The sequence below is a fragment of the Rattus norvegicus genome, chromosome 5, assembly GCF_036323735.1.
Source record: "Rattus norvegicus strain BN/NHsdMcwi chromosome 5, GRCr8, whole genome shotgun sequence".
In the NCBI taxonomy this organism is placed as follows: Eukaryota; Metazoa; Chordata; class Mammalia; order Rodentia; family Muridae; genus Rattus; species Rattus norvegicus.
Window position 1 is genome coordinate 127,432,316 of NC_086023.1, and position 285,761 is coordinate 127,718,076.

At 50.1% G+C, this 285,761-nt stretch overlaps 2 protein-coding genes and 4 long non-coding RNA genes across 12 annotated transcripts; 2 read left to right on the forward strand and 4 right to left on the reverse strand.

The window, feature by feature from the left end:
* Positions 1 to 18,618: 18,618 nt before the first annotated feature.
* On the forward strand, positions 18,619 to 208,614 carry Glis1 (GLIS family zinc finger 1). Of its 2 annotated transcripts, none has more exons than XM_006238561.4 (11): positions 18,619 to 18,771; positions 19,716 to 20,013; positions 135,682 to 135,850; positions 139,532 to 140,426; positions 188,446 to 188,607; positions 193,031 to 193,141; positions 196,313 to 196,445; positions 200,717 to 200,873; positions 205,434 to 205,609; positions 205,963 to 206,130; positions 208,143 to 208,614. In XM_006238561.4, the coding sequence occupies exons 2-11, from the start codon at positions 19,758 to 19,760 to the stop codon at positions 208,295 to 208,297; spliced, it is 2,382 nt and encodes a 793-aa protein (XP_006238623.1). In that variant the 5' UTR covers positions 18,619 to 18,771; positions 19,716 to 19,757; the 3' UTR covers positions 208,298 to 208,614. The 2 variants fall into 2 exon arrangements, with proteins under 2 accessions (XP_006238623.1, XP_038967074.1); XM_039111146.2 differs by having other exon boundaries at positions 193,031 to 193,129.
* LOC102551042 (uncharacterized) lies at positions 92,827 to 93,571 on the reverse strand. The gene is made up of 2 exons (XR_592676.3): positions 93,371 to 93,571; positions 92,827 to 93,272 (listed from the first exon to the last, which is right to left on the reverse strand). It is a non-coding gene; the product is annotated as an uncharacterized LOC102551042 (long non-coding RNA).
* Positions 98,334 to 98,958, reverse strand: LOC120102948 (uncharacterized). Its single transcript, XR_005504932.2, has 3 exons — positions 98,904 to 98,958; positions 98,579 to 98,750; positions 98,334 to 98,448 (listed from the first exon to the last, which is right to left on the reverse strand). It is a non-coding gene; the product is annotated as an uncharacterized LOC120102948 (long non-coding RNA).
* Positions 198,548 to 199,387, reverse strand: LOC134486961 (uncharacterized). 2 transcript variants are annotated; one of them, XR_010066567.1, is made up of 2 exons: positions 198,859 to 199,387; positions 198,548 to 198,718 (listed from the first exon to the last, which is right to left on the reverse strand). It is a non-coding gene; the product is annotated as an uncharacterized LOC134486961 (long non-coding RNA). The 2 variants fall into 2 exon arrangements; XR_010066568.1 differs by having other exon boundaries at positions 198,548 to 198,770.
* A 32,711-nt stretch (positions 208,615 to 241,325) lies between the features above and the next one.
* Positions 241,326 to 248,936, reverse strand: Dmrtb1 (DMRT-like family B with proline-rich C-terminal, 1). Of its 4 annotated transcripts, none has more exons than NR_177288.1 (4): positions 248,189 to 248,281; positions 245,070 to 245,278; positions 243,923 to 244,130; positions 241,326 to 242,100 (listed from the first exon to the last, which is right to left on the reverse strand). NR_177288.1 is itself a non-coding variant. In NM_001191761.2 (4 exons), exons 1-4 carry the CDS (start codon positions 248,866 to 248,868, stop codon positions 242,036 to 242,038), a joined length of 1,047 nt encoding a protein of 348 aa, NP_001178690.1. In that variant the 5' UTR covers positions 248,869 to 248,936; the 3' UTR covers positions 241,326 to 242,035. The 4 variants fall into 4 exon arrangements, 3 of the variants coding, with proteins under 3 accessions (NP_001178690.1, XP_038965906.1, XP_063143794.1); NM_001191761.2 differs by lacking the exon at positions 248,189 to 248,281 and adding an exon at positions 248,304 to 248,936; XM_039109978.2 differs by lacking the exon at positions 248,189 to 248,281 and adding an exon at positions 248,304 to 248,928 and having other exon boundaries at positions 241,330 to 242,100; positions 243,923 to 244,024.
* Positions 248,937 to 271,111: 22,175 nt separating this feature from the next.
* Positions 271,112 to 272,833, forward strand: LOC102551560 (uncharacterized). Of its 2 annotated transcripts, XR_005505275.2 has the most exons (4): positions 271,112 to 271,427; positions 271,629 to 271,847; positions 272,321 to 272,472; positions 272,589 to 272,833. It is a non-coding gene; the product is annotated as an uncharacterized LOC102551560 (long non-coding RNA). The 2 variants fall into 2 exon arrangements; XR_592680.4 differs by lacking the exon at positions 271,629 to 271,847 and having other exon boundaries at positions 271,115 to 271,427.
* The last annotated feature ends 12,928 nt before the right edge of the window (positions 272,834 to 285,761 follow it).

The following is a 285,761-nucleotide window of genomic DNA, read 5'->3' on the forward strand; positions in this document are numbered from 1 at the left end:
CACAGACCTTTCACTGGATGGCTTTTGAAGCCAGGTTGACTCTTGATTGGGTGTCATCACTCCTAGCTACAAGACAATTTCCACCCCCAAATGGTATCAAAACAGGAAAGTTGATCCTCCCAGCATAGGAAGTGTCACTGAGCCCAAGGGTGGATCACATGCCCCTGAAGAACTCAAGCACTGTCAGTATCTGGTTCTTGGCTTGCTTCTGCCCTGGACTGGCTTTCTACTCCTTCAGCTGCCTGTAGTTCCTGAGCTTACGTGTAATGGAAACTGACCAGCTGCTTCTGAATGCCAGCCGAATTCCTGATGGAAGGAAGTTGGTCCAAGTGGATCAAGTGTCCGATTATGCTTGAGGCAAGGTCGTAGGTCATGAGCATGTTAGCTTGGCTTCTGAGAAGCCTACATTTATTTATTGATAAGAGCAAGGTGGAGACTGATCCCAGAGATTCGGGATACGAGACAAAGTTTGGAACTTGGGGCCTTCAAAAATGACTTTGTATGTCCTTTTGCAAAAGGACAACGAGGAAGACTAGTCGTTAAGTTGAATTAAATGATCTCTACCAGCACCTCCAGGTTCCAGAAGAAGCTATCATGAATCCTCTGGTGGAAAACAGCACCCCAGGACCCTGATTCCCACAAGCAACAGTTCAAACACACTGCTCACCGTTCAAAGTAACCAGGCACACGAAGACGGAGTAACGACCAACAAAATCAACAGGCCCTAGTAGGTGCAGAGGGGTTCCTGATGGAGCTGTCAGACATACTACAGTAAATAACATCCCTTAGGGAAATTAGAATTCAGTAGAGAACTGGAAACCGTGGGAATACACAGAATTCACAATTCATTTTTGTTTATACAAATAAGATTTGAAAAAGCCACAAAAGTTCTAGGAAAACAACAAAAAAATTAGTCCTGAAAGTTGTTTACTAACCTAGAATTCCAGTAGAATTCCAGTCAGCTTTTTTTTTCTTTTGAGACAAGTAGTTCAGGGCAGCCTAAACTCTGTGTCTGCTCTCACCTCCTGCTGCTGGGATTAGAGGCATCTGAGATGGTGGAAGATCTATGCAGTGCAAGGATTGAACCTGAGACTGTGCTAGGCAGGCACTCTACCAACAAAACCACATCTCCAGGAGCCATACTCAGCATTTATCTTCAAACAGAGTGGGACAAAAGCAGAGAAGTCCTTACATGAACTCACCTAGGAGGTAACTCCGCCCCCCATGACTCCCCAGGAAAATGAAAAGATGGTGAAGGGAGCAAGAAAAGCAGAGGGAGGGTTGGGGATTTAGCTCAGTGGTAGAGCGCTTGCCTAGGCCCTGGGTTCGGTCCCCAGCTCCGAAAAAAAGAAAAAAAAAAAAAAAAAGAAAGAAAAGCAGAGGGAAGCTAAGCATGAGCGTTGACTTACAAAGCAGCCTCTTGCAGGCTTTTAGTATGTGGAGAATTAGTACGTACATTCAAAGTCAGGTACGTCAGCGTTTGGGAGTGGAAGTGCTCTGGGGTCTTTCTGTAAGAGTCATACTGTGTAATCTGGGCTGCTCACAATTGCCTAAGCGCCTCCATCCTCAGCCTCTGCCACCATGTCCAGCGAGGTAGCCTTTGGTAAGTTACAGGATGTGCTCTGTAGTTTAAGGATAACCCACCACTAAAAGAATATAAACCAGAAAGAATGAAATTAAAAGATCATAAAGCAGCCAGTGCTTTTAGTCCCGGCACTCAGGAGGCAGAGACTGGTGGGGCTCAGAGTTCAAGGCTAATCTGGTTTACAGAGTGAGTTCCAGGACAGTCGGCTGCACAGAGAAGTCCTGTCTCAAAAAGCAAACAGCAACAACAAAAAAGCAAAGCAAGAGAAGCAGTTTAAAAGTTAACCAATTTTGCTGTTAGCAAAAGACATGTAAAAGCATGAGGCTAGATACGCTAAAAATAAAAGGCAGGGAAAAGATAAAAATGAGAACATTTATAAGTCCAAGTAGTATTGAATGTTTTGACAACGTATACCTAAAGAGCACTTTAAAGAAGATTCAGTTCCTCACAAAGATCTTAGTAATACACCTTGGTAACAGCTTCAAAATACAAAAACATTAGCAAAGATGAATCGGCCTTCAAAGCCCTCATTTATCTCATCGGCTCAAGGGAAGATAGGTGTCCAGCACTGGCCTTAGGGAGATGGAGCTTGAAACTACCTGAGGTACTCTACCAGAGTAGGGCTGATCCATGGAGAAAGTAACTCATCAAGTTGGAGAATGATTGACCAGTGAATGGGTCGCTTCTGCAAGTCTGACTCCAGAAAAGGAAGCATGGATCCACTCCACACATGAACATGGCTACAACCCTCACTGTATTTTCTTATTCTTCTTAAAGAATAAAGCGTTTGATTCTACAGTTCTTGACTTCTTGATATCCTCAGAAACCTGTTTCCTTGTGTACTTTTTAAATATTTAAAACTACTGCAGAAAGACTGGGGCTGCTTTCTGTCCACTTGCAAGTTCTTCGATGCAGCGGAATCGCAGTGCAGAGAGAAAAATCTCTTTCCATATAACCCAGCGGCACTTCTGAAGTTGTTGAAAGGCGTGGAGGCCAAGTGTGAGCCCTGGGTAACACAGCAGCATTTGTCCTCAGGTTTGTTTCTCTTTATATAAATTGCCTAGCTAAGATAAATAAAAACAAAATCTGCGGAAGAAAAAGAAGTTGGAGAAGGAAAACATTGGTAAGCTCTCTCCTAACACCAAACAGGGCTTTTCAGCTCCATCAGCTAGTACACACCAAAGGGCTTTACTCTCCAAAAGCCATCTCTAAAAGATGCTTATGACAGAATTTCCCCCAATAGTCTCAAACGCAGTGAGGGTATGTAGCCCTGGCTGGCCTGGAACTTGCTATGCCAAGAAGACTAACCTTAGTTTGCAGTCATCGTCCTGCCTCTCCCTCTAAGCTGGATTATGGTTGTGTGCCTCCCTTCCTCCATTCCCCCTCCCTCCCTCTGCTCCCTCCGTCTCTCCTTTTTCTTTTTGTTTCTCTGTGTAGCCCTGGCTGTTCTGGAACTCACTTTGTAGACCAGGTTGGCCTGGTCAGATCCACATGCCACTGTCTCCTGGGCGCTGGGATTAAAAGTGGGTGTCACCACTACCCAACTCTTATTTCTTAAAAACATGATTTCCCTTTTTAGCTGAGGCTAGCTTAGAAAGTGTCATCCTGGGGTTACAGGTGTGCCACGCTATGTCACCTGAGTTTTCAGTGCCAGTAGTCATCCAGAGAGTAAGCCGTGTAACAGCCTGAAGGAAGCACACACCATGCATCTGTACACACTTCAAGAGGAGGTGGCAGTCGCAGTGACAGACGTCGGGATGGCGATAGGGGAGAGGCTTTGTGCTCACTTGGAAAGGAATGAGGCAACTTCTGAGCTTCTGGAATATCTGGATTTGGATCATGTGAGTGACCGTACCTTTTACATGGTTGCTCCTTGTTCAGACTTAAACTCAGCACTGTTCAGGATGAACCAGGGTCTCAGACTCAGTGTTTATGAATGTGAACACTTGGTGATAAGGAATGGAGTGAGGCTGACTGGGGGACATGGCTAACTGGGGCAAGGGGACACGGTAGTCTATTTCCCTGTTTGTGGTTTTTTTTTTTGTTTTGTTTTGTTTTGTTTTGTTTTTGGTTCTTTTTTTTCGGAGCTGGGGACCGAACCCAGGGCCTTGCGTTTCCTAGGCAAGCGCTCTGCCACTGAGCCAAATCCCCAGCCCCTGTTTCCCTGTTTGTTTACGAGAAGGCAGAAGGTTGAATTAGGATATGAAATCTCCATTTTAACATGGCCTGAAACTAGCTGAAAACAAACAAAAATACTGATACAATGGATACCTCACACCTTAGGAGATGGACGTGTGCTTTATATGTAAACATCTCAGCCAACAGACTCAGCCTGAAGAAAGGCTTCCTAGCAGGGTTTCTGGGCCCCGTGTGTAAGCCACCTTCCACTACGGCTGAGTCAGACTTGCTCCCAGGGCTCTCCTTCCTTTTATAATGTTCCTAATGATGCATTCTGACGTTTTTCACTGTTTTCTCCACATTTGTCACCACTTCTGCGCTTGGATCTTCATGCTGGAAAATCTGAGGCTTACATGGAAGATTGATTTTTAATGCCCCTTGTGTTGTTTTTCTGCTATAACATTTGCATGCAATTATGGTATTTTAAAAATAGGAGACCATGGGGTTTGAAGGGGGAAAAAAGAATCTTCTGGGTGGATGAGCGAGTGGAAAGGCTGGCCTCTAACTTTGTTAACATCCCAATTACAGCGTGGTAACCCTTGTGAAGATGGCTGTCCCTTGTAATACAACACCTGGTGTTTGTCCCAGTGACAGGAACTAGATCTTGGTAGGCTCAACCCTTGATTGTGCAATCATGGGAAGAGGTGCTTGGGAACTTGTTTCCACTAGCCAGCAGAGGTCACTCTTTCAGAGTTGTCAGAGGGAAATTGTTCCATAGTCCAATGCCTCTTTTGTTTGCAACAGTGAACTTTTTTTTTTTTTTTTAAATTCATTCTCTTTTTTCTCCCTGATTTCCTAGTACTTTACAAAGTGAGTCATTCATATATATTGTGTTGAAACATGGGGCTGGTTTGAAAAGCCTTTTTTTTTTTTTTTTTGGTATTGGAATAGTTTTATTTTCTAAAATTTTTTCTTTATTTCTTTTAAAGTATTGCACAACCATTTTTTTTCTTTTTTTTTCCATTTTTTTTTATTAACTTGAGTAATTCTTATATACATTTCAAGTGTTATTCCCTTTCCCGGTTTCCGGGCAAACATCCCCCTCCCCCCTCCCCTTCCTTATGGGTGTTCCCCTCCCAACCCTCCCCCCATTGCCGCCCTCCCCCCATAGTCTAGTTCACTGGGGGTTCAGTCTTAGCAGGACCCAGGGCTTGAAAAGCCTTCTTTAGGAAACCACTTACACAGTGAGAATAGCTACCAGTTACCAAGCACCTTCTGCACACTGCGGGCCTGTGCTCTGGACAACTTTGGGGAGGCCAGTGGGGAGAAGTGGAATGATTTATGGTGTGGACTCACATGCAGGGAGATTGTGCTCAGAACTAAGCACTTAACCTTTATGGGAACTATTTTACCAAAGGAATATTTCAGTGACTTCGAACAACAACCTCACAGCATGTATAAGGTATGTACAGTCTTTTTTCACTTTATTTAGTGTGTGCATGTGTGTGTGTGCACGTGTGTGTGTACACGTGTGTGTGTGTGTGTGTGTGTGTGTGTACATGCTTTTGGAAGGTAGAAGAGGACATCATATCCCCTGGAGCTAGAATAAAAGCATTTGTGAATTGTCTGTTGTGTCCAGTACCACTGGAAGAGCAGTCAGTGCTCTTAACCACTGAACCATTACTCCAGCCCTTCACTTAAAAAGCGAAAACAAAAACAAAAACAAAAACACCTGGTGATTAAAGGGCCATGTGCATACTAGGCAAGCACTCTGTCACTGACTACATCCCCAGCCCTAGGTTTTACTTCTTATTTTATCGTGTGTATGTGTATGGGGTGTGTTTGCGTGGGGATTATAGGACAGCAGTGGCTGTCATCCTCAGGACACTGTCCACTTCCTTTGTGATAGGTCATCTCTTTGGGCTGGAGCCTATCAGTTATGCTGAGCTGGGTGAACTGGATGGATACATGCATTTTTACATGGATTTTGGGACGGGGACTCAGGCCCTCATGTTTGTAAGACAAGCCAGTCTCCCGGTTCACTTTTAACTGTGAGACAGAGTCTCATTAAATGGCATTGAACTGACTACAATTCAGGCTCGTCTTGAACTTGAATTTCTCTTGTCTCAGCCTACACTACCGGCCTGGCTGAGAAGTGTGCATTCTTAATTAATTTTATTTATTGTTATCATATGTGGTATAACTCTTGTGTGTGTGTGCTGTGTGTATATGTGGTATGTATGCATGGTGTATATGGTGCATGCATGTGTGTGTATGGTGTATATGTGTGTGTGGTGTGTGTATGGTGTGTGTATGTGTGGTATGTGTGCATGGTGTATATGGTGCATGCATGTGTGTATGGTGTATATGTGTGTGTGGTGTGTATGTGTGTATGGTGTGTGTATGTGTGGTATGTATGCATGGTGTATATGGTGCATGCGTGTGTGTATGGTGTATATGTGTGTGTGGTGTGTATGTGTGTATGGTGTGTGTATGTGTGGTATGTATGCATGGTGTATATGGTGCATGCATGTGTGTGTATGGTGTATATGTGTGTGTGGTGTGTGTATGGTGTGTGTATGTGTGGTATGTGTGCATGGTGTATATGGTGCATGCATGTGTGTATGGTGTATATGTGTGTGTGGTGTGTATGTGTGTATGGTGTGTGTATATGTGGTATGTATGCATGGTGTATATGGTGCATGCATGTGTGTGTATGGTGTATATGTGTGTGTGGTGTGTGTATGGTGTGTGTATGTGTGGTATGTATGCATGGTGTATATGGTGCATGCGTGTGTGTATGGTGTATATGTGTGTGTGGTGTGTGTATGGTGTGTGTATGTGTGGTATGTGTGCATGGTGTATATGGTGCATGCGTGTGTGTATGGTGTATATGTGTGTGGTGTGTATGTGTATGGTGTGTGTATGTGTGGTATGTGTGCATGGTGTATATGGTGTGTGTGTGTGTGTGTGTGCAGGCTTATGCATGTGTGCATGTAGAGGTCAGAAGGCATTTTTTGAGCCATTCTCTCCTTACACCATGGTTCTGGGGGTGGAACTGAGCTGGTCAGGCCTATGCGACAGGTGCTTTTATGTGCAAAGCCATTTTGCAGGCTTCCATCTCACTGGCCCCAGAAGTGTGCATCCTTGAAGCAAAACCGTAGAAGTAGATTGACTTTGCATTTTCTTTTCTTACAAAATCTAGCATGCTTTCTGCTTGAGGAAGCTAGACCTTGCTTCTTGGTGTCCTTTGGAACCGGGAGCTGTGGTGATTTGTCAGGTGGTCCTCCATTTCTGGGGGAAATTAATGTGAGTGATATGTTTGCTCCAAACATGCCCCAGGCTTGAGACCTATTTAGTGGCTAAAGTTTACTGAGGACCCACTGAATCTTTAAATATTGTTTATTCAAGCTTCCTACTTGAAATTATTTGTAAGTAAAATGGGAGACCAGTTTGCCCTAGCGGGCTTTATGTATATTCACGTTGTAAAGTTAATCAGTTGGATGTCCCTTAAAGCTAGAGAGATCTATGAGGACAGCCAGGTCATCACTGGGTAGTGAGTGGGCAGCTTGACCCTTTCCCTGCGAAAGAAGCTTTGGTAGCTTTGGATTCTGGAGTCTCCCAAATTGGCCTGTACACTGCTGGTCGTCGGTTTTCAGATCTTTTTGTGTTGTGTGTTGCTGTTAGCCATCAAAGTTATTTTTAGAATATAAAATTATATTGTCTTTTAGATTTTTACTCCTCTGGTTTTTAGACAAGGTCTTACTCTGTAGCCCAGGCTGTCCCTGAACTTGGGGGCAATCCTTCTGACTTGGCCTCCCACATTTCAGTTCTCGGGGAGAAAAATAGCAGATTTGGTCTCTTCTGGGGCTGGTTGACAAGAATTGCTGGTGGAACGGTTAATGGATGCAGGTGTGAAGGAGATGGAATTGTTGGTATTGACTCTAAAGTTTGGGCTGGCTTGGCTGGTTGAAGGAATTCCCTTTGGCTGAGCTAAGGAGCAGGTTTGCAGGGGGCAGGGTGGGGGACAAAGCGCGTTAGTCATCTTTGGCTGAAGCAACAGCAACAACAAAATGGTGGGCTAAGGAGCAGAAATTACATTTTTTCCATTAAAAAAAAATCAGGCTAGGCTATTTATTGGTGCTGTTACGGGATCCCCTGAGCTGTCCAGGATTCAGGCTCCTTCTAGGTAAGGAGGAGAGAGATGGAAGGGGGGTGAGTCTTCCTTTCCTAAGCAGGCCTGAAAATCCAATATGCTTACACTCTTATCTCATTGGCCGTATTTGATGACAAGAGTCTGGGAAATGTCTTTTAGAGGTTGTTTGCCGTCTCTTAATAAAGTTGTGGTTTTATTACTAGAGAAGACAGAAGAATGAACAAGGTGGGCATCAGCTCTCCTTCCTAGAACTTGGCCTTGGAAGTGAGTTCTAGTCTCATGTCTGGTGCTGGCTAGCTTTGTTGAGCTGAGGTTTCCCCCTCCACTACACCTCCATTTCAATAGCAAAATCAAGGAATCGGACTGAACAGCTCAGAAGTTCACTTTTAACTGTAACATTATGAATCAGTCCTTGGGCTTTATGTACAGAGAGCAGAGTTTATAAAAGAGCTAAGTGTTGGAAGAAAAGTTTATGCGAGAGGATGTCTATTAAGCCATCGCAATTCCATGTGTCTGTCATCCCAGTTAAGGGAAGGCCACGACAGAAGGATCATTAACTCAAGTTTGAGGCCACTCTGGGCAACATAGCAAGGACCTGTTGGGGGAAGGGAGGAAGAAAAGGTCTTTTATTTAAGGCTGATTTTGTCATAGATTTTGTAATTTGTAGTCAGACTTACTGTTCAATATGGTTTCATTCTTGTTTTGAGAATGCTTTGTGTATGTAGAGAGGACCAAGATGTGCCTGAAAGGGCATAGGCATGGCAGTGCTGTGCGCTCCGCGCGAGTTAAGTAGATGCTCCTGTGTAAGGAGGAAGAAAACTGAGCGGGTATGACTCATCTGGTCTGCTCGCTCAGAGGCCCGGGCTCGGCCTCGGTGACCTACTTTTTGACCTCCTGAGCCAGTTTGCTGTGTAGCAGCCTTGCCTCTAGCGGGGTTTGGTTTAGCATCAGTAACACAATGAAGGAGCACACTCTCTGTAGCATGGCAGACAAGAGAGCAAGTATTCCTAGATGGCGGAGGAGGGTAGAGTCCCAGAAAGGAATAAGGACAGAGGCTGTGTGTGTTTGGCTTGGGGTTGGGATAGGAAAGCAGGGTACATTGGGAAGTGGCCATTATGAGTCCTGGGGATGGGGCAGCCAGTCGAAGTCATTCTAGGCTTGGGGATCAGAAGAGCCTATTTCAGCTGGAGATGGGGCATGATGGGAAGATCATAGTATGCTAGGTCCTAGCCTGTATTAGGCTGAGCGTTGGGCTGAGCGCTGGCCTGTTGCTTTCCAGCCCTGAGTCTTTGGAGCCATTTTGCCTTTGCACTAGTGTCTAGATTGAAGGTATACAGTTGTCTGGAGTCAGCTGTGGGAAGGTAGCTGCCACAGGGGTGGGGCTGCACCTCCATGGCCCCCTTCTCCTTTATGGACAGCTCTGATGGTCCCTTGTAATTTTTCAAGCTGTCAAAACTTACTGTCTCTGTTAGCATTCGACGTGCATTTTGCATTGTCTTATTCTGTTTTCCCCGTGAATACAGTGGCTTGCTGAAAACCAATTAAAATTTCTATAGCAAAGCGGCAGCAGTAATGAGCCTGAGGAAGGGATCTGACTTGGTAGCCTGTTGGTTATGACATCTTCTTTGCTTCTGAAAACCGCTATTAGGGATGAAGAATGCTTTGGGCCACCCAGGGGGTATGTTTTTCCAGATCCACAGCTTCTCTTCCTCTCTCCCCCATTGTCCAGTGTGTCAAGTTTGCAGTTGAAAACTTGGCTGCTTTCCAGACCTGTCCCCCATCTACAGCGTCCCCCGGTGCCCGGTCCCCCCGTGCCCGGTCCCCCCGTGCCCAGTCCAGACTCCGCGGTACCTCTCTTTGGCCTTCTGCCTACGCTTCCCACATGCACTCTTGCCTCTTTCTCGTGCCATTTTCTACACAACAGCTGGGCTGCTATTTTCAGAACAGATCTGACGGTGTCTGTCTCCAGCCTACAGTCCTGTGCCTTTAGGACCTGGTCGGCTCCCTCCCCCAGTGTCACGTGGTGTCCTGCTGCCCTTACTCCTCCATTTCACTCCACAGTGCTGTGCCTCTGCTGCCTGGAAGGCATCTGATTCCCTGAGCCTCAGGGCCCTCGGACATGTTTTCTGTGGAACTGGAAAGTTCCACAGCCTGTAGACTTTATCCTCAGAGGTTCTAGCTTGGCCCTTACCTCTGTGGTGAACAGTCAGTCCTTTGCCCTTTAGGTGGGGTTTCCCCCTCTGGTTCTTGTCTTCTCAGCATGGAACATTTCTCCCCGGGGTCTTATTGTGATTAGACATCCATTTGTATGAGCAGCTGAATACCTGTGTGCTCCATCAGTTGGAAACACTGTCAATCTCTGGGACCCAGGATGATGCTTGGAGCCTGGGAAGTGTCCAGAAAGGGCTTGTCAACACTGGGTGTCACCCTCCACTGTGCTTTTCCTTATTTTTTGAGCCTGGAGCTTCACTGAACCTGAGCTCACTAATTAGCTGGACTGTTTGGCTACCAGACTTCTGGATGCCGCCCATCTCCCTTTCTCTGCACTGGAATTGCAGGTGTGTGTCATGTCCTTCACACGTGGGTTCTGGGGATCAGAACTCATGTCCTTATAAAAGTGTGGTGAGCACTTTACCCATTCTACTCCCTAGGCCATGCAGGCTGCTTTTCTGAGATTCCATGGGATTTCCTAGATAGAAAATCATGTATGTCATCTGTCAATAGAGACTTTATTTACTTCCTATTCAATTTGAATGTTTATATTTTTCCTTGCCTTGCTGTAACTTCTAGAGCTGCCAGGCTGGTGCTGAGGAGGAACAATGGGGATCAATATCCTTGTCTGTTCTTGATCTTAGGGGAGAAGATACAGTCTTTGTACCAAGTGCAGTCAGTGGTCGTGTGTGACATTGGCTGCAGGTTTGGTGGGTACATTGTTTCTTGGGTTGTTTAGTCAGAAAGTTCCCTTCTAGTCCTAAGTTAGTTCTTAGTCTCTTATCATGTATACATACCCTTTATCTAAAACATGTTATAACTGTGATAAGTAAAGAGATGTTACAGTTTTCTCTCTCCCCACCCGGTGTGTGTGTGTGTGTGTGTAAAGGTCACTCTCAGTGTCTTCCTCTGTTACAGCCCCACTGTGTGTATGTGTGTGTATAGGTCAATGTTAGTGTCTTCCTCTGTTACAGTTCCCCCGTGTGTGTGTGTGTGTGTGTGTGTGTGTGTGTGTGTGTGTGTGTGTGTAGGTCACTCTCAGTGTCTTCCTCTGTTACAGTTCCCCCGTGTATATGTGTGTGTGCTCGTATAGGTCACTATCAGTGTCTTCCTCTATTGATCTCCATATTGTCTCTTTGGACAAGGTCTCACTGAAGCGGGAACTTGCTGATTGTCTAGACCAACTGGTCGGGAAACTCCTGCCTGACTGCCCCTAGGATTTCCTTGTCTCAGCCTCCCTCACATTGAGATCACAATCCCACACTGCCATGACTAGCTTTTCGAGTGCATGCTAGGGGCCCAAACTCTTGTCTTCGTACTTGTTCAGTGAGCACTTTACCTTGTGAGTTGTTTTCCTGGTCCTGTGTTTTATTTTTAGAAGCGTCTTTGGTGCTGGGGCAATGGCTTAGTGGGCACAGCATATGCTGTGCAAGCTTGATGACCTCAGTTCAAATACCCAGAGCCTGTGAAAATTCCTGACACAGCGTTTGTGTGCTAGTACACAGCTCGTTAGATGGACTCTAGAACGGTGGCAGAGGGGCCGGTGCCTTATTAATTAATATTAACCAGCTCTCATGTTCCGGCTTGTTTATATCTTCTGCTTTAGAATGAAGTTTCTCGCAGCCCTGTGAGGTCAGATATTGCCATCTCCCTTCAGCAGGGATAGCATTCAGGAACTAGAGATGGGTGTGTTCAAAGCCCTTGTCTGGCTGGCTTCACAGACATAGCCACTGTAGAATCCTTGCTCTGGGCCATGCCCTGTAACTGTCCACAGTGTGGTTAGTAATGAAAGCCCTGGCTTTGGACTCAGGCATGTTTTATTTTTATTAACTTAAAAAAATTGGTTTAGTGCAATGACATTCATGTACCATAAAATTAGCTATTTAAAAGTGGACAGTTCCGGGGTTGGGGATTTAGCTCAGTGGTAGAGCACTTGCCTAGCAAGCACAAGGCCCTGGGTTCGGTCCCCAGCTCCGAAAAAAAAAAAAAAAAAAAAAAAAGAGAAAAAAAAGTGGACAGTTCAGTGGCATTCAATATAGCCCTAGTGTTGTGAAATGCCCCCCCTCTATCTACTTCTACATTTTTTTTTTTTAGGATCCAAAAGAAACCCATGCCCAGTAAACAGACCCCCCGACCCAGCTCCTTGCCCCTGACAGTCTCCAGTGTGCTTCTGTCTCCATAAAAAACCCTCACGGATTATTCCATGTAAGTGGAATCACAGAATTTAAGACCTCTTATGTCCAGCTTTTATTGTACTTTGCGTGTTTCCGAGGCTCACTCACAGTGTGGGATAGATCCGTGTCTTTCCTTTGGAAAGTGAATTAGACGCCTCTGTGCGGATGTAAGTTTATCAGAACACCTGCTAAAGAGCACTTGGGCGGTTCCTACCTTTTGGCTGTGGTGAAATGGGTTGTCGCAATGCACACACATGTGCGTGTGTGTTTGTGTTTTCAGTTCTTTCAGGTTTATATCGAGTTGGCGCTTCTGATTGCACGCTAATTCTATTAAGTCTTTGAGGGACTGCCAAACTGTTATCCATTTTACATTCCCACCAGCAGTGGGTGAGGGTTCCTGGATCTCCACACCCTTCCTCCTCCCCCATCTCCCCTTCGAAGCCATTTTATCAGATTTAAAGTGATGTTCCATTGTGCCTGTGCGTTTCCCCAATGACTAATGATGCTGGGCACCTTTTAACATCTTTGTGAGTCTTTTTGATGAGTGTCAATTCAGATCCTTGTTTGCCCTGCCCCACTCAGTCCTGAGGGTTGAGTCTGTGGCCTTATGTGTGCTAGACAAGCGCTCTCCACTGAGCTTCATGCCCAGGAAAGCCTTTTTTACTTTTTATTGTGAAACAGCCTCATGAAGCTGTGAAAGCTGGTCTTGAACTCAGTCTGTAGCAGGTGTAGTTCACCCTGCTATCCAAGTAGTTGAGAAACAGATCTGTGCCCTCAGGACCTATGCACATTATACAAATTGGATTCAATTTGGGTTTAAGATTTTCTTCTCTCTTTCTTTGCAGGGGAGGTTTGTATGGGTCTCACCATGTAGCCCAGACGTGCATCAGATTGCTGGTCTTTCTGCCCCAGCCTTCCACTGGCTGGGGTTCAAGGCCCATACCACCACACCTACCCCCATACACACCTACCCCCATACACACCTACCCCCATACACAGCTACCCCCATACACACCTACCCCCATACACACCTACTCCCATACACACCTACCCCCATACACACCTACCCCCATACACACCTACCCCCATACACAGCTACCCCCATACACACCTACTCCCATACACACCTACCCCCATACACACCTACTCCCATACACACCTACCCCCATACACAGCTACCCCCATACACACCTACCCCCATACACACCTACTCCCATACACACCTACCCCCATACACACCTACTCCCATACACACCTACCCCCATACTTTTGTTTCTCTTTTGGCAGAGTTTCACTCTGTTGCCCAGGCTGGCCTTGAACTGTGGAACTCAAGCATTTCTTTTGTCTCAGCCATGGACAGTAGCTCCTAGCTAAGCCATCTTTCACTGTCCTCTGATGCAGAAATGTTTTAATTGGGGATGAGTTCAGTTTATCTATTTTTTTATTCAGTTGCTTATGTTTTTATAATCACATAAAAATGCACTGTTGATTCCAAAGTAAAGACTTATTCCTGTTTACGTCTGTTTTATGGTTTCATGCAGGGTGCCGATCCATCCTGAATCTGTTTGTAGATGGTTTGAGAAGGGGAGTCACTCTTCTGCAGGTGGCTATCCTGTTAGAGTAGTCTTTCTTCGTGAGTGACTGTGGCGTGCGTCCTGAAAATCAACTGACTAGAGTCAGATACTCTGAACTATGAGAACCTTGATACATTTCTTAATCTGAACTTATTTCCTTACCTACAGTCTCTTATCGCCGAGACCTTGTCGGGAGATCAGGCATGGCAGTAAGCCATGCAGTGTCTATGCTCTGGGAGCTCCAGGGCACCGAGGCTTTAGACAGAGACCTGTCTCCGTATGTCTCATCCATTTTCTGAATGTAAGCTTGCACTCCTGGACAACCACAATGAGGGGATAGGACGGCTCGCTCTTTTTTTTTTTTTTTTTTTTTTTCTTTTCTTTTTTTTTTTCGGAGCTGGGGACCGAACCCAGGGCCTTGAGCTTGGTAGGCAAGCACTCTACCACTGAGCTAAATCCCCAACCCCAGGACAGCTCGCTCTTACAGGGAGGAGAAGTACTCATTAAACATGCAGGCACGAGTGAAACAGTGGTCTGTCCTTAATAATCCAGTGTGTGACAGACACAGACATTCTTCTCGTCTGGGGACGGACAGGCTACAGACTATTTCAGCCTTTGCAGAGCTCTCGCTCAGACTGTTAAACAAGGTAAAGCAGCATGGCAAGTGCTGAGATCCAAGCAAAGGCCACGAGTGTGCTCACGGAGAGGATAATCCTAGGCAGGGGACTTGGGAAAGCCTTGTGGAGGGTCCAGGTGAAGTGGGCACTCAGTGACTTATGAGTGGGAATGTGTAACGTGGGTGAGAGGGGAGAGTGTCAGCTCAGGAGACAAAACCCACAGCTGTGGTGGTGTCCAAATGCATTCTAGGCTCTAGATGGAAACTGTTCTAGTTAGGCAGGACTGAGGGTAAAAAGGTCAGATTAAAGACCACTGAGATGGCACAGGGGGCGAAGGTGCCAATTGGGAAGCCTGACGACCTCCACACGGTGAGAGAGAGCTGAGGCCCACAGGCTGTCCTCTGGCCTCCACGTGTTTTAAATATGATCTTTTTTTTTTCTTTTTCTTTTTTTTTTTTTTTTGGAGCTGGGGACAGAACCCAGGGCCTTGCGCTTGCTAGGCAAGCACTCTACCACTGAGCTAAATCCCCAACCCCTTAAATATGATCTTTATGGGTAGGGAGATGACTGAGTGGAAAGATGCACTCACATGCAGGTCTGGAAACCTGTTCTGAGTTCAATCCCACAAGGCCACCAAAAAAAAAAAAAAAAAAAAAAAAAAAAGAGTTCCAAGAGTTGTCCTCTGACCTCCACACATATGCCATGCATGGCACAAGTGCACTATGGATGTGCACACGCACACACACACACACACATGCACATACACACACACATGCACATACACACACACATGCACATACACACACATGCACATACACACACCAGACATATACACAGACACACACACATACACATATACCAGACACATACACACACACACACACACCAGACATACACACACACATGCACACACACACACATACACCAGACACATACACACACACACCATGCACATACACACACACATGCACATACACACACATGCACATACACACACCAGACATATACACAGACACACACACATACACATATACCAGACACATACACACACACACACACACCAGACATACACACACACATGCACACACACACACATACACCAGACACATACACACACACACCATGCACATACACACACATGCACATACACACACATGCACATACACACACCAGACACATACACATACACACATACATATACACACATGCATACACACACACACCAGACACATACATACACACACACACACACACACACACACACACATGTATGCACTCACTAAATTTTTTTTTTAAATCTTGATTTTGAGGTTGGAGAGATGGTTTGGTTAGGAGCACTGGTTGTCCTTGCAGAGGACCTGGGTTCAGTTCCCAGTACCCACATGATAATTCAAACCATTTATAACTCTAATTCTAGGCGATCTGGAACCTTTTTATGACCTCTGTGGGTACCAGGCATGAATGCGGTATACAGACAGACATATATGTAGGCAAAACACTCACACACATACAATGGGAAAAACCTCAACAACAAAACAACAACAACAACAACAAAACAACAACAACAACAACAACAAAACAACAACAAAACAACAACAAAACAACAACAACAACAACAACAACCTATTGATCTTATTTACCTGGCCATTGGGAACTGTTTGTTGCTGAGAATTAAATGGAGAAAGTGCCATGTCCAGATCTGCATTTCAGACTCATGGGGAGACCGCTGTGGAAGATGGCTTATTAAGAGGAGGGGAAGGAGGCGCTGAGAACAGGAGGAAGCAGAGTGAGGATGGGGAAGAGGGGGGCTGTCAGGGCACTTGTGATCCTTGAGGGCCAGCCTGGGATATGCTCAGGTTTCTTGTTTGGGTATTTGACAAGGGTCATTCACTGAAGGGTAACACAGTAGTGAAGAGCAAATGAGTAGGAAGGACGTTTGCTCTGGCAGACTGTGTCTGGGCCTGGCATATGAACTCGGCTAGTGTGAAAAGTATATTTACCTGGGTTGTGTAAATTTTTCTCCAGTGAAGTGGGGCCACAAGTAGAAAGCTTTAAGAATCTCTGGTCTAGGGGTTGGGGATTTAGCTCAGCGGTAGAGCACTTGCCTAGCAAGCGCAAGGCCCTGGGTTCAGTCCCCAGCTCCGAAAAAAAGAAAAAAAAAAAAAAAAAGAATCTCTGGTCTAGCCTGCTGAAGTGAGTAGTAGGCTTTGGTTTGCTCGTTTTGTTCTTTCTAACTAAAATAATAACGAGTTTTAATGTCAAAACTATGAAGAAAAGTATAGTGCATCGTCAGTTAACCCTTGTGTAAAGCTAAAGAGAATATATCGGGTATAGAAAATACTAACTTTGTTAGATCAATGTGTAGGAAAGTTTCAAAATCAAAGGTGCAGACTTCCTGTGTCTTCTTGCCCTTAATCGCTGGAAACAGGGCCACTTACTTCCTTCTAGGAAAACTGCATACACATACCAGGCTTGCACATCCGCAAGAGTCCTGCTGTGCGGTGCTCGAGAGGTCCACTGGATGAGAGCTCAGTCAGCCCATCGCCTGGCTACCTGCAGCAGACTGTGAGCACTCGAGAGGTCCCTAGTGCTTCAAGTACAAGGGCTGGTCAAAGGTAGTGACGAAGGAAAGAGTAAGTAAATGGGTTGTTGCTGTGTTGGGAAATTTGGAGAGTTTCTGCCTGCTTGTCCTGTTGTTTAAATGACTCATTTGGCAAATATTTTCAGTCTGAACTAAATGTGCAGTGCTGTATGTGTGTGTGTGGGGGGGGGAAGAGGAGAGAGAGAGAGAGAGAACAAGAACAGAGTGCTCAGCTCCTGGCCTCACAGACAGGCAGAATAGGTAAAGCCGGACCTTCCATCTTTCTTGCGTCTTGAGGCATAAACTAAGTAGGGCTGTTTGTCTAAAGCCACATACCTGTTGGCCAGAGCCCTACATTTCAGAAATGGGGGTGGGGTGGGAGTGGGAGGTTCAAGTACTGGATGGCCAGTTGGTAAGCTTCCTCCTTTCTACTCATATCCACTCTGCCCTAAAAGTGACAGCCCTCAACAACAAGTCCCCAGAAAGAGGCAAGGCCTCTGAGATGCCTGTATATCCCTGGGCCTGTGAGTTACCTGCACAGGTCTGCCGACACCTGCCGTTGGTAATAATGGAAGGAAAACATTGCCGTGGGAGTCAGAAGCCTGTTCTGCCACACCCTTCCCTGTTGCTTCTGGCCATGAATGTGGGGGTGGGATTAAATAAACCGTCAAGGTACTTCCAACTCCTTCTGATGTTTTTAAGTCTCCGAATAAGGTATAGGATATTAAATCTTAACATTTTGGTACTGGAAAATCTTTGTTTTGCCAAGATTCTGGGAAACTGCTTGGATTGTCTTCCTATGAACCTGGCCGGTTGCAGAAACACGTTTCCTCAGTTTAAGACTAGGCTGTCCATTCTCAAACACTTGGGTCAGTTGTCACCAGTGCATAGTGGGAGGTGTTGACAGCATGCAGAGACTCTTGGGCCTGCCCTGGATCCTTCACTAGACCCCAGAAAATCGGTCAGAGACCTGAATGAACGCCCCATTTTGGATGCCTCAGAGATGGGGGGCTTGTAGTCACTATGAAGCCTCATCAAGGGCTTCTTTTACAGTTGAGACCCTGCTGCCTGGAGCGCGGAGAGAGGACAAAACAAGGAATGAGAACAGAAGAATGCTGAGATCCCTTCTCCCCTGGATGGACACTTTCTAGAAAACAACACGAAAGTAAAGTAAGAAAGTGGGCTGAGGCCTGGGTTTGGATCCTGGCTGTGTTATTACTTGCTGTGAAATCGGTGCGACTTCAAGTGAGCTGATTAGAGTCTGCAAAGTGAAAACAACTTGTCAAGCATTTCTGTATTTGTTACCTCCGCTTAGTAGGTACAGCCATTCCCATTTACCCGAGAGAAAACGCGACCCGGGGAGGAGCAGGATCCTGCCCGGGAGCGAACGAAGCCGGCTGTGCTGGCTCTGCCTTCGGCTAGTCTCCTCTTCTGGCAGCCGCAGAGTCCGGCAGAGTCCCGGCAGCCGGCGGCATGCAGGGCTCCCGCCGCTGTCAAAACCTCAGCCTGATCGCGCCCCGCCCCGCCCAGGCCCCCAGGCGAGCGGCACGCCCTCGAGCCGCCATTGGCTTGGTCAGGCAGCCCCCAAGAGTCGCGGCCCGAGCGGCTGTGGGCAGCGGCCGGCCGCCCCGCCCCCGGGGTGTCGCCCCGTAGGACGCCGCGGCCGTGGCGGTGGCGGCGGCGGCTGCGGGGGCTGCGGCGCCAGAGGAGGCGCGCCGTGCTGTGCGCCCCGCGAGCCGCTGCGCCCGCGGCGAGGTGAGAAGGGGTGCGGCCGGCGCCCGGGACCCAGCGGCGTCCGGATCCGCGAGCTTTGGGGTGGCGCGGGGCTCGCCGAGGGGCAAGGCGAGTTTGGGGGCCCTGAGGCCTCGCTCTCGCGGGAATGATGCTGGAAATGATGCCGAGGCTCCGGCGTGAGACTTGCGGTAGCCGCAGCGGAGTGTGAGCCGGTGGATGGGGTGTGTGGCATGGCTGGTCTTGGAGTGCGCATCGACCCGGCGCGAGTGTGCGTGGGTGCAGGCGTGCGTGGGCGACTCTGGCTGTGCGGGCTCCCGGGCGCCGGGTCTCCTGGATGTACGTCTCTCGTGTGCGCTTTGTGGGCGTGCGCGCTCATCTTCAGCCGGGTGTCTGGCTAGTAGTGTGGCTCGCGGAAATTCTGCGTCTGCACCCCGCGGCGGTCCGTGTTCACTGCCTGGGATCTGTTCAGCCCTCCTTGGGGCACCTGGAGGTGCGCAGCCAGGGACCCATCTGAGTCTATTCCGGCTCTCCCGGGACCCTGCTCTGGGAGTTAAGCTGCTGCCCTCTCCCTGTCCCTTTAGGGAATTCCGGACAGGAACTCCCATCCCATCCTAGTTTACTGCCCTCTCCCTGTCCCTTTAGGGAGCTCCCATCCTATCCCTGGTCTTAGTCTTGTCATTCGTCTGAAGAGGGCTGACCCTGGGTGGAAGCGGATTAGGGTAAGAGGGCGCAGGGGCTTCTCTGGGCGCAGGGGCTTCTCTGGAACGTGCGGGACTAGGGCGACGGTAGTGAGAGGGGGACGATCACGATGCGCGGGGTTAGGTGGCTCAGGGATGGGGTCGGTGGTGATGCTAACTTCTTTTAGAGACCAGGACTAAATAGGACGTGACTGCCCAAACTGTAGTCCAGGGACCGTGGGCTCAGTTTACCGCTTTTTAAAGCCTGGTGCTTTCTTTCCTCCGCAGGAGCCTGGCGCGACCCCCAGCCGTGCGCCCCGCCCCGGCGCCATGCATTGCGAGGTGGCCGAGGCACTTTCGGACAAGAGGCCAAAGGAGGCCCCTGGTGCTCCCGGCCCCGGCCGCGGGCCTGCTGGCCTGGAAGCGCACATGGCCTTCAGGATTGCCGTGAGTGGCGGCGGCTGCGGGGATGGGAACCCACGAGACCTGCTGCCACGACTGCCGGTGCCACCACCACGGGCCCACGATCTCCTCCGGCCCCGGAGCCCTCGAGACTACAGCGTGTCCAAGGCCGGCGGCGGCAAGGGTGAGTCCGAGCGCACCAGTGTGCTGACCGCGGCATGCTGAGGTCAGGACTGCGCCGCTGCCACTGGCTCTGTAGGAATTCTCGGAAGAACATCATGGAACTTCCTTAAGAGTTCCTTAGTGGTTCAGTGTCTCTGTAGTTGATTGGTACTCGCCTGTCAGTCTGAACTGATACCTGGAAGCATCCAATTTAAACCAAATAGACATGTTTGAAAGTAGATGTGTATGTAGAAAGCTTGCATTACATAATTTTACTTCTATATGTTTCAGATGAAAGTTGTGTGAAATGTCAAAACTTTATTGTATGTAAGTGTATCAACTTCTGTGTCTAGTAATTGTTTCTAAGCAGCCGAAGGCATATTTTGAACTATCCCAATCTCTCAAAGAAAGAAAGAAAGAGAAAGAAGGAAAAGAAAACAAAACCGGAGGATTTTGGCGGGACCTCTCCCTTAGGAGCCTCAATTTCCCCATTAGTCAAGTTAGGAATTTATTATGCCAAATGAATTTTTCTGATTCCTGACATAAGTTCTTTTGAGTCTGTAATCCAGGTTGGGTCAAGTGTTGACTTAGAAATGGCTTTTCTGTGCTGGTGAAGCCAAGGCAAGCCCAGAACCCGCTATGGGCAAATTCGGGGACAGGTGCTGTTATTTTCCTGAACATATTCACCCAATCATAGTTAATTATTACCGACATGTTATTTATAGGTTTCATGTTAACAGATAATTAACCAGGCATTAGAGACTGTTAAGGGATGTGCCGTTCTGCCCTTTCATTCCCCATTAGCCGAACCAGCAACTTTGGGGTTTGATCGCGTGAGCTGCAGGACCTCTTTTGGAGTCAGCTGGTGTTTGGTAGTTTTAGACACCTCTGACCACCACCCAGCACCGTAGTCCAACTTGCTTCCAGTTTCCAGTCTGGATGGAAGAAATAAATGTATAGGTCTCTCGTTGGCTTTGTAGGAGAGAGGCGCTTCGTCTTCCGTCTCTTCTCCAAGGAGAGACAATTTTTTTTAAGGGAGCATGAATATGGGAAAAATGCTTATTGAGTATTTTTGCTGGGATGCACATTCGAGGGCTCTTTCCAGACACACACACACACACACACACACACACACACACACACACACACACAGAGAGAGAGAGAGAGAGAGAGAGAGAGAGAGGTAGTTGTGTAGTAAGAGGTTAGTGATGTTTAATGCAGAGAGCTCCTGGCTCGTGGACTTCCTTAAACAGTCCTTTCTTACAGTCAGCCCCATCATCTGCAGATCAAGTCCTGCACAGTCCTAGCAACGGCTGTCCCTCACACAGTCTGTTTCCTCATCGATTGGGAACATTTCATTTAATACTTTGCATATTCCCCACCTCTGTCCGGCTCAACCTCGATTATGTGTTGACCATCCATTGACTCTATGTAAAAGGTCTTCACGTCAGGGCTTCGTTTGGAAAGGACAGGAAAGGTAAAAGCGTTGGGAGAAGGAGATCCTTTCTTTGTACCTGAAGCTGGTCTTTCTGGTTACAGCTTCTAAACTGGTTTTCTTCCCAGCCGTGAGGCTGTTGGGGTGGGTTAGATGGCGCTCATTTGAAAGGTGTGAAAACTGAGTGGTAGCATCTGTGGCTGTGAGAGCTGGAGCCCTGGCATAACATGGGTCAGAGAGAGAGAGAGAGGGAAATCTGTCTGCGTGTTCTTCAGAGTCAGGCGAGGTCGTCTGAGGGAAGAGCAGTTTTCTTCCAGTCTTCTCAGGCTGCCTTCTTAGAAACGTCAGTGATGAGAGGACACCTTCTTTCGAGGCCTCTTCCCACCAAGAGTCCCCAGCTTCGCCGTCCTTTGAATGTGTGCCGTCCAGCCCATCCACTCAGGCTTATTAGAAACAGACTAGCAGAGATGCCGACTGAAGCGTATTTATTGCTGGAGCTGGAAATGATAAGACATCGAGCTGCACTGGGTGGGACAGTTATTTCTCCCCTCTGAGCCTCAGGTCTCCTTGAGACTGACTTAGACGAGAGCAGTTTGGGATTGAGATGGTGATGTGTTTGATGATCTTAGCCTCTGGATTTCCATTTGCATGGAGGTGTCGATGTCCACCACAGGGCCCATCAAACGGGGTAGTAAGGATGCTATTTAAACCGAAAAGGTCACTGTTGTTAATACTTGCAGAGCACCGTGATAGGGACAGCAGATTGAAGCATGACAAAGATTTTAAAATATTAAACGTGAAAGGCACCAATTCTGACGTGCTGGCTAGGAGAGGCCAAGAGGTGCTGCTGTGCCTTGGGTCTTCAGTGGCTTCTGTTAGCCAGTGAACGGAGAGAAGACGTCCTCGTGTGGTGTGGAGTGAGGGTTTAAATGATATATGCCTTCTGCCTTGGATAGACAGACCTTAAGCACAGGAAGGGACTGAAATATTTCCAGGTCTGCCCTGGGAGGGACTAGGCATGGGTGACGTCATGGACTAACATCGTCATCAACTGTGATAAGAATCACTATCTGTTTACGACCAAGTCCCACTTATCCAGATTCCAAACAGCCTACGAGGCCAAATTGCCAAATCCTGCATATTTAAAGTGATTATTCAGCACCTGACAGTCTTTTGTGAGTCCTGACAAGGAAGGAAGGGGAACAGCTTGGCTTTCCCTGGAGGACAGCTTCGAGGCCATGGCTGATGGTGCTTACTCTGCCCCGGCGCACAGTGTTCAGGATATATGCATGCAGGCTCCTCCCTCTGTCTCTGGAATGCGTGTATCGGGTGGGCAGACACTGGCGCTCAAGAAACGGACTCCTTTTTATAGATAAGTGCATGGGGGTTCCAGGATGTGTTCATAGCTATGGACAGTGAGTGGCAGTTCCCGAGGCCTCTAGCTCCAGATCCTTATGGTTGTGCCATGTCCGTGTGCTGCTAGAGCGTGAGAGCTGGCATTCATAAGTAGGGCCTTCCGAACGTCCCCGGAGAACTGAATTGCATTTGTTTTTGGTATGTCTCTTGTCTTAAATGTTTGGAAATTGGTAATCGTCTCTATGCCATGTCTAGAAGACTTTGTAGTTTACCAGATGATTCCACCCGTCCAAAACCAGTTCATGATGTTACTGTTTAACTCACAGCAATTCAGTGGGCCTGGTCCCTTTTTACCGTGTACCATACACAACAAGCCGAAAGGGGAGGTCGACGACGGTCACAAATGTGGACTCTGCCATTAGCAAAAAATGGTCCCCGTAACATGGTTGCAAATTTCCAAAAGTAGTCATTCTTGTAGCTTAAAAAAAGGGAAGGGAAGGGAAGGGAAGGGAAGGGAAGGGAAGGGAAGGGAAGGGAAGGGAAGGGAAGGGAAAAGAGAAGCAAGCAGGCAGGCAATTATAGGCTGTGTGCCTGGGTGTCAGGCTGCTGGTGCGGAACAAGGCATGGTGGTTTCAGTGTGCTATCTGGGCGAGTTTTTTTCATCAAGGCAGGAAGCTACTGCCATGTTCTGAGGAGGTCAGGAGAGGCCGGCACATCTGTAATAGAAAGGTATAAGTTATTTCTAAAGCGTTTTCCCCCTCTGGCTCTGGTGGGCAATTTGCTTGCATTTCATCCATTTTAAAGTGCTGGTCCTGGGATCCGGAAATAATCAGATCCAAATTTTTTTCAGTGCTTGAGGTTTCCAATAAGGGGGAGAAAAACCTGCTGGCCAAATGTCAGGCTCACTGAGACAAAGAGAAACAAGTACTGTGGGTATACAGGCGAGATAGGCGCTTGTTGCCGCTGCAGTCACAGGAGTTACGGATCCGGCGAATCTTCTGTAGCGGAAGAAGTAGCAGAAATGTAACCTCCAAAGATTCCATTCAGCTTCTCTCCCTTGTCTTCCTTCTCAATTCTCTAGAGGCTAACACTTGGTGGGCAGACTGGAAAGGGAGCCATCGCTTCGGATCGCGCCGTCGTTGGGGCCTTGCTGAGTCCCTGCGGTTGACCTGCGCTAGGCTTAGCTGGCCCAGGTCTCAGGGCCCTCTTGGCTGCGTAAGATGTGACAGGGTGTGCTGCTCTTGGTTGCTCCTCTCCCATGTTTCTCTTTTGCGTGAGAAGTGAAGTGAGCCCGCACGCTTATTTTTAAAGTGTGTTAAAATCCCATCAGGACATAAGTGCGCGGATCATTTAAAAGCTATATTCTTACGTTCTCTGCTCCGAAGGGTACATAATTATCATTTTCTTCGGTTTAATTTCATGGAGTTTGGCTAGCATCCTAGAGGAGGAGAGAAACCCAAGTTTGGAAGAGGGGTTTCATTCCTTTTTTGGATAGGATTAGAAAGAAAAAACAACAAACAAATAAACTTTATTTGGAAGTCGATCGTCAGTGAGAGAATTTTCACAGAAAATTTCAAGCTGACACCCCCCCCACACACACCAAATAAATGATTACCTGTGATTCTCTAATTTTTTTTTTTCACTGACTAGATTTTAGTTGCAGTTAATTTGAGCCTAAAGAGCCATGCTGTGTCTCTAGGTAGGGGCTAGTTTATTTCTGTGTGCAGAAGCACAGGCTGTCCAATTTAAGAAGAAATCAAGCAAACAGCAGTGGGCTTTGAAAAGTTTGACTGAATAACACAAAAAGCACCAACTAATTGTAGGCCAAGAGCAAACAACCTCCTCCCTCCCAACCCCCACCCCGACTTCTGAGGTAACTGTACTATCCCCCAGTGCTCATGAGTCCAGCCGTTGGAAACGGAGTACTTGTTTATCAACAGCCGCTGCCCAAATTAATAGTTTACAATGAAAAAAAAAAAAGTCTTCCTCCAGCATTGGAAGCAAAGTCCGGGCAGGGCATTGTCAGCTGAGTTACTGAGTGAGGAAAGCAGAAGGGGAGGGGGGGCCGTTTTGTGGCTGCTTTGGTCTCCCAAAGCCTTATTTATAAGAAACTGAAAGAAAACAGAGGCTGCTGCTGTGCTGGGTGGGGGTGGAGAGAACTCAGCTGTAACCCAGGGGTCTTATGGTTTCCAGTCACTGGGTGCATCTGTTTTCTTCTTTCCTCTCTTCCCCCTTAAACTCGAAATTATTGTCCTTGGGAAGGCTCCGGCAGAGGCAGAGCGAGCAAGAGGACTGTGTTAGCATTATGAGCTGCTGGGTTTTTAAAGTCGGCCTTTTTGAGTCAGATGCGGGATGAGGAGCCTTCGGTTTGTGAACTGAAGGACGCATTTCCTGTAGGGCCTGAGTTTGTTTGGTGCTTATGGGTGAACTGCCTGGAGCATACACGTGCACGTAGTACAGCGTGGGCGCACAGGGGTGCCTTGCTTTTCGCCTCGCACCCCAGTTTCCCCTCTGTGGAATGGGGAACAGTTTGATTGGATGATTCATATCTCTTTTCTGCTCTGGATCCACATTACCTAAGCGAGAGAGTTGGGAGGATCCCGAGCGTTGAAAGGGTCTTGATTTATCTCTAGGCCAGGCTAGGGCCTTGACTGTTCATTCGAAGTCTTGACTGTTGGACGTGAATGCAGAAGGAAAAGAGGGAGGCCCACTAACCTTTATTGAGCACCTACTGTGTGCCAGGTCAGACATAGTAGAGCTGCGAGGATATTTAATCACACCTGGCACCCATCCCTGTGTGGAAAGTAAAGAAGCATTCTTTAAATTCTGCAGATGGAGGGATGAGCTAGGAAATAGGAAAGTGCCTTGTCCAGGGTTGGGCAGGCAGTACGTAGTGAAGCCTGGCATTTAGCCATATTGTCTGAAAGTGGAACAGTTTTTATGACACTTGTGTCTATGGTTGACTAAGGCCCCCGGTGTTCCCCTTAGTCTCAGCTAGCAGGTCAAAATGGGGTTTTAGGGGAAGCGGCTTGGTTATGCATTACTCCCCATTCCGTCCCCCATTGCAACACTGGGAGGAGACGGTTGTGTGATTTGTGTCCTCTGGAAGCTGGGGTCTTATGAGGGCTCCCGGGCTGGCCATGGAGGCCCCCTTCTCTGAAGCAGGAGCAGGACCCCACCCAGGGTTATTGCAGGTTTCAGCCCTTGGCTGAGACATCTCCTGGTATGGAAGGAAGAATTCCTGGCTGAGGCCAGTGGCTTAGGGATCTATGAAATAGCGATTTTGTCTTTAGCACCTGGTAAGATAAAGGTAGGCTTGTCACTGCGGTCACACCAGGGGCCTAACTGACCTTGAGAACTTGTTTTAGAAATGGATCCTTTGTGTCAAGAGCTGAGCTGTCATATGGAGCCCAGAGGGCTCCTTCCAGGCTGAGTCTGGCTTGCACCATGGAATCGGGAGACTCCTGTAGTTGTACATTCCGAAGGAGTCACACTTAATTCTGGGAACAGAACTGCAGGAGCCTTCCTGGTCCCCGTGTTGACACTGGTTTTGAAAGGGACCGTGTGAAGCAGCAGCAGAGACGTGTGGTCTGTGTTCTTCCTAGTCGTGTCTTTTTAGCCGCCACGTTACTTTTTTTTCAGACGCGGTTGCTTTTGTTTTTAAATAACAGGCTTGCTGGAAAATAGAGCTTTAGAAAGAGACCAGGACCACGAGCTTGACTTGAAAAAGGCAGATCCCATTTGCTGTTCTAAGCTCTCGGGAGGGCCGGGCATTGGGTTTACTTTGGAACGCTGCTGGACCATATGAATTACTTCTCTGAGCGCTGGGTATTTAATACCTAGTAGAAGTTTGCATAAGAGCTGATGATGTATTTTGCCGACTTTCCAACCCTGTAAATAAATTACACGTGCCGGCAGAGGCTGCCAGGATCCACTGTGTCAATTGAAGCTTAATTTTTATCCCAAACCACTTAATACTTCTGTCCTAGTGAGCTACAGCGGAGGCAATGGCAGCGCGGCCACAGATGAGGAACCAGCGTGGGGCCGGGCCGGGCCACGGCGAGTTGGAGATTTTGCCATAGTTTTTGGTGATTAGGTGTTCTCCTCAAGGCCGACAATGATAATATGATTTTAAATGCGGTAGAAAATGAAACTGGGTGGCTTCCACACACCTCCCTCCTCTAGAGGAAAGGGCTGAAATGGTGTCTTTTTTTATCTTAATCCTGCTGTGCGCTTTATCTCGTTCGAGTGCAAAGACCAGGTAATATCATTGGCATTTCCACCGCGAAACAAAATAGGGGTTCTAATTTGGACACACTATTAAATATTTCATGCTTCGACCAAACTCAATTCTTTTTTCCTATAATAAGTTTAAATATTAATTCTCTGGAATGTCGGATGCCTAAAGCGAGGCATTTAGTGATCCGCAGTTTCAAGTGTCTCGAGGAAGGGTTATGAAACAAGATATTTCACTGGGAGGAACGAGTGGTGTGTTTCAGAGATATCTGAGTTCAAGGCAGCGTCTTCTGATTTACTTTTTAAAGGGAAAAGGTCATAAAATAAGTTGCTTTATGTGCTGAAGGATTAAGTGGCTTAGGCTGAAATAACAGCAGGGACTTTACTGGTTTCCCCTGTTATATTTTAACAATGCTTTTTGGGGGAGGGGGCGGGTCACTTCCCCGCCTGCTTGTCTCCTCCTCTCCGGCCCCCCCCTCAGCCAGATGGCTTTAATTCCAACCAAATCCCATGCTGAGGCCAAATGATTGATCAAACAGTCATTTGTACTTACGTAGCGCTTTGTGAGAATATGTCCGCGCTGCAGCTTCTCCTGGGGCAGGCTCTTCGTGGGGCCCTCAGAGGGGTGCTTGGAGGGGTGGGGGTCCAGGGATGGATGGAAAGTTGACATCCTGGACCGTGAATCCTCCGAACCGCTTGTTTAAAACGTTTTCTAATACTGCCAGGCCTAGGCAGCAGGGTATCGGAGTTTCCTAGGCGCAAAGGCGTGCTTGCAGCTAGACAGCTAGTGCCTGCTGGTGGAGGGGCTGCCTAAGGAGGTGTAGGTGTCTGCTAGTCTTAGGCACTCTTTCTAAGTCGGTTGGTGTTTTCCAGGCACAGCAGCCTAGGCGCACGTGTGAGTAGACACAGACTGTCCTGCAGAGTGTCCTCGTGTGTACTTTAGCCATCTTGACCCGTCAGCCAGTGGGAGAACTGGGCCCTTGCTGGCTAGCTCAGGCTCCATCCCGGGCTAGTTTCTCACCAGTAAGGACTTTTTTTTTTAATGTGCTCCCAAGCAGAGTTCTCGTCTGCCCTTTTTTTCTTTATAAACTACAAACTTTTTTCATTTTAAACTTGTATGTATTTCTTTCCCACGCATTGGTATTTTTTGCCTGCATGCCTATCTGTACGAGGGGGTTAGAACCCTTAGAGCTAGAGATCCAGACAGCTGTGATCTGCTGTGTGGGTGCTGGGTACTGAGCCATCTCTCCAGCCCCCACAAACGTCTTTTTATTTATCATTGTATATCCTTTAATCGTTTTGGGGAACATGGGGGAAAACAGACTATTAAGATACACGCTTGTGTCCAGCCCTAGGTTTGACCTGAAGCGTATGAGGTATTGGTTGAGGATGTGGGTATGGAACGTGTTATGGACCAGGCTTCCGGGTTCAGATGGTGGCTTGGTGGCTTCCACACCCTTATCCGTAAACTGGGATAATGATAGAATTTCAACAGGCTGTGGTGAGGGATGATGGGCCGACACAAATATAAGTGCATAAAGCCTGACTGGCTCCCAGCGAATGCTCATTGATAGCACATTGTTGTCACTGTGGCTTCTGCTGTAAATGGCAGGGGGACCTCTGGGGAAGGCTTTACTTCCTCCCTGTCTTCCATGTTGACCCGACTTAATCTTTCCTACCAGCTTAAGAGCCATTTCATTCTAGTAGTCTTTCTCCTCCAGACTTCTTTCTGCCTCTGTGGCAGTTACTACTTAGGTGAATTTGGGGACAGGGAGAGAGTGTCATTGTCTCTTTGTCCCAGATGCCTAAGCACAGACGTGATGCAGGGTGGGTGACCCACTTGCTGCTGTCAAGGAGCCTTGGGCTGTGAGGGAGAGTGTTGGACAGTTCTGTTTTCTTTCTCCAAGGATGGATACACAAAGAAAAATTTATTTTATTACTGATTCATGAGTATGCGCATGTGAGTGTAGTACCCGAGGAGGCCAGAAGAGGTCACCAGATCCCTCGGAGCAGGAGGTAGATGAGGTTGTGAGCCGCTATGTGGGTGCTGGGAACTGAACCCTAGTCCTCTGGAAAAACAGCTGGGGATCTTAACTAAGCACTGAACCATTTTACCAACCCCTCAGCAAATGTGCCCTGCAATGTGATGCTCCAGTGAGGTGCTAAATGATCCCCTTATGCAAACAGTCGTGTTCCCTTTCCAGCACTATCTTGGGGTCTTGACTTGGCCTGTTGGGTGACCTTGGCAAGTCTTGTCATTCTTCTGGGTTGCCCTTTTCCCTCCTTGGGAAGAGCTGACTTCAGGGGTGGCAGACTTTTATGGTTGCAAGTCTGTGGAGCAATCAAGCCAGGCAGAGGACTCCATTCTGCCAGGAACTCATTGGTCAGCTAGTCTTGCTGGATCAGTGAGAGACTCTGTCTCAAAAAAAATGAGGTGGAGAAAAATCGAGGAAGACACCTAATATGGATCTCTGGCCTCTACACACAAGCACACACCCCCCTCCCCCAACATAACTGTGAATGCACACACACACACACACACACACACACACACACACACACACACGATGTCACATGTGAGATAATTTCAGGTGTTGGAACTGAACCTGGAACTAGGCGATCACAGCTCTCAGACACTGCCGGGGTAGATAAAGATAGATGTTCACAGGGAAGGTTAGGTCCAGTGCAGGCAAGGATTGGTGAGCTCCCGGGATGATATTGGCTTCCTGGCCCTTCGTGCAGCACTGTGGACTTTACTGCCCCAGAAGTTTGAGAGGCATCATGTTACTTGGGTATAGTTGGCCATGGGGCTTTGGGGTCAGAGCCACACACTATGTAAAGTTCGCTGAACTCTGGGCCTCACTCTTTCTCTTTTGTTGAGTGGAGGCCATTTCTGTGTAGAGGGCTGCCGTGGAGGGAGAAAGCGGCAGACCACGTGGAAGGGGGACTCGCTCGTGGCAGGTGCGTCTGCTGCAATGCAGGTTTGCGTTTGAGTTCCTCTGAGGGGTGGATCTGGGCCTAGTCCTGGGCTGGCCGATTGCTGCTGTCCCTTCCACACTGCGGTGCTCCACCATTTACTCCACTCTCTGTCTTCATAGGCCCAACTAAGAGTCTGACTGGGGTTTGAATTCCAGTTATGGAGGACACAGGTCTGCTTGGCTGGTATCTTGATTGCACAGAGGAGTGGGGGATGGTCAGGAACAGCTGTCCTTTGTTGAGTTGGGTGTGGGCATCAACTCAACTTGTCACAGGTCCTGGTTGTGAGGGGGTCCTGAGGTGCCAACGCCCCCCTGGTTTTAATGGGCTTGGAATTGCTGTCTGGCTCCAGCATCCTGCTGAACTGCCTTGATTCTTCCTTTCAAGTTAAAGGCTCTCACTGCTCAGCTCCTCACAGCCCTGTGCAGCCTGCCTCCCTGGTCCTGTCAGGCTGGCATTTGTTCATCCCTGCTGGGAGAAAGTATCCCTGAAGCCATTCAGTCTTCTCCATTTGCTTCTCAGAGGTGGGTATCATCATCCTCATTCTACAGATGGGAAAGCTGGCCTCAAGGGGCAAGTGACCCAGGGCAGTGGAGGGGTGGCTGTAGTCTGACCTGCCTCTCTTCTCTTTCCCACCTCACCTGGCTTTTACTCCTTCAGCTGCAACCTGATTCATTCCTCATCTTCGGGAAACTTCCTCCTTTCAGCTGGGGTTAACCTTGACCTCCTTTCTGTCCTAATCAGTCTTTGTACTTTCCTACCAGGCAGAGGCTGTCTTGTAGAGCGCCTGGCTGTCTTTCCCAGGGTGCTTCTGACTCACTGCTGGAGGTGGTTCAAAGGATGGGAGGTGATCATTTCCTCTCCAGTGAAGGGCTGTTTCCTGGGGAGTTCCTGCGCAGATTTTCAGGGCCACAGCTAGAGAGGTTTTGAGCTTCTAAGCTTTACTCGTTCATTGAATATCCACTGTTCAGACATCAGGTCTAGCCCTGGACACAGAGCTCATAGTCGGGCAGGCAGGTGGATGGTGGACGAGTATCCTGGAATCCCTCCTCACACGGGATCCCAGGCCTCCTGTGTGTACTCTTACCCGGGGTCTCCTCCCTAAGCTGCCGTCAGCTGATGACCTTGGCCTTAACTTATGTAGTATGAAATGGACATATTTGCTGGCCCCCCTAGGTGCAGTGGGGTCCGGGTCCAAGAGGTCAGTAGGGGAGGAGGCTCTCTGAAGACAAGTATGAACTCAAATCTGCAGAATAGCTCTCTGCAGGATGCTGGAGGTGGAGCCCACCTAGGACAGTCTGTCCTGGATAGGGACTGCCTTGCCCCTCCCTCTGACTTGTTACTAGTTCCTGCTGTGTGAGCTGCAGTTCAGAGGCTCTTGTTGCTATGCACTGGGAATATAGAAGAACTGTTTGCCAGGGTGCTAGCCACTGTTTGATATTGGCCAAGCACGTTCTGTGGTCTCTGGAGACCCTCTTCATTATACCCAGCATTTTCAGTGCTTCGGAGCCGTCCTTACACTGCCAGCCACTTCATGGCCCGCTTTAAAAAATGGACTCTTTAATTGGATGTCATGAGTATCCCGAGATGTGCCATTATTCTTCCTTAAGAATAGTTACGGCCATTTGAATTAATTACATAGGGTTAACAACTCAATCTTTGAATTGTTTTAACTACATTCCACACGCTCAGGAGGCACTGGGCGAGCGACTACACCATGGATACCCATGGGGGATGTTCTCATGTTTGCAGACAGTTCTGCTGGGCAGCAGGAGGGTTTGGTTCTTTAATTTTCTCTCTCTTGTCTACTTCCTGATGCCCTCTCAGACTTAACAGTTTAGTACCCTTGGCCTCTACTTTGGGGTACAGTGGCCAGGGGACATACCAGCCTTGAGGTTGAGCAGTGTGCTGTTTCCCAGGCCAGGCTCCTGTTGGGGACACAGACGCGAGTCCTAGGGTCTGTCTGCTGTGCTCTCAGAGTGCATGGAACTGTGGTGAGGAGAGATGTGACTGGGCTTCCTGGAGAGGTAACACTGAGTGGGCAGGTCCTGGTGGGTGGGAAGCAGCCCAGAGGGTGTGCTGGTCTCCCCAAGCCTGTCCCCAAGCCTGTCCCCAAGCCTGTCCCCAAGCCAAGAACATGCAGAGGGTGACCTGTGCAGCACCTAGCAGTGGTGGGATCTGGTTTAATCCATGTTGTTTCTTGACTTGTAGCAAATTACTTGGCCTTACTCCTAATCCTTATTTGGGAGGTGACTGGCTCTCTGAAGATAATTTAATTCATTAATCCTTATTCTTCCACTCATTTAAATAATACAGAACGTTTGGAAGCTGTAGGAAGATGTTAATAACTCTTGGCTCATAGTCACACTCCTGCAATGCCTACGGTTTGGTGTATTTCTTTTCAGTTTTGTTCATGTCTAATACATATTAATATGTCTTTATGTTACTGAGCTATATATCTTGAATGTAGCCTGAAGCACTTATTCGCAAAGTTAACATTCTAACACAATCATTTCCGTGTGATTAAAATTCTTGGTAAACATCCAAAAAACGTATTAAATTTCATTGGTTAGATTATTTTGAATAGGTCACACATTAAAACGGTTTCACATTCAGAAGATCTTAAAAGGAGTCCTTAGGGAGCCCCCATCTCTTTTCCTCTTCACCTGTGTCTGACACCCTGTCCTCAAGCTGGTGATGGCTAGCCTAGTTTGCCTAGCCTCTCAGAGACACTTTCTGTGTACAAGGACCAGCAGACATTGTGAGCTGCGTATGCACAGCTGTTAACATTGCATGCTGCTAGAGAGAAGCTGGAGTGAATGTCTTCCTGCAGCAGTCTTTGCCTGAGTCTCTGGTCTCTTCTCAGGGTGGGGTCTGCAGGGAGGCTGCTAGGTTACTGGGTAGTGATGCTTGGTAGATGGGACCCTTTAAAATCGAATCAGGTTTCACAGCCCGACAGCGCCTTCTCAGAGAAAACATTGCCGCATCCTCACCTGGGCATCCAAACCCTTTCCTGATTTGAAGGTAAACCCAACAGCTAGTTGTCTCTCTGATTCTGAGTGTGGTGGAACCTGCCCTGTGTGTTGGTTCATAGTTCCTGACTCTCTTGCCGAATATTTTGCTCTCTATTAGTGCTCACCCAACACGCCTGGGGCTCTGGGTTCAAGCCCCAGTACCACTGAAATCAGTCAAGAACTAAGTCTTCTGACGTTAAGACCGAGGCTGTTCTTTACGTCAGTCGCTCGCGTCTTTGTGGGTCTGCTGCGTAAATGGCTTCTTTGTGATGCTTTGAAACGCAGTAAAGAATCCTTTTTATAGTCGGCCGGCCCAGATTTTCCATCTTCTTGCTCGTCTGTTCTCTGCCACTCACCAGGTCCCTTTGTTTGTTGTGATTGCTATTTGCAGCAACTTGTCTTATTAACGTTTTCAAATAAAGATTTTATTTTTAGGAAAGTCATGCCAAACACAGCTTTTAAAATAAGGCAATGTGATAAGGAGAAACTAGGTCTGCACGGCCACCCCGGAGAGGCAGCCTCCAGCCAGGGCGTCAGTGAGGTCTACCTCCAGGGGGCACCCGTTCTGCGAGCTTGTGTGACAAGGCAGCTCCGCTTTGGATCCACGTAGTTATTTTCTAACGTTTTCTTCTGTACCTATCAGCTAGAGTAGTAGATCTGTTAACAGCGAACCCTCCTGTCGTGATTCAGCATATCCCACACACCCGCCCTTTAATCCCGCTAGCAGTCCCCGGGAGGTGCCTTTCATTATCCTGTGTATTTCATTCATCTGCAGGTGAAGAAACAGACCAGAGAGGGAAGGGCAGCTTGTCCAGGGTTACAGGGCTGGCAAGGGGTGAGGGATGGTCTCTTGAAAACAGAATTGCCTGTGGTATTGCCCACACTGCCCAAGTCCTGGCCACAGCAGATGACGATTTAGTTCTCCTAAACCCCAGTCTCCCATCCACATGGTCTTTACCTCCTCCCTGGTCTTGAGGCCCTGTGCTTGAACCAGCGTGCAGTTGGGGCTGTGCGTGCCTGATGAGAGGTTGTCTCTTTGGGTCTGGTAGGACCCTAAGACAGCAGGCGTGGGTGGTGGTGCTGGCTGCTGTGTCCTGAATTGGCCTCTGCTCTGGTGTGAGAGGATTGCTCAGCTCGTACCCAGTGGGGAGGGAGGAAGATGGAGACAGAAGAGGCCAAGGAGAGGGTTTCCTCTGAAGAGTTGTGAGAGGCCGGGGTGTGTCTTTCTACTCATGCCAAGTGGCAGAAGGGCTTACCTCATCACGAAGCTTAAGAGACTGGCTGCAAGAGACTACACGGGGAGCATGGCATGGCCAGGATGCCAGAGGAGCAGGGCAACAGGTGGCGGATCCGTGAGTGACAGTAGTGAGGAGGGACGGCTCTGGTTGGGGCCACTGCCTGCTACCGAGTGAGGAGATGACCTTTCGGGGTCGTTGTTAAGCCCATCTTGCCCCAAGTGCTTCTTACCAGGCAGAAGTGAGTGGCTGAAGTGTCTCATGGGACACTGAAGGGTCGTAGCTGTCTGCTGACCCTGGAACCCACGGGAGTGCCCTAGCCCACAGTGGATGCCCTGCCTCCTGTCTCGAAGACAACTCTGCCTGCTGCCCAGTGGACAGTCAGGGACCTGGAACAGCCCGTTCCCTGCCTGGCTTCATGGGAGGAGGCTAGCTGTAAGTGGAGTTTGGAGTTGAGATTATTAATCTGGACGGGACATCTTAATTACTAAACCGGAGTCCGTTCTTAGGACTGAAAGTCCTGGGGACTGAAAGATGTTCTGAGATCTAAGAGTGACCTAGAGTGTCCAGGGAACTCCCAAACTCTCGAAGCTACAGGGAAGGGAACAGGGTGAGTCTGCAGATGGAATTTAGAGAAGGAGCGGTGGGGAGGGGTGGACGGGACGGTGACAGCGTCTCTTGAGCCTTCACTGGGACACCAAGCTGTCAAGTCATGCATCTTGGGAGCCTTTCCTTTCTGACAGGACCTTTCATCCCACCCCCCCTTTTTTCTGTTTTGTTTTGTTTCTTCATTTTCATTTCCTTGGTTTTCTGTCTTCCCCTAATGACCCCATCAGCCTGTCGGATGCCTGTCTGTCAGTTGCCAGCTCTCTCCTGTATCCCAGTCTGGTTTGGAGGACTTCTCTGAGGCGTTTCCCAGTCTTCCCTAAGCAGGATCTTTGGTTCCTCATCTGTCAGGTATCCTGGGAGATAAGCAAAAAAGAGACGTTAGTGTAAGGATGCCAAGTGGGTCTCAGAACTTCCTTTGAAGCCTGAAGACGGAGGCTTGGTACCTCCAGCCCAAGGCAGGCTGTCCAGTGGGTCCAGCTGTGGGGAGGGGACAGCAGCTGATGCTCTTCTTGACCTTGAGCTGTCCTCCTACAACCCCCCTGTTCTAATCAAAGTGTGTGTGTGTGTGTGTGTGTGTGTGCATGTGCGTGCATATGTGTGTGTGTGTGTGTGTGTGTGTGTGTGTGTGTGTCTGTGTCTGTGTGTAATGATCAGAGACCAACCTTCAGGAACCAGTTCTCTTCTTCTAGCGTGTGGGTTTCTGGGTCCGACAAGATCATCAAGCTTGGTGGGAAGCACCCACTGAACCATCCTACCTGCTCCTAACCAGCGTGTTCTGATCAGTGTGATGTCTATGCTGTGGGAGGTGGGAAAGGAAGGGCCGTCTGTCATTTGCGTTTTGTACAGAAGTTTTAGACAAAGCTTCACTGGGTAGGTCAGGCCAGCTTTGAACTTGCAATCCTTCTGCCTCCGAGGGCTGCAATTATAGGCATGCGCTGTGGTGTCTGGCACAGTATTTTAAAAAAGTTTTTAACCTAACAAATTTCCACTGAGCACCTGCTGTGAGGTATGTGTGCCTCTAGTTGCAAAGATACCGAAGAGCAGGCTGTGCCCCTGTGCATGGCTACAGAGCCTACGCTCTACCGGGGAACGTGCACTCGTCAAATGGGAAAGTTAAATAGGAAGGTCTCCAAATGGTCCACAGTAACGTAAAGCGAGGGAGAGGCTTGGGGGCCTGTTGCTCTGTACTGTGATCAGGGTGGGGAAGCTGACATTGTTAGCTTCTCTGGGTTCTCAGTGTGCATGTATACTTACCTTTTTATATTACTTTTAAAATTCTCTTCTCTTCCCCAGCACCTACCTCTTTGTCTTTTAAATCTCTGTTTTCTGAGAATTTCCTGAACCTTGTTTCCCATTTTAATTTTTCACTCATTTCAGTTTGCAAAATCACTCGGTTGGTCCCTTGTGGCTCCCTTTTTGTATATTCCATCTGTTGATATATACACTATTTAGGGGTTTTTATTAAACTACCTCTTACCCTATTCTCTGCCTTCCTGTTCCCGTTTGTATAGTTTAGGTTCACCAATCATCATCTGGTCTCCTTCCAGGCTGAGGGCTTTCCTGTCTGCTCACGCCGCCTTCTGCCGGCGTGGCGATACCGGCTATCCAGACCTCCTATCACGGCTCCCTTGAGTCTTTGTTCCTCCTTTCTCAGTATCCATCTTTGTAATCCTGTTTCGTAGACACCCTCAGCCTCAGCACTCTGTCATGTTCATGGCCAGGCCCCTGCCCTAGTTAGTGCCAACTGAGTGTGTCACACAGTGCCAGGAAAGTTGACTCCACACAACTGAGTGTCAGTGAGTGAGCTCAGGGCTCCTCAAGGCCTGGCTTTGCTGCCTTTGTGCAGTCACCTCTTATCCACACCATCAGCATCCTGGCCTTACAGTCACCTCTCTTCTCTTACAGACTTTGTGCCTGTCACGGAATGCCCCCCTCAGCACCCAGACATGTTAGGAACCAGCTATTCCTTGCTGCATTCCCTTTGCTGCTTCCCTCTCTCCCCAGCCCCTCCCTGCCTGGCTTGTCGTGGGACGGCCCGCTCAGGGTCCTCTGGCTGCCTCCTAGCCCATTCTCAGTACCAGCAGCTCTCTGTGAGTTCAGGTCTGACCCTAGACACAGTTCTGTGTCTCTACCACCACCTTCTGGCTTGTGCAGCCCCAACACCTCTGTCCTGGTCCTTACAGGGTCTCCCTGCTATTGCTGCCTGGGCTTCTCTGTACTCCACTCTGTTTCTAGCTTCAGGGATAAGCTGCTCTTACATGGTGACAGCACAGCATCTGTCTGTCTAGATTCCCATGGCTCTTTTCTCTCCCGCTCTGGCCTGCAAGGCAGACCTGAAGTCCATCTCGGTTATCTGTCTCACTCTTCCTCTCTCACTGCCCCTGAGCTGAGATGGCCCTGCAGTTCTATGAGTCAGTCAGAGAGTCTGGCCTCTTGGCAGGACCTTTACGAAGGCAGCCTCCTCTGCTGAATGGGCCTTCAGCTCCCCTTCGCACGGCTGACTCAGGCTTATGTGTCCTTACTGGTGAGCAAGGCGTCCCCACCCCCTCACTTCTCCAACCCCTGCCATCACCATCACCATCACCCCTCCACCCCCCCATCCCCCCACTACACAGTCCTTTTCTATTTCCTCCATTGTGTTTCCACTACAGCCCTTGTCATGACTCAGTAGCTTGGTAGCTTGGTCATCCTTTACTCTCAGCCATGAGAACTCCACTAGCCATTAGCCCTAGCAGGGCCCAGGGCAGAGTCTGCAGTAGTCGGCTTTGATCAGCAGGTGGGTGGAGCCCAGTGACAGCCCTCTGTTCTTTCGGCTGTGGTGGTGCTGTATGTCCATTTCTCTCCATCTCTACTGTGCCAAGCCAAGGACCTAGCATAGCATGAGAGACTCGGCCACTATTGCTAGGAATAGATGCATTTCTGAGTGCCTTAGCATGGTGTAGGAGAAGACTGGGGATGGCAGACAGGGCAGAGCCCTTCATGGCCCTGAATTTTCGCTCTTTTGAGGACTGGGGTGCTCCGTAAGTACTCTTATGCTAATGCATGTCTGTTCTCCTGTGGGGCCTGGGCTGGACTCCGTATGGGATAAGGAAGGACTTTTAGAAACACAGCTGTGGTGGAGTATATTAGCGTAACCTGTGCTGCCCTTTGTGCACAGGGCCCCTGGTGGAGATCCTGGGTGTTGCATCCAACTGTGCTTTTCTGTTGTTCGTAGAACTCATTGAACCTGCCTCCTTCCTGTCTGAAGAAGCCGGCCGGCTTCCTAAAGATGAATGTCTGGCTGGCAGTGTTTGGCTGTTTTCTTAGGCACCGCTCAGTCTCCTACCAGCTTCAGACCTTGTTTGTCTTCAGAGTGACAACAATTAAAAAAATACAAATTGCTGTTTCCAGTTTATATTTTCTCACTTCGTAATTTTTTTTTTTGCATCTCTGAGAATTGTATGCAATACACTGTAGTCTTACTCACCTCCTCCCAATTCCTACACACCCAGCTTTGTGTCTTAAAATAAAACAAAGCACCCATCCAGTCCAAGATGCTCTTGGATGTCTGATCAGACACTGGAGGGAGGGTGACCTACCAGGGGCTCACTGTTAGAGAAGACTCACTCCCCTCCCAGCGTCTATTGCTTGCCAGTAGCTAGGCATCCTTGGCTAGGGATGGGGCTTCATGCCCACCTCCTGTCCTCAGGCTGGGTTTTTGTCTGGCTTGAGGTTGTACAGGTCTTGTGCACACAGCTGCTATGAGTTCTCATGTCCAGCTGTGCCTGGAAAACACTGCAGTCATCCACCTCCCATCCTGAGACGATCCCTGAGCCTTGGGAGGAGGGATGTGATATGGCTGTCCTGTTGAAGGCTGGACATTCCTTATTTTTATTAGTTTTGAGTCTCTTGTTAACCACCTTAGACTATTAGTTCTTAGTCTACAGAAGAGGGACTGTTCTCTGATGGGGATTGAAGGATGTACCAATCTACGGGTATAAGGATAAATCGTTGGAAGTCACTTTGACACTCTGGCTGATTAGTGGAGTAATGGTTGTAGGATCTGCTCCAGGACCTAGGACCTGTTTCGTCACAGGCCCTTAGTCCCAATAATGTTACCATAATGTTATGGTTTCTTGTAGGGGAGCATAAGTCTGTCAAGAGGGTGGTCGGTTACTCCCATGGTGTCCTTGCCACGGTTGTGCCAGGGGGCGTGTTTTGCTAGGCCAGTGGTCATTGTAGCTCCCAGGTTCCACAGCTAGGTAAGATTAATGACTGTTCTTCTCTGGCGGCCTGCACAGCACCTCCCAGCATCTTCCTGCGCCATGAGAGCCAGCCAATAGGACTGAAATTCCTAGCTGAGCACCAGCTTGATTTCTGTTTCATGACGCAAGTTTGTAGCATCTTCAGCAATGGGTTTTACCCCTCGGTGATTTTTTTTCTTTTATCTTGATTAGATCTTAAACTGTGGGCTCACATGACTAAATGTGGGGGTTACAAAAGATGGCAATAGTAAGGGCTTCCTGAATATACAGATAGCCAAAACTTGGTGCAGAATACAACATGTAGTGAGCTCGGGGAGTTTGGGTGGCACACACCTGCACTGCTGCCTTGGTTCTAAGCTCACAGCACACAGATTGGCGCTGCCGTGTTGTCACGCCATGCAACACCAGCGAATGCTGCCCGAGACACCTCAGCTCAGATCCGAGACAGTCGTATGTCATAAAATGCAGAGTTTTACTGGGCATATAGTTTTGTTTTTGCTTTTTGCTTTTAAAGAGGCATAATGGTTTAATTATGGAAGACAAAGACTTTAATATTTTCCTACTGCCATTCCTTAACATGTACCAAATTATATATCTTTGGAGTATACTGTGTTAGGAGGATTTTCAAAATTGCTGTGTAAGTTACTGACATGAGGTTAATTAAAAAAAACAAAAAACAAAAACCAATAGATGAACTTTCGCTTGGGATTAGGGCAGAATCTCCAACCATTTCTGAAATAGCCCTAAACATACTTCTGCCATTTTGTATTATATATTTGGGCATTTTCAGCACAGTCTATTATAAAATCAAAGTATAAATCAATTCTGGAACATGTTGAAGATGTTTATGTAGAAATTCCATGTATAAAGACAAGCATATGCATCTCAGTAGTACACAGACATACTTTCATCTTTGATAAATGGTAAGCTTATATGTTAACCAAGGAATTGTTTTAAAATGAATTTCTTTATGATTTATTAACATTATATGTTTAGTTTGTTTTTTAATTTATTTTTTCCTTTATTTTTATTTTATGTGCCTGCATGTATGTCTGTGCACCACATGTGTGCAATGCCTGTGGAAGCATCAGATCCCCTGGGGCTGGAGTTGCCAATGACTGTGAGCCGTCATGTGGGTGCCGGGAATTGAACCTGGGTCCTCTGCAAGAGCAGAAAGTGCTCTTAACTGCTGAGCCATCTCTCCAGCCCATTTATCAGTAAATGTTTGATTTGTATCACTATTTTATATCTCTTTGTGTCTGGTATTGTGTAAAAATTTCTGAAGCAAAACAGAGTGGCAGATAGGTAAAGTGTGAGAATTCCTGCCATAGGCAGTGAGTTAGGGAGGAGGGGGGAGGGAGGGGGTTTTACTTCCTCCTGGTCATGTTCTCTAAGGCTCAGGGGCTCAGGTGGCAGGTCTGTCGTGCAGAGGCTGCAAGGTTTCTAGACCAGGTATCCTTTTGTGGGAAAATCTTCTTTCTCCTATTCACTGACTAGTCAAGGTCTTCCTAGCCCTTCAGAGCCTGGCTCAGGCCAGCCCACTGCTGAGGCCCTGCTTTGTGGCAAGACTCATAAAGACCCTTCATCTCCAGCCTTCATAACTGGCAATCACCTGTCACTGTATTGATGACAGTGAGCAATCTCTAAGTCCATGTTCTAACCAAGACCTCCCAGAGAGCCCGGCCCAACCCAGGACCCAGCACACAGGGCACAGGGTGGGGGATCAGTAAACATCCCCTAAAGCAGTGGTTCTCAACCTTCCTAATGCTTCGATCCTTTAATACAGTTCCTCATGTTGTGATGATCCCTCAACCGTAAAATTATTCCCATTGTTACTTCATAAATGTAATTTTGTTATTGTTATGAATAGTAATGTAAATATCTCATATTCAGGATATCTGATACATGAGTTCTGTGGGGATTACAACCCACAGGTTGGGAGCCATTACCCCAAGTGACTGAATCACTGGGATATATCTCAGACCTGTGCATAGGACCAGGCAGTCAGATACAGGGCTTGGAACCTGCTGCATTGGGTGTGGCTTCATAAATTGTGTGTGTGTGTGTGTGGGGGGGGATCCACCATTACAGAAGGGCTTCCAGACACACCACTGGAGGGAAGGACAGATTAATGGCCTCGGAGGATAGGAGCTGTGCTGGACACTGGAAAAAATTAGGTGTTGCTAGCAGAGGTATGGCTGACCGTGACTGGGACAGGCTGGGAAGGAAGGTTACACTTACCTTGGACTTGGCCTTGAACAATCCACTGAGGATGAGAAATGGAGTTGGACCAGTCCCTCAGACTGTGAGTGAAGGTAGGCCACACTTTTTCATTCAGTGAGAGGCAGACTGAAGCATAGAGACCCCAAGAAACTAGCTTAAGGCCACAGCAAATCAGAGGGGATCCTGGACTGAGAAATCATCTTAAATGTCAGGTATGGAGCCAAGTGATTCCCTTAGGCCAGTGAAGCAGTTCATTTCCAAGTGGGATCTCCAGTAACCAGGAAACAAAGGTTCTAAGAGGTAAAAACGCACTAGAGAGAGTAGGGCTGGGCCCTGTCTTCCAGCATGCTTGACAGTCCAGAACTCCAGCTCTACTTCCCACCTGGAGGAGAGGCAGGGCCGGGCGAGCCTCTGCCTAGAGGTGGAGAGTGAGCTAGCCGATGGCTTCAGAGAGGTTCCACCGCTACTCACTAAGCCCTTCCACGGACCTGAGTGGGAAGTCCTTCACTCCTTCCCTGTTGGGTTTACATGAAGTTCAAGTAGATAGCCTGGAAGGTCCTTGCAGAGTCTGGCTTTGTGTGTGTCATGCTGGATTGCAGAGGTGCTGGTGGGTGGCTCAGCCCTGAAACCACAAGTGTTTTCCTTTTGGCCCGTCCGTAATCGGGTGTGGGTAGTTTCCATGCTGGGGTGGGTGCAGCCCGAGACACTTAGTATAAGGAAGCAGAGGGTGATGGTTGTGTCGGGGCGGGGACTGACCAGCCTCTCCAGCCTGGCCACCTTGGCTGGCTCCGCCCCACATGTGATTCTGATTAGGGGCCTGTGTAAAAGTTACCTAAACACCACTCTAATTACTCTGTTTAGGAACATTCACATGTGTGGGAGGGTGCCTGGCACTGGCTTCCCACATGTGCTGGGGGTCTGCAGGAGGCACCGTGTTTGCACGAGCGTGACAGGCACTGGCCGTGGGGAGCCTGTAGGACAAGTCAGGGAGTCCTTCTCTGGGTTCTAGGGTTCTGGCAAGCCCCTGGTTGCTCTGAGTACTCCTTCTTGCTAGCAGGGGAGTGCGTCTTCGAGCTTGTTACCTTGTGCAGAAGCGAATGTTCTTGTCCTCTCGTCCTCACCTTTCAGATGGGCTCATCTGTGTCAGCCTGTCTGTCTTGCAGGCTTGCTAGCAAGGCGAGTGGGCTGGAGCTCTCCAGAGGATGAGAGTGTACTGTGAGGACCAGTGTATCCTACAGCTACCAGTGCTGCGCACCGAGCACACACTGGATGCAGAATAAGGGTGGTGGGCTGCTTCGGTTATATCGCAAGGGATACACTTGCCTGTCACTCTCGGAAGAGAGTCAGTGTCTGGGAAGGGGGCAGCAGTGACCCCGCCAGCTGAACTGCAGCTCTAGGGAGATGAACTGTCTGACCTGGTCTGTAGTCATTGGAGAGCACCTCCCGCTTTTCTCATCCTGTACACCTGCAAGTCCTACGTCTCTTTATGTCTAACGCCAGCCCCGCACCCGAGAGCCTGCCAGCCGTCCAGCCACCTCCTCTTTTAACCTTCCAGCCCATACATCAGTGTTCATACGTGCTTGACACACACTGTCTTCACTCACCTACCCAGCCGTTCTTCCGCAGGCCTTTTTTTTTTTTTTTTTTTTTCCGGAGCTGGGGACCGAACCCAGGGCCTTGCGCTTCCTAGGCAAGCGCTCTACCACTGAGCTAAATCCCCAACCCCGCAGGCCTTTTTTAAGTTTGAGATTTTATGTACTTTATTCCGTGTATAAGATTGTTTTGTTTGCATGAGTATCTGTGCACCACGTGCATGCTTGCCCTGTGCTCTGGGCAGCTGTGAGCCTATGGGTGCTAGAGATCAAACCGAGTCCTCCACAAGAGCAAGTGCTCTCAGCCGCTGAACCATCTCTCCAGCTCCTGATCCACAGGCTCCCTCAGCGTGTTACAGACGCAGCTCTGGTTCCACCTCAGAGCACACGTTCATGGGCAGGAGCTGCCGCTGTGTTGCTGTTCTGCACTGATATCGCCCCTGGATCCCCACCAGCTCAGTCACCCTCACATCATAAGCACGGTGTTTCGGATATGGGGTACACGTCGGTTCTTGAACTTGATCTCAGAGACCCTTACCTTCAGTACTCTCATGCAGAAGCATAAGGTGGAACCCCAGTTCTCAGTCATTCTGCCAACCCACCATATCCCACAGTCAACGAGTGCCACTGTGTATGTTTGATGACCCTTTTCTGGCAAGGAGGTGCTGTTATCAGACAGTTTTCAACATGGACTTTGTGTTCTGGCGGAGACAGAATAAACAAGTAAATAAATGACCGTTAGTGTAGTAAATGCCTCAGTGTGCTGGATATGGGCCAGGCTGCCTCAGGGGAAATCCAGGCCAGGCATGAGCAGAGGCAGGGTGCCTAGACTGTGAGCTGGGGTCTAGGCTGCAGTGCACCTCAGTGGCAAGTAGTATAGGTGGCCAGAGGGACAGCTGGGGCGACTTCCTGGGGAAGGGAAGCCAGCACTTGCCTCAGAGAATGGACCAGGAAGAAAGTCGGGTCATAGTACTGGGGTCCTGCTAAAATATACATCCTGCCTTTTGTCCCTTGCTATACTCTGATGGCTGGGCACTGGGTGGTGGCCCTACTTCCAACCTGCTGGACAATGCCTGTGCTGAGCCCCACCCCCAGCACCGCATCAGAAACAGTCGTGTTGCACAAGATATGCAATTTGCTGGACCGTGACTCTGAGGTCTGCGAGTTTAATTAAAACAGGAGTCATACCTATAGGATGTTTGATGATAGCATTCTAGAATATTCCACATAAGAAGTGATCCCTGTGGCAGTTCTGTGGGTAAGGATTGCTCCTCATCTGTCTGCAGACCACCTCCCTACTGCACCACACTGCCTCCAACCTTTGCTTGCCACCTAAAGGCACAGGAAGAACTTCCACGGGGGTGGGTGGATTCCAACATTGAAAAGCACCGGCCCAGTGCCTGAACCCTGTATTTGTCAACTCGTGGTCCTGAGTGGCAAAGCTGGGACTTGACTCTTAGACTCCCTGAGTCCCCAGACTTTTCCCCTTTTCCCTGTCTGCGCTTCAGAATTCTTGGGGAGCTACAGAGGAAGGGATTTTGGAAAGAACGCCCAAGGCCATTATCATCCCATCTTCCCTGTGCCCTGTATGAGAAAACAGGGAACAACCCCCTTTTTAAGAAAGATGCTCCCACAGCACCCCCGGCCTTCTGCAGTGGGGGCAGCCGGGTACTGCTGCGTTCGGTGTACTGCCATTTCACAGGTACTGCCAGGTAGGTAGCCTTTTGTCGAAGGGCTCCGTGCTGGCACTATGTGAGCAGACCGGCCCTGCCTTCCTGTTAATTATGAAGTCTTAAGAGTGTTCCCAACTATCCCCTGGATTCCTGCTCATGAAACTGCACAGGTCAGAGGCCACACATGTTTTGCTTTTCTTATTTGAGGTATTATGTGTTCAAGGTAGATTTATGCTATAACCTTTGTTTATTGACTTGTACTTTCCCCCGTGAACCTGATGGAACATGACAGACGATATTTACAAGGCACGTGTTTCCGATTAAATCATGTGAGACATTAAAGCCCGATAAATGAAAGCCCCTTTGAAAGGCCAAGTTCAGAGAAGGAGGCAGACCCTGGCGGGGCCTTGAAGGTGGAATCGTCCCTTCAGCTGGCTGCAGAAAGTGCTGTAGATGGCTGGCAGGCTCTGTGCCTGGATGGTGCCATTTGTCAGTTCCCCCGGCCCAGTGACTACAGCTGCTTAAAAACTCAGAAGAGCCCTTCTCCTGCTCACCTGCCTAGGATGGCAGGAGGGACAAGATCCTCCCTGAGTACCTACTGTGTGCTGGGCTCTGTCAGTCTAGCGGGACAGCCCAGAAACTCTGGAGCCGTTGCCATCCAGGACGTGGGATAAGAGTGGAAGGAGTCGAATGTGACCACAGTGTGCCAGATGCTTTCACAGTGACCCCAGGCGAGTTCCTTAACCTCGCCTGTGAGGTGGGGGCAGTGACAGTGTCTCTTCACGTGTGCCATGTGGTACCCTGGCTCCTGCACTGTTCATTATTAAGAATATACTTGCTGCAGACACTAAAGACAGGCAGTTGTAGCTGCCATCCAGGCCTTTTGATCACAGAGCTTTTCTCAGTGCTTCCTAGGCAGTTCTGCTGGGTGATACAGGGCAGTCAGTGGCTACCAAGAGGGGCTCAGACTCCCCTTGAGTGGCGGTGGAGCATCTTGGTAGGCAGGGTTGCCTACTGGAGTCTTTCCATGGAGGTCAACTAAGGGATTTGAGCAAATCTGCAAAGTGGAAACAGCTTGGAATTGAGGACACACTCCCGCCTTCCCTTGCTTCCCTCTGCCTGTCTCCCTGTCTGTCACTGTGCCTTCAGGAGAAGTCTGCCCTCATGAGGGCACTGACCACAGGGTTGCTACGGGCCTTATAGGCCATAGGCCTCACCTTGGCTTCTCCTGGACAGCTGGTTGCAGAGGCCTACGAGCTCCTGGAGTGGTTTCATACCTAAAAGTTCCCGTTTAGGATTTTGGAAGCTTGGGGGCTGCTCTGTGGGAGCAGAGGGTGATGGAGAAGGTCAGGAGTTGTCCCACTTCAGCCTCCCAGAGGAAGACCTTGCTTTGGAAACTGTGGGACAGCCTTCATCTTCTCTCACATTCCATTTTCCTGGAACTTGGGCATTCGGTCTCTGAACAACCCCACACAGATTGAGTGAGGTGTCTGTGAGGTGGTAGGCAGTGGCAGCCTGTGTGGGTTCCCTCATATAGGCTCTGCCACTTGTTACTGGGTTCCCTGGGCAGGTGGCACCTCTCCCTCTGGGTTTGTGTCCTGCTGTGGTAAACAGCTGCTATGGCAGTAAGATGCAGTTGGATTGAAGACTGACACCGACGCTGACACCACATTGGGGTCTGCTTCTCTGCCCAGGGAACAGCCCCATGTAGCATGGCACCTCCTTCCTGTCTCCACACACCCAGGGCCCCTGTGGGCAAATTCTGGGTGCTGTGGGAGTTTGAATTCCAAGTGGTCACCTCCCTTCTACAGCCCCCCTTACTTTATCTGCAACATTGGGGAAGAGGCCCTCTTGCTTGCCATGAGTTGTCATGCAAGGAAGCCCCGGGAAACTGCAGACGTCAGGGTGCCACTGATAGGCCATGAAGGCACTGATAGGGAGGTCACAGCAGGTACAGCATGCACTTCATCCTCACTGAAGCAGTGCTGGGGTGGAATGGGTCTGCACCTGCACTGCTTACAGGGAGAAACTTGGCTCTCTTAGGGGTTCAGTGCCTCTGGGTTCCACAGAGCTTGGGCCTCACCCTATTCTGCAGCCCATCCTTGGAGAGACCTTGACTCCTGGATATGGAATGATCCGTGAAGGCTCTTCAAATTCCTTCTAACATAAAGTCAGTTCTCCTCCTCCTCCAACACCATTGTGATCTTCATATACCGGGGTGTGGCTGTGTAGAAGGGGAAGGGTCACTTTTGGTGACCGAGTAAACAAGTCTTGATGCTACATCCTGAAGTGGAAACTTCAGGGCTCTTTGGAGAGTCAGTTATGTGGGAAGGTGTTTTGCTGGGGCAGACACGTGAAGGAGTGTTTTCCTGAAGTGGACACAGGTGAAAGACGAAGGCAGACTTGGGAAAGAATGTTTAACTGAAGGAGGCACAGGAGAGAGGACGTTTGGCTATGGGAAGCATGTGAAAGGACATGTGATGAAAGATTGTTTGCTAACAACGCGCATGTATCAGTCCGCCTTACCCTGTATAGTTGAGCTGCTTTGTTGGGACTTCATGGACTTGGGTTGATTGGAGGCCCACACTGAGGTAAAAACCCATGCTGAGGCAAGACCCATACTAAAGCAAGACACATGGAGGACACGTGATGTTTGGAGGCTATAAATAGGACTCGAGAGATTGACGGAGAAAGAACTTATCTTGCTGGTACAGCTAGCTGTGCAATGCTTGTGGGTCTCGCAACTTAACTGATTTTCACTTCCCTGAGAAAGGCACAACCAAGAACTTCTCCTGGTGTCCCTCTGGGTCCCTCCTGCTGACTCAAGCCAAGGGTGAGGCCTGGCTGTTTCTGCTAGGTCAGGTCACCGTTATTGCTAACTGAGCTGGTTTACTGATGTATCCGTGAAGTGTTTGCGAACGGACTGAGCTGCCACTGCTGACCTGTGAGCTGAACTGCTGATGTCCAGACAACACAGAGGGGAGTTGCTCCAAAGAACCTTGCTAAACAGGTCCACTTCCCCCTCTGTATCCTTTCTTTCCCACTATCTCTGGTGGGTGGTGGGCTACAAGGGGGGTTAAAGCCTTGAAGAACCATCGTTAAAGATAAAGTTTGAAAAATTAAAGTTACAACATCTCTTGGTCAAGTTACTTTTCTTTTCTATGCCTCGGTGTCTGAAGCCATGAAATGAGATTGATAACACCTGCCCTGCTCCTGCTACACAGTTGCTGTAGGGGCTAAAAGCAGTGTCGGCAGAGAGAAGGCAAGAACTAGCTGTAAGTACTATTTATTGGACAAGGTTCTGTGGTGAGCATGGCGGGCCTGGGGCATTGCAGTGCCCTTCAGGGAGCAGACAATTCCCCCAGTGAGGAGAGGGTTTGTGAAGGCCGTGTGCTGTCCTCAGTGCACATTGTACCAAGGACCAAGGGGGACAAACTCATTTCTGTAGACGGTAAGGCTGATGCTCGGGACAAGCTAAACAAATCCCCCTTATTGAAGAATGTTGCTTGGGGCTGGGCCTGATTAAAATTGGAAAATGTAAGCAGCTTAACTGTGCGGTTTTGGTCATGGATGGATCAGGAGCTCTGCCTTGCTCTGTAGCTCCCTGGCTTTGGTCATGGAGTCTGAGGCCACAGAGGGTCAGGGACAGTAATAGGCCCATTCAGCACCCTGTTTTAGTTGGGAGGTGGCAGGGCTGGAAGGCCCCTCTGGCCAAGTAAAATTCAGAGCTCCTCGCTCAGAGCTCCGGGGGCTTTTGAGCTGGGAAGTAGTGTTGGGGGTTTTACAAGAACGTGTTCTGTGGATCATCTTTTTCTCACGGTCTCCAGGTTCTGCCCCAGTTTGCTCAGAGAAAGGGCTTTTGGGCATTGCTGATGCCTGGTACTCTGGGAGGTATTTTCAGTCTCCTCAATGCTATCTCTTTCTCTCTCAAGTAGGGTGCATCCTGTGCTTGGACTAGTGCAGAATATACAGAACAGAACTGGGTACAGGCGGTTGATTGGCACAATGTTTCCTGTACACTCCACAGGATGGGCACTGATGTTTACATCCAACCGGCAGGGGTGCAGAGGGCAGTGTCTGTGGGGGCTCAGGCAGGTCACTCATCCAGGGTCCATCTGACTGATGCCCAGAATATCTTCTCTGCAGCAGGAGCTCCCACTCCACTTGGTGACAAGCTTTGGTGACTTCTAGTGCCTCCATTCCCTCATGGCATCGGATGAATGGCAACACCACATTGGGCAAGTCTCCTCTGGGCATTTATGCCATTCAAAAGACTTGCAGATACCAAGGCTGTGTGGCTCAGGACAGTAGAAGGAGATAATGTGGCCCTCAGCTAGGAGTTAGATCAGCCATGGCTCTCTCCTGGTCTTACCCATCAGCCAAGACTGCTATACTCTTGCTAAAACCCAGATATGTTCCTGACCTTGGCCCGGAGGTAGATTTATTCCCATTTTCCACATGAGGACAGAGCCTCGGTGTCCCCTGGCTAGGTGGCCAGTGGGAGACAAAGTGCTTCTTGGAGTACGTGCCACAAGTCCCGTCTCTGGTCAGCCCTTGTCTGGATGGGAGGGAGGGACTTGTGAGGCAACCACTCATAGGCAGATACAGGGAGGCAGAGCACTCCTAGGTTTCCTGATTGCTTTCCATAAACAGTTGACTGTGTGGCTGGCATAGACAGTGGGCAGGGCAGACTTCGGAGGACGCTGGGCTCTCTGATGGCAGTGATAGCACACGGGGACACCAGTTTAAAGTCAGCTATGTTTGCTGTAGTGTCTTTCCCATCTGATGGTTCACAGCCAGGGCTCTGCAGCAGAACTGTAGAGCTTGAGCTCTCTCTCTGCCTCTGCTATCCTAGACACTTGGATCTGTTTCAATTCATACATCCCTATAGTGGGGCAGTTATACGGTTTAGAACAGACTCACCCCAGCATCAGCTCTCAGTGAGGTTGATAAGGAGGAACTGAGGGGAGCAGGTTCTGGGAGACTCTGACCCCAGAGTCCTCTAGGAGGGAGAAAAGACAGTCTCAGATAGGAATTTTGATCTCTCCCAAGTGAGCGACCACTTCATACCACCCACATGGCCATGGGTGCACCCATGGGAGGTGAGGAGAGCTGATGGGTGTGGGAAGAGCTGGGTCATGCTGCTCTCACACTGTTGGATGTAAAATGTGCCATTCCTCAAAGGGGCAAACACAGTTATCTTTGGAGCCAGCAGCTACAGCCCTTGGTCCATACCCAGGTGTGTGTCTACACAAACTTGCTCACAAGTACTGATAGTTATGCCCACCATAGCCACTTCATGGAGACAGCCAGAATGTCCCTTGGCTGACCCACGTATAAACAGAAGTGACCGGGTGGAATGTCCGCTCAACCATAAAGGTCCCACTGTGTGAAAGATACCAGACAAATATGGGTGCATAGTGTGTAACTCCATCTGCATGGGATGGTTTGAATGGACATGCATACAGGGGCTAGGAGGAGGGCAGGTGGGGTGACTGCCAGGGGGAAGGTTTCTTTAGGGTGCTGGGCAGATGGTGGTGATGGGTGTCACCCTGACTATAGGGAAACCACTAGAGTGCACCTTCAAGGCGAAGTCTTGAGATGCGCATTACAACTCAATTACAAACAAGGGCACTGGGTATGTAGCACAGGCCCGAAATCCCAGGACGCAGGAGGCTGAAGCAGAAGAGCCACTCATTGCAGGCCAGCCTGGGCTACATAATGAGACCTATCACCAGGAAAGCAAAAGCCTCTGCCAAAGCTGTCCCCACCCCTTCCTGCACCCAGGGACTGCTGTCTTCTGTCTCCAGGTCTGCTCCAGAGTGGAGCTAGACTTATGATCTTGCCTGCTTTTCTTTTCTATCTTTTTAGATGGAGTCTTGCTGTATAGCCCAGGCTGGCCTATAGGAACTTGTGATCCTCCTGCCTCAGCCTCTGTAGTGCTGGCTATATAACCCTACTCACCAGCTAGCTTCCTTCTTAATGTGCTATGGGCTAAGAAGCACCAGGCAAGAGGGTCTAATGGGAAGAACATGGAGCTTGAAAACAGGTGCAAGTGAGAAACCAGGGCCTGGGGCTAGCAGGCGTGAGGGGAGAAGGTATGGGGTGGAAGGGGACACGGGAGTGGGGAAGGGAGGGACGGATGGAGTAGGAGGAAACGAGAGCAGGAAGGAGTGGAGAGGGATGAAGGCAAGGAGGGAATAGGAGGTGAGGGGTGTTGGAAAGTAGGGGTGTAGGGCTGAGACCCGGAAAGCCTTGTGCCCTAATAGTGATCCAGTTGGTTGGAGTATTGCCAAACCATGGCCCCATGGCCCTGGTTGAGCATGGCATTGCGTGTCTTACGGTTTTACTGCTGTGAAGAGACAGTATGGCCATGGCAGCTCTTATAAAGGACAGCATTTAGTTGGGGCTGGCTTACAGTTTCAGGGATTCAGTCCATTATTATCATGGCAGGAAACATGGTGGCCCTCAGGCAGATGTGGTGCTGGAGGGGTGGCTGAGAGTTCTACATCGAATCAGCAGACAGCAGGAAGAGAGAGAGTGAGCCACTCAGCCTGGTTTGAGCCCACTGAGCCCCACGCCTGATGATGCACTTCCTCCAACAAGGGCTATTGTACACCCAATAATGCTGTTCCCTATAAGTCTGTGGGGCATGGATACATTGGTGAATTTGAGATCACAGAGCTGGGAAGATTGTTGTGAGCCTCACAGGAAGGTTGAACAAGTGTGAAGTTATAAGCCCTAGATTTGATGTTCAACTCAAAGACCTAGAGAAATAGCAGAACAATCTGTGCCCATCACGGCAGTCACTTTCATTGTGCTGACAACTTCGGCTGGCATCATGGACCATGAAGAGGCAAGACGAAAACATACAGGAGGGAAAATCCTGGGACTCCTTTTTTAAATGTAAAGCATAAATAAAAAGCCTCTGTGGACTGTGGGAAAATAAAGTCTGTGGAGGCCATTTTCATTCAGACCACCACACTGGGCTTTGTCCTCCTCATTACAGCAGCTGAGCTCAGAGTCCTAGCTTTCAATCTAGAAGGGTAGGGTTTGAATCCCAACTCTTCTGGCTAGTGACCTCTCCTCACTGGTCAGCCTCCTTGTGGTAGTTCTCTTCCCGTGTGGCTCGCCGTAGAGCAGGCATTCTCTGGGATGACTTGCTTCCTTCTGCCTAGCCCCCATTCGAAGACGGAACCTGAGGAGGTGACTGGGTTTGATGAAGTCACAAGGACAGGTCACAGGGATTAGTATCTCTAGGAGAGACACCAGACAGCCTACTCTCTGTGTCCCTGTTTCACAAACTCAGGGCAAAAAGGCAGCAGCTACAATCTAGGGAAAGGCCTGTAGCAGAAACCTTCCGTGCTGTACCTGGATCTTCAACTTCTCCACACCCAGATCCAGCTAAGCCTCTTTGTGTGGTGTTTTCTGACCCAGAGTGTTCTAGGCAAGTTAAGTGCTCACTCCAACAGTGGAGGCAGCTTGGCCAGCAAAGCACATAGCATGAAGCCGGCACGGCTGCGGCTACCTCTCTCTCTCTCTCTCTCTCTCTCTCTCTCTCTCTCTCTCTCTCTCTGTCTCTCTCTCTCTCTCTCTCTCTCTCTCTCTCTCTCTCTCTCTCTCTCTGTGTGTGTGTCTGTGTGTCTGTGTGTCTGTGTCTGTGTTCATCCATCTGTCCGTCCATGTCTCCGTGTCTCCATGGCTGTGATTGTCATGTTTGGAGGCAGGAGCATGGGCCAATCACTTTTTTCTCTAAATTCATGTCCTCTGAAACCAGGGCTACAGTGCTGCCCACGGAGGCTGTGGCTAGTCTCAGATGGAGAATCCAGCCTAAGGGGCTTTTAACCCATAAGTTAGCATGTCTAGGAACCTTGAGATTTTTCTGGGGTTGGCAGAGAGCAGCATGTGGGACAGAGTATGGGAAACTTGCTAAGGACACTGGACAGACATAATGGATTGGGGTGCCCCAGTCGGGATGCTCTCCCCCCAGTCGGGACGCTCTCCATGTGGCCTTCTAAGAAGGAGCAGTTTGGGCTGCGGGCCCTGGTGCCTCCATCTGGGTAGCAGCCGTTAAGCTGCATTTCCAGGCTGGCCCTGAGTTCAGATGTGGGCAGTGGGCTGGCCCAGTAGTACTGGGAGGACAAGACTGACATCTGTGGCTGGAGTGGTGGCTAACTTTGCCTCTGAAAACCTTGGGTTACAGAGAAGGGCTCCTTGGCTCCTGCCCAGGCAGCACCCAGGATTTTCCAGACGGGAAAATCCCAGTCTGGAACACTTGATTCATCTTCTGGACAGGAGGACGCTGCTGTGGTGTTGTCCACGGCTGAGGTCGTGGGCCCCTCAGACAGCTCACCAACACCAGTGCGTGGGAGAGCATGCTTGGGAGAGTGCATGGGGTTTGCCGCGTGTCCTGTTTGTTTGCTGTCTGGTTTGGCCAGTATGTGGGCAGGGCAGTGAGTCCTTGGAATGTTGTGTTGGCCTGGACAGCACAGTGGCTTCGCTGGGGCGGAGAAGGGCAGACGTCAGAAATGCCTATAAAGCCTCAAGCCAGGAGGCTTCCAGACGTCAGAGGTTTGGTCACTAGAATAACTCAGTCCTGGCCCCTCCCTAAGGCCTGCACTTAACGGAGGGTGTGGGCCATAGGGATTAGAGCTACAGCTGAGCCCAATTCATCGATGTAAGCCAGTTCTTAACCTCTCTGCTCCTCTGTTCTCTTCTCTGTGAACTGTAACAGCAGTTGGAAGTGTCCGAGGGTGTTGCTGGGATGAACTAAGAAGGAATGTGTGCGCCTGTGTGTGCCACAGGGCCCAGTAGAGTCATTCGGTGCTCAGTGCACCTTTACTGGACAGGTGTGTGGTGTGGATGACAGCCAGGCCTGCCAGAAGGCCGCTGCTGCTGCTTCCCCGACTTCGGCTGTCCAGGGCAGCCCTCCTGGCATGTCCTCTGCTGAAGGTGGTAGAGTAGGTCGTGAGCCTGCCCCGGGAATATTCACAGACTTGGCTCAGGATTCAGGAACAGACAGTAGCTCCCTAGAGGAAGGCCTGCTAGGCTCACACTGGACTGCTGTGAAGCAGGATGGGGAGTCGTGTGAGAGTCAGGGATTCTGGGGAGACTTAGAGAGGCCCCTGAGTGCTGCAGAGGAACACCCAGAGGATCCTGGGTGGGGTGACGTGCCCACACTGGCATTGCTGGCTCTCCTGCATCCCACTTAGCAGGCATCCCTCATTGTCCTCAGGGTTCTGCTCCGACTTCTTCCTGCTGCTTGGGTGACGTGCAAAGGTCCTGCCTCCTCTCACTCCCTTACTTGTCTGGAGAGAGGGTGACCTCTCTAAACTCAGCCTGCAAGTGGAGACAGCTCCTGAGAGTGCTGAGCATTGTGAGGTTAAGTGGAGGGGCATCCACAGCAGAGCCATGGATGGGACCAGGGTGCTCTGGTCTGGCTTTATGGCTATTTCCAGAGGCTGTCTCCAGAGGCGAAGAGAGGGAACCCGGCTGCAGGTTACTGAAGGTAGTGTGGCCTTGGACCACAGTGGGGGCGGGGATTCCAGGGGTGAAGCCAGCATGCACATAGGCACTGAGTTGGGAAACAGGCAGCTACTGTGAGGAGCAGAGCTCTGTCTGGCAGCACCTAAAGGTGCCAGGGAGAGAGAATAGATGGGAGAGCTCAAGTACCCAGGTCAGATACAACAAGGAAGTTTGGGGACACACTTTGTAAGATTGGTGTCCACACTCTAGTGCCTCTGAGGAACCAGAAGGACATTGATCAGCATCCAGGAGTGGGACAGCAGCAGGTTCTGTGCTCCCACAAGGGTAACTTGCTACCTGAAACCATCCCAGAAATCCTCGAGGCTCCTGCCATTATGCAGGAGGCAGTAGTTCTCCCATAGATGCATTAAAACTTGGGTTTCAAGTGGGGAATAGCAGTGTGTAATTCATTTCTCCTGGTGCTTGATCTGAGATCCCAAGGGAGAGAACAGGAAGGAATTAGTGAGTTCTATATTACAACTTAATTGCTTGAAGGAAAAATATTATTCTTTATTGTTAGCCATTAGTAGCTTCCAGTTTTGTTAAGCTCCAGGCTGCACAGAGCTCAGCATTAGCCTCTTGGAGCTGGCCGGCTCCTGAGGGACAGGAAACCCTCAGAACTGTCCCACCTCATCAACAGGTCCTGAGAATTCTGTCTCAGGCATCTGTACCTGGGTGCAGCATCCCTCTGGTGGATTCTGCCCCAGTGGTCCCTGGAAAGGCCTCTGCCCTGGAGATAGGCAGCCAGATCCTCTCTCGAGGTGGAAGATGCTGGTTCATGTTTTCTAGTGGGGGTGGGGTTTTCCTTCTAGGGTACTCACTAGTGCTAGCTGAATACCCTGGTACTTAGCCACACATTTCCCCAGGCTACGGCTTCTCTTTGTTTCCGCTCTAGACTTAAGTTCTTGTGTTCCAGAGTGCTGTTGGAGGGCTAGCCCTGCTCTGCTGTGCCCTGCTGTGCCCTGCTGTGCCCTGCTGCCTTCCTTGGATAAACAGGCCCTGGGCTTCCCAGGGTATAGGGTGTAGGGTAGAAACTCAATGCAAGTCCTTTCCTCTGTTGACCGTCCTTCACTGCCCGGTCCACACCCAGGTCCCTGTCTCAGGGAAGGCCCAGCTGGACCTATGAAGAAGGCTTGGCGATTAGTGCAGTGCAGTGGCTGGTGTGTGCATCTTGGTCTGCCTGGAATGCTGGGACAGTAACACTGAGTAACCTGTGTGTGGTAACTCCTGTCACCCAAAGTCCAGGGTCTGAGGCCTAGGTGATGCAGCCAGAAGCGGAGCTAGCCTGTCTGAATCCCCTGTCTGCCTGGGCTTTGTTCATGGGGGTGTGTGCCCTTAATAGAGCACAGTTAAGGGCTAGTCCCACTGGAGCCCGTGTGGCTGGGCCAGCAGGGCTCTACTGAGCTGGGGACCAGGTGGGACCAGCGGCTTACAGAAGGCAGTGTGGTGCTCTGAGCCTGAATGGACGTTGCTGTGGTCACTGACTGTCCTTTGTTGTCATTCGTGTAACTCTCTCTGCCCCATCTTGGCAACACTTACCATGGGAGCACTAGATGTACCTGTCTCCCTCACATCCCCATGCCGTTCCCTGCCTAGAGTGCCCACTCTCCTTCATTTGGCTAACTCCTGGGGCCCATTTGATGGCCACCAGAATGCCCTGGCCCTCAGGCTGGCCAGAGCCTTCTTTCAGTGTCTCAGGCTCTGAAGTGTCTACATGCTAGTCACCTGAGGTAATTTCCTAAGCTCCATCTCCTTCACAGGGCAATGGCCTGTGATACTCCTTCCTGCATGGAACCCCAAGGCCCAGGCCCCAGGCTCTCAAGGAAGGCTGGCTAGGGGGGTGTAGCTGATTGTGCCTCCTCATGTTTCAACCTGCCGTGCTTCTTCTTTTTTTTTTTTTTTTTTGGTTCTTTTTTTTTCGGAGCTGGGGACCGAACCCAGGGCCTTGCGCTTCCTAGGTAAGCAGGTAAGCGCTCTACCACTGAGCTAAATCCCCAGCCCCCCTGCCGTGCTTCTTAAGCTGCTCTGTGCCCTTGCTGCCGAACAGACGAACAGACGAACAGACGACGATCTGCAGGCTAGGTAGCATACAATAAGTATGTTTTTCAGAAGAAACTAAAGCTCGAGGAGATGCCCAGTCTGCTGAGACCATGTCCCCAGCCTGCAGCCAGCTGCCTTCCTCCTGTGGAGCTCATCTACTGAAGGGATGGAAAGTTGTGTCTGAGGTGGGGGTGAGAGGCTGCCGTGGTTCTGACTGGGACATAGGCCCAGGATAGGGTTCAGGGGCTGGAGGACCATGCTACGTCTGGTTTAGCCAGCTGGTCTGGCCTCACAGACTTCTGGGAACCATCCCAGTGGCTGACTAGAGTCTGCCACACGAATCCATGAGTCTTAGAGGCTGGGGGTGGGGGTGGGGGTGGGGAAGCCTGTGGGTCCAAGAAGTTTGGGATACTTTTTGGTACAGTGAGGTACCATTGGACCAGTCTGGCAGTTTGAGACTAGGTTGGCCATAGTGGTAGCTTCCAAGACTAAATGCCTTTGAAAGATGACACTAGTCTGCCTGGTGAGACCTGGGGCTGTGACAAACCATTACTCTTCTTTGCTTCGGTTTTCACACCTGGGTCGGTGGATAATGGGGGCTGTGGAGGATCTGACGGGAGGTGAGGTTGTAAAGGTTTGCCTAGAACATTCTGGGTACCACAGTGTCCTGTCAGCATAGAGCTAACCTCCGCTCGTTTATCTCCTAGGGCTCTGTTAGTTTATCTCCTAGAGCCAAGGAAAGCACTGTGCATACACTCTGTAAAGTACTAGGTACCCATGACAGGCACAGCTTCTTTCAGAAGAGGGAGGCAGGTATTGAGGGATAGAGCCTGGCTCTAAGCATCTCTCTCGGGGCAGAAGAGGTCTGTAGACCCCAAGGCCAAGCTGACATCCAGGTCAGTCCATCCAGTCAGGGCACCTGATCAGCGAGGTCGATGTGTGAGACACGGTGTGTTCTCAGGTTGCAGATCTCCCTGGAGGCCCAGGTCCAGCGGGCCTTAGCATGCTTATCAGATGGTGGCAGCACACCAGGCAGCTCCAGAGCCTGGAAATGCCCACCTTGAGCTGGACGATTCCTGTCCTCCAACTTGTCCTCTCAGAATGACTTCGATCAAGCCAAGGACAGTGATGACACCATCAGGCAGGCTGTTAGAGTGCTAGTGTTTACATCACAAAGATGATTGTCATCGTGAGATTTTAAGTCCTTTTGATATAGTCTCCATAATGCTGAATGGTCCTCTTGCTGGCCTGAGTAGTGCATTCTCCGCGCAGTGGGAAGCCAAGGAAGATTTTGAGCAGAGGAATGACTGAGGATCCAGGTTGGCTGCTCTGGCAACATGTTCGAGCCTCATTCTCTGATGCGGTCAAAGTCTGTCTCCTGCCACTTCGAATAGAGCTCTTTCAGATCCTTTGTTGGGGGGAAAGAGAGATTAGATAAGAAGGAAAACCAAGTTTATGTTAAGAAAAAAATCAGGCAGTTGGGGGTGTCAGGCATTTAATGGGAAGGACGGAGAGTGGGGGTGCACACAGGCCAAGGCTTGCTGCCATTGCTCCCAGCTCAGGGGTGGGTAGCACCCTTCCCCCCAACTCTGCCACATGACTTTTCTTGGGGAATCTATTTCTGCTCGCCTTAGGGAAGGCAATGACAGAAAATGAAAGGGTTCCACAGAAGTCTAGCTTAGTGAGCCGTCCACTGGATCCTTACAGGAGTATGAATGGCTCAGAGGCAGCCTAATCACGGAGAAGTCCATCCCAGCGTGTGCATGGCTCATGAGAGCTGCACCCGAGGAGCTCCCTGCTCTACTTACAGGCAGCACCACTCAAGAGTCCGCCTTCCCACCGCAGTTTACCACTTACGTAGCCTGATGTCTGAGGAGTTTCTTGCTAGTGAGCCTCCCGTCCCCTCCAGGAGGGGGACATTTCAGCCCAGATATGATAGCTGTACCACTGCGTATGGGACGCCTTGGGGGTGCTGCTGGGGTGCCCCCAGAGTACTCCAATACAGGTAATTTCTGCACCTTGGGAGGTGCAGACCTGTGGGAGTGGGGTTAAGAACAGGACCTTGGGATGAGGTGGTGACAGCAGAGGGTTAGAGCTGACTAAGAAGGGACCATTTAGAGAATTCAGACATTCAGTAAGCAGGGTTCTGGGAGGGCTGTGTAGAAATCGAGAGCCAATTTTTAGCAAATCTGGTGCTCAGACAGTATTTGATTTGGTGCTAGCCAAGGAGCCAATGGACATTCTGGAAACTGAAAGGGACGGGGAGCAGAAAGCCAAAGGAAGGGGGTAGGTTGGGATGGAAGGGAGCTGGGTATGGGTGTGTGCAGAACAAGTCTGTAGTCACATGGTGAGAGATACTGGGCCTGAGCAACAGACAGCCCTGTACCTTCTGGGTGCAGCTGGCTTGAAGTGGGAGGTAGGCGCTGGTCTGTGAGGAGGTACAGGGCCCTAGCCCGATGGGAATGCACATTGGGGCAGCTGTGAGTGACAGGAAGTGAGAGCATGCAGGGATTCTCTCCTTAGAGCAGTCTCAGGTATGAGGCGGCCACAGCAGCGAGAAGACAAGACCTTAGCAGAGCATTCATGAGAACAGCATGGATGATGAGGGTGCTGGGGTGCAGCCAAGGTCAGAGTGCTGTGACTGGTCTCCAAGCACAGGAGCTCCCTGTGGACCCCTACCATAGCCTGGCTGTCAGCTGTGAGCTCCTGAGGCCTGAGCTGACTTTTCTCTGGGTTCCTTGGCATCCAGTGCTGGCTGCAAGGGGTGAAGAACAGGTTGGCAGTGCCCAGCAGGCTTAGTCAGGCAGGCTAGCCTCACCCAGGGTCCGGCCACTTTTCGCCACAAGGAAATATCATCAGGACCAGGCAGGGAGGGGTACCCGATGTCACCATGCTGCAGAAGGGTGACTGAGGGCCCCTGATGTGACTTCAAGCATTCTTACCTGAGACATGGCAGGGTCTACTCCAGAACCAGCTCTCTGGTGAGCTCCATATCCCTGTGACCCCCAAATCCTGAGAGAAACATGGTACCTGAACACAGCAAACATCTCTAGCTTCAACTCCTGTGACTGGAAACAAGCATGATAGAACATTTAAGAGATGCTGTGCCAGGGACAGTCAGGGACAGCCAGGTCTTCTGTGAGGCTAAGAGAATGGGTAGAAGTGGTGCATTTGAATTACTGAGTAAGGTGGTGGAAGGGGTCCCGCCCAGAGGGGACAGACATTGGGAACAGCGTATGTACTTTGCACAGCTGTTGAAGGAAGACTGCCACTTTTTCTTTTTTCTTTTTTCTTTTTTTTTTCTGGGGCTGGGGACCGAACCCAGGACCTTGCGCTTCCTAGGTAAGCGCTCTACCACTGAGCCAAATCCCCAACCCCGAAGACTGCCACTTTAACCACGTCCTATCTCTTTTAGGTGTTGTGTCCTCATGACTGCCTCTTAACACGGATGCAGTTTTTCCCCCTTCTGGGCAGGGCCCTTTCCTGAGACTGTCAAGCTGGTAAAGGAGCAGGTTTGTTACACACCCAGGCTCCAAGGCTCAATCCTTTGTGCTCCCCAGGGCCCACAGTGCCTCTCACCTACTTCCCAGCATCCCATGCAGGGCCTGTGACTGCTGGGAGAGTCAAGCAGCAGAATGCCCGTGGGCAGCCACTTTCTTGTCAGGAAAGCTCCTATGTATCTCTCAAAACCCAGGTCAGACCTTCCCACTTTGCATTCTTGGGTGTCTCAGTTCTTCTTTCCCAACATAGAATCCAGCCCAGTCTAGAGCTCACAGCCCTCTTACCTCCCGAATGCTGGCTTTTGTCTTACGCATAATGTCACACCATACTTTCTTACCATGCCGTCAGTCACCCTGATCAGGTTCAGACATTGTTACTCTACCCTCTGTGTTCTCTGTCCCCTGGATTGCCTCCCCCAAAGCTGAGATTCCCAAGAAAAGGGAGTGGTTCACCTATGCCTCCTGTGACCAGCGTGGTCCACAGACCAGTGAGGCCCCTTTGCTGAGAGGTGTTTCTTCCTCTCCTACCTGCTTGTTTCTTTAAAACAAAGTAAGCCACCAGTCTACTCCCTGGGAGAGGCGTAGCTGCTGGGGCTGGTGGGAGGTGAAACTAAGAGAAAGGGGGCACTATTTGGTCTGGCAGAACAGGCTTACATGGGCCTACACTTCCTTCTTTTTACCCATGTGTACTTAGCTGTAGGGCCCCACATGAGCTGAAGGACTTGCATGGGACAGTAGGAGCTAAGCATGGTCAGTCTGGTGTGACAGTGACCTGGGGACATGTGACTAAAACAGATGCCAAGGCCATTCGAAACAGGTGTTTCTATACAAGTTGTGTTGGAAAGACTCCATGACTGGGATCAGCAGAGAATAGCTCTTGGGCCAGCAGTAGCTCTGATGACACTTGGCTTCATGTGGAATGGAAGATAAATGGGGGGTGGCAAGATAGGGGTCCCAATAATGGTCACTGATGGACAGGGCATGGCTGGGTCCTGTTGGAGCCTGGACATGGTGGATGAGGCTTGCATGGAGGTGAGAGGGTGACTTGTCAGGCAGGAGGCCATAGCAGCCTTCTCAGGAAGGACTCACCGGAAGAGCAGGGAGCACATAGGCTCTGTGGGACCTCACCATGGGTAATTTTGGCTTGGGTGGGATAGCCACTGATCAGATTGTAAGTCAGGTGTGGTATCGCAGAGAGTGCAGCAGATCAAAGCCAGGGCGATTGGGCGCTGATTAGACCCTGTGAGGAGGCCAGACTCATCACCGAGGAATGCACACAGGCCGGCCCACTGACGGGGATAATAACAGATCATGCTGGCCGCAGACACCGCGGCGCTCAGGACGCAGTCCTCTGCGGCAGGGCAGCCACAAGGAATGGCATGTCTGCAGGCTGCCATTGGGAGTGGGGCTCAAGGGTGGGTGGCAGTATGCAGGGTCGGCTGCATGGCCAGTGCCGTTGGTGGTCCCTGCTGGCCTCTCTGCAGCCTGTGAGTGGGCACTGCTCTGCCAGCTGCACCTTGGCCAGGGTTGGCCTGGTAGCACCCCATCCCTTGTCACTTGTATGTGCCTACCTGCCACTGCCTTCCTCTTCAGTGCTCCTGGCATGTTCTCTCCCAGGACTCTGCTCATCTCCAGGAAGTCTCCTATGAACGCCCAGGCCCTGTTTCTCGTCTGGGTCCCATGGGCCCATCATCCCCACTGTGTTCAGAGACAGTGGACCTCTCCATCGGGGCACAGAGCAGATGTCCACCTGGGTCCACAGATTTGGGCAGAGCCATGTCCCTGGAGCCACTATGTCAATGAAGAACACAGATCAGCTCAGATTGGCTTCCTGCTCTGGGAGAAACCCAAGGACATTTGTGCGGAGAAGCCACCCAGGCCAGGGAAGACTGGCGACTCCCCATCCTGCTTGTACGCAGGCTTCATGCAGATGCTTTGTGTAGAGGAAGAAGGAAGTGGTGCCAGGTGGGTAAGCCTGGACTTTGGACTTAATCCCGCGGCACCAAAGGTTCTAAATCTGGGGGAGCATCAGAGAATGGACTAGGTTTGAGGGCGCCCTGAAGGTTTCTGGTTGGCAATGGAGGAGCCACAGCTCCGCTGTGGTGTGACTTGTACCAGTTATGTCTTGCAGTATGATGTGAGGTTCCTCCACAGTGGTCCCCATCTGGGTCCCGATGGTTGCCTCTGATCTGCCTTTTCAGCTCAGAGGTTAGGGGAGAGCGGGATGTCCCCTGGGGCCTGCGGCTCTCCACAGGTTGGGCTAGCCTGAAATCAAGCCAAACCTTTGGTTCACATTCACTGCAAAGCCGTATGCCTCAATGTGTTGGCCCTTCGCTGGGTCTGGGATGCTGTGCAGCTCAGCTCCCTTGGACAAGGCAAATGAGCTAGGCTGTGAGGTCTGGGAGTGACTGCCATGGCCCTGGAACGTTCTGTGTACAGGTGGTTGCCACTGCCATAGGACCCTCACTTTAGGTCTGACCCCCCTTCCCCAGTCCTGCAACCCTCAGCCCTTCTTGTCTTCTCATGCTGCCTCCTTACTGTCACAGTCTTGCACTGGAGGGGGACAGCCACAGTGATAGGTTCTAAGAAACCCTTTCAGGTACTTATTTCAGCCCCTCTCCTGCAAAGGGCTTTTAAGGAACCGTAAGCACATCAGGGAAAAGCTCAGGAGACAGAAGCTGGGCATACTTCCCAGGGAGTGGAGAGAGGTGTAGACACGCCCCGTGCTGGCCAGGACCTCCTGGAGTTGAGAGGGAAGGAGCACAAAAGTCCTCACCCTTGCAGCTGCAGTGTGGACACTTCGGCATCCTGGTCGCCAACCCTCCTCCAGATTCATGAATGACCAGTGGGGGGAAAGGATTCCGCTATAAGCCCCAGCAGAATAACAAAGTTTAGGAAACACATCTTCATAAACTTGGCCACAACGCAGCCGGCTGGTGGGTTACAGACCTGCATGGGAGTGTGCAAAACTCCTGTTCTAGTCTAGATCCTGCCTGTGCCCAGAAGCCTCCGCAGCATCCTCAGCAACTGGCCACCCTCTGTGAGCTGGAGAGGCTTTGGGAACTGGTACCAGCCTCCTCCCAGGTCACTTCTCGGACTGTAAAATGCCCTCCCTGTCCTTTGCCTGGTTCCTGCTGGGGCTGGAGACCGGAACTGAGGGTGGTTGTCTATAGATTGGAGCCGGCTGACTTGTAGGTATAACCCTCTTTCTCCATAGGAGAACTGCAGTAGGCATTCCCCTCATCCATTCTGGAGAGAAGGATACGGAGGACTCATCTGAGGTTGTACAGTAAAGCAGGGCTGGGACTGAACCAGCATCCTTTGATGCTATAGTCTCTGTTGTGGAGATGCCTGACAGAGGATATCCTTGGGTACCTCGTGAGTATGAATCAGCAGTCATGGGCAAGCACCCAGGAAGCGTTAGGCTGCACACTTGCTAAGGTTCTCTTCCCTTCTGCCTCAGTGCCTTTGCATTTAACCTGGAATGTTCTCCCCTCCCCTGGCTCCAGCAGCCTCTGTTCACTTAATATGCACACGTTCAGGTTTCCTGTGTATTCCCTTCTCGCCTCTGATGGTTTTCAGCTTGTGTGGAGGATTCTCTGGTTACTCACTGTGATGGGTCGCATAGGAAATGAGACCACAGCTTGTGTATCGAACACTTGTTTCTCAGCTGGAAGCACTGTTTTGGGAGGCTAGGGAGCCTTTAAGAAGTAGGGGGCTAACTGGAAATAGGTCACTGGGAGGGGGTCCTTTATGGTTACAGAGCCCAGGTCCTCAGTCTATCTTTTCTGTGTCTTCCTAACCAACTGTGATGTGTATAGCTGCTGACAAATGCTCCTGTCACCATGAACTGCAGGACTTGGCTATTCCCAGCTGTGATGGACTGAAACTGTGAGCCAAGATGAATCTTTTCCATCTGCAACTGTTTCTGTCAAGCATTGTGATCACAGCAATGCAAGAGTGACCATTAATATTCTCTGACTCCTGAGGGTGCTAAGCCTATTGGGCCCATCTTGAAAGGGTCAGCCCTTTCCCAGCCTCAGTCTCTCCATCTGTAAAATGGCAGGATTGTGCAGGGATCTTTTCTCTCCAGCTGTGGCAGCTGTAGTTATGCCTCTGAGAGAGAGTCCGTTCAGTGACAGTGTTCTGCCCCTTCCCTCCTTGCCTGGCTTCTGGGTCTGCCCTTAGGAACCAGATCAGAGGGCAAGGGTACGTCCTAACGAGTGAGGCCAGTTACCCTGTGCCTGTGGGGACGGTTACTTACATCAGTTCTAGGACCTTTCTCATCTCTAGTGAGCAGCATCCCCTGTGAGAACTTGTCCAGTAAGGTGTCCCGCAGGGCAGTCAAGGATGTGCAGTTTGTTTGGGTCTTGTATTGGAAAAGAGGTGGCCAGCATAACCATCCCTCCGCTGACTCTGAGCTCCTTTCATGGGGTAGAGGGACAGGTCTTAGTTCTGTTTCTTAACACCATTTGGCCCAGGACTGGTTCTACTGGTACCGGCCAGCTGGCGGAAGAATGAATACGAGTTGGGGTGCTGAAGGGCTGTAGAAGAGACAGGAGCTCCCCACCTTCACACCAGGAGGTGTCCACACCGACCTGGGGTGTCCTGCTGCCCCAGTTTATTTCATGCAGCACAGCGATTTCAAATGCCCTTTCTTCTCAGAGGGTTAGGGGATCCTGTGAAAGATTAAGAACACTTGGAAACAGCTCCCAAGTAACTGAGTTAGTGTGTCTGAACTCAACACGAGGTGGGAACAAAGACTGACAGAGACATGTAGGTGCCAGAAGCTCCATGAAGGAGACAGGAAGGTCTGTCCCTGCAGGACTTGGAGCTTCCAGGGGAGGTAAGAAGTTCTCTGTTCTTTTAGTGTTTGTGTGTATATACGTGTGTGTGTGTGTGTGTGCGCGCGCGCGCGCGCAGGTGTATGTGCAGGTGTGTGCATGTGCCTGTAGAGGCCAGAGAACAACTTGTTGCTGTTCACCACCACTACCCTTTGCCTCCTCTTCCTCTTCCTCTTCCTCTTCCTCCTCCTCCTCCTCCCCCTCCTCTGAAACTGTTTCTCAGTGGACTAGAGTTCATCGTGCTCACTGATCTGACTGACTCCACTTCTCCAAGGCTGGGGTTATAGGCATACATGCCACCTTGCCTAGCACTCCCCCCCCCCCCGCCCCCATCTCTCAGAGCTGCCTTGTAATTTCAGCTTAGAAGCTCTGTGGAGCTAAGCCTGGGAGCCAAATCCTGTACACAACCTTCTGCCCAGGTGTCAGTGTGGTCAACCCCAGACTTGGCAAGCACAACATGCTATGTCTTTGGTACAGATTATCTGGCCAGTGTCGGCCATAGGTAGATGTGGTGGAGGGCAGTAGATGTGTGTGCCACCTTTGAGAAGCAAAAGAAACACTCTTGTCACAGTGAATCAGTCTCCTCAAGTGTGTCTTATCCAGCTTCCTCGGAGAGCAGGGGGTTTATGACTCCTCCTTGCTGCTGAACTGTTACAGGGAGTCAGTCTTCAGGGACATTGAATATCATTGGCACATCCATCCATATCCGTGCAGCATGTCCTACAAGCGTCCCATGCTGGCCTTAAGGTAGGATTTGTGTGTTTACTGTGTGACTTTCCGAGTCTTGTCTGGTACCAACTGGGTAGTATTTCTGCGACTCCATATTGTTTGCAGTTCACAGGGCGCTTTTCCTTTCTGTATCCTGAAGGCAAAGAGGTTTCATTACCTCTGTGTTGGAGAGGAAGTCAGGGGCTTAGCTTCTTGTCCAAGGTGACACAGCTCCATCTAAGCAGAGGTCTGGCTGTCCCATATTGTCCCGGCACTCCAGTCTGGCATTGGTGTCAGGGACTGCCAGGTTGGGTGCTCCTGCAGCTTCCACTGCTTGCTAAAGTCCCTGTCTTTGTGGAGAGAATGGTAGATTTTTTTCAGTCTCTCTGTTCTTTTTTTCTTTTTTTAAAGATTTATTTTATATATTTATATATGTGAGCACATTGTAGCTGTCTTTAGACACACCAGAAGAGGGCATCAGATCCCATTACAGATGGTTGTGAGCCACCATGTGGTTGCTGGGAATTGAACTCAGGACCTCTGGGAGAGTAGTCAGTGCTCTCAACCGCTGAGCCATCTCTCCAGCCCCAGTCTTTCTGTTCTTATCTGTGACATTGACACAATGGTCTTTGCTTACAAGGACATGGCTGTTTGGTAAATTTTTTTTTATTAGCAGCAGAGACACGTTAGACAACCTCTGGATGAGGTGGAAGCCTACTCCTCTCCCTCGCTCCCTCCCTCTCTCCCTCCCTTTGGTAAGCTTGCCTCATACCAAACTATGGGCTGGACACTGAGAACCCAGGGACCTAATGTGTTCCTGCTCTTGGGGAGTTCAGAGACAGGGGTGGTTAAAGAAATGAATACTTTCTATCCCCATGTTCTGTAAGTACATGAGGGCCCCTCCTCAGATAGGGCTGCTTCTGGCAGGAGTGAGGGTAGGAGATCCTCATCACTAAGGGTCCTCTCTGGGAAAAGATGGGAGAGCCGTGGAATGTGTGGGCTGGCATCCTCTGCGAGCCACACGTCCAGCAGCTCAGACCTCGCTGCAGCCTGCTCTGCAGCAGAGGTGTGCTCAGACCGCTGAGGCAGCCAGTCAGTGAACGGTGGCCTTCCCAGGTGCACGTCTAAGGGCCGGACTCCGTCTCTCCTTCTGAAGCCCTGGATCTTTCTGAGATGCAATACCTCTCATCGCTCGGGATGCCCACACAGGAGAGGCGGGCCATCTGTGGTTCGGGGTGCAGGGAGTCTGGGTTGTGGGGTCTTCAGGAGTTGTTCTCCGCACCCCCCTCCCCCCGCAGCCGCCTGAGGCTCCTGCGTAAGCAGCAGATGCTGCAGTTCCAACATTTAGCCTCACATCTGCTTTCTCTCCTCCTTTCATCTGAAACCCAACCAGATCGTCTCAGTAAACAAACAGTAAATTCAACAATACGGCCTTTTTGAAATGCCTTGTAGTTATTTTAAGGCTATTTGGAGATTTATTCTAAAATAAATAATTGTGGGCCCTGCTTCCAGAGTCATCCAGCTGCTGGGGGGCACCTGTGACTCCTGCGTCCTGTCCATTCTAGCGAACCCTGGGCCTCACACCGGCGTCCTGCTGGCCCTTTGGGGGAGGGGAGGGGAGGGGGGGGCGATCACTCCTCCTACATCCAAACTCCTGCTGTGTCTGCGTCTGCGTCTCAACAGTGATGACTGCAGTGGCAGGAAAACTCGTGCCCTGAGGGAAAGCCAGACTGCGAGGCAGAGTGGTCTAGTTTTCCTTCTGTTGCGGTGATAAAATGCTGTGACCGGAAGCAACCTGGGAGAGGAAAGGGTGTTTGGCATACACTTCCATGTCACAGGCCATTGCTGAGGGAAGCCAGGGCAGGGACTCAAGCAGGAGCTTGAGGCAGAAGCCATGGACTAACACTGTGTGCGGGCTCACGCTTAGGTAGCTTTCTGCACAGCCAGAGGTCATCTGCCCAGGGACTGGTGCTGCACCCAGTGAGCTGTGCCCTCCTTCACCAATACACAGTCAAGACAATCCCTCACAGACGTGCTCCCGGGTCTGTGATCTGGACAGCTCCCACACTGAGACTCTGTTCCCAGGTAACTCTGAGTCGTGTCACGTTGCTAGCTAAAGCCAGCGTAGATGCTACATCCCTTTAACTCTACCCACAAACACGTCACTTTAAACTGCCGCCTTTCAACGCCTTATCCCCACCTTAGCTTAACGTAATGCAAAAATCTTTAAAAGTCCCGCAGTCTTTAGGACTTTCGACTTTTTCGGGTCTGAGGGTGATCTGGCTTGTGACATTGGTCACCCCGTTGATCACCAGGATTGACTTGGCTGGCCTAGCGGGCCTCTTCCTATGTGTCCTTCCTGAAGCTGCCCCCTCTGTAGAAGGACAGCCGTCCCTGAGTAGAAGACTGTCAAGAGTATGCAAGCGTCTGCGGTCCCTGGGAGAACCTCCAAAGGAAAGCTCTCAAGAATTTCAACATTTTTAAAGTCCGAAGTTTCGAAGGGCGTGGTGCTGCTCACCTTTCTTGCCAGCACTCAGGAGGCAGAGGCCAGCAAATCTCTCAGAGTAAGAGGCCAGCCTCCATAGTGAATTCCAGGCCAGCTACAGCTACATGGTGAGATCCAAGCTCAAGAAACAAAACCCCCAAAGTCTCCTAACTGTGGGCTCCTATGAAATAAGAAATAAGTTATATACTCACTCATTCTAAAAGGGAAGAATTGGGCGTAAGATCAATCAGATTAAAGAAAAACAGACTCCAGGTGTAGATCTACATTCTTACCTTGGCTTAGCATCTGGGACTCATGATCTTCTGGGCTCCAAAAGGCTTGGACAGTCACACTTTCTCAGCTCTCGTGTTCAAAACACACAGCTTGTCTGGGGCATAAGCTCCGTGCGTGGCCCCATTTTTGGCAAATGTCCCACAGTCTCAGCGTCTCCAATATCCTGAGTTCGCTGCTACAATGGAGGCTGTATCTTTACCAATGGCCTTTCCTGGCGTTTCTTCAGGGATTCTGATCCTACTACAGAGTGCCAAGCCTCCTCTTCTCTCCCTGACCCTGTCAACCCTGTGGTTTTTATGTCTTCAAAATGCCATTGGAGTGACTCTTACACACTGCCAGCTTGAGATGTAGGCTCCTCCCCACCTGCCATGACAGTCTCTGTGTGCTGACCACTTCCCTGCTCCAGTGAAGCACAGACTTTACATCACAGATGCTAATCTCTTACTAGCCACACCTAATTATTTATCCCTAGCTGATCAGCACACACAGATTCTTAGTCTAAAGTATCACACATGTGGTGCCTGCCCCAGTTCTGACAGGAGTCCTTGCTGCTTCTCTCAACATTCTTCCAAGCTTCCATAAGAGTTCTCTTCACTAGGGAAAGATGGCCCAGTGGTTAAGAACACTGACAGCTCCTCCAGAGGTCACGAGTTCAATTCCCAGAAACCACATGGAGGCTCGTAACCACTCATGGGATCTTCTGGTATCTGAAGACAGTGTCAGTATACTCACATATATAAAATAAATAAACATCTTTAAAAAAAAAAGTGGCCCACTAAGCTTTGCCTACAGCGCTCAATGGCTTTCCCAACCCAAAGTTCTAATATTTCATAAAAATTTTACCTCTAAGGCGTAAAAGCCAGAAAGTCATGATACAGCCTACTTGACTGCACCACTTTCCACTGTACTTTCCCTGTGTTGCTGTGAGAAAACTCTGTGAGCAGAAAAGCCTTAGGAGAGAAAAGGATTTATTTGGCTTAAACTTCTAGGTCATACTCCGTCACTGAGAGAAGTCAGGGCAGGAGCTCATGAACTGACTTGACGTGGAACTCAATGGAGTAACACTGCAGTGCTGGCTTGCTTGTGGCCTCATAGTTGGCTTTCTTACCCTATGGCCATGGGATAGTGCCAGCCACACTGAGCTGGGCCTCTCTGCATCAATTAACAGTCAAGACAGAGCCGCCCCCCACCCAGGCTTGCACATAGGCCTGTGCGATTTGGATAATTCAGCTGGGGCCCCCTTCTCAGGTAAGTCTGGCCTTGTTGATTTGACAGTTAAAAACTAAGTAGGACAGTTGAGTTTCCTGGCCCCAGAAGGTTGGGAAAGGAACAACAGGGCTTGCTTTAGATTTGTTCCCAGGAGTAGGGCCACAGACCCACCCCACTGACAGAAACAATCAGAAATAATCAGAAAGTTGGTTCCAAAGAGGCCAGATGGAGTCTTTAACTGGGAAGGGTTTCTGCAGACCAACCCGTCCACAGTTTTCTCTCTGTTCTCCCTCTATAGTTGCCCTAGACCAAGGGGCCTCCTTCCCTCTTGTTCTGCTTCTGACTGACCTATACCCACTCATTGAGATCTCCCCAGAGCTCCATGGCCCTGGAACCCGGAATTTCTAAGTCTCAGGAGAACTCTAACTCCTAAAGTCTAAGCTGGTAGTCCTACCCTCATTATAAGCGATAGATTCTCCTCACAAACATGGACTAGAAAATACCCAAAGGGCTGAGGCCTGGCTTCCTACCCAAAGCAGGCAAGCTTTTGAAGCTTTCTGGGCCTTGGCTTCCCTATGTGGTGGGATGGACAGCAATGGCCTATTTCCAGGTAGTACTTCCTAGATTCTGAGAACTGAGAGTTGCTGCTTCTGTCTGAAGAGCCCTGGCCAACTGTCCACTGACAGGACCCTCTAGGAGTCCTGTGCTGTGCTGTGGGAATGCCTGTGTTTCTCTGCCTCTGTGCACTGGCAGAACTGGGCTCCTGACCTTAGTCTGTCCACTCCGTGTATTTCCCAAGGAGCTAGGGCCAGGGAACAGTGGAGGAATCCCACACTATGGGGATGCTTTCCGAGTGCCAGGCCCTTCAGAGATGTTTATTTCCCCCACAACTCTGGCAAGAGGAGACCATTGTTCCCATTTCATGCATGAGGAGCCTAAGGCTAGCTTGGAAGGGACACGGGAGGCAAGCACCAGAGGCCAGCTCCTCCCTTGAGGAGGAGGAAGACTGAGAACCTCGAGACGGGCAGTTCTTAGCACGGAGGGTTGTGGGGGGTGGGAGTGGGTGCAGGGATGGCGTGAGAGCAATCGAGAGACGAGGGTGCTCCTGGCGGGTGCCTAGGCCTGGATCCAAACAGAGTGAGACCCAGGCCTTGGGAGACGTCTGGTCTGGGTCTTTCTATTTATTTGCACATCACCAGATGTAAACTAATTTGTTTAGCAAGAAAAAACACATTTTTATTGCCTTTAAACTGGGCTGTTTCCCTCTGGCTGTCCACCCTGCACTGGTAGACGGGCCAGGAAGCAGAACTTTTGGGAACATTCTGAGGTGAGGTTGCGGCTGCAGTGTCCTATGTGGGGGTGTTTGTCCACAGCGGTTCACTAGCAGTCTCTACTCTGCCGTAGCAGCTGATGCATCCCTAGCGAGCTGCAGGCTGTGCTGTGTCCTCGTGTTCTCTTTTGGAGGCTCATGCCTGGACTCCCTAGAGGAAGCCTGTTTGGTTTCTCCCGTTCTGCTTGTTTTGACAAGTGGCGGTGTCCATTGTTAACCATCCCACCATACCTCATAGACAAACCACAGTCTTAGTCAGACTGTCAGCCCCTTGTGTAGAGCTTGTTTCTGTCCGGGCTCCTGTCTGGTGCAGCAGAAAGGGAAAGGTGCCTTAACAACAGGAGGAAAGGGCACTCGGGATTCATGGTACTTCCTGTGTTTGCCTGCTGCTGGGTTAGGTCCTTGCTATGGGTCATGTCACTTAACCTTTAGGACTCTGCAGAGCAGGGATCACCATTCTTGCTTTGCAGACAGTGCTCACAGAGGCCAAGAGTGGAGTGAGTATGAAGGCTCCTTGGTACAGAGCCCACCCCTCTCCTGAAGCAAGTTCTCCAGAGCAAGTGCCTGCCACTTGGAGGGGTTCTTAAAGCTCTGGGTGGAGAAGGTAGAGCGAGGAAGATGCCTTGCCTGGGCCCTAGAGGGTGCTAGAGGGTGTGCTGTGAGCTAAGAAGGGGGGGGGGTTGGGGGAGACGGGATTTGCTTCTTGGGGGTTGCCCCAAGCCTGGTTGACTGTAAGGCAGTTCTGTGACTAGAAGGGCAGTTCTGTGACTGAAAGGGACCAGATTCCCGCTTGATCAGCCCGATTATCCCTAAGGGACTGGTCTATGACCAGGACGGTGCTCACGGAGGCCTTTCTCAGTGAGTGTCCTGAGAAGTGCAGGGTGAGTGGGTCACAGTGGGGCTGGTGCAGGCTTTCTAGGGACGCTGTTGAGTGTCTTGGTATGAGGTTCCCAGCTGGGGTGCAGTTCTGGGGTGTGGGGAAGGGGGTTGAAAGAGGAAGGGTAGGCTCAGAGAGGTGGGGAGCTTCGAAGGGAAGGGAGCTGTGGCCAGCAGTGCTCAGCCTACACAGAGGAGACCCAGCTAGCCCAGAGACTGTCCTCCCAGGCCTGGGCAGCTACCTACTTGCCAGAGGGTAACCAGGAGTCTGGCCCCACCCAAGGGTCTTTTCCTATCCCTGTCCCTCAAGTAGAACCGCAAAGCTTGCATGTCGGGCTTGTGGTGTGGTGTGTCCCAGATTGCTTCTTCCTGTAGGCTTGATGTAAACCTCAGACCCCAAACCAGAGCAAATGGTGCTAATTTGCTGAATCCCAAACTGAACCCAAGGATTAATTTTTTGTACCTGAACCAAGTCTATGATTTCTTACTGAAAATAAAAGAGAGAAGTTTCTATTTAATTTAGAGTCTCACTGCCTTTTCTTTTCCTCTGTCTGCTATTGCCCAGAGCTGCTTGGACAGGCTCCTGTTGGCTGTTGGCTCTGGGTGATTCTACAGGCTGCATGGAGGTGCCGGTGGGGGTAGGGAGAGGGGGGAGTGGAGATACAGACCCCTTTGAGAGCTTTTAGGGGCAGGTTTGGGGGGTAAAGGTGGTAGACAGTGCCAGCCCAACAGAAGTAGCCAGAGGACTGGATGGAGCCTTTCTGTTCTCTGCCTGTGTAGTAAGCTCTCTGGAGATGCGAAGCTGGCCTGTTGCCTGGAGTGAGGGGATCGAGGAACAATGCTCTGGAGGTCTGTGCGTGAGGTCAGCCACACAAGCTGATCTGAGTGATACTGCATGCCGGCATGGCTTCTTTTTTCATTATCCTCTTAGGCTTCCCCATAGACCAAAGGCAAGTTAGGATGTCCCTGTTAGCTGTGAGGCAACCTGAACCAGGTACAAACCCAAGCTTCTGATACAGGGAGGCAGGGAAGGGATGGGTGGGATACAGGCGCCTGTGTCTGCTCATCCTGTGTCTCTGTGTGCCACAGGCAGGTCACTAAACTCTGAGCCTCCTCTTAGGCATGGGAAGGGTGGCTTAGTGATTAAGGGTGCGCTCATCGTGTTCCTCCAGAGGACCCAGGTTTTGTTCCCAGCACCCACATCAGGCAAACAACAGCTGTAATTCCTGGTCTAGGGACTTCCAAGGCCTCCTGCCATCTGCAGGCACTAGCATGCGTGTAGAGCACATAACCCCCCCACACCCACACACATGCGCGCACGTGCATGCATGCAAATAAAAACAAATGAACTTAAAAAAATAGAACTAAGATCCTGAGGTACGAATCCTAGCTAGGTTAGGGCCACCAGCATGGGGTAACATATAGAAGGCGCCCAGAGAGCAGTGGTTGTGTGAATGCAGGAATGAGTGATTTAAAGAGTCAGGTTCAGGGAAGAGGCTGTTTGGGGAATTCCAGGTTACTGAAGTTATATAGACCCCACCTCTGACCCTCGTCCAGCAGAAGTGGGGGTGTCCGAAAACCAGCTGTTACTAGGTGACAGACTTTGTGCCTCAGTCTGACCTTCAGGCTGTGTGAGCTCCTGGCCTGACGCTATGGAGTAGTACTGAGTTAGCAGTACTAGGTCATCAGTACTGGGTCTGTAGTACCAAGTTAGTACTACTACATACTGACCCTATTACCGTGGCCACGGTGAGGAGGGGTCTCAAAGTCTTTCTGTCTCAACTCCTTCCCCGAACCTGGCTCCTGGAAGCTTGGCTTGCCACATTCTGCTGGGATGCCCTCATTCTGGTGTGATGACGTCAAGCCTCAGTCTTCCTTCTGTAAAATAGAGCTGTCAGGTCCCTTCTGGTTATGAGCTGGCATCCTTTAATGGAGACAGCATTAACTCAACCTCAGAGTGCTGTGCTGAAGCCCTAGGGTTTTGCTTATCTGCCTCCACCAGCCACTTGAGCATTTCCTTGCACATTTCTGGGAAGAGTGGCTCTCAACCTTCCTAATGACGCAACCTTTTAATACAGTCCCTCATGCTGTGCTGACTCCCAACCATAAAGTTGTTTCATTGCTGCTTCATAACTGTAAGTTTGCTGTTATGAATTGTTATGTAAATAGTTTATATATGCAGGATATCTGATATTCAACCCCCACGAAGGGATTAGATTGAGAACTGTTGTCTTGGAGGTCATGGGCCTCTGTCCTGGACCTGGTCTGGGTATGCCATGGTATCCTTCTCAGTGTTTCACAGGGCCATGGGGCTCTGGGTCGGACAGTGACCAAATCTGCATGCCTTGGGAGCATAGTTACCTGGTTTCTGTCCCCAGAGGCCGAACCTAAGGCACCAGGAACTGAAGTGACTCAGGCTTATGGTGGTTGCCAAGGCATCTCACCTCCCAAGGCTGCAGGCTTTGCTCACCCACTTGCTGGGTCCTCCTGCACTGAGCCTCTACATAGAGCTAGGCAGGCCCTCAGAATTGTTTTTTTTCCCGGGCAGTTTCCAGGGGTGTGGAGGTGTTGGCTGTGACCCACACTTCAGGAAGTGCCGACCCAATTCACCTTGACCCAGGTACTTTGTAGTTTCTCTTCACTCCATCCCTGCTGAGTGGCTGACCACAAAGGCTTCTGTGTATTCTTCAGATTGTCACTGTCCTGCTTGTCAGAGGGGTATGTAGGGTGGAAAGGGGTTCCTTTCTTTCTCTTGAAAAAATTAGGCCTGTGTCGTTGAATTTCATCCTTCTAAAAATTAGGTCTGCCAGTGCAGTAAACTCTGATGTTTGCCACTCTGTCCCGACCCCTGAGCCAACTGAGAGGAAACCCAGTGTGGGGGGACAGTGTAGGCTTCTAGTAAGTGGGGGTGTCCATAGGGAGGGGCCTTGGAAGGCTCCCTGGAGGTATGCCTGAGAGGCAGAGTCAGGGATTGAAGCCAGGTCCCCACCTCTCTCTTGGGCTGCTTGGCTCACTCTCTCCCTGAAACATAGTGAGAAGAATGGGCCGATTTTCCTGATATGGGCCATTTTCTTGGAGGTGGCCCTGATGCCACTCAGGTTGTTTCAGAGGCATAGCACCCCAGCTCCATTGAAAGGCTGTCTAAGCGATGTGCAGTGGCCGTGGGCAGGGTTAGAGCCGTAGGGTGACGTGGTCCCAAGTGGAGTGTGTGATTAGGGAGGCAGAACTCTCGGGATCCAGACAGAACGAGGCTTCCACGTCGATGGCGCCACTCGGCCTTTATAGCAGGCAGTGGCAGGGAACACACAGCACTTGCCAGCTCGGGTGATAAGACTCTGGTGCTGGAGTGGCATGCTGGGCCATGTGCCTTAGCTGTGAGTGGGGTGGAGAGAGGAGACCAGAGCTGCTGCAGATCCACACCCCCATGCTGCCCTGGGCACAGCGACCCATACTGGGTCCAAGCTGCAGGGCTGCCTTGAGGGTCTGCAAGTTAAAGACTTTCAGGTGACCCTAACACACCTACTGGACCAGGAGGGTGGGATTTGACTCGTCAGAGAGGCCTTGCTGCCTATCCAGATCACAGATGTGCAGCTGAGCAAATGGTGTGGCTACCAGGCCCACAGCTAAGTAAATAGTCCAAGGAGAAGGGGGCGTTCTGGGTTTGGGAGGAGCAGGGTGACTTTTCTGCAAGAGGAATAGAAAGGAACCAGGGAAAGCTTCCTGGAAAGGTGACTTTCTTGCTGGGCCTTGAGAGGGGTACGGGAATGTGAGAGGCAGGGAGGTAGAACTCCATCTAGCTGAGTGGGGTCAGATGGGTGTTATGGTCCCATCCTGTGTGAGGAGGATGATGGGGCTTGGGCAGGTGGGGTGTGGACAGGTGGAGCATCTTGACCCCAGGTGATGGAGGACAGCTGTTCTAACTGCTCCAGCTGTTTCCCAAGACCTTTCCTGGGGAAGTGAAGGTGGTGCCTTGCACTTCTTCTGTCCCATTTAGCAGCTGGAACAGTGAGGATGCCTGGTAGGTGCATTAGGGTGGCCTTCCTGCCCCTGCCTCCAACCCCTCCCATGTTCCTCTCTACTTTCCTCAAATTCATGGCCTCTTTTTCATTATCATCACACACACACACACACACACACACACACACACACACACACACACACACACGTATAGAAACCTGCTGAGTCTGGTTTAGTGTTACTTGTGGGTGTGTGTGATTTCAGGGCTGACCACTTGGCATTTGATAACCAATCATGGGCCTCATCCCTGGGAAAGACGAATGAATTCCCCGTCCTTTGGCAGTCATGATTTGCCTGCAGTCCTTTGTCTGAGGGTGGGGCCCCATGGGATTCCCCCTTCCATGTTACCATGTCGATTGGACTGTCATTGCTCCGGCCTTGTTTAGGCTGCTACAGTGGCGAGGTGTAATGGGTGTTGCTTCGCGCTCATTTGAAGGAGACAGAAACTCACAACAGGCTTCCCCATCCTCTGGCCCTTACAGCCTCTCCACCCTTTCTTCTTCTATGTTCTCTGAGCCTCAGGTGCCAGAGTTGGGCTGCAGATGTATCTGCTGGGGGGCATCCACGATCAGTTGATCTCTGTCTTTTGCCCAGTCGTGATTCCCTCTCATTTTCTCTCTGCTGCAGAGAGACGCTTCTTTGACAAGGGGTGAGAGCTACAGTTATCTGTGGGTGTAAATATCTAGACTGTTGTTTGGAAATAGATTGTTCTAGTAAAGAGGCAGCAATGGGTTCTCTTTTAGATTCCATGTCTTCACTAGCCCCGGATAGTTGGTTAGGATTCCAGTAGCAGGCATGACTTTCCTCCTGATGTGCAGGCCGTAAGTCCACTTAGACGGCTGCTGGCTACCACCTAGTGCCACTACTGCAACTTCAGGGGTGCTGATGGTTCTTGTGGTTCATAGGCATCACAGCCAGGTAGGACTATTCATTGCTTCCTTCCCTTGGCGACTTGCACAGCACCGTCTGGTGTTCTGACAGCTAGTCAGGGAGGAGGCTGAGCATTCATTCTTCTTGCTGGTGCGAAGGACCTCTTTTTCAGAGGCGTCACTGGGTCTATCCTCCTTCTGTGAGGTACTCAGGTCCCTTTCCAGATATGGTTTCATATGACCCAGCCAGCCCAGCTGGACTGTGCAGAATGGGTTTTGCGCCTGGACATTTTTCTTCTGCTGGTAAAAGTATTTTGAGAGCTCATCACCATGTTGACACCATGTTGTCCTTTCTAGCCTTCTACTTGTTAGAAAGATCTACAGCTGTAAAGAAAAGCTCTACTCTCCTGGGGTTTTGTAGTTTTAAACAAGTTCTCACCTAGCAGCTGTCTATCAATCCAGCAGTGACTAACTCAGAATGAGATGCATTCTCCCACAAATTCCCCCACAGAGGGCAACACCAGTTTCCCCTGCTTGTGCACATGCGTGCTTTAAAGAGAGCTTGAGTCGTTCGCAGATCTCGCTGGCTGGGTGATGTGTTGGGAGAGAGCAAAGATGATCACAGCACCTTGGAAACGACACAGAGGGAAAAGAGAATGCAAATGTGACTAGACCAAGACAGGTTAGTCTTCTGGGAGTCCCACAGAGGCAGGAGCTTGCTAGGAGGGCTCAGAGGCCAGCGTAGAGCGTGGTGTCGAGCACAGATCCAGGGATGGACCTGGTTGGGGCATCGGGGGAATGCAGAAAAGACAAACATGTGCACATGAACAGGAAGGCTGAGGTTGGGTGGACTGGGCTTTCTGATGGAGAAGCTACAGCACCCTGCCTATCGTATTTAATATGTACAATTGAATAGGGGTGAATAGGGGTGTGGGGTTGCTGTATGCAGCTGAAGGAGGTGGGGTTACTATATCCATACAGACAGGGAGGCATGGTTGTTATGCTCACCTCATTAGGAGGAGCCTTCGTAGGGGAGCAGTCTTCAGGCCTTCAGCATCGGGGGAGAAAACTATGGTGGACAGTTTTACATACACTATCAACACCCGCTTCCCCACACAAGGAAGCCTTTGCCATTCCTCTGAACCTCACCTCATGGAGAAAGCTTTGCCACTCCCACGTTGCTGAGGCATCGGAGTGGATGGTGTGGCTGCAGCCATGGCGACAGCTCAGGATTCATTCATTCTCCCTTGCTCCCCACGGTGGAGAATTTGGACACCACCATGGGCCTTGACATTTTTTCCTACTAGATTTAATTTAGCTGATGTCCTAGGATGAGCCAAAAAGTCTCTTCCTTTTAGAAAATTAAGATACAGGACCATACAATCTTTTATTATCTACTGTGTGTTGACATCTAGGTGTCAGGAAGTGATGAGGGAGACTCCCCCCCACCTCCTGCTCCCCAGGCTTTGAGTGACCAACAGCCCTCCTGTTAGGACAGCATGGATGTCTGAGATGATTACATAAAGAGGTTACAGGGCTTAAAAGGGGGACATCAGATCTGGGTTTGGGGAGTTTTCCTGGGGGAGATGGACAGTCCAGAGGTCACTGTCTCATCTGCAAACCTTGTGCAGCACAAGCCATTGTCTGACTGGGTGCTGTGGCCCCTCATTGAAGAGGTGAGTTCAGACTGGGGATCATCAGGTTCCTGCTGGCTGAACCTTTAAAAAAGAGAGAGATTTATTGTTTTGTGTGTATGTTCGTCTGTATCCGTGCCCACATTCGTTTATGTGCACCACATGTGTGCACTGAACCCTTTGGTCAGAACTGGTTTATCTCTGAATCTGAAGGTCTGGTCCAGAAATGGGATTCCTGTCTGTGCTGTGGCTGCTTGGCCACTTCTGTCTTAGGGCTGAGTCACTCGGTTAACAAATCAGACCAGTAATCTCCACATGTTGTCATGGAGCCTGTACAACATCAAGTGTCTGCCACAAATCAGACCAAATACTGTCAGCTGGCCCCATTGGGCCATGAGCTGCCTGGTCATTGAGTCTTTGGTGGACAGACAGCTTCCTTCCAGAATCCGTGCATATGAAGACTGCTCTGCTCACATAACATATGGCCCACGTGGGGCTAGGCCGGGCCTAGTTGCTGGCTGCTGCCTGGGATGTATCCAGCTTGCTTTCTGACAGCCTTAGCCCTCACACACTGCCTGGCACAGAGGTATCTGTGAAATGAGGGACTAAGAAGGAACTGGTCCATCCTGGAGATACGGGTAGAGGGGACAGACTATCACCCAGTCTTATGAGGTAGAAAAGATTCCCCCATACCCCCATCCACCTGCCTGTGACTGAGCCCCTGCTGGGGTCCTGGTCCTGTACTGTGAGATGGGATCATAGAGGGGGCTCAGGTAGCAGAGGGGCCACAAGGCTCTGTTTATATCGCCCCTTCTTGAGGGTGCCCTGTCTGTGCAGGATGCCTGGGCACACCTCCCCATGGCCATGCTTTCAGGACAGAGACAAGTTAAGAACTCTGGCAGACATAGAGGAGGTCTGGATGAAGAGCCCCAGCAGACTGAGGGAGATAGACCAATTTAGCTAAAGGGGACATCCAGGCACAGTGCAGGGGCTTCCTAGTCTGTTGTGTGGCCTTCAGCAGTAGACCTCCCTTGTGGATATGCCTCAGTGTTTCTGAGGCATATCCATATGGTATGAACATTAGAAAGGTCAGGTGGTCCTGGGTATCCACACCACCATGTGGGAGAAAATGGGCTATAACCTTCACAAACCACAGTAAGAAAGTGTCCCATCGGCCAGTTAATGGGAACATTTTCTTGTTTGAGGTTCCCTCTTTCCAATGCCTCTAGGTTCTATCAGGTTGACATAAAACTGGCTTGTGCCAGCACATGGACAAGGATAAAAGTGTTAGCCTGTTGCAACAGGACGGTTTTCCGTGCGTACCCTTGTGGTCCTGCCCTCGCTAGTTCCAGCTCCAACGGGACACCGGGATCAGTGCTGATTTATCTCAGTGACTCCACACTGCCCCCAAAGTACTCTTTGGCCCAGGCGGGTCGCTGCCACACCGGTTTCATACAGAGGCCGCCCATCTCGTGGCTCTCTTACTGCGGACTCTGTTCACATTTCTAGCATCTACCCCCTGTTCCCCATGGAGGCTACCCTCTTGTAACCCTCTGCCGCTGCTCTGTTTACATTCCCAACAGCCCCCCGCTAATAGTTATGGCATAAACTCCCAACAACCCGTTAAAATCAAGACTCAACGAACTGCAGCCCAACAATGAGATGTATCTGTTAAATCCTCAATCCACACTACATCCACACAATGAGCTCACAACCAATTGATAAGGATATAAACCACCCACCTAGAAAAGATAAATTTGCCTACAGAAATCCATCCCAGCTACCTTGGCAATTCAAGACCACCCGGATCTAGGGCATCTTTCTTGGTCTCCATCTTGATTTCTTTTTCCTTCTCCTTCTCTCCTGCCTTACAAAAACTTTGTCCCTGCCTTACTTTTTTACTGTCCAATCATGACCTAACTGGTGCCAGCCCCCACCTGCATAGTGACATCAACCTACATTAGCCCCACAGCTTATACCTCCTAGATATGCAACAGCTGGAGAAGCCCAGGGCCATCTTGGCTGAAGGTTGGACCTCAGCTTTCATGAGCACCTGGTGAGAAGGACAGAAGGAAAGGCTACAGGTTGGGGCATTGGGAGGGAACAGCATCTAATCACTGGCCCTGAAGCTCCCTGCATGGCTGGAAGACCCACAGATAGGGGGTTTGGAAGGTGCTGCTGAGGTCATGAGGTAATACAGAGCCGTTTCCTTGACCTAGGGCCTCCCTAGGTTTAGGCCCTTTTTGCTGAGTTTCAGAAGATTTGGGGGAAATATTCCAGGCTGGACCCTTAGGGAGGACCAGAGAGGTGGGAAGATGAGGTTGCAGAGGAGACAGGCTGGACCCTGAGGGGACATGAACTATGCCCAGCACCTAGGATCTCTGTCAGGCAGGGGACTTGGGGATGTAAGTCAGGTGGCTGTCACTGATGCGGAAACACAGCTTTCATCTCAAACAGGAGAATAGGTTATCCTGGAGCCAAACATGAGTGACCATGACCCTAAAACACAGATCCAAGTCTCCCTAAATTCTGTGTTCCAATGTGTTAACTGAGTGGTAACAGAACAAAGTCATGACCAAGGCCCCTTTAAAATACATTGGTTAAGGCCAAGTGGGGGAAGCCCTCCCACAGGCTTCTGACGTGGCCCCTTAGCCTTGTGGTTGGTGGAAGCTAGTGGTCTGTTTATTCATTCCAAAAGGTTTTATGTGTTAGTCACAGGGACATTAGGTCAGACACAGAGATGGGCAAGAAGTGTCTCTTAAAGGGGCTGAAGATAGCTCAAGGTAGATTGTAACTAGACTAGAATTGCAGCATCCCAGTGTCTCCACAGTCACTGACGTGATTATCAGCCTTGCAAAAGGTCCAGTGTAAAGTTGGACCACTTTTGTTCAGACTGCCCTGTCCCTGTATGAGCAAGTGGCCACCCCGTCCAGCGGACTCAGTGTTATCCTGTCTGGTGTCTGAGGCCTCAGACCTGACTTCAGACACTGAGTCTGTATAAGAAGCATTCTCTCGTGCTGGTTGGGGAAAGAGCAGGTGAGCTGTGGACACTGGGCAGAGCTGCTGTCAAGAGTGGTGTGTGCCGAGCGGGTGCTCCGTGAGGCTGCTCCTGGAGGGGCAGTCCCAGAGTAGAATGGAGCCAACTTTCTAGGGGGTCAGAGCTTAGCGTTCACACTCCCTGGCTGTGTAACCCCAAGCACACCATGACTGTTTTCTATGAAGTAAGTAACCGAGAAGTCGTTCTTGGGGATGCTGGAAGGATTAACTGGCAATCCCCTCCTCTCCCTGAGTCTGTTCCACCAGGCTCCTGTCCTGAGCATGCCACCATGAAGGTCTCTCATCCTACATGACCCTTCCCTAGCAGAGGCCCAGGTGCTCATGCCCCTCTTTGACACACTAACTTGGTTTGTGTTCAGGACATGCGGTTTCCCCCTCCATGGTAGCGCCTATTCCCTCCACTCTTCAGCCTCTTTTCCACGGGGTCACGGGCCGCAAGGCTGCCATCCCTGTCTACAGGGATCTTGGTCACACGTTCATCTTTACATATGGTTTGCTTAATTCCCCAGTCTGTTTCTCCTCCTTTGGCCTCACCTCTGAACTACAGACTTCTCTGACTTTTAGTTGCAAGTCTAGCAAATATCTCAAGCCTAACTCATTCCGAATCAAGCCAGCAGCCCCGTCTCTCTCTGTCCTGCTCTTTCCCCCATGGCAATGTCTCTCTGTCTTTGTTCTATGCCTTACATCTGACTCACCCTGAAATCTGAAATCTTGTTGGCTCTACTTTGACAATAAGGACAGGGTACTAATTTTTTTCTTTTCTTTTCTTTTCTTTTTTTTCCTGTCACTGTCCTGGCCAGGCCAGCATCATGCTCACTTGGGTAAATTCCCTGTAATCCCCTGTTTAGTTTTCCTGCCTCCATCTTGGCTTCTCTGGGGCTGAGTCTTAGTCACACACACTCTTTCGGTGTAAGCCACAGTCCTTGCAGTGGTGACAGCAACCTTGTCTTCTGTTGTGCACTCTGACCTCATCCGGCAGCATCCGCCCTGTCCTCCAGACTTGCCCTCAGACAGTGCTTGGCTGGTTAATCAAGTGATTGGCGGGTGTCTTAGTTACTTTTCTGTTGCTGTGGCAAAACACCGTGACCAAAGCAACACAAAAGAAAGCACTTTATTTGGGGATTCACAGTACGAGAGATTAGAAACCACGACCATCATGGCAGGGAACATGGCAGCAGGCAGGAGACAACCACGAGGCTGAGAGAGCCAACTGGTAGTGGCGTGGAGTTTTGAGACCACAAAGCCTACCCCTTGGTGACACATTTCCTTCAAAAAGTCCACCATCTTAAACCTTCTCACAGTTTTACCAACTGCTGACCTAGTCAATGAGTCTATGGGGGCCATTCTTGAGTTACTGCAGGATGGCAGGCCCATACCAAGATGTCTGCTTGCTGCGTCTCTGCATCCTCGCAGTGCCTTGGCCTCTCAGGGGGGGGGGGGGTTGTGCTCAGACTGTGTCCCTGTCAGCAATTGCTGATCCCTGCCTGCTTGGGGGCTCAGCTGTGGGCTAGGCCTTAGAAACTGACAAGGCAGACCCAAGACCAAGAGTTCCTTACTCAGTGGTCGAGACAGACCAAGGAGACTAGTGAGGAACCAGGGGTCACTCAGACTGAGTTGGCTCTGCCATGGCCTTGCCTTGGTTAGTACCGATGGTCACAGAGGCTGGAGGAGAGATACAAGGCCATTTGGGAGGCAGGAGAAGCAAAGTATAGGTTTGCACCACAAAAAGAATCTTCAAGTTTAAACTCTGGCCGTGCTGTTTGCCAGCTGTCACTGTGACCCTGACTGAAAGGCTACTTAGCTTTTCTGTGCCTTAATGTCCTCATCTATAAAATGGAGATGTTGCAGGGTTTGCATGAGAGGACTTGGGGGTAGTAGAAACTTTAAGAAGTAAGAATTACATGAGCATGTGGTACAGCTCAGTAAACCATGGTCTCTGTCATGATTGGTGACTTGCTGAATTGGGGAATGGACCAAAGGAGTGTCTGGAACAGTGCTCTAACTACTTGGAGGTGGGACGGGCCAATTTCAGGTGGGAGTGGGAGGACCAGCTCACCCAGTGGATCTGGGCATCCTTAGAGCATCTGGTGGGACCACTGAAGCTCTCTGCCTCCCACCTCCCTTCCTATGCATCTTGCCCCCCCCCCCCAGGCAGGAGAGGGATGCAGCAGTGGCCATCGGTGCCGTCATCATTGTGATAACAGCAATGATAATGACTCCACTTGTGCCGAGATTCACATACAGAGCGTCCTCATGTCCATTATCTCACAGGAACACATGGTTCCAATAGTGGCGGAGGGCACATTTCTCCTGGGCCCTCGGAGGCTGCTCTTTGGGAAGTCTGTTTCAAATAACTGGGCCTCTCATTTTTACACTGCTTTGTGCTTTGCAGAGCATCTTCACGTTCTTACTCTTTTGGCCCTCACACGCCTTTCGTGGCCCATGGTCCGAGGAAGGACTTTGTATCTGACAAGATGTGACCTGGAGGACTTGGGGGTTCCAGCCATTTCCAGGTTCAAGAGTCTTCATTTCCAGTTAGTGTTCATGAGGGCAGGCCTTCCGCTGAGCAGCAATGCAGCCACTTGGTGACACATCTTCAGGGACAAGGAAGCTCAGTGTCCGTGAGGAACAGGCTGCCGTCCCAATGCAAGGCTTCTTATTGGTGCTCATGCTGGGCCTAGCTCTTTGTTTAAAGGCACCCAGCCTGTCTGGGCACTCAGCACTGTCCTCCTCAGTGTGTATCCCTGTCTGCCTGGCCTCGTGTGCTGCTAGTGTCCCCGTGAGATCCCAGCCTGCCTGTAGCACCTTCCTAAGTACCAGCCAGACAGTCACTGTGTCCCCAGACCTCCTTGAGGTGCTTCCTGCCATGTGGACCCTGTATGGGGTGGTCTGGGGAGAGAAGCTATCTGGAGGTATTTCACTGTTGGGAGATTGTTTCCATGGACAGCTAATTGGGCAGGTAGGAGACTTCTGTTTCAGGATGAAACCCCAATATCAGAACAGGTGAATGAGCCTTTGAGATGGCTGCCAGTTACAAATCACACTCATCTTGTGATGTCCCTGCTTATAGAAGAGGCATCTGCAGGGTTACTCAGCCAAGATGGCGGTAAAGGGTCCAGGCCTGCACAGCTCCATGACCATTCATTCATTCATTCACTCATTCACTCACTCATTCACTCACTCACTCATTCACTCACTCATTCACTCATTCATTCACTCATTCATTCACTCATTCATTCACTCACTCATTCATTCACTCACTCATTCACTCACTCACTCACTCACTCATTCATTCGTTCACTCATTCTGCTAACTGTACTCATCATGCCTGCTCTGTGTAGAGCTTAGTGCTCTTCCTGTGCAGGTGTGATGCTGTAGTTGAAGTGGAGGTCATCTTGAGTCCAGCCACCGTTGCCAAGGAGCACCGTGGACACAGGAGAGCTGTCTAGCTGGAACAGGCATGATGGGTCAGAGGAGGGTGGGGTCAGACCCACCTAAGAGGACTCAAGCTCTAGAGGAGACTGACACGGCCTCTGGCATAGCCTTTCTTTTCCAAGAAGTCCCTTCTGTCTCCTTCTTGGATCTGGAGCCCATGGCAGCCACTGGGAATTCTTTGCTAGAAGCTAGCTTTTCATATTGTCCTTCTTAAAGACCACTTGGGGCCATAACCTGTGTTGACCTTCCTATATTATACATTTCTTATTTTACTAACTTTGTGAAATAGTTACATCCCGCATCCAGTACCATGTTTGCACATGGCAGACAAACCCCAAGAGCCTCTGCGCCCTCCTCAGGTGGCTTCACACTGTGTGGTAATAAGGGGTGGTGAAGGCTAAGAGGGAGAAGGGCAGACAGCAAATGTCCTGGCTCTGAGGTGGGCACTGAAGGATGAGGAAGAATTTATGGAGCGTGGGTAACTGACAGGGAACAGCAGGTCCAGCAGTACACAGTCTGGGAGTGCCAAGGAGAAATGGTCAGTTTAGGGCCTGAGTGAGCATGGGGCTGGAGGGTGGTCAAGGCTTTTCGGGCCTTTGGATCCCAGTGAGGAGTTGTGGGTGTGACAGGCCCCTGGCATAGCATGGTTAAGGAGAACCAAAGAGACCAGCGAAGCAGCTGGGAACTCAGGCTGGGTAGATCCTCCTGGAGGAGAGAGTAGGTTTGTAGGAAGCGTAAGGAATGGGGACGGGGCAAAGATGCACAGGCTACCTAACAAACCGACCCCCCTCGGAAGAACCCCAGGGGGCCCAAAAGTTTCAATGTGTCCCACCAGTTTATGGGCCAGGGATTTGGGGCCAGGCTCCTCAGGCAATCCTTTGGCTGTGAGGTTCAGCTCTCAGGTGTTCTGGTTGAGGGTACAGGACAGATTGGTCCATCATATGTTGGCACATAGTGGTGGCAGGAAGGCTACCCATTAGGCTCTTCCTGCTGTGCATGTTGTACTGTGTGATATCCAGCAGGGAGGTCAGGTTTCTAGGAGGCTAAGAAGGGGGGTGAGCCCCATAACATCAGACTTGTGGCCAGGGAATATCTGCTCATGGTGGTTTTTTGCTGCTGCTTGTTTGTTTGTTTGTTTGTTTTCCAGCCACAGCCTTCAGAGGAAGAATACCACACAGATGGCTTTTTTACCCCACCCCTTGACTTTTCTTGGAGACATTTGTGCCCCTCCAAGGCCAGGAGTAGTATAGGGCATGTTACAGGGACTGGAGCCTAGCTATGTGAGGAAGACACTTAACTCATTGCACAGTTTGGGATATCTAATCTGTCAACACTGACGTCAACTATGCTCCACCCACACACACCTGGGACACTGTCTGCTTGGTGGACCAGGGTCCTACAGGGTCCAAGCACATTTGCGGGTGCCTAGGTGTGTCATTGGTAATCCAGCTACCAGCACACAGCACAGGTTCTGTTTAGCCAAGGGCAGTGTGGCTGTGTGCTCTAAGCCCAGCCTAGGCCTAGTGCTATCTGTAATAAACCTGAAAAGGAGCCAGAGCTCAACAGGCAGAGACGGTATGGTCTGTTGCTGATAGCTGCTTTGTTACGGTGTGGGGACTGGCCACACCATTGTCTTTGCCCATGGTACCTCATGCCACCTCTCAGACCACAGCCATCGTTAGGGCCTGTCCAGTGACACAGTGCTGTCCAGAGCACCAGTGGAGTTGGTTATACTTGCCCCTGTGGAATTCTGCCTGTGTGCCGTTCCCCTGGTCCCTCCACACAGAGCCGGGCCTTTGGCACCATGTGCTTGGGTGTCAGTCAGCTGAGCTGGATTGCCCTGTTCGCCCCCGCCCCCCTCAGCAGCCAGCCTGTACCTGAGCTGGGCCAGCACTGGCTCTGGAGTTCTGACCCCAGCCCTTATCAGACTCACACCACATGCCGTCACTTCACCGTCTCCCGCTCGCCCCTCCGACCCCGTTCTTCACCGAGGATGGTTTAATTGTTGCAAATGGAATCCGTGTTCTACAGAAGTCCAATAAATCTGCAGTCTGTCTTCCCGGTAATCCATCACAGATTGCAAATCGCACGAGGAGAAGTCTATAAGATAGGTTCTTCACGTCTAGCATGTTGGGTTATTTTCATGTCTTGTGGTTTGCATTTGGCCACTGTCATTTTAGAGGAATTTCCTGCCATCTGCGTTCAATTGAATTTTCTCACAGATTTGTGCTTGCTTGTAAATACTCAGAGCCTGCAGAAAAGGGAGCTTTGTTCTTGGTGACATTTCAAAAAGCTGTTCATGAAGCCTCACCGGCCGACCTGCAGTGGTCATGAGAGCGGGCGAGAGTTGCCCCTGGGCCTTGGGATGAGATGTGCTCCCCTGCAGGGCAGCCAGCCAGGTCAGCTCTCTACCCCTCCTGCACCCAACTGCTTCCTTCAGGGTTGCGGCCAGTTGTGTTGGGTGTACTCATTCCTTGGCTCTGTGCCCTTCCTCTGTAGGAAGACAGTTGGGGTGAGACAGTTCTGGACCCTAGTGTCCAGATCCAGGCTGTTCTAGTTCAACCCCTGGTGATGGGAGACAGTCCAGGTCTGTGTGGCTATAGAGAAGTCACGTTGTTTCTCAGTGCCTCAGGGTCTTTCAGGGGCCTTAGTTACTTATACAGCTCGAGTGGCCTGCAGCGTGCAGCTGGGCCTCCCTAGCTGGTAGGTCTTCCTTGTAGCTGAAGTTGATCTCCTGCCTGCTGTGTGCCCGGTCTTCCACTTGGGCATAGGAAATAAGAGGACGCAGAAGAGAGAGTGGGTCTTGTCTGTGAGGGCCAGTGATTGCTGGGAAGATCACGGCCATCCCATGGCAGGATGGGGGGGAACCTCTCCCTCTGTTCTCATATCGCCAGTGACGAGCCTGTCACCAGGTGCCGCTGAGTGCTGCATGTGATCCTAATTTATTTGCCCTTCCACTCACTTTCACAGACAGGTGTTCTCTTATCTGCCATTGAATGGATGAGGAAGCTGATATTGGGAGATGTTACCAGGCCACCTGAGGCTGCCTGCCTACCCATGGGAGACACTGGGGCACTAGGGAACAAAGGGACTTGTCTAAGGTCACACAGAGCTGGGCCTTCTCTCATCACCAGGGGTTGAACTAGTAAATGAGAGGAGTTAAGTCTCTAAGGGAGACATTTTCTCCTGAGGGATCTAAGGTGTGGGGATGGCTGTCCAGAGTGATGACTGTCACTCTTGAGTGCACAGGCTTTGGGGACAGACTCTTGCCCCTCTCCCCATGAAAAGAGGAAGTAAAGACTGAGTGACAAATGAGGAAGGGAACTTGTGGGAGACTGATCTTAGAGTTTAGGTGGCCTTCTTGCTCTCAGTTTTCTCAGCAGAAGAATGAGGACAAGTCCCTAACCACATGGCCTCCAGGTATGAGTGTCCTGTGGGCCTGTGCACAGGAGCCCTCACCTGCTGGAGGGCAGAGTTCCTCAGTCACCTGCTCCTGTATCATCAGCATCACCCCTGCCTCCAGAGAAGCAGGCTTGTTTTTATCATAGTAAAAGTCCCTCCCTTCCCCCAAGCCTTGCTGTCCTGCCATCCCCTTCTAAGCAGACTGTCTTGGAAGAATCAGTCGGTGCTTTTCTTCCATTCCCCAGTCCCCCTTCTTCTGAGCCACTCTTGGCTTTCAAGTCCTCAGCTATGCCTCCACTGCTCCCCCAGAGACAGCGAAAGCTACCACGTCACCATGGCCACTGCATTAGTGTCTGATCTTTACTGCCTTTGAGTGTGCTTACTTCCTCCTCATGGATGCAGCTTTGTGGTGTTTCATCGACACCATATTCTCTAGCCCCCTTCTGGGTTCTGCCTCACCTCGGTAGCTGTTGGTGCTCTCCTGATCCTGAGTGGCTCAAGATTATTTAGGGCTCCCTTGTGCCTTCCAGAGAAAGGGGGCGGGGGATAGCATTCTCAGATTTAATGGGTTCTGAACAGAGCTGAGCATGTCCTAGCCGCAGCTTGGCCCTCTCCTCAGCTCACTCCTGGGTGGAGACTTTTTTGGCCACTGCTCTGTCTCCAGTGCCTAAAGCCGTGCTGGGCATGAGAAGCACAATGAATGGATGCATAGGTGAGTAGGGACCTTGGCGACCGTGAAGTGCTGAGCTTACTGTGGCAGGAGAGCAACAGTGTTCCCTCTCTGAGGTTCTTGATCTCATAGTCAAGCCAGATGGAGTTTAACCTACCCCTCACTGAGCCATCTGTGTCTGCCCCCTAGCACGGCAGAGGACTTTGGGTAGGAGCCCTTTAGTGGAAATGAAGACTGGTGGTCCCAACACCCCTATGTCTGAGGACCTGACCCAGGCAAGGACCTCTAACATGGGATCCCTCTATCCTCTTAGCCCCCTGCCGGCAGCCAAGAGGGTTGGGCCAGGGTGAGCCAGAGGATGAGCTAACACATAGGTTGGTCGTTGGAGAATGGCACTGGAACACCAGCCTCTGCGCACCATCGGTGACCTGGTCACAGCTGGCTAGAGGCCACACCTCCTTGTCATCGAGGATGTCTGTCTCACCCTGATGGTCTCACCAGTTACTGCAGCATCTCCCTGGGTAGAACATCTGCAGGCACACCTGTGCTGGTGGAAGCGGAGGCAGCCACAAAGGAAGCTGTCAGTCAGGGGGGGCGGGGGAAGGGAGGGAGAGGAAGGAGGAGTGGAGATAGAGAAGGATGACAGGTGTCAACAGAAGGAGGCCGTGAAAGTCTTCTAACTTTCTCCTGTGGAACGACACCAAAAGACACAGTGGAGATGGACCCCAGGGAGACGGGGCTAGGGGTCTTCAAGCTGCCATCTTGTTCCTTTGCCAGCACCTCTGCTGGGGGTGTCACAGGAAGAATGGGCGGAGGAGTGAGTCTGTGGGGGACTAGGAATAGCATACTCCCTCTGCAGGAGGAGGGAGAGCCAAAACCTCGAGGTCTGAATCTTTACACTCATTTGTCCTCATTCAGAGGTCAAGTGTATCTGCCTTCTCTCAGTCAAGCATCCGCTGTACTCCCCTCCCAGGGCACTTCTCTCCTTCATCTTTGCTCCCCACCTGCCGCCGCTGGCGGAGAGATGCTCTGGTCCTCCATGACCTGCAGTCTAGCCTCTAGCCTGGCTTACCTCTCTGGCCCCAGGACATTGCCACAGCAGGTGTGCCAGCCATGGAGGGAGAGACCTGGTGAGCTGCCATAGGCTGCCCTTCCTCTTCCCCACTGTCCATGGTCCTCTAGGGGGTGGGAGTGGGAGCTGCTGTTTTGTGCCTACTGGCAGCTCAGTGTTATTGCTTAGTAGCCTGTATGTACTGTGTGTCCAGAAAGTGGTTTGGGGTGGTCCTTTTGGTAGCTTTAAGTGGTCTTTGTGTCATTTCTGGACACAAAGTCCCTCTTTGTCACTTTGGAGCCCAGTTTTAAGGGGGGTAACCTAGGAGGCTTGTGTCGGAATCAAGAAACCCCGGGACACATGTATCACTGGAGACTTACTTCTTGCTCACTTGATCCGTCTTTGTCTGGCTGGGCCCTGAGGACTCAAATGAGTCTGACCTTGTCAGGGGGATTTGTGGTCACAGGGCCTGGGGACTGAGACACATACTCCATCCAGCCTAGGTTAAGGTTTGGGCCTTTTAGAGCAGGCCTTGCCAGTGTCCTCTCTGTTGTCATTGCTGCTCTCATCCTAGTGGTTGAGGATACGTTTTCAGGCAAGGAGAAGGGGACTTGACCCCAGCCTACTTCAGACTCAAGCCCACTTGTCCCCAGCCCTGGGCACACAGCACCCAGCTCTCATCTGCCATCCCCAGCACAGAGCTGGCACGGATAAGGCCAGGCACTTGGCAGCCTCACTGTTTGCAGGGCTAGGATGGACTCACAGAAACCAAGATCACTGTGCCCTTGCTTCGTTTGCCCCGAGTCCTCCCCAGGCCTTAGTACTCAGGTGGAGCCCAGGGCCTACTGTCCCCAATTGTTGACTGACTTTGAACAGATTGGGTGATAGCACCCAGCCCACTGGTCCACAGGAGCCAGCCTGTCCCAGGCCCACCCTGAGACAGTTCAGGGATTTGGAACTTGAGATCCACTGGGCCTGCAGAGTCCTCCTATTTCATTTAAGGAAGGGAACTAGCAATTGTTCTTGGAAATTATGTGGTTAATTTTGTGTTTCTGCTTAGGCAGGGGTGGGAGCGGGGACCTTATTAGTATCAGTTTGGGTAAAAAATACTGAGGCGTTCACGGCCAACTGCTTAATAGTTTTCATTGAATTAATTTTAAAATGAGAACCTTGTTTTCCTTATTTAATAGTAGAAAACGACTTCCACATTCTGCCCAATAACAAGCTCAGTTATGGGCTCTCCACAAACAATACACACATTAAAGGCATTGCGCTGCCCTTGTGTGGAATGAAGAATTTTGTGCAAACTACTTATTATAAGCACACGATGCTCTTAACTCTTTTTTTGTTTTAATTTTTTATTTTTTACTGTCGTGGTGACAGATCCAGCCCAGAGCCGAGCTGTTAAATGACACAGACGCTGGCCTTTTCAGTCTATGAGGGGAAAAAAAATGGAGTAACATTTTAGAAACACCACAGGGTTAGAAGGAGATTGTTAGTTCATTCGTCCCAACATCCAGTGCTTGCTGCCTAGGAGAGAGTGGCTACAGGGACTTCATGGCGGCTTGGTAGCCAAGCTCATGCTAGCCCATGGAGCATAAGCCTTGGAGGGAGGGAATGGCAGCAAGGGACCTGGCTCTGGGGTCAGGGCACAGCTTGCTCCACCCCTCTGTTAGTCCACCTGTCCCTTCCTCTGCTGGGTCAATCAGGAAAATAATTTTTATCCTAGTGTTGATGGGACGTTATACTGATTGGTTGTCTCAGGGCCCTGTTGGGTGGGTGGTGCCATTCTGTGTCCATTCATCTCTTCTGGGTGTGTGGGCCTTTATGTATGTATGGTTTATTTTAAAGATTTATTTTATGTGTGTGAGCGTTTTGTCCGCATGTATGTATGCCATGTGCGAGCCTCATGCTCACAGAGGTCAGAAGAGGGTATCAGATCCCCGGGACTGCAGTTACGGATAGCTGGGAGCCGGCATGTGGGTGCTGCTCTCTGGCAGAGCAACCAGTCTTAAATCACTGAGCCACGTCCACAGCCTTTTTATTTGTGTCTCTAATAGAGAATGCATAGAGTTTGAGCACCATTATCAGCTTGTGTCCTGGTTTTCTTTGGTTCATTAATGTGCCCGATTGTCTGTCTCTGTGTCTCCACCCCGCCCTTCCCATCGAAACGTAATGAACTACCTCAAACCATGACGTCAGACATTAACAGCTCGCACCTGACTGCCAGCTCTCCTGTATCCAGTCTCCTTGCCTCTATTTGGAGGTGATCGTTTTACTAAATTCTGTTCCCATTTCTCTGTTTAGATTATGCTTCTTGCGGAGATAAATCACACATTCGAGGGTGTGCAGACCAGTGTGTCCTCTGATGAATATTGAAACCACATGGACTATTACAGTGGCCCCGGTGAGCCCCATTCATGCTGCCCTACTTTAGAGAAACACGGGCCTGAGTGGATTCGTCCTAGAACTACAGATTCGTTTTTTTAGTTTTCTAAAGTGGTGGTACCGTTTTGTCTCCCAGTCGCAGAAGGATGGAGTGAGGAAGCGTTCGAGCAAGGGGCACTCACAGTGTCACTGCACGTAGCAGGTGACTCTGAGCATTCATGTTCACCACAGTGGGACAGCCCTTTGGCTGTCCTCTACTCTGGCTGATGGATTCTTACTTGGGTTGTGGTCCCTGTCTCTCTGTGCTGTCATGTGGTACTGCTGTGTGTCTCTAGGGCACTTAGGCTTGAGGTTTGAGGATCCTTTTATACTGTTGTCAGTTCTTGAGGACTGCGGGAGTCTTCTGCTTCATGGGTGTGTTCCCTAGGTAAAGACTTAGAAACCGTCTCTATGGGGGAGGGGGGCATTGCAAGGTCTTCTGGTTTCTGTAGTCTGCCAGCCCTTCTTTTATAACCTGCTGCTGGTGGTGGCTGAAGAGTTGACTCTTCCTAAGGGGCCTGAGCACCCTAGCTTCTGCCTAGAGTGATGGACAGTGTGCCGAAGGTTCTCTTGCCCTCAAAGTTCTCTTACTTGTGGTACTATCAGGCGTATCTATTTTAATCAGCACTTAAATTACCAGGCGGTTTCCCTCAGTAAACAAGCAAGCATCCTTGAGAACCTAGCTGTGCTGATGTCCGGGAGATGGCACGTAAGCCCATGGAAGTCCCTTGTAGAATGCTGTGCCCAAGACATAAGAAGTCACCAACCATAGACAGGGACAATGAGCAAAATAGATGTGGTCAGAGGGGAGAATGTTCTGGGGATAAAATAGAACAGGTTAAAAAAAGAAAAAAAAAGGCCACACACAGTGCACTTTCACCCGTGTTTCTCAGTGCTCCAAGCTTCCAGAGTGGCTAAGTTTGGCAGGATCTCCCACATCCTTGCTGTACAAGTGCTAGCCAGAAGGCCCACCCAACAGCCTGTGCACGTGCTAGCCTCCCTGCAATGCTCGCCTGGCGTCCACTTCGCCCCATTCATTAATGCTTTGATTGAAAATGACTTAGAAGGAGCCAAGTAGACTCAAGGTAAATCCCAGTTCAATTACCCCTTTGTTGAGGTTACTTAGTTTCTCTGAGCCCTGATTTCTCCTCTGAGAGCCGTGGAGATGACAGCAGTACTCTGTAGGGTCACCTCGAAGCGGCTTAACATGGTACTGTAGCATGAATGGTGCGGTCCTTCCACTCCAGCCTGGGACTTGGAGCTCTGACTTGTATGCATCTGGATATTAGTTCACTGTCTTGTAGGACCCTGTTGTCTGGTGGGTGGAGACAGAAAGGTGGACAAATATGGTATGTGTCACTTGGTCACAATGCAGTAGGAAGAGAGCAGGGATGGGAGACGGGTAGTACTTACGGGTTCCTGGCAGGTAGCATGCCTGGGGACACCTTGGTGTTTGTGTGATGTGTAAGCCACGGGCACAGAAAGAAACCACTGTGGCCGGGACTTTTGTTGCTCAGTCAATCGCTGGCATTTACGGAGCTCTTACTTGAGTGCAGCCTATTCTATGCCCCAAGAACAGCTCTGCGATGAACTGTGTGTTACCTGGACTCCGTGTTCCTGTGGGAGAGACAAACCATGGACCAACAAGTAAGCCAGGCAGTTTCTGTTAGCCCTCAGGTGACTTTACGCAGGTCTGACGTGTCGTTCCTCTGCTGTTTATACTTGCTATTGCGAACTGCCCGTGTCACTTAGAGCAGGAGCCTTGTGTCTTCCGTGGCCCGAGTGTGACTCTAAGGCCTGGAGTCATCATGTGCCTCCCTCTCCTCTTCCTCACCTGTTTGACTACTTGTTCTTAGTGCTTCCCTGCTGGAAGGATGTTTGAGGAGAGCAGGGATTTCTGTCTGTTCAATCTAGTGTCGTCTCCCAGACATCGATGGCAGCTTCTGGCATGTAACAAAAGCTTAAGAATGCTGATTTACTAATTTCTTCAGCAAGATTGTGCCTGCTTGTGTGATAAGTGGTGATGAGAAGCAAGCGTCGGGCAGGATAGTTGGGTGTGGTGACACACACTTGTAATTCTAACTCTGAGGCCAAAAGATTGAGTGTGCTTGAGGTTAGCCTGCCTGGCCCAGTGAGCTTAAGTTCAGTCTGGCTTACATGGTGAGAACTTGTCTGGAAACAGACACAAAGCACAGAGCAGATGAGAGGATGGTGATGGTGAGGGGACGATTCTTCCTGGGTCATCATGGGCTCTGTGGGCAGTGGCATCTGGGCAGAGGCTGAGAGAGAGAGAGAGTGTGTGTGTGTGTGTGTGTGTGTGTGTGTGTGTGTGTGTGTGTGTGTGTACTCTATGGGAGGGAGCCATGAATGGGGTAGCAATAGAGGGAAAAGGAGGTAGGTAAGCTAACAGTTATCCTCTTGGCGAATGTAAAGCTAGCACATACAACCAGGAAATGGGAGCATAGAGAGACATTTATCAGAGAGAGCAGGCTGGCGGTTTCCAAAGCAGCCTCTTTCTGCAGGAAGGGAACGTGGGGTTTCAGTCATAGTATCTACTATGCACATTTATACCCGAGAGCACTTTAGGGGCAGGTGTGTTTCTGAGCATGCTCAATGTAATGACATAGGTCAAGAAGGAAAGAGTTACACATTACCTAGCTTACAGTAATGTCACATGTGCTTAAAAGGGGAAGATGGCTGGGAGGAATGCTTCTGGGCATCTTCAATTCAGTATCAGAACATGCTACATTTTCTCAAAGTTGCCTAAAAAAAATGAGTCAGAATGGCTAGGTGCCCCTGGCTGCTGGCTCACAAGTTCCTCTGAAGTCTTAGCTGAAAGAAAAATAAGAAATTAAAAAGGATAGCCCAGGGCATGTGGTAATGCTGGAGTTTACCTCCGTGCGCCTGCTGCCCTCAGCGGCTAGCAGGATCTGGTAAAGGCACCTTTCTCTGTTTGTCAGTTAGCCCTAAGGAGGATCCCGGGTGTCTCCCCTGGACTTTGTCCTTTCTTTTCAACACTAGCTAGCTTGGGATTGTGCAGAAATTCCTGGCTAGCATCTGGACCCCAAGGCTGGGCTCCCAGATCATTGAGTTAGAAGCAGCTGAGCCTTCCTTCCCAAACCTCTTGGTCCTCATATGTGATGTGGCAACGGACAGATCTGAGGTCCTACTAGCTCATGTGTGTGTGTGTGTGTGTGTGTGTGTGTGTGTGTGTGTGTGTGTGTGTGTGTGTGCGATGTCTCATTCATCTGGCCACTGAGGGTGGACAGACCCTGGAGCTCACCATGTGTCATCTCCTTCTTCCCAGTGGTTGTCATGGACTCAAGGAGCCTGAGGCCTTGACAGAATTAACTTGTCAGCTCCATACACCTATGTGTGACAGAGTCTGAACCAGTACCCTGTCCCAGCTGGTACCCCTGCAGCCTTAACTTAAGGTAGAGCTCCAGGGTTACGAGGGCATTTGGGACAAGGCCCTACCCTAGTTCTAATGGGCTGTTTCCTGTTATTCTGAAGGCTTGCCCCTAAGACTTGCTGGGGTAAGGTTGAAACTTCACAGAACTGGGAAGAAGAAACCCGAGTGTAAATCAGGTTTATGGCCGGGATAATGAAGTCTCGGTTCCTCGGCCTTCTTGATTCCTTCCATATGAAGCCCTCTGCTTTTGGTCACAGTAGAACATAGTGGTTTCATGTGTCTGGTCCCCAGAGACTGCAAGGCAGGACATTCAGATGTGTCTGTGAGCGCTGATTGGCAGCACTGTGGCTGTTAAATGATAACATTCTTTACACCTTCTCTGCCTGCTAGGGATGGGGCCTGTGCCCAACACAGGTAACAGAGCGTTTCCAGGGTGGGGTAAGTCACAGGTGTGCCAAAATGATGGTGGCAAGACCTGCAGACCAGGCAGGCTGGTAGACAGTCAGGGAGGGTTTCCGGGGGGAGCTGACCCAAGAGGGACAAGGAACTCAGAGGAGGGGAAGCTGCAGAATGGTGTGCCAGGCAGAGGAACAGGCATATGAGCACTGAGAGGGGATAGTGCTCGGCTCATGAGAGGTTGGAGAGGCAAGTCCAATATGGAGGAAGGAGGGCGTTCCTTTGTGGCGTGCTTTTGACCTTCCTGGGTGAGGTGTTAATTACACAGGATGGGGAAAGGGTGGATGGGAATTTATCAGTTCCCACAGTAGATTTGCCTCGACAAGGGCCTGGGCAAGTGACAGGAGAGGCAGTGATGGTGACAGACACCCGTATGCTGTGCTCCATCCGGTGGTCCTCAGTGGTACTGGAGAGGTGATCTGTGCAGCCATCCGTGCTACCTACCCTCCATCCAAGCACGGCAGCTTAGCTCTGGGCAGCTGTGCTGCTGGTGTTTGTAATTATGGTGGCAATAGGATCATGCTGATGACTGCCTTCGGCCGGTTGAGCCAGGGGCCACCAGTCCTGTAATGGGGAACAAAAGCAGGCCACCGTACTGCTTGGGGGATCTTGAGGTGAGTACAGGGTCTCTGGCTCACTGGCTCTGACTAGCTGTCTTTATCTCCCTGTGCCCGGCAGTGCCTGATGGTTGGGATAGCAGTGACGAGACACCCTGACAGGGATTCACCCAGGAAAGATGGCATGGGAGGCGCAGGTCCTGGGATGGAGCTGCTTCCAGTGATAGCCCAGGCCATGTGCCTCACACTATATGGGCCCTCCTCAGGGCAGGAGTTGAGGGAGGGGTTGGCGACAGTTCCTCATCCAGAGCTTACACTGGTCACTCCCTCGCACCTTCTGAGACCCAGCTCTTCCTTCCCAGAAGCTCAAGAAGAGCACTGTGTCAAAAAGATGTGCCAAGGATGCTGTTAGCCCTCTGCTACCAAGGCCCCGCCTCTCTGGGGCTTCATAATCACCTCAGCCCTCATCTTCAAGGGTCACTATGACAACGCCATCCCCAAGGGGCCAGAAGACCCTGTCCACAAATGTCTGAAAAGACAGTGTCCAACCTTGTCTTCTCAATGAGGAGCCCAAGAACTAGAGAAGGATCACCCAGTTGGACACCCTGGTCCTCCCTATACCTCCAACTCCCCTGCTGTCTGAACATTGCAGGACCTCAGGGCTCTCCCAGCGGGCACTGAGATTCTGCATTGAGAAAACCATCCGTTCACTGAGGCAGCTCATGCACAGGAGCCGTTGTCTACAGGGTAGAAGGAAGAGAGGCTGGGCCAGGAACGGGGAGAGCACACTCCAGGGCAGCAGTGGAGGCCACCTCCGGGGCTAGGTGTGGGCACTGAAAAGAGAAGGAGCCAGCCTCTGCTGAGAAAAATAGCATTGGCTACTTGGGGAGGGACAGCTAGCTTTTCCCAGGACTACTTTTTAACATGGTGGGTGGGTGGGGCCTGGGAAGGGCCACTCACAGCTAGGACTGGACCCCTGAGTAGGCAAGTGGCTTTGCCTCATTCCTCAGCTGCCTGGGCTGAGGGTCGGGAGTTGACATGAGACAGTCTGAACTGCCCATGACAAGTCCTTGGATTGTCCCAGCACTGGGTTGTGGGAGCTGAGGGCCTTTGGATCTAAGCTTCTCCCTATGTGGAGAGGGAACAGGAATGTTTGCTTCTGAATTGCTACAAAGAAAGCTGTTACAAAATGGTGCACACTGTGTAAGGAAGGATTAGCAGGGCCTGAGCTGGGGGTACTTTTGACTTGGCTGGAGGAGAGGTGGAGATGCCGTCAGTATGCTACAATGTGGGAAGAGCAACATACCTACCCTCGTATGTTGCTAACAGAAAACCTACACTACAGCCTCCTGTTGAATCCATCGTGGCTCACTACTGTCCTGGAAAGCCACAAGCACCGTGAGGGGCAGGCAGCCAAGGACAGAGCAAGCACTGGGAGGCAGGCAGGCAGCCTAGATGTGACTCCTGACCTGGCCTTCCCATGTGGCTCCAAGTGTGCCTTTTGAGAGTCCTTCACCCCTGCCTGTCCCTCCATCTGTCCAACGGCCTGTGTCACTTGGTACTCACATAGCAAGGGCGACCCTCTGGAGCCAGGCTGCTGCTGGCTGCAGAGGCCCAGCTGGGCTGCTGATTGTTCTGAAGAGCTGAGGGCTCTTTCAAGAGAAACTGCAGTCAATTAGTGGAGAGTGGAATTTGAAAGGCCCAAATCCCTTTTTACCCCAAACTTCAAATCTGGTTTTCGTCAGTGGCTTTGAAAACAAACACCAAAAGAACCCCTTTTTTTTTCAAAAATTATTTTTTCCTTCTCCTCTTTTCCCATCCCTCCCTTGTATTCTCTTGTTTCCCGGCCTTTTATCTCTTTGAACAGTCAGCTTTGGTACCCTGGCCTGGCTCTACAATGATGGCTGAGCAGGTGGGTATGTGACTGTGACAGACCCCACCCTCCCGGTACATGCCTGAGCCTTGCCTCCTCTGGAACGGTGGCTGGTGGGGAAGCCATGCGGACACTCTCTGCTTCACTTCTCTGTGCCTTGGGCTCGCCCAGAATGTGTGTTGGAGCAGATGCCCTGCCATAGGAAAGAGAAGGGAAGCGGATGGCAGGGTGCCCTGGAGAACAAAGAGGGCCTTAGGGCCATCCACGCCTATGTCACCCATTGTTGCTGTGAATGTCCCCTGAACATCTGCTCTGAGCCAGACCTGGTTCTGAGGGTCCCAAGGCAAACTGTCTTAACATCAGCCCCAAGCAGCCCGGAGTCTGTAGGGAGAGGGCAATAGCTGTAGGGTGAACCATGTGCTATAGGAACAGAGAAGGTACCGGCCATTTGTAGTAGTCAGAAGAAGCTGTGACAGGTGGCCATTGGATCGGCTTCTGATGGGTGAGAAAGAGTTTGCTAAGGAAAGGGGTGGAGAAGGGCATTTTGGCAGAGTGAATGAGAAAGCTAAGGTCAGAGGCTAGCCCAAGCCAGGTTATGGTGTAAGGTGGTCAGAGGCTAGCCCAAGATGTATGTTCTTCACATCTTACCACAGCATGTATAACATATGGTATCTTGATATCCCATGAGCTCCTGGAGCAGGCACTGTGTCCTCTGGACAACTCTGAGGTGGAGGGTTCATGCTCCATGTCACAAATGAGCAGACAGGCTCACAAAGGTAAAAACCTTTCCTAAGAGTCACAAGTGTTCAGCTGGGGAGGGTAGGCATTTGGGCTGGGGCGGAGAGCCAAGTAACTGGCTACCTAGAGGCTGCCAGCAGACAAACTAGCATCTAGGGACCCCTCTAAGGACAAAGGGGTAGAGCTCGTGTGTAGAGGTGTCAGTGGATACTCAGCAGAAATGTCAGGCTTGGGATTTGAACCTAGGACAAAGCGACAGCATTCACAAGCACATCCTCTCGCCTTCTCAGTGAAGCCCTGCTGAGCTCACCCCTCTGCCCTGCCTTTGCCTCCTCTCCTCATGCCGTTAGTCAGCTGAGCTCAGTCTCTGGGAGCTGCCTGAGCACAGGCAGGACCATGCATGTGATGCGGGTGTATGCGTAGGTATGAGAGGGACAGCAGGGTAGCGTCAGCCTGGTTTCAAATCCTGGTTCTACCTTGACAACGGTGTTACTTAATTCTCTTCTTTACACAATGGCACAGTGACAGGACACCTTCTGGGGGCGTGCGGAGGGGTAAGGAGACTGTTTAAGTCAAATGCTCAGTGTTTTTTATACAGAGCACATGCTTGGTGAATGGCTGTGTCACTGTAGGATTCCAGACACTCACGTGCTAGCAAGTTTAGATCTAGACTCTGTCCAGAAGAAAGCTGGGGACCCCAGAAAGCCTGCCACCCACCCCTGGGTCTGTAATGACAAGCAGAGACCTAAGCTGTGTGTGGTGCCCTTGAAGCTAGTTCTCAGGGAAGCGTTGTCATGTGTTTGAAGCCATCCTGAGCCGCAGAGTAAAATGCAAAGGAGGGAAATGGGAAGGAGAGAAAGAAAGAAACGAACCAAGCAGCCTGAGACCCAGGGAGGGGCAGGATAGGAGCATCCATCAAACCGATGTAGAGGACCAGCCTCCCAGGCTTAGAGGTCCTTTAGCACTACCAAAGCGCTGACATCACTGCTCTGTCCTACCCCATACTTGGACATCCTCATTCTTACTGGGTCATCTTCAGGAAGCCTGAGGGCTGATACTTGGCCCCAATCTCAATTCTGACCTCTTGCTTCTCAAGGCACCTGAATTCTCACTGCTTTGGGACATCGGTTAGCTGTGTCCCTTCTCTAAGCACTCATAACATTACATTGATATCAGTAATCTTCCAGATGATTAAAATGTGCTGAGTCCTGAACATCTCATAGATAGTAGTTTAAATCTGACATCAGGACTTCCTAAATTTTTGGTTTCTTCCCCGGGTTTGCAGAAACATCAGCTGAGGTTTGGTAAAGTATCAGGCTTGAGATTTGAACCCAGAGCCAAAGGTAGCTAAGTCACAATCTTTTGCTATGTATATAGTCTCTTGCCTCCTCCATGGTCTGGCTGTGAGGCCAGTGGGGTTCTGGGGAGAGTACTGTGTACTGTGAGCCCCCCTCCCCCGGGGGGGACCTCTGAAGTCCATGTTACTAGATCCCTGGGGTCTATAAATATTCACTGAGTAAACCTGCATTTGCGTTGGCCCCATATAGAAGGCTGGAAAAATTCCCACCCTGTCTCCAAGGTAAGACAGGAAAGAAAATATTATCGTCACCCTCTAGTGGAACCAGCTCCAGGCCTCTGTCCCACTGAATCACCTGAGTCGGGTCGCACCACAGCCACAGAGAGGATCAGGGTTTCCAACCAAAACAACGTGTGCATCTGCCTGGAATTTAGTGATTGATTTATGGGGTGCCTCCTGCCAGCACCAAGGAGATGGACAGGCCTTCTCCAAGCATGGTTGAGCACAGCCTCCCAGGGAAGAGGCAAGCCCTTGGGGACCAAGGCACAAATGAATATGAGAGCTGGCAGCCTGGTATGATGCAGTCAGACTCACAACTACGAGAGGTCATACCAGGCTTTCAAGGGCTTGGCGCTCCATGGTCTCTCTGAACACCCTCCCCTGCCTTCCCAGGGCTCCATCAGCCCTAGCGACTAGTGACTTTCAGCGTCTCTGTGTCCTCTGGTGCAGTTTAATCTCCAGATTAATCTTGTGGGGCAGGTGATGAGACCCCATGTTATAGCTGAGGAAACCAGGGTTCAAAGAAACTGGGGATCTGGCCACACAGTGGCAGATCCTGCCTTTCAACCTTAGCCTTGTCCACCTCTGCAGAGCTGGAAGGTCTTAGGAGCCCTGCCTGCCTCTGCCCTGGCGTGGATACAGCCAGGCCTGCCGAGGGCATGGAAGTTTGGAATGACTGGTGTCCCAGCAGCACGTGTTCTCATTCAGCTTGCCTTTCCGTCTGCTCACGTCTCTCCCTCCTGGGCTCACTCCTTGATCCTTGTCCACCATTTTGTCTACCATCCCTCCTCTGGGTTTGGTCCTAGGATTCCCTGCCCTGTGCCATTGCTCCACCCTGTCGCAGTGGCTCTGCTAGGGCTGGGTGACAGGCAGGTCAGGGAGAGAAAGAGGATGTATCAGTTCCTATCTAGCTGGTCAGGTCTGCACCCTTGACTCCGCAGTGGCTCTGGTTAACCCTGTCTGTGGAGGGGGACATGGCTGTCTGACCATGGAGGAAGCCAGTCCCTTTGGATAGCGATGATCTGTTTTGCTCAGACTCTCCCTCCTGTAGCCGCTCCATTATACAACTCCAGTATCCATACCTCATGCGGAGTGCAAACGTTTCAGACTTCTTAGGCTTGGAAACTCCTACATAGGCAAAACCACGTGAGCATCTCTAGTCATATATCAGAAATGGCCAGGGATTAAAAATGGTTGATTGACAGTCAAGAAATGCTGGATTTCACTGCGTGGGGGAGGGGCTGGGGGTGGGTGGGTTCTGGTGTCCATGCATGTGTCTGTGCATGTGTTCATTAAGAAGATGACATTGGAGTCCCTAGCATTACAGGTGGTTGTGGGGCTGCTGGTGTAGGTGCTGGGAATGAAATCTGGGCCCTTTGGAAGAGCAGGACCCACTCTTTTTTTTTTTTTTGGTTCTTTTTTTCGGAGCTGGGGACCGAACCCAGGGCCTTGCGCTTCCTAGGCAAGTGCTCTACCACTGAGCTAAATCCCCAACCCCCAGCAGGACCCACTCTTAACTACTGAGCCATCTCTCCAACTCCAAGGCTTATGATTTGAGGATTACAGATGCTCAACCTATAGTTGCTGCCAAGACAGCCAACTGGAGGGCTCCCCGGCCCCTTTGCCTTTATGATCCAGCACCACCAACCAGTTAAACCGTGGTTATTACCCGTCAAAATGAAAAGGGAACTCCCTCATTCCAGAGAGAGGCCATCTCTGCTTCCACCCTGCACACACTGTCCCTAGCACAGTCCCCAGATACAGATCTATCTTCTCGCCCAGTGGACAGATCCTGCCTGCCTCCCTCCTTCCTTCCCTACCACTCTGGCTGCTGGCTCCCAGGGTTCAGTGCTCAACATTAGATATTCTAGCCCTGGAAAAACCACCAGCTTCTTCTGTGTTCCTGTCCCCTGCACATGTGGGTCTGTTCTGTGAATCTCTCTTCTTCCTGCCTGGTTGACTCTTGACTGTCAGTCACTGACAGTGAGTCTCTTGGTAACTGGAGTGCTTACGTGGGGATAGTGCTATTCCTTCCAAAGACGGGCGTCACTCTGCATCTGCTGTTGGGTGTGCTGTACCCAGTGACACCAGCCAAGGCCTATGGGAACTTCATACATCACTTACATGCCATCTGACTCATTCATGAGCTTAGCCTAAATCCAGTCTGGTCCAGGTAAGAGTGGACAGCAAGTGAGCCTCCCCGAGACCAGAGAAGCAGCTCTCTGCTCTCAGCCCGTTCTCTTGATTCATGTGGATCCTCCTCCAGAAACACACTTGTGCTCCCCTCCCCCAGGACATAACATGGTTTCATTTGCATAGCCCCCACTCTGCTTGAAGCTTCTCCCCTGGGACCCTCCCTTGCCCTTGCTTGTGGACTTAGGGGTCTTGCTCCCAGGGCCCCTATCAGTTCAGTAGAGATCAGCTGGGTCTCAGTGGCCACCAGTGAGGGCCAGCAGAGAGTAGCTTGTAGCATGCTGGGGCAGTGGGTAAGCCTGTGAGGGAGACCAGCCTGTCAGGGAAATCATGCTGCTTTGCTCTCGGGCCATTCATCCCTTCTCTCCTCATTTAATGGACGCTCCCTGGGACCTGCTATGCCGAGGGGCCAGGATCAGAAGGGAAGCTGACCCACCCCATGGAGCCAATATGGGGATGCTGGGCACACCCAAATGCTGCCTACTGGAAAGGAGAACTAGAAATGCATCACAGGTGGATGGCTGTGAGAGGGGAAAGATGCCAGGATACTGAGTGGGCTCCCAGAAGGCCCTGCACTTAGCTACTGAGTGGCTGAGTGAGGAAGCACGTGGGGAACTGGAGACAGGTGGGTGTGCTGAGGTCAAAAGCCTGGCCATAGAATCAGCCTATTTCGGTTGGTTTTCTGTTGCTATGACAGCATACCCAAGGCGGAGTAACTTAAAATTAAAAGTGTACTTTGGCTCAAGCTCCTGGTGGACAGAAAATCCAAGACCAGGTGTCCACCCTGGGGAGATTCTTGGGCTGTTTCAGCTCAGGGCAGGAGGTGGAAGGTGAGCGGACATGTGCAGAGGTGGGGGAGGGGGCTGGCAGGTAGCTCAGGGTGGACCACTTTCTCAGTGTGTGCAGGCTCTGGGTTAGATTCCCAGCATCACCTAAAACACTAGAACCCAGCATTCCCAGAGTTGGGGGCCAAAGGATCAGGAGTTCAATGTCATTCTCAGTTGCATCGTGAGGTTGAGGTCAGTTCAGGCTGTAGGAGAACCTGCCTCAAATAAAGGAATCGAGGAAGAGATGGGGGCAGCCTGAGCTCCTGACAGTTGACCCATTTCCTGGAGAAAGACAAGGCTATTCTGGGCACCTCCCGCCTCCTCTCCCTCCACCCCCAACACTGCCAAGCTGAGAAATTAAGGTTTTTAACACATGTTCCTTTGGGGGAAACACACGCCAGTCCTTAAGTTTGCTGTTTATCTTGGGACTGCCCACCGTGGCTGGCCCCTCGAGGGTAGCGTCCGGTGTAGTGGTCATGGTGAGTACTCATACTTTCCCATTGCCCTTCCAGTCACAGAGGACGTTCTCACTGGGACAGCGACGTTTCCTGTTGGCCTTCTGTAAATACCTTCTGTCACATTAGGTTCTCTTGTTTCCAGGCTGGCTGTTTCCTTTAAAAATTGAGTGGATTTTGAATTCTTTATTTCCTTTTAAGCTTTAATTAATTAATTAATTAATTAATAACATTTTATGAGTGCCTGTATACTCATAAACATGTACACGGTGTGCCAGAAGAGGACATCAGATCTCATTATAGATGGTTGTGAGCCACCATGTGGTTGCTGGGAACTCAGGTCCTCTGGAAGAGTAGCCAATGCTCTTAACCGCTGAGCCATCTCCAGCCCAGATTTTGAATTTTTATCATGTCTTGTCTGTGATTATAAAAAAAAATGTTTTTTCCTGAATTGACGAATGTCATAAACAGTGTTCAGCAAAGTTGTAATGTCAAGTCAACTTTGTATTTTTCAGCTATATCTAGTCGCACTGTAATGCCTTTCCCCAGCTACATACTCCAAGATTAGATTTGTTAGTATCTTTGTTTTGAGACAGGGTCTCACTGTGTAGCCCTGGCTGGCCTGGACTCTCTACGTAGACCAGGCTGGCCTCGAACTCAGGGATCTGCCTCCTAAGTGGTGAGATTAAAAGTGCGAGCAGCCGCACTTAGCTAGTTTGTTAATTTCTCATTTAAAGTTTATTTGCCTGTGTTTGTGAATGAAATTAGCTGTGACTTCCTCCTACTGTCATTGCTGAGCTTTTAACACCAGGGCTCTCCTCATACTAGGCAGTGAATCGGGGAGACGCCTCCTTTGTCTCGTCTCTGGAACGCGGCATGAGAGTGAAATTTCTTTGACTATTAGGCAGTAATTAGGCAGAAAAGCCGCCTGGGCCTAGAGTTTTCTTTGTGGGAACATTTTTCAAAAAGATTTATTTATTAATTATGTACAGTATTCTGCCTGCATATGCCTGCAGGTCAGAAGAGGGTACAAGATCTTATTACAGATGGTCGTGAGCTACCATGTGGTTGCTGGGATTTGAACTCAGGACCTCTGGAAGAGCAGTCGGTGCTCTTAACCACTGAGCCACCTCTCCAGCCCGTGGAAACATTTTAAACATTAATCTAATCTGTCCCTGCCTATGGGCTTGTTCACGTTTCCTAGTTTTCTTTTCTTTGATTTTGATAACTGAAGCTTTCTTAGAGATTGGTCCATTTGGTAACTCAAAATCACTGGCCCGCTCCGGTCTCTGGACAGCGCCTTGTCTGTGGCCCGCTTCTGTTGTCATTCCCATGGGGGTCAGTTGCTCCTCCTCTCTCCTTACTGTGAAGATCTTGGTGAGTTGCTTGTCGTTCACTCACCTTGTCAGGACTTTGCTTGGAGATTAGTTCACTGATCTCTCTCCCTTGTGCAGCGTGCAGGACGGGTTTGCTACGGACTTCTGCCCGTGTCTCTGATTTCTCTGTACCTTATTTTGGTTTCCTCAATACCGGTGGAGTTCCGATTTCTCCTTACGTTGGTGGCTCTGTTCATTTCAGTTCTGGGACGTTAATGGAGCTTTGCTCCTGAGGACCCTTCTTGCATATGCGCAGAGGCAACGCTAGTGATTCCCGTCTTTTCCACATCAAGTTCTGTCCCTTTCCCAGACTGTCTCAGCTACATAGAACCTTATCGTTATTCCTAATGTGCTAAGGACACCAAATCAGACTGTATACCGCGGTCGTCTGCAGCATCCTCCCATTCCTCCCGCTGGTCTAAATGCAAGCTGCCCTGACAGCAGGGACACTACTGTTCTGGGACTCTTGTCCTTGGCAAGTGGTCTCAGGAGCCAGAATGAGAGCTAAGCGGTGAGGCAAGGCAGCAGGCTCCTCTCCCCTACATCATGGGGGCCTTGAAACGTTCGTCTCCACCACTGTAGGGCTGGGCTGGGAACTTGCATTTCGAGTACTTGCTTGTCTTGCTTCCTGGGGTAGGTGGGAGGGGAGGCTGCTTGGTGGCCTCACCCAGAGCCCAGGCCCATGGAGGTGGCCTGCAGCTGACTGTGGTGGCTCAGCTAAGAGTATCAGAGAAGATGGCACAGGACACAGGATCCACAGACAGCCGTGTACAATGTGAAGGTTTCTTCCCATCTGTTTCCTCATGGATGAGCTCCTCCTAGACCTCCTTGTCATCTTGCTTTCTCAGGCCTGGCTTCGGTTGTTCCACAAACAGTGGTGACACCGGGGACCAGATCACTCTCTGAGCCTCAAAACTTCCCTCTCTTCTGAGTTTCTGGATGCCTGGCTCCACTTCTGCCTTGGCCACTTCTCCCCAACACCACCCCTGAACATCACGTGCCCACGTTCCCTTCCTAGTGGTCCCATCACCGTCACCGCATTCAGACATCTGCTGTGGATACAGAGGTGTGTTTTCAGCCTTGATCTGGCCCTTCAGCCACCAGGATTTCTCCGCTGTGAATGGCAGTGGCTTTTCTATCCTTTTGACTTCCAAGGATCTCACTCATACGTTTCTGTATTCTTTCTACCCCATCCTCCCAAGTGCTAGGACCACAGGCGTACGGCACCATGGCCCCTACACAGTGGCTGCTTCACTCGATTTTGGCACGTTGGCATGGGCACCAGGGTGATTCTGTCACAACTTCTTCTGTTGGTTGACAGTTGGAGATTTTGTCCTGTGTGTGGGAACATGCTTGCTGTTGAAGGTGCAATGTGTGAGCCAGCTCCCTAGAACAAAGAACCTTTCACCCTCAGAGTTCAGAGGTCAGCAGTGCTGAGCTTGGCAAACCTCATATGGAGACCCAGCAATATGATTCTTCTTTTGAAAAAACTTTTTATGTTTGCGGGTGCTTTTCTAAGTCTGTGTATCACTTCTGTGCCCAGTGCCCAAGGCCAGAAGAGGCCATCAGATCCCTTAGGACAGGAGTTACCAATCGTTGTGAAGAGCTAGGTGGGACTCGGGTCCTCTGGAAGAGCAGCCAGTGTCTTAGACCTCCGAGTTGTTTCTCCTGCCCCATTGTTGCTTTTGTTAAATTCATCCAAACTCTGCATTTCATCTAATGTGAAGGTAAAGCAAGGTCTGTACAAAGCCTTCAGTGCCCTGTGTCTCAGTCTCTCTATGTCTCTCTGTCTCTCTGACTGCCTGTCTCTGTCACACACACACACACACACACACACACACACACACACACACACACACACTCCCTTATATTCCCACCGTCTCCTCCATGCCGTCTGGCTTACTCCACTCCAGTCACGTTGACTTCTAGCTGATCTAGGAACATTGGTTTGACCTCCACTGCCTCAGGGCCTTTGCACTGGCTGGTTACGTCTGCTCACCTGTCCCCACCTGCGCCTAGACATCACACCACCAATTTTCCTCCTGCTTCAGATGATTACCTAAATGGGCCTCTACTGTGAGGCCCTCCCTGATACCTGTGTAAAAGTGTGCCTCCCCTTCAGTCGCCGCCTCCTTATTTCTTTCCTGTTTGTGCTTCCTATTTATCATTCTGTGTGTGTGTGTGTGTGTGTGTGTGTGTGCATGCATGCATGATACTGAAGACCATGCATGAGGCAAGCGCTTCACTAATGAGTTCTATCTCCAACCTGCAATTTACCTATTTTACGTTCTGTCCCCCCAGAACATGAACCCCGCGAGAGCAGAAATGATTACCTATTTCATTCACAGCTACATTTCCAGCCCCGGGAGCAAGCCCTGGCCCGTAGCAGGTGCTCAGGAAAGAATGTGCTGAACAGATGATGAATGGACAGTGCTGTGCCGAGCCTCGGCACGTACATACGATGTGTATGATCATCATTATTACTCTGCACGATGCCCGGGGAGAGGCTGGAGACCCCGCCGCAGGATCTGGGAGAACACGACACACATGGGGGCAATTGGTTAACTATTTGGGGGGGGGAATCATAAAGTTAAATCCTCACCAGCATCATCTCACAAAATCCATTCCAGATGGATTAAGGAGTGAAGTGTGAAAAATGAAGACACACAAAAAATTAGGAGAGATTATAGCAGAATACTTAGCTGACATCTAGTTGGAAGAGGGATAGGCTTACGTAATGGCTGACGAAGGGGTTGTAACTAAAAGACTGTTGAAGTGCTTCGGGTTGTAAACATTTTTATATGTGAAACTTGGTCTTTGGCTAGGTGTGGCGTCCCATGCCTATAATCTCAGCATTGAGAAGCTGAGGCAGAAGGATTGAAAGCTTGAGGCTAGTTGGGATACACAGTGAGACCTCATCTCAAAAATGAATGAATGAATGAGTTAATAAATAGATGGGTATTTGCTTCTAGACCAAAGGTGATAGGGTTTATAAACAAACCTATAAACTAAAAAGATCCCCAGACTAAAAAACCAGGGAGAGGCAGGTGATGGAAGAAAACGCAGTCAGACAGAAGGCTCAGGTATTTGTCCCCAGTCCTAATATCCAGTTGTAACATCCAGGAAGAGGAAGTTGTGCCGCCCTTTGTCACCAGCGGGCTCACAGCCTCTGCTGGGCTACAGCAGGGATGCTCTCGCCATGGCAACTTGACAGCGATGTTCCAGGAGCCTGGCAAACATCCATCCACTTTGGTCCAGGAATCCCTCTCCTTGGAAGTAGTCCTGGGAGGCGTTTGGAGCTGTGGACAGTGATTTATGTGCAGGGGTGCTCATCCGGGTGTTAGTTAATGAGAGCCAAACATGGAAAGTGTCCGAAGTGCTTGACAGTGGGAGAGCCAAGTGAGCATTGCTGACGTGACCAGACGTACTATTCAGGGGACGGCTTTAGGAGACTCCCCAGGAGTAAAGGGAAAGGTTCAGAATCTGATGGGTCTGTTGTCTATAACAAATACTGACAAATGTGACCCGGTATTAAGACCCAAAGTGTTTGCGCACATGGATGTGCACACACAATCATGTACACGGTCGTAATGAAAATGGATATATCATAGTTTTCATCAGTTTGTGAGATGAAGTTTTTTTAAAAGGGTTTCTCTAAGTTCACTAGAGAGAGGCCCGTGCTGCGGTCAGTTGTATGTGTCTTGGGGAAAGGAAAGCCTGACTTGCATGTATGGAGTGGTCTCATACATGTGTGCAGGAATGTTCTGGAAGGTTCTCAGCTTTGAAGAATTCCCTGGGTTAGCAACTATTTATAGCCCAGAGGCCCCAGCTTTCACGGATCCTGTGTTCGAACGTACAGCCCAACAGTGAGCAAATGTCTTAACAGTGTGTGCTGGGAAGATTGATAGCAGACAGGGCCCCTCACTGGACGTGTGATCCCAGGGACAGGAGACAGCCCAGTGTGCCCAGTTCACTGTCTTGCACAGAGTAGGCTGGAAAGAAAGAGGGCTTGCAGTGTTTAAGCTGTGGGAGGAGGCTGGTGTGGTTGAAGCAGGAAGGAGTGAACAAGGTACCCATTGATGTGCCCCACCCTATCTTTGGATCCAGGCCTGTTCACACTGAAGCTGGTCTCATGCTTCACGCATTCCTCGGGCATGCACGCATGCACCCTGTCAACAGGTAGTAAGCTAGGCAGCAAGGCTGAAAGGCTGAATAAAGGACTCTGAGGAGTTAACAGTCCAGGAGCAGGCCAGTAGAGCCATCAATGGTGCATGGTCCAACTCCTCTCTTGGCTTATTCATGGGACTGTGAACTGCAGATGTCTGGTGGGGGTGGTCGGGGCCATCGGATCTGAGCTCTGTAGGACATGCTGGAGTGAATTTCCCAAGCAGAGAGATCGTTGAGGCCAGCATGAAACAGGAGGCATGGCAGGGTATGATCAAGAATAGCACACACCTTTACATGTATGTGTGCATGATGGTACGGAGTCAAGTTCTAGAGGGTCTGAGGCGTGTCACATGCAAGGTAGGGTTGGTGTCAGGCTAACTGCTATGGCATCCCAGAGCAGCCAAGATTTTCTGGGGCAGGACCTGGAAATGTGTCTCAAGAGTTGCCTAAGAGGTCGTGATACCTGTGCAAGGTGGGAGTCGTGGAGAAGTAAAATGGGCAGAGCCAGGAGTCTGTCCTCAGAGCCTGCCCCAGTGGCTGCTCCTTCTGTTTCTGGGAGCTGGGGATTTTTGTCCTAATATTTGAGCCTTGGTCATTAAGTCCACCCTGTCTCCGTCCTGTATTTTGTATCGTGCTTTGAGGGTAGCACTCAGCACACAGTGGACCGAACTGGCTTTGATCTGCCGGATGATAATAAGTGTGGGAGCCTTGACGGTAACAGGTGCTGTGGTGGCCGGTGGGTGGAGTGCACAGTCCACTTGATCCGGGCCCCGTGAGTTCATCTGCTGACCACGGTTCCTGGTCTGTTTCCTAGAGCTGATAGTTATGTCAGTGCATGGGGACTGGTGCTTTTAGTTCTGTCTTCAGAGTCACTACAGGGTGGGCATTGAGTTGGGGGGACTGAATCAGTGATGTGCTCTGTACATTAAGAGCTTTCATTCTGGCGTCTTCAGCCTGGCTGGTTAATTTGAGGAGGGCCCCCGGGGACGAGGCAGACAAAATGCTATCTTTGTCTTGGGCAGAGACCCAGGTCAGGGGCTGGCAGGAGCAAAAACACAGGGAATGGCCATGGGAGTGGTGCCTTGGAAACTGCACCTTCAAGCTAAAGGCTTACTCATGGGTCTCTTAGGGTCCAGCCCCAGGCGGGGACCTTGCTGCTTCTGGCTCTCTAGCTCTCAAGTCACCTAAGGTTCCCCTTTTACTACACTCTCTTAGAGGACTTTGGAGTGAGTTGACCAGGTGACACGGCCTGGAACAGCACATCTTGAAGTCCCCATCTATAAAATGGGCACAATTCTGCCTCCATATATACCACATACAAGTTGTGTCAAGCTCACAGACACATCATTAGTGTTCAGTCTATGTCCCGCTCCTTCCCTGGTCCACCTCTGCTGGAGGGGAAGTTGGCAGAGTGTCCCCAGAGGGTCCCCAGCCAGGCCCCATTGGCCTTAAATTCTGCTATCTCCTCGAGATAATAAATAGGAACAAAACTCAAATCCATTATTAGCTTCTTCTAGACTGCATGATTTATGGCTTCAAAGTGTCTCTAGTTAATCTGTCGAAAGGGATTTTAAATTTCATCCGTCTTCCCTGCTGGCAGCCCCTTCTACCTTGAATTCGGCTGTTTGACATGTCTAGTACCGCAGTCCCATTTTAAAAACATTTACAGTGGGTCGGTGGAAAAAAAGCCAGAGCTGAACGGCAAGCATGAGGCTCAATTTGGCACATCTGCTTTGAATTCCACGCATCTCCACAAGTGCAAATAACTTGAAAGTTCGCCCTGGGAAGAGGTCTGCTGTGCCCACGAGGGCTGCCTTAGGTGACTTTAAAGGAGAGAGGGATAATTACTGAAAATGAATTGTCACTGAAATAGAAACCTCCCGACCGGCCTGCTGACCATCTGCTGCTCACATGTGCAGGCCGCCCGCACCTCCCCCTCCCTGCTCTGGGACGCTCTGCTCTCTGGCTTTTAAATCGTTGCTTCCCAGCACTCAGGTGATGCTCTGGTCAAGACTGATGGGAACTGAGATAGAGCTGACCGTTCCAGTCTATGGCCTTGGGAACCAGAATCTGGGTAAAGGTGGAGATTGCCTAAGGTTTGGTCCTGTGATAGATGGGAAAGGCTCTGACAGTAGGCCCTAGGGACACAGGGTTGGGGCTGGAGACAAGCAAGCACACGTGAGAACGCACTGACACAGGATAAGGTATGCATGTAGGTTAGAGGACAACTCGTAGGAGTCATTTCTTTCCACCACGTGGAAAGCTCTAGGTATTGAACTCAGGTTGTCAGGTTTCGTGCCTTTACCCACTGAGCCATCTTGCCCGACGTGGCATGCTTTTAAGTAAGGAGATGTGCTCTCAGGATGGTAGTGTGGGATGAGACAGTTAGAAGATTTTCCAGGGTGGTTGAGGAAGGCCTCCCTGGCGAGCTCAGAGCCCCCTGGGAGCATCAGACTCAGCGTATGGAGGCCACAGGAGAGGCTTTGTAGCAGAGCCCAGCTGGAAGAGCGGTATCCATGCCTGAGGCTGCTGGCTGTGCAGGATAGGCGTGGAGAGAGCTCCCGGGCAGGGCTGTGGTGGCAGCCCCTTGGGAAGTTAGGGTTGTCTGCTGTTTATTTGACTTGTCTCTAACTGGATTAACATCCTCACTAGCCGGAGCAGTGGGAACTTCAGTACTTGGCCGGGCTCTAGTCATACCAATGAGAGGTGTGGGCATGGCACTGAGGAGGCTGGACTTTGGCTCTGTGTCCTGTGCGTCTCCTGCCATCCCCAGAACAGCCCTACTCCAGCCTCCGACCCTGCCAAGAGGCAGAGACAGTGCAATCATTGTCACAAGCCTTTCAAGACACCAGTCAATGGTTACTGGCACCCCCTCAGCCCTTCCACGGTCACCTGGCTCTGGCATCTGGGGGTGACCCAGACCTCTCTGAGGGAAGGCAGTTCTCTGACTGCAGGCCGCTATGAGCTTTCCTGAGATACCACCGTGGCACCCCACGACCTGTGCTGGTCTCAGGGACTGAACATGGATACTGTTTGCGCACTCCTCTGAGTGAGAATTTTAAATTAAAAGCAAGATTTTTAGTTTATATTCAGCCCAGTTGATCAGCTTGTTGTGTCTGTGTCTGTGTCTGTCTGTCCGCACGCGACTACCCATGACCGTGTGTTCTCTTGTGATAGCAGGCCTTAGAGAGTTTCTTCAGTTGCTCCCCACCTGATTCTTTTAGACGGGTTCTTAGCCCCTGAGCCCTACTAATCCTCTCATCCCCGACTCCCCCAGTGTTAGGGTTACAGGTGCGTACTGCCGAGCCTGGTTTTAAATGGCTCTGGGGTCCAAACACTTGTACAGCAAGTGCTGAACTCACGGAGCCACTTTCTCAGAGCCCAATTCAGCAACTTTTTAAGTGCTTCCTGTTGGTTTTGTTTTGTTTTCTGTTCTAAGAAAACTTTGCCCGTCCCAAGTGTGAAAGCACGGGAGTCAGACCGTCTGAGGATTCAAATCAGTTTCTCTTCCGAGCGTCTCCTGTGCTCCTTCAGAGCGTTCTGAGAACCATGAGGATTAAATAAAGTTATCGTGTAGCCATAGACCCACCTCGGGGTACACAGTAGGTGCTCACTACAAAGTCTCAGGGCTAGGAGTCGGGGATGCTGTCTAGGGTGGGGAGACCGGACCACATATGTGCAGACACTGCTTATTGAATGACTCTCTGAGTAGATGAGGAATGAGAAAATGATGAATAAATGGTTTGCTTATGAGGATGTGGTCTGCTTAGGGTCAGTCAGGAGAGGGACTCTTTGACTCCATCATGAGAGGCCGAAATGTAAGCTTATTGATGTAGCCTCCCAGGTCCCGCCCACACTGGCAGCCCCTCCTCAACTTCTGTGCTTCCTGGACCCCATCTGAAATACTTAAGAGACCCCAGTATCTCTGTGATAGCCAGAGAGAGGCTGGCCTTGCCCTTGGGGGCTGTTCTTCTTGCTTATCTTTTGGCAAACAGCCTTTCCGGAGTTAGCTTGAGTCATCTCTTGGAGGGATTTGTCTCTGGCCCCCTCCCGCTCATAAGCAAGAAAAGGCAGTCAGTGAAGCCGTAGCTTACCAGCCGGGCCCGGGACTGCCAACAGCTGTAGTTGGGGATTTGTCTCCTCTCAGAATGGACCCCCTTGTGATGGGGCACTCTGCAGCCCTTTAGTGAACGTTGGTCATGAGCCTTTGGATAAGCTGGGCCTGCCATTGTTCTTGATTTCCCTGAAGACTAAGTATAAAGTACCTAATGACTAAGTTCACAGCACCTTCACACTTGCCTCAGTGCATTTCTTCATATGCACAGGCTCCTTTTCAGGAAGGTGACTGCTCAGGTGTTGGTTATTTTAAATTGTGTTGTTTGTCCTTTAATTCTTTTTTTTTTTTTTTTGGTTCTTTTTTTCGGAGCTGGGGACCGAACCCAGGGCCTTGCACTTCCTAAGTAAGCGCTCTACCACTGAGCTAAATCCCCAACCCCCTTTAATTCTTTAATTGCAAGAGTTCCTTGTCTGTCCTTGATCTGATTGATTGGATTGTGTATTGGGAATTTCTCTCATTTTCTGCCATGTCTTTTTATTTTAGAGAGAAATGGAGGGTTTACATTTTGATTCAGTCAAATGCTTCCTGATCTTTGTGTTCTAAGAAAACCTGGGCTGTCTCAAGGTGTATTCTTTTCTCTGTTACGGTTTCAGTTTTAAGGTTGGGTCAGTTGTACATTGGGAGCTAAGCTCTGTATGTGGTGTGAGGTAGAGTCAGCTTCGTCTTTCCCAAAAGCCTGTCAAGTTCTCTAGCATGGTTCGCTGAAGACACTCTCCTCATTGGTGTGCCTTGGCCCCTTATGGAAAACTCCATCAAAAGGGTAGGGGATACACCTCAGTCAATAAAATTACTGAAGTGCTGTAGACCTGAGTTTGATCCCCAAACCATGCATAAGCCACATACAGCCACCTGCACCTGTAAGCCCAGCACTGGGTGTGGTGTGAAGTTAGAAACAGACAGATCCCTGGAGCCCACTGGCCCGACAGCCTAGCGAGCCAGTGAGTTCTAGGTGGCTAAAAGCACTTGCTGCTCTTCCAGAGGACCCAGGTTTGAATCCTAGTACCCCCTGGTGGCTCTCAACTGTCTGGGACTCCAGTTCCCAGGGATCTGATGCCCTCATCCGACCTCCACAGGCACCTGCAGTAAGCAGATATGTATGCAGGTAAAGCACCCATAAGCATAAAAGTAAATCAGTAAAACTTTAAACATATTTAAGATAACCATTGGAGAGCAGTTGAGGCAGATGCCTGTCTCAGAATTTGTCCTTCATGAGTATGTATGTACACACGTGTACTCACGCACCTTCATACACACTTGCACACATCTTCATGAAGGCATTCATACCACATACATGCCCAGAAAGCAAGGGCAGGAGCAATTCGTGTTGAGCACATTCCCACAGGTTTATTTGTAGACTTCCTGGGCTTCACTTTAACTTTTGTGAAAGGCCTTACACCACATTGTCTTAATCCCTGCGGTTTTATAGAACATCTTGAAGCCAGATAGTGCATGTCCTATCAGTGTCAATGTTATTTTGGTCATCTAGGTCCCTCGTGTTTTCATAGATACATCTGAATCAACCTGTTTATTATTACCAAAAAGTTGGTCACTATCAACATTTCTAGGGCAGTTGGATAGATCTGCCATCTTTCTTAAGCTTTGCTTTTAATCATGTGTATGTGCACACGCGTGTAGGTGCCCTCAGGGATAAAGGTGTCAGAGGGCCTGGAGGATATTCTGCTGGGAATCAGACTTTGGATCATATTTTTTCCCTGATGTAGAAAGTATTTCTTTTAAATTCATTTTTTTATCATTTCCCCTCTAGCAGAAAGCTGCAGTTGCATTGTACACGTTGACGTTATATCTGGGGAGATGGCTGAGCTAACGTACTCTGTTTTTTGATTGATTGGGGAGTATGTTAGAGCTTCCATGTAAACTGCCATGTCGTCTAAGGTGGACGACTTCTCCCCACCTCTTTGTACCTTTTTCTTTCCTTGCTCAATTGTCTCAGCCGCAGCCAGGAACAGAATATTAAGTAGACAGGACATGCATTGTTCCTAGTGCAGAACAAAGCATCTTGTCTTCATGTTGAGCTTCCGGCTAGCTACGGTTTGTCATTGCCATGCTTTGTGGATTGAGGACATTCTTCTGTGTCTGTGGTACACGGAGAATGTCCATCATGGATGGGTCCTGGTCCCTGCATCTCCTGAGCTGGTCATGTGGCTCTCCTTACTCTTCTGGCTTCATCAGTTATCTGTTTTGATGTAGAATCTTGTCTTTTTGAGTTGATTTATATTTTCCTATATTATTGAATCTATTTTTTAGCATTTCTAAAGAGTAGTCAGCAGAATACATACATATATGTGCATATGTATATGTGTGTATGCTATTCATATGAAATTGTAAAGAAAAAATGTTAATAGTTGACTGTAAATCATAAACAGTCCACGGATGGATGAAGTAATTAAACTAAGAGGCAGTGAAAGTATCTGCATCATGCCATGCACTGATGCTAGAATGAAGGTTAGGGAGTTTCTTGAGAGATTAGAAGAATCCCTTCGAAGAGGGTGGGTTGGCAATGCAGAAGGCAGCATAAAATGCTGACTGGAAACAATGTGGTGCATTACTGCTGTGAAGCTGCTGTAATATGGCAGCACAAACTTGATAACTTTAACCCTGGAGATGGTCAGCAGCACACGTTATTCTCGAATGGCTCTGAGGCCAGGAATCCAAAGTCAAGACATCCAAAGTCGGGGGTCCTGGCCCCTCCAGGCTCCAGGAGAGAACCTGTTGCTTGCCTCTTTCTTCTGGTGCCTTCAGCCTCCTAGTCCCACTGCCTTTCTCCTTTCTATGTGTCTGTCTCCTTAATGGGATGTAAGGCCTGTTGAGATAATCTGGGATGGTCTTACCTTAGAATTCCTTAGTTTAAGGGCTGGAGAGATGGCCCAGCTGCTAAGAGCACAGGTTGATTTTGCAGAGGACCCAAGTCCAGTTACCAGCCCCTATGTCAGGCTGCTTGACATTGCCTGTAACCCCAGTGCCAGAGGAGTTACACCCTCCTTGGGGCTTCATGGGCACCTGCTGTAAGGTGAAAACACACACACACACACACACACACACACACACAGTTAAAAAATAAAATCCTTAATTTAATTATAACTACAAAGAGATTTTCTCAGGCCCTGAGATGTGGTATGAGGTCTATTCAAGGAACCAACTTCCTCCCTCCCTCTTTCCTCCCTCCCTCCAGCCTAGCACACAGTAGAGCTTTAAGACTTTCTGTATGACACATGGGCATTTGATTACTAAATCAGGTGCCATAAAGCCCAATAGCAAACACTAAGAAGACTGAAGTTAGGGATCCAGGATCTTTGATTTTGACCAGCATAGTGTTTTTTTTTTTTTTTTCCCAATACTGCTTGAACACGAAGTGAAAACGTATTAACTGAAACGAAACCATCTCCGGCAACATAAATTGTTGTCAGCTTTTATAAATGGTTAAAATAAACAAGTTTGGTCTAACTGTTTATTTGAAAAATTTGGGAATGAAGCCACTTGGCAACGTAATTTGTAGCTAATTGGCTTTTGATGAATTGGTCATTTGACACATTGAGTTTTGGCCAGCTGGCTCTTTGGGGAGTCAACGTTCAGCCTGGGGCTTGGTGCCTGGGGCTGGTATGAGGCCCATGGGGGCGCCAGACAGGCTGTATGCTGGGCCTAAGATCTTCGACCAGGAAAGAGCCCAGAAGGCCTACCAATTCCTCAGACCTGGCTGGGGCCTGCTTCCTGCTAGGTGATAGGAGGTTTTGGGGACTCAACTAGTACCAATGCTTCATTGATTTTAGTGTCTGAGCTGAGTGCCTTGAGGTGACTATTGTCTCATTTAACCACTGCCTGAACAGCAAGTGTGATCTTTGCTTTACGGATAAAAGGAGCTCAGGAAGGGTAGCTTACCTGGCTAAGAACCGGGTAAGTACCACCCACATTCCAGGCCAGGTTGTCTGTCTCTCTCTTGCTCTTAACCACAGGGCCCAAATGAACCTGTCATCGTCGTCCTCCTTGCCCTTAGACGGCTCTGATCTGCCAGTTCCTTCATAGACATAGACTTCATAGACTTCATTTGCTAGGGGCTCTATTCAGAGGCACCTGCTACTGATTCTCCACCTGAAGAAACTGAGGCAGGATTGGATGTGAGACTCAGCCAAGTTCCAGCATCCCAGCTGAACAGGAGGGAGGCTGTTTCTGCTGCTTCCCACAGCCCTTAGCCTCCAGCCAGGGCTGGGGGGCTACTGCTGCTTGGTTTCTCTGGCAGTGGGACTAACCCCCAGGCCCCGCCTTCTGCCCCCAGCCCTCCTTGTTTATATCCCCGTTAATGGGCCCTTGCAGGCCAGCCCAGCTGCCGTGGGAGAGCCAGTGAGCCACCTGGAGCTGTGTCTGCTGCAGAATGTTTACGGCGCATGGAGCCAAAACGAAACAACATCCATCTTGCTGACTGGTCACAAACACTGCGCCCATTCATGGCCAGGCGGTGGATGGCCCTTCGCTTGGCAGTGAGCTGACAGAGATCAGCAGCTTTGCGGGACAGCAAGAGAGTGAGGAGAGGGCAGGTGGGCTCGGGTGAAATCACGCCCAAGTCCAGGCACACCTCTTGCCTATTTTCCGTTCACCCGTTCCTCTCACCAGATGTGTCGTAAGATGGTGCGCTCAGAGTTGTCTGAAGAGAGTTCTCAGTCCCTGAGGTGGCTTTAGACATATAGGTCAGCCCCAGCCACAGACCTCAGGAAGGTCCGAATGAAGTCATCTGTCCACGTGAGGTGTCGCAGCATGTAACAGCTATCTGGCAGCCTATGAGAGTTTGGCCTCCTATAGACTCTATATGCTAGAGGACCAGTTCACATGGTTACCGTAAAGAATTTCCATCCTGGTATGAACCAATTATAGCGCTCGCTGCCTCCTGTTTAAGGGTCCTGTGACTTACACAGGCCTCTGAGGACAGCAGGAATGTCAGACACACCCTTGTGTTGGTGCAGAGTTCAGCAACAGGTGTGCAAAGCTATCTTTGGCCCAGATCAGGGAAAGGTTTTAGGGCAGGAACCCAAGCCAGAACAGGGAATACCCCTTTCCCCCCATTTGTAGTGAGGGTCCCTAGTGTTAGATCTAGGAACAGGAGGAGGAAGCAGGGCAAGGCCCTTCAAACCCCTCCTTTGGGTCACAAAGCCTTTTGGTGTTTTCACCATGCTGGGATCAGAAGATACCAACACTTGGGCAGCACCTGCAGTCTCCGTGATCTACAGAAAAGTAAATGAAGGCCCAGAGCTTGGGAGTTCACAGGCTGGAAAGGCTTGCTTTGCTCAGCGTTTCCCTGCACTCAGTCTTACTCGTGACAGGGGGCAGAGTTATGGAAACAGAGCAGAGAACCCTCACCTTTCCCGCAGAGGCAAAGAAAGGCAAAGATTTTTCCTCCCCTCAGCGGCCACTTGCTTTCTTGCAGCCTGTGGAGCAAGGTCAGGGGAGCCTGTGCACGGGAGCTCAGCTTCCAGGGCTCTATGTTTGAGCCCACTTCTGCTCACAGTGAGAATGTGCTCTGCTTGGGAGTGCTCTGCTTCCCTCTTGTCTCCTGGGGTTTCCCTGGCTCTCAGTCAGTAGAGCAAAGGAGCTGCCATGTGCCCTGAGCATCCTAGGCCAGAAACAGGGATGAGTGCATGTGTGTCTTTCCACAATGCCAGGATTTACTGAGTAGCAATGAACCCAGAAGGTGCAGCGGTTTTGATAGCTGTCTGCCAGGTAATCTATCCATATATCTGTAGCTGTATTTGTGTGCACATCTATGTCTGTATATGTGTGAGTTACAGAATGAGTACACATTAAAGAGACTGCAGCAGGCGTCCAGAGGGTTCAGAGACAGGCTGACAGAAGAAATGCATGTATTGACGAGCAGCCCAAGCCAGCTGCAGGGATGGAGGTGCCCCTGCGGAGATCCCACCACCAGAGAGTCAGGGCTGAGAGTGCAGATATGGTCAGCTGTAGAGACAAGGGTGGAACAGGATCCAAAGTGGGGTCAACAGGCCCAAGTTCAGATGGGCAAGGCAGTGAATCCAGTGGGCCATGTCAGCATCAGGAGAACAAACTGAGCTGAAGACCCAAGGATAGGTAGGAGTCCTCCTGTCCATCCGTCCCTGACACACAGTTGTGTCAGGTGACGGGTTGGCAGGGTTGTGCCATCACCATGATGGGTACTTTATGGAGTCCAGATGAGGGAGTATATATATATATACCGCTTGGTCTGGCACATCCAGTAGGTTCTTGGGTCTGGCTTCACTGGTATGATTTTAATATGCCCACGTGTCCTCAAGGTCTCAGTGCACCCCATTTATGTGGCCGCACCTTTTCTACTCTCAGAAATAAGTCATTTGTCAGTCTGTACTGCATGGATAGTGCCCAACAGAGGGTAGTGTTTGTGGGTCTCCCCAGGCATCATCAAACACCCTCAAAATGAAGTCAAAAGCTACTTACAAAATGGAGCCTCTCAGGATAAGGGCCAGCTGCAGACACTGTTTTATACAATGTAGAATGACTTAACAGCAGCGATCAGGGCTTCCGTGGACCCTACCCTGTCACCTGAAAGGCTTCTGAGCTGTCTTTCCTAACCTCCTCTAGTCTCCCAGGCTCCATTTCCCTTGAGACTTAGCCCAGTGATCACTCAACATTGCTCTTTTCAGCACTCATTCCTTTACTCAGTGGTTCTCCCCAAAGATATGTGGTACCCTTATCTGCCAGCCAGCTACCCAGTGCAAGGGGAACTCGGAGAAGAAGGGCACACTCAGTGGGGGAAGAACAAGAGGAATCAGAACAGAGCTATGACCAAGTCAGACACCATGTAACTGTGCCATGTGGTGGGAATTACAGGGGATGGGCTTCTGCACCGAGGCCACACTGAAGGTCAGTGTTCCTTGGTTGGCTCGGAAGTCATGTCCTAGGCAGTGGGAGGATCAGGGGTTAGACATGGCCACATCTGGGCTGGATTTTTGTTATTTAGAGAGAGAGATTGCCCTGACTGTGGTAGAGAGATGGGTCACATTTAAGAAGCAGAGGAACCTAGTCCAGGTGGAAGATAGTGGCTTAAAAGCAAGGCAGCTAGTAAAGATGAAGGGAAGGAGGGGTGGGAGGAGAGAAGAGCTGTGAGAGGGCATTGGCTGGAGTCAGGGTGTGCATCGAAGGCATCTCCAGGCCTCAGCCAGTGTCCACTGCCTGCCAAGGTGCCAAGGGATAACCTGGCATGCCTCGGCACAGACTGGACTGCCAGTATCTCTTGCCGGGCAGCAGCATGTGTGGAACCCTGTGCCCTCCTTCTCGTAGGTGTCTTCAAGTTCAAGACCTGGGCGTAGAATCCAGGAACAGACCTTACAACTCAGGGAGATTAGACCCAGTCTTGTTCTCAGAGCACCTCTGTGGGGTGGAGTGAGATACACTTGAACCAAATCTTAACCCTGCCATGCTTGCTCTTGTGACCTTGGGAAGACCTGGCTTTGCTCCTCCGACGAATGAAGAGTAGGCCTCGGGGAGAGGTGGCCTGCAGGGCATCTTTCTCCTAACAGGATCCTTTTTGTGTCACACACCCCCCCCCCCCTTTCACTCCTGACGTGGACTCTATAACGTTCCCTTCCCGAGCTGCTGATTAGGAAAACCCCATGTAGTGTTGGAATTGCAATGTGAAGAAGAGACAAAAGGAGGGTGGCCCGTGAGCCCGGGTTCCCTTGTGTGACGCTCAGGCGTCACTGGCTGGGGGAGGTGATTGGCTGCTCACACCTGTGTGCATTGTCACGCAGCTTGATGGCCGCAGATGTACAGAGTCACGGGCAGAGTGGCCGGGGTGACGTGATTCTCTGAATTGGTGAACAACCCTTGGGCAGCTTCCAAACAAAACACAGTACAGTCTTTCCCTAATGTACATGGTAGTTCCAGGCCTGGAAATTTTAATCTATGTTACAACCATGAAAACAGCGCTTTGTTTTCTGTGTGAAATGGACCTATGTTCTGCCTTCCACAGCCGGGTCGCCTGTTTACAGATATTTTGAATCTCTGGCATGATATTAAACACCTAGATTAGGATTGACCCACCTTTGGCAGTAAGTTGGGCCTACCCCACTAAATGACAGTCTATGACCATCAGAAATCCCCCCAACCCCGTGATTTCCATTGTCCCTTGGAGTGGCTCTCTCCCAACCCTGTCATAGTGATGCCTGGGCTCAGGGTGTAGCCCGGAGGACTTGAGGAGAGAGCAAGAGAGCACCCGCTGCCACCACCACCAATCACGGGGCTTCCTGGAGGGAGGGCCCTCAGAACTGGGTGGGTTCAGATCTGGGGTGGAGCTAGGGGGATTTTTCAGATGCCAAAACTGTGCCTTGCCCTGCAGGCTTTCCTGGCCTTTGGACCAATCTGTGGAACAAGTAAACTTTTCCACAGGGTTCAGACTTCTGAGACTCTCTGAAGGCCATGGAACCCTTCCTGTGTCTTCCTACGAGGCCACCTCTTTGCATGGTGGTGTTCCCCAGGGGCTGGGGATGCCCTCCCTCACTGGATGGTGGTAGGGGCACTTCTCTCCTCCGGCAAAGGTGTTGTAAGTGGAAAGCACAGTGTGTTCACTGTCCCTAACATGACGTGGTGGAAGAGGGGTGACTCACCGCTACTAGTCGTCATCAAGACAGTGTCTTTAAAAATAAAGTCACAATTCAAGCATGGTTTCTGCCAAATGTGGATTGCTTTCCCTCCTCCCTGCCATCCTAATTTCAGATTCTGCCAGGGACTGAGGTGCCTTCATAGTTACCGATCCTTCTCAGATAGGAGGCACGGGGACCACCGTCCTCATCCCTACTTCAGAGTTGTCTGTCTGGAGCTGGGTACCCTGAACCTCCCCTGCTGCCGGCCCATCTTCCTTCCTGGGTTTTACAATATTTTCCAGCAGTTGGAAGAAACATTACAGTAGCTGAGAGAAGAACAAATGGGTAAGGAGTTAACTAATGAACTTGTTTCAAAGGAAACGGAATTGTGAGGTCGTAAATACATACCTGTGTCAACGCTTGTGGCTCTGGACTGGCTGTCCGTTCAAGTTTTATAGAACCCAACAGCCATTTCCTCTAGTTTCTTACCACCCCATTCCTGTCTGTGCTTTCTGAGCTTGGATAAGAACAAGTGACGTTTGGTGCCAGTTACTGTATGTGACTTGGGCCAGGCAGGACTCCTGTGGAGCTCCAGGGCATCCTAGAAATTGAGGGTGAGAAAGGAGAGCTTGGAGCCTGGTATCGTGGGCTCTCAGGCCCATCTTAATGAAGGTACTGAGCTCTGTGAACCTGAGGCATCACGGGGTGAGAGAAACAGATTGATACGTTCCCAGATGCATAGGGAGCTCAGCTTTCAGTCTTGGAACCGTGGAGACTGAGAGTGTTAAGCCTTATCAGGATTTATTCACTGGGCTACCCTTCCCCACCCCTAGGAGGTTCTCAGATTCACTGAGGACATGTTTTCTTCCCTTGGGTCCCTGACACTCCAGAACCTCCATTGCCACCGAGAGGCACTTAACATCTTTTCTGCCTGAACTGGTCAGGGCCCCTATAACAGGGACTGAGGGGTTCCCTGAGGAAGAAGAGTCTTGGCCCTCGGAAGCCTGGCAGTGTGTCTACCACAGTAGCCAAATGTTTCAAGCTCCTTTTAGACTGTGCTCTGGTATTCTTGTCTATTGGTTGCTTGTGGAGGCCTAGAGGAGCAGGGGAAGTTTGCACACCTAGAAGCCTGGTGGACAGCCATTGAGAAGCCAGGTGGCAGGAATCTAATTCAATCCCATTTTTGATGTAGCCTCGAGGATTGGTTATTCATTTCAAAAACAGTATGCAGTGTGCAGTGTTTTAATATATACAATACAGATTATAACCTAGAATTTATACCTGTAAAATTTACCTATGTCTGTGGACAGTTTATGAGATGACGAGGATGGCTAACACTGTGACTCTCAACCTATAGGTCATGACCAACTGGGATCAAACAATCCTTTTACAGGGGTCGCATGTCAGACATCCTGCATAGTAGCTAGTTACACTACAGTTTATAACAGTAGCAAATTTATAGTTATGAAATAATGAAGTAATTTTATGGTTGGGATCACCATGATATGGGGGACTGTATTAAAGGGTTGCCGCACTAGGAAGGTTGAGAACCACTGGCCTGTAGTCACATTGCCTGTTTCCTCTGTCCTAAAGGAGAGTAGAGAAAGATAGAAACCCTCAGTCCTAAAGCCAGATCTCCTCCGAAACCTTTCCTAGGCAGAGCCAGGCTGAACCCCGTGGCCCGTCATATCTGCCATTCCCTGCTTAGGATTCATGGCTTCCTGCTGGGCCACACTGTCATCACCACCCACAAAGTCCTGCAGGACAGCCCCAGCCTCTTCTGTGGCCTCACCACAACCTTCTCCCTGTTCCTCGAAGGGCTTTTCTTCCTGAGCCTTTCTGCACCCTTTCTCTGGAGAGCACGCTGGCCTTGAGGCCCTTACTATTCCCTCTGCCTAGAATGCTTGTCCCAGGTGGCGTGTGGCTTCTGCCTTCCTTCCCTCCTCAGTCAGCCCCTCCCTGACTCTGACTGGCCTGCTTCTCCTTACTCTCTAGCTTCTTGGCTAGTTTGTGGAGAGTATGTCAATGTATGGTCATAGCCTTAGTATCTACCTGATATCACAGGGTTAATTTGTTTCTTTTCCTTTGACATTATCTTCTCTCCTACCAGAATGCAAGCACCACAAGAGTAGAGATCTTTACTTTTTGTTCAGCACATCCATGGGCCCCGGGGCAGAGGGAAGCTTAATTTCTGGTGTCTTATCCTGGCACCCAGTAAGTTATTCAGTGAGTGTGTGTTAAAAAAACACATCAATCATTAGCATTTGATATAGCAACTCATTTTCCATTTTTTTATTTGTGGGAGCTTTTTTGGTTTATTGGGAAAAAAAATAAAACGTGTTTTTCAAAATTGCCAAACCATACATTGACATACTCTCCACAAAGAAAGTTACTTGGGTTAAGAAAAAACACAATTAAAAACAGTGAAAATCAACACAAAATTCAAATCCTTCTTAACTAGCTGCTGTTCAAATAAGATCTGCAGATATTTTCAGGTTTTATAATATTGAAGACTTGTTACCCTTTATTTATCGCATTAAGTTTTGCTCTAAATTGCCATTACTTACACTAACCACTCTTTATTTATTTTTTTCCATCTTTATTAACTTGAGAATTTCTTATTTACATTTTGATTGTTATTCCCTTTCCTAGTTTCCAGGCCAACATCCCCCTAACCCCCCCTCCCCTTCTCTATGGTGTTCCCCTCCCCATTCTACCCCCATTACCGCCCTCCCCCCAACAATCCCATTCACTGGGGGTTCAGTCTTAGCAGGACCAAGGACTTCCCCTTCCACTGGTGCTCTTACTAGGCTATTCATTGCTACCTATGAGGTTGGAGTCCAGGGTCAGTCCATGTATAGTCTTTGGGTAGTGGCTTAGTCCCTGGATGCTCTGGTTGGTTGACATTGTTGTTCATATGGGGTCTCAAGCCCCTTTCCTTTTCCGTTTTTTAAACAATCAAGACTTTAATTTTTTTAAATACATAGAATTTCAAATCCTGCTCTTTTCTGGTGTCTGCTTTGGTGGCACTGTGGCTTGAGCTTGGAGCCTCGGGTGTTCTGAGCATGTGCTCTACTACTGACCTATCTCCCCATCGGTCTTTTCATTGGGCGTAATTCTTAAAGTGCTTTCTCTTGTGATGAAGTTTTTTTTTATAAATCCAGAAAAAATATGAAATGGTGCCTTGTGGTAAGGCGGACTCCCCTACGTTGTGTCTGTGATTAGCAGCTGTTTGATCCTGTGTCCAGCACCTCCAAGTAGGTGAGGAGGGTCCCTCCTCCCCCCGCCCCGTCTCACGTCTGGCAGAGGATGTGGGAACCGACTCCCTCATGAGCTGTGAGATGGTCTCAGTTCCTACTTTGTGGTTAACAGGCCATTTGGTAAGTAACCCACATGAGTTGAGGAGAGAAACTACCAGAATATTATTCACAGACTGCATTCTTCAGCAGCCGAAACTTTCGAATCGTGGTGGCTGCATCGTGGTGGCGTCTTACCATGTCATGTCTAATGCCTATCAGATTTCTGTCTGTGTTCCATGGCTGACTTAACCATTCTGTTGGTAGATGCACAAAAAGCCCCCTGTCCTTTTCTGTTACCGGTGGACTCTGAAGTGTAAGGTAGCAGATTTTTATTTCAGAGTGGAGAGGAAGGGAGGGAGGTGAGCATGGGCGTGCTTGTGACGCTGTGTGCGGGTAGAGGCCACAGAGTCTCCGGAGTATATTCTCTCCTGCCGTGATGTTAGGGATCAAATGCAGGTTGTCAGGCTTACACAGCAAACACTTGGCCCACCAAGCATCTCACAAGCCGACTCATATTTCTAAATGGGAACACCGAGAGTCATCTGCGGAGAAGACAGAGGTGTTGCCGATGGCATGAATTGATAAGAGTCTTTTTGGCGGGCAGTTTGGACGGTGAGTGAGACCGTGCTTAAAAAGAGAGCTGTGCTTCTCTTTGGACTCGGTAATCCCATATCCAGAAGATTATCCTAAGGCTATAAATATGGATAAATGTAAGGTAGGTGATCATAAACTGACTGGTTTGGTTTTCTCTTTTCTGAACAGTTTGAAGTACGACTCTAAGGAATAATGTTTGTGCAGCCAGGAAATAAGACGCTGCACGATTGGCACAATTATTTGTTGGAAAAGTGTTTTCACATCTGGACTAAAACAAATTTGGCCTGTATCGGACTAAAGCTTCTGCCTTGGTCTGTTTTCTGTTTGTACCATTCATTACCTGAGAATGGGTTACTTATCCTGAGGGGAATCTGCGGACTCATGGTTTGGAGGCCGGGAGCTGATACTGAAGTGTCAGCCTCTGGCAGATGTCTTCTTACTGCTTCACATCAGGGTAGATGGCAGGGCATAGCTGGAAGCTCACTAGAGGGCAAGAGAGAGGAAGAGGAAGGCAGACTCCCGGCAGGACAAACCTACTCCCCAGGTAAAGGCGTCATCTGTTCATGAAATACAGTATGAAGATTAAGTGAAATAAAATCAGCTAGAAACATCAGCCCATAGTGCCGCACAACAGGAATTAAATTCCAACATGGTGGGGTTTGGTGGATCAAGTACATGTAATGCTTAAAGTCAATGAAAAGCTGCCAAGACAGCCAGGACTCCATATACAGGAGAGAAAAACAGTACACTGAGGTGACTGGGACTCTGGATGTCATAATTTCCTTTCAGGCATTTATCATTTGCCGAACTCCAGGGAGCTTTTTTGCAGCCTTACTGTGCATGTAGATTCGATTGGAGTTTATTGGAGGATAAGGCTGAGTTCCCAGGAAGACAGATAGACTGGAGTCTTACTCTGTCATTTCACGTTGCTTTTCCTGCCACTCATATTTACTGGTGCTGAAGTGGTACAGGCAGCGGATGAGAATGTGGGGAGAGTCGGGCAGTCGGAGGATGAGAAGCGAGGTGAACTTTCAGTGGCTTCAAGGAAGACAGATATTGAAGTTCAGAGTCAAGAAGGAAGAGCCTGACATCCCATGCCTTCCAGTGGACCCCCCTAAGGATGGCATCCTATGAGAAAAGGATACAAACACAGCCACAGAAATCCAGGGGTATGGGATTTAGGACCAGGAGTGGGGAAACCCCACACAGATTCAGAAGTGGTCCAGATGCTCCTGTTATTAGACACAGGAACATTGGATAGAATAATAGAATTAAAGTAAGGGGGGTGAATATGAATGAGATGTGATGTGTTGGTGGGCCGGATGGAGTTGAGAGTCCTGTGCTCTTGTCCTGCCAAAGAAGTAGGAAAAAAAATAAACCTATTAGACAGTAATATGTCAGGGTAACTTAAAGGTAGAGGAAGTTGTGTATGATAAGCTAACAGGCAGAAAACAGAACAATAAAAATCACTTATATGAACAAAGTTGAGGATGAAGAGGAAAAGTATAGATAGGCCAAATAAATTAATAGTAAGTTTACAGATTTAATTCTGAGCATATGGTAATTATATTAAATGTAAGTGGTATAAATGGACTAAATATTCACATTAGAAAGGTTACCAGAAAATGATTTTGTAGAATGTTGTATTAACAAGGTCTTTTTCGTCGTGACGGGTGTTAAACACTGTGAGATGTTATCTATCCACGAGTGCCGAATGTTGTTCGGCTGTTCTGCTTGAAGTGCCTGGTTTACTGATACTGGCCTCACATGGACTCTCCCTGAGACACGATGGCTTCTCCTTAAACAAGATGACTTCATCTAGTTCCAGATCTACCCACTGCATGCAGGAGAGCAGCGGACACTCCCTCCTGGTCAGAAAGTAGAAGCTCTAGCTTCTGACCTAAATCAACTTGTGTTATATGTCTGTGCTAACCCCTGGCCGAGAGGACCAGATCCTGCTGATTGACATGGGTGTAAGGAGAACAGCAAGGGCAGGCTGGGTATAAGCCATGCCATGGAGAAGAGAAAGTATGTGTTCTACACAAGGCCACGGAACTCCTAAATAACAAAGCCAAGATGGAAACGCAGCCAGAATGGCCAAGGAATCTGCCTGACTCTCCTATCTCATTTTTAAGCTTATTAAATAGGAGCCATCTTCTTTCCTATCTCTATTAGCAAGGGGGAAGGGCCGAATTGGCTACTGGGGGTCCTGGACTGGGTGTGTTCTCTTCCTCCAGGTTCACAGGTTGAAGTATTAAACCCCCAGTGTGGGTCCCTTTGCGGTAAGGAAGTCAGTGAGGTTAGATGGGTCCTAAGTGCAGGGTCCTGAGCAGTGGAACTACTGTGTTCATAAGACGACACCAGAGTGCTCCCTGCTTTCTTTCTGTGTGTGAGCATGTACCAAGGTCAGACCATGCGAGCCCATGTGAGATAGTAGTGTCTGGAAGCTCAAAACAAACAAACAAACAAACAAACAAACAAACGAACCAACCAGCCTTCACTGGAACCCACACTGCCTAGGACCCCAATCTAAGCCTTCTGGTCTCTAAACTTGAGAGGAAATAAACTCCAGTTGTTCAACCACTCTGACTATGGGGCTTGTAACAGCCACAGAAGACTCACACTGGGAGAGTGACGAGTACCTCTCCCCTAAGGCACCGATAGGGAGCAGCTCTCCGGGGATGATGGAGTTCTCCTTGTATGATCACAGTATTTATAGTGGTGAGACCATAGACATGTCCCATACTCTGCTTCTGGAAAACACGAGTTAGCATATATCACGGACAGAGCCAAGGACACAGGACATGACATGTGACAGGCGTGTCACCTTCTTTGCTATTCATCATTAGAAATGATTGGAAAAAGACAGAACAAGAATATGTTAGTTATCTTATCATCCGACTGTTATAAGTAAAAGCTGTATGCAAATACACGGGGAAGGACTACCAAGCTCGCTCTCTCTCTCTATCTCCCTCCCCCCACTCCTCTCTCTCTGTCCACTGTGGCTCTCTGGCGAGTGGCTATTGACTACTTATTAATATTTGCGATTAGTATGTAGCAATGTGAGGAGAGAACTGGCCCCCATGTGTGTCTGGATCCCAGCATGTTCATAGCCACACCATGACAATCTTGGACTGTCCATGGTTTCTCTGACCCGGGACAGAGGTGTGGGTTTGCTCTTGGGGTGCCATCTTGAGGTGAGCTGGCTCAGGTTTTATTGGCTCGAGTGCCTGTAAATCTAGCTTAGCTTTAAAGGGGGGATTTATGGGGTTCTTATGGTCTGGGATAAGAGACAGTGGGCAGCTTTGAGCTTGGTGAGAGCTCAGCATCAGGAACTGCTGCTGTGGAGGCCTTGTCCAGGTTACAGGCCCCCTGGTAGCCGTGAATACCACAACACTCCAGCAAGTAAATGGCCTCGGCTTCCCATCTTGCTAGGATATGTGGATGCAGAAGACACCTGGCTATGCGCCTCTTACTACCTCTCCTCTAGTAGCCCTGGCTGCACCTCAGGGTTTGGTGTTTCCAATGCTAGGAGAAGAGGGAACAGAAGTAACCTGGTGAGGCAGGAACGGCCAGAGAAGTTCTTTGTACTCTGTCTCTTCTGTGTCCCCTTAGGTGAGCTATGGACTGGGCCTGGGAATAGGAGGCATGGAGCCCTCTGTGCCCTGGTTCTCTGTGATACCCTGCTGCCAGTGCCTGGCACATGAAGTTCAGTTCCCATGTTCCCACTGCCCGGAGGGGAAGTTGCAGCTTAGCATAGGCTATGCGCATGCTGCTGAGGAGGGGCTGCTGGCAGGGCATCCCTGGCCCAAGGCTGCCCATCTGTGGTCACTGGCACTCCCTGCCCAGGAGAGTGGGCTCTATCTCTATGCCTGTGAAGAGACCAAAACATTGGGCCCCCTTTCAGAATGCCAGCTGCACCGGAAACCATACCGGGGCTCTGCATGCTCTGTGTCCTTTAATGTGCACAGCCACCCCTGCCGCTGAGATCCTGAAGCCCATTTTGCATATGAAGAAACTGAGGCTTGGAGAGGGAAGATCACCCACTCTGGAGTCAAACATCCAGAAAGGCAATGGTGAACTTGGATGCTATCCTAGGTATGTGTGCTGGAAGTTGTTTCGTTCTCCTGAATTACACCAGGCACGAGTGTGAACTTGGTCCAGTTCACAGACACTCTCTCTCAGCATTCCAGCCACCTGCCGTGAGCCTAACTATGGGCTCTGAAGAGGGAGTATCCTCGTATCCTCAGGAGGGGAGAGGGAGGCAGAGATGTCTAGAGGACCTACCTGCTGGGTGAGGCGGATAAGCCCTTCTCAGCTGGACCTCTATTTTCTGTGAGGAGAAAGTTGGTCCAGTTCACATCTGGAGCTAGGTCTGCTAACAAGAAACTAAGATCTTTGTCCTGGGGCTGTTAGGGGCCTTTTGGGAGGGGAGGTGGAGCTTTAACTGTTCCCACAAGCCAGTGTGGCAGTTCAGTGGGGGTGGAGGGTGGGGAGTGGGTGGCAGTGATCCAACTCTGGTGATAGGGATGAGATGTGACGTATGGGCCTGGGCTATGCACAGGACACCCAAGTAGCAGTTACTACCAGGGCCGCTATGAGCTGAGTGGTGGGGAAGCTCCTAGAGACTGAAACAGGGAATGTTCTAGAGGAGAGGAACTTGCAGAGGCCTCTAGATTGGTAAGGATGTGCCTCAGGGAAACATTGAGAGTAGGCTCACCCAGGCAGATGGGCGAGCCCAGGTTATGAGGCCCTAGAGCCAGGCTGGCATCCCATCCATTTGTATGCCCACCGGGCTGACCTTGTCCTGAGTGGTTGGTTTTTCATTGTCAGTGCCAACTATAAATGTCTCCCCGCTTTGTAGATGTAGGACAGTATAACAGTTCCGGACTCTGAATCTCTGGCTCCTTCAGTGATCATCAGACTGATAACCATGGTTGTCTTCAAATACCTGTCCAAAGTATCTTAAAGGAAGAAAGACTTATTTCAGCTTTTGTTCATGACCGAGAAGATGTGCAGGCATCATGGCAGCAGAGTTTGGGCCAAAAGCCAGGCCTCAATGCAGCCCTCAAAAGCCTGCCAGCCATACCTCCTGTCCCAAATGTTTCCCAACCTCCTAAAACTGAACCCAAGTGTTCAAATACAGTGACCTCCTGTCCCAAATGTTTCCCAACCTCCTAAAACTGAACCCAAGTGTTCAAATACAGTGACCTGTGATGGACATTTCACATTCAAACAACCACATCCCAACAGCCTGGGACCTGATTTCTAATAAAGTCCTGTTGGACGCACAACCCAACCTGCTCCTGTGTTGCTTTCGGTCCCTCTGTGGCAGTGAGTAGCTGTGAGTCCTCAGTCAACCCCTGGTTGTCTGCTGGTTTGCCTTTTGCAGAAATACTTCGCTGACGAGGGGGACTGGGCAACTTACAAGCCACTCTGAGCCTGCCTAGCCAGCTCCTGGGGGTTGTAATGAAACCCACAGTTGAGGACTACGAAGGTTTTATAAACTGTGAAGTGCTGTGGCCTGTCCCTGGCCTGGTACCTGGTTCGTTGGCTTTCCTGGTCCCCATAGGTGGCCGCAGACAGCTGCAGGAGGTGCACTGGATACTAAATGGTAGCAAGTTTCAGCACCAAACCACCTTCCTGTGGGTGTCACCTAGGGTGCGGTTCTACCTTATATTCAAGGCATTATAGGAACGTGCCAAGCTTCTGTGCGTATAATGTGAGCCACTTGCTTCAGGCTGGCTCACTGGGACTTTGTTCGGGTGGCTGAGCCCTAGGTTTGGTGAATCCTTAGCCTGGGGGTTTGTCCTTCAGAGTCTGACTTTGGATCCTGTAGGGCCAGCCTGCCAGGGGATGGACTGCTTCTCCAACAGCCCTGCCTGAGCCCCAGGAAGCACAGACTAAGTAACAGCACCCTTCTTAACTCTTTGAGTACTCGGTATAAGCTAAGTCCCCGCCATATGCACTTGGTTATCTCCCTCATTACCACCACCTTATGAGGTAGGTGACTCTTGTCACCCCATTATACAGACATGAAAACTGAGGCCGGACCAGGAAACGAGACCAGTTTCTTGCTTGGTTTCAGAAGTGCCAGTCCAGGTTCTGCTATGAATATGCTATGTAGCGACACAAGGTCTTTTCCCCTTAGAGCCTGTTTTCTTCATATACTACAGAATACATGACTTTCCAAGATTTCTCACCATTTGTCAAGGGCCTTCATGTGCTTGGAGAAAGCCAGGGTGTGGGGTCCATTTTTTACTTCCATGGCTCTGAGAGAGATACACGGCATCTATGTACCCCACCTTATCAGAGCAGCAGGGCAGCAGATGTATGCCTTTCATCCTTCCCTCTCCAGAGAAGATCCATCCTTCCTGGAGATGAGTATGAGCAGAAGGCCTGCTCTGGGTCATATGGTGCCCCTGGGGATGGAGAAAAAGACTCGGCTTCACGGGACCTATATTTGCCCCAGCACACCTGCTGCGTGTGGCGGGCAGGAGTGGCTGTGTCTCTGGGTTTGATGGCCAGCCTTCCAGGAAGTGGGAGATGTGGGGCTGCTTGGCATAGACGAGAGCTCCATCTGTACCAGCAGTTGCTATGTGACCTTGGGTGACTAATTGTCAGCCTGGTGCTCAGCTCTGCCAAGTTCAGAGGTCGGGCTTTCCCGCAGGCTTGTGGCCGCAGCCAGTGCCAACTTTGACCTCAGAGCCTCTCCCCTCCTTTCCAACATCAGTTGTTTGTTTGTTGCAAGGAAACTCTTGCTGTCTCCAGCAGAGAAGCTGCTAAAAGGCCCAAGCATTGATCTACTTAGTTCCCTCAGGCTGTCTTTCCTGTGGGACCTTGGCAAAGCAGTTAACCCTACTCTGTCTGCTTTCACTGGAGTCCTGGTTGGGACTTGTTTGGGGGTATGGAGATGCAGGACAGCACTCAAGTCTCAAAGTCCAAGAGGTCTGGGTTTGGATTGTGTCCCTGAGCCTGGGCAGAGGCCCTCCATCTCGGCAGCCCATCTGGAAAAATCTATCATGAGCCTGCCCTCAAGTGGGTACCAGGAAGCCTGAGGAGGAAGGGCTGAATGAGTGCAAGGCCTGTCATCACTGCTTCCCTAGGTCAATCACCACTGCTCCCTGGTCAGTCATTTGTGCTCCCTGGGTTAGTCACTGGTGCTCCCCAGGCCCATCACCACTGCTCCCTGGTCAGTCACTGGTGCTCTGCAGCCTATCACCACTGCTCCCTAGGTCAGTCACTGGTGCTCCCCAGGCCTGTCACCACTGCTCCCTGGTCAGTCATTTGTGCTCCCTGGGTTAGTCACTGGTGCTCCCCAGGCCCATCACCACTGCTTGCTGGTCAGTCATTTGTGCTCCCTGGGTCAGTCACTGGTGCTCCCCAGGCCTGTCACCACTGCACCCTGGTCAGTCAGTAGTGCTCCCTGGGTTAGTTAGTGATGCTCCCTGGGTCAGTCAGTGGTGCTCTGCAGCCTATCACCACTGCTTCCTGGGTCAGTCAGTGGTGCTCCCTGGGTCAGTCAGTGGTGCTCCCTGGGTCAGTCAGTGGTGCTCCCTGGGGCAGTCAGTGGTGCTCCCTGGGGCAGTCACTGGTGCTCCCTGGATCTACCTTCCTTCTTTGCACTCTGCTTTGTGCTTGCAGGAGGAGGTACATGACCCAGAGCGCTCAAGAGGTCCTAGAGGGAAGCTTAGAACCACCCTTACCTCCAGGATCCGGGAGAGGTCCTGGCAGAACAACCCCCTGTGATGCTCTCTGCTCCAAATGCCATTAATGGTCATAAAATTATCCACAGTTTTTTGGAGGCTGGTCCCATGGTTTGCCTCAATGGGACAATAAAACTGCATGCAGAAATGATCTGGAAAAGGCGAGGACGGCCAAGCAGAGCCGGAGTTAAATGAGCTGCAGCCTGCTCTCATTAACTCGGGCCATTCCCATTTGTTACCAGGGATTTCTTTTTAATTAAAAAGCAACCAAGTTATTAAAGCATAACCCTAAAAAGGCTGGGCAGCTGCCGAAGCCAGCAGAGCCAGCGGTCCGCGCAGCGGGACAGGTCAGGGCCGCCAGGGAAATGGCATGAAACACATGTTATTTTGAGCCCTCACCCAATCCAGGGCCTTGAAATCTGCACACTATAAAGTGGGTTCAGGGCCAGGAGACGGTACTGTCTGTCATCGGCACAGAGATAGCCTGTGCTAAAGAGACAGTGTCAGCTGAGCTAGGACTGAGGATGTAGCCTTAAAAAAAGGCCACTTCTTATAGTACAGGGGCCCAGCACAGATTTCCAGCTGTGTAATGTGCATGAGCCTCAGTTTCCCCGTGTATCAAATAGAAACAAGCAGGCAGTGGGGAACCCATGGCTTGTTCCTAGCGTGCCACATGTGACCTCGTTGCTGTCATTGTCCTTAGCGTAGGGATTTCCCATCCTCTTGCTCAGAATTGACAGTACTTGGACTACTTGGGCTTAGTAACATTTTATTCCATCTCCAAGGCATTTTAAGGTTTCAAAGTGCTGTACAACCTAGGAATTCTCACCATTCCTGGGGCTCCTATGGATGCTGGCACTGTGGGTCCCATGGTACCCAGAGGAGCACAGGGTCAGGCACACATCGAGATTTGCCTACGTTGCAGAATGGGTTCTGGGAAGTGAGGAAGCTCATGTTGTGATTCCCCAGGTCACAAAGCATTACCCATAAAGGTCCTAGAACAGAGAGCCTAAAGGATACCTTCCCTGACAATGAGCAAATGTGCTGAGGGAAGACAGGAGAGGCTTACAGCAAGCATGTCTGGCAATTTTATTCACTTTATGGGATTTTTAGAGTCACCCATGAACACAGCCTCATCTGAGGCATTCACAGAAGCAGGCAGGGGTGTGGAGTATAGGGAAGTTGGGCCATCAGGAACCACAGGGCACAGAGATAGATAACCAGACTGTCTATGGTCTGATTTGGGAAGCAGGATAGAGGGCCCCAGTTGGGTCCAGTTGGCAGCAGATGCAGTTGGACTGTTACCTCCCCTCTTGGTACATGTACCCAAAACATTTCCAGTTCCAGAACCCACTGGTGAAACATTGTTCATCCAACCACTGAGGCAGACCCAGGGCTGTCCCCAACCCACAAGTCCAGCACATCAGAACCCAAACCCCTGCCTAGCGTCTTGTCTGTATGTGGTCAGTTCCCACCGTGAGGTGGTATTTGTGAGCTTCCAGAAATCATCTAGTTGGCTCACCAGTGTTCGAGCTCCTAGAACAGTTGTGTTGAATTCACAGACACCCATTGTCTGCTAATAGTCATTAGAGCATTGGTGTACCTGTGCGTGCACGCCTGAGAACTGAGGAGTTCTGCCAAGTGGTTTGGGGAATTAAATATGGTGTCCTGGAGCTTCAAATGTGGGTTGCTCAGATGGCTACAGGGGCTCGATCCTCTCCTTGCACTCCCTACTAGCTTGTCAACTCACCTGTCTCCTCTTTCCTGTTGTTTCACCCTAGTGAACGGGAGTTATGGGCACAGCTCAGAGAAGAGCCTGCTGGACCTGGACCTGGCCGAGGGTCCCAGCCCCTCCTGCCACCAGGGTCTGTTTCTTCCTGCAGGGACCCCGCCACCCCGGGGTCACCCCCCTGTCTGTGAGAGACTGCTTCATTTCCCCCACCCTAACAGGTATGTGCCCATTTCTGTCCACCACACCTAGTCTGCTTGGCTAAGGGGACACACAGAGAAACTGAGACACAAGAGGGCCAGGGTCTTGTCGGAGTCTGCTACGCAGAGGTGCCTAGTGTAGGCTCTCCTTGTTTGACCAGGGGCTTCTAAGGGACATAGATGGCTCAAGTGAAATGCATGTCCCTGTTTCACAAGCTGAGGTGGCTTCTCTCAGAGCATCGGGAACTTCCTCAGAGGAAGGCAGCTGTGGGCAGACTAGGAAAGGAAATCCAGACAGAATTCACAGTTCTTAGTGTGGAAACTTTTGCTAGGACCCTGCTCTCTGCACTTGCATGTCTCCGTGGAAGCACACCACTCACCGCTCACCGCTCACCGCTCACCCTGGGGGTGGCATGCCTGGAGCCTGCTTCACAGGCGAGAGGCTCTGGGTACTAGCCCAGATACTAGTTATATCCCACTGCTTCACCAGCCACGCTGTGCCTACCCCAGCCATGTGCTGGGCTGCTGCTGGGGTCCTTGGGGATGGGGGCAAGGAATAGCTAGAACAGTGGGAGACATTATTAGATAGGAAGACACTGAGAATTTCAGCTCCCCGTGGCCTTTTCTGATATCACCTCTTTTTTGAAAGAGTATTTTGAAAGGCTTCTGTTTTGAAAGAATGCAGTCGTTTGGTCAGACTGTCATAATAAATGTCATAGACTGGGTGGCTTAAATAAAAGAAATTTATTTATCATAATTCTGGCAGGGCAGAAAGCCCAAGATCAAGGGGTTGACAGGTTTGCTTTCTCCTGGCCTGTCTCCTCAAGGAACTGTGAGGCAGTCAGATGACCACCCCTTTAACTGTGTGATATACTCTTATCTTATAAGGGAATCAGACATATTGGGGCCCTCAGAACCCCATTTAGTTTTAATTTCATCCTTAAAGGCCCTGTCGCCAAACACAGGCTTCCAACACATGAATTGGGAGAGGGCAGTCCAATCTCTAACAGGAGTAAGTGTCTTTTAGTCTTCAAACTGCCTACTAGTTAATGACAGTCACGTGTGACTATTGTCTGGATACTGAGACTCAGGCAGGACACTTTGTTGGGGGAAGGCAGGGGTAGTATAGGGGGTGCACGCTGTGCTGTGCCAGCCCAAGATGTGATTGCACTGAATAGAGAGTCTTCAGCCCAGGTTATAGGCTTTAGGCCACAGAAGCATAGACCCCCACCCCAGGTGTGAGGCCCCCTTAGCCCCCCACCACATCTCTACTGCAATAGCTGGTTCCTCAAGTTAAGCATCTTTGCAAAGAGTCCAGGACAAATGTCAAAGGAGGTTTACATCTTTGACTTAGAACGTTGATGCCCTAAAGTAATGACATGGTTCTCAGAAAGTCATTTGGCAGATGGAATGCTGGCTTCCCAGTAATGGCATTGTGAGAGTATGGGGTTCTGACTCATGCAGACCCATCTGCACTGGGTCCATCACTGTGGCTTTGAGATATGAACCTGGGTAGAACAGGTATTCCTTAAAGATCTGGTCCTGTACCAAGTAGAACATCGTGGCCGTTATTCCACTGTTAAGAAAGGAGGAGTCAGGGGTTGGGGATTTAGCTCAGTGGTAGGCGCTTGCCTAGCAAGTGCAAGGCCCTGGGTTCGGTCCCCAGCTCCGAAAAAAAGAAAAAAGAAAAAAGAAAAAAGAAAAAAAAAAAGAAAAGAAAGAAGGAGTCAGCTCTTGGGGGGTGGGGCACCTGGTGCATCTGGCTCTTAGCCACTGCGTGTGCACTTAGGGCCCTGGACTCACAATTTCTAGAGAGAATTGTAGAGCTCAGCCCCAAGGCAACCAGAACCATTTGTCAGGCCTCCCAGGGCAGGGAGCAAAAAGCCAGGCCCTGCCACGCCCATGAGACCTCAGGCTGGGACCTCTTACCCTCCCCACTGAGGCTGTTCAAATAGCTGTCACTTGTCCTAACTCAGCCCCTACTGAGCCACGCTCCTTTGCTGATGTCAGTTCACTGACCTGGAGACATTGGCAAAAGCTCCAAGCTGATGCCTCCCACTGCCCTCCCTGCCAGCCTGCCTCTGCCCGCGTGGTGCTCCGTTAAAGCAGCTATGGTTTCCTTTCCTTAAATTTACAAAGCTGCCACTTTCACACAGACTTTCAGTAGAACCTGCTGCTGGCTGGAGTCAGCCCTGTCCCTGCCTCTGGGGATTGACGTACATTTGCTCCTCAGCAGAGATGCTGGGAGGGAAAAGAGCTCAGTGGGCAGTTGCTTAGTGTCTAAGAGCAGACGTTTCTCTTGTGCGTCCATTCAAGGAGAGTGCAGTCAGCTCTGCACAGGAGATGGAAACTTGGTTCCTGGTCCAGGCCTGACACTGACTCTGCTCTGATACAGGGTCAGAGGCCAAGCTCTGAGTGCCTCTGGCTCCGACTGACCTTCCTGCACCTCCCCTCCCCTCCATTCTCTTCACCCATTGTCTATAGCTGAGGGGACAGGGGCTAGGTCTCCAGGCCATCTTGGAGAGCTCAGCTCTGGCTGAGAGAGCCATGGGGCGGTGGTCTTACAGAAGCAGGAATAAGGGTTCCACACTTAGTCAGCCCTCTTCCCCAGGCTGACCCTTAACCCCAGCCATTTCCCTCTTCTGCATACAGAATGTGGCTCTGGTCTCCTGGATGAGGAAGCAGAGTCAGACAGGGCATGCTCATCAGTCAGGCTCTGAGCATATAACCAGACCTCCAGGCCCTGTAGCTACTGGCAAGGTATTTCTGCCAGCATCACCCTCCATGTCTCTTGCATTTTCAGTCTTCTGGTGACAGGTTAGCCCTGGTATTTCTGCCTCCATCTTACCTTGTCACTGTCCACACTGGTGGACAGATCCATGCAGGGATTCCCATTTCCTGTGAAGATGGTTGAAGGGTGCTTGTCTGTGGCCAGCCCACCCTGCCATCCTTCCACTTTCACTGTTGATGTGGATAGGGACCCCAAACTTGCCCAGAATGAAGTGATTTGCCCCAGTTTGCCCAGCTAGGACAGAACTGACCCCCAACCTCAGGCCTGGTCTCCCAGTTCCCAGATGGTTCTCCCGAGAACTGCAGCTTCACACACATCTGAGCTCAGAAATCTGGACCATCCCGCCAAGAATCCTGTCCCCTTGCTGTGACGGTGCCTCGGGCTCCCACCCAGTCACACCAACTGTGGGAAGACAAGCCGGATAGGGCCAGATGTCACTAAATGAGGGAATGAGTGTAGAGAGTCAGATTTTAAGGGGCGTATAGGAAGAATTTAAACCCCACTGGACCTGAAGAGGCCTGTAGCCTTTTGCCCACAGAACCCACTTGAAGGCCAGTGGGGAGGGTCAAGGCTGGCTCCAGGGAAGCCAGAGAGGCAAGCAAGATGGTGACAGAAGCAGCAGTCAGGGGGTCTGGCAGAGGATGGTGCCCTCCCGGGCTCCCTGGTTAGCCTCCCGCCTCCTCTCCCTCCTGCATCCCTCCAGGCCACACCCTTCTTGCTTCTGCTTCATTTCTCTTCCCCACCCTTGGCACAACCAGTTCTGTGTTCCCTGTGTTCTGGCTTCTGTCCTCCTCTTCTCCCCAGACCCCTCCCTATCTCTGCCTCTACTTCCCAGGAGGGCAGGGAGCCTGACCTCTCCAGCAGAGAGCACCTGCCTGCCTCTCACAGTCACTCTGTCCACTTTCTTCCAGGTCACCCAGGCCTCAGGCTACGTATGCGAATGGCAGCCTCCCAGCAGCTCAGCACATCAAGCAAGAAGCCCTACCCGACTACCAGGCCATGGTCAGCGCCCACACACCCCTGCCCACCCACTGCCGAGCCCCATTGTCCATGGGTCTGCACTCAGACCTGGACTTCCCAGGCCGAGGCCTCACCAACCCCGCACCTTCCTGCTACCTTGTGGGCAATGAACCCATCTCAAGCCTGGGTCCCCAACCCGAGGCCCACCTCCCTGAGGGCAGCCTGAAACGCTGCTGCCTCCTGGGCCTACCCCCCACCTCTTCAGCCTCCTCCTCACCCTGTGCCTCCTCAGATATCAATCCTGTCATCCACTCCTCCCAGACAGCTCTGGTTAGCTGTGTAAACGGACTCCGAAGCCCACCTCTGCCGGGAGACCTGGGGGGTCCTCCCAAGCGATCACGGCATGGGCCTGGGCCTGGGCCTGTATCCAGTGACGGCCAGGAGGGCAGCTTGCAGCTTGAAGCATGCCGGAAGTCAGGCTTCCTGAAGCAGGAGCCCATGGACGAGTTTTCAGAGCTCTTTGCTCCTCATCAGCAGGGTTTGCCACCTCCCTACCCCTTGCCTCAGTTGCCTACTGGCCCCAGCCTTGGAGGCCTAGGGCTAGGCCTGGCGGGCAGGATGGCGGCCGGTCGGCAGGCATGCCGCTGGGTGGACTGCTGTGCAGCCTATGAGCAGCAGGAGGAGCTGGTGCGGCACATCGAGAAGAGCCACATCGACCAGCGCAAGGGCGAAGACTTCACCTGCTTCTGGGCCGGTTGTGTGCGGCGTTACAAGCCCTTCAATGCCCGCTACAAGCTGCTCATCCACATGAGGGTACACTCGGGCGAGAAGCCCAACAAGTGCATGGTGAGTCCCGGGCTGCCAGGCCCTCTCGGTCTCCCACAGAGAGGACCACCCACTGCCTAACCTTGGGAGCAAGTCAGAGAGCTCCCAAAGTCCAGGGCTGTGGGTGTGACCAGTGTATGCGCCCGCCATGCATGTTTCTGTCACTGGAACCTTGGCAGGACTACCTCATCCTTGCTAGGTGCCCTGTCCCCCACATTGAAGCCTTAGATGGATGGTAAATGTAATTTAGCATGCCATGCAGCCTGATGCTGTGTGCTCTCTGAACCTAAAGGAAGCCTGGCGAGACTGGTCTTTTCCATGTCACCTTAGTGGCAGATAAGTAGAGAGTGTGCCCTCCAGCACTGGCCTTGACCCAGTGTACTTCCAAGAGAGGCTCCTAGACCTTCTGAGCTTCCCGGTGTTGGCTTCTGTAAACAGGTGCTGGGTCCCTAGGGCAGGCTTGGAGCTGAGGTCAGGACTTAGCATAAGGCCCTGCACAGCACCAGCAGGGTCTGGCTGAGGTTGAGACAGAGGTTTTGGGGAAAAGAAGGAGAGAAAGAATCATGTGTGAGAGGTGCAGGTACCCTGACCTCGGGCCCTTCTGGCTGGCTACATCCATGTTGCTGTAGTAGAAAGTCCTATCAGAGGCTAGAAGAGGGCTCTTAGTCCCTGTCTCCACCCTCCCGTTCAGAAGCAGAAGCCTGGGAATGAAGGACCGGGGCTTGAGGGTGCTATACAGCACAAACAATGCAGACCATTTGGACTACACATGTCTCCCTCCGTAGCTACCAGGCATAGGCTGAGTGTGCTCTCCCGTCTTGAAGATAAGAAATCTGTCAGTTCATAAGACAGGCTACTGGTGGGCAACCTTGAGGAGAGGAGGAGGGAGAGGCTGGGGCTCAGGAGCTATTGTGCTGTACAAAGGTGTGGCGGGGGAAGGGGACCGAGCTGCTGGAGAATTTAACTTGATGTCTTTGGGCTGAGAGTATACAGGCAGGAGGGCTGATGGCTGAGTTAGTCCCTGAAGATGTGGGGTCTTAAGACACACGGCCTAATGAAAGATGTGCTTCTCTAAGATGGGGAAGATCAACAAGTCAATAGGCCAGGGCTGCAGGAGGCAGCCTGTCTTCCCTCAAGGCACAGAGACTCAGTTGTCACTCATCTTCCTATGGGGAAGCCATGGTTTCTGTAATGGACCTAGGGAGTAACCTGAAGTGGCCAACAGCCTTCTTGTGCTAGGGCCTTGCGTGCAGACTCCCAGTATCTAGGAATGGCCAGTGAGATGACCTGGGCCTTCCTTGAGCCCAGTTGGGGCCTTGGTTGCTCAAAGCATCCTCAGGATCTCCCTGGTCAAGGTTCTCACTTGATTCCAGCCTCTGCATGGCACTGGGGGCCTAGATTTAGTCCTGTCACAGTCCTTGCCCTGAACACCACACCCTTAGGGATGTGTCCTCAGGCCATCAGGGACCAAGCTGTGACATCCCTGCATGGAGTTTGAAGAGGAATAGGAAGGGAGTCCAGAGAGCTTCATGGGGTTGGTGTTTGATGCCTTTGGGGGATACATTTAGTCTTTATCAAGACACTGTGAAACTCAGGGCTTTCCTATATGGAGAATCAAAGGTCGGAGGTCAGATAAGTCTGGCCAGCTTCCCACACTCTTGGCACAGTAGTGACTTCACAGCTCCATGTGGTCCTCACCACATCTCTGTAGATAGGAACTGTTCACCCCCATTTTACACATGAGAAATCAGAGAGTCAGAGAGGTTGCACAATTGACTCTAGGTCACACAGATAATATTAGAAGCAACAAGATAAGAGAGGCTAAGAATCAGAGTGGTAGTAGTGATAATAAAAGTAAGTTGTCCAGAGTTGTACCACCAGTAACCACTGGAGTGGGACTGAACCCACATCCCTGTCCACTGCAGTGCCCTTGTTAATTTAGACGCTTCTCTGGGGCCTGCAGGCTGATGCTGTCAGGTGAGACTATGTGCAGTGGGAGCCTCTGTGGAGCCCCACCCCAGGCTGCTCCCGATGGTGGAGTAGGTAACCAGGGCAGTGGGCCAACCCCGGCCCACACCCAGGTGAATTAAACAGCTCCCATCCCTGTAAAATTATTAATTTCTCATGACAGGCCTGTGCTACTATGTCTGTACAAGACAAATGAATCTTGGACCTGAGGCCTCTGGAGGACAGGAAATAGATGAGACATTTTGATTGAGGAGTAAATGGCCCACTAAAATAGCAGTTAATCCTTTTAGTATCTTCCCAGCAGCATTTCCACAGCTTTCATGAGGTAAGCTTCCCTTACCCTGTCTAACTGCAACACCCCCATGCTGGCAGCTGGTTTAAATTTAGCCTGTGGAGCCTCTGCCCGATCGATCGGATACCAGGCAGTCTGGGTGTGGAGAGAGGAGCCAGCTCCCCACCATTGCCCCTTAGTCCTAAACCCGGCTGGCCTCCAGGTAACCCCGCCCTCCCTTGGCCCTGTCCTGCCCTGTTCAGTAGCGGGCAGCCTGAGGAAGCTTCTAGATCTCCCTACAATATCCTGTTGTCTCGGTCTTATTAAATCCGGGGCTTCATCTGCGTTACCATAACAAGCCTATGTCCAACCCAAATACTCACAAGGCGCCTCAAAGACGTGGACTTTGAAAAGATTAGTCCCCTGCTTTCTTAGGTTGGTTCCACCAGACAGTCAGAATCCTCGTTGTCTGAGCTGCAGAAGCCAGCAGCCAGCCATGGGGCAGAGAGGGGAACAATGGCTTCTCAGGATAGCCCTTCCCTGCCGTGGGCTCTGTAAAACAACAGTGGTGCCCAGAAAGGCCCTTTCTATGATGAAGAATTTTAACAGCACCGTGATGCCTCATGGGGGCGGGGGGAGCACGAGCAGAGCCGCCATTTGCCAGCTCTGTAACTGAGGCAGGTGACTTACCCTCTCTGAACCGTAGAACGCTCATTTATAAAATGAGGCGATAATCCTGTTGTTAGCAGGATGCAGGAACTCCTCCCCATCACAACCTTCTTGGTGTTGCTCTGAGCCAACACAGGTCTGTCCGGTGCTGGTAAGCAGCTGAAATCAAAGCAGGGAAACTGTTCCCTGCCCTGCCCAGCCCAGGTCAGCCGCAGTCTTCTACCTTTTACACCAACCCTGCTTGCCCCTTGTACATTTGAATGGTGGCCTTGACATAGCTAAGCATTAGAGCCAGAGTGAACCAAGGAAGGCAAAACTTAGCCCCAAGGGTTTCTGGAAGGACACACACACACACACACACACACACACACACACACACACACACACATGAGAATTACATTTATGCCCACTCCTAGTCTTCCTAGTCTCCTGGCTTCAGCTGTGCCCCTCCCCCACGACTGATCTCTGGTGCTTGGGGAGGGAGGGTAAAGGGGGGCGGGCATTCTGAGAGTCTTGTTCTTTTGCATGAGCTTGGTGTGAGCATCAGCTTAGGACAAAGCTGGGCAGACTACAAGGCCCAGAGGGGCAGGCCAGCCTCTAAGGGTCACAGTACATGGGAGGTCAAGGGGGAAAGGGGAACTGGTACCCTCAGAGACTGGCTACAGTCACCTAGCCTAGGTGTACCCCACCCTTTACCGTGCATAGCCTCCTTCAGCAGTGCTTGTCCAGTCTTGGCAGGCGGAGTGCCTGGGTATATGCTCTGCTCCTGGCTTTTGAGCCTAATTTTGAGGCTAACGCCACCACACTATCACAGCCTCATCCCAGGGATGCCCTGGGCCCCTGAAATGTCTAGACGGGCAGGTCTGTTGGTCCTTCCCCTTATGTACAGACAGAATATAGGGGAGCCAGAGCCAGAGAGGGTCACCAGGAGCCTAGGATTGCACAGCAAATGCATCAGGGTAAAACATAAGCAAATACTGGGGGAAGCTTAGGCTGAGAAAGTAACCCCCAGACAAGGAGAGACCCGCTCCCTGACAGACTCGCTTAGTGAACCAGACTTTATGCTGGAAGCCATTTGAGGTGACTTGGAGATTCTGCCACTGGGAGAAGCATGCTATCACATGCTTGTAAGTAATAAGTCTTGCCAAATTCTGCTAGGTGATGGGGATGCGAGGGAGCCAGGAGCTAAGGATGGAGAGCCAAGATCAGCGGGTCTCAACCTTCCTTATGCTGTGACAGCTCCTCATGTTGTAGTGACCACCCCAACCATGAAATTATTCTCGCTGCTACTTCATAACTGCAATTTTGCTGCTGATATGAATTATAATATAAATATCTGTGTTTTCCAATGGTTGAGGTGACCCCTCTGAAAGGGTTGTCTGACTCCCAAAGGGGTAGCTGACCCAGAAGTATAGCCAAGCTGATCAAGATGGTAGGACTCTATAGATATCCTTGGGTATTGCCGAGGAGGTGATCAGTGGGCAAAAGTATTTACTCCATGCAGACCTGAGCTCAGTGCCCCAGCAACATCAAAGCCCAACAGGGCCACACACATCTGTAAGCCCAGCGCTGGGGACCAGCACATTCTGTGGATGCAGATCTCAGAAGTGTCCTGGCCAGACAGTCTAGCTAAAATGGTGAACCTCCAGGTTTAGTGGAGAGGCAAGGTATTCTGATGTCAACTCCTGGCCTCCACATGCAACCACATAGGTACATGTACACACATATACACACACACCTTCCCACACACACCTCCATACACACTCACATACATACACCTGCACACACACATATACACACACACACACCTGCACACATACATACCTGCACATACACATACACACATCCCACACACTCATGCACACCACACACACCTGCATACACACACCACATATACACACACTCACACACATATACCTGTGTGCACACAACACACATCACACACACATACACCTTTGTGCACACCCACACACACCACTCCTATCCTTGGAGCATCCAGGGCACAGGGATCTCGTCCCACTGTGCAGATGGGAAGGGTATTCTAGGACATAGGGATCAGCGTCCCCATTGTACAGTTGGGGAGGGCAGTGGGAACAGCAATGTGCCAGCAGATTCACGCTCATGCTGGGACACCAGGAGTAGGATTTGAACCTAGGCCTCAGCCTGACTCTGGACATGTCCTCCCACAGCTCTGGATGGGGAATTAAGTACATATCCAAACTCGAATCTTACTCTGTAAGCTTTCAGGGGCTCTTGTCTGGGTCCTGGGGTCACAGAGAGGGATCAGCTAGGTTCAGGAGCGCTGAGCCAGATAGGGAGGCAGGTCACTAAGTCACCAAGAGAGACAGTTAGCTGTGACTTGGTGGGTTCTCTGTTCTCTGTGAAGGGACAGAAAGTTACCTGAGAGCAAGCCTCTGGCATGGTGGTTGGAGTTCCTAGCCAGGTTTGAGGGCTGCGTAGTGGTGTGTGCTTTAACACCTCTGCCTGGGGGACTCCACAGCTAGAAGCCCAGAGGAGCCACACTCCACTCAGGTCACCAAGTCACACCCTGCTATGGAAATGGGGCCTGAGTATCACCTCATTCCAAGGTTGGGAGATGCCTGAGTACGGAGATGGTTTTGATCAAAGACAGCTTTCCAGTTGGCATCCAGAGTGCCCATAGCACTAACCTCTCCTGGGGTCAGTCAGTCCCTTGTCCACCTCACTAGGAGGCAAGGGAGTCAAGGCCAGAGCAGGCACCAGGGCCTGAGCCACCTAGGGAGTTCCAGCAGTCTTGTATTGCTTGCCTCCTTCTGGTCCCTCAAGACCTTCCTGGGCTCCCACTTCTTAAAGCCTCTAGGCCTTGGCTTCTGGTTTCTGGGTTGGCAATGTCTTTCTCAGCTTGGCTGACTCCTGCTTTTCCCTTACGTCCCTACTCAGTGCTTCCTGCCCAGCTCCTTCCCTGAGCCTGCTGTTCTCCCAGGAGCTTCCTGGTGTGGCCAGTTGTCTCAGAGACTGTATTACTTTACCCATTGCTGTGACAAAATGCCTGACAAAAATAATCTTAGGGGTGAGTTTCCAGTTTGAAAAGGTATACGGTAAAAATAAGGTACTCAGTAGTAATCTTAGGGATGAGTTTCCAGTTTGAGATGGTATACAGTTGTTCACGAAGGAGTGATAATGTGATGGCAGCTGTTATACTGTGTTGAAGTCAGGAAAGAAGAGATAAAAATGCCAGTACCCACTTTGCTCCTACCTTTTTAATTCAGTCTGAGGCCGCAGCCCATGTCATGGTGCTGCACACATCCAAGGTGGGTCTTCTTCAACATCACTAGGGTTGTGTTTCCATGGTGATTCTAAATCCATCAGGTTGGCATGAAGATTAACCCTCAGAGAGACTTGGTGGCAGAGGAGCAAAGTCATGGGCCTCTTTGTCCCAGGGCTGGACCACATTGTCCAAATAGTTCCCTCTGAAGTCATGGCCCTGAAGAGACTCTAATGCTGTCCTATCTGCCCCCTTAGCTGGCACTCAGAGTTTTTGTACCTGGATGTTGCCATCAGCATGTGACTGGTGCAAGCCTGGCCCGCGGCCTAGATTGTCTTACCTGAGAAGGGGGGTGACTGGGATGTCGTGTGGCTTGGGACAACAGCCCATAAGAAACTGTGACAGATGATTCTGAATGTTTTGGACAATTTTCCTTTTGAATTGTGTGTGTGTGTGTGTGTGTGTGTGTGTGTGTGTGTGTGTGTGTGTGTGTGTTGGGGTGGGGGTCCCCAAAGGAACAGGAAAGTTTGTTGTACAGAGGATTCTACTGTGGGCTGGCTTTGTTAGGCCTCTGCCTGCAGTGCCATGTACTGGCTCCTCCCTGCCTGAACCTTTGCCTGCCTGGCATCCCTGCTCAGGCCCCTCCCAACACATTTTAATTCAGAGCTGCCCACAACACTAGTAAAAGCTGGATGGGCGCGGTAGCCCTCCTGTGTAATCTCAGTACTCGGGAGATGGAGACAGATGGTCCCAGGGCAAACAGGCCAGCTAGACTAGCAGACTCAGCAGGGTCACTTAGTGAAAGACCCTGACTTAGTAAATATGGTGGGGTGCGATGGAGAAAGACACTGACTTTATCCCCTGGCACCTCTATACACATAACACATGGACGGACACACACACACACGCACGCGCACACACACACACACACACACACACACACACACCCTGAGCCTGAGCCTGAGCCAGGGGCTGGTGAGCAAGGCTGGGCAGTAGCCAATACCTATGTTAAACCCAGGTTCAGATCTGTATGCTGCCCTTTGGCCAACTGTGAGACCTGACAAGTCACACAGTCCCCTGAGCCTGGATGAAGGGAGGCATGTCGCGAGGGTGAAATGGTTGGGTATGTGGAGTGGGTACTGTGTCCTGCTTCTATCAGAAGCTGGAGTACAGGAGCCCTAGTGCTCCCCATCTCAGCTGCAGGCTCAAGGGACTCTGGAACACCAGCCAAGCTCTGTGAGCTCAGCACTGCTCTGTGGAATATGAAAAACATTAAGGATTTAAAAAAAGCACAACCTTCTGAATCGAATTTAAAATAACAAAAGGAAAACAGCCTTTGAATTTAATGTAAACGGAATTGAAATGATTCCCTTGTTGGAATGAGAATCAGATAAAATCAACAAGGACTCTGAGAAAGTGTCCAGACTGCCTTTTCCAAGGGATGTCTGTCATGGGGATGGCAAGCGCCACAGTGAAACATTAACTGGTCCTGTCTCGGGTGTGTGGCTCATGTCTGGTCAGAGCTGGCACTGCCCTGGCAGGGACGCTGTGGGACAGACTTCACCAGGGCACTGTCCTGCCAAGTGGGAGCTGGGGCACCGGGTTCCCCCGATGGAAGGGAGAAAGAATGGTTCCCTCTGAAGAGACTCCTGGACTGCTCTCTATACCTCCTTCCCTTCCTAACCTCTCAGCACAGCTTTACTGATGTCCTGGGCCAAGTTTAACCAGAGCCATACAGGGGATGGGATGGGATGCAAGATGGGATGGCAGCAGATACAGAAAAGAGGACAAAGCCTTCCCTGGGAGTCATGAGAGCTGGGCTCTCTCTCACTGGTTAGTAAGAACTTCTCCTGTGCAGACCAAGAGGAAAGGCATTGCGTGGAAAGAGATGGTAATCTTCACTGTTGGTAGGTGTGTGGTCGTGCTGCCTTGGGTCTTGATAAATGCATAATGTCTAGGGACAGAGTGGAGATTGTAATTGAGCCTCAGTAATCCTCAGAGTCCATAAGCAACTTGACTCTACCCTGGGGGCAGTGGCAAGTCCCTGAAGGGTCCTAAGTCGGAGAGTGGCATGAGCTGACATGAAGAGGCCTTTGAAGGGGAATGGTCCTAAGCCAGAGCGGTTTGTCTCCAGATCCTTCAGAGCAGCATGGCTGGGACTGTGCCCCAGAAGCAGAGCTTGGATGTTGGCCAGTACTGGGCATCCTCTGGCTGGGCCCAGTTGGCTCGACATCTGCACACAATTGGGCACTAGAGCCCAGTCCCCACTAGAAACGATGCCCAGGACACTTAACAGTGGGAAACGGAGAGACGTTTCCCATCACGTGGCTAGGTAAAGTTTGCACAACTTTTCTTTGTTTTCCACTGGCCCCCACAGTAAATCTTCCTCCGCTGCCAGGATGGGCCATGGAGGCCTGTGAGTGATTAGGATGCGACTCCATCTCCTTGCCCTGCTTTCTTACCCCATGGGTAGTGGTGGGTTGCACCGATGGATGGGTCGGCGGCTATGTGGTCTTGCAAGGGTCTGGGAAGTGAGCTATGGGGGGGGGGAGTCAGCCTCCTTCTGCCCTCTCTAACCATGCCAGGCTCCCATGGCGGACCTGCTTTGTTACAGACATAAGCTCCAGGGAGCAGGGGGCTTGGTCAGGCTGGCCTTCGCATCTCTTAGGATGGGACGTTTGGACCAGAGGGCTCTACAGAACTGTGCATCTGGGTAAGACCTGATGGGTCTGTGGACATGAACAAGGCTAGCTGAGTGATATTTGGTGGAAGTGCCTACCAACCCTCACTCTATAGGATCCCTAAGGCACTGGGGCCTGGAAGTGGCATTCGCACCTTCCCTGGGAGGGTTCTTGATGGGCAGTATCTGCTTGGGAAATGAGCAGGGCATGGTTAGATTCCAAACACTGCAATCATGAGGTTACAGCCATGGCCAGGTTTCAGTTCTCCATGTCCTTCCCCAGCTCTCTACCCTGTGATCCTCCCCTGACCTGTAATCTACTGTCACACCAGAACTGATCCACCCAGCTACACACCACAGCATCTGTTGAACCACGTGGTTCGGGGATCCATTTGGTCTGCAACATTTCAGACTGCATTGCCAGGAAACATGGTTAGAACTCAAGGAGTCTTTTATGGCCCCTGTGCTTTCTTACGTTCTACACTCCCAACTTCATCTGCTCCCAACCATCCTCCCCTCCAGCATCCAGACTGAGGGAAGGGATTCCCAGGCCACAGCTCTCACTACCTGGCTTTGTTCCTTTGCTATTTGCAGTTTTGTAAACCGAGGTTCATAGACAGGATCCGGCTCACTGCAGGTCAAGGATCCATTGGTCAGCATGTCCCAACATGCCTCCTAGACAGGGATGTCTACTGGTGCTTGGCATGTGCCGAGCCCCAGGCTGAGGGCTCACATGCCTCACTGCCCAATCCTGAAGGTCACTGCCCATCTTACATGCACTGAGGAAGAAGCTTCCAGGATTTGGCGTCTCACTGTGTGTTCCTTTCAGCCACCACGTCACCCCAGTAGAGGATCTGAAGGTCCAGGTCATCTAAAGGTGACCTGCTAAGTTCAAGGCAGGAGTGGCTAGCATGTGTGCAACAGAATCGCTTTTGTTCCAGCGATCTGGTACTCAAGACACCGCTTGGCTGCCTCCAGGGAGACCTGCTCAGCAGTGGGTTCAGGCCTCACCCTCCTGTACACTGGAGCAGTGTGGTGACTGATGCCCATGGATGTCAGGCCCAGAGGAAGCTGGATGGGTACAAAGACTCACACAAGCACACATGCAAGTGAGCTGTGCTTCCGCTGTGGGTCTAGGAGCTACCTAACTGTTGGGGCCTCGGTGTCTCTGTGTGTGACAAGGGATTTGATTAGATGAAGTTTATAGCTATTCTGCTCCTGACTCCTCCTCCTTGAGGCAGCACAGAGCAGGGGCATGGGGCCCATTCTCTCCACATCCACAGGCAAACTTATGTGACTGGAACTAGCAGCTCTCCCCATTTGGAGCCTCATTTTTCCTCATTTGTAAAGCGGAAGACCCGGACTCCGGCATTTCTAGATGTTCTGGAACTCTTCAGAGGCCCCTAGTTACATCCTCATTGTCCTGGCATGGCTGGAGGAAGGAGTGAACCAGAAAGGGAGGAGCAGGCAGAGTCCTCCCGGACACTGACCCTATTTCTCTTCCAGCCACGCGGGCCTCCTGGCTGCTTCTCAGACATGTTGGGCTCATTAGAACCACATGCTCTCTGTATAGCTGTTCCCTCTGCCCAAATGCCCTACCCCAGTCTGACCTCTATGCATTCAAACCCCGGCTCCTACGTTACCTCCTCCAGGAGGCCTTCCCTGACCTGTAGCCCACTCTCCGGCATCTGTATCAGTTCCCACCGTGCAGCCAGAGCTCCATGATGTCTGGACTTGAGATTTGTTTCCTGCTGTCTTCAGTGTTGTCACCAGTCCCCAGCTCATAGTACATGACCCACAGGTCACAACGAACGTCACCAAATTAAGGAGAGAGTGGTCCAGAGGTGTTGAGGGCAGGTGTTGGGAAGGGTCCAGGAAGGGTATCAGAAAGCTTTTAAGTGAACACCCTACTGTGTGTGTAAGGGACTCAACGGTGCCAGGTGAGCCTGAGTTGGGCCATCCAGGAAGCCCAGCATCAGGAACACGGTAGATGCCGAGTACTTCCCGGCCTGGTTCTTCCCTCACACCATCTGCCGCACTAGTCCAGAATTCTTGGAGCATCAGATCCCAAGACCCCATCCCCTGTACCAACCTGGAAACTCATCCTGCTTCCCTGGAGGGTGCTACAGCTTACAGAGAAATTTGCAGTGAGATTCCCTACCCAGTAGATGTCCTGTGCTCAGTCACCATTGCATTGGTCACTGAGCCGCAGAGCTTAGCTTCATGGCCAAGGCCACAGATGGAGCAAGGGTACAAATTGTCATTAATTCACAACAAGAAGATCTGTGCAGACTTAGACTGTAGCAGAGGACATAGTGAGGCTCCCTAGAGCTGCGAAAAGTGGGAAGGAGCCAGCTGCTCACTAGTCCAGAATTTTCTTCAGAGAGTGCTGCCTTCTGAGAGCAGAAGCTTGCTGCCTGTGTTTCTGTGGCGAATCCTTTGACCTTGGCAGCAGTCCACTTTACAGATGAGGAAACTGAGGCTGGGGTGCAGCCCCTGGCCTTCCACTGCTCCGGTTACCTGTGTCCAGAGGTTCTCTGCAGAGTGTGAGATGGAGTTCCCTTTCCCTTGTATTCCCCCTGGAGACCTAAGAGGCAGCCATTCCTTGAGGACAGTCACCTGGGACCACTGGTAGCTTCGGAGCTGATCTCATCACTTAACCTGCACCCAAGAGGTTTGGTTAAAATAAGAATTGGCACCATAAGCCCCAGGCTTCCTCCTTCAGGAGAGTGGCCACCTCACCAGAAAGGGAGGGGACCAGAGGTAGGGATAAGGGATCTGGGGGTAGGGGTGTCCTTGGACTTTGGCCTGAGAAAGGGCGAGAATCTAGGCTGTGTACAGGGGCAGACAGACTGTAGGGAACCCCATCTCTATGGGCAGGAGTTGGCATGCCCTAGGATCTAGGTAAGCCCTAGGCCAGAGGTTCTTCATCTGTGGGTTGAAACCCCTTGTGGGGGGATCACACATCAGTTATCCTGCATTTCAGATATTTATAATTCTCAGCACTAGCAAAATTACAGTTATAATAGCAATGAAATAATTTTGTGGTTGAGGGGCCACTACAACATGAGGAACTGTACTAAAGGGCCACAGCATTAGGAAGGTTGAGAACCACTGCCCCAGACACTTATAGTGGTGTTGGCTGGGCTGCCATCTTGTTCCTGGCTCAGTTTACCCCTTAGCACTGTAGAAATGATAAATGTCTGCCTGGGGTTGTTCACCTACCCTCCAGAAGATTCATCCCGAGATGATTGTTCCCCTTCCAGCATGTCTGTTGCCATGGCAATCGTCAGGCTACTTAGATAGAGAAGCAGGAAGTGGGTACCAGTGGCAAGGCCCAGGGTTTCTGCCACATGTCTCCTGGGGTCTTTTGATGCTTGTGTGAGGTGAAGAGCTGTTTCCCCAGCCAGCTCTGCCCTCACCACTGCCTCTCAGTGAAGTAGGCCCTGCTGAGTACTGAGGAAGACAGGTGTGGTCCCCAGAGCAGGGGCTCCCAGCTCCAATCGGTAGGAACAGTAGAGCTGCTGGCTGCCCGCAGTCAACACCTCTGTAGGAAGCCTGAGCTTACTCCTGGAAAGCACCAGCCCTTTAATTGTCTCCACATTGAGAACCAGGAGTGTCTGTCCTGCTGAGTAGCTGGTGAAATCAACCAGGGACCCACCCCCCACCACAGCCCACAGGGGCGGTGGTTCAGCCTTCTGAGAGCTGTCGGAGGTGGTTACTAGGATCCAAATTAAATGCACCTGGCAGGGGCCCTCACTTCCTCTGGTAAATTCATGATAGAGGAGAGAGAAGCATTGGGTGCAGCCTTGGGCCTCAGGTGAGCTGGGCAGGTGGGACTTGAAAGTTTGCATTGCCTATTGGTGAAATGGGAAAAGTGAACTGGACCTGGGTGTTCAAAAAAAAAAAAGTTGTGATTTTTGACAGCGTTGGCAGTGGCTTAAAGACAAACATCTCAGTATCTGACTGACTTACGTTCAATTTGTGTCTCCCCAAAAACCAAGCCAGCAAATGTTGGGTGTGTGGGAGTCCCAACCTCACTGACCTTCCATATCCCCCACCCACTATGGCAGAAGGAGGCAGGGAACACCACAGAGTCCCCTGTGGTGGTCTAGCCTGTTCTGCTCTAGATGATTCTCTTTCTTACCAGTGAGTTTTTCTTGTCTTTGTAGCTTTTGCAAGAGAGAATCTACATGCTTTTCTCTCTGATTAGAGCATGTATGTGAACAATCTAAGCTTGTTTAGTTTTAGGTTGTACCCTAGGTTTTTGTTGATTGGGGTGTTTGTTTGGCTTGATTTTTTTTTTAAAGATTTATTTATTCACTTATTATATATAAGTACACTGTAGCGGTCTTCAGATACACCAGAAGAGGGCATCGGATCTCTTTACAGATGGTTATGAGCCACCGTGTGGTTGCTGGGAATTGAACTCAGGACCTCTGGAAGAGCAGTCAGTGCTCTTAACCGCTGAGCCATCTCTCCAGCCCTTGGCTTGATTTTTGAAGGTTTCCTGTAGCCAAAGCAGAGAGGGCACCTCGTAGATTTGCAGGATTCCTTTTGTGTAGGAAAGGAGACCATCAGCTTATGTGTTAGCGCTGGTTCCCCCCCCCCAAATACTGACCTACTGTGAGGGCTTGTGGGAGCCACGGGAGGGAGCGGTGGCTGCAGCGAGGCTTAGCAGACAGAGCTCTTGATTAGCATCATGCTGATGCTGTTCCTAAGAAGTCACTCAGCCTCGCATTCATAAATAACTCTGCTTGGGTGTGATCTGTGAGGAGAGGAAGCTCAAGACCCAGTCCCTGTTAGCAGGGCTTCTGCAGCAAACAGCCTCTCTGCAGACTCCAAGGCTCAGTCTGTTACTTGGGGCTGATTAAGCCACTTTTCAAGGAGTGCGGAGCCTGGTGCACTCTGTGGGTCTTAAGTAAGAGGAGACATTATGATTGACCCGGCTGAGGTAGGCCATCAGAGAGCACCAAAGAACAGGTGAGAGGCATCCAGGAAGAGACAAGTACACAGTCCAAGTCTGAGAGAGAGCCCCTTAAGTCTGGCCTGGCAAAGGAGGGGAGCCCCTACTGCCTGGGAAGAACCATTCTGGCTGTATGAGGCCCATGCATCCACGGGTGTTCTTGGCAGCCCTTACATTGAGAGGCACAGAGTCTGTAGGCCCTGAGCCTGTGAACAGGAAACCTACATTAGCTTCTCCAGAGCCAGTCACCCCAGGCCCGTAGGGCGGGAGTCTGTGATGCTGTGGTCTCGGTACTCTAGGTGTCACCCTGGCAGGTGTTGCGTTTGCCCGGGTCCTCAGATCCAGGCTCCTGGAGGAGGCCTAGCTGGTCTCCCTCGCATACACTCACCACTCTGAGCAACAGTCTGGAGTAATTGGTGTGGGGCACACTTGTCATTCAAGGATACACGGGGATCTGAGAGGGAGCAGGGAGAGGCAGGGACCAGGAGGAGCTGAGGGAATGCCTGAGTTCCTTGAGCAGGTGGATGGATGCCCGAGCAGTGACCAGGCGGCTTGGGTGGAAGAAGGTGGGCACCAGATGGAACCCTTGGCCAGCCCAGTGCTGGCCCAGGCTGTGTGTAGTCCTGTGTGTATGTGCAAATGTGTGCAGTGGACCACCTGCCCTCAGCCACAAGCATCCACACGGACGGGCAGAGGTATGTGGGACTTTGCTCAGAGAGGAGGTGCTGCAGTGTGTCAGCAGCTGAGAGCTGGAAGACAGACCGTGATGCTCATGTAGCTGGGTAAGGATGGAGCCAAGGCCAGAGAGGCCCATGAGTGGGGAGGTGTCCTGACTATAGAATTCTCAGGCCTCTGTGCTCAGGACTCTCAGTATATGGACGTGGCAGAAACTGCCAGAGCATGGGTCTTCTACCTAATCAGCTGGGAACAGTTCTCTTTTATGGATGAGGAAATTGGAGGCATAGAGAAGTCAAGTCACCGAAGAACACGCAGCTGGTACTAAAGCGCAGACCCAACCTCTTAAGAAAGTGTGTGAATCTGGGAGGGGCTGGGTGAGGTAAATGGAATGGAGCTGGTTTAGGGCAAGAGGCTTTACTAGAAGGTCACTCAGGAGGCTGACTCTAGACACGGAGGAAGACTGGACTGGAGAATAGATCCTTGCTGAGATTAGCAAGGTGAGATGAAGGCTCGAAGTGGAGCTCCAGAAGTTAGCAAGGGGCGCTGAGGGGCTTCTGCAGGTGTGGAGGTGTCTGAGGTGGGATGCTGGGCACATCAGGCTCTCCTGTGAGAATGTCATGGAGTCCCAAGTGCAGGGTGACATTGTGATGCTCATGCTCTTTGGGGCTGGGTGGTACAGTATGTTGTTCTTGCTCACTGGGCCCCCCAAAAATTCTGGCCTGCTCTCACCGACTGACTGTACTTTCCCTGTGTTTCCAGAAACAGCAGATCCTGGGCCAGGATGCCGAGGCCCCTGTGCAGTCCCTAGCGCCAAGCACTGTCCTGTGCATAGCTCTGTATATATTCATTGACCCATCTGTCATTCAGATTCGTCTGACAGTTGCTCTGTGTCTTACCTTGTGCTAAATGTTAGCCTCTTAGCAAGGAAGCCTCTTCACACAGGAAGGTATGCTTCTGACATGAATTGGTGTGACCTGAGAAGCGTAGGACAGGAAGACAGACTTGACAAGCTCACACTGTAGGATCTGAAGATAGTAGGACTTGAGAGCTGTTCTGTTCAGTCTCCAAGCCCTAGCTCATGTTCATTTTTAGAAAGGATTTATTTATTTTATTTATGTGAGTACACTTTTGCTGTCTTCAGACACACCAGAAGAAGACATCGAATCCCATTACAGATGGTTGTGAGCCACCATGTGGTTGCTGGGAATTGAACTCAGGACCTCTGGAAGAGCAGTCAGTGCTCTAACCACTGAGCCATCTCTCCAGTCCCCATGTTAATTTTTTTTATCATATCATGTTTGATAGATTCAAAAGAATGCATGCAGGTATGTGTCAGCAACAAAGCATAGCACAATGACCGTCTGTGAGGTCCTGAAACCACACCCCATCTTCTGTTTAGCGTTCTCTGCTTTAAAAAAAAAAAAAGCAAAAGACAGTTTCTCCACACAGTCATGTCCTTAAACAATGAATTGTTTAGTGCTGCTTCATCTAAAGCAATATGGCGTCTGTGGGCTGTACACGTTTGTCACTTAATACTATCTTTAAGACTACATGCATTACCGCAGCCCTAGAGCTTATGTTGTGGAATTCAGTGTTGGGTTTCTATTAGTATAGCCTAGGCTCTATGAAGGTCCCTGTTCACTCATGTAGCTGTTTTGCCCCAGGGGAGGTTCCTTGGAATGCGTGCTTTGAAATGAAATTGCTCATTTCGGAATGGAAGAGAGAACCAAATCGGTTGTAGAGGTGGTTTTGAGGGGTTTGCACACCCACCTGCATGATGTGGCAGCCCTTTGCCTCTGTGGCCCAGCAGGCATGCGTGAGGCAGCACCTCTGTCTTCATTTACATGTCCACATGCAGGCACGGTGGGTGGTGCATGTGTGGGGGTGCTCAATGGTCTTTGACTAGAGCAGTGTTGAATCTAAGGTTGGAGTGGGAAGAACCGCCATCTTGACGAAGTCTTATACATGAACATGGGATGTTTCTCCCTTTCCTCTTCTTCGATGGCTTCTATTTGTCATTTTCCTCCCATAGATCATACGCCCAGAAATGCTCCTTAACTTAAGACGGTGTCACAGGCTGATAAACTTGTGTTCAGGTTGAGAAGCTGTAAACTGAATCTTACTAATTTGAGCACTTTCTCTAGACTCTTGCCCAACCGCTTCATTTTTAAGGAGCGTTGCTGTGTTTTGAATTGATGTCCCGAATTCATTTGTTCATTCCAAGTATCTAGGAACATATAACTTTTGTACATTAACCTTGTGTCTTGTTGATTGCTGTGATTTGCTCCCACCAGCAGTGTTTCCACACACATGCCCTGTCTCCTGTGAATGGCCTCACTTCTTCCATAGCCTGTGAACATCTTTCCTTCTCTTGTCTCGTCATGTTATCTAAGTCTTCAGTACAGTGTTAAGAAGGCGTGTCAAGAGCCTCAATTGGGGCAGTTCTTTTTATTCCTTATCTTTCTTATGAGCATCGAATGTCATCAACTCTTTGACTAGTCTAGTGCACATGCAGGTTATTTACAAATGTAGTATGTGTACTCCTTAACTTTCAAATGCGGAAGTTAAATTGCAGACTTTGCTGTTAACCCTAAGAGCCACAGGGTTATAATATGCTGTCCCTTCTACAGTCACCATAAGTGATGTCACCACGAGTGATGTCTGCTGTGTTTGCATTTCTCACACGTGACTCCTCTGTTCTGATATCAGAATTTTAGCTGCTCTTGTGAGTTAAGGAGTATATCTTTTTATATTACTGGAAGCATTTATGGAAGACTGGAATGACACTGTCTGGACATTTGGTAAAGCTTACCTATAAAACTGTCTGCATTTGATGTTATCTTTGTGATATTTTAAACTACTGCTCCAATTGCGTTAATTGGCATGGAGCCATTCAGGCCTCTATTTCTTTTGAAGTCATTTCCCGCCTTCAGGAATTTGTTCATTTTTATGTATGTTTTCAAGTTCATGGCCATGAATCAGCCACTTTTGTTCTTTTGTTTTTGTTTTGTGGTACTGGGTAACTGAACTAGGGGCTTTGCACGTGCTGGACAAGTCGTCTCCCATTGAGCTATAACCCCAGCCCTTTCTTACTTTTCTATTTTGAAACAAGTTCTCCCTAGGTTGCCCAAGCTGGCTCAACTTAGCATCCACCTGACTCAGCCTCCTGAGTAGCTGGGATGAAAGGCATTGCCAGACCTCAATCAGTGTCCTCTCCTTCTTCTAATTGTGTGTGTGTGTGTGTGTGTGTGTGTGTGTGTGTGTGTGTGTGTGTGTGTGTGTGAGTCCCATATGTGTATCTGTGGACCCTGTGCTTACTTGGCTTGTGGCCAGACAGAGGCACTGAATCCCCTGGAGCTGGAGTCCCAGATGGTTGTGAGCCACTGTTTGGGTGCTGGAATCAAATTCTGATCCTCCATCGAGTGCTCTTAGGCACTGAGAGACCTCTCCAGCTCTGGCTGTCGCTGTTGAAAACCCTGCTGGATCTGTAATGATGCTGGCCTCCTTGCTAGCATCCTTCACGTTGTGTGCCTTCTCCCTGTTTTTCTTACTCCCTTCCCAGAGCTTTGTCTCCTTCCTGGTCAAATGAATTCCTGACTTGTTTGCCTCTGTCATATCTGTTTAGACTACATCAGCGTCTGCATTTATCTTCATTTTCTCCTTCCTTTCCATGTCTAGGGTGAGTCTCCTAGCACATCAGGTAGTTCCTGGCTTCCTAGTGATAGTCCTGCACAGTGACCTTCCCCTCTAATACCTGTCCCTGTACCACGGAAGCCCTGGTGCAGCTCTGGCTTCATTGCTCAATTCCAAATGAACATTACTGTACTCGTTCTGATGCTTTGGCTGGTTCAGGAAGTCTCTCATTTTCCAAACATAGGGACATTTCCCCCCTTTTATTGCCTTCTAATTAAATTCCACTGTAATTGAAGAGCATTATTTACACGGTCTGACCCTTAGACCTAATATATGGCAGGTTTTTGTAAATGTTCCTGTGCGCTTGAGGGAAATTGTGCACACTTGGTTTTCATTCTGTAGAAAGTCTTCTTGTGTTGTTCAAATCGGCAAATTTATTCACTTCTTTTTGCTTAACATGTTAGAAATGGAAAGAACACATTCTCTTCCTCCACGGGGGTGACCTGCGTTCCCACCTGTAAAGTTGGGTTCATTGCAGCTACTCAGTCTCTAGAAACGTAAAGCTTTTTACCATGAGAGAACAGATCTAGCCCTAGTAAGTTTTTCGCATAAGCTCTACTGTGTCAGACACTCGTGTGGCTGCACAGCCTTGTGGATGGTTTGTGCTGGGGACCCTTTAGCTTTACACTCTCTTCGTTCTTGGCTTTTATGTACAATCCGTGGAAGTGGCAGGTGGAAATTATTTCATTCTGTTGTTCTTTAGTCTGTTCTCTTTCAATTAGCATGTAGGCTTCTCAGTTCTGTGGTTACCAATGCATTAGGACGTGTTTCTCTTTTTATTGTTGCTTAAGGCCAGGCAGGAAATCAGCATTCCTCTGCCTCAGACTCCCAAACTCTGAGATTACAGGACTGTATCACCACAGCTGGGTCTGTGTTTCTGATTTTTTTTTAAGATTTATTTTTTTAATATTTATTTATTTTATGTATATGAGTACACTGTAGCTGTCTTCAGACAGACCAGTAGAGGACATCGGACACCATTACAGATTGTTATAAGCCACCATGTGATTGCTGGGAATTGATCTCAGGACCTATAAAAGGGTAGTCAGTGCTCTTCTTTTTTTTTTTTTTTTTTTTTTTGGTTCTTTTTTTTCGGAGCTGGGGACCGACAGTCAGTGCTCTTAACCACTGAGCCATCTCTCCAGCTCCCACTGAGCCATCTCTCAAGACTTACTGGTTTTATATGAGTACCCTGCCACTCTCTTCTGGCACACCAGAAGAATGCATCAGATCCTGTTACAGATGGTTGTGAGCCACCATGTGGTTGCTGGGAATTGAACTCAGGGCCCCTGGAAGAGCAGTCAGTGCTCCTAACCACTGAGCCATCTCTCCAGCTGTTTCTGATATCTTACATTTTGCCTTCTACTTCTGCTGTTTCTGTCCCCTTCCCCCATTTTTTCCTGAGTTTAGTTGCTCTATCTTTCTGGATTAAGAGCAATTTTTCCTTACTATTCCCCCATCCTCCTGCCTGCTGTCCCAGTAGTTATGTGCTCAAGTTCTTTGGTTAGTGATTAGCTTCAAACTTTGTCAGACATTCTTGATCTGAAAGAGCAGTGAGTGAGCACCCTGCCCCCGTCTCTAGCTGCACACCAGCCTCAGGGCACTGCTGGCCACACTGTCCCTACAAGTGCCGGGACTGCAGGGCTCTGACCCTGCCTGGCCTTTGGACCTGCCACACGTTTGGAGTGCCATTGTTTCATGGCAGAGGTGTTGAGCTCTGGCCAGCGAGTGTAGATTCAACTGCACACCCCACTCAGCTCACATCTTCCTTCAGGAATCATTGTCCAGCATCCTGGACAGATCTTTTTCTCAGTTCTCTCACAGTATTATTCCCTTACAGCGGGCTTCTGTCTTGGCGATGAACGTGGTCTCGAGGTCATGCTGTGCAACCTTGGTGTTTTCTGGCTTTTGCTCTTACGTGCTTCAACCCAGTTCTCTTTGTGATCGTAGCTCCGGGAGATACTCCCAGCCTTTCTTCCGTGTTCTCTTCTCTCCTGAAGCTTTGACTAGAGGTGCACCCTCTCAGCCTGGTGTCTAGCCCTCTGGTTGGAATTCTGCAACATGCCTTCAGCTCCTCCTCCTGAGTCAGTGCCGCCTAAGCCAGTTTGCCTAATTTAAGTCACAAAGACATTTTTAATTAACAGTTTTAATGCTGAAACTTTCTACTTGGTCCTTTTCCAATACTGTTGGTTGGTTGGTTTTGCTAGCCTCGGTATATGGTCATGTATACTTTGATGTGTGGTGGCGGGGAGTGCATGAATTCATGCCTACAGATGTCAGATGCTGAATGATGTGTCAGTCACTTTCCACCCCACCCCCTTTCTGAGACAGGTTCTCTCAGGGAACCTGGAACTCACTGATTGGCCAGACTGGCTGGTCAGCAAACCTCAGAAGTCCTCTTGTCCCTGCCTCCCCAATACTGGGATTGCAGTATGACCACCGTACGCACTTTTTTCTGTGCGGATGCCAAGGATAGATATCAGGCCCTCATGCTTCTGTGGCAAGCACTGCACAAATGGAGCCGTCTCCTCAGATTCTCCCTCATGTTTGTGGTTCCGTCCTTTAAACAGTTCCACATACTGAAATCCATGCTAGGGGGACGTCAGACCTTAAGGCTCACTTCCCACCCGGGATTCTCCCATCTGCCTGCCTTCTTGTGTTTATAATCTTTAGCCGTGAGATGATATAGCTTGCCTCTGTCTTGTAGAGGGGCGCAGTGGTTCTCCCTTATCCACACGGTGTTGGTTCCAGGACCTCCCACAGATAACCAAGTCTGCAGATGCTCAAGCTCCTTATGTGGAATGCGGCAGCGTTTGCTTGTAATGCGTGCACGGCCTTCATGTGCACGGCCTTCAGCTACTCTAAATCCTCTCTAGACCCTCCTTACATCTCGTTTACACTGCACCATAACTGCTGCCCCGCTTCGCTGTCTGCATGGAGAATAACGACCAGAAAAAGACTGAACACGTTTGGTACAGATGGGGCTTGGGGGTTTGGGGGGCACTTTTTATCCTTGGATGGTTGACCGTACACATGCAGCATTTGAGGGTAGCAGAGGACAGCCATAGTGTTAAACACCGAGAACCTGGTAGTAGGCCACTTTGGAGCCTGGCTGTGTCTCCCACGCAGGCCAGGCCGAGGTGAAGGTGGAGCAGAGCCCCGGACCACCTGCGACCTGCCGCCAACTCCTGTCATCAGGCAGTTCACAGCCAGGCTTTAAGTTGCAGCTTTCTGGTTGGTTTCTTCCCAGTCTCTCAGAACTTCCTGTAACCAGAATAGTAAAACAGAATCCACAGTTCTGCATGGTCTGGTGTGTTGCGGCTGAGTGGCTCAAAACCCATACCCCAGGCCCTGGGGTAAAGTGGTCTGCAGTATACAGCAGCTACCCCAGACGCTGTAGAATGGATCCCAGAAGTTAGGATGACGCAGAGCATGAAGAACTGCCATTCAAAGAGCGATTGCACGAGCTGCTTTTGTGAGGTGCCGGGTGTTTCCCATGCATTATCACCCCAAGGCCTCCCGTAGACCCAGGCCTGTCAACACCTGCATTTCACCACAAGAACCCCAGGGTCCCAGCGTTGAGGCCCACCTTCGTCACAGTATCGTGGTGCGTTGCTGTTGGAAGAGGAGGAGGAGTTGCTGCAGTATCATTGTGCCAGGGAGCAAGGCTGCACCCTCGTTGAGGGGCAGTGTGGTGCAGTATGGAGTGCTGCTGTGACTCAGACAGACAAGGGATGAGGCTCTCTCAGATCCTCGCAGAGTGACCCTGAGTCAGTACAGCTTGTGGCGCAAGTGAGAAGCTTGGGGTTCAGGGGTGTTTTCCCACATGTAGGAGTCCCTATGAAGGTGTGACCCCCCTGTTGTTTCATTTATGTGACTGCCCTTCTCCGGTGTGTCCCCCTGTCCTTTTGTGTCCCATCTTTGTTCAGACCCCTTGGCACCTGCTTCCTGTCACCTCTGAGGCTGACTCTGACCTTTCTCCCTGGTTCTCTCACCCACCAGGGCCTATGGCCCAGCAAATGTTCATCATGTCACCACTTTGGTCAGCAACACAGCCTGTGTCGTCTTTGTGGCATGGGGTCATCCAGCCTCTGCCTGCTCACCTGTGACTGCCTTCCTACACCACTGACCACTCGCATGCTAGCATGTTGCTTGGATCGTCTTTCCCTCATGGGCAGGTATGGTTAGTAACAATGGTCTCAGTAACTCTGTCTGCTTCCAGCTCTCATTTTTGTGTGACAGGGAAAGGGTCTTGAAATTAGGCTGCTCTGGGTTCAAACCCTGGCCTCACCACTTGCTGACTGAGTGGACCGTTGGCATGACTTGGGTGAGCTTTACTACTGCAGTAGGAAGAGGTGGACCAGCCTCCTAGGGGTGTGGGGGTAAGTGCATGGAGAGGGGATGCCCTCCAGCCTCCCTGCCCCCTCCACTGGCTGGCATCTTCCCCCCAACCCAAACAAGCTGGCTCTCCAGGCTTAAGCTGCACTGGCGTCACATCGTATGAGGCCACTCTGTGGGGACTGCTGAGCGATCTGACTCCTTCAGCCTCAGCCAAGCCCGGCATGTTCTGAGACTTCCCCGAGTGTGCCCCTCGCCAGGACCGTTACTGTGGTGTTTGCCTGATGAGGAGGCAGCTGCCAGCCCACTGTTTACCTTGGGCGCAGGGGCTCCTCTCTGGCAATGTTTCCAGCCACAGAGCGAGGGCAGATTTATGGACTGGGTTACACAGAAATTATTTAAGGCCCTGGTCGGCCAACAATAATGTAAAGACACACAGTGCCTGTTTGGAGACAGATTGCGGTGTCGGTGCCCACACTGCGGTCTGATTTACAGCATAGGCTGACGATCCAATTAGCAGGCACAGCAGGCTTTGAGCTGAGACCAACGCCTTCCAGGATTATGTAGACTTTCCGGGTCCCAGCTATGATGAAATTATAGCTGGAGGCTTGTAAAATCATGCACGGCTTATAAATACAGCATAGTCTTGACTGCCCTGCCTCTCAGCTTACCTGCAAGACCCAGGAACCCCCTTAGGCCTGGCTGGTTGTTCAGAAATCCTGGAAGATTATTGCAGATAGATCTGGCTCCGTCTGGCTTACTGTGTGTCCTTATGTAAGTGCCTACCCTCTCTGAGCCTGATTTTCTCACCTATGACTTGACTAATAGGGTCGAGTGAAACTTAGGAAGAGTGACAGAAACTCTGCCTTAGGAAACCAAAGAGACCAGGTGAAGATGGTAGAGAAGTCTGCAGAGTCCCCAGCATGCATCGCTACGCCACAGTGGAGTGTATGTTCAAGATCCTAAAGAAAACAGACATCCCATGGCCTCCTCTCTGGTTCTCTGCCTAGGAGCATGATGGAGAAACTTGGCACCATCAGGATAGGGGTACTGAAGACTAAAATACTGCCCACATTCTTCAGGTAGCAGGGCCCGGGGTTGTGCGCAGTCTGTGGGGGTCCTCAAACCCCTCTTGTTAGTCTAGGACTCATCGGCCACCTTCATCTACTTCTGAGGAGCCCACGAAGCAGATATGGTCTGGGTCTTCCTAAAGCAGCCACTGCATGCATGACCACCCCCGTGCCTGGAACACACTGGACACAGGGTGTCTGCAGATACGTGCTGAAGGCCTGGTAGAGCGGTTGTGCTGTTGTGTCCTAAGGGGAGCCAAGTGTAGATCTCACCAGCAGCCTGCGTGTCACATATGCCCCATCCCCCACCCCTACTCCACCCAGCATCCCTCTCACTGAAACACAAGGACCGAGACCCAGTGATCTTGGGAGGGAAACTTACGTCCACTGAATGTATGTATGGATTTTCCTGGTCAAAGCTGCCTGCAGAAGACTCATTCATTCCTTTGTAAGCTGGGAGTGAGTTCATACCTGCACCCCTCAACCTAGGAAAGCCTGGATAGGTAGCTATGACCCCAGGGACAAGTCAGCACCACCAAGCTAGGCACAGCTGGGTTTTCTTTGCCCGGCTTTGTCGTGTGCTGCAAACCCCCATCTCCTCTGTAGATTCTTCTCAGGTCTGAGTTATGGAGGTGGTCATTGCCAACAACCAAGTCCTGCGATTCAGTACCTGTGGTACTGTGTGCAGGCTGAACTGCTTGGACTATTTTTAGGAGAGTCCAGAAGGAAGCTCTGCTTGGGCAGTCAGGGAGGTCTTCCCAGAGGAGAAAGCCCTTGTTCTGGGCCTTGAAGAATGAGGGGTTATTGGCCAGAGGGGGAGCAGGAAGTCTTTTCTAGGGGAGAGACCATTGGGACCAAAGGGGTGGGCATGTGTGTGTGCATGCCAGTGAATTGCATATACAATATGTAGGGTCCGGATTATGTGGGTGTGTATGAGAGTGTGTAAATGAACGTGTCAGTGCATGTGTGTACAGTCATGTCAGAAACGTGTGGGATGGGGTGGATGGCTGAAGAGAATGAGACAGGTGGGTCTGGGAAAGAGCAGAGCCAAAAGCATGGATCTCCACTCCAATCTACGCTACAGGTGTCACACTTTGACCCCGAGGACAGAGGACGCTAGGCTCTGCTGAGAGTGGACACAGGAGCCTCCTCATCTTCATCCCTAGCTGTAATGGCCAGGCTGGAGCAAGGAAAGGCCAGCAGGGAGCAAATGCTCAAAAGGACAGTCCCGGGGACCAGGGGATTAACTAGCAGCTGAGAGATGAGTTAGAGCCCTTCTGACTCAGGGTGAAAAAAACTCAGGCCAGCTCTAGGGCTGAACAAATGCCAGGGAAGGATTGTGGCCTGAGGACTTTTAGACTGACAGTCTCTTTCCATGTGTGGCAGGCCAGCAGTTCCCAGTGTCCACCCATTTTGTGTCAGGTTAGCCTCTGAGAAGGACTGGACACAGCTAATAAAGGCATGGGCTCAGCCCTCAAGAGAGTAAGAACCCCAAAAGATGGGATCTATACAAAATGTTGGAGGCTAGCAAAACCGCCTACATTTTCAGTTATTGTTTCTGAGAATTCCCAGGGTTCTATGGAACATTCTAGGCCCTTCTAGTTCTGGCCTGATTCTTAGCTTCTGCTAGTTCTTACCCCTATCTATCATTTGGGGATTCATATCTTTCCTCATTTCAGTTTCTAGGACAAAGCAGGCAGGCCTCGGACTGCTATGTGCTGTCCAGAGGTCTTGACTTTCAGGCTGGAGGGCACTGTGTGAAGCCCCGGAACTGAAGGGAACCTGGACACATGCAGTGGGTTAATAAGCGCTGGCTATATATATTCTCAGACAGAAGAGTAAAGAAACACAGTCTGGTGGTGCCCCGCCCTATGCACATACCCAGAAGAACACATCAATTGAGTAGGGCAAATGACTCAACACATGGGGGAAGATGGGCATCTGTTCATTCATTCATTCACTCATTCATTCATTCATTCACTCACTCATTCATTCATTCACACACCCTTTGTGATCACCCTTTGAGTCAAGCTCCTGTGGGCTCTATGACACAAGTGGAGTGTTCTTGATCTTGACAGCATAGTAGGAAAGCCAGACAGAAGGGACCAACAAGGCGTGTGGGCAAGTGACTTGACCTTTGGGAAACAAGTTGTAATTTGTTAGATGTGGACACAGTATGATTCAGGAGTATTATTGTCTTCAATACTCTGGAAATCTCCTAATGCCAGAGTAAGGGTGGGATTAGAAAGGTCAGAAGGGTCCAGGTTGATTTCATAGATGCGGAAGACCTAGTGTTTAGTGTGGAAATCATGATGCATTACAAGTAGAGACCTCTCCAAGCTAAGATCACGTTGACTGTCCCCTGCCCCTCCCCAGGGTAAGATCACTGTGACTGCCTCCCCTGTGTAACCAGCGCACGAGCTATAGCTTTGCTCAGTCGTTTTCGTGTTCATTACACATTGGACAGTGAGCTCTCTAAGCCCAGCAAACAGTCCCTGCTGCAGGCCCTGACACTGCCAGTCCCACCAGCTCATCCCTCATCCTCCAGGGCCAGGTTCCTCAGCTCCTGCTTTGATTTGGGGCTCTCCTAATGACATTTGATTGGCAGAAACTAGAGTCAGCGTCAGCTCAGACCGAGGCTATTTATGTGTTCTCTTTGTTCTGTTAACAATGACTTCAGAGGGGCATATGGAATGGATAAGGGGCTACGTAGAAGACAGAGCTTTTCAAGACACTAGAAGCAATTAGACAGAAACTAGCTATTTTAATGTGCTTCATTTATAAAAAGACATATTTACCTAATCTGTCAGGTTTTGCAGGAATTAAATTGGAAAAGATATTCTGAAAAGTAACTGGAGTAAAAAGGTATTTCATGGTAGCTGCTTCATGGGACTGTTTCAAGGCCCACCTGATGGGCCAGATCCACACTTCCCCATTCACCCTGCACTTCATGCTGGCGCCTAGAACCTCAGAGGCATCTAAACATTTTCTCGTCTTCTCTCTTGCCTGTCCCAGTGCTGAGCATCAGTCCTGCCTCTCTCTCTGGATTCAGCTTCCTGTCCAAGTGGCACAGAGGCATTAACAATGCTCTTTGCCTCGGTTTCTCAATCTGTGAAGTGGAGATCATGAAAAGCACACCTAGCACTGGAGTGATCTGATTCTAGGGCCTGGATGATACAGCATCCATGCTGTCTGGGACCTTCAAACCAACAGAGGCCAAGTAGTTACACTTTGCTCCCAGACCTAGCCCATAAGAACTCCGTGGGGATGGGCGGGAAGGTGAAAAGTTTAGGAGAGCTATCCTGGTGCTGTTCATGTCTCACATTCAGCCCTAGCCAAGCATGAGGCTGCTTGCAGAAGGTCTTGGTAGCAGTGTCCATGAGAGAAGGCTGTGTGTGGTCTATGCTTAACTTCTTCCAAACCTAGAGGGAAACATCTTTCTGTGTGCTGGTTTCCCTCTGATCACTCTTGGCATGTTCCACAGAGACTTTTTCCAGGCCTCTCCAGAGAACAATGGACAAGATCCCAGCTTAAGAGGATAGTCTGGGCTGTGTCACATGCTCACACACACATAGCAGCGAGCCGGTTCATAGGTGTCCCCTACTTTGTGTTGAGAAAGGCTTAACGTCCTGCAGCCACTGCAGCCTTTCTAATGCTCTACCCATGACAGCCTCCTCATGGCCGAAACGTAGCCTGGTTAGAGATTATAGGAGCAGAGCAAGCCCAGAGACCCCTCAGCAAGGTCCTTGCTCTAAGAAGGGAGAGGAGAGGGACTTGGTCACCAGAGTAGAGGTAGCCAGTCCTTCGATATGAATATTGATGTAAATCTTTCTAGAACATTCTGGCCTCAGGATCCCTGAGCCTAGAAAAGCAGGTAGGGTCACCCAAGTCTGCTCAGAGAGAGTTTAAGGCATGCAGACAGTGGCTAGGCCACTCCCTGCTTTTGTGGCTGTTTTAATGCTGTACCAAGAAAGCATCATCTCCATGTCTCTGAGGCTGTGATGGAACCTGGGAAGGCAGTGTGTTCTTTCAGGGTGGCATCCCCAGGTCCAGAGGACATACTCAGGTTGGTGGGCTGTTTGCTGCCTCTCTAATATGACCCCAACCCTTCCCTACCCACACCCATCCCCTAGTGTCCCTGACACCCCCAAGCTCAAACCCAGACCTTTATTGATACTAACAAATTACTTGGCCCTGTGGTGGCAGATTTGCATTGAATCTAGGCTCTTCCTCATAGTTTCAGTGGCAAGCCACTTCTCCTCTCTGAAGGCCAATCTCTTTTTGTCAGCTAACATGTATAAGTAGCCAGGTACTCTGTAACCCAGTGCCTACTCCTCCACATTGTCCAGCAGGGCTATGGTGGGATCTTCTGGACACCTTGAAGAAAGGACTTGGGTCCAAGTCTTGCCCAACTCATAGTTCCTCATTTGACCCAGATGGCTGACAGCGTCTCCATGCCTCAGTTTCCACATCAGTCAGCAGGGGTTCTTACCCCCTCACCTTGTTTTGGGAAACTCACAAAGCATAGGGCCCGAATGGACAGGTGCTCTTGGAGAGCAGACACTGGACTTCCGGCTACAGTCTGGCTTTTGCTATACCTGGAGGCAGCCCTGACGGGGGCACTGGAGCCAGCTGAGACCCTACCACTAGCCCCTTCAACCCCACCCAGCCCACTCAGGCACCTTCTAGCACATTCCGGCCTCAGGACCTTTGCAGTGAGTGTTCCCCTAACGAGAGTTCTAGAACTCTGGAGCCTACCATGGGGTGCCTCTTCTCAGATTGGCCTCTTCTTCATAGAGGCCTTCCCCTAGCCACCTCCCAGACAGAGGTCACTTTAGTTTGTCACATCACTAGGCTAACTGTTTTCTTGATCATATTACCCTGCCTGACCTTGTCTGCTCACTGGAGTGGAGTCTGTGTGGCCTCATAGTGTGGGACCTGCAGAAGGCAGAGGCCACATGGATGCTGTTCCCCATGCTGTCCATCAGGGAAATGTCCTGTACCTTAAGACGCTTAACAAGGGGTTGGGGATTTAGCTCAGTGGTAGAGCGCTTGCCTGGGAAGCGCAAGGCCCTGGGTTCGGTCCCCAGCTCCGGAAAAAAAAAGAACAACAACAAAAAAAAGACGCTTAACAAGTCTATAGTTAATGTGTGTGGGCACATGACTGTCTGTCTGAATGGGAAAGGCTGTCTCAGACAGGGCACAGCATCCAAAAGCTGTGTGAACTGAAGCTGGGTGGGTCCCTGGAGCAGGCAGACTCCTGTCTCCTGGGAAATCTGAGAGAAGTAACCCAGGCCAGACAGGAGACTGCGCTATCTAAGCCTACCTGGTTCAGCCCAGGTGCACGGTGGAGCTATCCCGCTGTTCCACACAGGCCATCCAGAGCTGTGGGATGGGTCATGGGGTTTGAAGAGAGGCCAGGAAGGCTGGCAGTCCCATAGCTAGCTAGGGATGGGTTACAGCTGAGACCACCATAGGCCAAGGTTGTTCTGTTTTTAAAAGCCAGGTAAAAGAAACCTGTGTGGTTAGCCTCTCCCTGCCCAACTCCCATCCAAGGTTGGATGATAAAAATAGAAATAGGAAGGCTCACAAGAGGCAGCTTCCTGTGTGGCTGTGGCTGTGTAGAAGGGCCTGACCGAGCAGGGTCGGGGTGGGAGGCTCTTAAACCATGGGAATGTTTGCTTTGCTTCCCCCAAGAACTGGCTGTGGCCACGTAAATCACCCGGAGGAGATTTAGAGGGTCCCAAATGCATCTGTTGGTTTTTATAAAGAAAGAAAAAGACAACAATCTCTGTGGGCTGCATAAAGTATTTTAATCATTAATGAACAAGAAAGAGCAAACCCCTGGAGCAGGCAGGAATTCAAGGGGAGACTGGTGAGGGCTCCCATCCCCCTGCCACCTGGGCCCCCGCTGTGCAGAACTGGTCCAGGCATAGAAGCAGCAGGCATGGGGGAGGGGCTGTGGGAGGATTTGAAGAGACCTGACGGGTTCTCCGACTGTGGCCATATCATCCTTCCTTAGTATCTGCTGCTGAGCTTGTGTGAGGTTCGAGAATAGTATGTATACTGAAAATGTATGAGGTACGTAGTAGAGTCCAGGGGTGTGGGGTTCCGGGCTCAGTGACAGTGTGTATGCATCTCTATATGTATGTTAGTTAAGCTTTCAGCTACTTAAAACGTGTCATCTGTCTACGTGATTATATGTCTACAAATTGTGTGTCTACACAACTATGGGTTACATAATCTGAATAAGTGTGGAGCATTCGAAGTGTGTTGGGTGGGTGTAGTTACAGAATATATGTTTGGGGTTATGTGGTTGGAGGCTCTTAGATGTAAAAATGTGGGAATGTAAGTGTGGGTTTTAGTGTGGGGTTGGAGAGTTTGTTTAGTTAGGCGTGTGCATATTGGGGATATGGTAGGAACAGGTACCTCGTATTCATAAGAACCATTACCCATCTACACCCAAGGTACTCACATCCCAGACACCATGCCCAGACACTCCTTACCCAGTGACGTCCCTCCACCCTGTATATGTCTATATTGCAGTATATACTGTAATATATATATATAATGTAGTATATATGTGGAGGACTGCCACATACTACAGGATGAATGCATGTGTTTCGTGGTTGGGGGTAAGTTTCAGGAGGTTGCTATGGTTGTGTCATATTCCGATTTTAGGGAATGTCACAGGGATGTATAGTATGAGTATGTACCTATTAGATATGCCTATGTGGTTGGGCAGGTGTGTGTTGGAAGTTGGGGAGGACATTTTCAGTGTGTGCATGTGCAGTGAGTGGGGAAAATGAGCCGGGCTGACTCGGCCTGTGACAGGGTAATAGGATGGTTAGCTTTGCCTTGAACAAAGTTAGGTCTTCATCATGTGCATGTGTGTTAGGTCTAAGGGGTTGGCGCCTGTGTGCTGGGTGTGCCCTGTGTGTATTTGAAGTATGCACCATGCATGTGTATTGGTATAAGGAATTGTTGGGTGTGTATTATGAGTGTATATAAGAGTCGGTGTGTATCGGGTGTGCCTTGTGCGTCTTTGGAGTACAAAAGGTTGGTGTGTGTTCTTTGTATGTTGGTTGTAGAGGTTGGTGTGTGCATGCTGAGGTGCTTACTGTATATGGGAAGATATTGTGTGTATGAAGCATTCATTGTCCATCTGTTGGGTGTAGGAGGTTGGTCCCTTGTACGCTCAGTGTACATTGGTTGATCATATGTTGAGTTGTGTGTGTATGTGTGTGTGTGTGTGTGTGTGTGTGTGTGTGTGTGTGTGTGTGTGTCTGGCCTAGGTGGGTTCTCATGTAGTCCCACTCTATCCTAGCTGGCGTGTAGGAATAGTTCTTGGAGGCATGAGTAGACCAAGAGAATAGAGAGCTCAGATGTCAAAGTCTAGGTGTGGTTACTACAGAAGCCTGAGGAGAGAGTGGGCATCCAGGAAGTCAGGCCTAACATAGGAAAAACAGAGAACTGGTCCTTCTATCTCCAGGAAGCCCACCCTTGGAGGGACATAACCAAAAGCAATCTGTGAAGCAAGTTCTCATCATCGGGTTCTGTTCATGTAGCTGTGCTCTGGGATGCATCCGTAATGACTGACCTGCTATCTTCCCAGCAGCCTAGGGAGGGTCAGGACCAAGACAGCCCTTCCGCTGACAAGAGGGCATGAATCTAGGACTTAAGGTCCACTGAATGCAGTGGGGTCTGGGGCACCCTCAGCTTGCTTCTTCAGCAAGATGCTTCCACCTGGGCATAGGTTGGGAGTGTGGATAGGCCACCACAGGTCCCAAGATGATGGTTCCTTACTTTCCCAGGGGCTCAGGAACTACAAGAAGCAAGTGATTCCCGTTCTTTATATAAATAGCACAGTCCTGAGAAACTTCTCAGGGAATAGAAGAGGACTCCCAGTCAGGGGGAGGAGACCATCATCTGGCCATTTCTGCCATACCAGATGGAGTGCTGAGCACACTGTCAGACTGAGTGAGAACTTGACAAGCCATCAGCAGGACACTCCACTGAGAAGAGCTTACGTCCCAGCTTGCCCTCAGCTTGGATGAGGTTATTCACCTCCCTGCTTCTCAGGTTCCCACTGGTGTTGTTGAAAAGATTATGAATAATTAGGATTGTTAAGTGTAGTGTTATAAAAATGAGATCTCCCAGGAGTCCATGGTACACTGTGCCAATCCTTTTTCATAGCAGTATTATAGTCCCTTATGCGAGTTGGGGTAAAATGTACCCAGTTAACTATTAGACTAGTCTTCTGCTATTCATATTTTATAACCAGAACATCTATTAACTATCTTCTTGCATAAATGATCCGCAGGCCCACAGTGGAGAGGTCAGAGGACAATTCGAACTGGTCCCTATGAGTCTATGTTCCTCCATTCGCAGTTAGAACTCGGGGGTCAAAGTTCCTCTGGCTGCTGCAAAGCCAGTCCCAGGATGCTCATGCCTGAGCCCCTCTGATGTCATCAGCCTAGAGTATCACTGTCCACGATTTGTTGTGATGCATCCTGAGCCACAGCCTTTCCTCCCTGTGAGAAAATATTCCTTTTTGTACCCATTAGAGCAGGCTTGCCAGTAAGGAATCTAACTCCCTTTGGGATAAAATCAAATCCAGATCCCTCAGGATTGGCAGAGGTAAAAGGAAACCCAACAACCCCACCCCACCCCCACCTCACCCCAACCCCCACTCTGGGCTCAATCTAATGGCTCTAACACCTACAGGGAGAGCCACACCTCTTTACATGGTCATCTGCTGCTTGAGGTCCATGTCAACCCCAAGAGGCTTTCCTTCCCAGAAATAGTTTTGGCAGACTGGGTTATGTTTGTCCCTCATGCCCCAGGATCCACTCTGCCCCTTAGTAGATAGCTAAAATGAGCAGGTTACAGCTTTGTGGCTGCCTGTCTGCAGTGTGGGGACAATGACAGCAGTGACCTATGGAGCTGTGGAAGGAAGATGCTTCTGCCTGGAAAGGCTTCAGTGTGGCCCCACATGTGGTAAGAATTATACCTGTGGGGTTGGGGATTTAGCTCAGTGGTAGAGCGCTTGCCTAGCAAACGCAAGGCCCTGGGTTTGGTCCCCAGCTCCCAAAAAAAAAGAAAAGGAAAAATAAAAAGAATTATACCTGTGGCTTTTGTTTGGCTCAAAAGCAGTCACCTTTGCAGTCACAGATCAGGGAAGGGACTCACCTGAGCCACAGTAACAATCTCACAGCTGAATGATAAAGAGACAAAAACAGTGGGCTTTTTAATGGACAAAGGCTCGAGTGACATTTCTCTGAGCAGTTGTAGAGAAAAAGATGTTTGACTCATTAACCAGGAGCCTGGACATAGCAATGAGAAGGGACTTGACACTGCTTAATGGCAGTGACCAAAACCATGGTTTTCGTACAAGGGTTACAGAGTTGTGGAGACACCAGAACCATCCCTGGCTTTAGAAAACTATCCACAGTTCTTCAAGCTAACATAAGGTTGGTGCCTGGGTGGACTTCCATTCTGTGTGGAGATACTGAAGGGAGGATGAACGTCCACACCAAAACCCGTACGTGAACATTCCAGGTCTCACTAACCATAGCCAAAATCCAAAGAACAGCCCAGGTGTCCACCAGTAGATGGACAGATGGACTCCACACAACAGAATACTTCCTTGGTATTACTCGTGTGCTAACTTATTACATTTGTGTGTGACGTCATGGCAGGGCATGAATGCCACAGAGTATGTGGGAATGTCAGAGAACAACTTTTGGTAGCTGGTCCTCTCCTCCATTTAAACAAGGGTTCCAGGAATGAACGCAAGTTGCGTGGCTTGCACAGCAAGCAAGTTTACCCACTGACCCATCTTACAGGCCTCCAAAGAAGATTGTCAAGCCCTAAAAATGACTGAAGTGCTATATACACTCCAACATAACACAGAGGAGTCTTAGAAACATGAAACTAAGCAAAGGAAGCCAGGCATAAAACCTACATGCTATGTGATTCACTTACATGTCAACAAAGAAAGGAAAGGACCAATCTGCCGGAGTAGAGAGTCTGGCTGCAGTTTCTGGGGACTCAGGAGAGGGAGAAATGAGGACTGAGTGACAGCCAGTGGCCCAGGGTTTCTTTGAGTGAAAATGTTCTACAAACCATTGTGGTGATGGCTTCCCAGGCGTGAATATGCTGACACCCACTGAATTATATGCTTTAAGTGGTGGGTTTTATGGTTGTGTGTGTTCCCTTTCTGCAGAGCTGTTGAAAAGCATTACTGAAGCCTCTGGATGACCACAGGGACACACACCCAGCATATCTGGCCTCCAGCTTGACCTCTGTGGTTCAGCTTCACAGGGCAGGGGCCCAGGCAGCTCAGCAGCTTCTGAGTTGATGCAAGGGCTGCCCCTCAAGCCCAGGCCCAGGGCTGTGGCCACAGTGCAAGGCAGAGGAGTATCAGGGTAGCAGAAGCTTCGCTTCTGAAAGGTCATTTGTGACAGTTTTATGTGGGGTCAAGGTGTGCTGGATAGAGAGCACAGCCCTCCCTCTGCCCCTCACAGGAGAGACTGGCCCAATGAGCTGAGCTCTTCCTGGGGGTGTTGAGCCCTATTTCTGATGAGAAATGGCCGCCACGTGCCCTGGTGGGCTTTGACAACTGGCGTGAGGAGAGTTGCATACAGTACTCAGTCCTAGCATACATCTGCGTCATCAGGTTTGTGTTCCGTGACTCAGTCCTCCCAGCAGCCATGAACAATTAGCAAATGTGCCCTAAGTCGTGGCCTCACCATTCTGCAGGTCCCTGCTCAAAGCTCTGCTGGTGGGGAAGTTCTTGGGGTGCTTAGTGTGCTGTGGGAGCTTTTGCCAAGTCAGACTGGATAGTGGGAGGGGAGCAGGCTCACAGACGGTGACTGACTACGGTGTCCTGCCTCAGAAGAACCAATGCTGTAAAGGAGTAGAATCCAAGGCCAGTGTGCCATCTAGCACTGTGACCATGACAGGAGGGAAAGCCCTGACAGCATCCATGACTGCCTCTACTACCTGTCACCTTATCCAGCTGGATGCTGTTGTTGGAGGAGGGAGAACCTGGGACCAGCAGTCTGAGCCCAGGGCTGGAAGGTTGGAGATGAGGTCAAGCCACCATAACCAATCTAACACTCGGTCTGGAGCCTCTTTGTTGTTTGTATCTGCAGCACCCCCACCCCCACTCCACACCTCAGACCGTCTGTGATTAGAGCCTTCTCCTTCCCCAGCAATGGGATATGGGACAAGGAGGCTGACTCTGATGGAGTGGTTTCCTTGCCATCTGCAGACCGTCAGGAACACCTACAGGATACCTGGTCCGTTGCCTGGTCACGACCAGGATTGCACCGTGTCTGACCTCTTCCTGAAGCAGTAGAAATAAGCACAGAGTCTGTGCTGAGTCTGAGGCAGTGATGGAGGGAGGAACATGGCCAGGAAGCCTAGGGAAATCAAGGGGTGGGGGCTTCTGAAAGGGATGGTGATGCGCTGGAGTGGCCAGGTGACGGGCATTCTGAGAGGATGGTACTGGGAGGAAGCACATGAGTACCGGCTGCGTGGAGCAGACCACCCTTTACTGCTCCTGACACTCTGATCTTGTTTTAGTCCTTACACTAAATCTATTGCAGAGAGGGTCATGTGACCTCTACTGCAGGATAGGGCACAGGTGACATGCTCAAATCCTGAGCCAGCAAGAGTCAGAGGTAGGACTTGAACTTATCTCCTGATCCATTGTCCAGGCCCTACCCAGGTGCCTCAGGGTGATACAGTGTTTGAGGCTGTGGTGATGGGTGTTGAGGGTGCCTTTGCCCCTTCCCAGGGCTCTGCACCTCACTGTACTTCTGGGGCTATGGTATAGCCATCGCCCTCCTCGTCTGTCACCACCGTTTAATTAAACCTGTCACTCTGTCTCCCTGATATCTCTGTCATCACTGGCCAGCATGTGTGACACAAGATCTCAGTGAGCTCATCCTTGTGAGTAGGCATCCGTGACCTTCATTCAGTTCATCCAGGGAGTAACCTACAAGTCCCCAATATACGCAGCACCATGGGCTTGATTCCAAGTCATTTGCCCACCACTTCCCTACTCGTCAACTCCTCCCAGACGTCACCACACTGTCCGCATGTCTTTATGAGGAAAACTTAGTGGAAGACCCTGTGGCCCTGTCACGTAGAGTGAGTGTCCCATCCAGACACGACTCAGATATCCCTGCTGACACGAGGAGAGTAGGCACGTCCTGTAACCCAAGGTTACCTGCTGAACTGAGAGACAGGCCTAGAATTACAAACTCAGACAATCCACAAAGGACCGCACCGACCACTAACTTTTTACAATAGAGCGTAGTGTGACATGGGACACAGTGACGATAATGTTTGAAGAAAGTAGAGTATAGCAAGGAAAGGGCTCCTGATGGCACACTCTCACTTGACCCCTGTGACCATTGTGGAGGGTTTCCAGGCCTTTGTCTATCACATGACAAATGCACTAAAGGGAGCCACGCTGGACTTGCTTTCCCACAGATAGTGTATCTTAGACATCTAACCACGCACAGTTAGCTGGGGGTGGGGGATGAATGAGTGAATGGATGGGTTAATGGATGCCACCTGGCCCTACTATATGCCACCAGCCAGCCAGACCTGGGAATCACCTAGATTATCTTTCCCATGTCGCCAGGCACCCAGTTCCCTCCAGATACCTGCGCCTCACAGCCTTGGAGCTCAAGTTCTATGTCTGTGCTGAGGACTGTGGGTAGTAGTACGTCAGCAGTGTCTGGCACTGTCTCTTCACGAAGCGCTGAGCTGCCTCGTCTTTACCACTCTCACGGCGGAGCAGGCGTGCTGACGCCCAGAGTTAGATGGCTCGAACCAGTCACAGCCTTGGAGGGGCACCAGAATCTGCTGAAGCCCGAGTTAGACAGGAGGGCATCGGAATTAGAATCCAGACACAAGTGACTCAGAGATCAATACTTTGTCCAGCAGGATGAACATGTGGGAGCATATTCTGCCTAGGACCACAGGGGTGCATACACTGCCAGATCTAGGGGACAGAGGAAGCCTTGGTAAGCCTTTGGGCTGCTAGGGTGTCCCCACCTGTCACATGAAGACCTTTGAGGTCCAGCTAAACCTGACAGGTTTCCTGGGCTGAGGTAGACTGAGGAGGCTCAGGACTTTATCCCTAAAGGTACCTGCTGTGGCATCCCAATTGCTGCCAACCCTGACACTTGAGGCTATCCCAGGAAACAGTGCTGTGAAAGTGAAGTTAGGCTGTCCCTGTAGGCCAAGAAGCTGGACCAACAAGCCTGCAGGGCGAGCGGCAGGCTATGCTTCTATTCTAAGCCCAAGATGGGTTTTGAACAGTGACAACAGCATCTGGCAGTCTCCGAATCCCTGACCATGGGGTAGATGATGGGCATGAAAGGTGATGACTAGAACAGAATTCAGTAGAATTCAGAATAGCAGCAGGGAAGCCCGAAGGAGAGTGGGCGGGGCATATGGAGGACAGAAGGCCACCCAGTTTGGATCCTGGACTATAGCTCCCTCCTGGATCAGGCCAAAGACTCCACTTTCTATCTCTGGCCCTGTTGTCAGTCTCAGGGTCCTGCCTGGGCCCAAGGGCTAAGCAGCAGTTTCTTTCCTTTGAATTCTGGGTACCCAGGTCACAGCCACTTGAGCGCTCAGTGCAGTGGCATCTTCCCCTTTTTATCCTCCTCAGTGTTTGAAGCCAAAGCTAAATGTTTTAATTTCACATTATTCCTGACATAATGCTAATCAGTTCCAGCCGTCCCCTGAGTCAGGGTAGTGAGGCTCCACACAGCCAGGCATCTGGGCAGCTGGCTTCCCAGAAAGTGCCTCATTTCCCCCGAGCTCAGGAGCATGGTACAGCGAGCGCTTCCCCTCAGGGACTGGCTTATCACATAGACATAGTTCTTTGGTTTTCATAGCTGATACTTCAGTGTGGTGATGGCTGTCTGTTTCTCTCTGGCTTGAGAGAGGGAGCACACACGGGTTGTGGAAAGCCTAGGCCTTGGTGGAGCCCCAGACTGGGCAGACTACACTGCTGGAGATTCGTGGTTTTTAGGAGTACTCAATATGGCCGTGACCACATTTTCTGGTGACTTAGTAACTCCTCTTACTCTAGCCATTTCTTTACTGTGGTCAATGTTTCCTCAATCCCTATAACACTTTGTTTTTGGTTCAGTACATAGTAAGAGCCCTGGTGTTGGATGTCCTTGGAAGCCTCATCTAAGAAAATCAGTACTGTGGCCCTTCCATCTAGGGGAGTTTGGAGATCAGCCAAGCAGGACTGCTTTACTTCATAGTTAAGGCTGCTGAACATGACTGAGGGGTGCCATTGGTACCAGCGATGGTCTTCCTTTTTGTCTGTGTTTCTCCATGTTACTTACATCAGAGTGCATTCTGAAGCCCACGGCTGGGTTATGAGGAGAATGCGTTTAACTTTTAATTTTGCCCCAGCACAAGTATCTGTGCCAGGGAGGCCATCCCCAGAAGCCCACAGAGCAGCACCTAGCAGTCTCCAGCATTCTCTCAGTTCTGGGACATGCAAGCTTGTGTAGAAACAAAGGACCCTCTGTCTCAAACACTGTCACCTGCTAAGCCATGCTGCCCCATTTCTGGTCAAAGTCCACTTGTCCCCTGTCCATCTGATCAAGTCTGCACTGGTTCCAGAAAGTCTGTCTTCCCAATTCCCAACTATAGGGGACAGACTTCCTTGAAACACACAGACACTACCAAAAGGGTAGTCAGGGTAGATAAAGTATTATAAACTCCCCTGGGGTTTGGCCTCCCCACTTGGGAGATCCCTTCTTTGTCCTGGCCAGAGCACTGTTTGTGAGAAGGGAGTTTGGGAGGACTTTGCTCTTTCTCCCTCAAGCTCACCCCTGGATCTAACTTGGGAGACCATCACTGGGCAAGCTGCCTCTCCACTCTACCCTGGAATCTGGCTCTAGAAGAGAAAAGGTCTTCCTTGGGTCACGCTTGCTCCTTGTTTTTATTTAGTCCTTAACGGGTATTCACATACACCAGGAACCATCCCAGGCACTCTTGCGGGTTAATGGCAGAAGTGTCATTTGAATATTAACTACATGACTCATACGTACAGTCTGCAGAGTTCTTTCCACTTGGTCTTGAGCTTGATCCGAAACCAAGAGCTTGCCCCATCCACTCTCCTTTCTGCCGCGTCATCTCCACCATGTCACCTTTAAGTACTTACAGTTCTCTCTGCTCCACACACACCCACTTTACAGATGAGAACTGAGTGAGACCTAGTGGGGAAAGACACTTCCCTGGGGATCTGTCCTAGTGACTGATTTTGTATGGCTGGTTAACAGGATGTCACTATGGACACTGGAGAATAGGCCATAAGCAGAACCACTGACAGCAGATCCCTCTTGACCTGGAGCCATAGAACAGGGGCCTTGACTGGCATGTGGGCCTCCCTGCCTCATCCAGCTTACTGGCTCCTGGAGGAGCTGTGAGATGTGGACCTCCATAGCTGGATACCCTCTCCACCTACCTCCTAGAACCATAGCCTGAGCACACTGAGGCCCAGCCCTAGGTCATTCCCTTGCCATTCGATGCTTCTACTTACCCGTCTCAAGGACAGAAACCCACTCTTGCCTCTCCCAGGGTTGCTCTGATGCTGATGGGACCAAGGAAGAGGAGTGCTCAGCACACTGGGGCCCTGGCCACCAGGATGGTTCTCCTCAGCTCATTTCCTCTGTAGGCGGACGTCTGTGGCTGAATGTGCAGGCAATTGCTGCTGCTTTCTCTGTGTCCTTCACTAGATCAAGGGTGCATACAGGGCGCAGGCCCTGGACCCAGGCTATCACAGTTCCTTCAGGCCACCTCTACTGGGCACCCTCCATGAGCCTGAGCACTGGCTCCCATCTGTGTTGCAAGTGTGATGCGAGGCTCCAGGGCCTCAAGCAAGGCACCAAGAAAGTGTGATCCTTGAGAAGGAAGAGTCCACGTCAGCACCAGTGGGAGGAGTTTCAAGGCAGACCAGCAGGAAGGACGCTTAGCAAAGGCCTCAGTATGAGCCACGCCTAAAAGAATCAGAAGGGCTAAAGAGTAAATCAAGGCCATTGTGAGAAGGGGCAGCATGGGTGTAGGCTGAGGGCAATGAGGTATGGACCAAGCTAGAAGAGGGTGGGAGATGGGCACGGGAGGCCAGGAGGAAACCCACTGTCTCGGGGTTTTCACGGGCTCTCTGCCCAATCCAAAGTCAGCCTTACATAGCTACCCTCTGGAAGTTAGGAGTCAGGGTACCCTAGCCTTTTCTTCCTGAAGCTTCTGCACTACACCTTAAAGATACCTGGGTCTAAAGAAAGGGTATACCTGGGAGTACAAGAGTATGTATAGCCTTGGGTGTCTGGGTGCTGGTGTGTCCTTGGGGAAGCCTTTTGTCTCTAGGTGGCATGCCTTTCTTCCAGAGCACATGGACTGGCCACTCTCATTCCACACACGTCAGTGTCTGCGTGTATGGTGTTGCATACAGGCAGTGTGTCAGTGAGTGTCTCTAGAGATGGTAGAATTGGCGTGTTTGTGACGGTTATGGTAGTATCTTCAGCTTGTGTATCTTTGGGTGTGTGTACAAGTTGTGTGTTGTCCTGAATGAGTTGTAGGGTGTCTGTGTGGTGGGAGCGTGTGGAGTATGTGTGCAGGGCTTGTGTATGAGAGCATATCTAGGTCTTGGTGTGTATATATGAGTGTGCTGGTGTCCTAGGTTTGTCTTTGACATACTGCTAGGTTGAGAGGGAAAGAGTCAATTTTGGGGTACATATGTATGTGTGGCTGTGATTCTGGGTCTCTTATCTGGTGGCCTGGTATGCACGTGTCAGATAAAAAGCTATTCCCCTGCCTCCCCTCTCTTGGGGCCTGGCCCCTAGCCAAGCCTCTCTGTATACCCCTGAAAGACAGGCCATCTCGGTCCTTGCTGGCTGACAAACACGTCTCTAGGCCTCCCTCAACTACTAGGAGTAGAAACCCATTTTACTTGTGGAGAAGGCTTTGGGCCCAAGGTGAGCCTGACCCAGAGTGGTCATTGTGGTCCTGGTAGGGAAAGGTTCAGGTACCACATCCTCGGAACCCTCTTCCCAGGACAGGCATGACTCCTCTGTCCCCTCCTCCCTTGCCTTGCTCTGTCCCTGCCACTGCCATAGTCTGCCAGCTTCTCTGGGTGGTTTCAAGGGCTCCTGGAACTTGTGTTAGCCAGAGGAGATTGTCAGACTGGCCAGCCTGGGATGAGTCTTCCCCCAGACACAAAGCTCAGCCCAGGGGCGGGGTTGGGGTCCGCCTTAATGAGTTCCAAGACTCTCACCTGCTCTGGGCCTCGGTCTCTATCTTTAATAGAGTCAGGTACTCTGCCTACCCAATGGCCTTGGGGAGACAGTGCTTATGAGTTTGGTCTGCTAACAGGTATGTGACAAATGTGACAGTTGCTACAGGGCAGAGTCACCTATTGCAGGGACAGATGCACCTACTGCATACAACTGCCTACTTATTCTTTGTACCCAAAATTGAACTATGCCCTCTTCCAGAGGCCTCATAGTCTAGAGGCAGAGTCCAGACTAGTGTTCTTCAGCCCCACATCCCCAAGTCTTCTACGCTTGTCTCTTCCCTTGCTGACTTGACCACCGCCCCCCACCCCCCAGAGGACTGGCAAAGCCCGGGGCTCTGGAGAACCCTGTGAAACCCACAAAGGGATCATAGGCTGGTACACTTGCCCGGGGCCAGCCAGCCTGAGCCTCTCCCAGGGTGAGGGGTTGAGGAGTGGCCCTCAATTCCCGGATGGCTAGCCTTTAAAGCTGGCCAAACACAGCATTGTTTGACATCTTGGAAAAGAATCTGGCACCGCACATTTCTCCCATCTAAATCATTGTAAAGTAACTTAAAAGTTTGTACAAAAATGAGAAGTTGATCTCTGAATGGCCTGCCAGGCTATTGTAACCCAATATATTTTACCCTTAAACCAGAAATGTGTTTGTTTAGAAGCAAGTCACTGGCAAATGCCAAATCTGGAGGCATTTCCTCCCCTGCCCTGCCGCATGCCCCACCCCCCCAAACCCCTTCTTTATTCTCTGCATCCAGCTTCTTCATTAGGGCATGAGAAACTGGGCCTTCCTTCCTCTTGGGCCATGTGAGCTGCAGGGAGGAAACTTGACATTCATTAGGCACCAACTGTGTGCCAGGTCCTACTCTCAGTATATCAGTGTATCACTTCTCAGAGCTGTTTGTGATGGTCCCATTTAGAAGCAAAAAATGGGGACAGGGATGGGATATGATTTGCCCAAAATCATGGTCCTTGTTCTATGTGAATTTATACATGGCGTCATCCTACACCTTATGTGTGAAACAGAGCCCTTGATTCTTCTCCAGGGGCCAGAGGGAAAGACATCATCACCAGAGCCAACTGTGTCCACCACCCAGAAGGTTCTCCTGCGGGGTCTCAGCCTTACCCATGAGCAAAAAGCTCAGAAGGCAACTTGCTGAGAACCTAACCAGTCCTACAGATTTTAAGCCTACCCCAGGGCCTGAGAGGTCCTGGGCTTTGACTAACCCCCCTCCCCACCCAGAACTGGAAGGGTCTTTGGGCTGGGCCTGGAGGGGAAGATGCTCCCCCTCCCTGGCTCCAGCAATGGCCCCTCTCTGTCTTTCATCTCCTGCCCTCCGTACTGTGAGCTGCACGCAGCAGTAATGGATTGCAGTGGACTTTTTTCAATTAGGCTGATTTTCCCCTGCCTGTTACTATAAAACTCCAGATGGTCTGGGGCTTCACGGTTCCCGGGGTATTTTCCCCCATTATTTTAATCTTCTTTCGTAACGCGCCCCACATGTGGGAACAGGGCCTTTCAAGGCTCGGCACTCTGCGGATCAGCCCTGTGCTCTCCTTTCCACTAGGCTTCCTGGGTTTCCCTTTCTGTAGGGCAGCATCACAGAGAGCAGTCCCAGCCTAGATTTGCTGAGAAAGGGAACCCATGTTGGGCCCAGTTTGAAATCACAGGAATAACAGCCTGGTTTAGGTGGTCTCACATACCCCGAGGCACTGGGCTAAGAGTTTAGGGGTGTGCAGCCATGTCAGTCAGACTCCGGGCCAGTTTTGATTGGCTATGTGAGTGTGGTGACATCACCCTTCTGTCATCTGCAGGGTGAGGCTGGGAAGTCAACTAGCCAGTGGTAGGTGAGATGTGTGAGGGGCATTGCCTTTCCACGCCACTCTCTCTCAGGATGTATTTCAGTGTTGATAGCCACCTATCTTGACATGTTTTGAGACTGTTAGACACCCTACAGAGTTTTCCCCCAATAGTGACCCTGTCTATCCCCATGTGTGAGCCTTTACTTCAGGCTAGATGAACCGGGAGTATATCTGGTTAGTTGAAACAGCGTGTCTAAATTTACCCACGGAACTGTCTGAAGGCCACTGGTGGCATGGAGACCAAGGCCCACAGGATGCTACATGCATGCTTTGGTTCGCAAACAGCACCCTCCCCATGTGCCCAGGAGATCGCTGGGCTCTGGACAGGTAAAATGAACTCACCTAAGAGCATTCCCTCAGGGTGCATAGAGGATGGACTGGAACCACACTGTACAAGATGCTGGGGCAGAGAGGTGTGCCAGCTGATAACTCTGCCAAGTATCGCCAGGGCCAGATCATACCGGCACGAATGCAGGGTCAAACTGTATAATATAATAAAGTACGAGAGAGCTGACCCCAGTTGTAGCAAGGAGGGGTAAGGACAGACCTTATCTAGATGCTAAGTGCTTGTTCTAGATGCCACATGGGAGCGAACTGGGAAGAGGCAGGCAGCTCTGTGGTACCCAGGGGGGTCAGCTGCAATGGGTAGAGCATGAAGAGGTGTTGGAGAGATGGCTCCTCCATGGGCTGCTGGCAGATTAGATGCTGAGATTAAGGAGAAGGAAACAGGTCTCCTAGCTTAGCACCTGGGTAGAAGGCCATCTCATCAGCAGAAGCCATGCTGGAGCACCCCAGGGGAGCCTGGTGTCATCATCTGCTGACCCATGGCAGTAACAGTACAAGAGTGTTCTGTAAAGTTGTTCAGGATCAGAAATACCAGAGCTCACTTGCTCCATGTATGTGATCAGAGGCAGCCCCAGCTCCAGTGTCTGCTTTCCCTCTGCGTTCCTGATGCTGGCACCCCAGCGCCCCTGCAGCTCGCACTGCCAGGGCTTGTGCCTGCCCTCCCTGAGATGAATCTTTTGGCACCTCATTTGTTGAAACCTAGGCATCAGGGCTCAGCCTCAGGAAGGCTTTGGTAATCCCCAGCCCTGCAACTGGAAGGACCACACATTCAGCCTTTAGAGCTCTCAGCTGCCTATGTGGGACAGTAAGGCATTTTGTGCCTTTGTTGTTGAAAGGTAGAGTATGGTGAGGGGGTTAGCTAGGTGTGGGCTACAGGGGTGAGGAGTAAGAAAAGGAAAGGGTAGGGGTAAGTGGGAGGACACAGACAGACACACACATGCACACATATATGCACATATGCACGAACAGCTCTATTAGAGATGCAGTAGGCCAGAGATGACCTCAGCCCAACCTCCACTTAACCTGCTCTGGGACCTTAAGTACCATCGACAGGAACAAGATCAGAGCTTGTCATGTGCTATTTCACTTAGGACTAACATCCAGTAAGTTTAGTGCCATTCCCCTAGTTTACAGATAAACTGAGACCCACAGAAGAACTTGCCTGGGATCAGGAAGTGAGCAGCCAACAGTTGCCCAGATAGTCTGTGGCAGAAGCCATGTCTATAATCAGTGTGCTCTGTGCCGCCGAGCCTCAGCCCCTCCCTCATCTGACTAGGCAGAGTCATACATACCTAGAAGGCCATGGGGACAGCATGCTGGGGCAGCACCAGGCCCCTTGAAGCCAGGCGCAGGTGTTGATACGATGGTCACTCCCAGCCTCTGCTCTATCTCTGGCCTCATCTGTGCAGTTGTTAGAGATAATTGGGCTTGCAAGGGTGAGCAGGTCTGGATGCTGGTTCTGATGGAAACACGGGTCTGCCAGGATCCGTATGGCACCTTTAACTCAGACCTGTACTAATAAGGCAGCATCCCTTCCCCACCCACTGCTTCCTCTAAGTGTCCTTGGAGTGACAGGCTGCTCCCAGGACACAAAAGCTTCCACCGCAGATGCAGTGGGGTTAGAAAGGCTCCCCCTAGGAGGTGATGTCTAAGGGACAGAAGCAAGTATTTGTTAAGGGGAAAAGGAAGGAAAGGCCTTTGAGGCCTCTCGATCATATTAAGAAAAGGCCTTCCGGATGGAGACTCCTGGCAAGTTCTGAGTCATCTCTCCACAGCTGATGTGTGGGCTGTATGGGGTGGGAGAGACATTCGGGGCCGTCCTGGAAGACATTAACATAGATCCTGGATTTCTGGAAAATGTATACATTAAATTGTCAGAGTGGGAAGGGAAGACTTCCCAGGAGAGGCGCAGTCTGAATAAAGGCAGGGATGGGGAAACAGGTGTTCTGAAGCCCAGACAGGATCCACAGAGTCCTGGCAGGGAAGGGGTAAACCAATCCCCAGAGTCTGACAGACTCTCACATAATCAGAGAAACCAGTCAGTAACCAACTGAGGGCCAAAGTGGATACTGAGAAAGTGGATGCTGTTTCTGCCCAGGGGCCTTCATCACATAGGCGTGAACTTGGTGAGCTGGGAGACACTGGCCACTCGCTATTCCATATCCAGAATTTCCTTTTGTTCTGATAAAACAACAGGCCCACAACTAGAAACCCAGGTTGATCCCAGCAGCGGCATGTACAGTGACCCACTTGGCATCTAAGGGGCCATTGTCTCTGACACTTGTCCTCGCAGCTATACAGGAAGTTCTGCCGTGGCCTCTGCTCTTGACGGACCTCAGTGGCCCTCTGTAACTGCAGCGACTCCTTCTCTCTGCCTCTTCTCCAAGTCTTACTTGCTGCTAGCAGCCAAAGGTGGCTTCTTCGTGCATACTTGGCACTGTCCCCATTTCCCCCTGCTCCCTCTGATTCTCATAATTCATATATGACCCTGTCCCCCTAATTCCCAGAGGGTGTGTTTGGCCCTGCCCACACACACCCTTAATTTCCAGAGTATACATCTGATCAGCCCTGCCATGATCTCCACTTTCCCTGGTGTGAACTATAAACTTATCTGCCTGTCATCTGAGCTGCAGGGCAGCCTGACTCTGATTCCCTACATGAACCTCCCCCAGTATTCCCTAGGGCATAACTTACATAAGTGCAGAGGGGCTCTACAATAGACCTATGTTCTTTGCATGTGCTGGAGCCTCAGTCTATCCTTTGTGTCCCACTGTCCTGTCAGCCCATCGTAGAGTGGGCTATGCCACCATGGTAATGGGTTCCCAGGAGCATCGGTGGGGTGACTGAAGACATGGGTGCTGGTATGACCAGGTGCTATGTCTTCCACACCCCTTCCCATCTCTCCATGCTTGGGACGGTCCTTACTCACTCCGAGACATCTCATGTCTGATTCCCAGGCTGGCTGAAGGGACCAGTCTGTGCTGCCATGGCCTACAGCTCTCTTGCTCTGACTGTTTGGCTCTGAAGCTTTCTGATGACATGTGTATCTCCTATGTGTCCTTGTCCTTCTAGAGGGCAGTACCCATGTCTGAGTTCCCTTGACAACCTGGTTAAGCCAGCCTAGGCTGGAGCTGCTCCATCCAAATGAATGTTCCCAAGCTAGAAATTACCAGACATACAGAGCCTCCTTAGATTAAGCGCCTACCCCTAAAGGGACAAGAACACAAGCCGCAGGATCTTAACTCTGCCCCTAAGCCTTTCCAGACACGCCCTGAACTTACTAACAGGTACTGCACCTTTAAAGTCGGCAAAGACATTAAAGACTAAATGGCAGTTCAGGGGAGAGGGAGAGAACAGAACCTTCAGCACCTTCCCTTGAGGGGGGAGTCTAGAGCGGGGACATAAAGGGTTGTTTTGGAGCCCTAGCCCTTGGGAAACATGAACATTTTTGTCCCCAGCGGGTTGCTGTAGCACAGGGAAACCTAGTGCAGAGGGCTGGAGTCACATAGGTTCTATCCTGGGTTGGGTGCTCACAGCTGGACTTGCAGGAGAAAGCCATCCCTCCATCCCTTTGTCCTCAGCAGTCACTGGAAGTCAGCAAGCATAGTCACCTACCTAGGCTTTGACCTCACATTTGGCCTGTAGCTTGTCTTTGCTGTGTCGTGTGACTGTGGTTGGGCAGGTCACTTCACTCTACCAATGTTTCTGAGACAAGGACATTGATGTCACATGCTTCAGCGGTTTGTTACTAAACATGCATGCTACCTGGAGCAGCAGGTTCCAGCCACTGTGGCCTCTACCCCACCCTGAAATACACCTAGCTGGAAGGCCAGCTGCATGGGCAGATAGTAGGTGACACCACACCAAAGGCTGGAGTCTGCTGCTTCACTCACTCACCCAGCCAGCCAGCCTCTGAGTTGGACTTTGAAGGCTGAGCCGGGGGTAGGTGGATGATCAGGAGAGACGACCTTCCTTGTTGAAGGACAGGCACGAACGAAAGCTGAAAACTGCCTTCTGCTAGAGGAGGCCAGGCAGAGAGGCAGGCAGGTGGGAGAATGCCACAGGAACAGAACGCTAGGTGGCAGGCAGGTCTGTGAGGAGGGAGCCACTGGGTTCTGTTGGTATGCGGGGGCTCCAGGGTAGCTGTGTGGAGACCAGGGCAGGAGGTAGGGAGGATGTGCATAAGTCAGAGGGTATGGAAGAGAGGTCCAAGCTCAGTGGAGGCTGCGGGGACACACAGTTGAGGCCATGGAGAATGGACAGGGTGGGCAGAGGCCCATACTCTTCTTCCTGTCTTCGCTGTGACTCATTTCTTCACACACACACTGCTAGGAACCTAACAGCCGTACTGTGTTGGGTGGCTACTACAGGTCCAGTACCTGGCAAGCAACCTGCTGGAAGGTGGGCATAGGACAGCAGCTAAATGACATGTGACCCAGTGACCCTTCAGTGTCCATATGTGACTGTCTTACAACAACTATTAAGGATGGTGCCCTATGTCATTCACTGCCATCTTTGTATCGTCCCTGATGGATAGCCATAGCCTCACCTTAGGAGAGGAGCAGATACATTGAAGGCTCAGGGCACCCCAAAGCTGCTCAGGAATAAAGCCCTTCCAGTCCAGGCTGGGCTCCCACATTCTGGGGTTCTATGCTCGGACATGGTCTGCCTTGCAGTCGCTAACTTGGGATGCACAACTGGCACATGTGTAGTTGTTACCCCCACGGTCAAAAGCAGCAAGGTCATCTTGTCCCGCCCTAGCAGACTCTAAGCCTGGCCACTCTCTCAGGGCATTGTTCCCAGAGGCTTAGGGAGGGCAGCGGGTAGTTTGGCCTGGGCCAGGTATGCATAGGGGTGCTGTTTCTAGGTGGGTGGGCCCTCAGGGCTGAGGGCACCCCTCATCAGCCTCTCCTGCAGTTCGAAGGCTGCAGTAAAGCCTTTTCCCGTCTGGAGAACCTGAAGATCCACCTGAGGAGCCACACAGGCGAGAAACCATACCTGTGCCAGCACCCAGGCTGCCAGAAGGCCTTCAGCAACTCCAGTGACCGTGCCAAGCACCAACGCACCCACCTCGACACGGTAGGTAGGCCTGAATGTGGAGGCCGGGGTGGAACAGGGCTACACACAGACCCCAGCCTCCAGGCTGAGTCTCTGCCTAGAGCTGCAGGCTCTGTCACACAGGGCAGGTAACTCTGGGCAGGAGTGGGAGGGGTGTGTTCTTTGTATTGTAGTATGATTAGTAGACTTCCTTTCCACTAAGTAGATTTTTTTTCCCATCGTCTTCCAGTGGTAGCAGACACAAACAACTTGGGTATTGCCACATGTCCTCAGTGAGGATGTAGGATGGTCAGACGAACTTAACAAGGGCCTCCAGATGAGATTACCCTACTTGGCCCACAGGTATCAGCGCAGGCCCCAGGGTCTTATGGGAAAGTGGATGCTCTCACTCCCACATACTTTCTTTGGCAGGCCAGCTCTATCTGCATCCTGAGCAGGCCACTTCCTGCTCTTCCCACTCCTCACTTGGGGACAATACATAGGCTCTCTAAGGCTATCTTTCTCCCCTAAGGAGCTGTAGTTGATGATGTGCAGGATCCAGCATCTTGCCACAGCAGTGCTATGTCTCTTGCCACCTTCCTGCCCTGCTTATATTCCAGAGACCCACAGCTCTGTCCCAGGTCGCTCCACACGTCCCCTGCGCAAATAAGGGCACCAGCAGTTAACACAGCACTTTCAGGATGCCCCTATACTGCTACCAAGGTCCCTGACCCATGTGACACAGGAGGGAAGTGGGCTTGGGGGTCCTATGCGTGCCCACGATTGCATGGCTGACCCTGGCAGGGGTGACAGACTCCGTCTGCATGCCGGTCTCACAGGGAATGTGTCGTGTATCTTGGGAGGATCCCAACCCTGTGTGCAGGACAAGGCTGGAGTCTGCTGGAAGAACCCATGTTTGGACTTCAGAGCAATTCTCTGCTGTGCTGCCTATGTTGGTGGAGCTGGGATGGGGCTAGGCTCCATTTGATAGATAAACCTATCCCATCCAACACACAGACGAAGGAATGGGGGCCCGAGAGGCTAACTGACCTCTTTGTGCAACTCGGAAGCCATAAAACAGTAAAGGTCAAACCTGAGAAGACACGCAGCCCTCCAGTCCCAGCCCTGTACCTTACAGCTAGGAACCAAGATTCAGAAAAGTCAGCGGAAAGATCACAAGGGAACTTTGGAGCCAGGCCAGACCCTGGACTGGGCCCCTTCTCTCTTCCAGCCCTAAAGTGTCACACACCTGCCCCAGTTCAGGCGAAGCTGAGACCCAAGCCAGATCATTTCTGTGTCAGTGACAGGCAGGGGGCAGAGCCAGATGCACCGGTGTCTGACTCCAAGCCCAGGGCTCTTTACTGAAAAAGCTTGAATGGCTGTATCTAAGCCGAAGGGGCAGATTGGCAAGTAGTCCTTGTCTCCAACGCCAACTCAACTTCCCTCCTCTTAGAGACCTCACTGTCAGTGGCTGGGACTGGAAGTGAGCTGTGTTCTTCCAAGCCTCTCTCTTTGGTCACCTCAGCCTTGGGGTCCTTGGCACTTGCTCTTGAGAGATGCAGCTCATATGGCAACACCCCCAGATTTGCCTTGAAGCCACAAGGCATCCAACATGGCGCATCCCCATGGCCTGTCTAGTTTCTGGTTCCTTCCTCACCCCTGCCCGTACTGTATTTCCCAGCCCGTTTGATGAGTGAGCATAGCCCCTGAGGCCTAGGCCAGGTCAGGTTCGCACAAGCCCACTGGGTTACCCCCAGGCCACTCACACCCTGCTCTCTGCCTAGACAGCATGGGCAGCTCCTTGTTGCTAGGCTATGTCCTAGCCCTTACCCCTCAAGTCAGCAGCAGGTCAGGCTCATACACAGGACCTCTCATAGAGACCCAGCCTCAGTCCCAGCTATCCCTGGCATCAGAGAGTACAGGACCCATGGCAGGAAGGCAGTTCTGTGAGCAGACCAGAGAAGGCGGGCTGCGGCTCTGATTTTGGCTCTGCCACCTGTCACAAAGCTCGGATGAGAACCCCCCATTACCTCCTGTACCCCAGTTTTCTCAGTGGTAAGAGGTCTGCCTCTTGAGAATAGAGGGTATAGCTGAGTTGACTGATTAGAGGCCTGCATTGCAAACCAAGCAGCCCTTTCTTTCCCAGTCTGTTACATCAGCCAAATCCTCCCACACCAGTGTGGGCTTGACCCTGGCAGCCACTGTTCCAGTGTGGGCCTCAGTTTCCCCATCAACAGGATGCGACCTCTATTCGATTGAACTTTTCGGAGGTTCTGAGAGAAGGAAGTCCCCTAACATAGAAGGGCACACACCTGCTGGCTTTGACATCTTCTGTAGAACTGGGGCATTTCTCATGAGTGGGTGTGGGACTCAGAGGGTACCATGAGTGGCTGGTGCTTGGCAGTGCTATGCCTAGGAAGCCTTCAGAGACAGAACTGTCTCCCATGTCCAGCTCATAGAGCTCTGTACAGATAAGGAAAAGTAGCCTTGTCGACAGGAATAACACAAGCCCAGTCCTGGGGCTTGTATGGGGATTCCGGGCCTAGGGTTTGACTGGTAGCTTGGGATAGCCACAGGGTTTCCTGAGGGCTCAAGGGAGCTGCTGGGCCTGAGGAATGTTCAATACACGTCAAGCCCTGGAAAAACAAACACAAAGATGGGCCTTGCTGCCCTGTTTCCAAGCGAGTGTGCCTGCCACACAGGGCTGTTTGTTTCCTTTTTGACCAAAGCGTATGGATTGTGTCAGCGTTCTCAAGGGACAAGGCCTGGGGCCAGACAGCTCAGGGGCAGGGCAGGGCTCATGGGAGAGCATCCTGGGGCCCCTTAGAGAGAACGCATGTGTGTGAGAGTGTGTGAGTGAGTGAGTGAGTGTGTGTGTGTGTGTGTGTGTGTGTGTGTGTGTGAGAGAGAGAGAGAGAGAGAGAGAGAGAGAGAGAGAGAGAGTGTGTGTGTGAGGATGGAGGTTGGGTCTCATGTGAGGGGCTGTGTGAGTGTGTGGGACTCGCATGTTGAAGCAGGTGGTGGGCAGTCCCAGTCAGGCCTCCCTCTCCCTCCCCTGCCTTCCTCTTGGCTTAGTCAGCTTCTCACCACTGTCTCTCTCTTTTTGTTGTTCTCCATTCTTTAACCTGGCAATCTTCGTGGCAGCTCCAAGGTATGGTTACAGTCATCTCTTTCTGTTTCTCCCCACCTGAACAGTGGGCACCTCTCTGAGCTTCCCTGTCTCTGATAGGGGCAGAATTGCCTTGAGGCTTATAGGTAGCTCCCCTTGGTGTCTCTGACTGGACATGACAATCCCTGGGGCTTCTCTAAGAGGTACCATTTCCTAAACACACAGGCCCATGCTACACACACACACACACACACACACACACACAACTTCCATCCTCTGCAGTTCCAGGAGGCAGTCCTGAGGGCTATGAAACACTCAGCGTGCTTCAAATAAAAAGCCCTGTGAACTTCATGCCTCAGTAGCATCTGAGAGCCCCAAGTACTGAAAACCCCTGAGCTGTGAGATGTATGTAGGGCCGTGAGTTGCCCTTCACTGGTCTTCTGGAACCTGGGCAGGATTAGATGGGTTCCTCACTGGTAGCACAGAGGGACAGCATGGCCTGCGGGAATCTCAGGTCAATCCAGAAGACAGGATCTAAGCAAAGGTAAAGAGGAGGTGACATGGGTTGGGTGGGGTAGGAGGACCATTGTGGGATACGAATGGGGACAATAGGAGGGGACCCCAGTCAGTGCCAGGAACCGACCCAGATCCTATCAGGGGTCCATGGAGGGTTGCACAGAGGCAGGACCATGGCTGCACTGTGGCAAGAGCTCTGGGACTTTGCATGGAAGGAGACTAGGATCTTGGGGGCAGGGGAGAACCTGGGGCAGGAGTCTAAACAGAAGCCAAGGGCTGGCTTGGAGTCTCCTGCTGGCCTTCCAGGGCAGTGGGATGGTCATAGGAAACCAGTCTGGCCCATGCCCATGCAGACAGCATGGCCTTAGGGCCCCCCAGCTTATGCTCCTTGAGGTCAACTCCCCCACCCCTAGTTATTGGAAGGGAGACCTTGCTTGCTGTGGCCCATAGTACCACTTGGACCTGCCTAACAGCAGCCATTTAGGCTGGCCCTGGGACATGCCATCTTCCTCTCTTCATTCTCCTGCCCAGGACAACCTCTTGTGTACCCCTGTCCACGTACTGCTTCTGTGAAGCTAAGCTATGACAGCATTCTTGTCACAGCCAGTGTGAGCTAGAAAGACCCATAGGGTTCAGTCAGTCCCCTTTTGCACACAGGAAACAACTGGCCCATACGCTCGACATGGTGGCAGAATGGGGACAGCTCACCTCTCCTCCCCCAGACTAGGTTATCTGTAGCCTTCAGACTGCAGCCTGCCCCTTACCTACTCACCCTTCCCATGGCAGGTCACCTTCAACAGTGGCCTCTTACCTTTCCCTCATTTCCCTCTGATGTTACAGAAGCCATATGCTTGTCAGATCCCTGGCTGCTCCAAGCGCTACACGGACCCCAGCTCCCTCCGCAAGCACGTGAAGGCCCACTCAGCCAAAGAGCAACAGGTGCGTAAGAAGGTAGGTGGCCACAAGCCCAGTCCCATCTCTGCAGAAACCTCTAATCCCAGCCACTTGTCCAGCATCAGACCAAGTACCCCATGTCAGTGTGTCTCTACACACATGTAAATGCCCACTGCCCTTCCATCTGCCCATGTCTGCCTCCCGCCCAGTATACCCTGCCCCTATCACCCCAAGTTGATAGACATTTGCCCACTAACAGACTGGCATCCTTAGCCATGGCACTGATACCCAGCTGTGGGCTAGGCATCGCAGGTCTAAAACAAAAGACATGGTACTCATTTCCAGCGATGTGAGGCAGATCAGAGGAGGCTCCTTGCCTCATATTAATGACAGCAGGGAGGTCATCTCTGGCACAGATAAAGGGCCTTGGCCCATCTGCATGAGAACAGAAAGGTCCCAGGAAAAAGGACCAGGAACCATGAAGAGTTAGGGGTGTGACCTCTGGTTCCATCTGCTGAGTCTGTCATGGCTCGCTTGGTGGCCCTTATGCCTCTGAGTCTCCTGTTCCTCAGTTGCTGGCTGGGCCATGGGTGCTGGTAAAGGCTGAGTGACAGGACACAAACATACAGGGGGTGGGCATTGAGTCAGGTAAGAAGTGTGTGCCCAGGGCACAGATTCACAAACATACAAGGGGTGGGTATTGAGTCAGGTAAGAAGTGTGTGCCTGGAATGACCACAGCACATGCAGAGCCAGTGTACTCTGTACATAGATGGGCAGTCCCATATGCTGGAAGCCATGCCTAAGATTTGAGCTGTGTCCTGAGGACATTCAATGACATCTTGAGAGCTCTCTGCACTGGGAGCAAGGGAAAGAGTGGAAATGCCCCAGGATAAAATGATGGAGACCTGGGCAGGGGCTGGGGGGGCATTAGGACCCCAGGGGACACATTGATGGAAGAGAGGATGTTTTGCATGAGAAAGCCAGCGATAAGGTGCTGGGGCCTCCAGGTCATTAAGCCAGGAACAGACCAGTACCTCAGAGCAGCAGCAAAGCAAAGCATCCTGACCTGTGGCTCTCAGTCTCTGAGGGCCATGGGAGTAGGGTTTCCTTAGATATCAGAGGATGTGAGAGTGAAGGGACAGGCAGGAGCCCCCTGGGACCACCAACAAGGTGGAAAGACACAAGACGGGCAAGCCCATTCGCTTGCTTACTCGATGCGAGCAGTGAGCTCAGACACTGCAGTAAATAAAACAGCAAAACCATATACAGACTGGGGGAGCAGATGGCTTCCGTCCCATGAATGGGCAGATGGAGACGGTACTGCATACACACCAACCCCATGATGGAGATGGATAGGACGGCAGGGTCATGGGTCTCCGTCCTAGAGGCACTGGGGGACCCATCTGATAGAGCAGAGGAGAGTGGAGTCAGTGCATGCAGCTTACTGGTGCGAATGTCACCACATCCTTAATTCTGAGACCTGGGCTGGGGGCTGGGGAGCATCAAGATCCCAGGGGACACATCAATGGAGGACAAGCTGCTAACCCAGTGGCTCATCTCAGTGTATGTGCCGTAGCTGTCATCCTGCAAGTGATCCCTTGCTTATGTCCATTTCAGATACGTGGGAACTGAGTCTCAAAGCGTTAATGATGTATCCCAGTCATGCAGCCCAGGACAGACAGCTGGAGTGCTAGATCCTGACACTGCCCTCGGCATAGGGGCCTCAAGGCAGCAAGGGATGGTTCAGGCTTCCGTAGGCTGGAACTAGGTGCCAAGGAGGCTGCTGTCCCCAGCACACTGGTGCCTAAGGCCCAGAATCCTGCCCTGGTTTTCCCAAGCCCGTGCTTGGCTCACATTGAACCCCCAGGGACCAGGGCTACAGATCTGCAAACTTCCCAACAATAAGCATCCATTAGAGCCATCGGGGGTGATGGATCTTTCTGGGTAAGGCGACCCTTGTATTATGACAAGCCCTTGGCAGCCCTGCTGCATTTTGGAGAGAATTAGAAATGCTTTTCTTCCTTAATTCCCCTCTCCTGCTGTTCCTAATCCAATCGACATTGCGGTCTGCAAGAACATGACTTGGCCCTCTTTTGCCAGAAACTTCATTTACATGGAAAACAGCTGCTGGGTCAGGCTCTGAGAGCCCGGTGCGAGACTGGCATGCCTTCTCCACCTGGGAAGGTGGCAAGCCCCTCGGGCCTGAATCTCAGCTGCCCAAGAACACGGGCAAAGCTCTGGGCTCCTCAGCACCTGTTTTGACCTGGTACAGTGAGCATTTGCACAGAGCCTTGGCTCTTGACTGCTAAGCTTTGGGATTCCCCTAGAAAAGGTTCATCTCCCATGCAGATGCCTGTCCCTTTGTCACCCCATGTCTTGAGAGCCCCACCCTGTCTGTTTTATCTCTACCTGGAGAAGTATGTTTGCTCCAAGGTGTCCTTAACCAGATCATTCCAGCCAAGCTTCACTGCTAGCCAGACAGCTCTGGTCCACACAGCAATCCACTGGGCCACTACTGTGACCTGGAGGGAGTCATGCAGCTGGAGCCTAGCCAACCCTACCCACAGTGCTTCACAAATCACCTTCTTGGCATCACATTACTGCCAGCCATGGCTGCAATAGTACAGTCAGTCACTGCTCCAGAATACAGGACCCAGAGCAGTTATTTATCCACTGACATACGGGAAATAAGAGGTGGCATGGAGCTGGGGACCAGCCCTGGACTCTTTCCATTGTCCCTCATAGTGACAGGGAGGATGGATGGAGAGAGGGGAGAAGGGATGGTTGCTAAGCAACACCACTCCTACCACCACAGGCTACCCTGATGGGAGCTGCAAACGCCCATTAGTTGCACTTGACCATCCCTCTCAGGTCACACCTCTAAAGCTGATCCCTCAGGTACCATGAGGAGACCCTTCCCAAGGGACATAGGACCCCAACTCGAGCCTGAGAGGCTCCCCTCCCTTCTAACCTGACTCAGTGGGCTAAAGGTATGCCCACCTTTCTGACATGGCTTCTCCTAGGAACAGCCTTTAGTAAAATCCTTGCACATCAAATCCCGTGCTGGCGTCTCCTTGGAATTCCTTACGGTGTCCACTAGCCCGCTTTCCTGATGAGGAAACAAATACAGCAAAGAAGTTCCTGCCTTTCCCACCTTGTCCCCCTGAAGCAAGGGTGACTGTGGGCAGGTGGCCTGACACTCACACTTCCTCACTCTTGCTCCCCAGCTGCACACAGGTGCCGATCCAGAGGCTGCCGTTCTGTCAGAGTGTCTGGCACTGCAGCAGCTCCAAGCATCCACACCTTTGCCAGCCAGCAGAGGGAAGGGCAGCCAAACCCTGAGCCAGGAGCTACTCCCAGGTATGTTCACATGACACAGGGCCAGAGCACAGCCAGGGGGGTCTTTCTCAGCCAAGCATCCCTCAGGAGGACCCCGGCATACTGTCGGCCCAAGGGATTATGGGTAAGACTTGTTGCAGAGTGCGTTGTCTCCTGGACTCCACTGCTTCTGCCCCCGCACTTTCAGAATGTCCTCTCACAACTCTTCTAAGTAGGTAGATGCCCATGAGTAACTCACCGTTGCCATAAGATGTCACCCACTCCCCCTTAGTCTGATGGAGACTTCCTGGATGCACTCTGAGCACCTATCTGTCCTCACTGCAGTAAGCCCCTCCCCCATCTTCCTTCACCATCATGACTCTTTTTAAAACGATTTATTTACTATATATAAGCACACTGTAGCTGTCTTCAGACACACCAGAAGAGGGCATCAGATCCCATTACAGATGGTTGTGAGCCACCGTATGGTTGCTGGGATTTGAACTCAGGACTTCTGGAAGAACAGTCAGTGCTCTTAACCACTGAGCCATCTCTCCAGCCCTACCATGATAGCTCTTACCCTGCTCTCAGAACCTTCCATCTTGTCCCCTCCTCCTAGAATTCTTCCTTGGGACTGTCAATTTACCTTCTGTCTCCCCACCAGCCTGTGGCTGGGAACTCCTCTGGAGAAAGCCCGAGTCTGTCTCATCCCAGAGTCAGCAGTACCCAGCTTGGGACACATGCAGAACCAGGCTTGGGGACCTGTGGCCCTGTCTGAAATACTGTGAAGAGAGTCTAGCCCTCTGAGTGTGAGCCAGTTCTTCCTTGTGGTGTGTCTACCTACATCTATTCACAGCGAGGCACTCCAAGAAGCACTGTCTTGCTCAGTGTCCAGCATGACTCCTTCAGAAGAGAAAGCTGAGGCTTTGAGAAGGGCGGGCCACTTAGCCGAAAGCACAGCCATTCACCGCTGAGCTCTGTGGGCCAGCATAGGGCTCTCTGGGCCTGACCCTGCAAGGCCCACTTGGGCAGCACTCGTAGCCAGTGGTCCAGCAAGAACAGCAGCTGCTGGCTGCAGGGCACACTCAGGCCATGGCAGGCATCCTGGCCTCGTGGCTTGGGAACGCTGCCCAGCTGCGGGCACATGGCCTTTAGATTCAGCGGGAGGTTCTTGGACTGTGCCTTCCACCCCTGAGGAAACCACAGCCGCAGAGCAGAGAGCTCAGTTGCCCTATGGGATTTCTTGAATTACTCCAACCATTTAGAGCATTTTTTATTTTCTAATTATATTCTTTCCCCCAACACTCAAGTAGTATTGGACTTTAGAACATGTTTGCACCCTAACCAGACAGCCTTGGAAGAGCAGGTTTTCACCCATTTGCAGGCCTACTGTGTGAGGACACCCCAAGGCGAGGGATGCACACAGCCCAGCTAGGTACCCCAAGTCCCAAAAGTGCAGGACTGGACGGGTCAGGAAGGGGCTTATTCTCCATCACTGGGACCCCAAGTGAGGACTCCAGAGAGGGGCACACTGATAGGGGCACAGCTGCCTGGAAACCTGGATCCTGCAGCCCCCATGTCCACCTTGAGAGAACTCACCGGGCAAGGACTAACCCATCTAGATCAGAAGCAGCAGGTCAGCTCAGGAGCCTCTTTGTCCTCACAGAGTTCTCTCTCTTAACCCATGGCATCTCATCCAGTTCCCAGCTACAATGGAAGGCCTCTGGCCAATATCATGCCTGCCTGCTGCCTAGTGTGGATTAGATAAGTCTTCTTCAGTGTCCTTCCCATGCCTGCTGTGAGGACAAAGCTGAAAATGCACCCCAGCGGCTATTCGGGGCTCTGTCTGCTTCCCACAGCTCGCTTCGCTGGTGGGTGGGGGTTGGGGGTGTGGTAGGGGGTTAGGGGGTTGCTTGCTTGAGCCCAACCTGTGTCCCTGAGGCCTTGCTCTTCATCGAATGTCCCCTACAAGCTCTGTTGAGGCCACCTCACACAGTTCTTCATACCTGCTATGCTTGCACTGTACTGGCCTCAGCTCTCCAACCCATGGAGAAGCGGGAAGGATAGCCTGCCAGTCGCTCCCTGGGGCTGGGCTGCATACAGACGCCTGAGGCAAAGTTGAGAACAGATGTTAGGGCCAGAGGTTAAGTGCTCATGGCTGATGATTGATGTTGCTGCTTTACAACCCAAAGAGGTGTGGTCTGAGGAGGCTACAGGCCCAGTCCCCACTTCCATGGCCCTTACGGTCCAGTGATTCTTCCGTCCCGTCCACTATCCATGTACACGCTCCATCACCGCCGTGCGTCTGTCTGGGGCTGTGAAGACGAAGGCGTCAGCCAGGACAGCAACAAAGGCAAGGGACAGATCCTAGGAGGATCGCAAGAGTCCAAAACTGAGGGGATGAGGGAGAGATGATGTAGGCTTGTCACTGCGTGCTCTGGGAGGGGACACTTACCTAGCAGGCGTGTCTTCAGCCCCCACAGGGTGCCATGACAAGTGGTGAGGATGTGAGAAGTGGGTGTCAGCGGCGGAGGGACCTATCAGCATTCCAGACTTCCCAGCTGTCAGGGCCTCAAAATTGATTCAAGATGGCAGGCGAGGGGTTGAGGAAAGCACAAAGCAGTGCAGGCTGAGCAGCACTGCACCAAGCTGCTCCCAAGACCTTCCCTCCAGGTACCACCTGACCAAGGCAGGGGGCCAAGTAGCCAGGACAGGCAGCGGTGGGTGGGCAGCCCTGCTGAGCCTGACAGTAGGGTTCTCAAGGCAGGGAGACAGCGCTGGGGAGGACAGCCACAGGGTGCTCCGTTGCTGCCCGGAGCCTGGGTGTCATGATCAGCTGGCTACAATGCCTGCAGCGGAGTCAAAATCTTCCTTGGACACTTTAGACCCAGCTCAGCTGAAGCCTCTACCTCATGTAGGCAACCTCTCCATTCGGAGCGTGATACTCAGGGAGTCTGAGTGTCTAAACTGTCAGATTAGGTGTGTGGAGAAACCTGGCACACAAGTATCATAGTTACCGACCATGATGACCTAATAATGGGACTTTTCCTAGTGCTACCTAGCCACAGCCACCTGTACCACAGATGCCGGTCATCTGGTCTTCAAGGCAGAGTGCTGCAATCTGATAGTGACAGCTTAAAGGTGTGGGGGCCACGTTATCATAGCTTCTTGGTGCTTGCTCAGACCTGTGGCCCAGCCCCATTCAATGCCCTGGTAATAGCCTCCCGTAGGTCTGGTCAGAATGCCCGGTCTAGGATGAGATAGCCTTAGAATGCTAAACAGCTGAGCTCACCCTGAAAGAAACCTGGGTGTTCCCAGGCTAGACTTTAAGTGGTCTTAAAAAGTTTTGGGGCTGGGGATTTAGCTCAGTGGTAGAGCGCTTACCTAGGAAGCGCAAGGCCCTGGGTTCGGTCCCCAGCTCTGAAAAAAAGAACATCCATTTCAAGAACATTAATAATTTCATTCAAATAAGCATACTAGGTTAGAAAGTGAAACTGGTCCCCTTATTTTTCAGGTAAAGTAGGGAGTATCTGAAACCTACCCTTGAACTGACGGTGTGACCCAGTGACAGAAGTCTTGCCTGGCATGCGTGGGGACCTAGATATTATCCCCAGCACCACAAGATAAAGCACAGGCCTTATGCCCGGAGAAGGGGTCATCCTCTCCTGACAGGGGCTCCTTAGTAATGCTGCCCTCTGTGGTCCCCAGACCCTCAGCTGGAACTCTGGACCAACATGTGACTGACCTGGAACTGTTGGTCTGTTAGCCCAGCAGTGTGACTCCCATCCTTGAGTGGGACTCTCATGTAGGCTACATGGCCTGCATAACTATGTAGGCCTTCTAGGATCCTTGAGAGTCAGCCCAGCAGGTCAGCCATTACTCTGCCACTGGTCACGGTGGAGTCCCAGGCTCTGCCTGCTTGTATCTGCAGAGGTGTAGTTTAGTTTATGCAGAGGAAGCCCCTCGGTCAAGTTCTACCAAGCCCTGAGCTTCTCTCTCCATTTTAGAGTCCTTCTGCTTCTGGGGATACGGAGTCATGCCCTGCTTTTCCACAGCAGCCCCATGGATATTTGAAGCCACTCACTCCAAACAAGTCTCCCATACTGTGCCTCTGACAGTCCCCACCATCTTCTCTGTCATTAGAGTGGCCTCAACTCTTGTCAGCCACAGTCTGAACCAGAGCGATGCCATCACCGCTCCTGGTGGAGTGTCCTGCTTGTCGTTCTCTCCACAAGCAGACAGTCACAGCTCCTGAGATGTTCTTACCCTAGTGAGTGGCCAAAGCCCAGTAACGTGTGTTTGGTTCCTTGCAGGTGTGTATCCTGGCTCCGTCACCCCACAAAATGGACTTGCTTCAGGCATCCTGTCCCCTTCCCATGACGTCCCTTCCAGGCACCACCCCCTGGAGGTCACCACTGGTTCCCACCACCACCTGTCCCCTCTGCCCACAGCTGAGAGCACCAGGGATGGGTATGTATGGCAAGCCAGTCCTCAGTGGGCATACCTGAGCAGTTGTGTGGGAGGTGGACAGGGCAGGTGCCTCACACCTGAGCAGTTGTGTGGGAGGTGGACAGGGCAGGTGAGCCTCACACCTGAGCAGTTGTGTGGGAGGTGGACAGGGCAGGTGCCTCACACCTGAGCAGTTGTGTGGGAGGTGGACAGGGCAGGTGCCTCACACCTGAGCAGTTGTGTGGGAGGTGGACAGGGCAGGTGAGCCTCACACCTGAGCAGTTGTGTGGGAGGTGGACAGGGCAGGTGCCTCACACCTGAGCAGTTGTGTGGGAGGTGGACAGGGCAGGTGCCTCACACCTGAGCAGTTGTGTGGGAGGTGGACAGGGCAGGTGAGCCTCACACCTGAGCAGTTGTGTGGGAGGTGGACAGGGCAGGTGCCTCACACCTGAGCAGTTGTGTGGGAGGTGGACAGGGCAGGTGCCTCACACCTGAGCACTTGTGTGGGAGGTAGACAGGGCAGGTGCCTCACACTTGAGCACTTGTGTGGGAGGTGGACAGGGCAGGTGAGCTGCACACAATCTGTTGTGACTGATGATAGCAGCCTACATTTATGTGTCACTGTCTAGGGTCTGTGTTCTGTGCCACCTTCTGTGTAAGGTGTTGGTGCCTCGCAGGGACACCCCTACCACCAGAAGCAGATATATTGGTACCCAGTCTGCTAGCTACCCACATCCTCCCTTCAGAAACTTCTGAGAAAATTCTGCTGTAACCAGGCTCTCAGGAGTACACCCCTCCCTGGCTCTTTGGACATTTGATACCAGATTTTCCATAGAGAAGCCAAGCTGGATCCTGTTGGAACCCTCAGAGCCTTCCACAGTGTGCTTCTTTCCCTACTGGTTTGATATGGGAACATGCTGCCATCCTCCTACATGATCAGAGGAAGTCCCAGTCCCCAAACCCCACCCACTTTGTTTATCACCAATAGTGACTTGCTTGAATTTGTTGCTCAAGGTCTGGCTCCAGCAACTTCCTCCTCCCTTGCCCTCCCTCCCCAAGGCTGCATAGCCTTGACCACTGTACACCTAGGATCAGTCTGGCTTTGGTACATCTGTGACTTGCTGCTCCTCCCTGGGTCTTCTTACCGTTCATTCATCTGTTCTTTCTGACCCCTGTGAGCAGGTCCCCGTGCTAGGCTACCTCTGGCTTTGTGTGAAGGGACACTGGGCAGGCTGCACAGTTCAGCCATAGAGAGAGGAGCAGAAAGGGCTTTGGAGGCCCAGAAAGGAAGCCCATGAGCCAGATGGGCTGCCTACAGGGGGTAGTGCTAAGCCAGCCTCCAGGGGCAGTTGGGCAGGTATGGGAAAGAGTGACAGAGACGAAGGTAGGCATGGTGAGAGCTGGGACACACTGGGCGAGAAACTATGATGTGGAAAGAGTCCTGAGCTGGAGAGAGACCACCAGGACCAGACATAAGGCCAGTGATAGAGGTATCCTAAATGTTAGGCCAGGCCAACGGCATGGTGAGGGGCAGTGAAGGGCTTGGAATAAGAGATGGCAGCCTGAGCTAAGGCTGGGTAGTTGGAGACAGAAACCACATAGCAATCATGGCACAGACTTGATCCTGGCTAGGTGAGGGGAACCCAGTGTCTTGGGCTCTCCCCGAACCTCTGTCTCTTCCTCCATCAAAGGCATTAAAAGGTTCTTCTCCAGAAAGGTGGTGAGGACCACCCACCTGTGCCTGGAGTTGCTTGTGTCACCTGGTACAGGTCCCCTCCCTCGTCTTCCCTTTCTGTCCCCATCTCAGGCCACCTGCTTAGCCAGTGGCTAGCCTCAACTAAGACATTCAAGCAGAGGCCCTCGCAGGGCATGTGCTGGTGGCTTGGCCTCATTCATCACCCGCCTGCCGCCGGCATAAGTACCTATCAGGAATGCCTAAAGTGAGAGGAGAGGCAGAGTGATGACAAGACAGGACCCGAGCCCACCCGCCCACCCCTGGCCTGCAGAGTGGCGAGCGCTGTCCCCAGCCGCCAGGCGCCCGGGTTCCGGGTGTCTGCTGGAGAGGAGGGCCCCACGGCTGACACAGCCTGGGGCTCGCCTGAATGGGTTTCTTTTTCAGCCCCAGAGGAGAGATGGGCGGGAAAGCCTTCAGCTTCTTCTGCTTGCCAAAACCAACAGGGACTGGCCACTTGGGGCTCCCCAGCGGTTTGCTGGGACGTTTAAATAGCTTGACAGAATTATCTGATTCACTCAAAAATATGCTAAGAGGGCCTGACTTCATGACCAAATGTATTTACCCTGGCTCAGAGGAGACACCAAATTTGGTGGGTTTCTTTCCCAGCCTTGCGCGAGGAAGGCATGGAGCCCTGGGGTACCAGCCAGGTCCAAGGTAACTTACACAGGCTTCCACTGAAGTTCAAGCATGTGTCTCTGGAGTTCCTTGCCTGGCTCCAGAGTGGTACCTGGCTCCAGGTGACTTTCTTGCCGTTGAAGTGGTGCGGGTCAGCCCACGTCAGCTGCGTGTGGTTGCGTTCTGTTCCATTTCACTGGCTGTGAAGGTGGCACAGGAGAATTTATGGAGGGTCTGGACAGAGAAAATAAACCTCGAAGGTGCACGTGCTTCCCCCAGATCCATGCCTGCTTCTGCACTGTACTTCATCCGTGGGGTTTGGGGCTGAGTGGTTTAGAAAGTTACCTTGTGGTATGCCTCAGGGCATGTTGGCCTGAAAATCAACACTCAGAGCAGGAGGATGGTGAGTTTAAGGGCAGCCTGGGCTAAACAGTAAGGCCCTGTCTGAAAAAGAACTTGTATATGGATGTTGGCCACTGTTTGCCACATGCCAGGGCCCTTTGTTGGTTCTGGTTATGCAGAAGAGCACGGCCAGCCTTCTCTGCAAGGCACAGCTGGGTTTTGGATAAGAAGGGGGACAAGCCAGACACCCCACAGTTCTGAAGGAAAGAGCTTCTTATCTGACCGCGCCTTGGCCTAAAGTCCAATAGGAGAATGTGGCCCGGCCTTCACAGTTGGTAACGCACAGAGGGAGACCCTGTCCCCCATGGTATGGAAACATTCACAGTTAGGAAGGTTAAATCCAGAGATTCAGTTAGGACTTGGCTCTTGAATTGCAGAGTCAGACAGTGACATCTCAAGTGGGTGGAGGATGGCAGTGTATTAGTGAGACTGCAGGAACAGGCTGCCAGGGCTGAAGGAAGCAGAAGATACCGCCAGTGTGTCCCTAAGATCTGCCACTCAGTCCTACTTCCTTCAGAGTAGGCACTAATCTGCCCTGTGGATCTAACTTCTAGTAGGAGGATGAGAAGAGTGTGCCCTGCTTGACAAGGTGGCCTAGAACCATGGTCCTGAATTTACTCTTCGCTTTACTGTAGACCAGTGGTTCTCAACTTCCTAGTGCTGCGACCTTTTAATACAGTTCATGTTATGGTGACCCCCATCACAAACTTATCTTGTTGCTACCTCATAACAGTAAATTTGCTTCTGTTCTGAATTATAATGTAAATATCTGAGAAGCAACCCCTTGGAGTCATGACCCACAGGTTGAGAAGCATTGATATAGGTGATCCAGGAAATGCCACAAGTCAAACTGAAGCCTGCTGGACTTGGCTACTGCTCTCACTCCCTCTGCAGTGCTACAAGCCTGAGTGTGGTTCAGAGTCCCTGAGCCCAAAATCCTTCCATCCCTGGATGTAGAACTCAGAGTTTGGGATGGAAACCTGAGTTGGAAGCCTGGCTTATAGGATCTGCAGTAAAGTCAGGCAGCACTCCTTCAGCATGGCTGCACCCACGGCACCCCTGCATCTGTCTTAAGCCCGGCAGTTTTAGCACGAGTGCTTCTGAAGAGCACAGGCTTGGGCTGAGGTCCCTTAAGTTACGTTGACTGTAACCCTTCCATCGGAGACACTATGCAATAGGAGACACATGGCAGGAAGAGAGGAAAAGAAAGGCTCTCTGAAATACACCGCATGGTGGAGTAAGACGCCAGCCCGCATGTCAGGGACACCGCCCGGCTACTTGTCCTTCCCTTGCAGCATTTATCAATGAGGACATGGGCACATCATGCTGGGTCATTTGCTTACACGGTTTTGATGATACTCGCATCAAAACTTGTGAGGCCAGTGCCTTGTGACCATGTGTACAGAAAGCCTTGTGCAGCCTCTCTGAACCTCGGTTTCCTGATCTAAAAAAGGGACCTAGTGAATTAGGCTTCAAGTGGTCTGTTCCACCATCATCTAGAATGCCAGGATGGCTCACAGCTGGAGGGCTGGTCACAATCAAGGGTGGATGGTGCTTAACCCATGATGGTGACGGTTGCAGCATGTCCAGTAAACACAGCACCCTGCAGGAAAACCGAGGCTCCCAACATCCAAGGTCTGTGTCTGGTGGAACTTGCCAGAAGTTTAAACTCTGGTCTGTGGATTTCCAAGACCTGAATACCGACTATAACTAAACTATAACTATAGCAGGAGGACCACAGACATGCCAGTGGCGTTGTAAATTATAGCAGGTGTGAGGTGCCTCTGTCCTGGCTGCCCTGAAGTCATATGGTACTCTCTTCTCTCTAGCCTGGGGCCTGGTCTCCTTTCACCCATGGTCAGCCCACTGAAGGGGCTTGGTCCCCCACCATTGCCACCAGCCTCCCAGAGTCAGTCTCCAGGGGCACAGTCATTCTCCACGATCCCCAGCAAGCCTACCTACCCACCCTTCCAGAGCCCACCACCACCTCTGCCCAGCCCCCAAGGTAAGCTGCATTCAACCACTTGTGACCCAGAGGACTGAGCAGGGGCCTGGGGGAGGCAGGTGTGTACTCCTAACAACAGGTTGGGTTCCAAGGACCACACTGGGCTGCTTTAATGACAGGTGGGAGAGGCCTGATGGTTGGAGGAAGACTGGATGAGTGTGGTGGATTTGGGAGGTGGAAGGCCAACCATCCCTCTTGTAGGTCTCCAGTGTGGGCCGCAGACTTTAGCAGACTACCTTTCCTGTGCTCTCTCCTCATTCACACCTTCAATGCCTGGACCAGACCACAAGGAGTGAGCCCCGGATGACCCGGGTGCTTCTGTCTATCACCACCATCCCTGCCTCCTCTTGCAGGCTACCAAGGCAGTTTCCATTCCATCCAGAACTGCTTCCCCTATGCTGACTGTTACCGGACCACTGAGCCAGCAGCCTCCAGGGATGGACTGGTGGGTGATGCCCATGGTTTCAACCCCTTGCGACCCAGCACCTACTCCAGCCTCAGCACACCTTTATCTGCCCCAGGTAAGCTGTCCAAAGCCTCCCTTCCTTGAACACTATAAAGGCTAGCCCTGTTTGGACTTTGTCCACTGTCTCATGTCTGTCTAACAGCCCCAAGTTGAGATAGAAGCAGAAGCTTGGAGAAGGCCAGACTCCCTGAGCTAGGGTAAACCCTTGGTAGAATGACTGCATTCCTGCCATAGCTCAGCCCAGCTGTATCTAAATGCTGTAAGTCCCTAGATTCTCTGAATTAGACTGGAACTTACGGTCCTAATGGAGTTTCATACTGGGTGTTAATCAGGCACCTGCTGAGCTCTGGCTCAGCGCAGCCTTGGACCCTGAAGATACAGCTGATCCCTGCTTCACAGAAGAGAAGCAGGAAGGGGCGGGCCTAGAGCATGCCTGCTCCCTGCAGGACCAGAGATCTGACAGTGCAGGGGATAGGAAACCTGATGCTCTAACCCTGCTGGGTGCAGATGTGGACAAGGAGGGCTGCATGTTGCCCAGAGCTGGAGTCAGGCTCTATCCAGCAGGCAGAGCAGAACTCAGAACAGCATATTATTGGTAGGTAGTTCCTCCTTCTGAATTACCTAAGCCAACCCCCACCCAATCAGCTCCAGGGTCCAGATCTAGTGAAGATCCTAAGGCTCAGGCCAAGGAGAAGGTGAAGCCCTGGACAGGGCTCTTGAGTAGCCTGTGAGCAGCCCAGTAGGGGACAGAGGACACTGGACATGGGGCCAGACAGGGAGGCCACCAGTAAACACAGACCTGTAGCTCCATCATCACTGGGGTCTTGGCTGCGTGTGCACCGTCCCACACAGGCTCTGTGTCTCTGTTCTCCCTTCCCGTTTTGTGGAGCACAGCTGCATGCATGTAGGGCTGGCCCTGGTGGTTCCGGGCACTTGGAGTACCACCCATGGCACATGCGCGTATTCTTAGGTTGTACTGATGGTCACATACCTCTCTCACAGTTACCTACCCTGAGACTCACATCTAACTCCACAGAAACACACGCACATGTGTGCCTGAGCATGTGGAACTGCTTCAGGTTGCTGTGCTTGTATGTACATAGACTTGTGTTTGAGAACAGTGAACACATCTGTGGGTAGATTTGGGCCACATATATACATAAGAGGGCCTGCACCCTCTGTGATTAGGGACCCATTCTGTGCCTATACTGCTATTTTTCATCATCGTGTGCTCCCTGCCTTGACCCAGGGGAGATTTATTAACTTAGCAGTCTGACATTAGTATAGAGAGGTCTGTCCCCAGCACCTATTCCAACTGTACTCGACTGCCTCACTGTTAGCCACCTCCCATAAAAATGTTAATAGTCCTAGGATGAACAAATATGTGGGCCAAAAGGCTTCAGGAAAGTTCACCCCATACCCATTTCATAGATGTGGGAGACTGAGGCCCACTTGTCAAAGCCACATAAAATCTTGACAGCATCTCAGGGTCAGGACATTGGATAGGATGATCTTTTCAGGTCTCTCTGCCTCAAGACAAGAGCCCCTGAGCAGTGACCTCATTCTGGAAACAGCATGTCCTCCAGAAAGGCCATAGAGCCAAATGGGCTTGCATTTAAGTGCCAGTCCCCTACTTACTAGCAGTGTGACCTTAGACATTTGCCCCTCTTTGAGCTACCCTTTCACTATGAAGACAGTGAGTCCCGTGTCACAGAACTGCTGTAAAGTTAACTTAATTGGGATTAATGACCACTTATTAAGTTTCAATAATGCTTGCTCTCCTCTTGAGGCATCTTGAGTCTTGGGGGGACCTGGAAGAATAGGGGAGCTGAGTTCCTTCTACCATTCCATGGTCAAAGACTGGGGAAGGATGTGCCAAGCCAGCCTGCCTGTCTTCCCAGCTCCCCTGGGCTCTTTGGAGTGCAAGACCCCGTGTGTCCTCTCCACCCAGGTCACCAGCACCCCTATCTGTGGGCCCCCTGAAAGGAACATAAGAGGAGAGATCCCGAGGATCACAAGGCCCAGCCTCTGGCACCTACCAACTCTGATCCCCTGCTCTCCCCACAGGCTATGAGGCCCTGGCAGAAACTCCATGTCCCACCTTGCAACCACAGCCATCTGAAGACCTGGTGTCCAGTGGTCCCGAGGACTGTGGCTTCTTCCCCAATGGGGCCTTTGACCACTGCCTGAGTCACATCCCCTCCATCTACACAGACACCTGAAGGAGCCCCACTCTACCTGCCTGCCCAGCTCCTGATACTACTTTGCCTACTTGCCATCAGCCCTGGTGCTTCCTTACAAGGGGCAGAGAGGCCACACCACAGGGGCACTTCCCTACCTGGAGGGCTGTCTTGTCTTGGAGCTGCCTGCCCGGAACTGTGGTCCTCTGACAGTCCCTTGACTGTATCTTCCTCTCTCTCCCTAAGGTTCTCAAATCACAGACCTCGTGTATATACAATGTACAGGACCTCTTTCCCGTCTCCCTGCAAGTTTTATATTTTTGGTTTTACAAGAAAAACATTAAAAACTGGAAACTAGACTCGAAGGTTTGGTTCTTCTTTGGGATTCAGTGTAAAGGCTAGGGGTCCAGAAGATCTCAGGGGAGTACAACGAGGAGTCCGATGTCTGGGCATAGCTGTGGGGATGGAAACCCTCTTCTCAATCCTTTCAGTGGTCCTTACAGACCCCAGGCCGTCCCAAGGCAACAAGCTAGGCAGAGGTAGTCCCAGGGCAGAGGAACAGAGAATCTGAGAGGTACTCAGAGACAGACATACGGACAGATACATACATATGTAAATACACACACACACATACACACACACACACACACACACACACACACACACACACACAGGGAGATGTTGTCATGGAGCACAGCATTCTCACCTTCTGCCCTCAGCCAGCTTTGGCTCTACTGTCTTGACTGTATGCAAGTCAGGGACACCATGGGACCCAACAGGCACCCCACAGACCATCTGGGTGCAGACAGCACTGAGACCAGGAGAACCCACACCCACACACGGCCCCAGCCTGTAAAGGAGGCCAGTCCTGAGAGTACCATGGCCTGCCTGAATCTCCTGTCTCTGGTGTCCACCTCAGACAACAGACCCCCATCTAGTCTGCAGAGTTGCCTAGAAGTGAACTTCACGCCAGTGTGTCAGTGTCACCAAGGAAAAGACGAAGGCAAGCGGCAAGCACCCCACTTGGTAGGAGACTAGGGGGGCTAAGTTCCCTACTCACCTGCTTAGCACCGGCCCTCTCTGACTTCAGAAATGCTCTCAGGAGGGTCTTTTCCTCACTAAGCAACAGCCACCAAGATACAGTCACACCTCAGTCTGCATGGCCGACTTTAATAGGGAAAGTGAGCGGGCAAGAACTTCCTTCTTCAGAAGGGAAACCGAGGCTCCTTGGTCACCCAGCCATGCCAGACTGCATACTTTGGCCTTCTCTGTCATCTACAGACACCTCAATCACCCAATTATGCGAGCCCTCCCCAAAGCTGAGAAGACATCACTGTTCTCTATTCCGCTGTTCTGGGGGTCCAGGGCCCTATGGTACCATAGCCAATGAGGCACCAGCATGGGTCTCAGGGTCATGCCTGGGCCCCACCATAGTCTTGCGGTATTCAGCAGCTTTCATCCATCCCACACTCCTGGATTGGTGGCAGCTCTTGGTTGTCTCTCAAGCATGAGGTGGACTTACGGCTGCCATCTCCTATGACTCTTTCAATCACAGTTGTCTTTGTGTAAGAGAGATACAGTACAATCCATACAGTACAGACTGAGGAACGGAGATGGTGAAGTAACCCGCCCATGTGCTGCAGCCACCTGGTGCTCTCACACTCACTGTACCATTGGGCCCTTGAACTCAGGGTTCCCTGCCTCCCATATCTGCCTCGGCCCTGGCCTCCTGGTGTACAGGCCCAGTCTAGGCCTCAGTGAGGAAAAGCCAACCTAAGTCACACAGCACAAAGGGCCCCTGACTCCCACCCAGGGTGCCCTACCCACTCCTCCCCTCCCTTACTTTTTATGGAACTAATTAGGCTGTGGCAAATTTCCTTCAGCAGGGATACTCAGGAGTCAATACTGCATGTCATTGTAGGCTCTTAATCCACTCCAGATAAGCAGAATTAAGCTGTACAATGAGGACATATTTCTATTAATAATGAAAAGGGCTGAGCCTCGAGCACACAGGGAACACACAGGGTGCTGGCAGTTGGATTCCATTTAGTTTCAGAGAGGAGAGAGGGAGGAGACAAAGGCCATTAGAAGCAGACCAGAGAAGACAGGCAAGCTATGGAGGTTCCAGGCAAAACTCCACAGGGCACCCAGGGCTTGGGGCTGCTATGGTTGTTGGGATTCCAGCTCCCTATCCCACTCCTTCCAGGACCCTCAGGGGCTCAGCATGAGCACAGCACAGGAGGGCCTCCATATCTCCAACCCGTCTTTGATCCCTTCCCCAGCCAAGCAAGGCTTTCTGGCCACTCCTCGGCTCCGTCCTTCAGACCAGAAAGCCCGGGAGATTTCCCTTTGCCACTCCTAGGGATATCGTGACCCTAAATGGTGGGGAGACAGGACTGTCATTGTCAGCCAAGGGAGGCTGGAGGCTAGGTGTGGTAGGCTGGTGCTTTTCATTGGGCCTAGAAAGTCATGAGCAGTCAGGCCACAGACAGCTTAGAGACCCCGTACCAATGGAGGTGAGTCTGTCCAATGAGAGGACAGCCCAGACCTGACCTTGTAGGTGACCAGCTGAAATTACCCCCACCTCTACTATGACCTGGACTCCCTAGGGCCCTGTTCCCTCCTCTTACCCTTCCCCTCTTCCACACTCCATCTCCCTCCGGACCCCTCTGTCTCCTGCTGCCCTGCTGCCCTAGGCCTCCCTCCTCCCTTCTCACTACCTTGAGTCCACCCCCTCCAGTTCACCCTATTGTCTCATTCCTTTCCTCCATTTTTTAATTTGACTTGCCACAACCAGCATCTAAAATCATCTTTCTGTGACTAGGGCACACTCAGGACAGTTGGAGGAAGAGAAACTGCCCTTTGGGGCAGAGTTTCACCCACTGACCCTCAGCTAGACCAGCATCTCTGGAATGTTGTGCATTCTGACCCTCTACCCCTGTGGCCAGGCTCAGAGAACCCTAAGACTGACACCTGTCCCCACCCCAAGGGTTCTTGATGGTTTTTGGGAGTCCGTGAGCTACCTCAGGACCCACACCATCAGTCAGAGGGCCCTACCCCTTCCCACTGCACCACAAGAAATCCAAGCAGAAGGCAGTTTTTGAGACACCTCTTTCCACTTCCCCTGTCCAGAGGAACCGTCATGGAGATTAGGAAATGAAGTAAGAGCTTCTTACGCCTCAGCAGCTCCCTCTGCTGGACAGGGCAGGGTAGGGTTTGACCAGGTAAAGTTCTACTAGAAGACAAACCCCAAGGGGGAGCCCTGATCCGCCCTCCTCCTTCTCAGGCCTGGGGTCCACAGGACCTCCACAACAGTTGTTGCATACCTGCTCAAACCCATCAGTGAAACTGGAGAGAGAGTCAGAGACAGACAGACAGACAGGCAGGCAGGCAGACAGACAGACACAGACAGACAGAGAAACAGAACACAATGACTGGCCCCTACAGAATCTCACACACAGTAGGACCACAAAGAATATCAATCAGCCTGTGGTGGCACATGCCTTTAATCCCAGCACTTGAGAGGCAGAGACATGTGGATATCTGTGAGTTCGAAGCCATTCTGTTTTACAGAGCTTGTTCCAAGTCAAGGCTATGCAGAAACCCTGTCTGGGGGTGGAGGGTTGGAGGAGAGGAAAAGAGACATGGGTTATATAAAGGTGGGCCTGGTCAGCCGGGGAGAAGCCACCCTATCACACATATTAGAACTCTAAAATAGGGATGGAGAGATGGCTCAGCGGTTAAGAGCACTGACTGCTCTTCCAGAGGTCCTGAGTTCAATTCCCAGCAACCACATGGTGGCTCACAACCATCTGTAATGGGATCTGATGCCCTCCTCTGGTGTGTCTGAAGAAAGCAACAGTGTACTCATATAAAGAAAATAATGAAATCTTAAAAAAAAAAAAAACTCACACCCACTGACCCCATTGGTATAGGCAGCTCTAGTCCATTTGGTATGCTAAATGTTATGACCTACTTTGCAGAGAAAAAGACTGAGACAGAAGGCAGTCACTGTCTGAGGCCATTTGGGTGGTGTTAGCATTCAATGCAAGTCCACAGCAGCCCTCCTGCCTCACCCTATCCTGTCAGTCCACATGACAGCTCAGGATTTGAGCCCCGGGACCCGCCTGAGGACTTCTGGCGTGTGCCTCTCTCGCCTGTCCAGAGGGGACCATTAGGCTTTTACAAGCCCCGATTTATATACTCGCCTGAGCCATGGGCCCTGCCAGGCATTTATAGGTTTCTAAGTGGTCCTGTCTCTGGGGGAAATGCAAACAGAACAGGAACTGGGAGGGAGCTGCCAGTCCTCATCAGCCAAAGTCTTCCATTCATTCCCAGAGGCCCTGGGCCTGGGGCGACTGGATCTCGCTTATGACTGTGCATGGAGTTAGACTCTCAGCCATGGGGGCTGTTTTAGGGGAACAGCAAAACAGCAGACAACTCCGGGTTGAAGATGCCTAGCTAGACTAGCTGAGGCCTTGTTGGGAGAGGGACTGGACTAAGTTTACCCTTACTCAGTGACCATCCTGTCATTGATCACATTGGTTCCATACAGCCTTGTATACAATTGGCCTTTAATAAATGTCTTTGAATTAACCTGCGAATGACCGAGTCCATATAGAACAAGAGTCAGAACAGGGAGAGGCCTGTTAGCCTCTTCCTAGAAGGCAAGCCTTTGAATACAGGAGCCTAGGGTCCCTGGCTTCAACCCCCAAGCTCTACAAGGAACCACAGAGAGGGAGAAGGCAATACTGGAAGACCCTCGAACAGACTGGGACCCCAGACCGTGGGGCTGGGGCAATCTCAGATTTTCAGAGAGCAAAGTCCTCTGAAATAAATGGGTAGCAGTGCTGACCCAGGACTGCAAGTCAGGGTCAGGGCCAAGTCAGCCTTCAGGGCCTGGGAGGCAGCTGGGCTGGCCCACATCCCCCTACATCCCTGGCAGCCCCACCTTTCCTGCTCAGCTTGGCAGCAGTGCCCTCAGTCACCTGAGCCAGGTGGGTAGCAGAGGAGGCAGAAGAGGAGTCCTGAGGACCTTGTGTCACTTTGTCCCCCAGAGACCCGTTTACCCATATTAACAACAATCCACCGAACCTCCATGGCTCTCCATTACAAGTGCAAGGGAGTTCCCACAGCTGTGGCAGCCCCACCCCTGAGTAGCCACCACCGGGCCATGTCCAAATCTCCCTAAAGGCCCTGGTCCAAGGAAATGGGGAACACTACCACAGACGGCTCCATCAACAGTGCCCACACAATGCAGGCCAGGCATGAGGGAAAGGGTCCTAGATACTCCTCATCTTCGGTAAGAACTGAGGACAAGGATGGAGTGAACCACCCTGACTGCATATGGCTGAGCTAGGGCATTGAACATCTGTCTCCCTAGCTGCAATGCCCCGGAAGCCCCTTGGCCAGCTTCCGAACCCCTGCCTTGTGTGTTGTAGGCCCCAGATAGGGAGTCAGCCCCAGGCCACAACCCGCCTCCTCCACTCACCTGTGCAGAACTACCTTACACTCGGCACCTCTGCTCCCATCCGAAGACAGAACCACACCCCTGGCCCTCACTCCAGGCTGCAAGAGCACCTGCTAGCAAAGCTGGTCAATCAGGAGAGCCACTGTATAAATGGGAGGGGCAGTGCCCAGGCAAGCCAGGGTCCTCCCGGTTTACCCCTGTCATCATCCGCAGTTGCCTCTGTCAACTACTCTCCCCCAGCAGCCTGAGCCCCAAAAGAGGAGTGGGGTGTCTCCTACCAGAAAGGCTAGGAATTGGAGGGCAGCCTCAGGTGAGGTCCTGTGTCCAGTGAAGAACAGACTCTCAAATGCACAGGGCCTGAACCCTCCTTCATTAAGCAAGACACAGCCACCTCCCCTGAGCCTGATTTCAAGATGCATCTGTGGCTGAGGAAGAACATAGGGCTGACTCTGTCCTACTTTAAAAAAATATTATACACACACACACACACACACACACATTCTATTTATATATACTGTATGCAAATGCTTTATCACCATGTATGCCTGCATGCCTGAAGAGGACATCAGATCCCATTACAGATGGTGTGAGCCACCATGTGGTTGCTGGGAATTGAACTCAGGACGTCTGGAAGAGCAGCCAGTGCTCTTAACCACTGAGCCATCTCTCCAGCCCTCTACTTTTAATACTAGAGAAACTGAGGTCCTGGGAACTTAAAAGATAATGAAGACCTATGTGCTGACAGCAGGATCCCACAGTCTCCTAGTCCTGGCCTAGTCAAGCACTGACAGAGATCCTGGTGACTGACTCTGGGAAGCTGGGACAATGTCCCCTCCCTTGGTGGACAGATTTGATGCCATCACGTTGAGGCCTGTATGTCGTAGTTGAGTTACTTGATAAAGGTAACTATCAGTCTTTCTTCTCACCCTAAGCACTCTCCCTGTGACCGTAAAACAAGCTCCACGCACAGTGGACAGTCAAGACGGGAACGCTCCAGCCCACCTGAGGAAGCACGGACGTCTGGTGCTAGGTCTGTCTGGTCTTGAGACTCCCGGGGCAGTGCTCACATTAGCTGTGTGGACTTGAGCCGTGGCCTCCCTGGTCAGCACCCCCCAATCTGTCTGCCCTGGGACCTCTGTTCACAAACTCCAGCTGTGCTGTCCGGGCTTCAGCTCGTTCCATTAGGGTGAGCTGGGAGGGACTGAGAAACCAGGTATAACAGCCTTGAGTAGAGCAGAGGAGATGCAAATGTCATCTAGTGATTCAGTGACCAGTGGCTTCCTTACGTCCGACTCGGTCTACAGGGCGAGAGCTGTCCCGGCCATAAACCAGGCCCCTGGCAGGGAGTTCTGGTGCTCAGCACCAGCCATGTCCCCAACACGACCTCTCTTCCCCATAGCTTACAAATCTCTGTCTTCTCTCCTAATTTCTTCCTGTGTACTTGGTGTGCTCTCGAAATAGATTCTCCTCCATGGAGCCCTCTTAACGAGCACTGGCCATGGGCCCAGACATGGGTACTCCTTTTAGCATTTCCCCACAGAGGTCAGTAAGGGGGGGCGGGCAGAAATGCTTGCCAGTCACAGACAGCTGGGATGTGCCAGCTCCCAGGCCCAGGACGCCCACAGGCAAAGCCACCACTTCCAGTTCAAGGCTCTTCTCTAGTGACACTGCCATCTATAGTCAAGAGCCCACCTTGACCTCCCCAACCTTCAGACCTCGCTCCTAACAACGGGACTCTCTAGAGCCTCTTTTGCAAGCAAAGCACTTGAAAAGCCCTTCGAAACCCCAGGTTGGGGAGAAAGTAGGAGCCGGTGAATCTAGGCTCAGACACCAGGCCAGGTCTCCTGGGTTCTGAGCTCCCTGGTCCTTCTTCGGGGACAAGCTCTCCCACTTAACAAACCAAAAATGAAAGAACATCCTCAGCTTGCAGAACAGCATAGCTAATGTGCTCCCTGCTACCTATTGGTGAGCATAGATGTGCTTTCCTTCGCCTAAATCAAAACTAAGACGAGTGTGCCCCTCTTTACATTTTATTCTACAGTGTCCAAAAGGCTCTAACCAGAGAAACTAGGCAAGGACATAAGTTAACACACATAATTTTTTTGTCGTTTTTCAAAAGGTAAAACTATGTTATAGGGGCTGGAGAGGTGTCTCAGCGGTTAAGAGCACTGATTACTCTTCTCGAGGTCCTGAGTTCAAATCCCAGTAATCACATGGTGGCTCACAACCATCTGTAATGGGATCAGATGCCCTCTTCTGGTGTGTCCGAAGACAGCTACAGTGTATTCACATACATTAAGTAAATATTTTTTAAAAAGGTAACACTATGATCTATTCTTAAATGTAGAAAATCTTATGGAGCATACACACACACACACACACGTGTGTACAAATACAGGCACACACATACACCTATCAGAGCTAACAAATTGACTGATCAAAGTTGCAGGTTCCAAGAACACACAGTATAATTGTATTTACACTAGAGACAAGCTATCCAAAACTGAACTTAAGGAAAAACTTCATGTAAAATGGCATTGAAAAACACACCACTGGGTGTGGCGGTTTTGCCTTTTATCCCAGCACATGGTTGGCAGAGTCAGGTGGATCTCTGGAAGTTTGAGACTAGTTTGGTCTGCTGTTCTAAGACAGTCAGGGCTACACGGTGAGACCTTGCTTCTGACATAACCCACAAAGTGGAGTAGTTTCGGATTGCATTCTGAAGACTGCAATCATTGCTAAGTAATTGGAAAGACAGCCCACATTCATGTTCACGTTCACTGGCCAGAAGACCAATTCTTAGCACATCGATATTCCTCTGTTTGACCTACAGTCAGAACAGTGCCTCTCCAAACCACAGCTGGATTCTTTGCAGAATTGTCCATCTGAGCACGAAATCCATATGCAAATTATCAGGCCATAGCATACCCAAACAGTCTAGAAAGAGCAGTCATAGGGCTCAGGGTTCCCGCATCTGTTTCCAGACATGCCACAAAGTTGGAGTAACCAAAGAGACGTTAAGGGAGCACGGGGAAAGTCCACTAGAGTGGACGGCTCAAAGGCAAAAGCCTCCACATCCATGGCTAGTTGGTTTTTGACAAGTGCCAAACAATTAACTGGTAAAAGAAATGTCTATGTGTAGACAGGGATGGCTGCATAGCCTTGCACAAAAGAGTGGAGTTAGACCTTGATCTTCGACTATACACAAAAGAATTATCTCAAAACAGAACAAAAACCAAATAAAAGCATTAAGATCATAGAGCTCTTGGGTAAATGATATTAGAGGAGACTCTGGTGTCCATTGCAATGATTAAACCTTAAATCTCACAGCAAGAGCCCTGCCACCGACAGTGACAAACTGGACAACTCTAAAATGACAACTGTTTTGTGTGTCAATGGACACCATCAAGAAAGCGAAGAGACCACCCATGGAACAGGAGAAAATATTTTCAAATTGCTTATCTTTAGGAAATTATGCCCAGAATATATCTCAGGAACTTTTAAATCTGTTTTAAGCAGGTAAATGATTTGAATTCTCGTTGCTCTGAAGAACATTCACAGATGGACGGTGGCCCTGCCTCATTAGCCACCAGGGAAATGCACACACACATTCGAGGGGACGTTGCCGTCCACTCACCAGCGTGGCCACCACAGATGTACTGACAAACAATGGAGAGCCAGAACTTCAGGTGCCACTTGTGGGAGTGTGACATAGCGCGGTTGCTATGGAAACGTCCTAGCAGCTCCTTAAAAAGACGTAGTTACAGAGTTTCTACATGACCTAGCCATTTTACTCTGAGGTGGAGTAAAAACACCAGGGAAACTAGAACATATGTTTACAGAAAATCTTGTGCACAGATGTTCATGGTGGCGCTGTTCATAACAGGCGTCAAGTGGAGTCGAGTTAAGCATCAGCCGTGAAAGGATAAACAGATGTGGTACATCCGCACGCTGGAATATTATTCAGCAGTTAAAAAGAAGCGCAGCACAGGCACATGGAGAAGCTGGAAGACACCAGGCTGAGTGGGCAAGCAAGAAAGGCCACACGCTACATGACTGTGCTGCTGTGGTGTGCCAGGCTATCAAAGCCACAGGGACAGAAAGCAGGTCTGGAGAACAGTGGTGTGAAGGGATGTGCCCTTTGGGGACGTGACGGTGTTCTAAAGTTCTGTGATGAGGACGACGAACTCTAAATATTGGAACCACTGAACTGGACACAGTGAAATGGGAATTACATATCGATAAAAACCTCGATTTAAAACAAAAAAGTCTGTGCTGAATTTGTTCCTGACAAATTCTCTCGCAGTAGTGGGGGAGCCATGCAATCTAGTTAACAGCCTGCCTGGCTGCAGCCCCAAGTGACTAATTTGTTATTTTTTCCTCTTGTACTGCCTTTCTCTTGGTTGGTCACCTTGGAGACAGAAAATGAACAGGTTAGACACCAATTAGAGGAAAAGAAGGCTTCTCTAGTGGAAAAGAACGGCCAGAAGGGGGCACGTCCCTGCACAGGATGAGGCCTAACTTTTTCCACAAGCCAAATCACTCTAGAGTCTCCGCTCTAGAGAGACCCTGAGAAAACACCATGGAAGGCACAGGGCTGCTAGGAGGAGAACTGAGGGCTTCTGCCAGCCACCAGTAGTGCCCTTGGGGCCCCACACAAGCTAGGCCAATGTTCTACCACTGACTCCCTCCACCCTTTATTTTTACTTTCTGAGTCAGGGTCTCATTAAGCTGTCCACACAAGACTGGGATTTGTTATCGTCAAGACTTGACCTCTTGAATAACTGGGATTATAGGCCTGTGTCACCAGGCCCAGGGCCCTGAGTTTCTTGTTCCTTCTCAGGGGAACGACCTGTGCAAAATGGTGGGAGAGAATGAGACCATGCTTGTAGTAGGTAGTCTGCAGGACTCAGGAGGATGTCCTCTGAGCAGTCAGACAGGGTATGGCAGAACCTCAAGGGGACCTGCCCCTCCCTCCAGGGCTGGTGAAAGAGTTTAGATGGCCTCACTGGGCTCTTATATGTCAGCCACATCTCCCAGCCTGACTCCACTTCTGTAGCAGGCTCCCTAAGTAAGAATCCCATGAGATAATCCATTGTCACAGGCCTAATGGATCACTGGGAACAAACAAGGGTTGCATAAATCTTATCTTCTCTAATGATGATGACATTTCCTTGGCTTCCCCAGGCGGCCAGACGGTCTAACGTGACTGAAGTGCAGCTGAAATGGCAGAGAGAAGCTGGCTGTAAGGAAAGAGCTATGAGGACTGAGGAGGCATCCCAGGCTGTGGAAGGGCCCTGCTGGGGATGGGCCCCAGAGGAGCCAGCACTCAGGCACCCAGCATTGGAAAAACAATCAGGGAGAGGTGAAATAAACACAGGGGTTGGTGGAAAGCCAGTGAAATAGCTCCCAGTCTCCCTGGTACCCCCAAACAGCAAAGAGCCAGCCCCTCCCCCCACACTCACCTTCCTTTCTCCCAAGGGCATCAGGCAGGGGTATCTTGATCCAGAAATGCAAAGCAACTGGGCATCCCCCTTGGGCAGAAGGATGGACAACCTTTCTTGGAGCAACTGACTGCCTCTAGAAATGGGCATTTTAAGTCTACCCTAAAAATCTGGCTTCCCCACTTTACAGCAAGCCCCCAAGTTGTACTTCAGGGCCTGTGGGATAGAGGGCTGAGCTGGAGGAGGAGAGTTGATCTGTGGATGACAGCAACAGGAGGAAGTGTGATGTATGGCTGTGAAAGGATTATCAATGGGGACAGAGGACAATGAGCCTGAGGAAGGGAGCTGTTAGTTAACCAGTCAGGCTGCAGAGTCGCCCACTGTCCCTTTAGCGCCTCACCTGGGCTTTTTAGTGCCTCACTTCAGGTAGGTGTCACCTGCCAGGGATCAGCACATGCCAGTGACAAGGAAAATCTGGAGGAAACAAAATCTGCAAGGCAGACAGAAGGCAAAGCAAACAAATGCCAGGACACACCACCTGTGAGACAAATCCTTGAGGGTCGCTTTGAAAGCAGGTGTCTTCAGAGGGGGCAGAGGAGACAGGAATGGGAAGTAGGAAGAAATAAATGATACTGTTTGGATATCAATATAGGAAGTTCTGAAAACAATGGAAACTAACCAAAGCACTCCTAAAAGAGAAAAGTTTAAAAAAACAATTCCTGAATGTGGAGACAAGTCTACAGATGGACAACGTACGGTTGTCCTCGTAAGGCGAAGGATAAGATGACCCGCACTGACACACTGAGCTAAAAAGGGATCCTAAAAGAGAGAAGAGGGCAGGGAGGAGGGGAGAAGAAAGTCCATGCAGAGCTGTGAAATTTGAATCTGATTTCAGAGCAGCACTGAAAGGTATAGGCCCACAGCAAACAACTTATGAATTCTGAACAAACCAGTGTTCAAATGCAAATCCCATCCTAATTCAAACTAACTGCTTATCAAAGGTGAGTACAAAACAAAGATATAGTCTCAGGCAAGTAGGGAAGAAAAGTGATCTCGATGCACCTCTTTTCAGAAAGTGACGTGAGGTAGTAAATGGGGAGTCTCAGCAAACATTCTCCCAAGCAAGGACTCCAGGGCAGGGATGGGCAGGGAGAGATTGCTGCAGAAAGAGCTGTATGTACTCCAGGGCCCGTGGGACAGAGGGCTGAACTAGGGGAACTGTCAATCCGTGGATGACAGTAACAGGAGGAAGTGTGATGTAGGGCTGTGAAATGGGATTGGAAAGAATTATCGATGGGGACAGAGGACCATGAGCCTGAGAAAGGAAATTGTTAGTAACTGGGAAACTGGTCAAAGGGTGAGAATAAAATCAGAATATGTTACTGAGTTGGTTAAATATTTACTAATTCGAGGTAACATATATCTGGAATATGGATTCAACGGAAATGTGTGTTAAAGCTTCCAGGGTGTGTGTGTGTGTTGTGTGTGTGTGTGTATGTGTGTGTGTGTGTGTTGTGTGTGTGTATGTGTGTGTGGTGTGTATATGTGTGTGTGGTGTGTATGTGGTATATGTATGTGTGTGTCATGTGTGTGTGTGTGGTGTGTGGTGTGTGGTGTGTGGTGTGTGTGTGGTGTGTGTGTGTGTGGTATGTGTGTGGTATATGTGTGTGTGTGGTGTTTGTGGTGTGTGTGGTATGTGTGTGTGTGTGGTGTGTGTGTGTGTGTGGTATGTGTGTGTGTGGTGTGTGTGTGTCTGGTGTGTGTGTGTCATGTGTGTGTGTGTGGTATGTGTGTCTGTGTGTGTGTGTGTCTGTGTGTGTGTGTGTGTTAGAGATCCTCCTGGATGCCCATAGAACGATCTCCAGGGAATGGCCGAGGATCAACACACTGCTAGGCAATCTGGGATGGTGAATGCAGCTACTCTGGAAGAGGAAATGATAGTTGGGGCTGATGAGATCATTTGGGGGGGGGTGGTGCTGGTTACCGTAGAAGTACAAGTTTTTGAAACATTATTTGTATTACTGTGAGAAAAAGAGAAATCCATGTTACACGCATGTAATTAATCACTCTGAGAAAGAAAGGCATAGAATAGGACTCAGCAAAGCTAAGTGTCCTACTGTGGACAAGCTGGGACAGGAACTGAGTCAAGCCATGCTCAGTGACTCCCAGCGACAGTAAGGATGCTCTCAGGAACCTTGTGAGGATGCACTGTTCGCACACTCAGACTCCAGAGCAAGCCGGCTCCACCCTCCAGTGCTGGAAAGAGTTTAAAACCGTTCAATCCTGTTCACTTCTGTGGAGTTAGCAGAGTGCGGGAGAGACAGATGACCGTGATTTGTGTGTGTTTGATCCTAGGGCTTTTACTTTCAAAGAGAGGAAAAAATATGGGACCAGAGGAAATTCTTCTCACTGACCGTGAATTCTCAGGCCACAGAGCAGTGGAGATAATTTCCACAATGCTCCACCTCACCCTACACACATTTCCCAGCAGCCTTTGATGCTTCAGTGAAGAGGTCCCCGAGTGCCACCCCACTCCCCACACTTGCTCTGTAGCCTCAGCTCCCACACCTCCCTCCAATCTGCGTTCCTCAGAACAGGTTGGGAGGGATATTTTGGGGGTGTGTATTTTAGAGGTAGCAGGGTTCCGGCTAGTACACACACACACACACACACACACACACACACACACACACACACAAAGCTGGCAGGAGGAGTTATCTCTGTTAAGAGATATAAAGTTCACAAGCCTGACAAAAGACTTGGGGCCTGTCCCTTCTCCCTCACTGGATTTTGCTCAGGGGAGCCGCCGGTGTTGTGTTTTATAAAAAGAAAAAGAAGCCAGGGATATGTTTGGTGGAGGCACGGTGTGGTGCAGGAGAAGGGGGTGCCTCTGCGGGCCCATCCTGAGGCATCCTTTCCTGAGGGACCAGCCACAAGCCGGTATAGTATAGTTTAGTAGAGTTTATTTAGAGCATGAGGAGGGGAGTTTGGAGGGTAGGGCAGAGAGAGGGGGGGGGAGAGGAAGAAGAGGAGGAGGAAGAGGAGAAGGAAGAGGAGGAAGAGGAAGAGGAGGAGGAGGAGGAGGAGAGGCTGACTATGAGCATGTGAAGAGAGGGGGGGAGGGGAATGGGGAGAGAAGAGACAGAGAGGGAAGAAAGGAAGAGGAAGAACAAGAGAGCGGAGGGGGCAAGTGGCCCCTTCTATAGTGAGTCAGGCACACCTGACTGTTGCCAGGTCACTGTGGGGCGGAGCCTAGAAAAAAAATGCCAACAACCAGGTCACCATTCTGATCACGCTGTCATCCACTATTCGTGAGCATCTTTCCCTCTAGTCAGACCAAGGGGCTCTCAAAGGCCTAATCCAGTATGAGCTCTAGCACCTCAGCTAGGACAACGGGTGGTTGACTCTTGAATAAGAGAAAAGAGTGGTGAGCATTCGCATCCCCCATGTGACCTGCCACCTCACAGCACCTTATCTAACATGGTGGCCACATGCCCCTTGACTCAGGGCCTCTCCTGGTAACTGCTCTTAATACAAATTTCTGACCGGTCTAAAACCTTCTGGTGCTTAAAGTCTCTGCCCCGGGCTCACTGCCTTCCCCCAGAGGGCAGAGGGCCATGCATCTTCCCTGGCCTTTATCCAAAGTGGTTTCTGTCTGAGTACTGGCAGCAAGTAAGGAGAAACAGTCAACCTACCCCAGGCCCAGCACTCAGCTTCTCCTGAGATGAGGTTCAGGACTGTAAACCTGAAAGCACTGGTTCTGTTTCCTCTCTATGTGGTCAGGCTCCTCCCAAAACTCCTAGGAGGAGCGAAGGGTGAGCCAGGGTGAAACAACAGCAAAGTCCAGAGCACCCAGGGCCAGGCACCCTTACAGTCAGGAGCCCCGAGGCGGTGGGCGGGCAGTGGGGAGTGAACAAACACAACTGCAGGAAGGAGAAGTGGCCGGGCACTAGGGGCTTCTCCCAGGCTATCTGCCTCCTGTCAAGGTCAGGCGAGGTCCTGCTCCACGGCAGACTGGAAGCTGGAACAAGAGGGCTGCTCTCAGGCGAGCCTTGGGTTGGGTCCTAGCGGCCCCTTGTGGCCATTCCTCTCGCTCTCTCCACAGGCCTGCACCTGCTGGTGGGAAGAAACCTAGCTCATGTGAAGGACTCAGGGCTGGGCTGTGTAGCGAACTTGGCCAGAGGGCTGCAGCCCCTGAGCCCATCGAGTGGCTTGAGACAAGCCTCTGAGCAGGGCCAAACCAATAGTCAGAGAAGCTTGGGCAGAAGGACCTCAAAGTAGGCAGCCCACCCTCCACAAACTCATTATTCACGGGGAACTGGAACATGGATCCTGACAGGGGTCATACCTACCTAGGTTGTGGGTACAGAGCTGAGAGAGGGCCACTGTGTGCTGAGGAAGGGGCTTCCAGAGCCAGCGGAGCCTGACCTCAGGGGAGTTCATCCCTTCACTGACCCCCGCCACCCCCAGGGGATCCACTCTCCCTTCACTGTCTCCACTCTTCTCCCTCCCCAGAGCCCACTTGGATGCCTGATGCTCACCAGGCAGGTTGAGAGCTGGAGTTCACATCCTAGCCTCAGTAAATCCCCATGCAGCCCCTCTCCTTACTTGAAACTTCTCCATCTAGTCCACACTAAGGATGCCATTTCCAGGACCCTCCGGAGTCTGCTTTGCTTAAGCTCTCAGCCACCAAGACCCATCCTGCCCAGCCAGATAGCTGCACATGAGCTTCCTCTCCTTGTCTCCAAGATTCCTCATCTGAGAGACCTGTGACAGCTGGCCACACACACACACACACACACACACACACACACACACACACACACCACACAGATGCAGATACACATACACAGATGCAGATACACATACACACAAACATACATATGCATACACATTCAGATACACATATACACACATACACATAAACACACACATGCAGATACACACACTTATAAACACATATATACATACACATGAAGACACACATACACATAAACGCACATACATGTCCAGATACACGTACACATATATACATGGACACACACAGACACAGCAACATATACACACACAGGCATACACTGTAGACTTCTTTACCACCTATTACTATTTGGCCACTTCTAGCTCAAAATATATATATATTTTTAGCCAGGGTCTCACTAATAAGCTCTGGCTGTTCTGGAACTCTCTAGACCAGGCAAGTCTCAAACTCACAGAAATCTGCTTACCTCTGCCTCCTGGGCTGAAATTAAAACCATGCCCCGGAGGGCCTGACCTCCAGCTCAGTTTTTAGAAGATGGAGTCACACTTACTCATGGTTCCTTCCTGCCCCACAGAAAAACTCTAACCTGTCCTTATTCCTAAATCCAGTGGGCACTGCACAGTCCCATCTCAGCGGCTTGACACCTATTTCCTGGAAGCACTGCCCCACTCCTGCTTGGCTACATCCTTCCCAGGCTGCACCTGTCTGAAGACAGCCCTCTCCTGTCCTGTGCTGGCAGGGGCATCCTTCTCAGTGTGGTTTGCCCTCCTGGGCTTAACTCCAGGATTCAGCCCCATCCTGCCCTGCCAGATAGCTGCCCATCCTCCAACTCCACATCTAAGACTTTTTCCCTGTGTTCTTGTCTCTCGAGTCAGGGACCAGGCCTTGTCATAGTTCTCGGCTGAAACTCCCTCAAGAATGAACCTGGACATTCCCTGAGTGACACAGGGGCACCAGAGCCACACAACAAATGGCACATTTATGACCTTCCTGGCTGTCCTTCATCCTGGGTTGACAGAGTCTCCTGAAGATGGAATAGAAGATATTCTGGGTCCCCCTGATTAGCAACAGGGAGGGGAGTCTGCCCAGCTCTAACCCCTCAAGATCTCTCCACACACCAACTCCAAACCATGCCAAGCCACCCTCAACACCAGGAGATACTGTACCTCCTGCCCAGGGCTTCTGACAGTGCTAAAAGGCTTCTTTGTGGGTGCAGTAGGAAGGGGTGTGGGGGTGCAGATGCATGTACCGGTATGTGTACCTGTGGTACATACAATGAGGAGGGGAGAGGAGGCCATCGCATGCCCTATTCTACAACTTTCTCCTTATCCCTCGGAGAAAGGGTCTCTCTCTGATTCTACAGCTAAGCCACAACCATGGACTTTGCAGCAACCTTGCATTTCCACTCTTCCCCCTTAACCTGGGGGGCTACAGGCATGGTGGCCAGGCTCAGCTTTTAACACTGGATCTGGGAACTCTAACTCAGGCACGGTTGTGCACCAAGTACCCTTGTGTGCAGTCATTTCTCCAGCCCCACTTAAGAGCCTACTTTCTCAGTGTTCAACACCAAGCATCATTTCCCTTGAGAAGACTTTCCTTTGCCTGGGATGTGTAGCTCACCCTGTGAATCCAGGCCCTGCTTTCTTCCTTTAGAACCTTGGATATGAAAGCCTGTCACCCACCTCAGAGCCTTCACACCTGACACTTTTTTATCCAGGACCCATTTATGTCTCATCTATCCCTATTTTGATTCCAGTCCACCCCTTGCCTCTGCTAGCTGGCTAGAAGCCCCAACTCGAAGATCCCAGACTTCTTCTATCCCAGGCTGCTCTGCTGGATGAGCCGGCCTGCGCTCACACCTGCCTCCTAGAGGAGTTGACAGCTATGCCTTCCTTCGCTTGCTCCACCAGGGGGATTTGCATGTATCCAGCCTGCATGGCATATAATCACCTGATGATTAGCCATGTCTTACACATGGAAGCGAGGCTCTGTGTCCCAGGCCGAGTATCCAGTCTGTGCTGGGAAGGGCTTTCCCAGACCAGAGTTCCACAAGAACGAACAGCCGTTCCAAATGTGGTTTAAATGGAAACCAGCCTTGGAGCTGCTCCCCGCCCCCAACCAGTTCTGGATGGAGGCTGTGTATCCTCTTTCCTGCTGTTTATTCTTTTGAACAAATTGTGAGTTTTACAAGACATTCAAAGTCTGTGGTGGCAAACACATGTTCCCATGGTGAGTGTCTCTTGGCTCACTGAAGTGAGGGCTGTGAGTGTAATAGGCGGCCACACAGCCCCTCCCCCTCGGGCTCTGCTCTCCCATGTGAGGCTCACATCTTGCTGCACCAAAAGCCACCTCAGGAAGAAGCTGTCTTCACCTCAGTGTCCCTTTCACATCCCTGGACCCCACACTCACAGTTCTGCAGAAGGCTCACAGCATCTGAGGGAGGGTGTGGTGTTTCTACTTAGGAGAGAAGGGAGCAGGTGTACGGGAAGAAGTGACCAGCCCAAGACCATAGGCTGCTGGGAGCTGGAGCTCGGGTCTCCTAGCTCCAAAGCTGGGGTCTCTGAAATCATCAGAGCTTTTGAAGTCAAGGCAGCAGTCCCTTCTGCTTGGGTCCCTGTCCTAAATAAGCCTGGGTCTCCTGAGCCCTGGGATTTCACTCATCTTCCAGGCTTCAGTTTCCCCTCTGAAGAACAAGATGGTGGACCCTGAACTCCATAGTCCCCATGTTCACAAGGAAAGCACACACTCCCTTCACCATGCATCCCAAATTGTTAAGCCACCCCCACTCTGAAGGGATGAGTCTCCTTAGAGGCTCTTCTCCTGTTTCACAGGTACCTTAGACATACTCTAGGAAGATTGGGTGGTTTTAGACCAAGCAAACGTCCCAGTCAGAACTGAGTTTCAAACTAAAGAAACAAGAGCCTCACCACATGCAGTAAAGCCTCAAATACACACAGCTCCTGTGTTCTGAGGGATAAATGTGGGGAGAATGTTTGCCTTGTATCAACCCTGTGTGGCGGCGGGATCACCTCAGCATCCTCCAATGTGCTAGGCTTTTTTGCCTCTACCTTCCCTGGTCCCCTTAGCAGAGCATTCCCATAGATGCCCTAAAACCTCATCACTCGCTGGGTATCCCTGCAAGTTACCCTGCGGGTAACCCTGTCTCCCAGAGCTCCAGCCATATCTGCACAGCCCTGTTCTGAGACCAGTCCTGAAGGTTTGGGGGCTCACTAGTCCTGATCCTAGATGCTGCAGTGTCAGGTGGGGTAGAACGAGTGTCTGAAACAACAACTCTGAGCTGACACTGGGATGACAAGAACAGCAAAAAGGAAGAAAGGGGAGGAGGACAGAAATAAGGAAGGGAGAGAGAGAGGAACAGAGGGAGGGAGAGAGGGAGCAGAGGAAGAGACATACCAGGAACAAGCAGGCAGGGAGGGAAGGGGCGGAAAGGGCCTCAGAGGAGGGGAAGAAGAGGGAGGGTGGGATGACAGGGATAGAATCCCACCCCACCCCCCAGCTAAGCCTGTGGGAGTGCTGGTGAGAGAGTATAAGAGCCCTGGGGTGCTCAACAGGAAGTTTATACAGGAATTGAATTGCCACCCACACAGCGTGTGAGCAGCATCCTCTTCCAAGGAAATATTGGCTCCAAAGACCACAGCCTAAAACATCATTTAAAAGACCCTTTAGGAATAGGAGCAGATGTGATGAAACCTAAAAGAGCAAACAGTCGCATGAGGCTCCCAGATTCAGGACCCTGGACACCAGGGATCAGGAAATGTGAGCAGATGGGCCCCCAGGGAGGTCGCTGTCTAGGTCCAGGCACTATCGGACGCTTCATAAAGACAGACAGGTGCTTACCACACACTGAAAACAAAGAGAAGTGCGGGCCATATTTGGACCAATGATGAATGATTGTCATGCGCTATCCTGGAAATCCAGAAGGTCCGGAGCTCCAGGGAGCAGGCTGGAGGTAGGGGTTATATGGAGAGCAAGTGGAGCCATTGGAGGTTTGGAGATTTGATCCATTTGCAAAGGCCACCCTGACTGTATAGAGAATGAGGTCAGTGGAGGTAAGGGCAAGAGTGCTCTGTCTTGCCACGCTGGTTTGGGAGTCTGCTGATCCTACCTTTGCATCTGACACACATACAAAGCCATTGGCCACAATGTACTGTTACCCAAAGGCTGATCATGGCCTCACTCTCTGGCTTTCACTAGGAGCCAAGAGGCCAACTTTGGGATGTCTCCTCTCAGACAGATCCATTGTTGCATCTGCACCAAGTGCTACTAAGAGGCCCAGTGAGTGCCAAGAGACCTCTCTGCACCTTAGGTGATGCACACACCAAGCCTGGTACAGCCCTGGGGACTGATAAAGCAGATAGTTTCCAGTGAGCTCACACCTGGCTGGGTTAGATCCAGGCTACCGTGCCAGCTACCCTGTCCAAGAGTTTTATACATGATCAGATCAGTGGAATGTCTGGGAAGACAGGTTAAAGTGGTACCTGGGACATTTCCCTCAGAATGGGGGCACAGATCTATGAGCCCAGCCAGGCTCTTCTGCATTGAAAACTCTTCACCTGGCCACATGGACATGCCACAGATTAACAAGTGCCCAGAGAACCCGCATGGCCTTGTGACTCAGATGGCTGGCTGGCTAAGCTCTTGTTGCCTACCCACCCCACTGCAATCCATTTTCCTAAGCCCCAGGGACAGGTCCAGGACCTCCTTGGACCCCTTGTTTCTTATGAGGCTCAGTACAGAAGAGCCCTGGCTAGACAGTGGAGTGTGACAAAAAATGGTATCTCTTCCTCCAGCTCTCTTCCTTCAGGATCCTCTTGCCCCGGAAGTTGATGCTGCCTCATGGTGGTCTCTGTAGAACTGGTCTTCCAGGGGCCCTGACACTGTGCTCTTCCTGTGAGTTTCCAACTCCCTGCTTTGTCTTTTTATGAATCCTTTCGCTGACCTCCCTGCGAGCAGCTTAATTTGACTGTACACCATGGTTCCTGCTGGGACTCTGCATGATGTATACAGAAGGCCAAAGTGGCTTCGAAGTGCAAGGCCCCAATATGCAAGGCTTTGTGAGCCCCTCCCACTGAGCCTTGATTGCTTGTGTGATGAACACCCACTTCAATATTATGTTGGACTCTGCCATGGCAGACTGGAGAGAGATTGTCCTGCTGGCTTTGAAGAAAGAGCAGCTATAATGAACCCATCAGGCAAGAACTAGACAGTAGCCTGTAAGAGCTGGGATGACTCCCAGCTGGCTGCCAGCAAGAAATTGAACTTTAGACTGCAAGGACTAGCTTGTAGCTCCCACAGTCCTGGAAGAGGATGATCATCCCCACTGAAACAGCCCCTTAACCAGCACCTTGATTTTGGCTAAGACCAGAGCAATGGACGCAGGCAGACTTTCACCAGTTCCTGATACAAATAAAAGAGATCGAGATAATAAACTAGTGTTGGTTCAAGTCTCTCTGCTGGTAGTCATTTGTTGAGCCGCAATAGCGGCTAATACTCTGGGCTTTATCTACTTAAGTCACAGCAGCCACACTGCAAACTGCTGAGTCCACATGAGCTCCATCGTCCAAGACTGAGACCAAACAGACACAGGCCAACTCTGCAGCTGCTTCACCCGGACTCCCCTGGAACCTGCTCCTGCTGCTTTCCGGTTTCTTTCTAGGAAATACTTTTGGCAAGTTGACAGAGGAAAAACTACTAGAAGACTGATTCACCGTGACTATATATGCTGCTACACCAGACCTTGCCAGAAGACTGGCACCCTCCTCAGGGTCTGCCCGGAAAGACAATGAATTGGTGAGCTTCTTCCGTGAGCAGAGCTTCACCTGATGGTCCACTTCAGTGGGAGGAGAGCCATTCAGGGTCGGGAGCCTCTGGGTGCCTGGGAACTTGGAAAACATGAGATTGGGAAGCTGGTGGCAAACAGGTACGTACACATCTGGATAGAACTCTCCATGGGGACACAGTTCGAGAAGAAAGATCCTCACATTTAAGTCCCCTGGCAGAGGAAACTGTTGGAGCTAACTGGGGAAATAAGAACAGCCACTCTGTTAGACACCAGTGAACCCCTCTCAGCAATTCCTCCAAGCATTTGATGGGCTTTTGAGTAACCATGACAACAAACGACTCTCCACAGGTCGCTGTAACCAAATGATGCCCATGGATAACTTAAGGCCTTTTGTTCCTAGGTGGCCTAGATTTCCACGGAGTTCTCATGACCCCTTTGTTTTGTTTTATTTTCATTTTTGGAGACAGGGTTTTACTGTGCAGCCCTGGGACTCAGTGTGGAGCTGGCCTTGAACTCACAGAGATCTACCTGCCTTGTGCTTTCCCAAATGCTGGTACTAAAGGTGCGTTCCAGCACACCTGGTTCTCATGACCTCTTTGTGCATAAAGGGAGATGAAGAAACAGGCGGTGAGGAGAATAATGGAAGGAGAAAGATCCACTCTAGTGCCCTTTCTTATAAATTATACTACATTAGGGCCCACTGTTAGGGCCTCATATCCCCTTAACTTCTTTAGACCCCACTTCTGAGTATATCCACTGGAGATTGGAGCTCTGGCATGCAATCTTGGGGGGCACAAGCATTCGGTCTGAATTTACAAGACTGAAACTTACCTCAGGCTCGATGACACCGATTTGCTCTTACCAGAGCTGATTCAGTTACTGCTTGCTGTGAATCCTCCTGTACCCACCACACAGGCCCAATGCTGCCAGTGGCTCTCAGGAAGCCACAGCGACAGCCGGTTGATTACATCATGAGTTTTCCCTCACAAGGGGGCAGCAATAGTCCTCCCAGACTCTGGATAGAGATTCTTCTTCCAGTGTGGCCATCTGGAGCCCTACAGGATACCTTGTCTATCACCACACTGTATGGTCTTCAGCCCAGGAACTCAATTAATAGTGAGCAAAGTACAATGGTGGGGTTGCCTCTGGCAACAAGCCAGGAAGGGCAAAGGCATGACCTGCTGAAAATGTCTCCAATACTAGCTGGGAGACAGCGCCCTATGAGGTGGGGAACCTGCCTGTAAGAAAGGCATGTGCTCAAAACAAAGTCAAATATTGTGTGGCTATTTTCTTGCCATCCCAACCACTACTTTACCTAATGTATAGCCCCATGGCTATCTGCAGCCACACCGTTAGGCGGCCATTACCACAGCCTAGCCTTTCTCTAAGGATTGACTATGGGCTCAAGTTTCCCAACTGTGGCATGGCAGGATTCGCTGGAACTCTGCCCAGACTCCTGGCGCTGTGTTTGGATCTCTCCTGCATTTTGTCTTTTTATTTCTATCTGAACATTCTTCAGACAGCCTCTCTTGGATTTTCAGAGTCTGCTTGGACAAGGCCCAGGCAGTTGCAGAATTTCTCCTGCCCACAAGTGACTCTTCAAGCAGGTTTCTGTCAGGCAGGGCTTCCCTGGCTCAGGCAGATGCCATGACCTCTTTGACTTCTTGCCTTTCATCATCAACTCCCTTACCTGCCTCCATCCCAGTCATATCTTTAAGATATCACTTGAACATGAAACCTCACCTTGAGCTGTGCCCTTAAGGACCAACCTAAGACAATAACCTTGGGCTCAATAGGTTTGTCCTCAAAGGCTTGCATGGAAGAACAACTGTAGTTCTACTAAATTAGGAATGGAGGCTATGTTCTGACTGTGTTGAAGGGAGTCTGCTTTCCTGATGGACAAGAAATAGACACTGGAGTTAGCTGAATCATCCTGGTTACCAGGGAGCTGTGGGGCTCTGCTAAGCACCAGGGGAAGAACTCTTCAGGAAGCTGGGAGGTCAAGGAGAGCTGCTCTCATGTCAGATAATAGTAAGAACCGTGGGTCAGTGAGAACCATGGTGAGCAGCAGGGTACACCTGGCAAGAGGGATCCAGTCATCTGTGACTACAGAACTACCCCACCTGAAGGGCTTGGGGACTTCGAGAAGAAATGATGGTTACTGACCTATTCTTGTTTGTCAGCTACAGACATGGTGACTACAGACAGCCAATATGCCTGCTCCATAATGGCTTTTCCCCAGCCCAGCATCTGACTCCATTCTAGACTAAGGCTCTGAGCAGCGTTGTGATTGAAATGACATCACCCTAAGACAGCACCATGTGCATGGGCTTTGTGGCCTGCTCCTCAACACTTGGAGATGCCTGGATGCTCTAAGACATGCAGTTAGAGAGGCTGAGCTGGCAAAAGCTACACAGGCTACAGTCCTGGCTGGTCCTTTGTGCTAGATGTTGAGTCATCTGATTTCCTTTCTGTTGTTTCAATGAAATGATGAACAGAAGCGACCTGGGGAGGAGAGGGTTTGTTTGGCTTACATTTCCAGGTCAGAACCCATCACTGAGGGAAGTCAGGGTGAGAACTCAAGCAAGAACTGAAACAGAAACTACAGAAGACACTCCTCACTAGTTCATTCACAGTCTCGTGGTCATTTAGCTTTCTCAGACCCACCAGTGCCACCCACAGTGGGCTGGGCCCTCTTCATCAACTAGCAATCAAGAAAATGCCCCACAGATATGCCCAAAGGCCCGCACGATTGAGACAATTCTTAACTGAGATCCCCCTTTCCATGTGACTCTACATGGTCTTGAGTTGACAGCTGAAGCTGACTGTCTTAGTTTGGGTTACTATTGCTATGATCTCAAGCGTGGCTGTAACCTGAAGGCAGGAGCTGCTGTGGAGGCCATGGAGGGTGCTACTTACTGTCTCGCTCGTTCATCATGGCTTTGTAAGCCTGCTTTCTTATAGAGTCTAGGACAACCAACTAGGGATAGCACCGCCCACAGTGGGCTGGGCCCTCCCCATCAAACACTAATTAAGAAAATGCCCTATATACAACTAAATCTTTTTTTAAAAAATTATTTATTTAGTATATAAGTACATGGTGGCTGTCTTCAGACATACCAGAAGAGGGCATCAGGTCTCATTACAGATGGTTGTGAGCCACCGTGTGGTTGCTGGGATTTGAACTCAGGACCTCTGGAAGAGCAGTCAGTGCTCTTAACTGCTGAGCCATCTCTCCAGTTCCAACTAAATCTTTTTTTTTTTTTTTTTGGTTCTTTTTTTCGGAGCTGGGGACCGAACCCAGGGCCTTGCGCTTCCTAGGTAAGCGCTCTACCACTGAGCTAAATCCCCAGCCCCCCAACTAAATCTTAAAAAGGCATTTTTCTCAAGTGAAGTACCCTCCTCTCAAATTACACTAGCTGGTATCAAATTGACACAAAAGTAGACAGGATGCTAAGACAAGGAATAAGGGTATGGATCTGAATGAGCTGCTCAAAGAACGTCAGTTAGAAGCGGGGTCTAGAACCCATGTGATGCCCACACATGGAGGAAGTCAGACCAGGCAACAAGGCAGAAATTAATGAGGACCGTGCAGGCTGAAGGCCTTGAGCTAATGCTGCGATCCTCAATATTGTTCCTTATGTTGTAGTGACCCCCAAACATAAAACTATTTTCGTTGCTATTTCATAACTGTAATTTTGCTACTGTTATGAATCATAATGTAAACATCTGAGTTTTCTAATGGTCTTAGGCGACCCCTTGTGAAAGAGTCATTTGACACCCCCGTTGGGGTTGCCATCCACAGGTTGAGAACCACTGGCCTGGGAGAATGTGTACAAATGGGGTTAGAAGGCCAAAGGAAGAGAGGAAACAGAAAGATGTTGTTGGTGACCCCAAAGTGTGAGTTAAATGACACTCTTACCTGCCAGGAGCCCAAGAGGAGGCATCTTGGGGAGAGACAGTCAAGGTACACCTGGCAGCAAGAAAAGCGAGGCAGACTCCCTAGAAGAGAGTCCATGCAGTGGGGAGGCAGCAGGGAGGGCACCTAGGGAGGCCCGAGTACAGCAGAGGCCAAGCTTCAAGGATGACCTGCCGTGGTCAGCTGGACCGCTGTGAAAGGCTTCACGGGCCAGCATAGAGAAGAGGAGAGAGTTAGGTGGGGATAGCTCAGCCCTAAGTAATAGGAAGCTGGTGTGGGTGAGAAACATCCATCTTGTCTTGAGAGCCCAGCACAAGGCCTGACACACTGTAGACGCCCAATAAATGTACTGAGGTTGTAGACGGAGCTTAGGCCCTGTCTGATGTTGCAGATGGTGGCTGACATCACTCCATGACTGATGTGAATATGCCATGGTAGTAAAAAAAATTCATTCCAATTTAGAAAAAAAATGTCTAAGAGCCAGATGTAGAAAAACACTGACTTAATTAGTGGCTGACAACTAGAGTGGCAAGTTTCAAAGCCAGGTACACTTCACTCCTCAGAATGAGGTGCGTGTGAGGATCTCTCTTTTCCTTGAGGGTAGCTGTTGCAGGAAGTGCTGGGCACAGGGGGGAGACAACTCAGTGCTTGCTGGGTAAGCAGACTGTAACCTGGAAATGACCGTCTGCGAGTGTGGGAGCTCAGCCAGTCAGTCAGGTCCACAGCAAGTGCCCCATGGATGGATCTACTGCCAAGACGAAGTAAAGAGAAAAACAGAAAGGAGGGAATGAGTGACTGGAGGGATGGAGAAGGAAGAAGAGAGGGAGACAGGGAGAAGGAGAGAGGGGGAGGGGGAAGATCTTGGAGGGAGAGAGGAAGGGAAGAAAAAGGGGAGAAGAGAGAAGAAGAGGAGGGGAAGGAGAGAGAGAGAGAGAGAGAGAGAGAGAGAGAGAGACCGCACCAGCAAACAGACTTTCTGATTCTCATTTTTAAAAGAAAAAGATGAAGAAAAAACACCACCCAGCAGCTAATTGTCCGCAGGCCGGTGCCTGTGCTAGCTCAAATGCAAAAGCTGACATGATAAACTGTTAGCATCTTGCGATCTGCTGTTAATAAAATGTAGCACAAAGGCACAGAGGGGTTTTACATCTGCTAGCAGGATGTCGCACAGCTTGGGGAACCTCTGCAGGCCACCTACCCCATGGTTGGCTCCAAAGCACAGCAGTGGAATCCAGTGAGGCTGTGTGGAGGGAGGGTGCAAAGTTCCAAGAAGGAGAGTTGGGACTGGGGACTCTGGCTTGCCAAGATTCCCTCTGGAGATCAGACCTGGCTGGCTACCCATCACTGGCCATGGTTGCTGGGGGCAAAGAGGTCAGCACAGTAGCCTTCCCAGGGGAAACTTCTAAGACATTATCAGTAAAAGCAAATGATTAGAAACTAGTAGGAGTCTGGCTCTCCACGCTGAGTAATTTCTATTCAATAAAACACCACACAGAATATGTGTGAATGAAGAAACCTCATGAAGTTCCCCAAGCTCAGAGACAGATGGAAACAGGAGAAAACGACTCTGCAGAAACGACTCTTGATCACCGATAACTTCTACCAATAACCCACTACTTTCTTTGGCGATGCAAGCTGGCCATAAGTGCAAGATGAATTAAGTGTGACCGGGTCATGAATAGAAATCAGATCTTCTTAGATCGCCTTACACTGTCTCGAATATCTGAAGAGTTCAGTTGCAGCCGTACTTTTGAGCTATGAATAGCAGGCCACAGCTAAGTCTTGTTACTTGGTATTAGTCCAGAAGTCCGTGTAGGTTGGTCTTTGTTTTGACAGGTGTATGAAACGTCACTGGTTTCCTCCATAACCTCTTGGGTGATTTTTTCCACGAGTGCTGTTGTGAGAGGGACTTTGTCACCATCCTCACCAACTGACAGAGGCCCATGACACAGAAACACAGTGGCATACAAAATTGGTGTCAACCATCCACTGCTGTGCATGGTCAAGAATCAGATCCCAGCTGGGCGTGGGGGCACATACCTGCAATCCTGGAACTTTGGAGCAGGACATAGGAGGGGCAGGAGTCCAGGGTCTTCTGTGGTTAGTGAGTTTGAGGTCAACCTGGGCTACATAAGATTCTGTCTCCAAAATGGGAGAAAAAAAGAGTGTGGGAGATATGAATATTAATCTATCTGCCTGGAACTGAACAGCCCCAAACAGGCCCTCAGAAATATACCTGGTTGGTTTTCCACAAAGGTGCAAAATATCATGGAAGAAACTAGAGACACCAGGCATCCCCGTGTCTCAAACTGGACATTGTCCCTCCACTAAATGAGCTCCAGTATGAAATGAGCAAACTGGGTGAGCACAGCAGTTGTGGCGTGGTATTGCCCCATTGCTCTCCACAATACTGTGGGCCGGAAGGTGGCCAGAGGTGCGTAAGATCTCTGTACTCTCTCTCTCACAACTGCCATGACCCCGCAGGAATCTTTAAAGTTTCCAGAAAAAGCTTGTGTGTGTTCAAATCATGCCTGGGATGAGACAGGAGGGAGGTCTGGGAGAGGAGCGAGGGCAAGAGTAACAGAGGTGGGAGAGAATCCCATTCCTAACACACACGTTTACTACCAACTGTCTTAGCTGTTACCTAAATTTATAATTAACCATTTTTAAAGCAGCCTGGAGAGGGCCGGCAAGATGGCTTACTGGACAAAACGATTTGCCACGCAAACTTGAAGGCCTGATTGAGACTCTCTGAGCCACCATGGTACAAGGCGGAGAAGAGCCTCCCAAGAGAGGTTCATGGCACATGCGCATGCCCACGGACCAGCATCAGACTCACACTATAACAACAACAATAACAACAACAACCCAGAGAACATGAGCAAATGGCCATGGGGAAAGCATTCTAGTAAAAAGCAAAAGCGTTTGCCGTAGCAGAATGCTGTTGCTTGTCTGTAATCCTAGCTCTGAGGAGCTGAAGCAGGAGGATCCGAGTTTGAACTAAAACTGATCTGCATAAATTCAATGCTGTCTCACAGACAGACAGACAGACAAGGACAAAAAAGGTTACATCCGAACTAAAGCCACTAATATTGAAAAAATTTTTCATCCCCTTTAACCTATTAATATTTGCTGTTTTAAAAAGTCGTGTTTGTTTGTACACTGATTTTCAAAATGAAATGAGTTTGGAAGTTGTTCTTCTTAAGGGCTATCTGTTTATTTTCATTCCTGGCTCCGTGTGTGCCTGCTGAGTTGATGTGTGCCACGTGGATGAGGGTGTTTACCGAGGGAGGCCATAGGGTGCTGGATGCCTTGGGTTTGGGGTTCCAGGACGCTGTGAGCCAACCGCTATGAGTACGGGGAACGAGATGGGTGTTCTGCAAGAGCGGCAGGCACTCTTGATTCTAAGTCATCCTCCCAACCTGAGTTTGGACGTTTTTTTAAAAAACTTATTTCGGTGTAACACCTAATTGTTGGTTGTAGTCAGCCATTGACGCCTGGCTCTGGGTTGCAGCCGAGCGGCAAGGCCCCCTGGAGCTGGAGTGCGCTACCACATCTCCCTAAGATTTTCAATGATCCTTCTGAGAAGCAGTGGGCACAGTTCGGTTGAGAACTTGGGTTTGAATTCAGGTGGAACTGAAAGTTAATCCACTCGGCTACCCACAGGCACCATGACTAGGGCTCCAGTTTATCATCTGTAACATGAGGCAGTAGAGGGACTTCCTGGAGGATTCATGGAGAATTCAGACTTTCTGGAAAGCTCTCAGCAGAGCACAGGGGATGGGAACTGGAAGTAAGTGACTGTGAGGGCGGTGCTTTGCAGACACTAGGCTCTCACTATGTCTTAAAGAGGAGGCGGCCTTCATGTGACCACTGGCCCAAATACCATGGACTTGGGGCACATGTTTCTCATAAGAGCTCCTGAATCCTCCAGTGTTACCAGGGGCAAAGAGAAGCATGGAAACACTACATGATGTCCCCAAGAGCACACAGACAGGAAGAGTCAGAGGGTAAGAGTGGGCTCTTCCAAAGCTCTGGCCTTGGCCAAGGAGAAGTCAACCATGGTGCATTCTGGGCCTCTATATAGTTCCCTGTAATGGAAGTCTAATCTCTAGCCCATCAAAATTGTACTTCATAGTAGAGGAAACTGCATCCTGCCTGGGACTGCAGGAAGACAATCCCACCCCTCCCCCAGGCACAGGCAGGCATATTTTGTCTCCAAAGAGGTTGCAGGGCATCACTTATCCTATTCTCTTTTTTTTTTTTTTTTTCAGAGCTGGGGACCGAACCCAGGGCCTTGTGCTTCCTAGGTAAGCGCTCTACCACTGAGCTAAATCCCCAGCCCCCACTTATCCTATTCTCAAGAAACTACGAGACCACCACAGTGGACGGCTTCTCTTCAGTGAAATAGAGGTGAAGACGTTGAAGTGGCGGCTTTGGAAGCCACTTGCTGCCTTCACTCCATCTTTGTCACACAAACACGGACAGCCAGGCAACAGGCAACGCTGAGACATTCTGGCCAGTAGGTGGGCGTGCATTTGGAACCCCATGGGCCTTTCTGGTTGGCATTGCTTCCCCACAATGTTTACTGCCCTCTGTGTTGTAGAGTAGATCTCGGTGGACCAAGATCCTCTGAGGCAGATGACCTCAGGCTGCTCTGCTGGGCAGTAGCACAGTGCAAGCATGAGTTCTGTGTCCCAACGTTCTCAGACAGCAGGTAATCCAAAAGGAACCTGTAAACTCTACAGCTGGCACTGGGAGCGGGGTGTCAGACCTCCTCATCCTGAACCGTGCTTCTGCTTGGGGCTCTGCCCCTTACAAACTGTGACCTTTGTAAACGGCTCTCTTCACTTCTTTCCACAGTAGAATTGACACCATGTAGTGGGGCTGCAGGGAGGGCAGGAGTGCAATTTTTGGCTCAGTGTGAGGTTTCAACGGACTCTCTTTCCTCTGGCTTGAGAGGCAGTAGCAGAGCAAAAAATGTATCCCAGTGGATGAGGCAATGGATGATTAAAGCAGGGTGACTCAGCCTCCAGTGGCCCTGCAGCCCACAGGACCCTCTGAAATTCACTCATTCACAACTGCTGGACTAACCAATGTGAAGTCCAGAGGTGACCGCACAGCCTAGTGAGGACAAGTCACTGGTCCTCCAGAGCCTCCTAACACAACAGGATTGGGGGTTCAGGACCCCGGCACAGGCCTTCTTTGAGAATAACAAGAGGATGATTGGATGACTCGCATGCGCAGAAGCTCAGAAAATACGTAATACCAATGGAACACACGGAGGGTGGTATTTGAAGACAAAGAAAAATGGATTGCTGAGAGGCTAGTGATCACATAGATCGATCACATAGCGCAGAGATCACATAGCACAGTATAGGGGATCGTCGGTCCTTTGTTTTGTTGTTTTTTTCCCTCCAGAAAATTCTCACATCTCTGAGGGCCGCTTCAGCAATTGCGCCCAGGATCCCCCAGCCGCTCGAGATACACCAGTGGAGCAGCTGTGTGCTGCACCGCCCAGGCACAGACCGTCGCTAAGCAATAAGCCCCGCCTCCAGTTACGACCCGCTCGCCCTCTCGTGTCAGCATCCTGCCACTGCATTAGAGGAGGCTATCGGACCGTGTATTTATTCTTGTACATTGGAGTTAAACCTTAGTGGCAGGCCCGCCACTGGACCCAGATCTCCTTCCATTACCCCTGCTTAAGTCTGGCACGTTCTGCCCATTCCAGCACCGGTGTTGGACAGCAAGGAGGGGAAAGCAAGACAGGCGGGCAGCACATTCTTATTCAAAGAGTGGTCCGGAGCCAGGCTAGCTTGTGAGGAAGGCAGCAACATGGACTATCCAGCCTTTGGGACCTTTGGAGCCTTGGGGGCCTTTGCTGCTGTTGGGCCAGTAGGGTATTCAGGAATGTGGGTTGTGCTGCCCTGAGGGCTTCGGAGAAAGCCATTACTGTGGTAGGCCTTACCGAATAACAAAGGACAGCTTCAGACTGACGACCTGAGGACACCCAGGAGAAAGGCAAGTCTCCTACCTCAGGTCAGTGAGGTGGTAACATGCAACAGCAGGCTGCCTACCTCACTTGGTATCCCAAAACTAAAAAGATGTTGAGCCACTTCTGGATTGTAGGGTGACAGACTCAGATAAATGAGAAACCCTCCCAACTTCCCAGACCCTTAAGGGCAGGAACCCGTACAAAAGGAACATTTCTCAGAAAACTAATGTCCTTCCCCACAGCCCAAGCAAACACTCTCTCTGCATTAGTCTGGATGTGGGATCAGGTACAGTTCAGGCACTTGCTGTTGTGCACATTTGTGCTGAGCAGACCCAGAAACAGCTTTTACTGCCTAGAGCAGCCTCGCTGGAAAATTCTTCAAAATGTGGAGTCTAAACAATTAATAAAAAAAAAAAAAGCCATGTCACTAACTCGGTTCCTTTTGCTCTATTGATGGGCCAAGAGTCCTATAAAGACGGGGTATATGAGGTTAAGTGGAGAAGGCAGGTCTCCTCCCATAGTCCCAGGTTCATGAATCGCTGTGTCCCAGGAGAGTTGGGCCAGCATTGGGGAACCACAGGCCAGCCTAGTGCAGACTCAGAGCAGCTCTGGGTTAGCTGAAGTCAGTGCTGACCTGCAGACTCCAGACTGCTGTTTACAGTGTGTCTGCTTTTGCCCCAGAGAGCACTTTGTAAGGCAATGACTGAATCCCTCTCATAATGGTGCCTGCTCTATTGCCTTTGAAGCGGAGAGGTCCTGGCTCCGCATCTTCACCATCACACTTGAGACAGGGAATCACTTCTTAATGACCGTGACACACCTGTCTGAAGACCTAAATAATGCTTGGACTCTTGTAGATTCTTGGATGCAGTCAAGACAGCATGGGTACCAGCCCCGTCCTCATCCAAGGGTCCTTCACTCCAACTCTTTCTTCCTGTCCCCCATGCGGGGTACTTAACTATTCTTTACCTCACTTTTGCATTCCAATTCGACCAGGCTTTCTTTGACTAGCCCCCCCCATCTCTGTGCCCCCTAGCGATACTAGTGCCATTGGACTATCTGTCCCCTCCAGTAGATGCCACGACTCTCATAGGCAGTGCTGGACATTGCTAGGTCCAATTTTAGTTTAGCTTTCTTTTCATTTTTCTTCTTTCTTCAGAACTGGAGAGTAAGCCTGAGGCCTCACACTGGGTCTTATTTCAGGCTGCCACAGGGTTGCATTATAAATGAAGGAACGAGTGTCAAAAGAGGAGAGCAGCTTGGGACCCTTAAATAGCAGGATAGGATCAAGTTCTGTTTTTAAAAACCATGTTCCTCTGCAGAGACCATAAAAGGAGCTAGAGCTGGGAAAATACAGTTGACATTTCAAAACAGTCATTTCCTTAAACTCTCTCCCTTCTTAAAATCATGACGGTAGAAGGGAAGCTGAGGATGGAGGATCCTAAGCTTGAGGCTAGCCTAGGGCACTAACTGAGATTATACATCAGAGCCCACCCCGAAAATCTTGACAGTAACAACGTATGTGACCCGCCTCAGATCGTCTCCCAGGGGTGAAAGGAAGAAAGGTAGAGCAGGGAGACGCGCTTCAGCAATAGGAAACCTGAACCCAGGTATCCCAGGCTCCCCAGACGGGCTCTACCCAGGAGCCTTCTGTGAGGATTAAACAGAAAAGCCTTCACGAGGATTTCCAATGCTCACTTTATTTAATACTCGGCTGTCCTCGGAGAACAAACTGCCATGTTATGCTCTAAGAACTGCTTCAGTGCCCACCATAAAAACATTGAATACTAAAATCTACATTTTTAAATGAGAAAGGACGCCCATCATTGCTGGAGCTTCACGGGGAGGTGAAGCCATCAGGATGCTCACTTGCTGGAAGAGGTCGAGCGAGGGGTGGTGGCTGAGCAAAGTGGATGCTGCAGAGCCTGCTGTCAACATCCCAGTCCCTGGCACCCGCCCTGCATAGTCTGGAAGCCTTGATCAAACATCAAGCCTGGTACCCAAGCCTGGGGATCAGGCAAAGTGGGCAGAAGGCTGAACTGGATGGTGCCTTCTGTCCCGAGTGAGGCTTGAGGAAATCAGGGGTTCACCTCTAGAAGTGAATTTCATACATGACTCAGGATGGTTAAATTCATTCCTAAACTTGTGTTTCACCAGCCCCCACTCTTCAAAGGCCCTGCCCATCCCAGAGACTCTCCCCCTTCGTACACCACTTCAACACCCACACAGGATCCAGAGAACCTTGGAAACCACCTCTCCCCTTATAACTTGAAGTCGGAATTAGCTGCCTTCTTAAATCTGTCAGTATCCTTCCTCCCTATATAACACGAACATGGTGGGAAAAAAAACCCACCCATCCCCACCCAGTGGCCTTCAAGGTGGCCGTCAGCTTAGTTGGACTCCTCCTGGGTAGACTGCTGGCTGGGCTCACTGGGGGCGTCTGCGCCCTGCTCATCTGTAAAGGACAAAGAAAGCAGCTGGATTTAGAAAGAGGATGAATCGCCTGCTCTCAGGTACAGATTTCTACAAGGCCTTTTCTTGTGCCCAGGACCTCTGTGGAGAGTGACTCTGCTTTCTTTTGCCGGGCAAAAGACTGGCTTCTAACCCTGGTCACATGGAACAGACTTGAGGCTCCCTATCCAGCCTGGCTCTTCATAGCAATGAACTTCCATTTGCCCTTCTGTCACAAGGTGATCAGTGAACAGTAAGCAGCAGCTAATTTCACGTATGCCCTCCTGGCTTCTGTCTCTGGTTTATCTTCAGAAGAGTCTCAAGAGCCAGAGACTACCATTTGCCTGCTTTGGTAGCTGCTGGACCCGAAGCACCACAGTGAATGTGCTTGTCCAAGATAGCATAGCTAGTCTAGCCAAGACAGCATAACTAGTCTAGGCAAGAACAAAGCTCACAGGCCGCAGCCAGCAAGCTTCAAGTCATGCTGCACCAGCTGCAAAGCGAATGAGTCACTGGCCTCAGTCTCCTCTCAGTAAAACTGGAGAGCACTAGACTCACCCAGTTCAATAGACTGTTTTGATATTATTTAAAGAGCTATTTGGATTTTCCAAATCAGGGGAGGTTCAGAAGACAGAAAAGAGTAAATCCTTAGAAACTTAGAAGACAGCCTGCAGAGATGGGTCAGTGGTCAAGGACATTTGCTCCTCCTGCAGCGAACCCGGGTTCAGTCTCCAGCATCTATGTTGTACCGCTCCTAACTGCCAGGAACTCCAGTTCCAGGGCACCTGATGCCCTCTTCTGGCCTTTACAGGCATCTGCACATATGCGTATGCACATACATGTGTATACACACATACACATAAATTAAAAAAAACTAAACTAAACTTAAAGGGAAACCTTAAAGCCATAAGGGACCTCAAAAGAAAACCCAAGATAAGAATTGGTGGTGTGACAGTGACAGGGCTTAGCAAGCTTGGAGCTGTCCCCTGACCTTCATGTGCCCCTGCAATCACACATACATAAAAAATAAATAGATCTTAAAAACTGAATTTCAAAAAAAGAAGAGAGAAGTCCCAAGGCTGGCGAGCTAGCTCAGCAGCTGAAGTGCTTGCCTTCCAGCATGAGAGCCTGAGTCTGCTCCCTGAGAGGGATCGCGGTGTGTGTCTACAATCTCAGGGCTAGGAATGTGGGGACAGGGGGATTCCCCAGCTCCCTGTTAGCCACGCCAGCCTAACTGGTGAGCACCGGGTCAATGTCCTGTCTCAAAGGAGATGGACCATGTTCCTAAAGGTAGCACCTAGGGCTATCCTCTGACTTCACACACATGCATGCTCACCTTCCCACACACAGACATGCATATACATATGCACAAAAAGAAAATATCCATGTTTTTAAAAATTAGAAAGAAGTCACAGAGTGTACATAAATCTCAAAGGACCGCTGACCCTGTGAGGGGGAAGCCTGAGGCTCCCTATTCAGGTGTCTCAATTAGCAGTGGCAGAGTTGCCAGGCAGACTCTCTAGCTCCTGTCCAAGGGACTTGGAGGATGACGACAGTGGGGTCTCCGGCATGGCTCCTCCTGTGGCTGTAGGCTCCTTCCTGACCAGAAGTCCTGGGCCTCTCATTTACTGAGCACTCTATGAACGTGAGCATACTCCCCCACTCCTTGCCCTCAGTAATCCTGTTCTAACCGCCATGGATTCACACTTATAGACTACGGGGAGGGCTGAGGAATGAGCTCAGCCCACAGCCCCTCTCTCCACCCCCCACTTCAGGTGACCTCTCCCCTACAGTCCTCCCCATCACCCAGAATATCCCTGTCTTACTGGTTTTCTCCTTGTCTGTATCATACAGGATGGTCAGCGAGAAAGACGGTGGAGATGGTGGCGGTGGTGGCGGTGGCAGGAAGTGGAGAGCAGAGAGGTAGCCTGGTGGGAGGAAGTGGGGCTGCTGTGGCTGGGGTGGGGGAGGTGGTAGTGGAGGGGGAGGGGGTGAGCAGTAGGTTGGCTGCAGGTCTCTGGCTGGTTCTGACACCTGTGTGGACACACAGAAGGAGGGGCAGAGAGGGAGACAGTGAGCTGAACTCAGTCACATCTTTTATTTATCAGGGGGTCCCTGGGGTGGTAGATACCCTTCTTGTGCAGGGCACTTGGGACAGGGCGTTCAGCAGACACGGGCTGCATGAACGCAGGCAAGCAGGAATGCAGGCATATCTTAGCTGAGCCTGGGGGCTTTCCCTAGGGGATTTGGGAGAGCAGAATTCTCCAGGGTGCAGAGCTGGGAAGAAGGCAGATTGCTTTCTCTCTGGGCTTTGTCCAACTCTCTTGGGCAAAGGGGACTAGAGGAAGCACACACAATAGCAGTAAATAGGCAGGGACAGGGATGGTGAGGGCAGGGGCACGTGAGTGAAAATAGTCTCCTGGCTCTTAGTTTTAATCCAGACGTGGTGACCGTGGAAGAGGGAATTGTCAGCATTTGAATTCCAAGCTGTCGACCAAGTCTCTCCTTAGAACAAAGCTCCTGCCTAGGCCAGGCTGGCACTGACGGGAGCAGCCACATCTTTCAGGCTGGGCAGGAAATGGTGCCATGGGAGCTGAGAGCTAGATTTGGTGTACGTCTGAGACACACTTGGGATAGTAGACAACGCCTGGGCTTGAAGCCGGGCATCTCTGAATCCATACCAATCAGCCAAGTGTGCTGAATCCCAGGCCTCATTCACGAGCCCTGTGGCGTCGGTGCTCAGTAGAATGAAGGCCGCTCTGACAGCTGCATTGCATGGATCAAGCCTACAGTCTTCCCTGGGTTCCAAGTCTGGGGAGCAGACATCACAGCCCAGGCCCAGTGGTGCAGACCTCTGTGTACTCCGAGAGATACTGTCTATGACCACCGGTCCTCTGGGACTGAGGGCCAGCGGAAGTGATAAGGGCAGCTGGGATAAGGGCGAGCTTAGACCGGAGTCAGACTCCAACTTACCAAGCTATTTCCATGATAGGGGCCGCAGGAGACGTGCCGAAAGCCTCTTTGTTGAGGGACCCCCAGAGCAGAGGATGAATCCTGGCCTTCCGAAAGTGGGAAGGGCTGGTAGGGTGGCACAGGGATGCAGGCAGGGCACTGCTTGAACGGCTCTCTCTCAGGGTACCCAGCTCCTACCACATGATCAGACTTGAATCTCAGAGGATGCCCTAAGAAGATAAACAGAGAGGGAAGTGTTAAGAACACAAAGCCGAGGGGTAAAGCATTGCACTGCTGTCTCCCAGGCAACAGCAAGATTGACATAACCGACCAAAGAAGCCTCGAGAGGTACACTGGGCTTCATTATACTCTTACGCATGCACAGATAATGTATTCTGGCTGCATTCACCCAGTGCCCTCGCATCTCCTCTCCTTGTCGTTGATCCTTTCTGCCCTTTGTCCCCTTTCTACCTTAATGCCTCTCTGTGTATGTGTGTGAACCAGTAAGGTTAGCTAAGGTTACTTTCAGGAACAAGGGTGGTCACACCACCGAATAAAGAGTCTACCCCTTGCTCTATTAATTAACTATTAATTGCCTGCAGATCCTTGGGGGGGGGGGTCCCATGCAAGTAGTAGGCTGCTGTGAGCTGGTGGGTAGGACGAACAAGCTATGCTCGACACGCTCTGCCCCTTCTCCTGGCTCTGATGTTCTTCCCTCTCCCCTCCATGATGTCCCCTGGGAGCTGGTAGAGGGTGATAAGGGACGGACGTCCCACCTAGGGCTGGGCATTTAACAGCTGCTCTGCCGCCCTTTAACCACTTAAAAGTCTAGCAGTAGCTGCCATATAACACTAACAGCAGCACTAGCACACTGGTGAGAGTCCCAGTCCCCTCACAGTGACACTCTACCACACTACTGAGGTTCTCAGTCCACTCCTTGGCTTGGCATTGTGTCGGGGAGGGACAATGTGAGCCCTTGGCTTCGGCAGCAGTCACACTGTTCCATGGGGCTGGTCTGACAGGAAAGGACATCTAAGCCGCCTTGTGGAGGTTCTCGCCCACCACTGGACTCTGCTTCAATTTCAGTTCCTGGCAGTGCCGGTGTGAACGGCACAGCCCAGGCAGTTTCCACTGTGGTCACAGAGACACCATCTCCCCTCTTCATTTCTAGCCCCGCTGTCCTTGAACACTCACTCAGCCATGCTGTTTTGCTCTTTCAGCCACCTAAGGACCTCTCCAGACCAGATGGCAGCTGGCTCATCGATTAAGAAACCTCTCTTGGGGTTGGGGATTTAGCTCAGTGGTAGAGCGCTTGCCTAGCAAGAGCAAGGCCCTGGGTTCGGTCCTCAGCTCCGAAAAAAAAAGAAAGAAAGAAAAAAAAAGAACCCTCTCTCACTGATGCTTTGAAGAACATTATTTCTCCCCACAAGGACAGGATCCCAGAGGGCAAGGAAGGTGTGTTAGTCAGTTACTTGACACTGGGACAAATACCCTGGCAGTTTAAAGAGGGGATGACTCGTTTTTGGCTCACAGTTCAGGGCTCTTAGCCCCATCGCCTGTGAGTCTTGGTGAGGCAGAACATCCTGGTGCTAGCTATGGTGAAGCAGAACAGTTCATTTTCACCAGGAAGCGCCAAGAGAACGATCTGCTAACAAGCTTTCTCTTTCTCACCTTTCATCCTATCCAAAACCCTAGGCTGAAATGGTGGCACCCACATTCAGGACCCACCTCTCCTACTTAAGTAAATAAACTCTCTCTGGAAAACACCTACCAAAATGCATCCAGAGTTGTGCTTTCTGGGGGGTTTCTCACCAACCCATAGGACAATCGAGAACAGCACCATCAGGGCCAGCAAGATGGCTGGGCAGGTAAAGGCACCTGCCACCAGCCTGACAGCCCGAGCTCCATCCCAGGGAAAGAACCAGTTTCTCAAAGTTGCCCTCTGACCTCTCTTTCACACATGCGGGGATTAGCCACAAGTGACTCCTTCTCCCCACCTCCTTATGAACACCCGAGTTCAGCACATTTTAAAATTCTATTTGTTGAGAGATGGAATACAGATGTGCTCTCACAGGATTACAGGTTTAGGTCTGCCTTCCTCATCAGACAGATAGTTCCTTGGGGAAAAGATTTTTTTTTACAAAATCCCAGAAACATTAGGAATGATTAGCATTAATTTCTGAAAGTCTGCCCCTCAAGGAAGAAACATGTCCAAAGGAAGGAGAGTTTAAAAAAAAACTAAAACAAACAAACAAACAAACAAACAAACAAAAAACCACATCTTCATCCCAAAGAGACGCTTTCCAAGAGCCTCAAAATTTACACTACTTGAAAACGGCATACTTCACGGGCTAGAGAGGTGGCTCAGCGGTTAAGAGCGCTGGGTGCTCTTCCAGAGGACCCAGGCGCAATTCCTAGCACCCACATGGCAGCTCACACGAATCTGTAATTCTAGTTCCAGGAGATAAGACACCCTCACACAGATATGCGTGTAGGCAAAACACTAATACATTACAATAAATAAATTATAAAATATAAATACTTTTTTTTTTAAATTCCACAAGAAATCGTACTTTAATCAGGTACGCAACACGGCATAAAGAAACAATATTATTTATGCACAAAGCGAGGAGTGAGAAAAACCGTAACATCTGGCCAAGTAGCTGAAAGTTTTATTCCCAACCACATCCGGTAAAACAGAAAAAGTGAGTACAGGTGCGTTAGGCCATACACTGCAGTTAAGATAAACTAGACTCCGCTAAATGAGAGAAGGGTGCGCAGGCACAGTCTCAGGCGAACAGCCACCCAGAAAGCAAGTTCTAAAAGACTCTCTAGTAAGAGAAAATGGCAGGCAGGGAGTGGGAGGAGGGTTGTCACGCAGGCGCAAGACCGCTAGACATGGGAGGGGGAGGGGAAGGGAAGCCGTGCGAGGCGTGCTAGAGGGTCCACAAAAAGGCGCCACTGCCAAAGCTGCCCAGCTGCCATCTTTTTTTCTTTGCAAAAGTACAAAGGCAGAAAATTGCATCTCAACATAAACCCCCCTGCACCGCTCACTCTTTCCCACCAGCCTTTTCCCATTGCAGTCAGAAGCCGCCCACCCAAATCCTTGTCTGGGAACGTGTTCTCAAAGCGGGGGTTACCTGGGAAAGGCGCCTTTCCCACCCCAGCACCAGTCTGGGACTCCAGCTTAGAGCCGGGAGGCTGCAGGCCTGATGCAGGCCAGAGGAACCGTCGGCTGCACGAGGCTGGGCTTACCGTAGTCGGCGAACGGCAGTCGGGGCACGGGCCGCACTGGCAGGTGCTGATCCGGGCAGCAAAGCTCAGGCCTGGGTGCCTGTGGCCTGAGCTGGGGCAGCCACGCGGGAGGACGGTCGTGCAGTCCCCCGGAGCCCCCCGATCCAGGCTGGAAGGTGCTGGGGCCTGGACGGCCACTTGGGACCAGTTGGAAGGCGCTCGGGCCTGGGCTCCGGGCCTGCGGGGACCTCTCTAGGAAGCAGGTGGCCGCGGGGCCTGGCCCAGCACCTCCCAGAGCCGCCCTAGGCAGTGGGCAAATGCTGGAGCTCGAGGCAGTGGCCGTCGCGGCTGCCGGAGCCGGAGCCCTAGGAGGCAGCTGGGGACCCTGCGTGCCCACGGTCGCCCCCTGCTCCTCCGTAGCTTGGTTCTTGAGCACCTTCTGGGCAGCCATGATCTTCTGGCGCTCGGTGATCAGGTAGCACTTATCACAGATGCAATGCTTCCAGCGGCATTTACCCGCATGGCCCTTGACTGGTACCAGATAGCCGTGGTTCCGGCACCTTGAGCACTTGGGGGTACGAAGCATCTTGCCGTTCAGCTCTGCAAGCTCTGCTTCCAAACACAACCACCACTTCCCGAAGCTGCAGAGCGAGTGAAGCAGGAATGAGCTGTGCCCCCATAAATCCCTGGTGCAAGGGACATTGGATACACTTGTAACAAAACAGCTCACTGAGTGTCCCGAGAACTGCAACAGGGCTCTTGCATTTTTCCCACTTTCCAGGTGTGTGTGCTAAATTTACAGTGTTTCTGTGTGTTGGGCCATGGGGTGCGGAGTAAACTCAAAATAGAATACTTATTGCATGTATGTCATATGAGTTATTTGAAAGTTTTTGGCACTTGAATTTTCAAGCTTTCTGTTCCTACCAAATTGTAATTGGAAAATAGGTTTTTGTTTTGTTTTGTTTTTTTGAAAAATGGCGGACGTGTACTCAACGGTCCAGAGGTTTAAAACTCCTGAGGATCAGAGCTGTTAGTAAACCCATACTATTGGAAAGTTCCAGAGAACACAATGTTTCTCCTCCCTGAAGCAGCTGCTTCTGCTTTCATTTCTCTCCTCTGTAGAGAAAAAAAGCAGTCATGCTTCCAGAATATTCTTAGGAGCTTAGTGCCGTGTTGGTTACTTACAGGCATTGCAGAAACCCTGAGTTTTTGAGTTCTGTTTGTGTCAGCACTCTGGTCTGAAAATTTCATGCTTAATAATGTTATAAAGTAAAAGAAACATGATATTCCGGAACTATTTTGAATATTTGGGTTTGGGGTGTGTGTGTCTGTGTGTGTACGCATGCGTGCGTGCACGCGTGCGTGCGAGCGTGTTTATTGTTTCACATAGTCTTTTAATCATCTTTAGGAAGCCAAACAAAACTTACAAGAATTCCTTAGCCACTGTAATACAACACTGATGGAGGGTGCGTACTTCTCTCAGGAACGGGAGCCATAGAAGTAAAACATTTTCAAGAACCTTCCCGAGATATCTGCTCATCCAGTGTGGGGCACGCAGCCCAGCGTGTACAGATCTAGCTTGGGGGAGCTTGTTCCAGGACGGTGTTCATACCCAGAATCTACTGATATTACAAGGAGCCGCGATTTGCTTGTTTTGTGACAAACCATGAGTTCAAGTCTGTTTACTCTTAGAGGAAGGGAACACCCAACTTTGCTGAGTAGTCCTACCCAAAAGAAAAAAAAATTACACACACACACACACACACACACATACACACACTACGCACGCACGCACACACGCATGCACGCACATGCAGACGTGCACATACACACATAAGCAAACACAATTTCCATTTTAAAAAAAATCTAATAACCCACACACAACCTGTCATTTAAATACACACACACACACACACACACACACACACACACACACACACACACACACACACATCTGGGTTAAGGACATGTGCCTCTATCCTGGCTTTTGTTCTCTCTCTCTCTCTCTCTCTCTCTCTCTCTCTCTCTCTCTCTCTCTCTCTCTCCTCTCTCTCTTTTCAAAAGAAATATCTATGGTGTCTTTCAAAGGGTTTCAAAAGGTAAAGACAGGCAGTGCTTTAAATAGTAAGCAGGCCATCTCAGAGGTCAGAGCAGCCCGACTATGTTAAGATCAGAACGAAAAGACTATAAAAGTGGTTATACCTCCCTACACAGTGCAGATTCCCTGGAGCTCCCTAAAGCCACAAGTCTTACTCCACGGATAACTGTAGTATCTGTCCCAGCTGAGTCCCCGCAGTGGCCCGCAGTGGCCGTCCTGACTCTGACTGCTGCAGTTTTGAACCTCAGCAGAAATCTCTGTGGGACTCGGACACCCATCTGCCACTTCCCTCTGGAGAACCCATTGCTGTGACTTTATGGGGGCAAAAAAGCCCAGGTTTCCAGCAGAAGTCCCTCAGCCATGGGAGGCTGAGAACTCCCTTAGACAACTTGGCAGGCTCTGGCAGGCGCTGGGACGTCGACTTACTGCGGGTCTGCACACTTCCAGTTCGCCGCCATTATGGCGCCCTTGGCATCGCCCTTTTTCCGGAAGGTAGAAAGCCCCGCAGCAGCAAGATCACTGCCTTTTACGACCAGCACTTCAAAGATCAGTCTGATCTTTGAGAGGAGCTAGCCTAGAGACTGCTCACTGGTGTAGAAACTCAGACGCCTCAGAAAAGGGTGATTTTAGTTCATGTGAGGGCTGTGGCTGAGCCAGTCAATCTCTCATCCCTGATCCAGGTTGGGGAAGTCCTGGGACTAAGTCGCCTGAGCCTCCTGACTGGAGAGTTTGGGCTGTTTTAATTCTCCTGAATTTAGTTAATTCTGTAAAGCAACCCAAATCTTAGAAAGGCTGGCACAGAGGCTTTGTGCTAGAAATGGAACCCAGGCCTTGAGCATGTTAGGCAAGTTATCCAACTATAATCCCACCTTTTATTTTCTCTTCCTTCCTTCCTTCCTTCCTTCCTTCCTTCCTTCCTTCCTTCCTTCCTTCCTTTCTTCCTTCCTTCCTTCCTTCCTTCCTTCCTTCCTTGCCTCCCTCCTTCCTTCTCTCTGGGTAGAATCTAGTGAAGTTACTCAGGCTGCCCTGGAGACCCCTCAGTAGCCCAGCTGGGGGTCCTGAACCCCAGGTCCAGTGACTTAAGCTCCCCCGTAGCTACAATTACAGCCAGATCCGGTTACAAATATTAATGACGGATATTAAATTATTCATAAATTTATTTTTATAAAAGTCGGTGGCACTCTTGAGGGGTGTCATCTGAAGTGGGTTGGGACACAATGATACCTAAGTTGAAAAGCTTACGGCAGGATCCGCTTTATTTTTGTTGTGTTTTGCTCTTGCTTTTCGAGACAGGGTTTCCCTATGTAGCCCTGGCTGTTCTGGAACTTGCTCTGTACAGCAGGGTAGCCTCAAACTCACAGAGATCCGCCTGCCTCAGACTCTGGTACTGGGACTAAAGGCGTGCACCACCATGCAGGTCAGGGTCAGTTCTCTCTAAGGAGATATTTGTGCTAGCTAGCTAACGTCTGTGTAGTTTCACTGACGGTTTGAAATCTTTCTAGTGAGGCCAGGGTACAGAGTCTGCCTTGATTTTCCCCAAATCTCTGATTGCAATTCTCTGTGGCACGGAGTCTGTGTCCGTGTTCCCACCCCTTCTCGTCATCCTTGGTCCCGATGCACCGCACCTCTTCCCCTCACCCGGGGATAAGAAGTTGTAACCATTCTGGGCTCATTAGACTCTTGAGAGTTGAGTGGGGGTGGGGGGTTCGTAAAACTTTGCTTGTTTAAAAAAGATTTCCTCATCTCTGAAAGTGAGCAAGAGCGTGTTCATTGGATTGTCAATTTGAGGAATTTTACAGGTGACTGGCACCATTTAAAGAGTCTAGGTTTTAGACCGGAAGTGGTGGCACATGACTTTAATCCCAGCACTGGGATCTCTGAATTCGAGGAGGCAGGCCTGATCTACAGAGTTCCATGAGAGCCAGGGCTGCACAGAGAAACCCTGTCTCAAAAATTAAAAAATAAAATAAAACAAAACAAAACCCAAACCAAACCAAAACCAAACAAACAAAACAACCCCCCCCCGAAAAACAACAAACAAACCCCAAAACACCCTGAAACAAACAGAAAAAACTAGTTTAGGTTTGTCTCTGCTAGGCTCTAACACCTACGTTCATCCCACACTTTTAAAACAGTGTGATATGAACTCTGTGTGATAGGGCCCCTTAAAGAGTAGGCACTCTTTCTCCAGTACCGACCGCCCAATTCAAACTGTCTAATTTTTTCACTGACCATGTTATTTGAAAACTATCCCTAAAAATCATAGTCTCAGACGCTCTGGTGCAAGCACTAGGTAGGGCACTCGGAGGTAGGATACCTGTGACCATGCATCCTTCATAGGGTGTGGACACTAGTTGGGTCTCATTCTCACACACCAGACAAAAACATCTTGGGGTACATGAACGCTGGTGGCAGGAGTGAGCTGACAGCTTTCTGTCCCCAGGTTCAGCATCTGGGGGAATCCAGATAAGAAGCTGCCTTCCAAACCAGCAAACTACAGCAAGTTACAGCCTTCAGAGCTCCATGTGACACTGGGCCCAGAATGCCAGGTAGAGTGTCCTTTGAGGAAGGTGACATTATCTACAGTACTGGCTCAACGACGGAAGGGTGGCAGGACTAAGCCAGTTCCAAGCAGGGCAGGATCCATTGACCGTCAGCTGCTGGAGGCAGCTTGAGCAAGAGGAGTGTTTGGACAACCCAGCGGGTGTTAATGGCTTTAGACAGAGCGGGAAGCACTGCTTTATTTAGACTTGCTGTGGTCATCCCGAAGACAGAGTTAAAGTTGTTTACAGAGCCACACATGAGCAAAACACGCTGATGAGACATGGCTTTCATGCTGATGCCCAGAAGGGCTGTACAGACATTGTTTAGCTGCTCCTGGAAAAAGGTAAGAACAGACTTGAGAAACAACACGAAGAAGCTGGTCCTCAACATGGCCGCTCATGCTGCATGAGACAGGAAACAGATTTGATTCAAACATATGCAGTGCCCAGGGCTACTTTTTAATTTTTAAAAAATGTGTGTGTGTATGTCTTTGTGTTTAAACGTGTGTGTGCACACACACTCGTGCACGCATGCGTGTGTGCGTGTGTAAGTCATAGACACTGAATATCTTCCTTAATCACTAACCACCTTATTTTTTGAGACTGAGTCAATGAGCCTGGAGCTAAGTAATTCGGCCTGTTACAGAATATTTGATCACATTGTGAACCCTGAGATTGTGTTATTTACTGAAAAAAAAACCAAACTTTCTCCTTGTGAAGTGGTTCAGTACACACCTTTCATCTCTCTGGCTGGAATATAGAGATACCCTTAGTACACACCTTTAATCCCAAATGATGAAGGCCAAGTTAGTTTGTAAAAGGAAGCACCCATGATTGAAAGTGATATCTAATTGAGTGGCAGACAAAGTGACGAATCAGAGAAAGATTTGATTGAATAGGATATGCCCAATTCTCACAAAAAGGAGAGAAGAAAGAGAAGCTACTTAAGAAAGAATAGTGCAGAGAGAGAAAAAAGGTAGGAGGTGGTTTTACTGGGAGAGTTTCGCAGAGACAGGCTAAAGAGTGAACAAGCTAGACGCAGGTGAAGACAGAATGAGCCAGAGAATGAGAAGGAGCCGGAAGACTAGAACAGACTGCCAGAGTTAGTACGAGGCCAAGCAGAGCAATTCAGGGGAGAGAGAGAGAGAGAGAGAGAGAGAGAGAGAGAGAGAGAGAGAGAGAGAGAGATCAGAATGAATCAGTCAGCTTGGAGAGGATTTGAAGATGGAATGGCTGAGTTGAACCAGGCAGTCAGAACTCGGGAAAAAACTAGAAAGGGTGAGTTTATTTAGCAGCAAGTCTCAGAGGCCTAGACAAGATTGATCAGAGGCTAAAAGCTCCCAGGTCTAGGCATAGGTTAGGCTGAGGCAGCAAGCCTCAGAGATGACAATTACCCCATGTGAGTTACTTTTACATCTTCCTCTGTCTCCTGAGCCCTGGTGTCACAGGCGTGTGCCCTTGGTTTTTTTCACATTGGGGCTGAGCATCCAAACTGAGGTCTCTGCACTTACACAGCAACCGCTTCACAAATGAACCACCTTCCCGTCCCACCCCAGCAAGACTGTCTTGATGGAGAAGGTCGGATCCATTCCTTTCTGGAGATGCTTTGGGGTCGATTTCTTTTGCTTTAGTCATTCCCAAAGCTTGTTTCCTTCTATAAGAGCCGTGATAAAGTAATCTATGTGAGCTCGGCAGTGTCACGCTGCGACTTCATGGAACATGTAAATGACTAGCCCTCACTCGTGGTTTGCCAGAAAGTGACAGGAAGGTTTTCTGTATAAAATAATTCCTGTCCACCAGAAGAAATTGAGAAGAAATTGTTTCTATTTGTCAAACTATAGAAATTTGAAGAATTCTTATTCCTGTTAAAAACAATATTTTTTTCTTAAAGTTCCCTACCTCAAAGATTGGGATATTTTGAAAGGGTTTTTCAAGAGAGAAAGTGCTTGTTATAATAATAAACCAAAATATTTAATGGAAAGTTGCTAGCTATTCTGACAAAAAAAATAAGATTTTAAGAGTCTTTTGAATATCATAGTCTAAGTAGAGGTTTTCAAAAATTCTGGGGGAAATTCTAGGTGCAATGGGTGCATGTCTAGTACATGTGAGGCCCTAGGCTCAGTTCCCAGCACCAGAAAGAAAAGGACATATTATATATACTTTATCTATAATATATATATATATGCCATTGAGTTGGTTGTCATGGCAGATGCAAGATGGTTGCTGCAAGTTTGTGGCCAGCCTGGTCTACATAAGTCAGCCTGGTCTACATAAGTCAGCCTGGTCTACATAGGCCAGCCTAGGCTACATGGGCAAGCCTAGGCTACATAACACATTCCATGCTACCCAGACCCTGACTCAAACCCCACCACACACACACACACACACACACACACACACACACACACACACACACAGTCTGGAGCATAAACTGCATTACTCCACAGCTCAACAACACCACAGACTGCAAGGCTAGACCCTGCATTATCAAATTTGAATTGAGCATGAGGTAAGGGTGGACAGTCAGGCCTGAAGCAACGCTTATTCAGATTCTGCACCTGACCACCCAAGCTCTCTTCGTGTCCTCATTAATAATTTAAGGAGAATCCTACTCAAAGCTTTTGGAGTTAACACATTTTAGTCTTGTTAAATACAAAATGCCTCTGTGTTCACTTCACAGCTGGGAGGGCAAAATATACCCATGGCGATAGGAATTTGCATAGTGCTTTGAAAACATTAATAGACAACTGCATATCTTTTAAATCAGTAGTCACATGATGAGATGCAGAAACCCTGGGGTTACAGAATAAACAAGTCGAAGTCACTTATCCCCTTCCAGCCTCCGTCTGTGTAGGTAAATTTAACAGTGCTTTATTTATTTCTTCTTGGAAATTCAGGCAAACTGAAAGCTCTGTGTTTTTAGGTCGAGAGCTAACTGCGTCTCAGGCTGCTGCCTTTTAAAAGAAATAAATAAAGCACGTTTCTTTAAAAGACATTTGGCGTGATGTAAGAGAGAGAAACTGGATGTCAAAAAAGGATGGGTCCTTGGGAACAAGGTGGGGCCACTCTCCTGCCTATACTTGACAATATTTTTTTTCTACTGATGGTTTTGTCTATTTTTGAAAAATGTAACTAGCATATATTCATTGTACAAAGCGATAGGTTTTATTATAATATCTGCATACATGTATGTAATTTATTTAGCTCATATTCAGTCTAAATACTATCTCATCCCACCCACCCCATCCCTTTCCTCCTTCCAGATATTCCTTTGTACATATAGTTTTAACTATAAAATTTGTTTTTTGAGATATTGTTTTCCTCCTCCTCTTTCTTCCCTCCACGCCCTTTTATATACCCTATAGCCTTGCTCTCTTTCCAATTCATAGCGCCTTTTTCTTTGTTGTTATTTGTTTGGGTGCTTGTAGTGTGTCTCTGTGTGTGTGTCTGTGTGTGTGTGTGTGTGTGCGTGTGTGTGTATGTGTGCCTGTCTGTGTGTGCAGTCTCTGTGGATCACCAGTTGCTGTACTCTTTCCTGGGAAGGACCATTTTTCCCGCTTTTGTCTGAGTGTGTGGGTGTGTATGTGTGTGTGTGTGTGTCTGTGTGTGTGTCTATGTGTGATTCTGGGTGTAATTGTGTATGTATATGCCTGTGTGTGTGTGTGTGTGTGTGTGTGCAGTCTCTGTGTCTGTGTCTGTGTCTCCGTGGATCACTAGTTGCTGTGCTCTTTCCAGCGGAGGACCATTTCTCCTGCTCTTGTCTGTATGTGTGTCGGTGTCTGTATGTCTAACTGTGTGTGTGTGTGTGTGTGTGTGTGTGTGTGTGTGTGTGTGCCTGTCTGTGTGTGCAGTCTGTGTGTGTGTAACTGTGTGTATCTGTGTGTCTGTCTGTCTGTGTGTAACTGTGTGTGTGTGCCTGTCTGTGTGTGCAGTCTGTATGTGTGTGTCTGTGTGTGTATGTGTAACTGTGTGTATCTAACTGTGTGTCTGTCTGTCTGTGTGTAACTGTGTGTAACTGTGTGTGTGTGTGTGTGTGTGTGTGTGTGTGTGTGTGCCTGTCTGTGTGTGCAGTCTCTGTGGATCACCAGTTGCTGTGCTCTTCCTGAGGGAGGACCATTTCTCCTGCTCTCAGCATTCCTTAGTTGCCTGTAGTTCTCTGTCTAAGCCTTGTGAATATCATATTTTTAATACGTATATTTTAAATCTAGACCCTGCTTGTGAGAGAGATATTATATTTGTCTGAGTCTGGCTTATTTTGCTTAGTGATGTCCTCTATCCAGGTCCATGGTGTGACAGTGGAGAGGGGTCTGTGCTGGCTGTTTTATGTCGACTTAACACAAGCTAGAGTCATTGTGGAGAGAGCATCTCAACTGAGAAAATGCCCCAACCAAACTGGCCTATGGGCAAGCCTGGGGTACATTTTCTTGACTGATGATTGATGTGGGAGGGCCCATCCCTGGGCAGGTGGCCTTGGGTGCCATAAAAAAGCAGACCGAGCAAGCCATGAGGAGCAGGCCAGTAAGCAGCTTCCTCTGTGGTCTCTGCCTCAGGTTCCTGGCTTCCCTCAGTGAAGGGTTTGTAATATGTGAGTAAAATAAACCCCTGCCTGCCAGTTTTGTCTTGTTTGTTGTTGGCTTGGGTCATGATGTTTTATCCTAGCAACAGAAACCCTGGCCAGGGCAGGAACTACATGAGCAAATGAAAGAAGGAAAAAGGGAGACCAGGGGGTAACAGAGAGATGAGAAAATAACATTCTTCACGCGTGGAGTTCAAATCTGTATGTGTGAGGCAGGTGTGAAAGTGCAGGGGACTTGAGGGCAGGGAAGGGAGCAGCAGGACAGGAAGGAGACGCTGGAGGATAAGGGGTGAATGTAAGCAAAGTCAATGATGCGCATGGACAGAAGTGGCTCACCAATTCCTGTGTATGCTGACTAACCAGATTTAACTAGAAAAGGGGCATAGTTCCTTTTGTGTGCACACACCCACACACATTCACACACACACATACACACATACATACACCCACATACACACATATGCATATATGCACATACCCTTGTACACACATACAACATACTCACACACATACACACAGCATGTATTCACACATATACAATATACATGCTCACACAATACATACACACACTCACACACACTTTACACACATACACACAAACACACACTCATACATAAACACACATACATGCTCAAACACATACACAGGCTCACACACATATACACACTCATAAACACAAGCACACACTCACACACACATTGCATGTATGCACACACATATACACACATACATACATATATGCACACACATTCAGACATACTCACAAACACACACAACACACACTCGCATACGCGCACACACACACACACAGAGTTCACGTTTTCTTTACCCATGCATCTGTCATTAGACAGAGAGTCTGCTCCCATCACCTGACTGTTGAGGGCAGTGTTGCAATAATCAGATTGTAGATGCATCTGCTGAATGCTGCCTTAGATCCCAGATCTAAGTGTTTACCCAGGAGCATCGTGGCTTGATCTTCGGCAATTCTACATTCAGCTTTTTAAAGAAGCCTCCCATCCACTCGAAGGGACTGCAGTGTGCAGAGCTCCCCATCCTCACAGACTCTTTATCTATCTTTTAAAATACTTTTTACATTTAGTGTGTCTGTGTGTGTGTGTGCGCGCTCTCTCTCTCTCTCTCTCTCTCTCTCTCTCTCTCTCTCTCTCTCTCACACACACACACACACACACACACACCAGGCACACATGCACATACCACAGTGCATGTGTGGGGTAGATGACACTTTGCAGTAGTTAGTTCTTTCTACCACATGGGCCAGACAGTCAGGCTTTGTGGCAAATGCCTTTTCCCTCTGAGGCATCTCGGCAGCCCTGGTTTGGTTTCTCCGTGCTAGCCACTCTGACCAGATAGTGGGATTCTAATGTCTTTTTGATTTGCATTTTTCTGATAGGCGAGGATGCTGACCATTTTTCCCCATATTTATTGGCTGTCTGTATTCTTTTGAAAACTGGCCATTTGCCTGTTTACTGAGTGAATTATTTGGTGGTGATGGGGTTAGTCCTTCACATTCTCTATCTCCTGCTTAGAATGTTTTGGTTTAGAAAGTCTGTGTCACCAGCAGAGATGGTTACAAAGTGACAAGTCCAGTTGTTGAGACACCACGCCTTTGGCTAATTAACCCCAAATTAATGGGGTGGCTTGGTCACCGTACCTGACTCCCAACCTCAGATCTGGCAGGGTCCCTAGTCTCCTAATGCTGTCTCTCACTGGTTAGTCTGGTTGCTCTTGGTACTGTTTAATTCAAATTCACTGTAAAGAGCCTTGCTTTCCGTAGTACATAGGGGCATCATTTATAATCATTAAATGTTACACACACTGGAACGTCTCCTTCCTGGTTGCTGTCTGCCTGCAGCCTCCTCCCCTGGAAACTAACTCAGATGCGGCTCCCCTCCCATCTCCAGTCTCTCGCCACTGAGCAATGAAGCTCTCTTAAAGTTCTCATTGAGGAGGTGGAGGGAAGGGCTTACATCTCTAGAAGATGCTTTAAGATCCCACCTCAGCACTGTCCCTCAGTCTCCCCGGCCAGGTAACTGGATCCTCCTTGCCTACCCCAGTTCTCAGCTTCTCCCGTTCCCCTTTCCTTTCCTGATTTTTTTTTTTAAAAATCAACCTCTTCAGGAAGGACTCTGGCTGTCTTCTCTTTATGTCTAGCAACTATTACACATTCAGAAAAGGCTGTGAAACGCATGAACAAATCCTGCCTCCCTCTCTTTTTTTTTTTCCCCAGAGCTGAGGACCGACTGCCTCCCTCTCTTACCAGTGTCTCCCCTCCCTAGTTGGCATAAACTATTTCAGCAACTTTGCTGGAACATCAGCAAGTGTTCATCGAAGCAGAAAGCCTGTACTATTCAGGAACGGACAAGCAGAATTCGGGATGAAATTTGTTTTTATTTTTAGTTCATCTCTCACCCCTAATAACTTAATAATAGTTAATAACTGTGTGTTTACAGTTACCAGGGACTCTGAAGTCCTTCACGTGTATCTGTACACATTATCCTCACGAACTCTTTCAAAGTGGATGTTATCATCCCACTCACCCAAACAAAAACTGAAGTCCAGAGATGCTAAGAACTTCCCAAGGATTCAGTCACGACTCAAAACTGGAAACTCTTGCTCAAGGTCTTCACTTTTTTTAAAACTATTTTTATACATGTATGTATATGCACTACGTGTCTCATTATATAATAAGACTTATATACTTCAGGACTGGTGCTAGTTCAGTGGGTAAAGTATTTGCTGTGTTAAGCTCCAGGTTCTGTGAGGGACCCTAACTCAAAAAACTAAGATTAACCAATGGCTTCCACAGACACATACACACACACACATACATGCACACACACATGCATACACACCACACACACACAGAGACACACCATACATGCACACACACATGCATACACACCACACACAGAGAGAGACATACCATACATACACACACACAGAGACACACCACACACACAGACACACCATACATACACACACAGAGAGACACACCACACACACATACACACCACACACACAGACACACCACACACTCACTCATGAATATACACCCCACACACAGAGAGACAGACCACATATACACAGACACCACACACACACACACACCACCTACATACCATACACACACATATAGATACCATATACACACACACCATACATACACACAGAGACATACTACACACACAGACACCACACACACACCACCTACACACCATACACACACATACACTCACACATGAATACACACCCCATACACAGAGAGACACATCACATATACACAGACACACCACCTACACACCACCTACACACCACACACACACCCCCACACACACACACTCACACATGAATACACACCCCATACACAGAGAGACACATCTCATCACATATACAGAGACACCACCTACACACCAAACACACACACACACACACACACACACACACACACACACCCCACTGCATTATGATTATGATTGGGTCAAAGCGGTGAGAGTGGTGGACTGGTACTGTGCCAGGTAAGCACCCAGGAGGTAACACCTTGTTGCTACATTCAGTCAGATTTATTGAGTGCTCACTCTGAGCTCAGAACACAGCACCTAAGGAAGAGGACAGCATCCGTGTCTTTTTAAGGCACACATTCTAGCTGGCAATCCACACATTAAAATAATTTCAATGGGATGAGGGTCAGGGAGCAACCCAGGACTGCAGAGCCCACATGTAACTCTAACGTCACTTGAGCAACCAGGAAGACCTCCCAAGGGGCTGGTTTCTCAGCCCATGCCTCTAAGGTGGCAGAAATAGCCAGGGGAAGCAGGATAGGTATGTCCTGTGTATTTGAAGCCCACCAGCGCCTGGGGGACTGGTGATGTGAGGCTAAGATAAGCAGCAGGCGGGTTGGGGATTTAGCTCAGCGGTAGAGCGCTTGCCTAGCGAGCGCAAGGCCCTGGGTTCGGTCCCCAGCTCTGGAAAAATAAAAAATTAAAAAAAAATAAAGAAGGATAAGCAGCAGGCTGTGGAGGGACTAAGGGACCCCACTATCTAAGACTAAGAGGAGGAAGGATATGGAGGAGCCAGCCAAACTATAACCTTGGCTATTCTTCCAGCAAACAATATAATCAGAACCTGTATGGTCTAAATATAGGTCTAAATGGCGGAGTGGGGTTTTGTTGTGATTATTACACATGGGACTAGCCACAGCCCCAGTCCAATCCAACCCAACTTCCCTGCAAACTCGGGAGTCACCTGACCGCTGCCTGAGTTTTGAAGTAATGAGCCGTCATCATGGTGGTGATGGAAGGTGAAGGGTGAGGGAGCATGATGCAGAAGGGTGGGGGCGAGGGGCCGGGGGAGAGGTTATGGGCTAGGGAAAGGGCTGGGGGAGCAGTGGGGGAGATGGATGGGGGTGGCAGGGGTGGGTGGAAGGGTTGGGGAGAGGGCGGGTCATGCATGTAAAGGTGAGAACAAGGCATCCAGTGGAGCTCTTGGAAAGCACTCCTTCCTAGTCGAGGGGCATGATTAGCTGAGCAAGGCCTAACAACACTGATTTCTGTTTTGCTTTTATTTGCTAATTTGATGAATAAGAATTTGTACACATGCACATGGCGTGTACTGCTGAGTGCATGCATTTTAATATTTTTTAAGTACTGGGGATAGAACCTAGTACTTCATGTCTTCTAAACTGTGGCCTTCTTTTTCCTTCCTTCCCCCCCTTCCTCTCTCTCTCTCTCTCTCTCTCTCTCTCTCTCTCTCTCTCTCTCTTCTTTGTGTGTCTTCAATAACTTCTCAACTCTTTGTTGTTGTTCTTCTTGAGAAAGGGTTTCTCTCTAGCTAGGGTTCCAGACTGCCTTGGAACTCACTCTAGACCAGGCTGGCCCTGAACTCAGAGATCCACCTGCCTCTGCCTCCCCAGTGCTGACATTAAAAGCTTGCACCACTGCGCCAGGCTCAACCTTATTATTACCTAAGTCTCTCATTGAACAAGGCTCTCCCAGCTCACTAGTCGGCTGCACTGACTGGCAGGAATGCCCCAGGGATTGATTTAATACCTCCTGCCTCAGTGCCAGGGTCCTAGGCATGCACTGCACCCAGCTTTATAACACAGGTGCTGAGGACCCAGATCCAGGTCCTCCAGCTTGGGCCGAAGTCAGTTTATCAGTTAAGCCGACTCCTCAATGCTACTTTTCATTCTGAAAACAGGTCTTACTAAACACCCAGAAACTTGTAATCCTGCTGTTTTAGCTTCTCAACTAGCTGGAGTTACAGGCCTATACTGTGAGGCCCAGATCAGCCAGCATTTTGACAGGACTATCAAATTTCTATAAACTTCAAGCATTTTTTCTGAAATAAACAAACAAAAAACAAAACAAAACAAAACAAAACAAAACCCACAAACCATGTCCGTGTGAATATATTGCGTTTAACGTGACAGGCGCGACATAGCAGGTGACTGTCCTCTAGTAAAAGCAGAGTCAAAAGAGCAGACGAGCCAAAGCGATCAAATGCAGCCTTCCTGGCTGGAGAGATGGCTCAGACTGTAAAGGCTGCCACAGAAGCCGAAGGGCCCACGACCCATGCAAAAAGCAGAGAGACTGGCAGATGTCTGTGACCTCAGTGCACTGGGGACAGGGAGAGACCCCTGCAGCCCATTGACCAACCACGTCTGGCCTAGTCAATGAGCTTCAAGTTCACTGAGAAACCTTGTCTCAAAAAGTAAAGGTTTAGTGTGAGGAAGGAGAGACATGCAAAGTCATCGTCTGACTCCTGCACGCATTCACGCACACCAAGAACAACACACATACAGCATGCACACAAGCAAAGGGGGAAAGCAATCGGTCTTCCTATTTCCACGTGTTCCTCCATTGGCCTCTTAGAATTAAACCATCACCACTGCCGCCGCCGCCGCCGCCGCCACCACCACCACCACCACCACCACCACCACCACCACCACCACCACCACCAAAACCCTCCTCCAAATTCTGCTTCTGTGAGAACTACAGGTGTCAAGAATTTACTTTCCAGAGGTCTACAGAGATGGTTCAGCGGTTAAGAGCACATGCTGCTTTCCCCGGGGACCCATGTGGTCAGGCACCAGGGCGTACAGCGACATCTTCTGGCCTCCAAGAACCCCCAAAACAGATGCACACATACCCATAATTTAAGAATAAAATAAATCTTGGGATTAAAAGAACTTATCTCTCAGACAATTTGCGTTTGATCCCCGAAACCCGTGTAAAGGTGGAAGGAGAGAACTGTTCCACAGTCATCTTCTGTCCTCCACAAGGGAGCTGAGGCACACACGCCCCCACCCTTCCCGCCCATTCTCACGCTTGCACGAGCATGCACTCACACGAAGAAAATAATAATGCAACTTTTAAAAGTTCTAAAGAGTTTATCTCTCGGGGATCTGTTTCATTTTATGCACAGAGTTAACTCTATATTGTTAGAGAAAAATGAATAGGAAGAGATACTAAAGACGATGCCACAAGATGAGAACCTGATCATTAGCTGTGTGGCCTGGGCTAGCTTACTTAACTTCTCTGAGCCTCAGTCATACAGTAATACTTGCATAATGTGTGCAAATGCTACGCTGTTCCACATTTATCCCACCAGTGGCATTAATATTAATGAGCACTTATAACTTCGCGTGCGTGACTTCATGCACATCACATACTTTATCTGTGCAGGAAGCACTTCTGTTTCGTCCATTTGACAAATGAACACCGAAGCAAATCAAGACAGTGCTTCCCAAGGTTCCCAGTGATAGGAGCCGTGTGGATAACCCTAAGTCTGTTCGAAGCACAGCTCTTTGTCGCTACCAGTCAGCTATGTCACTTGAACTCTGAGCTGAGGCCTTTGAGTCTTACAGGGCAGACAACCTCTCTCACCTCCAGTCACAAGGCTGCAACAGGCTTCTAGGTACTGTTGGGATTCTACCAAGTTGCCATTCTGGGTCTCTAGCCCCTCTGTGGCCCTTGAGCTCTGCCTGCATGGCTAGTTTAAAGTGAGATGTGCCGAAAGTATAAAATGCATACCAGATTTCAAAGATACTGCACAGGGGGGAAAGAGGAATGCAAATGGCTCCAAAATTTTGCATAGGACACATATTGAAATGGTTAAGTCACCTTTTACTGTAGCTCTCGCTGTTTTAATGTGGCTGCCAGAGAATCTGAAATTACATGTGTATCTTCTGCTAAACAGCTCTGTTCCGGCATGTCTGTTCAGCCCTCTGCCCACCAAGGACGAGGTTTCCACAGCGGCTCAGATCCAAGTCGCTCCAGCACCTTCGTGTAGAGCAGAGCACGCCCTGCCGCACTGCTGGATGGTTCACCCTGGTGTGGAGCTCGGTCTTGCCCCAGTTAGGTCTTAATTTCCTTTGTCTGTGTGCATATATGTGCACACGCATCTAGAGGCCAGAGACCGACACTGCACGCCTATCCTGTCGCTCCCCACTGCACTGTTTTGAGTCATGGTCTCTCAGTGAACCCATTCACTACACTGTCTGGACGGCAAACTCCAAGAGTCCCTCTGGCCCTGCTTTGGCACTGAGATTGCAAACTCATGGGTGTTGGGATTCGAACTCAGGGCCTTGTGCTTATGTGGTACGTACTTTACTGACTGTGCCACCCCTCCCCCATCCCCCAGGACCTTCAGTTAGGATCACTACACTGTCACATGCCCTAGAACTAGAAATATTTACCTATTAGAAGATGCCAACTAGGAGAAGCTAATAAAACCCATTTGCATCTTGAAAACTCACCCGTAATGATGTTATTTTTACAAGAATATTTTCATAGTTATCTTGTTAAGTATAGAGACCAGTAAGATACCGGGTGAACTGAGAATGATGGAAGGGTTTCATTCATTATATAAAAGATTATAGCATGCCTGCGGTACAGGTTCCCTCAGATTGGCCCAGGAGCCCCAGCAGAAGGCATGAGGTCAGTAAGTCCATGCTGTTTGATAAATGGAGTCTCAGGGACATTTAACACTGTTAAGAACTCTGGAGGGGCTGGGGATTTAGCTCAGTGGGGCTGGGGATTTAGCTCAGTGGTAGAGCGCTTACCTAGGAAGCGCAAGGCCCTGGGTTCGGTCCCCAGCTCCGAAAAAAAGAACCAAAAAAAAAAAAAAAAAAAGAACTCTGGAAATTTAATTTTGAAAACACGTGATTAATGTCCTCTTTCTCCCAGAGCCTACTGTAGGTAAACAATGACTCCTGCTGGGCACACTGGAGCTTCCGTCACAGACGGCTTCTTCCACAGAAAGGCAGGGAGACAGTTTTCTTCAGAGCGTGTAGCAATTATGACCTCCCTCACCACTTTCTTTAAACATGCCCTAAGTCAGTCTAGGGGTGTGGAGTTGTTACTTTTTCCCTCTTTAACTCGCTGGTTAAATGGGGAATATTTATTTTAAGAGACAGTTTAAGGATTGCTGTAATTCTCAGTCTGTCAGAGATTTTACAAATAAATCTAAGGAGAATAGTTAGCGTTGTTTCCAATCCGGTCAAGCAAATGGGGGAAGAAATACACAGTTCATCAGAGTAATTAGTTGATTGGGGTTGAATAATGCAAAGAATAAACATTTGAGCCCCCTGGTACCTCAGGGACCCCCCCCCCCCCAGAGTGAGAAAGTTTATAAATTAAATGCCCAGGACAGAGAATGGCCCAGATAGACTTAACATCATGGAAGGTATGTGGGACACATCCGGTAAGTGAAAGACCAGCCTGTGTCTAGGTCTGCCTGCCTTTCACCAGAGGCTTACTAAAGCCGGACACGGATACGTTGTGTGAGGAGGAGGGTGGATGTGGAGAAAGGGGTAAGAAGATTATAGTGGTGGTAACAGTGCCCCCTACTGCCCCGCAGCCACTTTCCTTCCCTGACTGGAAGCCCCAGAGACGCTTAGGAAGGCCCTGAAGCTCATTACAAATTCAGAGACGAATATGATGTGTTTCCACAGAGAACAAAATCCAGGTTCAAAAAAGTTAGACAATCTATTCCAATGCCAAAAGACGAACAACCCGGGGTCCATCCCTTCGGATGGGTTTCTTCAGCCTCAAGCTCTCCCAGCTGAGCTATTCTGATAGCTGCATCAGGACAACACCAGCTGAAGAGAGCACCAGCCTGGAAGGTTCTATTGTGGGAAGAGAGGACGCACCACGGTCTGCCCTCTCCTGTTTCCAGGAAGCAGTCATAAGGATCATCACTGGTCCACTTGTCTTATGTTTTGACACATCCTGGGGGCATTATCAAAGAAGTTCACGTCTCCTGTTATGAATTCCTCAGTTCCTGTCCCAAATCATCAGTCAGTAGGGCTTTAGCTAACCGGATCATCCAGTCCAGTGAGAGGGAAGAGCTGGGTCTTCTCTCACAGGCTTCCTCTGGAAGGAAGGCCAGAAAGGGGCCGCGGAGGTAGCCAAGCTGCTGCTCACACACAGAGTGCTTGCTAATGCGCGCCACGCCAAGCTCCCTACTTGAAGCTCATTCTCTCACAGGTCTGCACACATTCCCTCCTGTGACAGCCCTAAAAGGCAGTTATTGTGAACACAAATTACAGGTCTAAAGAAGAAAAAGTAAACCCAGAAAGAAGCTAAATAACATGTCTAAGGCCACACAGGTAGGAGAAAAAAGTGGGGCTCAGAATTTATTTCTGTCTAAAACTGTGTGACTTTTTCTGCTGTATCATAGTGTCTGGCTGTGACATCCTGAATCGATACATAGCTGATCTTCTTCCTGGCTCCTGTACAGGGTCCCTAAGGCCCCTTTTTAAAAAAAGATTTGCTTGGGCTGGAGAGATGGCTCAGTGGTTAAGAGCACTGACTGCTCTTCCAGAGGTCCTGAGTTCAAATCCCAGCAACCACATGGTGGCTCACAACCATCTGTAATGAGATCTGATGCCCTCTTCTAGTGTGTCTGAAGACAGCTACAGTGTACTCATATATAATAAATAAATCTTAATAAAAAAAGATTTGAAACAACAATGCCAACCAACCAGAGCTTCCAGGGACTAAACCACTACCGGAAGACTATACATGGACTGACCCAGGCCTCCAACTGCATATGTAGCAGAGACTAGCCTTGTTGGGGCACCAGTGGAAGTGGAAGCCCTTGGTCCTGCCAAGGTTGGACCCCCAGTGCAGGGGAATATGGGGGGCAGTAAGGGGGAATGTATTGGGCGAACACCTGTATGTGGGAGGGGGAGGGGAAGGAGGAGGGGGAGGGACAGGAAACTGGGAAGGGGAATAACATTTGAAATGTAATTAAAAACATATATCTAATAAAAATTTTTAAAAAAAGATTTGCTTTATTTCTAGTCACATGCAAGGTCATGGAGTCCTCATTGCCCACTAAACTGGGCTTGGAATCACCAGGAAACACATGTATGGGTGTTTGCATTTCCCAGCAGGTTTAACTGAGGGTCTCCTACATGTAGGTGTCAGAAAGCAAACATCTTCAAGAACCTTCCTGAGGCATCTGTGTGTCCAGACCTAGTTTGGTGTGGCTTGCACCTCAAGGATAGTGTTTACACCCAGAATCTACTGATATTACAAGAAGCCACAATTTGCTTGTCGTGAGACAAAGAACAGGTTTAAGTCCATTCGATCTCAGAGAAGGGAGGGAGCATCCAACATGCAGAATAATCCCACCCAAAGACAGAAAACAGCAACATGTGAGCACACAAAAGTCTCCATTAAAAAAAAATCCAGTAACACATCCCAGCATTGGTGGTCACACCTTTAATCCCAGCACTCATGAGGCAGAGGCAGGCGGATCTCTGAGTTCACTACCAGTGTGGTCTACAGAGAGAGTTCCCAACAGCCAGGGCTACCCAGGGAAACCTTGTCTCACAAAACAAAAACAAACAAACAAAAAATGAAAACAAACCTGAGGGGGTAACAGAGAGAGAGAGAGAGAGACAGAGACAGAGACAGAGACAGAGACAGAGACAGAGACACACTTACACACAGACACACACAGACACAGACACACACACACACACAGAAAGAGATACACACACAGACACAGAGAGAGAGACACACACAGAGACAGAGACAGAGACACGAGAGAGGAAAGAGAGAGAGACAGAGACAGAGACACACTTACACACAGACACACACACACAGAAAGAGATACACACACACAGACACAGAGAGAGAGACACACACAGAGACAGAGACACGAGAGAGGAGAGAGAGAGAGAGAGAGAGAGAGAGAGTCAGCTATGTTAGTCTCATTTCTGTTACTGGTAAAAATCCCCCCCACTCACCACTTAGCTCACTCTCTCCACTCATGTACAGTTCAGGCTCAGCCCCAGGAATGGTGCTTCCCACATTAATTAATGCAATCAAGTGTTGATGTCTTCCCTGCCCCCAGCACAGCTGTAGCCATCTTGTTCCATGCTCCCCAGCTATTTCATAGTTGCCGTAATATGCCTGCCAGTCACTGACACAGAAAAATAGCTTGACTCAGAGCAGGGTCATGCTGACCACATCTCCCATTATGTTCTGAGTGTTCTGCATGAGGTTTGTTAATCTTAAGACATTCCACAAAGATTTATGTAGGACCCATCAAATCAAAGGTCAATATGAACTGTTATTGAACTAAACTGGCTTGAGTCAGAGCCAGACACCAGGCAGCACTTCCTACACCTGTGTATGAGCTCATTGTGGGTTTTGTGGTGTTTTTTTTTTTTCCTTTATAAGCCTGCCCTGAGAAACGCTTATTGTCATAGCTCAGATAATTCTGAGGTGCATCCCTGACCCGATCAGCACTGGAATGTGCTTTCAGTAAACCACCCACCATTGTCTGACTGAGATCAGCGTTCATATGGTTTGTGGAGCGACTCTCAGACCCCAGCATCAGGACAACCTGATCTACAAAGTCCCTCACTGAAGTTCTCTTCCCAAGTGAGTCTAGACCGTTGACAACTGAATCTAAGCATCCTATGGGCTGGAGAGATGGCTCAGTGATCAAGAGCACGGGCTGCTCTTCCAGAAGACCTGTAACTCCAGTTTCAGAGGATTGCTGCCCTCTTCTGGCCTTAGTGGGTACTGCATGCACAGTGGTGCAGAGACACACTGTCAGAATACCCATACACAGAAATCAAAGCAAAATCTCAAATGATCATAACCACCAGCCTTCATCTCTCTCTACTTCCTGACTATAGATGCAATGTGACCAGCCTCTTCATGCTCCGCTGCCAGGCCTCCTGCCATGCTGGGTTGCATCCTTCTTAAACTGTAGGTCCAACAACAACAGCTCCTTTGTCCTTTAAGTTGTTTCTGTCAGGAATTCTGTCCACAAAATGAGGAAAATAACTAATACGCCGGTGCGGGAACGAAGTGCCCAGCACGCTTACATCTCAGACATACACAGAAGATGGCTCGGCAAGTAGATGCATTTGCTGCCAAGAACTGACGATCTGAGTTTGATCCCTGAAATCTACAGGACAGGAGAGAAACCACTCCTGAGCACCATGGCCCGTGTACCCAGGCACCTCTCTTGGAAGTTTGATAAGGGACCCACCAAGGAGAGTATTAAAATCTCAGAACTGCCCTCCAGAAATTCTCAGCCAGAGGTTTGGGGTATGACCTGGGATTTCTTATTTAATGTTTAGCTTTTGAGAGAGAGGGTCTCGCTGTGTAGTCCTGGCAGACCTGGAACTTGCTATGTAGACCAAGCTGGCCTCAAACTCAGAAATCCGATTGCCTCTGCCTCCTGAGTGCTGGGACTAAAGGTGGGTGCCGCCACAGGTGGATGTGACCTGGGATTTTTAACAAACATTCCAGGCGAACCTGAAACAGATCAGTGTGTTCACCAACGATAGAAAAAAAAAAATCAAAGTCCTGAAGAAGACATTAAATTCTCCCAAATTTGAAGTTCTAGTTTGCATCCCGTTGAATCTCATTGAATGTTTCACTGATAATCAGCAGACCATGCACATACATTTCCCTCAACCTTGTGTTACTTTTCCTTCTTCCTTACATGACTAACACCCTTACCTTCGGGGCCACCCGTGTCACTGTCACTCTTTGGAAGGGAGTTGACATCATTAAATAGAACAGGTTACCCACCCTTGTTTGTGTAGAACACTATTCAAATTGCTGTGTTACTCTATCACTAACTTTAGAGGGGAGAAAAACCCTTCTCATTTAGGGCTGGGGACACAGCTCAGCTGTAGAGAGTTTATCCAGCGCTGCTGAGGCCCTGGGTTCCAACCTCTAGGCTCCTTGTCAGGAAGTAAACAGAATGTGCCTGGTTCCTTCCTTGCACAGGTCCTGGCACACGGTGAGGGAAGGAACGAATTGCCTATGGTCTCACTCTCCCCTGGAGTCCCAAGCTCTTGTGAGCCTGAGAACTTGGGGGGAGAGAAGGGCTTTCTACTAAAGTATGCTCCAAAACCATGCCAGGGACACCAGACAGTGATAAATACCCAGTGGGTGACAATAGCTAGCGCTCCCACCCGTCCCAACTGAGGGAGCATCTCCATGTGTCCTAGACCCTCCCCACACATGAGAGTGTCCTTAGAATGCTGAAAACACAGAACTGGGCCACCAGGGCCTTGTTCTCAGCTCTCTCTGACCCTTCTGTTGATAGAACTCTGTTGCTATAGAGACAACCATTCCTCTAGGGAGAAGAGTCGAATGAAGCCTGCAAAAAGGCCTCTGGGGAACAGTGCATGGAGTCTCTTCACCCGGTCACTCACTTCCTCCTCTACATACTGGCCTATTTCTGTGTCTACTCGTGTCTGTATTTCTTGGTTTATTTTGTTAGCATCTTTATGGAGGATTAGGCAGTCAGCTGGACGAAAGCCTCTTTGGGCCCAACTAACATTGGCCAAGGAAGGACAAGAGGGGTGGGAGGGGTTCCAGCCATCACCAGGAGTCGTGAAGAGACAAAGGCTGACCTGGCAGGTAGGGGGCAGTCCTAAGGGAAAATGCCAAACGCTGCTGGCCACTTATGCTTTGGTTTTGCAGGGTCTCACTCCACCCACCCTCTGGCTGTCTGGGCTCAGGGCTTCCTTCTCAGGACACCGTGTTCACTAACAGAGTTGCAGAACCAGGGGAGTGGCAGGGATGGGCCTGGGTAAGATGGTTGATTTGGACTGACTGCAGGTTGGACAGTGTGCTGCTAGACTTCATTTGGCCTTTATGGGGTCTTCAAGCCATGCCTTGCATCAACAAGGGCAGAACTGGCCTAGGTGGAGCTGTGTCTGTCTGTGCCCAGCCTCTTTGCCCTGTATCTTGTCACTTCTGGCTGGCAGACATGTGGTAGGGCCCTCGCCATCTGGAATGGCACCCCAACAGCCCTGCAGTGACCCATGGACTCAGTAGGTGTGTATGCGTTTCAACCTGCCCTTTGCTCAAGTGCCCAGATTTCCGATGAAGCAGAAACGGGAATGGCTGTGTGGGCTCCTGCTACCACACAGCTCTGGTTTTTTCATTAAGTGGTAGATTGTCTGCCAGTGCCTCAAATATTAAAATACTCGGTGTCTTAGCTACATGTACTCTTTAAGAGGGAGTATGGGGGACACAGGAATGGGGTAGAAATCGTGTATGTATTGTATTCACATATGAAGTTCTCCAGAAATGTAAAAATAACGAAATAAACACTTGCTCCTTTTTGGCTGTCTAAGAGAATTGCAAATGTTTCATTTTGGGGTCCCGAGTCATACTTGGCACAGTGGCTTTAACCTACTAGCTTAAAAGGGAGGGGAATGAATCTTTATGTCCATAAACGGCAGGGGCGGGGCACCTTGGGAGGAAAGCAGCCTTGAGAAAGTTAGCCTTTTCCTCTCTTACCCAAGGGGCATTGCAGAGCCTACAAATGAGGTGTGGAGGTGAGTGCAGTCGCACGGGACAGGAACAGCATGAAGATCCGGTCCAGGGTCCACTCGGAAGTTGCACCTGTCCAGTGGATGAAGGACTCATCTAGTGTTTCTTGTTCCTGTCTGTCTAGGTAAAACTTATGAACAGCTCGAGTGTCCTTTGTACTGACAGATAGGCTAGCGGGCTTCCCTTGCTGCTCTCGGAGGCATGAGGGGCTCTGCAGTTTCTCATCTCGCTTTGTTCCAGATCTTCCTGATGTTGCTGATTAGAACTCAGCGCTCTCCGGGAAGCACAAAAATTGGATCAATCTGTCAAGCAAAAAAGGAGATGAAGGGCGCTCTCTGGGAATGAATATATGTAAAGCCTCCTCTGCTCTCCAAAGACTCCTTTTGTGGAACTCAGCTTTCAACAGTCCGACATCCAAAGAAGGCAGACATACCACCCTGACAACTTAAATAAAAATTTCAACATTTTTTTTGTTAAATATTAAAGAATGGTTTGGATGCCTTGGGAAAGAAAGTATTACTTTTCATGTAGTTAAGTACTATTAATTTGGTAGGTGTTTCAGAGATCTGGTGGTTGAGATAAGATGTGTGGTGATTGGGAGTTACTTGCAGATCTTTATAACCTTCACGGCTCTGGTTGAGAAAATGGTGAAATCAACAAGTTTATAAATTAGAGATATTTGGAAGTGTGAATAAGAGATAAACTCCAACCTGATATTTTATAGTATTTGCTGCATTGTTACATGGCTGCCATGAAAGTTTGTATTACAATACAAATTTTGAATGTGTTATTGTTTTAACTTTTGCAGTAGTAAACTTCATGGTTAAAAGAAGTTAACCAGTGTGGGCAAGGGCTGCAGCTCATCTGGCAACCTGTAAGCCAGCATACACAAGGTCGCCATGCTGAACCTCCACCTAGAAAAGAATCTCGATTTGACTGTGCTGTTTGGACAACAAAAAACCTGGGAAGACAGGGCAGCGCCTGTGGGTGACCGGGAATGCTAACTGGGAGTTACTGCTTCTGTGTATGGTAAGGAGGCTCATGGTCTGTTGGGAAGGCACAGCAGTACTCTCTCCTGTGTGTTCTCTCTTCTCTTCTCTCCTTTCTCCTCCCCTCCCCTCCCCTCCTCCTCTTCCTCCTCTTCCTCCTCCTCCTTTTTCTTCTCTCTCTCTCTCTCTCTCTCTCTCTCTCTCTCTCTCTCTCTCTTGCTTTTTGGGGTTGGTTTTTGTTGTTTTGAGACATGGTTTATCTGTGTAACTCTGGATGTCCTGGAACTAACTAACTCTGTAGACCAGGCTGGACTTGAACTCATAGAGACATACCTCTGCCTCCCAAATGCTGGGATTAAAGGTGTGGGCCACCATTGCCTGACCTTCTGGGGTGCTCTTTAGGGAGCTGGTGTGCAAGTTTGTTCAGAAGTTCTCAATAATAAATTTAATGGAGATTAATCACACACCATGAGCTTCGCAAAAATACAACATACATTCTGCCAGAGTTGTCTGATGAAGTATTTGCATGGTTTCTTTGGTCAATAATTATTATTAAAGGACTTCTGTACGGGTAATATAATTTCAGAGATAGCTACAAAATCTTTGAATTGTAAGACTTGTATTGGTCTGTGGGGTTTCATGGCTGTTCTTTGGGTAACAAGGGTCATCGTCATTGTGAGCATTGTGTGTGTGGAGGCTTACCATCAAAGGCAAGTTCCATGGTGTGGTTCTGGCTATCCTAAATGTGACCAACAAGGTGGCTTACTGGATTGGGGTAGGGGTTTTCAGACTCAGTCTATGAAGTTCTAGTTAGTTGGTTTTAGTTGGTGATTTGCAAATGTCTGTTGAAGTAATGTCCCAGAGAGCTGACAGTGAAGAGAACAAGTCATTTAAAAACAGCATGAGCTCAGATTATTAAAAATCATTCCTCAGGAATGATTTAGGCTTCCATTCAATGTTTTACCTTGTCTGTGTGGCAGACTAAATATGCCATGTTGAGGTTTGGTCTGCCTCCTGAGCACTGGGATTAAAGGCGCCACTGCCCACCTGTGATGCTTGGTTTTAATTGGCAATGTTACGCAGTCTAGAATCACCTGAGAAGAGATTCCCACGGATGGACTGCCACACTGAACGTAACTATCAGAATGTCTTAAAATGTCAATCACATGGGGTCCTGGGATATATGTATATATATGTATATATGTGTATATATATATTCATATATATGAATGAAGGTAAGCTGAACCTAGAGACAAACCCTTTCTCACCTAAATTTTTGCCAGGGTATTTATCACAACATGAATGAAAATAAGGCACCAGGCTTAAATTTATTTTCTATTTGAATACAATGTGTAACTTCTGTTTTCTTGTACCAGTTGAAAGATGTTCTAACTTTGGAAAACCTGCAGAGCAACTGCTTATAGGCGGTCAAACTGGTGAGCATGTTCTTAAGTTTGAATGCTGCCAGGGCTACAGAGTGAATTGCAGGCCAGCCTGGGTTCTCAATAAGATCCTGCCTCAAAATAAAAAGGCAAAGGGCTAGGAAGGTGGTTTAGAAGTAAGGTGTCTGTCTAGTATGTATAAAGTCCTAGTTTCTATCCCCAGCGCACGTGCGCGCGCGCACACACACACACACACACACACACACACACACACACTCACACACTCTACACAAAATAATCAAACTGTAAACTAGTATAATATTTATTTCCATGTCTGGTTGGTACCTGAGGACTAACTTGAAGGGACTATATAAACACAGTGCTTTTAGTGCATGTATGTGTGTGTGTCTGTGCATGTTTGTGCACACATATGCATGTGTTCATGCATATTTATGTGTACACATGTGTGCATGTGCGAGCATGCATGTGTTTGTGTGTGTGCACATATGTGTATGCCTCTGTGTCTATATATGTGTATGCATTTACATGTGTGTACAGTTTCAACAAGAGACTTTATTCTGTCACATTCTTTTTCTCCTGTGGTTCCTACAGGGGAAGCTGGCTTAGGCTATTTATCTTCCCCCCAGGTGGTGATTAAAGTCTTTTCCTCAAGTATACAAAATTAATTTCACGATGGAAAGCTGTAATCTTGTCCCCTGATCTGTCCTTTGAGAAGTGCATCAAGGGAGGAGGTAAAACCTCAAAAACAAAGGCCATATTTATATTCTAGTGCCACATGGTGCAGACTGAGAGGGATCAAAGTATTCATGTTGCAAGAATCTTTCTTACTGCAGAAGAGGCTCCTCGGAAAGCGCCTCTTTGGAGCTCTCTTCAAAGCCAAGAATGATCACTGCAGCCAGAAGATCAGAGTTTGCATGCTACCATTTAGACTACGGCATGCTTGTTTTGGGTGGTCTAAAAGATCCATTCCATTTTACATTATGGACACAATTGTAAAAGAGATATTCACACTGTAACAGCATTTAGTAGATTCTCGTTTATTCACACTGTAACACCATTTAGTAGATTCTCGTTTCCCCTGAATCCTGTGATATGGGTAACGGGGGTGGATACGAGGGAGGTCATGACGATGCGAATAGAGGTTTGTGTGTATGCACGTGTCTGCTTTGGTGGGAATATTTTAAGAACTCTTTTTTTTTTTTTGGTTCTTTTTTTCGGAGCTGGGGACCGAACCCAGGGCCTTGCGCTTCCTAGGCAAGCGCTCTACCACTGAGCTAAATCCCCAACCCCTTAAGAACTCTTATGACCTTAAATTTCTAGGAACATTTTGGTAATTCTGCCCATGCCCTACCACTGACGAACGTCTAGAAGCCAAGCACTGGCTAGGTTGAAGGGTTTTGTGAGGTACATAATACATGGCTTTGCTCTTATAGGGTTTTTAGTCTATGGAAAATGCGCTACAATTCTGCAATGCACTGCAAAGACAGACAGTGGTATACAATTTTAGACCCTGGCTCAGCAGTTAAGGGCACTGACTGCTCTTCCAGAGGTCCTGAGTTCAATTCCCAGCAACCACGAGGTGGTTTAGAACCATCTGTAATGTGATCTGATGCTCTCTGCTGATGTGTCTGAAGACAGCCACAGTGTACGCATACATATAAAGTGGAAAACAGGCACACAACCATCAGAGAGGACAGCAGGGCAGAGGTCACAGCTCATATACCTGCCCTAAAGGGAGAGAAAGCAGCCCAAGGGTCCAGAGGAACCAGGGCAGCTGACTGTGGCTGGAGCTGAGAGGATGATGGGAAATGTTCCCAGGAGGAGTCACCCAGGCGTTGGTGTTCATAGCTAGGACTGTGACGTCGCTGGATATTCTTAGAATGGCCAGAGAAATACCCATAGGGCCATAAACACAGAATGACCTTCAAGTTGCTAAGAGGGGAGAGCCAAGCATGGTGACATGCCCGTGAGCCCAGCACTCAAGAGGCCTAGGAAGGGAGACAGAGCATTTAAGGATGCCCTGGGTACACAGTGTATTTCAGACCAGCCTGTGCTGCAGCGTGAAACCCTAACCAAAGGTAAAACAAAGCAATGAAAGACTGCTGTGAGGAGAACACAGTGGAATATATGTCATTTAAAAGATGTCATTTACTGTTACTGCAGTCTAGGTGGCAGGTGACACTGAAGGGGGATGACAGCAGGGATGTTAAGATGATGTGAGAAGGGAAAAGGCAGAACCAAGCTGCCTGTCCATCAAGCCACCTGTCCATCACCAGGCCATCTGTCCGTCAGGCCACCTGTCTATCATTAAGCCTCCTGTTTATCAGGCCACCTATCCATCATCAGGCCTCCTGTCCATCATCAGGCCTCCTGTCCATCATCAGGCCTCCTGTCCATCATCAGGCCTCCTGTCCATCATCAGGCCACCTTCCTATCATCAGGCCACCTATCCATCATCAGGCCACTTGTCCGTCATCAAACTGCCTGTCCATCAGGCTGCCTGTCAATCATGCTGCCTGTCCATCAGGCTGCCTGTTCATCAGCATATGAACAAGGCGTGATGCAGACATGCAGCACAACAGTTATAAAAAGGAACCATGTACTGACTCTAACATAAGTGAGCCTCAGAAAAATCATATAGAAAAGAGAAGCCAGATGCTAAAGGTCAAATGGATCACTTTTTTTTTCATATCTGGCAACTTGACACTGGATGCTCTACCACGGAGTCACATCCAAGCCCTCTCCTACTTTCTCTTTTGAGACACTGTCACTAAATTGCACAGTCGGGTCTTGAACTTATGATCTTCCTGACCTAGCCTCCCAAGTAACTTGGATTATAGGCCCGCATCACCAGGCCCAGCTATACATTAACTATTTCATGTGATTAGAAGGGATTACGCGGTATGGCCTTGTGGAGGAAGTATGTCACTGGAGGTGAGCTTTTGAGTTTCAAAAGCTCAAGCCAGGCCCACTGTCACTCTCTTCCTATGGCCTGTGGATCTGAATGTAAAAACCTCAACTACTATGTCTGCCTGAGTGGTACCATGCTCCTCACCATGATGACAATGGACTAACCCTCGGAACTGTAAGCCAGCACCAATTAAATGTTTTCCTTTTTAAGAGTTGCCTTGGTCATGGTGTCTCCTCACAGAAACAGAACAGTGACTAAGATAAAACTAGAAGATTGTCGTGAAGGGCATTGTGAATAAATACAGTGTCACTTCCTTGTACACTCTTAAATGACCAGCTTAAAAACATCACAGATGGGGCTGGAGAGAGGGCTCACTGACTGCTCTTCCAGGGGTCCTGAGTTCAATTCCCAGCAACCACATGGTGGCTCACAATCATCTGCAATGGGATCCGATGCCCTCTTCTGGTGCGTCTGAAGATAGTGACAGTGTTCTCATATACATAAAATAAATAAAAATTTTTTAAAAATATCACAAGACATACTCACAGTAGTTCTAAAGAAGCAGTTACTTATATACCCACCAACTAACAGGCTTGAACAGTCATAAACCTAAAACAGTCAGCTAAAGAAACAAAAGCATTATTGTTTAAATATAATGAAACACTGCACATGCTACCTCATGGGTGAACATTCAAATCACTATGCAGGGCTCAGTGGATATTGTGTGGTTCCATTTATGGGGGAAAAAAATTTCCTGATCAGAGAAAGCCACACAAATTGTCGAAGAAGCAGGAATGGTGAGCAGCAGAGGGAGGAAGGGAGGGAGGGAGAAAGGGAGGGGAGGAGGGAGAAAGGGAGGGAAGGAGGGAAGAAGGGAGGGAGGGAGGGACATTGGGTAGCAGCGAGTAGGTACAGGGTTTCTCAGGGTGGGAGAATGAATGTGTTCTGGAATGGATGATGCAAACTGTTGTGGGTGCACTAAAGTCTTCTGCGCCTACCTCTGTCTTCCTCAATCAAGTTAAGACCACAGCTGCACAAAGTAAACTGCTGACTATGACAGAGAACGCTAAACACCATACAAATCAGTTTTAAAATCCACTGTGTGGTGCTGGGTAAAAATTGCCTCTGAGGAAGGAGTGATATCATATTCCCTACTATGCAGAGATCATCAACTTTGGAGAATCACTCCACAGTGTGAATTTAGGCAACCGCTAATCTTGCACTTCATTGTGAAGAAGGGACGAGGGCGGGAGGATTTACAACAAAGCAGGTACGTAGATAGCATACAATAAAAACCGAGTTAGCCAAAGTATTAGGAATTGGAGGTTCTGTTTAATCGGCTACGAAGTAGCCAGAAGTTCTCTTCATTTATTATTACAATTACCGATTAATTTGCATCACTTCCTTTTTGATAACGGACGTACTCGATACGGTTACTAACTCAGAGACTAGAAAGCACCAGGGCTACTGTCAGTTAACGAAAGCCGATGCTAGCTCACAGACCTGTAGCCATGGAGATGGAACACTCTTTCAGCAATATGTGGGCTGTCCCTAGATGTGAGTGACATAAGACACTGAGTGTGTTCATGTGTTTGACACCAAGGCTGGTTTGCCACTGCTCTCTTCACTGAAGTGAAGACAGAAAGTCTGGTTCACACTAAGATGGCTATCGAGAATCCACTAAGGTCGTTTAAATGAGAAACGTCTCCCATAGGCTCAAGCATTCAAACACTTGATCCCCAGTTAGTGGCCCTGACTGGGGAGGTTATGAACCTTCAGGAGGTGCAGCCTTTCTGGAGGAAGTCACTGGGAGGTGAGATTCGACAGTTTATATGTAGCCTCACCCCACTGTGCTACCCTGTCTGTTTTGTGTTTGTAGTTAAAGATGTGATCTCTCAGCTTCTTGTTCCGGCTGCCTGCTGCTGTGTCTCCCCTGCCATGATGGACTCTCCCCCTGGAGGCAAAAAATAAAATAAATCCCTTCTTTCACAGGTTGCTTTTGGCCGTGGTGCTCTATCGCAGCTCAGAATACAACGGACACAGCGACTCCAGCACTGTAGCTGCTGTGCACACCACACGACACCTCGGCGTTCCGCTTTGCGTCTTGGTGCGCTCGTTCCAAAACTCAGCGTTCTGTCTGTGAGCTACCAGAGAGATCTGAAATGGAAGTCTGGGTCTGAGTAAATTGCATTATTTGTTGTTCTCTTTATCCTTGCAGGTTACTGAGGATTGAACCCAGAGCCTCTTGCAAGATAGGCATATATTTTAACACCGAGCTAGGTCCTCAGTCTTAGGCTTTTCCTTCTTTGTATGCATACCCATGTGTGTGCACGCAAGTACATATGTGTGCATGTACAGTTGAATTCCAGAGGTCAACCTTGGGTGCTGTATCTTAAGGTAGGATCTCTCACTTGGACCTGGGGCTCACTAGTCTGGCTGGCCAGTGAACCCCAGGGATCCCTCTGTCTCTGATGTCCTGTACCACCATACCCTGCTTTTTACACAGTGCTGGTGACAGAATCCAGGTCCTCATGCATACATGGAAAGCACACCAACATATCTTCACAACTCCCTGGGGGTTGTTTTGAGACATGTTCTCACTCTACCACACGCTTGTCTGAAACTCACTGTGTAGCCCAGGTTGAGCTCAAACTCATAGCAATCCTCCTGCGGTTGTAGGCATGAGCTACCAAGCCCTACCCTGTTCCTATCTTCTTAATTTTGGGGTGGTTGAACGCTGAACCTTGGCGGGCTGCTACACACAGGTGATTGTCAAACCTTGAGTCCAGCTGCTGTGGGTGGTTGTGTGACGAGAGGGTGGATGGAAGCGCGGCAGAGGGCCGGAGGTTTTTCCATCTCTGGCATCTTGTGACCGGGCTGCAATTCTTCCCAGGAAGGAAGCAACAGCTGCAAGAATGGTGTCTCCATCAGTGTCTCCTCTCCACTAAGAACATAAAACTCTCGGGCCATTAACACTAGGCCCCATTCACCTCGCTTACCCATGATGTATTATTTCCTTTTCAATCACTGCCTATGTTTGATAAGCACAGTCACTGATATTTACCCAGAGACATCTCCCCTGCCATGAGAGACTCTCCCCCTGGAAACATCATTGTAATCGCTTCCTTAATACAGTTTAGCCATCCTGTGAGGTTGGTGTCCATCTAAATTAGGACTGGATTTTTTGTTTTTACTATGAGCAGTATAAAACCCATTGTTAGCAGATTAAACCACAAAGCTCTTTATTGTTGGAGATCTCTTCCTTAGGAGATCCAGAGATAAGGGGACACGGAAGAGTTAGGTAGATAGATTGCTTCCAGAGGCCAAGGCACTTTGGTCCTTCTGCGCTGTCATCTTTAGTGTGACAATGTCCTCTCGCATCCTTAAAATGGATGCTGTGCACTATCATGTCCCAATAACTGCATCAGAAGCCAGGGGACAAAGGCCCAGGAGCTTTCTATCAGTGTGTCCCTCTTACCTGAGAGAAAATGCCTCTTGGAAGTTTTTCCCTTCAGGCTCACTGGTCATGGTTCAGTCACATGACTTCCTGTAACATCGACATCACCAATAGGGATCACTGCCTGGCTCTCTGTGACACTCATCTGCTGACCTGATCAAAACTGGAATTCGGTCTATCCTCGTCCCTAACGAGGAGCAAGACAGACGTGGTCATCGAGCAGGCAGACTCAGCTGGGCATTTATTTGACAAGTGAGGGAACGGAGGCTCAGGAGATTAGCTATGGTCAAGTTGTAATGACAAGGCCAAGCCTCTCCTGATGAGTCTGCTTCGAGAGCCCTTCACAATGCCCTGACGTATTCGGGCTGGAACTTGCAAAAGACTGAGGGGTTGGAGATCACATCAAATGGAACTTATATTGAAAGTATCAGGAAGACCGGTCTCTAACAGCAGCTAGTAATATTGGAAGGTGTCAGAGCCACTAGCCTACGACAATGCTGGTCTGATTAAATTCGAGTATGACTAAAGGTTATCTTAGTTTTGTGCTTGAAAATGGAGATTAAAAAGAAAAAAAACCCACAAAAACAAAGGGACATCTTTAAAGAAAGCAAATGTTTATAATCCCGTTTTGGGTTTTTTTGTTGTTGTTGTTTTGTTTTGTTTTTTGTTTTTTGGTTGTTTTTTTTTTTTGTTTTTTGTTTTTTTTTTTTTTTGCAAGCTTTTGTGGCCTTTTCATTATGTCCCTCATCTTTGCAGAAACGGCTAATTTCTTTTGAATGCCGTATACTGGAAAAATCTAAAGTGCTCATCAGATAAACCAATTTAAAAGAACCTCTACTGACTTCTCTTTACGAAATGCACCGAGTATCTGACTTGCTACTGATAAGGTCTCTTTAAGCAGCGTTATAATTAAGCCCACACAGACAGCGCTGTTTCTGAGAGTGCAGCTGGACTGAGGCGCATGCGCATTGGGTCTGGGGGCGAGGACTTCCGCTGCATCTCAATGACCATGTGTGGCCTATGTGCAGCCACCCATCCTGCTCTCTTGACACAGTTATTGATGTCACAAGCCACTTGCCCATTCACCTCAGTGTGCCCCAGTGGATTAATTTATGAGACACCTTCACTGAGCTTTGGGTCTGGTCATTCTTCCTGGTTCTGATCAGAAAAAAAAAATGCTGAAAAAACCAAAGTGGTATCCTTCTCCCAGCATGGAACCCCACCTCAGACTGCTTGAGTCAGCCAAAGTGGGGGAGGAAAGCAACAGCATGTAGCATAGAGAAAGAGATGGGGACAAAGGAGGCTGGAAAGGGCTGAGCCCTCAGGCCAGGCTTCCAAACCTGGCCATGCTACTCCTGGTTTTCCTCAGTTTCCCCTTTTACAAAACTGGGTATCACAGAACCTGCCCTGAATACAGATTATATTTTAAAATGATATTTAGTAAAATCTGAATGCATTGTGGATCTTAGAGTTATCATTACAAGCCTTTTAGTGAACAATAAACAGACTGTTGGCAGGAATGATTCTGCCTGCACTGTTATAGTTAGAGGGGTTTGTAGATATACAAGGATACATGTGCTTTAATTTTTAATGCCTCATAAAGCACATAACTTTGTGTGGGGCTGGTGGGCAGGGGTTAGCACAGAGGAGAATGAAAGGCAAGCAACCTAGGTTGTTGTACACAGAAGCCAATGGTGGCAACCCCATCCCTCTGGCTTTCCTGCAAACAGATTCTTTTACAAATGTGGTTTTTGGTATGCAAATCACTGTATGCAGATCTCTGTGTGCAAAATACAGCATAGAAAAATGGCCTCCCTGCCAAAGAAGATAGGAGATGTTGGCTACCATGGAGTGAAATGGTAGCAAATCCCGGATGCCTTCCCCTACTGCTCTTTCTAACAATGTATGGGGTGAGCAGATTTTTGGCATGCTAAACTGAACTATTTTGGCTTTAGGTTGTGTGTTCTTGTGATAAAAGTGTGCTTATTGAAGCCTGTAACTACTTTTTGAAGCCATAATAATGTGTCGTGGTATTTAATTTAGCATTTCACAACAGCATACCACCTCCAGCTAGCAAAACCGCTTGTTCTGAAATCACAGATGGCTTCACATCTGAGGGTAGGGCTGCTTGACTTGTGTGCTTCCTACTTTCTGCAAAGAATTGTGCTTACTCAGAGACTTCATTTTACATTTCAGAAAAAAATGTTTCCTAATTAATGTAGTCCTTAGTAAGTGGAAGAAAGGCACGTCATATTAGAATATTCTTTCTTCCGGAGAACAGGCGAAGCTAGCACTGAATTCTCAAGGCAACATTTTATCACTGAGGCAGAATAATAACATGCCTCTTTCCTGGTGTTCCTTACCAATTCCAAAGCCTTTCCCCATTGGCTCCTTTCAGGAGAGGAGGTGAAATACAAATGTATTCCAAGGTCACTTGTGACAGGGCCTCTGGTCTCCCAGACTTGGGTTAATTTTATCCACAATTATGCTCAAGAGACCAACCACTGTAGCCCCGGATCACATGCCTTTCCCTAGTCTTACCTTTCCCTTACACGCAAATATTTTTTGCTTATGTGGGGTGTTTCAAACTTGCCACCTTACCAAATGAGATGCTCATTAATTTTCCAAAAATGAAGTTTCATTTAAAAGCATTCTCGGGACAGTGCACACGTCTGAGAGCAAAGCTAACAAGTGTGAGACTGTCGCCCCCCCCCCACCCCTCTTGGTGGCTGGAGAAGAGGGAAAGGAAATCTTCCCGGGGACACTTGTTCACATAGTCATTCATGCATTCGCTGCTTTGTGCGTGCGCTCATTTATGCATTCATTCATGCGTGCATTCGTTAGCTTGACTTCCTGCTTACTATGCGTTGGTTATTGCCTTGGGCACAAGAACACAAAGGCAGAACTATCCCCAGCTATTGTTCAGTGCCTCCCAGAAGAGGCAAACGCACAGCTACGGTGGAAGTGTGCACCACACACCCAGGTGTGCACAGGTCGGGTCGTGCACTCTATCATACAGGCAACCATGGAGAGCTGCTCCGATGTTGACGAAGCTTTGGAAGCTGAACAGATGTGGTCCAGATGGGTGGGGAGGTGGGGGTGAGGCTGCCCTGAAGACAGAGGCTGGTGACCGTGAAAAAGAAGGTCTGGTGACGGTGACTTGAGCTGCCACGGCTGGAAAAGTCTTTCAGTTGAGAAATCTCTTAGAGCTAAAAATAGAGGGTGGGGGCATGGGGAAGAGTCTCAACTATTTGTGTGTCTGTCTCGTCCTTCAAGGTTTCTATTACATGACCCATGTTCAGTCACCTATGGCTTGACCAGATAGCTATCATAACCTGTGACCAGTCAACTTGTCTCCAGCTTCTTCCTGCACTAATCTCAAGGTTCTGAAGTGCCCACCCCCACCCATTTGAAACCACGCAGACAAAATCAACCTGTGGGTCTCGACCCCTTTGAGGTCACGTATCAGATATCCTGCATATCAGATATTTACATTATGATTTATAACCGTAGTAAAATTATGAAGTAGCAATGAGATAATTTACTGTTGGGGGTCCCAGAACATGAGGAGCTCTATTAAAGGATTGCGGCATTAGCAAGGTTGAGAACCACTGGGCTAGAATGGTATCCTGCTCTGACATGGTCCCTCCTGACCACTGCCTCTGATCTGGAGGATCTTGGCAGTTGGCCAAGGTACCAGAGAACAGCCTGGAAAAAAGATGCTTCGTGTGTTTGGGGTCTCCCGGAAGTCCGTACACCCAGCCTGCCGCAAAGCCTTCAAACTGCATTCACAAATTCACGCTGTGCATAGCCACCTTCAAGAACATAGAGGAGAGGTGTGAAGGACAGTGGGACTTTGTAAATATTTGCAACTGGAGCCAGTTCAGTGGTACCTGGGGCTATGTTCTCCTGCCAGGCCCAGGTAGAAATGGCTTGCATTTGCACTACTCAGAACATAGCATAATGAGTCCACAGGATATGATTTGTATTACGGAATGTCATTCGGTAGGCCTTAATGAAATTATTCTAGATGCAAGCCAAAGTCTCCACACATGCTGTGGAATCATGCAGAAAGCCAGCCGTTGCAAAAGTGGCCATCGAAGCCAAGGTCGAGAAAACCATGTGGGTGTGACCATAAACATTAGATTAAGAAGTCTGGGGTATGGGCTCATGACTAGAATTTGTCTGAGGCCCAGGATCAGGAAACATTTTCCTTCTCGCATATTCCGAACAGAAGAGAGATCTAACACCAGGAATCTAGTGGGGCCTCTTGCTGCTCATCCCCACCCCCAAGAAGATAAACACTTGAAAGTCTGCCCAGATCTTGTAATCTTATTAATCTAACAAAGAGACTCAGTAGCTGCCTCAATCAGGGGGATTGGTGTTTACCATGTAATTTGCAACAAGCTGATAAACACACCCAGGCTGCAAGTAGGCAGGCACTTGGCAGAAAATGGTGGGAAAGGATTAAGACTAAAGTTTCTGGGTGTTTGCTCACCTCCCCTGCCTCTGGCCTCCCTACCTCTGCCATCTCCCAGTTCAAAGGTACCTTTGTACGTGGCTTCTTCTGCTCTTGCCCTCCAAGGATCTGCCCCATGCTCCTGGTTGAGAGAGAGGTAATCTTGCTGGGCAGCTCTGGCTTCTGTGTTGTGG

Coding starts and splice junctions, on each gene's coding strand:
- Dmrtb1 (XM_063287724.1), bottom strand. CDS start 248,868: ATGCTTCGTACCCCCAAGTGCTCAAGGTGCCGGAACCACGGCTATCTG. Junction 245,279..248,303: donor ACTGCCGTTCGCCGACTACG/GTAAGCCCAGCC, acceptor TTATCTTCTTAG/GGCATCCTCTGAGATTCAAG. Junction 244,131..245,069: donor CCTATCATGGAAATAGCTTG/GTAAGTTGGAGT, acceptor GTGTCCACACAG/GTGTCAGAACCAGCCAGAGA.
- Glis1 (XM_006238561.4), top strand. CDS start 19,758: ATGCATTGCGAGGTGGCCGAGGCACTTTCGGACAAGAGGCCAAAGGAG. Junction 193,142..196,312: donor AGCAACAGGTGCGTAAGAAG/GTAGGTGGCCAC, acceptor CTTGCTCCCCAG/CTGCACACAGGTGCCGATCC. Junction 205,610..205,962: donor ACCTCTGCCCAGCCCCCAAG/GTAAGCTGCATT, acceptor CTCCTCTTGCAG/GCTACCAAGGCAGTTTCCAT.